This window comes from Myotis myotis, unplaced genomic scaffold (assembly GCF_014108235.1).
Source record: "Myotis myotis isolate mMyoMyo1 unplaced genomic scaffold, mMyoMyo1.p scaffold_m19_p_2, whole genome shotgun sequence".
In the NCBI taxonomy this organism is placed as follows: domain Eukaryota; kingdom Metazoa; phylum Chordata; class Mammalia; order Chiroptera; family Vespertilionidae; genus Myotis; species Myotis myotis.
This window is the reverse complement of record NW_023416324.1, coordinates 45328576-45616933: the sequence shown is the minus strand read 5'-3', so window position 1 is coordinate 45616933 and position 288358 is coordinate 45328576. Positions and strand designations below refer to the sequence as shown.

Genomic DNA, 288358 nt, shown 5'->3' with positions numbered 1-288358 from the left:
TTAATTGATTTCAGAGAAGATGGGAGAGGAAGAGAGAGAGAAATATCAATGATGAGAATTACTGATCGCTGCCTCCTGCATGCCCCCTACTGGGGATCGGACCTGCAACCTGAGCATGTGCCCTGACATGAATCAAACTGTGACCTCCTGGTTCATAAATCAATGCTTAACCACTTAGCCACACTGGCTGGGCCTTTGGTGAGTTTTTATAGCTTCTAACCACTACTGTCATTTATTGAGCACTAATTAAATGCCAGGCCTATTGTCTCTACTCCCCAATATGGCCACACAAGGTAATTATTGTCATCCTAATTTTACAAAAGGGGAAAATTTAAGCTCAGAAAGTTTAGATAATTTGCCCAAGGTTACATATGCTAAGTTGCTAAACTGAGGATTTAACTGCAGTGATGTCTGAATTCCATTGCTTGTGTGGAGTGTCTCTTAACTATTTACTACCTAGAAGTGTTCTGTAAGTGTGTTTCTGTGCACTAGTCTTCTCTCCTCAATTAATTCTTAAAATCAGGGACTATATAATTCAAGAATTGCATTCAGCTGCTAACTACAGAGATCTAGAGTGATAATGGATTCAGTAAGAGAGAAGTTGAATTCTCTCTCTGTGGAAAGGGGCCCAGAAAAATGCAGGTCAGGACTGATCATTTGGGCCCAATCATCGTAGTCACAGTCTCTTTTAGCTCTTCCCTCCTTTAGCCATCCCCAGGGTGTGGGCCTTATCCTTATGTTCACGAGATGGCTTCTGAAAGCCATCATATTTGTGTCCCAGGCAAGGAGAAGGAAAGGATAAATAGGAAAGGTTAGGCTTCTCAGTAGAATGTTAAAGTCTTTTTTCCAGAAGTTCATCTCACAGCCTTTGTTTTTATCTCATTGACAACCATATCTGCAAGGAAGGCTGGGAAATATTTTATAGTGGAGTAAACTGATTCACTCAGCAAGAAAGGTATTCTGTTTCTGAGAAAGAAATGGATGTCGATCATCTAAAGAAATGATTAAAGGTTCAAAAAATCAGATAGTCAATAACAGTAATGCTTTTCTTAATTTTGTGACATTTAACCACTGTTTAAAAAATGTGTGACTTGTGATTTCTTTTATCATTCTAAATAAATATTCACTTTTGCACCTAAATAAATAAATGCTACTTAAGACATTAAAAAAAAAAAAGAAAGAAATGGGTGTTGAACAGACAACGAATAGTCTCTGCCACAGAGACCCACGTCCCAGTCTTCTCTTATATTTTCATGGCACCTAGAAAGTTCTCAGTAAACAGTGGTAGACGTCTAATGTAGAGAAATGGAAAAGGAAAAAAAGTAATTTAGAAAACTGGTAAATGAATAAATTGAAGAGATGGTAGCCACATGTGATTTCCAATTTATAACTACTCTATAAGAAAATAAATACCTATCTTTTTCTCCCTAACCAAAACTACTGTCACTTAGACAGCCAGTGTGGAATGCTTGTAAAACTAACATCAAGATGGAGAAAATGAGGTCAAGTCACTTGAAATGATTTTGAGTAGATTCCTTTTGTTTCTTTCATCCTTTATTCTTTGCATACATTTTAGTTCCATTTATGAAATTGGAATAATAAAATCTTCTGTTTTGCAAAAGGACTCATTGCAAGCAACCACTTCTGATAAAATGGCCAATATTCAGGTAATATCTGAGGAGCACTTAGAGAAAAACAGTAAATTACATTTCCAATAGAAATTTAATGCTGTGAATTTCTGGAACTCTCCTGAGTTTGTCCTTCTGATCTGCAAAATAATTTAAATGCCTGAGACAAAAACGTATGGTAATTACCTTAAGTGTTTCCCCAACCCCCAGATTAACATCATGGAGAGAAGGTCTTTGATTGCGATTAAAAGCATATTTTTGTTATTTTTAATTTTGATGCAATTTAAAATTTAGAAGAAATTTATAAAAATAATACAAGATCTCCTGTATCCCCTTAACCCAGCATCACCAACTACTTAGAATTTAGCCCATTTGCTTTATCATTCTCTCTCTCTCCCTCTCTCTCTCTTTGGTATGCATATATGATTTTTTTCTGAAACTTCTGAGAGTGAGTTAGAGACATCCTAAGTTAGGAGACCCCTAAATACTTCAGATTGTTTGCTTAAGTAAGCACAGCAAAATGATCAAAGCAAGAAATTTAACACTGATACAGTACTACTATCTAACACATGGTTCATATGCAATTGCCCCAATAATGTCCTAATATCGGTTTTATTTTTCTGGGCAAGAATCCAGTCTCAGATCATGCATTACATTTCGATTTCATGTCATTTTAATCTTTAATCTGGAACAGTTTCTCAGCCTTACTTTGGCTTTCTTTAATGTCACATTTTTTTTAAGAGTATAGAGCAGTTATTTGGTAGAATGCCCTTCAACTTGGGTTTGACTGACTTGCCTGATGATTACATTCAGGTTATACATTTTGGGCAGGAATTCCACAGAAGTGCTATTGTGTCCTTCTCAGTGCATCATGTGAGGAGACTCATGATACTCTTTTGTCTTAATACTGGAGATGTTGACTTGAACATGGTACCTGCCAGATTTCTGTGCTATAAATATATTTTTCTTTTATCATTAGTAAATAATTTGTAGGGGAGTTTTTTGGGACTATGTAAATATTCTCTTTTCATCTAATATTCAACTACTAGTTTTAACATCCACTGATGATTTTCAAATTCCATCATTTCTTCTGTTTTTATTACTTGGCATTCTACTATAAGAATAGATTTCTCTTATAAGAGATACTCTTCTGACACAGTGTGGCTACATGCTTCTGAGACTGTTTTAGTTCTCTAGGGCTGCTATAACAAGATATCACAGATTGAGTGGCTTAAACAACAGAAATTTATTTCTCACAGTTCTGGAGGCTGGGGAGTCCAAGATCAAGGTGTGGGCCAATTCAGTTCCTTGAAGACCTTTTACCTGGCTTACAGATGGCCACCTTGTCATTGTGTCTTCCTATGGCAGAGAGAGGACACTGATGTCTCTTTTTTATTTAAGAAGGGCACTAGTCCCATCACGGGGGTTCCACCCTCATGACCTCATCTAAACCTAATTACCTTCCAAAGGCCCTACCTTCTAATACCATCACATTGGAGGTTAGGCGTCAACATATGAATTTGGGGGGACACAAACACTCAGTCCATATCAGACTTTATAAAGGAAAAAACAACCTCTCCAATTCCCCCCTCCCAATTTAAGAAGATGATATTCCCCTTGGACTGGGTAACTATGATAGTAAGCACTGAAGGCCATGCATAGGAAAAGTAATTCCTTACTCTGTCCTCGATAATATGACTCTTTAATTTTACTCTTATTTTTACTATCAAATGATGAGGGAATTTGGTTACTCTCCCCTTATTTAGTATTAACTGTCTGTTGTTGTTGCCAAACAAATCTGGATTTAAATTTCCACACTTTCAGTAGTGTATGTGATGTTGGGTATCTTCTTTAAAATTCAGTCTCTTTGCTCATTCAAAAGTGTTGTTGGGAGGAGTAAATGCAATAATATATGTGACAACATGTAAAATGATGTCTGATACAAAAAAATCAGTTAACAAATATTTTTTCTGTCTTTAACATGAAATTCCACTTTTTAGTGATACAGCTTTGTAAGTTTCTTGACTTGTACAAGGTTAGATGCTTGACCTTTATCAAGTGATTAGATGATCATCTTAGATATGAAGTCTGCATGAGAAAGAGAAAGGTTTAGTGGTATCTACCCATTCTTAGATGATTTCTGTGGTTATATCTATTTTACTCATTTTTTCCTTTACTTCTTTCCTTTCACTTGATACATATATAATGGCATTTGCTATATGCCCGTCACTATTTTAAGGATGCACTAGGGATAGAGCATCAGACAAAATCTCCTGACCCAACATCAATTATATTCTAATCAAAGAGGTTAGCTGATAAATATAGAAACAAACATTTAAAATCACACAAAATATGAACTATGGAAAAAAATAAAGTCAGGAAGGGGAATAAGGATTATGAGGCAGTTGCTACTCAGGGCTAGGGAATGTCTAGCCCATGGGCCATATAAGACCCGAGAAATCATTTGGTCTGGCCCTGCCAAGGCATTAGGGCTGAGTTAATTAAATGTTTGACCAAATATAGCAGGCTAATTTTTAAAAATATTTTTATTGATTTCAGAGAAGAAGGGAGAGAGAGAGAGGAATGCCAATGATGAGAGGGAATCATCACTGCCACTGAGGATCGAGCCCGTAACCCGGGCATGCGCCCTGACCAGGAATTGAACTGTGACCTCCTGGTTCATAGGTCAATGCTCAACCACTGAGCCACGCTGGCTGGGCACAGGCTAATTTTTAAGTTGATAATTGTGTATGGTCTGTGAATGATGTTATAAATATCCAAATGGCCCTTGGCAGAAAAAAAGGTTCCCCACCCCTGAATTAGATAGTCAGAGAAGAATTCACTGATAAGGTGACATGTGATCAGAGACCTGAAGGAGTTGAGGGAGCTAGTCATTAGAGTGTCTGAGGGAAAAGCATTTTGGCAGAGGAAATATTTCAATGGGAAGAAACCCAAGGTATAGAGTGACTTACTGAGCGTTCACCCAAGGGAGTCATAAAAGAAGCCAAGGCAGTTGTGTGGAGCACAACAACATTCTTCCTCCCTCCTGTGAGTATAATTATAGTCAAGGGCAGAATGGTCAGATGGGTGCTGGGAGTTGTGGCAGCAGTAGGGGCTGCCACTCAGACCTCTCTTCAAGAAAGAACCTCCTTCAAGGAATGCAGAGTGATGACAGCCTCCAGCTGCAGCGCCTTCTGAATCCACCCCAGCACCTAAGATGCAGCATTTCCCAAGACAGTCCTCAGCCAATGACTGAGCATGGTAGAGATACTAGGACATGACCACCGTTATGCAAGTGGGACTCCTTTAAGTAGAATTTCTGTGACATTTTCAGAGCTATATCACAGTCTGAAGCTCTACTTACTGAATCATCCTTCCTTTCCCTTTTGCAAGTATCAGACCTGCATCATGGGTTAAAGGATTTCCTGCTCACTCCTACACCCTCTTTCTTTTACCTCCCACAGATATTAGTGCCCAAAAAGTTGCTTGCACTTCTAACTCCATCCTAATGTCCTAGTGCTTCCTAAAGAATCCAAACTGACAGGGGCCAGAGCAAAAATGCCCATGAAGAAGTTCTGCTCTGCCTCTACTACCTACATAAGTCAGGTACAAAGTCATAGAGATGGACAGAGGGCAGTCTACAGTGGAGTCAAAGGATGATCAAAGTTTCTAGATTATCACCATCAGCCTACCTCAAGCCATCTCAAATAGTATACCAAGCATGTCAAACTCATGGCCCGTGGGCCACATGTGGCCCACAACAAATGTTTTTGCAGCCCAGCCAGTATAACGGTATGTAAGAAACGTTTTAATAATAAAAATTTTGTAACTTAATTTTTACAATATCCTGTTATAGATAATTATTAATAACGAACTACAATGTTCGCTAATGACTGATTACTATAATTGTGTTGCCTTCATTTCCCTTACGTGCCTTATACCCAGGCATGCCATTTCTCTCCACTAATACTAGCAGCAAATAATTTAGCAGCCGATTGCCACTAACTGAAAGGTTCATCTATGTCTTCTACCCCAGGCTGTATTCCCAGGCCACTGCCTGTGTCAGGCTCACCATGTCCAGTGACAGTCCAATCTGAAACCATCCTCGGAGTTGAGAGAACCATGCTCTAATCACATAGTTGAGGTTACAGTTTGGAGGCTCAATAACGCAATGATCCAAAGATTTCCTGGGTCAGGAAAGCAAACACTGGCTGGAAAGAAAGTAAGTCTGGGGTGGGGTCACTTGGAGGGAAGGCAGAAAAGGTTATGACCCAGGATTTCAGAGTAAATACCCTGACACTTTCATGTGTTTATATTCCCTATGGTGCCAAAATTATACCTTAAGGTAATTCCATTTTTATGGCTTAGAAAAATGTGGTTTGGAAGGTGAAGTGATTTATCCAAAGTCATAATGCTAGCAAATAGCAAATAGACCCAAGACTCAAACCAGGTCTTCTGACTCTAAAGTTCGTGATATTTTATAATTTTACTGCTGGTTAACTGTCTGTTGAATTTATCAGTATGCCTGTATCAGTAACAATATTTACCCGGTGGCCTATCTCCTGGCTTAGTTGCTTAAACAAAATCATGTCAACTTTTAGATTATGGTTGGGAAACACTGCAGTGGACATTTGCTAGATTTTGCCACCTCAACATCTATTTTCCTCTTCTTTTGGTAAACATTCTAATTTCTCTCTGGAGAAATTCCCACCCCTACTTGCAGTCCATGAGTTTTGGGTGGGCTCTAACTCTGGCTTCAGGGATGGGACCTATGACTCCTCCTAAATCAATCAATGAACCCATTTGTCCAGCCACTGCAATTAGGATTGGCATGGAATTAGACAGAACCAGTTAGTCTTTGGCCAAAGTTGCTGGGAGAAAAGCAAGTGCTCTTTCCCAGTTCACCCAAACCTGGGAGAATGTAGATGGGAGCTGCTGTCGCTATATTGCTGCTATGATTGATTGGAGAGACTGTCCAAGAACAATGCTTACACAGGAAAACAGCAGAGCCAGGAGATGACTGGGGAGTAATCGGATGGTGTCTCTCTCTCTCTCTCTCTCTCTCTCTCTCTCTCTCTCTCTCTCTCTCTCTCTCCTAAATAAGGTTGTTCTTAAAGCCAAAACTACTCCCAAGAACATTTAGTTCTCTGATAATTCTGTTTGTACTTAAGGTTATATAGGTTGTATTTTCTGTTACTTTCAACTGAAAGAGGTTTACCTGATTCAATGGACTTCCGTAATTCAATTCAACTAGTATTAAAAATCAATTGGGACTCAACCGTAATCCCAGTGTCTCCCTAAAATTCATATGTTAAAACTTATTTCCCCAATGTGATGGTAGTAGGAGGTGGGGGCTTTGAGAGGTGATTAGGCCATGAGAGCAGAGCCCTAATGCATGGGATTAGTGCTTTTCTGAAAAACATCCCAGAGAGCTCTCTAGCTCAAAAGGATGAGAGGACTTTCTAGGATTTAGGTGGTAGTTATTTGGGTGTGGGCAATTGTTGAAACTTATTGAACTGGAAATTAAGATCGGTGCACTTCATTTAAAAAATAATTAATACTATTTTTTAAATGTTGACTGTTTTTTTCACTCCTGATGAGGAAAAACACATTAAGAGCTCTCCTATCCAGTATTTTTCCTCACCAATTTAAGAATGGACTGAATTCCCCACCCCAAGCCCCACTTAATGTCTCCTTTGATATAAAGTATTAAAATCCCTAATAAAATGCTATATTAAATTTCCCTCAAAGACTATTTTAGCACAGGACAAAGTTAAGAGCCTGGTTCCCCTTCTCCTTCTTAGCAAGACATCTCAACCCTCGATAGACTAAAGTGACCAAATTGTGGAGGCCCTGTCATCACCTTATAAACCATTCATTTCCAACCTCCACTTCTTTCTTTCAAAGTTGAAGAGCCACCAACCCTTACAAACTAAATTTCTGCTTTGGGTAACTCATTCTCATTTATTCAATTCTTTTTTTTAACCTCAACCCCCAACCCCCAGCCTTGTCACGTACCGCTTACCAGTTTAATGAGTTCCAGAAAAGCTATGGAAATCCTAAAATGCAGAATCACTTACAACCTTTTTCCAGTATGATTCCCGGAAACGCTGTGGGTATACCAGAATATCCATTTTGATGGCATTTTATGGATTACAGAAAGCCCGATTGCATCCCTAGTTTGGACTTCTCTGTGACTTAAAAAAAATGAGACAGCAATGTGAGCTCCTTGGGGGAATGGACATTACAAAAGAAAAATGGTATTATTTTCCAATACCAAGGAAATTCATTAGCAAACACATTAAAATGCACTTGAGTAATCATCACACTGAATTGTTTTGGAAAAGGCCCTGCTTTGGAAAAAACAGGGCAAAAACATCTTCAGTCCAGTAGCTTGACTCAATGAGACAGCAGGATGACAAATGTCTTATTATTCCCTCTGGTGCCTTAATATTTCCAGGACAGCTGTTACTATGTTCCTAACCCCTCCTGAGGCACCTTGATCACAATCTAACATTTATGTTACTGCTGTGCCCCTTCCCCACCTGTTACAGTGATAAGACACAGATATACTGCCTGGAGCCGGTCCATCCTTGCTGTTTCAAGGGACCTGGCATATATGGCATATTGTTCTTAATATGTTTGCTCACCTTCTTGGCACTATGTGTTTTAACCAAGGTCTCCTCTCTGAGAAAGGTTGTTTCCCCAGGTAGGGATTTTCCCCTGAAGTTAGGGAGGGAATAAAACCTCTTAACTAAGTGCCAGGCGGGTAATTAATCACTTTAACTACGAACAATCCTGCTTAAGCTACATAATCTTTACTCCCTGGAATGAAGATAAGAAACGCCCTAACCTTTGTAATAGAGATTGATAGGATTGAATCAACTGGTATAAATACAGATGCAACAAGACAGCAAGACACAGAACTTAGGACACAGAACTCAGAAGACAGAAGGAAGAAGACAGAACCTACACTCAGAACCTAGACACAGAACCTACACAGAATCTAGACACAGAACCTAGCGAGAGAACATGGCAAAAGATCCTGGACTGAACCTGACTATAGAACATGGCAAGAGAACCTGACTAGAACTTGGTGACTGAACCAGGCTGGAGAACCTGGACAGAACCTGGTTGGAGAACCTAGCGAGGGAACATGGCTACAGAACCTGGAGAACCTAGCAAGAGAACATGGACACAGACCCTGGCAGGAGATCCTAGGCAGAACCTCTCTGGAGATCCAGACCAGAACTTGGCTGGAGATCCTGGCTGGAGATCCTGGCTAGGCTGCTGATCAACTGAACACTGTCTCCGTGTCCTTCCTTCTTCGCCGACTCCGTCTACGCCTTTGGGGACCCCTGGACCTGCTGGGGTTGGACCCCGGCAATATACTCCTCCCATGTGTGGGAAACAGATTAGTCTTTAAGTCAAGAGGCTGACCTTTTAGTCTCAGCTCCTATACTAACACTGCAATCTTAGGCAAATATCTGGAATTCTCTTGGCTTCAGCATCTTCCTATGAAAAAGAAGAAGTATAATAGACATGGTTTCAATGAAATGGAAGCAGACGTCCACCTGGTCATTAGAGGTTCCTCAGGCCATAGAACCAATATGTAGATAAGGGGTGATATATCATGACTAGAGGCCCGGTGCACGAAATTCATGCACTGGGGGGTGGGGTTCCCTCAGCCCAGCCTGCCCCTCTCACAGTCCGGGAGCCCTCAGTGGATGTCCTACTGACGGCCACAGTCTGGCAGCAGAGGCTTGGAGCAGGTGTCCTGTGTGTGTGTTTGTGTGTGTGTGTGTGTGTGTGTGAGTGTGTGTGTCTGCTGGGGTCTGCCCCAGCCACACCATGGAGGCTTGGAGCAGGAGCCCCTCTGTGTTGATCTCTCAGGCGCCTGGCCTCCACTGCGTGTTTTTCTCTCCCTTGAGCTGTGGCCAGGGTGGGGTGCTGCCTGCAGGCTGTGCTTTCCTGTGCATGGATCACCGGATCACTGCAGAGAACGGGGGCAGGCCCTGCTGGGTGCTGCCTGTGGGGAACTTTCCTGCTCTGGGATTGCCAGGAGCAGGCCCACCTGGGGGCATCCTGCCCTCCACACTTGCCTGCTCTGGGATCGCCATGGGGTCCCAGCTGGCAGTGGGGCTTAGGCAGCACACGGGGGTCCCGGCTGGGGCAGAGCTTAGGTGACGTGATTGCACCACCTAAGCTCAGCCGCCCAGGGCCGCACACGGGGCCCGGATGGCATCTGGCACTTGCCAGCCCTGCCTGCAGTATGCAAATTAGCCACCATCAAAGATGGTGCTGATTAGCCAATGGGAAACGTAGCGAAGATATGGCCAATTACCCTTTTTGTCTTTTATTAGATAGGATTAGCAGCAACTGGCTTGCTGCTACATGGTGTGGATGGTGTAGGCAGGGCTATATTTAGAACTCAGGGATTCAATAGACAACCTCTTAGCATTCCTTGGCCCAGTAGCCAGTTCTGGTCACTGGAAAGGTCTGTTCGCCTAATAAAAGACAAGAGTATCAATGCCTCATATCCCACATATACAGAGCTTAGATTTTTCCCAATCTGTTTTAGAAAAGCAGGTACAAGTGTATCCCCCCTGCCCCCAAGATATTTGAAAACAGCTTTATTGAAGTACAATTGAAAACAAAGTCTACATACTTAAAGTGTACAGTTTGATAAATATTTTAAAAAATATATTTACTGCTTTCAGAGAGGAAGGGAGAGAAAGAGAGAGAGAGAGAGAAACATTAATGATGAGAGCCATTGATTGGCTGCCTGCTGGATGCCCCCTACATGCCCTGACCGGGAATCAAACTGAGATCTTCTGGTTCATAGGTTGATGCTCAACCACTGAGCCACACTGGCCAGGTCAATTTGATAATTTTAAACACATAAATACATGTCAAAATCATCAGCACAATCAAAATAGTTAACATACCCATTACCATACCTCCACAAAAATTTTCTCTTACCTCTTGATAATCCTTCATCTCTACTCCCCAATATCCAGTCAGCCACTGTTTTCTGTCACACAAAAAAATGAATTGGCATTATGTAGACTTTACATGCATTTTTTGCTTATTAATTCCTTTGTACACCATAAGCATTTATAGATGCTTTAAAATCATTTTTTATGTGAGAATTTTCAACTGAAAATATTCAAGAACACTCAAATTGTGAGTAATATATTTATTTTTATAAAATTCATTGCAAATTGATGTTTTAAATTAAATTCAAAATATCGTGGCATGTGGGGATAGTTTCCGTTTTGGACACATGGCAGTTAACTGGTTAACTATGCTCATTATTATTGCACAGCTAAATTAAAATTCAGGATATAGAATAGTTAGGTACTAAGTCTAAATAATTCTTGTTTTATTTTTTACTGAATTTATTGGGGTGACATCTACACTAATAAAAGACAAAGATTCTAATTGACCATACCTTCGCTATGCCCACCAGCCAATCAGAAGAGTATGCAAATTAACCCAACAAAGATGGCTGTTAAATTTGCATACTGCAGGTGGGGCGGGCAGCACCAGAAGCCACTCGTGGGATCCAGGCTACAGATCGGGGACTGGGGAGGTGGGGTGGGCAGCACCAAATGCCACCTGAGGAGGGGCAGAGCCTGCCATCAGAGCAGGCTGGGGGTCCCTGCCCAGGCCTAACGCCCCAGCCAGAGGCCTGAGGCCTGGGTAGGCGATCAGAGCAGGCTGGGGGTCCCCTGTCCAGGCCTAATGCCCTGGCCAGAGGTCTGAGGGCTGGGCAGTGGTGGAGCCGGCAATCACAGGGGGCTTGGGGTCCCCTGCCCAGGCCTAATGCCCAGCCTAAGGCCTTAGGCCTGGGCAGGGGCCGAGCCGGGGATCGGTGTGAACTACAGAGAGAACACCTTTTCTGACCACTCATTGGCTAAGCTCCCTGTTTGCCACTGGTAATATTCTTAGTAACTTGGGTATTAAGAATCCAAGAAGGTGATGTAGGGTTTTTCCACCTCAGTCCTGGAGAAAAAAACGAAGGTCTGCTGCTTGGAGGAGCTAAGAAATATCATATCCTGCCCTAGCTGGTTTGGCTCAGTAGATAATGCCTCGGCCTGCCTACCACAGGGTCTGGGTTCAATTCTGACCAAGGGCATGTACCTAGGTTGCAGGCTTTTCCCTGGCTGGGGCCCAGGTCAGTGCTCATGCAGGAGGCAACCAATTAAAGTGTTCCTCTCACTTTGATGTTTCTCTCTGTCTTTCCCTTTCTCTTCCACATTCTCTAAAAATCAGTGGAAACATAGCCTCAGGTGAGGATAAAAAAAATAATAAAGAAATGTCATATCCTATGAAAGACACATCTTGAAAATGCCTAAAGAAAGTTGGCATTTTTTCGTGGTGAAGGGACTGGAGTCCGTGTTGATGAAAACACCTTGGTGGCTGTGGTGACTGGTGGTGGCTGCAGCAGCGGGGTGATAGGGCTGGTGCCTTCCCCTGATCAACCCAGTCACCTCCGACAAAGGGAGGCCAGACTGCAGCTTAGGCCCACTCCCCAAGGGGAGCAGGGAGCGGGCCTAAGCCATCACTAGGACATCCCCTGAGTGCTCCCAGTATGTGAGAGGGGGCAGGCTGGGCTGAGGGACCCCCACCCCAGTGCACAAATTTCGTGCACTGGGCCTCTAGTTGGTTAATAAAGTAATATAAGTTTCAGGTTCACAAGTCTATAAAACATCATCTATATATTGTATTATATGTTCACCACCCCGACTCAAGTATCCCTCCATCAAATTTACCCACCCTTTATCCTCTTCTATCTCCCCACCCCCCCCCACCACTCCCACTCCCACTCCCACTCCTCTGGTAATCACCATGCTGTTGTCTGTGTCTATGAGTTGTTTTTTTTTGTTTTGTTGGTTTGTTTTTTGCTTATTCCTTTCACTTTTTCACCAAGCCCTGCAACTCCCCTCCCTGTGACAGCTGTCAGTTTGTTCTCTGCATCTATAAATCTGTTTCTACTTTGTTTACTAGTTTATTTTGTTCATTAGATTCCATATATGAGTGAAATCATGTGGTACTTGTCTTTCTCTGACTGGCTTATTTCATTTAGCATAATACTCTGCAAGTCCATTCATTCTGTCCCAAAGGGTAAGATTTCCTTCTTTTTTATGGCCCTGTAGTATTCCTTTGTGTAAATGTAGCACAACTTTGTTGTCCACTCATCTACTAATTGACACTTGGACTGCTTCCAGATCTTGGCTATTGGAAATAATACTGCAATGAACATAAGGATGCATATATTCTTTCATATTAGTGTTTTGGGTTTCTTTCAGATAAATTCCCAAAAGCGGAATTGCTGGGTCTTAAGGCAGTTCCATTTTTAATGTTTGAAGTAACTCCATACTTCTTTCCACAGTGACTGCACCAATCTGCATTCCCACATCCTCACCAATACTTGTTGTTTGTTGATTCATTGTGGTTTCAATTTGCATTTCTCTGATGATTAGTGATCTTGAGCACCTTTTCACGTGTCTATTGTCATCTGTATGTCCTCTTATCTTCTTTGGAGAATTGTCTATTTAGGTCCTTTGCCTTTTTTGTTGTTGTTTTTTGCCCATTTTTTAATTGGATTGCTTGTGTGTTTTTTGTTTTTGTTTTGTTTTGTGTTGAGCTTTATAAGATCTTTATAAATTGTGGATATTAACCCCTTATTAGATGTATCATTGGCAAATACCTTCTCTAATTCAGTGGGGTTTCTTTTCATTTTGTTGATGGTTTCCTTTGCTATGCAAAAACTTTTTAGTTTGATGTAGTCCCATTTGTTTATTTTTTCTTTTGTTTTTCTTGCCCAAGGCGATATATCAGAAAAAATATTGCTATGAGAAATGTCCAAGATTTTACTGCTTAGGTTTAATTCTAGGATTTTCATGGTTTCGAGTCTAACATTTAAGTCTTTAATCCAGTTTTAATTTATCCTTGTGTATAGTGTAAGAAGGTGCCTAGTTTCATTATTTTTCATATATCTGTACAATATTCCCAACACCTTTTATTAAATAGACTATCTTTACTCCATTGTATGTTCTTCCCTCCTTTATCAAATATTCTTTGACTATAAAGCTGTGGGTTTATTTCTGGGCTCTCAATTCTGTTCCATTGATCTACATATCTGTTTTTAATGCCAGTACCTTGATTTTTTTATTACTATGGCTTTGTAGTATAGTTTGATGTCAGGTAGCATGATTCCTCCAACTTTGTTCTTCTTTCTCAGTGTTGCTTTTACTATTTGGGTTCTTTTGTGATTCCATATAAATTTTTGGAATATTTGGTCTAGTTTTGTGAAATATGCCATTGGTATCTTGATAAGAATTGCATTGAATCTATAGATTGCTCTGAGTAATAATGGGCATTTTAATGATGTTATTTCTTCCTATCCATGAACATGGTATATGGTTCCACTTATTTGTATCTTCTTCAATTTCTTTCTTCAGTGTGTTATAATTTTCTGAGTACAGGTCTTTGACATCCTTGGTTAAAATTTATTCCTAGGTATTTTGTTCTTTTTGAAGCAATTGTGATTGGGATTGTTTTCTTAGTTTCCCTTTCTGATAGTTAATTTGTGGTATATAAAAATGCAACTGATTTTTTAAAATTTCCATTATTTTTTATTTAATTTTATTTATTTATTTATTTATTTATTTATTTATTGTTATTTTTTTTGTTAAACCTCACCCTAGGATATTTTCCCATTGATTTTTAGGAAAAGTGGAAGAGAGAGGGAAAGACGGAGAGAAATATCAATGTGAGAGGAACACATTGGTTGCCTCCTGCAGGAGCCCTGACCAGGGCCTGGGCTGGGAAGGAGCCTGCAACCAAGGTACATGCCCTTGACCACAGTCGAACCCAGGACCCTTCAGTCCTCAGGCCAACGCTCTATCCACTTTGCCAAACTGGCTAGGGCTGCAACTGATTTTTTACATATATATTTATTTTGTATCGTGCTACTTTACTGAATTCATTTATCAGTTCTAGAAATTCAGTGGAATCTTTAGGGTTCTCCATATATAGTATCATGTCATTTGCAAATAATGACAATTTTACTTCTCCCTTTCCAATTTGGATGTGTTTTATTGCTTTTCCTTGTCTGATCACCATGGCTAGGATTCTCATACTCAATCCTTTATTTATCTATTTTACTGTTCATGAAAAAATGAATTGTTTCCAGTTTCAGACTGTTCAGAACAATGCTACTAAGAAAATTCTCATTGACTGGGTTTCCTAACTCCATTGGAATGGGAAGAAGGCTTAAACATCCCACTTCTTCAACGTCAATCCTTGTTCTGCCATGGGATAGCAAGCTCAGTGTTCTAGTCATCTTAGGTGGACAAGCTGTCTCACTATAACACTAAGAAGGAAACTCCGTGATATAGTCTACCAGGGTTAGCCCTTGATATGTCAATGGTAGTAAAAGGACTGTGGAAAATCTCTTCTTTCTCACCTACTTTCCCCACTGGCTTTCTAAATAACTAATTTGATTTTTTAAAAATCCGATTTTGTATGTCAGAAGCTGAATTTTAACCCTTTCCTTATTAATTCTTTCTTTAACAGTCCTAATCCCAACCTCTATATACCATGCTTAGGAAAATGGATGCTTCAGGCCAATTAAGAAAAAGATCATATGTGTGAAAAAGCAAAAGAAACATGCATATCCATATATTTCATAAATATCCAAGTTACAGATATATATATACATGTATATTTTAAAATAAAAAGCACTTGTATTAATTATCTATTGCTATGTAATAAATTACACCAATATTTAGTGGCTTGAAACAATGAACATTTATTATTTTACAGTTTCTATAGGTCATGAATTTTGGAATTGGCCAAGCTTGGTGGTTCTGGCTCAGGGTCTCTCAGGAGGTTACAGACCAGATGAAAAGGGGCTACAATCATCTGAAGGCTGGACTAAGGGTGGAGGATCAAGTTCCAAGTGCACTTCCATGACTATAAGCAGAATGCCTCAGTTCCTTGCTGGCTGTTGGCTGGGAGGCTTCATTTTCTCACCACATGGACCACGCTTCATGACATGGCAACTGGCTTCCCTCAGAGTAAGTAATCTTGGGGAGAGAAAGATAAACCATCAGGCTTATTATGTCCTGGTCGCTGAGTCACAGTGCCACTTTTGCTTTATTCTCTCGGTTAGAGGTGGACTGCTAAGTCCAGTCCATACCCAAGGAAGGGGAATTAGGCTCCACTTCTTCTTTTTTCTTTTTTTAAAAATATATTTTATTGATTTTTTTACAGAGAGGAAAGGAGAGGGATAGAGAGTTAGAAACATCGACGAGAGAGAAACATCGATCAGCTGCCTCCTGCACACTCCCTAGTGGGTATGTGCCCGCAACTGAGGTACATGCTCTTGACTGGAATTGAACCTGGGACCCTTGAGTCCGCAGGCCGATGCTCTATCCACTGAGCCAAACCAGTTAGGGCAAGGCTCCACTTCTTAGTGTCAAATAATTTCTGGATATTTTATATCACAAGAGCATTCAAAATCACTTTTTGCTCCAGTGTGCAAAAATCAACAGCAAAACAATTTTTTGCAGAATGGAGCTCACAAAGTCTCTTGAGTGTATAAGCATGACATGGGCAGTGACAGTACACTGAGATATATAGGTCCTGGTTTTCTTCCATGTGACATAGGGGACAATACCAGGTAGGTGCTTGGGGGCACACAAGACAGTATATGTGAAAATGCTTCTGTACATGTGTAGTCAAGAGGCAGAATTCCTGCATTCAAATCCCAGGTCTGGCACTTACTGGTTTTATGATCATGGGCCAGTAATTCATCTTCTCTGTGCCTCAGTTTCCTCATCATCTCACCAGCAAGATGAAAGAATAACAGTACCCAACTCACAGGGTCCTGGTGAGTATTAGATGAGTTTGCACGTGGAAAGTCTTAAAAGGTACCTGGAGCACAGCAAGGGTTAATTATATCAGTTGTAAACCACAAGCTGCTTCAGAAATGAAAAGTACTATTCTAATTTCTGAGGCAATGTACATATCCTTATGCCTGTCTTCCTGAATATGAAATTAATTTTTTTAAATTTAATTTTTACTAATATAGTTGTACATTTTTCTTTTTAAACATAAGGCATCTCTAGTAAAATGTGAATGTTGCTTTTCACCTCCACTCTGCCCACTCATCAATCCCACTTCCTTCCCCAGAGGAAACCACTTTAACAGTTTCATGAATGTTCTTTCAGAAATTTTTCTACCAAATAAAAGCTATGTATTTTAGAATACTTTAATATAAATGGAGTTATATGATACATATTCTGCTACTTTACTTGTCTTTTTCTGTTAATAATTTAACCAATATTTTCATGTTAGTGACTATCACTTTACATAATTCCTTTTAATCTGATATTAAATTCTATAGGCTTCAGGGGTGGGCAAACTTTTTGACTCGAGGGCCACAATGGGTTCTTAAACTGGACCTGAGGGCCGGAACAAAAGCATGGATGGAGTGTTTGTGTGAACTAATATAAATTCAAAGTAAACATCATTACATAAAAGGGTACAGTCTTTTTTTTTTTTTTAGTTTTATTCATTTCAAACGGGCCGGATCTGGCCCGCGGGCCGTAGTTTGCCCACGGCTGGTAGATATACCATTGATTCTTTGACTGTCATTCTATTGATGGGCATCCAGGTTGTTTTCAACTTTTCGTTACTATAAATTACTGTGTAATAAACATAAGCAATTAAATAGACTTTCTGACCTTCAGAGACTTCATGAAATGTGTTTATTTATTTATTTTTCTTTTTTAAATATATTTTTTATTGATTTTTAGAGAGAGAAAGGAAGATGGATAGAGAGATAGAAACATCAATGATGAGAGAAATGCTCAACCACTGAGCAACACCGGCTGGACAATGAGTGTAACAGCTTTTAATAAAAAACATTTATATTGCCCAACCAGTGTGGCTCAATGGTTGAGCACCAACCCATGAACCAAGATTTATTCCCAGTCAGGGCACATGCCAGGGTTTCAGACTCTATCCTCAGTAGGGGGTGTGCAAGAGGCAGCCGGTCGATGATTCTCTCCCATCCTTGATGTTTCTATCTCTCTCTCTTCTTTTCCCTTTCTCTCTCTGAAATCAATAAAAAACATGTAAAAAACCACAAAACGGTTAAACTCATTGAACCTATATAGCTTGCAGGAAGCCATAAGTCCAAATCAAGATGTCAGCAGTGTTGGTTCCTCCTGAGGGCTCTAGAGCAGCGGTTCCCAACCTTTTTTTGGTCATCTCCAAAATCCTGATGTCCCCTTGTAACATATAATACTTATTATTCAAAAAGTGAACTCCTATTCACGTGGAGGAAGCCTAAAAGGCAATTAACTTGGTCTAAACAAACTTCCAAAGAACACGGCATCCATGAAAGAGAAAAGTAAAAGAAAGGACGGTTGAAGTACTGAGGAAGAAATCACTAAGAAATTGTTAAAATAATAATAATAATATGAAGTGATATGAAAAAATAGCAAATAAAGTTTCAAAACATATAATAGAGAACTGAAATGCATAAATATGTCACCCTATATATTTATGTACTGTATATGAGGCCCCTAGAACCATAAGAAATGCAAAAAATTCACTGTTAATAACCCATTCATGAATTGCCTCCCTTAAAAATCAAATTGCCCCCCTGTGGGGCATGTGCCCCTCATTGGGAACCACTGCTCTAGAATCTGTTCCAGGCCTTTCTCCTTTTAGTGGTTCTCCTTCCTGCTCCTCCTTGGTATTCCTTGGCTTGTAGCTGCATCACTCTCATCTCTGCCCGTGTCATCAGGGATCTTTTTCCTTGTGTGTATCCACAGTGTCTCTTTCTACAGAATACTTAAACCTTTTAGCTGGACAGGCAGGAATTTCTCCAATGTGACCTTAAGCTATTTCTCCAAGTTTATCTCTTAGTGCTTTTGCACAGACTTCATATCTAGACAAACTATCCTACTCAATGTTACACAACCATGCACATTTCTGCCTTCAGGCCTTTAACTAGGAAAGGCTTTCCTGTTCTCTTTGACTTTTCTCTCCTACCTTCGGGCAGTTTGTCCATTTCATGGGGATGGCATCCTGGTTTTCTACCTTGATTACCATTGTTTTGACCAGGAGTTGACACCAGACCAAGTTATGCCAATTACAGTCTCTCGCATAGGAACTTGGAATTGAGACCAAAAGTAAGGGTTAGTCTCTTTGTAGGCAGCCAGACTTGGGGTCACCTTTGGGAGCAATGGTATGATCCATGGAGTCTGGAAATGTAGCCAAAGCTGGCTGGCAGAGACAGCAAAATGAGAGAGATCTACAGAGATGTGTTGACGGATAGGGCCTGGTGTTTTCCCAAGATAATACCTGGATCTTCTTCCTTCCTGGGGCCCAATTACACCCTTTCTTGGATTCTGTCAGATCCTGGGCTTGCTAAAACTTGTTTTTCCTATTTACATTTATAAAAGTGGGTCCCACTGTAAGTTCCTTCAAGGTTGATCCCTAGTTACTCTGATCTGTGAGGGTTTTCTTGACTACAGCAGCCCCTGGCCTGAACCTGCAAGCATTGGCCCTTGGGCCTACTCACTTGGAATTTACAACACTCATTTTGACCACTTTGTTTCAAAATCATGATTATCTGACAATACTGTACAAAAGGAATTCTAGATAAGAAAGATAAAGAGCAATATTTTTCTTTTTTGAAACTTCTTTAAAAAAATCTTTATTGTTGAATGTATTACAGATATCTCCTTTTTTCACCCATTGCCCCTCTTTAACCATTTCCCGCCCCACCCCAGGCCTTCACTACCCTATTGTCAGTGTCCATGGGTGATGCAGATATGCATATAAGTTCTTTGGTTAATTTCTTCCCACTCCCACCCCGCTTCCCTCTGAGATTTGTCAGTCTGTTCCATGCCTCTGGTTCTATTTTGTTCATCAGTTTATTTTGTTCATTAGATTCCTTGTTTGTTTATTTTGATTTTTAGATTCAATTGTTGATAGATATGCATTTATTGCCATTTTATTATTCATATTTTTTACCTTTTTTTCTTCTTTTCTTCTTCTTAAAGAATACCCTTCAGCCCTAGCCGGTTTGGCTCAGTGGATAGAGTGTTGATCTGCAGACTGAAGGGTTCCAGGTTCAAGTCCGGTCAAGGGCACATGCCCAGGGTTGCAGGCTTGTTCCCCAGTAGGGGGCGTGCAGGAGGCAGCTGATCATTGATTCTCTCTCATCATTGATGATTCTATCTCCCTCCCCCTTCCTCTCTGAAATCAATATATACCCTTCAACATTGGTTTGGTGGTGATGAACTCCTTTAGCTTTTTCTTGTCTGTGAAGCTCTTTATCTGACCTTCAATTCTAAATGATAGCTTTGCTGGGAAGAGTAATCTTGGTTGTAGGTTCTTGGTATTCATCACTTTGAATATTTCTTGCCATTCCCTTCTGGCCTGCAAAGTTTTTGTTGAGAAATCAGCTGACAGTCATATGGGTACTCCCTTGTAGGTAACTGACTTTTTTTCTCTTGCTGCTTTTAAGAATCTCTATTTGTCTTTAAATTTTGACATTTTAGTTATGATGTGTCTTGGTGTGGGCCTCTTTGGGTTACTCTTGTTTGGGACTCTCTACATTTCCTGAACTTGTAAGTCTATTTCTTTCACCAGGTAGGGGAAGTTTTCTGTCATTTCTTCAAATAGGTTTTCAATATCTTGCTCTTTCTTTTCTCCTTCTGGCATGCCACCCCATTATGTGAATGTTGGTGTGCTTGAAATTGTCCCTGAGGATACTAACACTATCTTCATATTTTTGGATTCTTTTTTCTTTTTGCTCTTCTGGTTGGGTGTTTTTTGCTTTCTCATATTCCAAATTGTTGATTTGTTTCTCAGAATCCTCTACTCTACTGTTGAATCCCTGTAATATCCAAAACTTATAAAGAACTTATAAAATCCAACACCAAAAACAATCCAATTATAGAAAAAAAATGGGCAAAGGACCTAAATAGCCACTTCCCCAAAGAGGACATACAGATGGCCAATAGACATATGAAAAGATGCTCAAGACCACTAATCATCAGAGTAGCTACCCACACACCCATCAGAATAGCTACCATAAATAATCAACTAATCATAAATCATCAACAAACAACAAGCATTAGTGAGGATGTGAAGAAAGGGGAAAACGTGTGCACTGTTGGTGGACTGCAGATTGGTGCAGCCACTGTGGAAAGCAGTATGGAGTTACCTCAAAAATTATAAATTGAATTGCCTTATGACCCAGCGATTCCACTTTGGGGAATTTATCTGAAGAAACCCAAAACACTAATTTGAAAGAATATATGCACCCCTATGTTCATTACAGCATTGTTAATAATAGCCAAGACCTGGAAGCAGCCCAAGTGCTCATCAGTAGATGAGTGGGTAAAAAAGCAGTGGTACATTTACACAATGGAATACTACTTGGCTGTAAAAAGAAGGAAATCTTACCCTTTGTGACAGCATGGATGGACCTGCAGTGTATCACGCTAACTGAAATAAGCCAGTCAAAGAAAGAAAAGTACCATATGATTTCACTCATATGTGGAATCTAATGAACAAAATGTACTAATAAGCAAAATAGTGACATGCTCATAAATAGAGAGCAGCCTGACAGCTGTGGGGGGTAAGGGGACTTGGTAGGAGGTTGGATTGAGCAAAACAAAATAAAAAGAGAAATAACTCATTGCTGGGGTGAAGTGGGGGTGAAGGGAGGTGGAGGAGGTTAAAGGGGAGATAAATGGTGATGAACAGATAGTTGACTTGGGGCAGTGAACACATAACACAGTGTACAGATAATGTGTTGTAAAATTGTACAACTGAAACCTGTATGATTTTGTTAACCAGTGTCACCCCGATACATTCAATAAAAAGGACAAAACAATATTGTGTTTGTGTTATCTATGTTGATGTTTGTATAGTGGTCCCTTTTACAAATATACAGTAATTGGTTACATATTCTGCCCTTAGTAGACATTTGAATTAATTTCAGTCTTTTTAAATTATTAACAATGCTTCTAGTCTAGGGTAAATAATTGGGAGTAGAACCAAGGAGTCATAGGATATGTACATATGCAGTCTTAGTAGGCAATGCCAGACTATTTTTCAAAGTGTTTAGACAAATGTATGCTCCTACTCACAGTGTATAAGGGTTTCCACTGTTACACAGCATTTTCTACATTTGGAATGGTCAGATTCATTTTTATCATTCTGGCTGGTATGTAAAAACCTTTCAATGTGGTTTTACTTTGAATTTTCCTTTCTACCCATAAGGTTAAGCAACCCATATTCCTTCCCACCTTCAAGATAGCAGAGATAGAGAAGGGGTGGAGAAGACAGTAGAGTTAGAGAAGAGGATTGCCTCATTTCAGAGTGTATCTGGCTGACCTAAAAAATGAGACATTTCAGAGTTTGATCTGATGTTCTGTCCATCACTGGACTCCCTCCTCCAAATCTTCTTGGATTAGAAGTTCATACTCACATTGTGTTATTACAACTGTATCATAATCATCATTGTGGAAAATAGTGACAGATTCATAAATACAGAGCAGGCTCACAGCTGTGGTGGGGGGGGGGTGAAGAAATTAAAAGGCATCCAAGTTGGAAAGGAAGAAGTAAAACTGTCAATATTTGCAGCTGACATGATACTGTACATAGAGAACACTAAAAGAATGAAGTTTTACTCATGATTGCTGTAAGGTTTTAATTCCTCTGATTTTTCACATCTACTTGTTTGGCGACTGGTTCCTAAATTAGACATTTTGACATACTTGGTCAGCCTTGAAACTTCAAAGACAACAAGCTGTCCAGCCACCTGCAAGATTGTCATCGAAGTCCTTCGTGTTCTCACAGGTTGCGGTTGGTGTATTCTGAAAGGAATGAAATCTTGCCCTGGCTGGTGTGCAAAGTGGTTAGAGCTTCGACCTCCAACTGAAGGGTCACGGGTTTGGATTCCTGGTCAAGGGCACATATCTCAGTTGCAGGTTCCCTCTAGCCCTCAGGTCCATTAGGGTACATCTGGGAGGGAGGCAACCAGTTCATGGCTCGCTCTGGCTGGAGTGTTCGCTTCTCCCCACCCCCATTCTTTGTGAAAAGCACTGGAAAAAAATATCCTCAGGGAAGATTAACAAAAAGAAAAAAAAAAAGTAAAATCTTACCACTAATGACAACATAGGTGAACCTACAGAGTATAATGCTAAATGAAATGTCAAAGACAAATACCGCATGACTTCATTTATATGCGGAATCTAAAGAACAATGTAAAAGAACAAACAAAAATAGCAACAAACTTATAGACACAGAGAACAAACTGATGGTTGCCAGAGGGAAGCAGGTGGGGGACAGGGTGAAAAAAGCGAAGGGAGTAAGAAGTATGAATTGGCAGTTACAAAATAGGGGGATGTAAAGGACAGCATAGGGAATGCAGTCAACAATACTGTAATAACTGCATATGGTGCCAGGAGAGGACTAATGAGACATGGGGGGTGCAGGAGATCACGTTACAATTGGGGGGAAAAACAAAAAAACAGTTCTTTCTGTACAGGGAAAAGAAATAAAAGATTGTATCTCCAACACCTTTAAGCATCACTCCCATCCTCCATTAAAACCAGCTCCTGAATTCCCTCCAAAAGGACTGAAACACTTTTTCTGCCTGAAAATACGACGGCCAGTTGCATTCAGGAGCGCTAACCTAGGGCGGGTGTGCCAGCGATCTACTGGGCTTTTCTTTCTTTGAAAAGGTCAACCTCTGCATTTTAAAGGTCACCCTAAGAAATACGATTTAAAGGGCGCCTGGGGTCAAGGCGGGACGTCCCACCCAACCGCTCCTTTCTCGGCTAGAGAAACCTGGGAAACATTTCTGGGCTCGGTCACAGTCACGCGGCAATTCCACGGCAGGAATTGTGCAATGGGGAGAGCCGGGCGGGCGGGCGACCGGGGCTGGAAAGAAGTGGGAGAAGCTTGCCCGGTGCCAGCTTATTTTTTCACCCCTCCTCCCCCACTTTGCGCCCCAGCATCTGTGAGGTTCGAGGGCGCCACCAGCACCGCGGGGTTCTGGAGAGCCCCAACTCCGGGCCAAGAAAGTCTCGCTTCGCTGCAGGGTCCCGGGGTGGAGAAGCGCGCGGTGCTGCCCCTGCTCTGGGCCAGACGCGGCCCCCGCGCGCTTTCCCGGCTGCGCGAGGGGCCGAGAGGGGCTGGCGGGCGAGCGGGAACGGCGGCCAAGGCGACGCCCGGGGACAGGCTCGCCGCGCCGATCGCGGCTGGGAACTCCAACCTTGCACTTTCCGTAAGAAAGCCGGGGCTTCCAGCCCCCGCGCCCCGCCCCCGGCTTGCACTTTCGGAGGGTGACGCAGTTGGCCGGGTACTCAGAAATCGGCGCAAAACCCGGAACCCCCCTTCCCCTCCGGGCCTCCCGCGCCGCCTTCCGCCCCCGCACAGGCCCGGGGCCGGAGCCCGACTGGGGATTTAAGACGCGCCGCACGAGTGAAACGTAGTGAACGGTCCCTGGTGCAGGTGATGAACGTTGGGTCCTAGTCATTACTCATGTCACTATCCTAGTGATTGCAGACTATTATTAGCTTCACTTAGAGGTGAGGAAACAGGCTCAAAAAAAACTACTAGCTTGAAATCAATAGAAGGCAGAGCTGCGAATGAAACTCAGGGCATCTGTTGAACCGCGAGCAACTTCCCGGTTTTCATTCCAGGGGGCAGCGAACAGGGAGCCGGTGGCACAGGTGTCCTGAGAGCTGGAGCCCCTCTTCCCGGGACAGTGGGCAATTCGCTTCTGGTGGGTGCTCACTCGTTCGCCCACGTGTGCTGTAAATGTGTATTTTCCAAGAGTATCACGAATAGAAAATGTTGGAAAGCATTTCGCAGACCATGTGCCTCTATTTTCAAACTGTAGATTGGGATCGAGGACACGTATCATAAGGGATTGCTGGGGGGTTAAATAAGACAGTATGTCACATGGGTGCTAGCACCTAGGGTGCCCTCCATACACGTTCATTCTTTCTTACTTTTGCAGCACTCCCAGGGACATCGGGGCACTCACCCTCCTCCACACTGGAGAGGGGAACCCGTCATTCTAGGTCAACAACCTCTCTGACAGATGAGAGCTGATCTACTCAACAGGAAAATCACCCCCTAGCCACCTAATTAGTGACTGATACCAAGCTTGGGGCCCTTTGGTCCTGGGCGAGGGCTCCTGCCACCTCACCTCCCGTTTCCTCCCAGAAACTGCAGAACGGCTCTGAGACTAGAACGTGACTTTCTCAGGGACCTGATGGCGGGATGTGGGCGGGGACCTCCAGGAAAGAGAGAGGAGGAAGTGGAGTCACCGGACTTGAAGGCTGCCTGCCCCCCTGGTGAGGGGAACCCAGCAACTCAAGCGTGAAGCCAGCCAGCCAGCCCTGCAGGCCTGGGCCTCTTTGCTGGCAGGCGCTGGGCCCTTTTTGGTGACTTGGGGAATAGCTGCAGCTGTGTGTGTGTGTGTGTGTGTGTGATTGTGTGTGTGATTGTGTGTGTGTGTGTGTGTGTGGTGTGTGTGTGTGTGTGTGTGTGCGTGTGTTTCCAGCTGTGGAATGTCCAAGTAAATGAAAAAAGTAAGTGGGAATATGCTGACTTTAGGCTTCTTTCTTGGATAGGACAGAGTCCTCCCAAGGCCAATCATTTCAGGGTCAGCACAGAATTTTGAGTGGACTTGATCTTGAAAAGTGAAACAGGCCAGTGGAAGTTCTCCAACAGCATGAAATCTTGAGAATTGTTTGGGGTTTGTTTATTTATTTATCACTCTCTATTTTCTTTCTTTCTTTCTTTCTTTCTTTCTTTCTTTCTTTCTTTCTTTCGAGAATTGTTTGGGTTTTAAAATCACTGCTCACGCAAGCAGCTGTTTTTCCCTTCCAAGGCTCCATTTTGTGACATGAGGCTAAAATACCTATGTGGACAGCCTCTGGAATGTGGGGAATATGGATGGCCTCTGAGTAGGGGCTCCGAAGAGAAGTAGGACATGAAGGGACAAGATGCTTTCTTTTAAAAACAAAAACCTCATTTTTTATCACAAAAACAATTAGTGCTCATTGGAGAAAAGTTAGATATTTTTCAGAATCAGAAAGAAGAAAAAGAAATCCTATATCCAGAAAACCGTTGTTGATAGTAGGATGTATAGCATTATTTGTAATCAGAGTGGACACACTGCTGTTTTCCTTGAATTATAATATGATATGCTGGTACATATTTTCCATCCATGTTTTTAAATAGCTATTTAGTATTCTGCTGTGCATTTATTTAGCCAAAGCCCAACTGAAGGACTTAAAATTGTGTCCAGATTTTGCTATTGAAACAGCAATGAAGAGTGAGCCTTTCAGCTAAATCTTTGAGCACGTTGTCAGTTATTTTTTTAAAAAAATATATTTTTATTGATTGCAGAGAGCAAAGGAAAGGGAGAGAGAGATAGAAACATCAATGATGAGAGAAAATCATTAATCGGCCGCCTCCTGCATGCCCCATACTGGGAATCGAGCCTGCAACCCAGGCATGTGCCCTGACCTGGATCAAACCGTGACCTCCTGGTTCATAGCGTGACACTCAACCACTGAACCATCCACATAACAGCCTCGTAGGCCACCTGGCATCAATTATTTACATAGGTCAATTTCCTAGAAGTGGTAGTTTTAGGTTCAAGGGTAATATTGCCCTTTTAAGCTTGATCCCTGCCTCATCCAGTGTTTTCCCAGATTTTCTATATCATTTATTCACCAAGAATTTGAGCAACCATCACATGCTAGACATGCCTGGATACAGAGTTGAATACTTTGTAGCACAAAGTGCCATAGGTTTTTGTCAGAGAAAGCTTTGGGTAGCCAGATGCCCAGTTTGAGGAGGGCTGTGAAGGACCAGTAGACTTTCTTGAGATTTTAGGTGCGAGGAGACGAGTGGGAAGCATTGAAAAAGTGTTGGAGGGGCAAGGAGAGGGTTAAGTGGAATTTCCTGTGCAGAAACAGGTGGCCTACGAGGCTATTATGTGGTCAGATATTTGGGGAAACTGTGAGTTGTCTGTTCAGCTTGTATTGGGGAAGAGGGCAATGACAGAAGGCAGAAGTAGCCTAATATGCCATGCTAATGAAATGTGGACCTTATTCACATAGTAAATGGAGACAATGACTTAAGGAACCTCCAAGGTCATGATGAAATGGATCTCACCACATAACTCACTGAAGAGCACTGTCTTCAGTGGATTCCCAAAATCATTGTTGGGGAGAGAAAACAGAAGATAGAAAACTTTACAAAGAAAACATCGCCAAAAAATGCTGAAATGAAAATTGCAGAGAATCTACCAAATTCAGTGGCAGTAACTAACATGCCCATCACATTTAAGAATGTGATGTACTTATCATTAGTAAGTTTGGTCATGAGAAAATTGTTCTTCTCTACTTGGCCAGCGTGGCTCAGTGGATAGAGCTTCAGCCCACTCACGGAAGGATCATGGGTTCAATTCCTGGTCAAGGGCATGTACTTGGGCTGCAGATTCCATCCCTTATCTCCCCTTCTCCACCGTCCCCAGTCAGGGAGTGTGCAGGAGGTAACCAATCAATGTGTCTCTTTCACAAGACACATGGATGTTTCTCTCTCTCTCTCTCTCTCTTTCTCTCTCTCTCTCTCTCTCTCTCTCTCCTCTGTCTCTCTTCTCCCTCCCTCCTTTCTACTGTCTCTGAAAAGAAATGGAAAAAATATCCTTAGGTGAGGATCAACAAAAATAATAATAATAACAATAATAATAATAATAATAATAATAAAATAAAGAAAAGGGCCTTAATACTAGTGGGTGCTTAGAGATTACTTCAGTTTCTTATCAGGAAAACAAATCAAAGACTTCCAATTAGTCTTAAAACATATAGTATAAATTTTAGTATGTGAAAGTTCTTTGTAAATTGTAAAATAGTATTTAATGAAAGACATTTCTTGAAGGTGGTATAATAAAAACTTTTACTTATAGACAAGGAGTCAACAACTCAAATGCCTTCTGAGGCCAAGTAGGTAATGACTTTCAGTGATTCTGGAAATTTTTCAGCTATTATCTTGTTGAATATTCCCTCTCCCTCATTTTTGCTATCTCTTGGAGAATTCTGATTACATGTATATTAGACCTTCTAATTCTATTGTCCAAGATTTGCATATTTTGTATCTGCATTTAGATAGGTTGTGTGTTTTTTAGGATCTGACTTCCTGTTCACTAATTTTTTCTTCAGCTATGTCTAATTTCCTTTTGAATTTGAGTTTTAAAGTTCTATCCTTTTTTTTTTTTTCATTCCTATACTTTCTATTGCAGATCTATTTGGACAATTCTGTATAGCTTCTTGTTTCTTGCTTACATTTTCAGGCTTTCATTTCTTGAAACAAAGAATTTAAAGGTAAGCCAATCTCTCCCCTGGCTTGATTTTTATATGAAATCAGCAATTTTTAAATGTTGGCTATCAATTCAAAAATTTTTTGAAGCAAAGTGTGGAGATCTCTGAGATTAGAGAAAAAGTAAAATGGAAAGACTTTTTTTAGATTAGTGGTGTGGATGAAAAAGGAGTCACATACTAACCCTGACAAGCTCAGGGGAGGCCTGAATGGCAAGCCCTCAGGGACCAAATGTAACCACATAACTAAAAACAAGTCATGGTGGATAGTCACATTCTAGGCATGTAGCTTCCTTAACAAAGGTCAATCTTTACCTTAAGTAAGCCTGTTTATTGTCTTTTGTATCTAAGATAATATATCCTTGGAATGTCAGAGTAATCCCCCTTTTCCGGACCCCTCAGAGTACACCCACACACCACAGCATGAGATCACACAACCCCTAATTGTTAACTTATTCTCCAAATACCATCTCTATGTGCTGTAAATGTTAATTGTTAACTACCCTATAACCACCAATGTAAAAGAAATATTTGTCTCTCCATTTTACTCTTTATCCAGTCTCAAAGATTACCCCGCTTTGCTTTCTCCCATCTCCCTAAGCTACCATCAATGGATTTCATATAACACCTCCTCACACACATCTCCTCCTTTGATTGTAATGTGTAAAATAAATCAAATTGCCATTTTCTGGAGCATTTTCTCAACCTGTTGAGATTTTGCTTTCTGGCAATTGTCATCAGTTTTGTTGAAATAAACTCATAAAAATTCTCTACAGGTTTGGAAGTTTCTTACATCAAAACAACCCATCAGTCAATCCATTGTATTGTATATATGTGATGCAGAATGCATTCTGCTAGATACAAAGATACAATAACCACAGACTTAGAGAGGGAAGTCCAATTTCAGGTTTCTGCTTCTCTTTCTCTATAAATGTACTTGTCAATAGTGTCTAGATTTTCTGTTCAGGAAAAACAGTTACTATCTCTACAATATAAGGAAATATAGGGTATAGAATCAGATCCTGACCTCAAAGATTTTACATTCTATGCAGTACAGAATATGTGAGACGGATTGAAATATTAAGAGTTTTAAAGAGAGAGAAGCGACTAGGAAGCCACTGCCTCAGTCTAGGTCTGGTTTAAAGGAGCTGAAGTTAAGGTGGGCACGTTGACAGGAGAAGCAGTGGAGCAGATATCAGATATTTAAAGGAAGATGTGACAGGAATCGATAAGTAGATGAATGTATGGTGAGAATAAGGGAGAAATGGTATTTGTGCTTAGTAAATGGGAAAATTCTAACCAAGCATCATGTTTCATGACTTTTTAAAGGGTTCCTTCAGTGATTATTTTGAATGAAAAAATTTTAATAAATTGGGAGAAAACCCAATTTAATTTTTAAATATATTTTTATTGATTTCAGAGCGGAAGGGAGAGGAAGAGAGAGCGATAGAAATATCAATGATGAGCTGCCTCCCGAATGCCCCCCACCGAGGATCGAACCTGCAACTCAGGCATGTGCCCTTATAGGGAATAGAACTGTGATCTTCTGGTTCATAGGTCGACTCTCAACCATGGAGCCATGCTGACTAGGATAAAAGAACTTTTGTAAAAGCCCAATGTCACTTTTCTTTTGCTTTGTTCATTTCTTGTAAATCAAAAAAAAATTAGGAAAGATTTTCTAATTTACTAGAGGCCCAGTGCACGAAATTCATGCACTAGGGCAGGGAGGGGGGGTGCCCTCAGCTCAGCCTGCATCCTTTCCAATACGGGACCCCTCAGGGGATGTCCAACTGCCAGCAGTTGGACATCCCTCTCAAAATCTGGGACCACTGGCTCCTAACTGCTCATCTGCCTGCCTGCCTGATCACCCCCAACTGCCCCCCTGCCGGGCTAGTCGCCCCTAACTGCCCGCCTCCACCAGCCTGGTCACCCTTTACTGCCCCTCGCCCCTGCTGGCTTGGTTGCCCCCAACTTCCCCACTCCCTGCTAGCCTTGTCACCCTAGCTGACCCCCTCCAGCCTGGTCACCCCTAACTGTCCCCCCCATGCTGGCCTGGTCACCCCTTACTGCCCCCCCCCCCCCCGCTGGCCTGGTTGCCCCCAACTGCCCCACCCCCTGCTGGCCTATTTGCTGCCAACTGCCCCCCTGCCAACATGGTCACCCCTCACTGCTCCCCTTGCCAGCCTGGTAGCCCATCACTGCCCCCCCCCCCCCCCGCAAGCCTGGTTGCCCCATGCAGCCTGTTCAATTGTCTGTTTGGTTACGATGGTCACTTAGGCTTTTATATCTAATCTAATAAAAGAGAAAGATGCAAATTGACCATACCTTCACTATGCCCAAGCCACGCCCACCAGCCAACCAGAGTGACTATATGCAAATTAACCCAACCAAGATGGCAGTCGGCAGCCATGGAGCTGGAGCAAGCAGGAGGTTTGGTTGCCCCCGCGATGGAGGAAGCCAAGCTTCCCACCAGCCCTGGCCAGCTCTGGCCTCCGCTGAAGGTAACAAAGTTTCAATTATAGAAGATAAATAAACCCAGATACCTGCTTCCAGCCAGCCTCCACTGGGAGCTTGGGTGGCTGGGGGCCATGGCCAGCCTGCAAACAGCCATCAGCCTCTCACCCAGGCTGGCCAGGTACCCAGCAGGACCCCCACCCTGAAGGGGCTGTGGCCAGCCTGCAAACAGCCATCAGCCACTCACCCAGGCTGGCCAGGCACCCCAGCAGGACCTTCCTCCCTAAAGTGGGTGTGGCCAGTCTAAAACCGGCCCTCAGCCCCTCACCCAGGCTGGCCAGGCACCCCAGCGAGACCCCCACCCTGATCCGGGACACCCTTCAGGGCAAACCAGCTGGCCCCCACCCATGCACCAGGTCTCTATCCTATATAATAAAAGGGTAATATGCAAATTGACCCTAACAGCAGAAAGACTGGGAATGACTGGTCACTACGACACACACTGACCACCAGGAGGCAGATGCTCAATGCAGGAGCTGCCCCCTGGTGGTCAGTGTGCTCCCACAGGGGGAGCTCTGCTCAGTCACAAGCCAGGCTGATGGCTGCCAGTACAGTGGTGGTGGTGGGAGCCTCTCCTGCCTCCTCAGCAGCGCTAAGGATGTCTGACTGCAGCTTAGGCCTGCTCCCCACTAGCAAGTGGGCATCCCCTGAGGGCTCCCGGGCTGCCAGAGGGATGTCTGACTGCCAGCTTAGGCCCAATCCCCTGGGGAGTGGGCCTAAGCCAGCAGATGGTTATCCCCTGAGGGGTCCCAGACTGCAAGAGGGCACAGGCTAGGCTGAGGGACGCCACCCCCCTTGAGGGCACAAATTTTTGTGCACTGGGCCTCTAGTATATAGATAAGAGGCTCAAAAATGTAATACATTTTTAAAAATATATTTTTATTGATTTAAGAGAGGAAGGGAGAGGGAGAGAGAGATAGAAGCATCAATAATGAGAGAGAATCATTGATTGGCTGCTTCCTGCACACCCCACACTGGGGATCAAGCCCACAAACCAGGCATGTGCCCTGACTGGGAATCAAACCGTGACTTCCTGGTTCACAGGTCAACACTCAACTACTGAGCAACACTGGCTGGGCAAAATATAATACATCTATAATAATAAAAGCGTACTATGCTAATTAGACCTGACAGCCGGACAACCTCTGGATGAAGCTGGGGCTGCAAGGGCCGAGGCAAGCCACCACAGCTGCAAGGGCCTAATCCCTTGTATGAATTTCATGCATCAGGCCTCCAGTTTTTATGTAATAAGAAGAAGAGGAAAATATCCAAGTACAGAATTAGGGGAAATATTTTGATCATATATCCATGTGTATTATCCTTTCCTACTACCTTCTCATCATTAACAGATTGCCTTTCTTCTTTAATAAATAAAAATGTGCACAAGTAATTAAGATTTTAAAATCTCTGTAGACTTCTCATGTTGAAAGCTCCATTGAAATAGCCCATCAATATTCTCCTAAATCAATGCTATTAGTTCATTATGGCATTTCACTGGTGTTGATTGTTTTAAGGGGCTATAGGGAAACTGATGACATTAAGTAAGATAGATTATGGATCAATTCAACACTTATCTCTCTTTGGGCCTAGCAGGCATAACTCTCCTTATTGCTAATGGGAGTTTTGATCATAAGCCTTTGTGCACTTAAGAGTTTACCATTAAAAAAACCTATCAATCTTGCCCTCGCCAGGTGGCTCAGTTGGTTGGAGGGTTGTCCCGTGCACCAAAAGGTGGCGGTCAGGCCACATACCTAGGTTGTGGGTTTAATCCCTGGTCAGGACATTTTCAGAGACAACTGATCAATGTTTCTCTCTCACCTCTCTCTCTTTCTCTCTCTCCCTGCCTCCCTCCCTAAAAGCAATTTAAAAATTAAAAAAAGAGAAATGCCTCAGGTGAGGATTTTTTAAAAATCTATCTATCCCCCCACCCCCCACCAAAAAAAGAGGGAAAAAAAATCTATCTCCTAATTCTCACAATAAATTGCAATTGGGCTTTGACTTTAGGTGTAATTGGTCCTTTGGATGGGACAATAACCTGATTATAAGTGATTAAAACCTAACAGGTTCCTCCCCCCACCCCTTCTGCCCCTTTTTAGTTCCAGAACAAATGGGCATTTATCAACAGCCTAGAATAAAGACAACTCTAGGAAAATTGGGCTGCTTATGTAGATTTAAGACACGGTGCAGGAATCCAGGTAGGGTTATGTTTGCAGTACTTTAGGAATTACCAAGCACATTCACACGTGTGGTGTCATGTTTGAATTTCACGGGTGCGATTCTGTCCTGATAGTTGGTTAGTGCCTTAGTCCAGGCGGCTATCACAAAGTATCATAGACTGGATGGCTTATAGACGATAGACATTTATTTCTCACAGTTCTGGAGGCTGAAAGTCTGAGATCGAGATGCCAGCTTGATTGGGTTCTAGTAATAACCCTCTTCTGGGTTGCAGAGTACCTTTTTGTTCTATCTTCACCTGGCTGGAAGAGTATGAGAGAGCTTTCTGTGGTTCCTTTTATAAGGGCACTAATCCCATTCTCGAGGGCTCCACCCTTCTGACCTAATTACCAGCCATAGGCTCCACCTCCTAGTACCATCACATTGGAAGTAGGATTTCAACATATGATTTTGGGGAGGGACACAAGAGGCAGTCCACTGCAGTTGGACATACCTGTTAGATCAGTGCAGGGCCGGACTATCAGAATTGCCTTGAAGTTTCTTGTTCCATGTCACGAAGCTCACATGTGTGAAAACCAGGACCAGAACCTAAATCATATGGCAACAAGTCCGGTGTTTATTTCCAGGGCCCCAAATTGCTTCTCAGCCATTCAATCCAATGTGTTCCTTCAGGGCCCATTATATGTGTGAATTCATCAGGCTCTGAGTATGGCAAAGTGCACATTGTCCAGGGAGATGAGCTTTCTCCTCCCTGAGGTAGGTGTCATACTCCACAATTCATGCTGTAGCCATTTTATATGTACACAAACTTGGATCAAATCAGCTCTAAGTCCTTTGAGACCAGTGGCAAAGCCTGTGAAGAGTCCAAGTAGTCAACCAAACATTTTGCCAAATTTAGGATAACAAAACAAGAGAGAATATAAGTGAAGAAACCCTGACTTTGTGGCCTAATACTTGGGGACAATCTGTTTTAAGAGGCTGAGTTGCCACAGCTTTGTTCCCCAAACCATTGAGATAGATGATCCAGGAGAAAGCTCATCTCCCTGGACAAGTTTCTAAAGCTATCAAATATGGTTTTCCTGTGTTCTCTAGAACTTAGAAACTACTATTCAAACTACTTTTTGTACACATATTTACAATATATGCATATTTTTAGACTCTCATTATTTTAAAGTCTCTCCCTCCCTGCCCCCCCACCCACCCAATACTCTATTTTCTATTCCAACAGTTTTTGTCAACATCGTGTCAGTCAGCCAGCATATGGTGCTGGATGATGCACCCTTCTCCATAGGTGTTGCCAAGTGAGCAACGACTTGTTGCCAAGTGTACAGTAGGGAGGAGAAAGGCTTCAAGCAATTGGGAGGGCAGTGGGCAACATTGGGTTCCTGGGCTCAAAGGAGGAAGATAAGGAGATGCAACAAGGGTTGACACACAACAAGAATGTAATTAGGGGTTATTTTTGTGGTGGTATGTAGTAAAATATATAGAACACAAAATGTGCCATTTTAACCATAGCATACAATTTAGTGGCATTAATTATTCCCAATTTGTGCAATCCCTGCCACTATCTATTTCCAAAACCTTTTCATTGGTCCAAACAGAAAATCTGTACCCATCAAGCAATACCTCCCCATTACTCTTCCCTCCAGTCCCTGATAAACTCTAATCATCTTTCTGTCTTTATGAATTTGCCTATTCTATATATTTTATATATGCATATATTTCATACAATATTTGTCTTTTTGTGTCTGGCTTACTTCAAGGTTCACCCATGGTGTAACATGCATCAGAACGTCATTCGTTTTTATGGTCAAATACAGTATTATTCTATTACTAGAGGCCCAGTGCATGAAAATTCGTGAAGGGGGGGCGGAGAAATCCCTCAGGCCGCCCTTCCCCCTCTCACAGTCTGGGAACCCTCAGGGGATGTCCTACTGACAGCTTAGGCCTCCCTCTGCAGAAGGCGACTTGGCCCATCAGGAAAAGGTGCTGCTCCAATCACCCTGCTGCTGCTGCCACTGCTGGCCACTGTGGCTGCCAGCCCTCAGCCCTCGCTTCTTAGCACTAGCCCCACCCCCCCACCCCACCCCCGACCACCGGTGGTGGTGGGGGGTCAATCTGGGGCCAGGCCGGCTGGGGGAGGGGCTGTGGGAGGTTGGGACCCAGCAGGTCTCACCCTGTTCAGCCTCTGTGGAGGCATGGCACTGGGACTGGGCTCACGCCACTGCCTCTGGGGCTACTTCTGCAGAAGGGGCAGCACTGGGACCAGGACCACGCAGCCCCCTCTCCAGCCGCCTCTGTGGAAGGGGCTGCGCGCTGGACCAGCCCGTGCTGCCGCCTCTCCCACCGCCACTGCCTCTCCTGTGCCGCTGGCCCTCAGCCCTCGGCTTTGTCAGGAAGGATGTCCAAGAGACTTCCGGTCTTGTCAGTCCAATTAGCATATTACCATTTTATTAGTATAGATATATCTATTCAGCATTTGTTTATTCATTCACCTGTTGATGAACACTTGGATTGTTTTCATTTTTGGATACTTTTGAAAAATGCTGCAATAAACATGTCTGAGTTCCTTTCTTCAATTAGTTTGTGTCTACAGTAGGAGTGGAATTGCTGGGTCACATGGTAATTCTAGGTTTAACTTTGTTGTTGTTAATCCTTACCTGAAGATTTTTTTTTCCATTGATTTTTTTTTAGAGAGAGTGGAAGGGAGGGGGAGAGAAACATCCATGTGAGAGAGACACATTGATTGGTTGCCTCCCCAACTCTGGGTGCTGGGATTGAGCCTGCAACCCAGGTATGTGCTCTTGACTGGAATCAAAACTAGGACCCTTTAGTCCATGGGCTGACACTCTAACCACTGAGGAACTGGCTAGGGCTACGTTTAATTTTTAGAGGAACTGCCAAGTTATTTTACCGCAGCAACTGTACCATTTTACATTCCTCAGTGTGTGAGGGCTCCAATTTCTCCACATCCTTGCCAACACTTATTTGCTTTTGTAAGTAGCCATCCTTGTAGGTGTGAAGTGGTATGTCATTGTGGTTATGAGTTGCATTTCCTAATGACTAAAGATATTGAACATTTTTAATGCACTTATTGGCCATTTGTATATCTTCTTTGGATATTCAAATCCTTTGCTCATTTCTTAATTAGGTTGTGTATCTTTTGTTGAGTTGTAGGAGTTCTTATACATTTTGGATATTAAACCCTTATCAGATATATGATTAGCAAATACTGGTTTTTTCCCTCATTCTGTGGGTTGTCTTTCACTGTATTGTAATATTAGCCAAGCCTTACTTCAATTTTTTCTGCTTGTAAATAACTCTGACAAAGCCCATATGCAAGAGGCTAGCACAGCTGTGGAGGCCAATGAGAATGTCTCTCATACAAGAGGAACTGTTCAACATTTCCTCCACGCTGGGGTCCAAGGCAGGAGGAGGAGGTAAAGCTCTGCCAGCAGGACTCATGGGCCCCACTGTGAGCCCAACCCCCCACCCCCATCCCCACCCCCAGCCCCCTGCCCCGTAGTAGATCAGACTCCGCAAAACTGGCAGCTCAAAACTCCTAAGGCTGCCTGAATGCTTGGGTGTGTTAGAGGAAAATGCCAGGGTTTTAAGGTGGCCCAGCTGCCAGCCCAAGTGCCATCTCAGGAGGCCCTGGGCCAGCACCCTCTTCCTGTTTCAGCCACAGCTAGAGCCAAGCTCTAGGCTGGCTTGGGCCTGCTGGGGCCTGGCATGGGAGGCAGCCTCTCACCTCCAGCAGCCCCCCCCCCCGCCCTGGGGACGTTTTGGTGTTAATGGTCTCATGTAGTGTCAGGTGCGGCTGAGGCCTAGCCCTGGCTCGGAGGCAGATAGTGAGGGGAGGCAGGCAAAGGTCCCAGGACTGTGGCTGAAGAGGCTTCTGGCCCCTCCAGCTCTGGCCTGCCTGCACATTTATGTTTATTTCTAGACTGTGCTTTATTGCAGTGCGGGGTGAGTGGAGCAGGGTGCCGGCAGCCTCAGCCCTTTTGTATTTGTGTGTTGTCGGGGACAGGGGTAGCGGGAGGGATGAAGAGTCATGAGGATAGAGACAGGGCCAAGTGAGAGCCAAACAGAAACTTACCCTGAAGGTGGCCCGCCAGAAACAAAACTGTTCCCAAGGAGACCCCTTAGGTCAGACCAGCTGGGTGACCACCCAGGGCACAGGCAGACCAGGCTGAAGAATGGTGGCAAGGGAGGACTGGGTGGGGGAAGGGCGTGGTGAGTATTTGGGGTGTGCCTGCTTGCCAGTGCCCAGGCATCAGGAGGCAAAGTAGCCCTTCTTGGAGTGGTCCGTGAGGTCCAGGTTGGGCAGACAGGCATCCTGGCTCAGGGTAGGAACACCGGCGGGTGGAAGGTGTTCCCGGATCATCAGCTGTCCACAAAGCCCTGGCTGTAGTCCTGAGCTTCAGGAGCTCTTTCCACCATGTACCAGAGCCTGAAGCAAGCAGAATGTTTGTTCCTCAGTTCTGCCAGCTCTGGCGGCAGCAGGATGCCATTCCCAGTCTGATTGGCAAAGAGCATTTGGCACACAGTGTGGCTGTTCAGGTCCTTACACGATGGCCCAAATTAACTGCAGCATCTGAGTGATGCCTGTTCCTCCTGCAACTGTGCCGACAGACTTCCCCGTCTTGATGTTGAGGTTGGATTTCTTGTCTGGACAGATGATAAAGTTTCCTTTACTTTCATAGACTAGCAGCCCATTTGGGCCTTAGAATTCAATGATGTCTCCTCGTTTGCGTTTTCTAGATACTGGTACATTTTTTTTTTCCCCAGTGCAAAACTTGGGATGGGTGTCTTTGAAGTGATCCTGATGACCAGGTCTACTAAGCCCTTGTCGTCATGGCTGGAGACTGACTGGGTGGATTTGAGCTGAAAGGTAGATATGTTAACCCTCAGGGAGGCCCAGAATGTGATGGGGCCATAGCAGGGTTAAGTAGAACCACTGGGTGTTATGGCTAATGATCTCCTTGTTGATGGGCCAGAGTGGGTTCTTGATGTCTGGGCTTTCAAAGGTGATGGCTGAGGTCCAGTGTTGGATAGCTGGGCAGGCTATAAAGGAGTCAGACTGGGGAGGTCTCCATTTAGCTCAGAGTGCTGAGCTGGGGGGCCCCGCGGTGATGGCCAAGACGGGTGGGCTACCGCCTTGCACTTTCTTAATAATGTCCTTTGATGCACAAATACTTTATTTTGATAAAATCTCATTTATCTATTTTTTTTTCTCTTTTGTTGCTCATGCTTTTGGTGTCATATCTAAGAATCCATTGACAAATTCAAGGTCACCAAGATTTACCTCTATATTTCCCAAGAGTTTTATGATTAAATTTTGAGTTAATTTTTGTGTAGAATGTCGGGTAGGAGTCTAACTTCATTCTTTTGCGTGTGGAAATCCAGTTGTGCCAGCATACCTGTTGATGAGACTAATCTTTAACCATTGAATGAACTTGGCACCCTGGTGGAAAATCAGTTCACCATAGATACATGGGTTTATTTCTGGACTGTCAAGTCATTTTAATGCATATGTTTATCCTTGTGCTGGTATCACACTATTTTGATTACTGTTGCTTTTTAAAAAATATATTTTTATTGATTTCAAAGAGGAAGGGAGAGGGAGAGATAGAAACATCAATGATGTGAGAGAATCATTGATTGGCTGCCTCCTCCACGCCCCCTACCAGGGATCAGGCCCACAACCCAGGCATGTGCCCTCGACTGGAATTGAACCCAGGAGACTTTAGTCCACAGGCTGACGCTCTATCCACTGAGCCAAACCAGCTAGGGCTACAGTTGCTTTGTAGTATGTTTTGAAATCAGGAGATATGGGGCCTCCAGTTTGCTCTTCTTTTTAAACATTGTTTTGGCTATTCTGAGCCCCTTGGAATCTCTTATGAATTTGAGGGTAGATTTTTTTTCCATTTGTGAAAAAAATGCTGTTGGAATTTTGACCGAGTATGTTAAATCTGTAAATCACTTTGCCATCTTAACAAATTAAGGTTTTTAATCCATGAACACGGATGTCTTTCTATTACTTTCTCTCAACAATGTTCTAGAGATTTCAACTCCTTAGTTAAATTTATTTGTAGCTATTTTATTTGGGGGGGGGTGCATATTTTTATGTTAGTGGAATTGCTTTCTTTATTTCCTTTTGAATTATTCATTGCTGGTGTATAGAAACACAACTGATATTTGTGGGTTAGTCTTGTTAATTTGTACCTGTAAATTTGCTGAATTTGCTTATTAGCTCTAGTAGCTTTCTTCCTTGGCAATTGCTATATATAGGATCATGACATTTGCAAATAGAGATAGTTTTTACTTCTTCCTTTCCAATCTGTTTGCCCTTTATTTATTTTTCTTATCCATTTGCTCTAGCTAGACATTCCAGTATGGTGTTGAAAAGCAGTGGTGAAAGCAGAAAGAGGCATTCTTGTCTTGGTCCTGCTCTTAGGGGGCAAGCTTTCAGTCTTTTACTACTGAATATGATGTTAGTTGTGGTTTTTCATAAATGCCCTTTATCATGTTGGAAAAGTTCCCTTTTATTCCTAGTTTTCTGAGTGTTTTTATCATGAAAAGGTGTTGGATGTTATCAAATGCCTTTTCTGTGACCACTGAGATCATTTTTTTAAACCTTTGTTCTATTACTGAGGTTTATTACACTGATTGATTTCCTTACATTGAACCACTCTTGAATTCTTGAGATAAGTCCCATCTGAGCCTGATGTATAATTCTTTTAATATGCTGTTAGGTTGATTTGCTAGTATTTTGTTGAGGATTTTTGCATCTCAGGAATATTGGCTATAATTTTCTTTTCTTTAGTGGCTTTATCTGCCATTGGTATCAGTGTAATGCTGGCCTTATAGAATGAGTTAGAAAGTTTTCCCTCCATCATGATTCAGTGCATCAACTTTGGAGACAGACAATATGAATTTTAATTGTGCCTTGGCCACCAAGAAGTTTGTAATAAGTTACTTCATTATTAACCTCTCTAAACTTCATTTTCCCATCTGTAAAACAGGAGATTCGGAAGGATTAATTGGAATCATTCATTGTAAAGCCAATGGTGTGCTGGTAAATATTTCACAATAAGCTCTCAGGAGATGTGAGGGTGGAAAATCCTGATTTGCAGGGTTTGCCAATTTCCATGGTGTAAATACTCCTGCTCCGGGTGATTTTAAGATGCTAACGTGAAGTCATCTAACATGGAGTTGATTAATAATCATAATCTGCTTTCATGAGCCAATGGGAGCTAACTCCAGCACATCACTTTTTTTAAAAATGTATGAAGTAAATAATATATAATCAATGAATAAATATTATCATTTTCGGTTGCCTTTAACAAAAAGAATAAAATAAAATGAAAGTGGGATGATTCTTGAAAAGTCAAGATATATAGTTCTTCTCTATGGTCTATACTACTTCATAATCTAGGTTCTTTGAAATATTATCCTTAAATGTCCTATCCTCTGCAGGAATCATATTTTATACCCATTTTTATCTTTGGAATTTGCATCATTGTTTACAGTGAACATAATCACAGGGAGAATGGTCCTTACCCACAAGTCTGTCTGCCCTGCTGACAAATGACCACACCTGGAAGGACTTGTTGCTCCTAATTGCTTAATGTGTTAACCTTGAAGGCTGCTGGAAACCGAGAGACGTCACTCTGCCTTGGCTCCCTGGTTGCTAATGTGTTCTGCCTAATATTGGCCCTGCCAGCCATTGCCAGCCCGTCATGTTTTGCCTGGAAGGCATACATAAATTGCCTAATCACCCTCATCAGGCAATAATTCTTCAAATGCCATGTCCTCTACACTTCTGCTCAGACCCAGACTTAGGAAAATTTATGAAGCAAACAAAGATGGTCTTACCCTGTCCCCTGGGTACCCAAGTCTAATGCCATTACCAAGTCACTATGTTTCCCCATGTTCCTTATTCATCCATCCAAGACTTACAGAGGGCCTGTGACTGCAAATACAAAGATGTTATATGGTCTCTTCTGCCCATAAACTTACAACCTGGGCTGGTGTAGAGTGGAGGTAGATTAGATACGCAAACAAAGAATGAAAATAGAGTGTGATAAGAGAGAGTACAAAAGTACATGAAAAGTACTCTGGGAAACTAAAGGAGGCATTCTACTTGCTTGGGGGAGTTGAGGAGGTTTTTTCAGAGTGTGTGCAGGTAACCACAGGGAAAGCAGAGGCTTGGGCCACGGTGTGTTAGACCCTGCATGCCTGACTGTGGTATTGGAATTGATTCCCCAGCAACAATTTTCCTCTTTCCTTTCCTCTTTTATTGTTCTGCATCGTAGAACTTTAAGGCCCTGGACCCTTCTAATCCTATACAATAAAAGCCTAATATGCAAATTGTCCCCTCAACCTAGAGTTGGTCGAGGGGAAGGGAGGCCCCAGCTGGCAGCTGGCAGCCGGTAGGGAACCTACCTATGCATGAATTTCATGCACTGGGCCTCTAGTAATAACATAATAACCAACTGTATTAGGGCTAACAATGTGCCAGATACTGTACTAAGTGCTTTGAATTCATTAATTTTTCCCCCTCATTATTTAACTTAATCTTTTTTTTTTTTTAAATATATTTTATTGATTTTTTACAGAGAAGAAGGGAGAGGGATAGAGAGTTAGAAACATCGATGAGAGAGAAACATCAATCAGCCGCCTCCTGCACGCCCCCTACTGGGGATGTGCCCGCAACCAAGGTACATGCCCTTGACCGGAATCGAACCCGGGACCCCTCAGTCCGCAGGCCGACGCTCTATCCACTGAGCCAAACCGGTTCGGCTAACTTAATCTTTACAACAATCTTAGAAGACAAAATATTATCATCTCCATTTTACAGATGAAAAAAACTGAGATTTAAAACTCAAAGTCACACAAGTAGGAATATGCAGAGCTGCTAAAATATGCAGCTCTGATTCCCTGCCAAGCCTGTGCTCTTAGAAACACAAGTCAGCGGGACTTAGTGTAGTTGAGGGACCGGGAAGAACGGTTCCATCTCCCCAAACCAGTCTCCAAATTTCTCCACATTTTATAGTGCGCATGCCTCCTACCTTGGGCTGATAGCAACACTGAAGGCACCTGTTTAGGAGGCTGTGGCAGTTACTATAGAGAAGGGCTTCAAAGGATGTGGACTGTGGTGTCAATTTACCTCCAAGGGCTGTGGTTACTGCTGATGGCGAGTTAATGATTAAGCTGCTCTTGTGTGAGTCGGCTAATGCCCGCCCAAATAATGTAATGTGTTAACCCACTTTAAAAACACCTGCCCAGCTAAGCTGAATGTCAGACCTAAGTGTCCACTCCCACTGTACACTCTAAAAGGGAGCAGCAAGTCCACTTAACACTGCTTGTCAGGTATATATATTTAACTTAGTGTTGACAGCAACTCTGTAAAATTGTGTGTGTACAAATAAGTAGCCTGAAGCTCAGAAAGGTGCAACCACGTTCAAGTTCAGAGTCAATTCTTTTTCTACTACTCCAGGACTCTAACTTTTGGGGTCCTCTTGTTTAATTTGTATCCTAATGAATAATTGCCCTTCTTTTTTTAAAAATATATTTTATTGATTTTTTTTTACAGAGAGGAAGGGAGAGGGATAGAGAGTTAAAAACATCGATCAGCTGCCTCTTGCACACTCCCTACTGGGGATGTGCCCGCAACCAAGGTGCATGCCCTTGACCGGAATCAAACCTGGAACCCTTCAGCCCGCAGGCCGACGCTCTATCCACTGAGCCAAACCAGTTAGGGCTGCCTTTCTTTTTAATAATGAGCATATAAATGTCTCTATGAAAGCATTGTTATTTTAGAGACGTGGTGTAGTGAAAAGAATGGGATCTTTGAAGATAGGTGTTCCTGGGTTAAAATTCTAGTTCCTGCTCTGTGGTGGTGTGACCTTTGGCAAATCATCTAGTCTCACTTCCAAAGATGATTGTGAGAATTGAGCAGATGGCTGGTCCCCAGGGGAACTTCAGTACCTGTTAGTCCTTTCCAGCTTCTCCTTGGTGCACCATGAGTGGGCACCTCCAGCTACCTCAAGCATTTGATTAGTTAAGTAAATACTCAAAACGTGCTTAGAGATATTTGGATTCATTTTAATTAAAACAAACTCCTGCCATGTGGCATTTTGGGGGGAAATTGTGAAGCCGGGCAAGTGATATAGCTCTCGTTATGTTAGGACTCAGTAGATTGGTCAAGTAAGGCCAATTAGCCATGAGAGTTCTGGGAGGAACCAGAAAAGCTGCTACTTTGGAGCTGTGCAAAATCTGGTCAGGGAGACAAAACATACAGGCAGATGGAAAGAGAAACAGCCATAGAAGGCAGTAGAGGACAAGTTTCCAAGTAGTTGATTAGGCAATAAATGTCGTGTGAATCTGGAAGACAGAGAGAGACCACTTATGACCCATTTCCCGCTCTCTTTCTTTCTTCAGGATCCCCCTAGCACTTTGAGTTTCTCTTAGAGTCACCAGTGCACTTATCTCTTTGTAACAAAGTGGAGAAAATATCACTATCTCTTAATAGCTGGTGCTACAATTCCTCTTGGGGATAGAAGTGTAGAAGCTTGAGGGAAAATTGAGACCCAAAGACTTGGATGTTAGAGGAGGGGCAACTTGCTGTGCCTACGAAAGGGAGAATTTGGCATTCTTGGGGGGGAGGGGATAATTTTGGGTGAAGAGTGTGAGGAAGAAATGAGAGAGAGCAGAGGGAAAAGGGAGAGAGCAGCTAGCAACAAAACAGAGCTGTGATCCCTCCCTACACTTACCTACATCTCCAGTGATTGCTACCAAACCCAGGCGGCGTTGTGAGTGTCTTTGATGGGAACACAAGGAAGGGGCAGAGTTTCATTTCAACAACTGTGCAGAACAGAGTACTCGTGAGGAGGTGGAAGTGTCTCTCTACCTAGCTCTTGAAAGAACTGTATACTTCCATAAGCCAGGTAAAGGGTTGGGAGTTCAAGGCAACTCTGCGAGGCAAAGGGGCCTCAGCTGCCTTATGAGTTATCTCCAATTCCTTTCTCTTTCCTCCATTACTCCACAACTTATCCAGTATAGTGCCTGACGTACACTAGGCACTTTGTAAATATCAGTCGTGCTGAATCAAGTGTAAATATTACGCGTGGTTTCTGTTGTCATTGAATGAACACAACACAAATGTATTTCATCCATAAAACAAAACTAATTTTAACAATTCTAGAAAGGATATAAACACTAACTAAACGTAGGCTTCACACTTTGTTTTTCAGTATCCTTCAAGGGCCAGCTCACATCTCATCCTCCAGGAACCTACCTGGGTTTTCAGTGATGTTTCCTTTCTCTGAAATCTTATCACATTTCCTGCCTGTATCAGCCATTTAACGGTCATTTATTTTTCAGATGGATGCCTTGCCTTTTCCACTACATATTGCCATCCCTGAGTGGCCACGCCTGCTAAGGGCCTGACATAGTACCCTGAACACACAGCAGTTCATTTGATTGTTACTGATCATCTGTGGACTGCACCATATACTCAGAATTTGAGAACTTGAGTACTAAATAAATATTTGTTGAATTGAGTTGAATTGTTGGGTGCCATTGACCCTGAGGATATATGATGCCTGCATATTACTCTCATACCAGAGTAACAGAAAATTAGAACTTGGGAAGAAATCAAATCTTACTCATGTTAAGCTATAATTTATTTTCCTCTTGCTTTTGGGAAGGTAATTTACAATTTCCGCTTCAAAACCAAATATGATTTCTTGGCTAATAACTTTTATATGCGTTTAAAGAAAGATGCACAGAATTTTGATGCTGAGAGACACCATGAAGCTATGTGGTCTCACCCAGGAGAAGAGTGAGCTCAGAGAGATTAAACAGACTGCCTTAGGTTTCTTCAGTCTGTCGCAGAGCTCACCTGGCATTCAGGGCTCCTGCTTTCTGGGCCGGCGGTCTCTCCAGGGCACTGAGCTTGTTTGTCAGAATACATTTTTTTCATAAAGTGTTTTCATTATTAATGTAGTATAAGTCTCTGGGGTAGAATAAGTTATTATTGCTAGTGAGTCAGTCCTAAGCAGTCTGATATTCCTGTAAAACTGAGCAGATCTTAAAGCATCCTTGGGCTCACTGCCTTCTGATGGGGGCCAGCATCTCATTTGTTTTATATATATCCCCATAAGGAGGCTTCCCGAATGGAAATTCATTGTAACTTAGCTTTATTGATTCTGTTATAGTGCTGTTAATTCCAGGAACCACAAAAACCTTCAATTAGATTAAAGCCATAATTGATAAGATTAGTGACACTTATTCTGCTCTGTATATTGTGGGGTTTTTTAATAATAAACTAATTTTTATCTCTTTATAAATTACTACATTGACATATTATAACATAATTAATCAGACATTTTGATGTTTTTTGGCAAAAACATTTGAGGGTCTTCTAATAACTAATGATATTAACTATCATTATTAATCCTCTTGATGGCCCTTTGAAGTGGACATTATTAGTAGTCTCACAGATGAAGAAATTAAAGCTTATAGAAATTTGGTATCTTGCCAAAATCCCATTATAGGGGAACCACGATTAAATGAGATAATACATATGTACTTAGAGCAGTCCTGGGCAGCTAGTATATTAAATAAATACAACTGAAAGGGTCAATATGAAATGAAAATAAGTGTAAGAAAAGACAAAGCTGCTGTGAGGATAGTACATAAAGCATCTATACTAATAAAAGGATAATATGCAAATTGATCAGGACGCCCTCACAGTAACAACCAAACAGCAGGCCGCATGGGGCAACACGGCTGGCAGGAGAGTTAGTGAGGGACGACCAAATGATGACCAAACAACTGAACAGCAGCTGTGTGGGGTGACCAGGCTGGCAGGGGGGGCAGTAAGGGACAACCAAACGACTGAACAGCAGGCTGTGTGGGGTGACCAGGCCGGCAGTGGGAGCAGTTGGGGTGACCAGGCCAACAGGGGGGGCAGTAAGGAGTGACCAGGCTGGCCAGTGGGGCAGTTAGGAGTGACCAGGCTGGCAGAGGGGGGCAGTAAGAGGCAACCAGGCCAGTGGAGGGCAGTTGTGGGTGACCAGGCCAGCAGGGGGGGCAGTTGGGGGCAATTAGGCTGGCGGGGGGGGGGGGGGCAGGGAGGGGTGACTAGGCTGGCGGGGGGGTATAGTTGGGGGCAACCAGGCCAGCAGAAGGGGGCAGTTGGGGGTGGACAGGCAGGCAGGCAGGTGAGCAATTAGGTGCCAGCAGTCTAGGATTGTGAGAGGGATGTCTGGGATCGGGCCTAAATTGGCAGTCGGACATCCCCCAAGGGGTTCCGGATTGTAGAGGGTGCAGGTTGGGCTAAAGGGACCCCGCCCCCCGCCCCCCACCACCCCTGCACGAATTTCATGCACTGGGCCTCTAGTATGTTATAAATTCCTATATGTAATACATGTATGACTAAAATTTGATTGAGCTTACTAACAATCAAAGGGAAAATACAATCAGTTACATAAGCAATGAGTAACCTTGCCCAAGAGAAGTGTAACTATTTCTGGAGTTCAAATGTAAGGGTATTTAAAAAAATTATTATTATTATTGATTTTAGAGTAAGAGGAAGCGGGGGGGGGGGGGGGAGAGAGAGAGAGAGAGAGAGAGAGAGAGAGAGAGAGAGAGAAAGAGAGAGAGATTGATTGCCTTCCATATGCCCCTGTACTGGGATTGAACCAGCAATCTATAGCTCTATAATTCTATGCTATTAATCTCCTTATCCTCCAACCCATTTTCCACATTATCCCTAGATTAGTGAATTTTGTTCCCCAGGAGACATTTGGCAATGTCTGAAGACATTTTTGGTTATTGTAACTGGTCCAGGAGTGGGGGTGGAGTTTGGAGGGTAGGTGGAGGAGGAATGAGGGGATTGCTACAGGTATCTAGTAGTTTGAGGACAGAAATGCTATGCTGCTAAACATCTTACAATGCACAGGACAGCCTTCCATAATAAAGAATTTTCCAGCCCCAAATATCAATAGTGTTGAGGTTGAGACACTTTGCCCTAGATCAGGGGTGGGCAACCTTTTTGTGAGTGCGTGCCAAAACCAGCAAAATCTCTGACTCAAAATTCTTCTGTGTGCCAACCCTAATTTTTTGAGAACATGTTACGCCTACTTGATATCTCTTAAGGTGTATGTATGTGAAGAACCTTGAAGAAATAATAAAATTCATTCGAGCGACAAAAACACAGTGTATGATGATGAAAAATACATTTATTTTTTGATGTATACATGTACACTGACAGTCCGACAGAAAACTTTATGACTCCGTCTGATATTATCAGTGGGACTTTTGCTGCTGCATCACTGATGACAGAGATTTTACATCAGGTTTATATTTTGTGACCTTCAGAGATATGCACAAGCTACTACTTTCATCCGTCAGGCTACTCCTATTATGAGACTTAACAAAATTCATCACTGAGAACAAAGATTCACAAGCGTATGTGTATGAAACCAAAACACTGGTTGGATCTAGGAAGGCAGGGAGCGTTAAGGCAGAGGCATAGAAATTGCTCTTCCCCTCTGTCGTCAATCCATGTCTATGGTCTTTAAGATAACTTGTTATGTAAAATTATTTATTTATCTAAGATGCACCTACACTGAATTTATCTGAAAAATAAAAAAGTTGATATTATGAAAAAAATTGTAAATGGAAGATTATAAGAGAGGGTTTCACGTGCCAGCAAAAGTTACTGGTGTGCCATGTTTGGCACGCATGCCAGGGGTTACCCACTCCTGCCCTAGATTGATTCTTCTAAAATAAAAACCTGCTTAAATACCTCAAAAACACACTATTTCTTCTAGGCAAAAGTTTTTGTATAAGGTTCATCTTTTCCTTATTCCCCAGCCACATAGCATATACACTTATTGTCTGAATATGCCACATACTCCCTGGCTCCTGTGACTTGTCTGATGCTTGTAGCTTCTTCTTTTCTTCTTGATTTCCTCAGGCTGGGTTGGGTGATTCTCCTGTGTGGTCACTTTTAGAAGAGCATGAATCATACAGGATTGTTGGTTGTCTGTCTCTCCCACTCTACGGTGAGCATTGAGGTCAGGAACTGGGTCTATTTTTTCTCAGAATCCTCAGCACCTAGTGCAATGCTTGGTACAGGGTAATGGATAAACTCAACCATGGCCCTCTCTCTTTATTCCCTTTCATGAGTCCTACAGAGCAGTCAGATTCATTATTTTTAAATATATTTTTATTAATTTCAGAGAGGAAGGGAGAAAGGGAGAGATAGAAGTATCAATGATGAGAATCATTGATCGGCTGCCTCCTACACGCCCCTACTTGGGATCGAGCCTGCAACCCAGGCATGTGCCCTTGACCAGAATTAAACCTGGGACCCCTCAGTCTGCAAGCCAATGCTCTATCCACTGAACCAAACCAGCCAGGGCAGTCAGATTTCTTCTTGAGCACAGTGGGGTTATTGTTGCCTTCTGACTTTGCATTTTTTAACTCTCTACCTTACCTGAAATGTGATCCATATTTTTGTCTCTATTCATGTCACTCCCACCTGTTTACAGCCCAGTTCAATTAAAAAAAAAAATCACAATGATTTACCAAGCTTACCACATGTGCCAGGCCTGCATTACCCTAGTTCAATGGTTCTCAACCTTGGCTGCACATTAGAATCACCTGGGAATCTTTTTAAAATCCTGATTTCTGGGACTCATCCTCCGGAAATTCTGTTTCTTTGTTATGGGGTGGGGCCACAATATTAGTAACCAAGAAACAGAATTTCCGGAGGATGAGGCCCAGAAATCAGGATTTTAAAAAGATTCCCAGGTGATTCTAATGTGCAGCCAAGGCTGAGAATCACTGCCCTAGTTCATCTTCAGCATTATCCCTGTAAGGAAGGTATTGCTCCAATTTAGCAGGTGAAGAAAATGATGCAAACAGCCCTGAGTGGCAGGTGAGGCAAGACATGCACACTAAACACATATTGTAGGCATCTGGGCCATGACCCTCCCTGCTTGATTTTCCTGTCATCTCTGTGAGCATTTCTATCTTCTTCCAGAAGGCAGTTGGAGATCCTTTAGTCTGCCCCACAACTTTTATGTGTAAACTGCAAATTATTCAGGGTAACAGAGTTGATTAATGGTGGGAGCCAGACCTAAAATCCAGGACTCTAGATTTGAATGCTCTTTTCATTCACCAGTATCACACCCAGCACTTCTTGCTCAGTGTGAGATAAATTGCAATAATCCCCCAAGTCCAGGGTTAGTGGAGTCAGGGCAGATGGAGCAGCCCCAGACCACAGTGACCTGAGCTGCAGAAGTCTGGCCATGCATGGTTGAGGAGGGTTTTTAATCCAAGGATTTGCAAGGGGAAAGGACTGGACTGTTTTAAGCTCGGGAGGGAGGAATAGATTTGAATTTTTATTTTAGTTTTTTACATTTTTATTGATTTGAGAGAGAGAGAGAGAGATTTGTTGTTTCACTTATTGATGCATTCATTGGTTGACTTCTGACCGGAGGTTGAACCCGGAACCATGGCCTATCTGGACAATGCACTAACCAACTGAGCTACCTGGCCAAGGCTAGATTTGATTTTTTAAAAGCTCACTGTGGACAATTAGAGATTGAGGTGATTGCAGAGTGGCAATTTAAGAGGCTTGTGGTTCTTCAGGTGAGAGATCGTGGCAACTCCGACCATGTTGCTGAAATACTTGGAGAAACGAGTGGACTGGAGTGATATTTAGGAAGTAAAACTGTCAGGATTTGGCTGGACACTGCCTATGGAGAATGCCTCTAAGCCATGGTGTGACCTTAAGATACTTAAACCTTAATTTGTTTCTTCATGAATAAAATGAGGATAATCCCGACTTTGAGGAATTCTTAGTAAAAAAAAAAAAAACAACAACAAAAAAACTGCTGGACACATTAAATATCAACAAACGTTAGTTCTTACGACTATTACAAATACGTTTTTCTTAAAATTAAAAGAGCTCTTTAAATACGGAATAGGTTGGATGTGAAGTAACCTATCAGCGTTGGAAGATTGATCTCTCAAATTCCCGTTAGTCAAGTGCCACACACGCTCACCTCTTACCGGGTCGGGACAGGGGCCGGGGGCTCTGATAAATGCACCGCAGCGCACAAAGCTGCGGAGGGCACGCCACACCGGGCCGGGGGCAACCGGAGGCGCAAACCTCACCATCTCTCTCTGCGCCGGCTGATCGCTCGCCGCCTAAGAGCCGCTGTGAAACCCGCCGAGCTAGAGGCGGGGGCGTGAGCGGAGCCGGATGCGGGCGTGGCTGGGAGGCCGGAGCGCTCGGTCGGGCGCGTCGGCGGCACCGCTGCCTCCGCGGTCCCCGCCCCCCTTTCCGGGGCAGCCACTCGGGACGTCACGAGGGGGCGGAGCGGCCGCGGGAAGGGAGGCGAGGCAGCCGCGAGGCGGGGCGGGGAGGGAGGCGGTCGCGTCGCCCAGCGCAGGCCGCGGCGGCCGCCGAGTACCCAGCAGCCGCAGAGAGCGCGGGCCTGCGCCCCGACCCCGGTCGCCCCCTCGGCGCCCCTTCGTCCGCCCCGGGCGCGCGCACGCCGGGGCCCCGCGGGGCTGGCCGCTGAGCCAGGAGGCCGCCGAGCGGAGCCGCGCGGCGACCCGGAGCCCCCCGGCCCGGGCGCACACGGAAGTGGTGAGTGTCGCCGAGGGGAGGTGGGGACGCCCGCGGCCGCCGCCGACGGAGCGGGAGGCGCGGGACCCGGCGCTGGCGGGAGGCGCGGCCGCGGCGGTCGGTCCGTGCGCGCCGAGTCCCCCGTGCCGCCCGCGAGCGCGGCGCCGGACCGAGGGCCCGGGCTGGCGGAGGTGTGCGGGCGGGGGATTTCCAGGCGAGCGGCGCGGAGGAGCTGAGCGTGCTGGCGGCGGGGAGGGCGCGGGGCAGGGGCCCGAGGCCGCGAGGGGAGAGGGAAGGCTGAGCGCCCCCTCCCCGGGAGCGCACCGCAAGTGTTCCTCCCGGAGCCCGGGGCGCTGACATCCTGTTTATGCCCCCGGAGCTGCGGGCGCGGGCCGGCGGCCTGACGTCCCTCGTCGCCCGGGGAGAATGTGGCCGCCAGCTGTCGGGGAGACTTGCCGGGGGGCGAGAGGAGGTTTCTTCCTGCCTCGGGGTGGAGGCTGAGGGTCGGAGCGGTTTTCCTCCGTGGCCATGTCAGCCAGGGAAAGTTTCTGGGGTCGGGGGCCGTATTCGCGGCGGCTGGTGGGTGTCTGTGGACGCAGGAAACGCCCCCTCCTCTTAGGTTCTGTTGGGAACCAGGCCCTGGGCAGCCCCCGAGAAGGGCGAACGAAAGACTCACCCCGAGGTGGAGGGACAGAGACAGGGACGGACGGACGGACACACACACACACACACACACACACACACACACAGACACCCCTAGGGAATTGCACATCCCACTGTAAAAGGACTTATTCACTGAAACTGGGGCTCACTCAGACCCCATCCGCGCGCGCGGGGGTCAAGAATTGGAGAGACGTCGCATGAATAGTCAACTCCCCTCACAAGTCGCTCTTCAAGGTTCCAGGGATGTGGGCTCCTGGCGCGAGTGTTTACCAAGGATGGGGGTGGGAAGGGGAGGGGGCGACGACTAGATAAAAGGTCTGATGATCGCCAGGTGTTTGTGCACATTTATTTTTTAATTGGATGCGTATTCTCTGTGAATTCCTATGTGGCTCTGGGAAGAGGACCTTGTCCTTCCTGCCGCTCCTTTTAATACGCGTCCGTCAGCTGCCTTCTGCCCCTGGTTGGATATATGTTGTTAGGATTCTCCTTTTCTGTTTAGAATCGGAGTTTTTCTTAGATGCAGGCGTTTACTAGTACAGCTGTATACAATTGTTATTCTTTGGAGTGAGGAAAGCATTAACATCCTTGGAGAGTTAAGCATACTGAGTATAATACAGAAACAATTAGATGTGATCATGGAGTATGATTGTTGGTTATTTTTTAAGAGAAGGATTCGGTATGGCCATATACACAGTGGGGGGGGAAATTTTTTTTTAAGCGAGCGTTTAACATTGATTAAATCTTTATTCTTTGTTTTCAAGCCCCCATTTTGAGTTGTTTCTTGCTTTTGCTTTTGGTGACTCTGATGTTTTCCAAGACCTGAGAGTTGTTTTCACTGAAGGATCGATGTGTTCTTTTGTACTTTGTGGTGAAGGTTAATGGAGACCAGACACTTTGGGTACAATATGCTTTGTAATATGGAGAAAATGTCTCCTATATATAGATCCAGATCACATTTAAAGGTGTAAGTACATCATACTTGAGTATTTGTGGGCATTATGAATATGATAATCACAACCTCTTCTTAATTCTATATGTTATATTAACTAAGCAATTTCATTGTATATCTTAGTTTCAATAAATAGCTGCAAAATGTATTTTTTAATACTATAGTGTGACACTCTGCGGTAAGTAAAAGTCAGTTTAAATAATTTCCCCAGTGCACAATATACTAATTATTACTATTGGGAAATGATGATAGAGGGTGACTACATTATACATATATAGATAAAATAATTCAAACATTTTCCAAAATATAACTACATTTCAATTTACAGTCGTAATTTGGGTACTCTTAATATCATTTTGGCCAATGCTATACAGGCATTTGTAATTATTTCTGATCATTTGGCATCTACCCTTTACAGATTTAAGTTATTAGGGGGAATTAGATTGCAAAATCTTTTCAGTTCAGGCATGTGAAAATGCTGGTGAAAATAATGAATTTTGAGGGTGGAGTTGGCTTTTGCAGGAATAGAGGCTCAGATTAAATAGCATGAAGAAACTTAAACTGCGTGTCTATAATAGGATTGTGAGGTTGGCCAGTTTAGATTCTGGGTTCACAAGCACTAGGGTCAGACAATAAATTCTAGTAATATTCTAAAGTTATTCTATTTCTTCTGAATCGCTTTAAGTAACACATATTTGGATAGAAACCCAGCTGAAGCAAGTATTAAGAACATATGTAGGTTTATATGTACTCAGTTTTATACAGGGAACAATAGGTATAATTGCATTAAGGTTTATTAGCAAAGAACAAGATCTGTTTTCTAGCTCCTCTGATAAGGATTTTTCCCCCTAAACACATACATTCATTTTGTATATCTTTATTATGTATATCCTTATTATGTTATAATAAGATGATATGCTTTTAGATTCATCCTCTAAGATGTGAATATTTGTACAAGGAGATTTTCTTCCTCATTTCCACATTTTAAAAAGTGGTTTTAAGTGGATGGGAAATTGGTTAATTAATTGAATCTCGCTGAGCAAGCAGCATCTGGTGCACTGTGGTTTATTGTGGCTCAGTGTATATGGGGCCTTGTCATAGAGATGCCAGAAGAAGCATCACAGATTCTTTTAGACCAGTGTTTCTCAACAGGGTATGATTTTTGGGTCCAATGAGATATTTGTAGTTTCTGGAGACAGTTTTCTTTTTGTTATAACTTGATGGTGGTGGGGAAAGGGCAAGGCAGTATTCTACAGAGTGGGTAGAGGAGAGGATGCTGCAGCTAAACATGAGTGGGGCCGCCCCCTACAACATGACAGTAGTGCTGGGCTTGGGAAATCCTGCTTTGGAATGCCAGGTAGGGAACACGATCCAGGCTACAGTCATGGGAAAGTGTTTCACTTCAGACTCCTGTAAAATGGAACTAAACATCTTCACCGTGGCCATCTCACAAATGTGTTGGCAAAAATCAGATAAATAATGCGTGGAAACTGTGAGTGCAAACACAAATTGTAACTATTATGAAGACACGATATTTTTAAATGAGTTGTTACATATACTGGTGGTTGAGGAGGAAAGGGGTTAAGGCAATATGCTGAGAAGATTGGATGGTTTGGTATTGAGTTTTTTTTGCTGTTCTTTTTTTTTGGATAAAGGATTTTTAAATGTAGTTTTCTTATAGAACATACACTTTTTAGCTCTATAATTTCTTTAAACATAAAGATTATTTTCTCATAACAAGAGGGAAAACTCGCTGTAGAAGAATTAGAAGCTTTAGGAGAGTTAGAGGAGAAAAGTCATTGTGGTCAACTCCCTTCCCCATTAAGAACAATCAAGCTCTTACCAATTTATTTTTTCTTTTAAGTCATTAAAATTGGAAAGAAAGTTAATGATGGGAAAAGGGAGAGCAGTTGGTGACCAAGGAAGGTGTTTGTTTCTATGTTCTTCATTTTATCTTTTTTTTTTTTTTTTTTTAATATATTTTATTGATTTTTTACAGAGAGGAAGGGAGAGAGATAGAGAGTTAGAAACATCGATGAGAGAGAAACATCGATCAGCTGCCTCTTGCACATCTCCTACTGGGGATGTGCCCGCAACCCAGGTACATGCCCTCGACCGGAATCGAACCCGGGACCCTTCAGTCCGCAGGCCGACGCTCTATCCACTGAGCCAAACCGGTTTTGGCCATTTTATCTTTCTTAATGATTACCATGTGCAGGTAAATTCAGTTAAAAGAGACGTTAGAGAAATTGGCTCATTGCTTTCATACTTTGCAGGCTACCCTCCAAGCCCTGTTCTCATTAGGCATGTTGTTTCCTCTCTGCTTCTTGTTCTCCCCTGCACTGGGCTAGGTGTGCCACTATTGCTTCCTGTCTTGAAAACCCTATGGTAGCGTGGGGTTTTAAATAGCTGCCATGTTGAAATAATCAGGTTTCAGGGGCAGGAAGCTACTTCCTATGAGTATTCTTCCTTCTGAAGTGCACTAACTTTTTTAAGCAACAAGAGAGCATACAACATTAAGTTCATTTCCGTGATATATTTACTTCTAAGGTTTTATGATCTGTGATTCTTAACAACTGGCAGTGGCCACATATCTTTTCCCTGGTGCTCTGTGAATAAATTGCTCAGTCTAGAGGCAAGATCTGCTTTAAAAGCAAAATGAAAATTTCTGTTGACGGATGAGAGAGAGAGAGAGAGAGAGAGAGAGAGAGAGAGAGAGAGGGAGAGAGGGAGAGAGGAAGCGAGAAAGAGAGAAACATCTATTTGTTCCACTTATTTATACATTTCATTGGTTGGTTCTTGTATGTGCCCTGACCAGGGACTGACCCCACAATATTGCTGTATTGGGACGATGCTTTAACCAACTGAGCCTCCCAGCCAGGGCACAAAATGAAAATCTCTTTAAGTCTACTCTGGCCAGAAGACAGAGCTGGGCTCTGTTGGAATATGTTTATCTTTAGTAACTGGATTTACTTAACATAATATTCACATAGCACTTTGTTCATACATTCATTCAGTAAATACATATTGAGCTCCTGCTGTGAGTCTCAGGGAGCGAATAAACAGAAAAAACAAAGGCAAAAATCCTTGCCCTTACAGAGTTTACAGTCTAGTGGAAGACCCTTGGGCCTGTTCATTGTGTTTCTCAGTTGCAGATTTTACACATTCAACTAAGAAAATCCTAGTTAGTGGTTGTAGAAAACCAACGTTTTCTAGAAACCTTCATGGCATTCCTTAAGTCTGAGGACTAAGAAGTAGTCCTCCCCCCTCCTTTTTTTTTTTTTTTTACAGACTAATTAACTCATTCTTTGTATATACTAACATCTCTGGGTACCTACTAAGTTCCTGGCACTGAAGAGAGTTAACCCTGCTTGGAGCAAATGGTGGGTGGAGTAAGAAGCTGCTGGCAGGATTGCAATTGAACATGCTCAAAGAATAGGTTTTCTTTAGAATGAAAATCAGCGAGGAATCTGGTCCACAAAAGGTATTTTAACTCTTCAGGGAAACTTATTTAAGAGTGATCTGGGAGAGGAGGCTGACTGGAGGAACCTAAAAACGAGTGGTGGCTTGCAAAGAAGGCAGTAATAACTTGAGCCCAGCTCGGGGAGACTAAATCAGGTCAACTTCTTATACCTGTAGAGAGATCAGAGATTGATTCATTGTATTTATCCTTGTTTTTCATAATCTGTGTTTTTGGAGGCTCTGGAGCCAAACTGCTTGGTTTGATCCCAGCTGTGAGAATGTGGGCAAGTTACTTTTATTTCCTTACTTATCAAATGAAGATGAAGATGGTATCTACCTCTAAGATTGAGGACTGAATGACTACACCTAGAGATTTTGGAATGGTGCTAGGCACAAAGTTAACTTGGGGTGTGTGTGTGTGTGTGTGTTTGTACTGGTGAACATGCTGTGTGTCAGAAAAATAAAGAGCTCAAATTATATTATTAAGAATGCTTTTTAAGATTGTAGGAAAGTGCAACTCCTAAATGCAAACAGAGTGATTGACAAATTCTCTATTAGGTAGGCTTCAGTTAGGAATGGATAAATCACAAAAGTTTAGGCACTTAAATAAGGCAGTTTCTCAAGTCTAGAAGAGTATATTATATAGACAGCACCTAAAGCAGCGGTTTTCAATCTGTGGGTCGCGACCCCTTTGGCGGTCGAACGACCCTTTCACAGGGGTCGCCTAAGACCATCCTGCATATCAGATATTTACATTACGATTCTTAACCGTAGCAGCATTACAGTTATGAAGTAGCAACGAAAATAATTTTATGGTTGGGTCACAACATGAGGAACTGTATTTAAAGGGCCAGAAGGTTGAGAACCACTGACCTAAAGTGATAGATAAATTAGGTTTTACTCTGTTTTTAAGGACAGATGAGAAACAAAGGTGTCTTTAACTTTAAATGCCATCCAAAGAATATAATTTGGTAGGAATGTACTAGAGTTTCTTGGAAAGTTAATATAAAGATACTGTGTTGCTATCACTGATTCTTAGCAAGGTTGGACTGTTGGCAGGGGAGTACATGCATACCTGTTTGTAAAATGGTGTCTTCAGAGTCACATGAAAATAAAAAAAAATCTTATAAATCAGATAATGTGCCAGGGACTCGTAATATATATTTGGTCTCCCCTGAATGCTGTTTTATTAGTTTCTATTTCTATGTATGTATTGTGCTTTCCTAAAGCATGGTTTACCCAGAATATAAAATTGTACAAAAAATCGGCTTTTCCTAATCATATTTTAAATATGTCTTTAGTTATTTCTCTGTGATGTTTATGTTTCACTTATTCATATTTTCTCAAGAACAATAGTTGCCACCTGATTGGAAAAGAGCTCTCAATGATATTCTTATTTCCTCTGCTTTGATAGCAAAGGAGTTAACTGTCTTTTACTAGTCTTCCCATTTGAGAAGGAAAAACACAGTAAAACTCCCTAATTTGTATTTGGGGGGAACAGAAGGTGGAGAAGTTCAGTTCAAATGGTAAGCAGGTTGACCTATAGGTATTTTTTTTTTTTTTTTTTTTTTTTTAGAAAACTCTACAATAAATCCTCAGTTTTGTGGACCTCGATTTAATGAACTTCAGATTTAACAGACAGAATTTCTGGCCCATATGTCATATGTGAAAAGGAACACCCTTTTAATTTTAAAATGCTTTTAACCAAGATTTCGTTATAATTAACAGGTTATTTTTTGTTATTAATGCACTATTATTTTGGACATGCAGATCATACTTTGGAAAAAACACTAATAAATATTACATATGTACAACTATAGTCTATGACGTATGTATTTAAATCCAAGAGTCACCGCTCCTAAACAATGTTCAGCGAATGATGAGCCCCTGATCACATTGCATCTCCAGTGGTAATTGGTTCTGTTGTTTCCTGGTGTAACTTTCTGCAGCAGCTTCAATGGTGCCAGCTGATGTTCCATGTGTGATGCCCCAGCCGTGTATTTCTTTCCTCGGGGTGACTGGTGAATGAACCTATTTACTAGGCCTACTCAGTATAAATTTAAAATTACAGTAATACATATGGAAAACTTTTCTGTGAAATTAAACCTTTCACACAAATGTATCTACATAAGTAAAAACAGGTGAACTAATTTGTCAAATGTTTAACATACGCATTCGGAAAACCTACTTTGTTGTATAACAGACTTTCAGCTTTAACGGACACCCCCTCGATTGAATTAGTCCATTTCACCAAGGTTTTACTGGATTTTCAGGTACATTGGGTAAATCAGATAAGTTTGAAAGTATGAAGTAGAAATAGATAAGGACAATTTGTAATTAATGCTGCTCTGGTTTTTAATGGTGGTTTAAAGGGCTTAAGGGCATTAGAACAAACAACAGTTTATTCAGTTAAGCACAATTATTCTGTAGGCTTATTTGCACAGTTAATTTGCCCAGACTGTAGCAAGGCTGTAATTTACAGCAATTTTTTCAATTAGTAGAACTTAAAATAATCTTTTATGTTATGGTAATAAGAGAAAAGACAAAAGAAAAGGAAATCTCAGGAGAAAACAGTCTGCCAAATGTATATCTTCCCACTGAAAAATCTTGTTATTAAACACACAGAGGTGCAGACAGCTGTGTACACTGAGTTTTTTTGCTAAGTACCCCTGCAAACCTATTTTAGGGCTAATTTACAAAACTGGCTTAAAAAAGTAAGATGCATAATGCTTAAATTTAAAGTCTATGACTAATTTTGTTTAGTTAAAGCCATTTTATAAAACTTTAGGCTAATCACTGTATATCAGCTATCTAATTGGGAAAATCATTTGACCGACATAATGGTGATATCTCCAAAGAACCCCATCTTTTTAGTCTTCGAGAATGACCATTCGTGAAGAGGGGTTAGAAGTAGGAGGGGGAGGCCAGAGGAAACTGGACTCGCCTGAACATAAATTGTATGCTCACTTGATGTAGATTGAGGATACAGTAGGCCACTTTGTGATGCACAAACTGGTGGAGATAAAAAGGCTCTCAGGTCTTTTGTTTAACAGTTATTTACAGATCACTATTATGTGAGCACAGGAGCGGCCTGCTTCCTGCCCTCAGGAAGCTTCTTTGCTAGTGGAAAACACAATAATTCAACAATTATACTACACCTGTTTGTTACAATTATACTAAGTACCAGGACAGATGTTTTAGTTTGCTATAAAGCAGAGGTGGGGGGGGGGGCAGTAAAAAGTGGGGCTCTTTGTGGTACACTTTTTTACATTTAAATTTGACAATTGAAAGAATTAGGATAAGAATGAGGAAGTTTTCTAGCCAAGAAGAAACAGCATGTGCAAAGGACCTGAGGCAGAAATCTTAAGGGTGAGAATTGGCCAGGCCAAGAGGGTGAAGAAGTTTACCAGCCAGAGGAAACAGCGTATAGCCAAGGACCTAAGGTGGATAACACTCTGCCACTGGATCAGAGAGGACAAAGATGCAGGCTGCTGAGGTAGGGAGGAACTTGATCAAGCAGAGTTCTATGGACCATATTACTTGGGTTTTATCATACATAATATAGTAGGGGAAATTGAGGCTTTAAAACAAGGCATGACATGATGGAACTTGAGTCATTGTATGAAAGAAAAAAGGGATCCCACTCCCATCACTACTCCCCTGGGAGCACCTTGCCCCTCTCTCCCCACTCTCCTGCCAAATGCCTTGAAAGCCTTCACTGCCTTCCACTTAACCCATTTTTTAACCTTTTAAACCTGACACCACCTCCACACTTTTGAGATTGCTTCGAGTGACCTTCTTGCTATTACATTTTGACACCTTTTATTTGCACTTATTATCCAAAATATTTGATACTGCTAAATACCTCCTTCCTGGAAGATGTCCTGCAACCCTACTGCTGTCTGGCTTCAGAGACACAATACTTGTCTCCTTCCTCTCTGTGTCTTTGCTGTGTCTTCTCTTCCTTTCATCTCTCCCCTTCCCCCAGTGAAGCCTTTCCTAAAGGTTCTGCGCATGGCAGATCTCATTTGTTCCTAAACTGTGCAGGTCATGACCTGCTTTCACTTGAGCTCCAGTTGTCCCTTTTATTCATATTCCTTCTTCTTCACTCCCTACCTCCGCTAATACTGGTCAAGGAGCATCAGGCACTATTCAAGGCAGTGGGGACTCTGTCCTTAAGGGGCTACCTTAAGGACAGAGGTTAAACATGTGGATAAATGGGATAATTTCAGATAGTTATAAGTGCAATAAAGAAAATGGTAAGGTAATGGGTAGAGAATAATTTGGTGGGTAGGAGAATGCTCACTCTGAGGAAGTGACATCCGAGCTCAGATCTGAGTGATGATTAGGAGCCAGGTCATGTCATCATCTGGAGGAAGGGTCCAGGCAGAGGAAACAGCAGGGGCGTCGGCCCCATTTGGGGCGGGGGTGAGCTTTCCATAGCAGGCTGGACTGCCTCGCCTGAATGCCTTGTGGGTACTGCCCATTTAACTGCTCCAAAATTGATAACTCTCTTTCTCACCCAGCTATACCAAAGGGGGATTTCTTTGTTCCTCTTAACATCTCTGACCACCACCCTCAAAGCCTTAGATCAGTAGTCAGAAAAGTTTCTCTGTTCGGGGAAAAACGGTAAATATTTTTAGCTTTGAAGGTCATGCCATCTCTGCTACCTTTATGCAATTCTGCTGTTGTGGAACGAAAGCAAACATAGACAACATGTAAACCAATGAGTGTGGCTGTGTTCCAGTAAAACTGTAGGCATGGACACTGAAGTTTAATTTCCAGTTGTCACAAAATATTATTTTTCCCCAACTATTTAAAAAGGTAAAAATTTGTAGAGCTTCTTGGTGGCAGGCCAGATTTATTTGGTGGCCAGAGTTTGCTGACTGGTGCCTTAGAAACGTCTTGATCGTTCTCTCCTTGCCCCCTTACCCCACAACCAGCAGCTGGCCATGCCCTCTCAGTTTTCCCTCCCAGTATACTGCAGCTTTGCCTTCGCACCATTCCCTGCCACTGACCCAGCTTTCTTTTACTTGGGTGATTGCAGTAATCTAGTCTCCCTGCTCCAGCATTTTCAGTTTCCTCCACATAGACACTGAACAGTCCTCCTGTAGCTTGACATAGAATTTCCTGACCGCCAGCCTTTGGAAGCCCCTATTGCCTACAGAAAACAGTCCAAAGTCTATCTTAATGTGGTATTAAAGGCTCCATGTGACAAGACTTCAACTTTTCAGCTTATTTCCCCATTTCTCTCCTTCTACTAGTATACTATGCCAAAATAGGTTATTGACTGTTTTGCATTCGACCCACAAACATTTCTCATATTTTTCTACATTCTTTTTTTTTTTTTAAATGCACTTATGCCTCATGCTCTCAATCTGTGAAAATTCTGTAACTTTCAAGGCCCCTTCAAATGTCCCTGACTCCTCCCACCTCCCCCCAGAGGGAGGTATTGCATGCCCATAATACTTGGGTGGTGTGGGGTCCTCTTTCCTGGGCCATCATGTTCTGCCTGTACTTCAGTTCTTTTGTAGGCCTACCTCCACTGTGCAATCCCAGGGTCCTTGTGGACAGGACCTTGTTTCGTTTATTATGTCCCCTTTCCTAGTAGGCACATGAGTGTTGATTGAATAAATGCTAAATCCTCTGTAGATATGTAGAGTTTGTAGAGGGTCAAAGTGGGAACATTTTACTGAAGGGAGTTTGATCATATTAAATCCTTGATTCTTATATAAAGTAGTATAATTTTGTGAAAGATCACCCAGGGTTTTGGAAGACTTTGGTGGTATTCTTGGTCCTGTCAATGGCTCAGGTAAATAAGTTCAGGCAAATTATTGATGTTTTTCTTTAGGAATTTGTGTGTTTCCATTTATAAAAAAGAAAAGAGTGCACTTGTTTTAGGTTGCCATCTTTTTCTTACAATAATCTCCCTGCCTCAGTCTCCTACCAGATCACTTGTCACATGTAGTAAGTTCTCCTTTTAATGAGTTGTTTTGTTGTATATGTCTTTTGTATTTATATAGATAGCTTCAGCTTTTTTTGGGGTGACAGAAATATGAATAAATAAATACTAGTCCCTTGGTTTATCCAATTTAAGGTAACAACAAGATGGTAAAAGGTAAATATCTTGGAAGAAACAGGAAAAAGGCTCTGGGGCGGTATTAGAATCATGATGTGAGTCTGGTGGGAAGTGAGAAAAGTGTTTTTTAAGTGTCTTGCAATCTTTTGGTTAAGTGTTTTATAAGTATCTTGCAATCTTGTGCTTGGGGTGTGTGCACACCTTCCCAAATGAAAGGACAGGGAGAAAGGAGGAGACTCAAGGTTAGAAAGCTTTCAGTGGCAGGTGATGCAGATGCTTTGCATTTGATAATTAACTTAATCTTTTAATAGCCAGAGAGTTGCATCTTAATTGCATCATTTTCTAGATGAGCAAACAAAGCTAATAAATGGCAGAGCTGGAATTCACATTTGAAGCTCTCTGGCATCAAAACAAAAACCAAAACCCTTTTTACTCGTTTATTCCTTCTAGCTTTACTGAGTAATTGTAAACCCTTCTACTTTAAAAAAATCTTCTTTCTACTGTCTTGTCACTTGTCTTTTTTTTTTTTCTTCGGTGACATTGGGATTTAAAATGAGAACCTAAGGAATTTCTTTCTATCCTGTTTTCCAGTCTAATGCTTCAGAAGCAGTTTTAGGCTCTTGGAGAGTTGCCTCTGTGCACCTGTATGGTATTTGGTATTGTTAGATACTAAGTAATAAAGAGGATCTGAAAGCATTTGTCAGGGATGGGGGCAGTTGTGAGGGGGTGGGTGGTGAAACGGGCAGCTGGGTTCATTTAGCATATTTTCTTGTGAAATATGTTTGACATTCCAAATCAAACTTGATTTACTATTACTTTATATTACACAGTTATTATATAACATGTCCCATATTTACCTGTTTGGGTATGAGTATACCAGATGTGTTATGAAAGGCAAGCTGGACTTGGAACCAGGAAGAGCTGGGGCTGAGGCTGTTCTTTGCCACTTACTGGCTCTGTGACTTTGGGCTCATAACTGAGCCTCAATTTTTTTCAACTATAAAATGGATTTTTAGTACCTATCACAAAGGTGGTTTGTGAAGGTTTATTGAGGTAGTGAAGCATCCATCTTATATAAAAACTGCTGTTTGAAATTTTAACCCTGCTATTTCTGGCTTCTGTAAATGCTTGCTGGCTTAAATAATAAGGAAAATAAGACTACTCCCATTTCAGCCATTAAACCTTCCCCAGACGAAGTTATCAGTGCTGGCGTCAGGCCAAGCCTTTTGGTCGAGGTCTCAAAGCGCCAGCACATAGGGCCCTTTAAGAACTTGCAAAAGGGGACCGGAAAAACCCCATATTGGGGAGACAAAGAGGGTAAGATAGTATAAATACAGGAAACTTCCTGTGTGATTTCACCCAGAATTTGAGAGACATTTTCCTCTGGGCCCGTGCGTAATAAATGTAACTCCATCTCTCTAAGCATTGCTTGGTTCTTCTCCAGTTTTTCTGTAACAGTAGAATGTAGGGAATAGCTTCCGACAGTGCCTGGAACTCAGCAGCATTTAATAAATTTCGGCTCCCCACTCCCATTCCCAAATATTAACTAATGCCAGAGATCCTGTAAATAATTATGTAATGTTTACATGTTTATAAGTGAGAACTTTATAATAGATATTACTCAAGGTATGAACTTCTGATGCAGGAAACACCTTTATACAAATGGCTGGGTTCCTACTTCTACAAAAGCATCAGTATAGAATAGTGTGGTTCAGACTCCCAAATCTGGAACCAAAGTCTGTGGTTTACTCTGCTTTAGTTTACTAGCTGAATTATTCTGGGCAAGTTATTCAGACTCTTTGTGCCTTGGTTTCCTCATTTGCAAAATGAGGATGATAGTAGTACCTGCCTTATAGGGTTGTAAGGATTAAATGAGCACACGTGTGTTTGTACCAACATCCTGTAAGGGTTTGCCAGTCTTATTGTTATCCCTCCTGTCTTCATTCCCCTCCTTGTGTAGGCAGCCCTTATGCTATCTGGAAGTTCCCTGGAATTCCCCCTCATATCTTCTCTTCTCAGGTGACTCCTGTGTACCTCATATACCTGTCTTGTCCTCTCTCTTCAGTCCCTTCCTAGTCACTTCATTTTCATCCAGTCTGTCTTTTTCTCACGTCTAATACATTCTCATCAATTACCTTCCTTGTACATTTTTTGCCTAGCCACTTAAAAAAAAATCTGTTTTGTTTTTTTTTAAATGTGGAAACTGAACATTTTCTAATTATGACCAATAAATCCAACTATGTGTTAAGGAAACTTTTATACCAAGGAAGATGAAATCCATATTGTCTCAAGCAGTGAAGAAAATAAAATACTTCATTGTTTATTGAATGCTAGCTCTATGCCAGACATTCACATCAGTAAAATGAGACTAAGAATGGTTGAGTAACATGTTTAAAGGTACCCAGCTTGTAAGCAGGGGAACTTGGATTTGATTGAAACCAGGCTTGCCGTCTCAAAATCCCTGAGATTAGTTGCCTAACAGCCTTCAGGCACCCTCTCACCACTCCATCTGCACTCCTTAATAACCTGCACTCTGCTCTCCCTCAAGCTCCAGCTTTCGAGATGACAAGACCTCTCTCGGCTCTCTTTGGCTGCAGGAATGCTTTTTCTCTTTTGGCAGGACACATGTATAGTGTTTCAGGTACTGTATGTGTGAAATTGGTCTTTTGTGTGATGGGTTTGGAAACAACCAAATTTATAGCAGTATGTGTTGGGGGAGGGAAAATGTGTTCCAGATCTCAACAACCAATTGGGAATGAAGTTTTAAAAGGCAAAACTATTTATAAACCAGACTATCAGTGTATTGGGTATTTGTTTTAGTGTGTTACCTGTATGGATATACTTTTAAGGGCTTATGCGTCATATCTGAATCAGGCACATTCTGGAATGTATACACATTATTAATTTGCTTAGCTGTCTGTCCTCATCTGTGGCTGACCTTTGTACCTCGCATCACTACCATTGTGTTTGGCACATAGTAGGAACCCTGTGAAGAAATGGATTTAGTACTCTTTAGAAATCAATGGTTCTTTTTATTTTTCTGTATGCCTGATAGTTTCAGTAAAAGAAATCAATGGAGTAAGGGCCAGGCAACATTGAAAGAGGAATGTTGCCATGCAATTACCGATCAGATGAAAATAGTGCTTACACTAGGCCTAATTGAGACGTTTAAAGGTATTTGGGAGCCAGGCACTTAATGAGAATATTGCTTTGATTATTGGAAGGCAAGGAAAGCAGTCAAACAAGTTCCTTCTTGGCGTGGAGTCTTGTTTACTTTTCTCAGGTTAGAACGGATAGTTCTATTGGTTTCAAGAGATCATGGAGACAGGTTTGCTATGAACTTCAGCTTATTTGGTTCCAAGTTTGTAGACATTTTCTAGTTAGTGCTGTTTAAGGATTTGTAGCACACAATGATCATAAAATCTTACAATAATTTTGAGAATTGGAAGAAATCCAAGTTGCCCGGGTACACTTCCTTTCCCAGTTTTGTAACAGAGAAACTAAGAATCAGAGCAATTATGTGACTTTCCCAAGACCTCTCTGGGCCACCATTTAGTGTGTGTGTGTGTGTGTGTTTTAAATACAGCATCATGCTGGATTTGTGATTGAGTAAACAAATGATACAGAAGGTAGTCGCATGTAGAATTTAGCAAAGTAAATACCCACCTGTTCAAATGGTTCTGAGAAGTGTAAGATGTATTTGTGGGCAGGAGATGTTAGAGACTATATAAGAGAAATTAGGATTATGCAGGTTTCAGTCATTACCTTGGACATTATGAAAGGCAGTGTCCCCTGGCAGGAGAGAGATTGAGCTGCTCTCACTGGCCCTTGCCACCTGGAGGTTCCAGAGGTTAGGGACCAAGTCCCTCTTGCTTATCCTTTTAGTCCTAGTGTAGCCCCCATGCCTGTTATCGAGCAGATGGTCAGTAAAATAATATTGAACACATGAATGAAAATTATAAGAAGCTAACTATGGCTTTGTTCTGTGGAAAGCCTATTTGTTTGATTGGCATTGCTTTTTTTATGTTTTTTTCTTTTACCAGGAGAAAAGCCACTTTACAAAGCACCCTTAGCTTAAGCTGACCTTAATAGAGGTCACAGTTATATTAAGAACAGCAAAAATAAAGTTTTGAGAGCTCATTACAGATGAAAAAGTGCTCTCTTGTATAACTTATATTTGAGATCTAAGGCCACTGAGATTCAGAGGTGAAGCGATTTGGAGCTAGCCTCAAACCATGTACTCTTCCCATCGTGCCTGTGGCTGCACTGCTCTTGACCTGTTTTGGAGAATAACTGTATGTAATGCCTTCCCCTATTGCACTGGGCTGCTCACTGGCCCCTCTGCTGCCAACTGGTTCCACAGAGCCTCCTAGAAGCTTAGTCTTCAGGTCTGGCCAAGGTTAAGGTCCTGACCACATACCTGAGTCAGAATTACCGGTGTTTTCTTGTTCTTGCAGCCCAGCCTGCTTTTGGCACATTCTCACCTAGTGAACCAAGCCTGAGGAAGCAATTCTCTCAGTGTTTATGGCTAAATCAGGGTGCCTCAAATCAGACGGTCAGCTAACCCTGACTGGGGCCTCCTGAGGAGAGAAAAGTTTTTATTTTTTCTTTTGACCTTTTTCTTATATCATTAAAAAGCCACAGGCTGCAAATTCAAAATGATTGTAACCTTTCAATTTTATACAAGAAAGATACATACTTTATGGGATCTCCACAGATCTGTATTATGTTTCGTTTCTGTAGATATTAGGCACTTGCGTTTTTATTTATTTCTCTAAAGAGTTATTATTGAATTAATTTTATATAGTTTGCTTATCCAGTCTGCGTTCAGCAAGTAGTTACAGTTTCATATGGGATACTGTTAATCATTCTTGCATTTATTTTCAGAGAAGTCAGATGTAAGGCTAATATTGGTTCTTCCTAGGTAATCATTTGAAATTTCTGTAGCTCCTAAATTCTTCTTTAAACTTTTATTTAGCATTTTAAAGAAATTAAACAAGTAATGTATTTGTATTTTTTAAAAATTAAGAAATATAAAAATCCAAGGCCTATCATTTATATGAAGATTTTTGTTAATGTTTATTATTTCAGACTTTGTTTTATACACATATAGACCTATAAATTAAAAAAAAAATCAAGGAGATCATAGAACATAATGCTATTTTGTAATCTGCCTTTTTCACCAAGTGACTGACTCCTCACAGTTGTACCCCCATAAAGTAATAACTTTTGGTTAGGGTGACATAACTTTTTATGGCACATAGTTTTCCATAGTATGGATGAATGAAAGTTTATTAGCCTAATCCTCTAATGTGGAACAAATATATTGCTTGTTTTTCCTACTATAAGTAATCCTGTTATAAACATCTTTGTGCTTCCATTTTTGTGGACTGTTCTGATTTTTTTTCCTTAGGAGACTAAATGATATTGTCTGAGAGCTTTGATATTTATCTATGTCATGATTTTAAAAGCACATACTCTACTTTAATGGAAACATGGTAAATTTGCCCAGTTGGTCTTTTAGAACAGTAAGTTCTGTAGGTTCCTGGGGACTGCAGGGTGCCTGAGCAGTGTTTCCAACAGTTAGATTTTCCCTAGAGCACCATAAACATTCTGGGCTGTCCGATTCCAAGATTTGCTCTGGAGGTGTGAGGTGGAAGAGACAAGCTTTAGCGCTTTGTGTTTACCAGGTGTTGCAGTGAATCTTGAAAGCCCTTCCAAGTAAAATAGGGTCTTCTACTCCTCCCCCCTTGTGATTAAAATATAGGTTGCTAATCTTTCGTAACAAATAAGAAGCCCAAAAGCAATTTGAGAAGATGATCTTTTTCTGATTAGTGGTTATAAAGATTTTACATGATAGCATTCCCGGTGTCCTGAAGTAATTTTATTGGTCAACTTGGCTTCAGTGAAATCAACGAGGCTAGTTTATCTTTGCAAAGACTTGTGACAACAAGCTCATATCTTCCCTACCTGGGGAGTGCAGTTCACATTTAAGATTTTGCTTCAGGCCTCTAGGTGCAGCTTTATGGACTGCGTGTTTCAGATTTCCAGATATGAAACTGGTTTGACGTTAATTTAAGCATGACAAAGTCTGCAGAGTTAGCATCATGCTGGGCACATTGGTTACTTTGCCCTTTGTTTGCTCCTTTCTCTGCCTCCTGCTTCATGCAAGAGTCATTATACTTAGGCAGTCATAAATATTTATTGATTACATTGGTATTAATAAAATTAAGCCTTGTCAATAATTAGTGGAAACCAAACCAAAGGAACTTAGAGTTAATGGAGCACTGAGTAGAACTAAGAAGGAGTAAAGTTCTTTCTTCAAATAAGGCACAGGTAAAGGATCTTATCTGTGTTTTATCCTCCTGTTCTTTGACTTCAGTGTTAGAATTTTCCATCCAAAGCCTCAGCTTCAGGCTAATACAGCACTCTCTTCTGTTAGCATTTATTTCAGGTAATTTAGACATATTTTTATTTCTAAATCTGTCTATTTCTATATAAACCTTTTATGCATTGTATATCTCTCCTATAGTTAATCTAGTTTAGATTTAGATTGATAATGACTCTTTAACATTTTTTTTTTTTCTTAAGAAATGTAATAGTATTTCTGGCCTAACATAATGATGTATTTACCAACCAGAAAGATTATATTAATTTTAAATTGTATTCACTAAATTATAGAATTGTGTACTACTGTTCTAGTAAAGGTATGTGATATTGTAGCTAAGATTCCAGAAGGAGCTATGCAGAGAAAATTCTTGTTCAGGAACCTTTTGCTCAATGAAATTGCTTTTCTAATGCATGTCTATATTAGCTCTTTTTTGGTGACTTAAGCAAAAAATTAAAATAAAATAGAGAAAAATGGAAAAGAAAAATGGTGTTGGGATTTATTGGCCAATGTAACTAGAGCCTATTAAGGGGAGTGGGGGAGACTCCATGTGCTTCAGTGATGTCAAACATGGTCCCTTCATTTGGAGTCCTACTTGTTTTTGCTGCTCTCTCATTGGTCTCATTTCTTGCCACAGTGAGGTTTTCTCCAAATGGCTTGAAGGAGAGCAACTGACTGCCCCAAGATGATGCTCTTCTAGCTTCTATTTATCAAACCTCCCTGAAGGATTCTTACTTGGGTCACCCCTTCATCATTCGTGAATAGGGGTCAGGCAGTCCACTGTGATCTGTAGTCCTAACAGAACCACATGGAATACGAGGTTTCCAAAGACAACGATGTCTACCACAGCATCTTGAACTGGCAGTTATATTTTTTTTTAATTGCGGTAAAATACACAACATGAATTTACCATCTTTATCATTGAAAAAGTTACAGTTCAATAGTGTTAAGTACATTCACGTATTGCGCAAACTATTTCCAAAAAGCTTTTTATGTTGCAAAAAAGAAACTGTACCCATTAAACAATCCTCTCCCACCCCTTCTATTTTCCCCTTCTTCCAGCCCCTGTCAACCACATTCTACTTTTTTCAATATAATTAATAATTTATATTAAAATTTATTGTATCTGAGAATACAGGTTATTAACCTATACAATTATACCACCACTTATGAATTTTAAAATATCCTTGACACAAAAAGAACAATACTAGAGGAGGTTTTATCTGATGAGCTTATGGCAAAGGCTTTCAGGAGGGTGAAGCAGTGGGCTTGGTAGTATATGTCCTCAGAAGCCATCATCCTTTGGGCAGAGTTTTTTTTTTTTTTTTTTTGAGAGAAACATCGATTCAGCTGCCTCCTGCACACTCCCTATTGGGGATGTGCCCGCAACCAAGGTACATGCCCTTGACCAGAATCGAACCTGGGACCCTTCAGTCCACAGGCCGACGCTCTATCCACTAAGCCAAACCGGTCAGGGCTGGGCAGAGTTTTAAGTATTAGTTTAAGTTTCTCTTCCCCATTCTTTTTTTCATATATATACATCTATATGCATATATATACATACACACACACATACATATACACTGAATGGCCAGATTATTATGACCACCAGACGTTTGTAGGCAAATTAGCTATAATTTCGCCCTGAAGTTGCTAGAGGGCCAGACCATTGTAAATAGGGAAGCAGGTTGTTTACCATGACAGAAGTGATTTTTTTTCCTGAAGATATGGGTAAACAATGCGATTTAACAGCCTTTGAACGTGATATATATATATATATATATATATATATATATATATATATATACACACACACACACACACACACACACACACACACACATACACACACACTCTAACACTTTGGCCAGATTATTATGACCACCCCATCAGTACTTCGTTGGGCCACCTTTTGCCTTCAATACTGCGGCGATTCTTCTTGGCATTGACTCTACGAGATTTTGAAAGGTGATGCGAGGAATCTGACACCATGCCTGATGAATAGCACTGTCCAGTTCTGTGAGATTTGATGGTTGTGGAACCAGCTGCCTGATGGCTCTTTTAACTTTGTCCCACAAATGCTCAATTGGATTGAGATCTGGTGATTGTGGGGGCCACCTAAGCAAGGTAAAGTCTCCCTCATGTTCTTGAAACCACTCCTGCACAATACGAGCACCATGGCATGGCGCATTGTCTTATTGGAAGAAGCCGTCTCCATTGGGATACGCCATCAACATGATAGGATGAACTTGATCAGCAATGATACTTAGGTATGTTGTGCTATTCAGACATTCCACACGAATTAAAGGGCCCAAATCATGCCAGGAAAACATGCCCCAAACCATAACACTGCCCCACCAGCTTAAGGGCTGTACTCATGCGTGTGGGGTGCATGCTTTCATGCTGTTTCTGCCAAATTCTCACTCTGCCATCTGCATGATGCAACTGGAAACGTGATTCATCGGACCACATGACTTTTTTCCAATGCTCAACTGTCCAATCCTTGTGTTCCTGTGCGAATTGGAGACATTTTATCTTGGTAACTGCAGACAGCAAAGGTGTTCGAACAGACCTTAGGCTTCCATATCCCATACGATGCAGTGTACGGCTAATTTGCCTACAAACATCAGGTGGTCATAATAATCTGGCCACTCAGTGTATGTGTGTATATATTGTGTGTGTGTGTGTGTGTGTGTGTGTGTGTATACATACACACATACAGACACACACACACATATACACATGTGTGTGTGTGTGTGTGTGTGTGTGTGTATATATGTATGTATAAATATATATATATAAGATTTGTGTTAATCCTCACCCAAGGATATTTTTTCCATTGATTTTTTAGAGAGAGTGGAAGGGAGGGAGAGGGGGGAAGAGAGAAACATCAATGTGAGAGAGACACATCAATTGATTGCCTCCCGCAAGCAGGGCCAGGGATTGAACCTGCAACCCAGATACATGCCCTTGACTGGGAATCAAACCTGAGACTCTCTGGTGCCAGGGCCGAGGCTCCAACCACTGAACCAAGCTGGCAGGACTCTTTTCCCTCCCTCCCTCCCTCCCTCTCTCCCTCCCTTTCTTTTTCTTAGTTTTTTTTTTTTTAATTTTTCAATTATAGTTGACATACAATATTAGTTCCAGGTGTACAACTCAGTGATTAGACATTTATGTAATGGATGAAGTAATCACCCCAATAAAACTAGTACCCATCTGACACCATATATAATTATTGGCATGTTACTGACTATTCCCTATGCTGTACTTTATATTTTTATATCCCCATGACTATTCTGTAACTACCAATTTGACTTCTTAATTCTTTCACCTTTTTCACCCATCCACCCAAACCCCTCTCATCTGGCAACTGTCAGAATATTCTCTGTATTTCCACATATAAGGGAACTTACATGGCACTTGTCTCTCTCCCTTTGATTTATTTCATTCAGCACAATCCCTCTTATGTTTGGGATGAAAGGTTCTGTAAATGTCAATTATATCCATTTGGTCTAGTGTTTCATTTAAAGCCGATGTTTCTTTACTAATTTTCTTTTTGATTGATCTGTCTAGAGCTGTCAATGGAGTATTAGGTATCCAACTATGATTGTGTTTTGATCTGTTTCTCCCTTTAGTTCTGTGAGTAGTTTTATATATTTCGGTGCTCCCTGGTTGGGTGCATATATATTAAGAAGTGTTAACTTTTTCTTGATGTAGTGTTCCCTTTATCATTATAAAGTGTTTGTCTCTGTCTCTTGTTATCTTAAAATCTGTTTTTTGTCAGATATAAGTATGGCTAAACCTGCTTTTTGTGGATGTCATTTGCTTGGACAATAATTTCCATACTTTGAATCTACCTTTATCTTTGCTGCTTAGATGTGTCTCTTGTAGGAAGCATATGGTTGGGTTTGGTTTTTGATTCACTCTGCTACTCTGGCCTCTTTACTGGTGAATTCAGTCCATTTACATTTAAGGTAATTGTTGGTATATGAGGATTTCCTATAGCCATTTTATCTTTTGTTTTCTGGTAGCTCTGTGCCTCAGTTGGTTCTTTTTCTTTATGTTTCTGTCTGTTGTTTTTGGTTGGTGGTATTTCATACATCTTTCCTCTGTTTCCTCTTTTTTTTTTTTTTTAAGCTATATGTCCTGTTTGGGGAATTTTTGTGTGTGGTTACCATTAGGTTTATAAAAAATAAAGGTGCATATATACTGTAGATTTTTCCCTTTTAAATGAGGCTGATCATCTTCTTTTGCCAGATCAGACCTTTCCCCCCTTCCCCTTGTATATTTTTTGTTGTCACAAATTATCTGTTTATCTTTGTTTCAGGTAGAATGACTCCCTTGAGTATTTTCTGCAAAGGAAGTTCTCTGATGATAAAATCCCTCAGCTTCTCTATGTCTGGGAATGTCTTTATTTCTCCTTCATATTTAAAGGATAATTTTGCTGGATATATTATTTGTGGCTGGTAATTTCTCTCTTTCAGATATTTGTAAAAGGCGAAAGATTTATGCGGTCTGAAGAGAAACCAGAGCATCTTTCAGATATTTGAATATTTGATTCCACTCTCTTCTGGCATGTAGAGTTTCTGCTGAGATGTCAGATGATATTCTGATGCGTTTTCCTTTGTACGTCACTTCCTTCTTTTCCATGGCTGCTTTGAGAATTTTCTGTCATTAATTTCTGACAGCTTCATTACCAAGTGCCTTGGAGAGGGCCTCTTTGGATTGAGGTAACTAGGTGTTTTGTTTGCTTTTTGGATTCGAGGATCTAGTTCTTTCCATAGATTTGGGAAGTTCTCATCCACTTTTTGTTTGAGTAGACTCTCCATTTCATGCTTCCCCTCTTTCTCCTCCACTATGCCTATGATTCTGATACACTTTTTCTGACGGAGTCAAAGAGGTCTTGTAGAACTCTTTTATTTTTCTTTATTCTCAGGTCCCTTCTTCCCTCTGCATCATTTCTTTTTTTAAAAAAAATATATTTTATTGATTTTTTACAGAGAGGAAGGGAGAGGGATAGAGAGTTAGAAACATCGATGACAGAGAAACATTGATCAACTGCCTCCTGCACACCCCCTACTGGGGATGTGCCCGCAACCAAGGTACATGCCCTTGACCGGAATCGAACCCGGGACTCTTCAGTCCACAGGCCGATGCTCTAGCCACTGAGTCAGGGCTCTGCATCATTTCTTGATTCCCATCTTCAATATCACTAGTTCTTTCCTTTAACTGGTTGCTTCTGTTTTCTATGCTCAACAGTTCACTCATAATCTCCTTAATTGCCTGCTTCATTTCTAGGATTTCTGATATATTCTTTTTTAAAGTTTCAGTTTTTTTGAGAAATACTCATTTTGTTCATTGATTTGTTTTCTGAGTGCACTGAATTGCCTGTCAGTATTTTCTCGCATCTTGTTGAGTATTTCCAGAACTGCAGTTTTGAAACTTCTGTCATTTATATCCCATAATTCCATGTGTTCCACCCTGCTTTCTGGGGATTTTTCCTTTTCTTTCTGGTCATCCTCATTACTGTGGTTCTTTTTTTTTTTTTTTTTTTTTTTTTTTTAATTACTGTGGTTCTTCATGGTATTTGCTGCCCTCCTTTGTTTTTGCATTTATTTCTGAAGAGGTCTCTCTATTACGTTCCAGTCAGCGGTTCTCAACCTGTGGGTCGCGACCCCTTGGGCTCGAACGACCCTTTCATAGGGGTCGCCTAAATACATCCTGCATATCAGATATTTACATTACGATTCATAACAGTAGCAAAATTACAGTTATGAAGTAGCAACGAAAATAATTGTATGGTTGGGGGTCACCACAACATGAGGAACTGTATTAAAGGGTCGCGGCATTAGGAAGGTTGAGAACTACTGCAGTAGATGGTGCTGAATTGGCAATTTTTACCTCTGTGCTCTCCCAGATTTGAGCCTCCGTGGCTTCTGTAGGACACTACTGCTACGTTGCTTGGGGTTGGGGTTTATTTTGCCCTCACCTTAATGGCAGCCCCTTACCTCCCCAGTTTTGCCCAAGCACCCTTCCTGGGGTTCAGTCACAGAGAGCAACAGTTATTCAACTGCAGCCTCTCTTGATTTACAGATAATAGGGTCCTGGAGCCAACTCCAAGGGCAATCAATGGGAGGCGAGTTTTGGGAGTCTAAGCAGCTGCCGGTTTCCTTTGTCAGAAACACCACTGCCCGGCCCAGCAGTGGGGAACCGCAGGGCAGAACCCTGTGCTCTGTCAGACATCTGCTGACTTCAGTCAGTGCTCTTTCTCGATGCTGTTCACGCCTGCCTGCCGCTAGCAGCTCGCTCTGCTGGACTGCCCTCAACAGCTCACTGTTCCTCTTGGCCAAAGGAATGTCTGCTGCTGCTGGCTTTCCCCCCTCTCCCTGGAGCTCCCAGCTGAGCTACAGGGCTGCTTGTGCCGGCCATCTGCGCTTCCCCTCCTCCCTTTTCATCTCCCAGCTTATTCCAGGAAGCCCACCTTTAGGTGTTTCAGTGTGTGGGTCTCTCAGGCATGTATCTGTGTAGAGCAGGGACTTTTTGTTGAATTATAGATGGTTAATTTGTTGAAATGTCCGGGGGAGAGGAAAAGATGCGCCCTTATACCATTCCTCTGATGTCCATAGCCTTTGCTATAAAGTCTGTTTTATCTGGTATAAGTATTGCTGCTCCAGCTTTTTTCTTTATTTTCATTTCCAGTTTCATGAAATATCCTTTTCCATCCTTTTACTTTCAGTCTCTGTGTCTTTCAATCTGAAATGCATCTCTTGTAGACAGTACTAGTATACGTAAGGATATTGTTTATCATATGTACTAGAAAAGATCTTGTTTTGCTATCCATTCAACCACTGTATGTCTTCTGATTGGAACATTTAATCCATTTGCATTTAAAGTAATTGTTAATAGATACGTATTTATTGCCACTTTATTATTCATATTTTTTAATTTTTTTTATTCTTCATAGAGAAGACCGGTTGACATTTCTTGCAATACTAGCTTGGTGGTGATGAACTCCTTTAGCTTTCTCTTGTATGAAAAGCTCTTTATCTGTCCTTCAGTTCTAAATGATAGTTTTGCTGGGTAGAGTAATCTTGGTTGTAGGTCCTTACTTTTTAATCACGAATATTTAATGCCATTCCCTTCTGGCCTGAAACGTTTTTATTGAGAATTCAACTAATAGTTTTATGGGAACTCCCTTGTAGGTAACTGTTTTTCTCTTGTTCCTCACATTCCATTTTCTGTCTATGAATTTGTCTATTCTAGGTACCTCATATAAGTAGGATCATATTCATTTAGTGTTTATCCTTTTGTGTTTGACTTATTTTACTTAGCACAGTATCTTCAAGGTTCCTCCATGTTGTAGCATGTGTCAGAATTTCCTTATTTTTAAAAAATATCTTTTTATTGATTTAAGAGAGAGAGGAAGAGAGAGACAAAGAAACATCCATGTGAGAGAGAAACATTGATTGGCTGCCTCCTGAATGCACCCTGATTAAGGATTGAACCCATAAACTGGGTATGTACCCTGATGGGGAAATCAAACCAGCAACCTTCTGGTGCATGGGATGATGCTCAACCAACTGAACTACACCATCCAGGGCAGATTTTTCTTATTTTTATATATCACATTTTGTTTATTCATCTGTCAATTGTCACTGAGTTACTTTTACCTTTTGGCTATTGTTATTATTGCTGCTATGGACATGAATGTACAGATATTTCCTTAGGACCCTGGTTTCAATCATTTTGTGAACTAGCAATTTTTAGATAACTCTAACTCATATAGGGCCAAAACTAAGTTTGTGTTTTCCTTTAAAAACTGCCTCTTATTGTAACCTCTCTCTCACATCACCTTCACTGGTTCCCTGAGCCAGATCTGGGGCTTATTTTGACTCATCTCATATAGGCTGTTAGTCACCAAGTTCAATTGATACATATCTCCTAAACATCCTTTTAATCCAATGCTACCCTGAGTATGTTTGTTCTAGGATTTCTGCAAGTAAAGAATTTCATGATCAGATAAGTTTGGGAAGTGTGTAATACTGCTTAGTTTATCCTTTTCTTGTCAGAATTAAAATGTATCTATCTATCTATATAAAAGCCTAAGTGACTAAATAACCAAACCACCCTGGGTCTGTTGACTGGTTGCTATGATGCTCACTGACTGCCAGGGGAATGATGCTCAATGCAGGAACTGCCCCCTGGTGGTCAGTGCACTCCCACAGCCAACCTCCTGTGGCCGGCCAACCTCCAGAGGTCCCTCACCGGTCCCGGGGATGGCCCCGATTGCCGGCCAGGCCGAGGAACCCCACTCATGCATGAATTCATGCACCAGGCCTCTAGTGTTAACATAAAATCTTACAGCAAAGAAACTATTGAATATGCTTTTGAATATTGAATGATTCAGTCATTTTCCAAATATGTTTGATCACATTTTCACATAACATTTATTAATATGAAATTGTGTAAGAAACATAGCTTTTATGTCTTCTTGCCTTTGCATCTCCACTCCTTCTCTAGGTTTCATCTCTTGCTTGGACAGTAGCTCAAACCTCTGAAATCAGGTGTTTTATATTTTTAAATAGTTATTTATTCAATTGCTTGGGGTGACATTGATCAACATGAGCATATGGGTTTCAGGTGTGGGTTTCTAGGTTATAAGATCTGTATATTGCACTGTGTGCCCACCACCTAAAGTCAGATCTCCTGTCAGCTTGTATTAGTACCACCTTCTCCCCCCACTCCTTTTCCTCTGACAATCTCCACACTGCTGTTTGTGTTCACGAGTTTCAGTTTTATATCCCACATATGAATATAGTTCTTAGCTCTTTCTGACTGACTTATTTCACTTAGCATAATATTCTCAAGGTCCATCCATGTTGTTGCAAATGGAGCTATTTTGTCCTTTCTTATGGCTGAGTAGTATTCCATTATGTTTATGTACCACATCTTCTTTATCCAGTCTTTTATCATGGGACACTTTGGTTGTTTCCATGTCTTCGCCACTGTGAATAATGCTGCAATGAACATAGGGGTGCATATATCTTTTTAAATACATGATTGAGAGTTTTATGGGTATATATCTAGGAGACGGATTGCTGGGTTGTATGGTAGCTCTATTCTTAATTTTTTGAGGAATTGCCAGACTGTTTCCCATAGTGGTTGTACCAGTCTACATTCCCACCAGCAGTGAATGAGGGTTCCCTGTTTTCCATAACCTTTCCGACACTTGTTATTGCTTGTCTTGTTGATAATGGCCACTCTAACAGGTTTAAGGTGATGTCTCATTGTAGTTTTGCCAGTGAGATAGAAATCTTTTTTATTATTTATTTATTTTGATTGATTTCAGAGAGGAAAGGAGAGGGAGAGAGCGATAGAAATATTAATGATGAGAGAGAATCATTGATCGGCTGCCTCCTGCTTGCCCCCTATTGGGGATCAAGCCTGCAACCTGGGCCTGTACCCTGTGTGGGAATTGAACCATGACAGCCTGGTTCATAGTTCAGCGCTCAATCTCTGAGCCACGCCAGTCGGGCTGGACTTCTTTTCATATGTTTATTGGCTGTTCATATGTCTTGGGAGAGGTGTATTAAACCTTTTTTGTCTCATCAATCCATTTGGCAGTCAGCTGAAGCCTCTTTCTCTTGGAATAAGAGGATGTATAATAAAATGAATAAGATTACAAATCATTCGCTCATTTGCTAGAGATGAGCTGTTCTCTGGTTCATTTTTAGTTGCTGCAGACTGGAAATGCTCTGTGGGGAGTATTGCATGGTGGGGAATAGTGTGGACAGTGGAGTTGGGACAGTTTCTGTGGGCAAGTTACTTAATTTCTCTGTCTCAGTTTACTCATCTGTAAAATGAAGATAATAACAGTACCTACCTCATAAGGCTATTAAGAGAATTGAGTCTTTATATTTAAAGCACTTAGAACAGTGACTGGTGTATATAAGTGACCAATAAAATATTAGTTATATCTTTCCTCCCTGCTTCCCTGGTGGCATCGTTTGTATCATCTTATTGCAAAAGATGATTTACAATTCCTGTGAAGTTCATTATTCAGAGATTTTGCATGCATTTCTATAGTTAATCGCCAATGAAGGAAAAAATAATCTGGTAACATTACCCATAATTAACTTTTTTGGTGCAGAGTAAGTGCAGAATGTAGAGCATCCTTTGCTAGTGTAGATGTAGAATGTTTGCTTTATTTAATAAGCACTTATTCTCAAAACCTAGAAAACAGAATATTAGAGGAAACGCTGTGGAAGGAAGTGTGGTTATGGGTGAATGGCTGACTTACAGGATTTTGATTTTTATTTTTACTGAGACTTAAATAGTTCCTTTTGAGAGTTTTTAGCAGATAAGATCATGAGTTCCAGTCACAGTCCTGTGACTTTGGGCAAGTTAACAAAAACTTTGCCGTTTGCTTATTTACAGAAATGGGGCTATTTAGACCTACTAGGCTTAATTTGAATATTGAATGAGATAACATATGCAGAAAACATAGCCTGTTATTGGTGATCAGTAAATGGTTTTCTTTATCCTCTCTTCTTCCATGGAAGTAGAAGAGGATCCCTGTGTAATCTGTTACTTAGCTCTAATGTTCTCACTTTGTAGGTGGCAAATGTCCCTTTTACCAAGGTGTTCTTGGCAAGCAATTTTAACTTTTCATTAAGATTATTATTATGTTGCTGTTGTTGACATTTTGTTTGACATGGGTACTATATTCAATTTGTCCAGAAAGCAGAACAAGGTACAAATTGAGAAGGCTTGCTCCCATCCTTGTCAGCTTCCTTCCCTGACCCCCTGAGTATCCTCTTTTATTAATTTCTTGTGTCCAGATATAATTCCAGTGTGTGTGTGTGTGTGTGTGTGTGTGTGTTTGTATTTTACCGTCATTCGAGGATATGTTTTTATTGATTTTTTGAGAGAAAGAGAGAGAGGAGAGAAACATTGATATGAGAGTGAAAGATTGATTAGTGAGAGGTTCTTTTCTTTTTACTTCACACCCTGAGATACAATTTTGAGAGAAAAAATGTCATATTTGGTTAATTATGTTATCTACTACTATTCCTTATTCTAAGGCAGGGATGGCATTGACTGATATCTGGCTTAAAGTCTGAGTCATGTGTAGATAAAGCATGCTAAACAGTTACATTGGTATTAAATTGGAGATTAACCTTTCATTTGGGTTAAAGTTGAATACATGTACTAACGCACAGCTACCGAACCACTATTCTTGATTTAATTGAAGAAAATGAATGCAATTTGTCCACATTTTCACAGTTCCTTCCATGTAGAAATTAGTTTTATTGTTCCTTTCCCTAAAAAATACTCTGATAAAATAGTTTTGCAAAGGAAAGCTAACCTAGCTTTGAGTCTACAATAAAAAACAGTAAAAATTAATTTTTTGCTCAGCTATGTTCAGGACCTTCATAAGTAGTGTATTTGTCTCTAGAGAGCATTACCATGCTGCCTGTACCAGAAATTTTATGTACTCTTCTGAGCTCTAATGGTTCATACTGGTTCTCTAGTAAACAGCTGGAAGAAAAGAATATGGTTCTTCTTATTCACGGCAAAGTGGTGATAAATTTCTCCATGAAAATCTGGATCCACTTGTCCTCTTCATCTCGTATCAAAATATCCACTTCCATCTATGATATATCAAATTTCATCATTCAAATGTTCCTCATAAAACACCTTCAGTTTTCTCCTAACTTGGTAGTTCATTTTTAAAAGATATATTTTTATTGATTTCAGAGAGGAAGGGAGAGGGAGAGAGAGAGAGACATGAATAATGAGAGAGAATCATTGATTGGCTGCCTCCTGCACGCCCTACACTGGGGATCGAACCCGCAACCTGGGCATGTGCCCCTACCGGGAATCGAATCTTAACCTTATGGTTCATAGGTCCATGCTCAATTACTGAGCCATATCGACAGGGCTGGTGGTTCATTTTTGCATATAGTTATTATGTTCATCCAGGAGTAGTTTCTTTCTTTTTGGATTTTGCCTAATTCTGGGTTATTCTCACATTTGTCAGCAACCTGTTTCCAGTAACAGACAGCAAACTGGCACTGTTGCTCCAGGCTGAGTGGACTTCAGTTGGTACTGCTTCCTTTGGTCCATATACCACTCCTCCATCATCTTCTGTGCCTTGCCTGGAAAATTGCCTGCAGATCCCAGAGAGCACTGATGGGATATGGTTGACCTCAGACTTTTCATTTGGTCTTTAGACCCAGGTATTGTCAGTAAACTTATAGAGTCAGGCACCTTCATGTTGGAGATCCGGTAGTAACCCTGAGACCGTGATTAAGTCATTTCATGCCTCTGTGCTTTGTTTTATTCATCCATAAAATGAAGGTCCTTTGTAGGAGTTTGAATGAAATGTCTTACATTTGAGGTCCCCTTTCCAGCCCTAGTTTTCTGGGAGGAGCAGAGGACTCTGAAAGCAGGTGAGGTTTTTTCTTTTGTTGTTTTGTTTTGTGTGCTTTTTTCCCCCGTTATAACCAAGAGAAATTTGAAATAATTATTGACTGACTTTACTTATTTTTGGGGATCCAAAAGACGTATACAGACAGTCCTCCGGTTGTGTCGGACTCGACATAAGTCGTTTCGTGGTTACATCGCCATCTCCCATTTATTTATATAAAAAGAAAAGTTCTGTCATTTCGACGTATGTACATATGTCCTTTATGTTTTTTATTATTTACCACAAGTAAAGGGCAGGAATTGTTATCTTTCAATTTTTTTTTACTGTTTCATTACTGTGTATGTGTTCCATGTGAGTGACATAGGTGCCTATGTAGGTGGGTTCCGACTTACGGTGAAAATCGTGTTACATCGCACCGTAGGAACAGATCTCCGAGGTAACCTGAGGATCTACTGTAATCTTCATTTTTACCTTTCATTTCTGACATTATCAGAGTGTTAAGCATTTAAGCCTCAATGAAAGCCCCAAATGGAAGAATGTTCAGTAATGTTGCATTTTTTATTTTAAAATGTTTCCAGAGTTGAGTGAATTTATTTCAGATGTGGCTGTAATTGCAGTATATTATTGACTCTTTTAATCTCTTAGGGATGAATCATTTTGGGATAACCAACTTTTCTAGATCAGTGGGAGGTTATTTTTATAATCAGTGTATTTTAAAAAAAACTTTTACTTTGATGATAAAGTTCAAAAATATATTTGCTGTGTCTTTGCCATGAGTACCATATATTTTTATTTATTGATCAGGTTCATTTATGAACATCAATAGTTATGCTGAGCCCTGTGCTTATAGGGTCATAGCATGGTTTGGAGTAGAAAGTCCTAAAGTCAAAACTTTAAATTTTAGTTCTGCTGCTTATTGACTCTGTTGTGTCGGAACACCAAACCCCTCTTAACCTCACTTTCCTCATTTTTAAAGAAATTGGGAGCGAGAAACTTGGAATAAAATAGAGCTTCCATAAATGATAGCTCTTACGATTAAGATAGAGAAGCCCTCCAAGATCTAGTGAGTTGTGTATAGACAGTGTATTTTCATATTAGCTACCTTTCAACTAGAATGCTTGTGCTTTCTATAGTTTTCTGTCAAGTTCACTGTTTTCACTTCTTAAAGCAACCAGTATGCCTGTGTGTAGGGCCACTTCCCATAGGATCTACAGGCTTGCTGGCATCTGGTCACTCTTACTTTATACACAGTTGAAAAGGCCTGCTAACGTGTAATGTTCATGAGTATCTTTGTGAAATTTCTGCAGTATTTCCTTTGGTGAACTCATATTTTATGTGTGTTCCAAAACAGTGAAGCTCAGCCCCATTAAAATTTAAGTGTGCATATTTGCATACTGGTCTTTATTTAGAAAGGAATAGCATTGAGTAACCCAGTAGGGAGACATGTAATCTAAGTTGTTTTTCTCTTATTTCCTCTTCCTCTTGTATTGACTTGCTGTGCCACATGTGAGTTTCAGAGTGAAGATTGAAACCATGTGTTTTCTGAGTTTTTTTCTTAAGCCTTGAGTGGGATTATATCCATGACCTTGACCTTATAAATTACACATCTGCTGTGTGCCTAATCCTTGTGCTTTGTTTGGTAATATCTCTATTGAAAGATGAGGAAACCAAGATTTGGAGAAATTATGCATCTTATTCATTTTATAAATGAGTAACTCTTGTCTGACTTAAAAGCCCATGCTTTTTATCACTAAACCATTCTATATGTTACTTTCAAACTAGTGACTCCTAACTTTTGAAAACTGTGAAGCTCTTGTGATCCTGGGTGGATGTGTTGGAATTGAGGTTGTGTAGATTTTTATACTTCTTTCCTTCTCCTATGTAATGAGCCATAAGCTGCCATCTATTCTCATCTGCATAGCCACTGTTAGAGGTGTGCTCATATGTATACAGTCATGCAAAGATCTGCTGCTCACAAATCATCTGGCATCCCCTTGCTTCCAGAAAAGAGGGTTGGTAGCAGCCAGAACAGTGAGCCAATGGGGCAAGGTTACCTTAGAGCAAAGTATGTTCTCAATTTTTCTAATAGTACCAGTAGTGCTGTAAACACATATGAGCCAACAAAGTACCTATGAAAAGAATGCTAGATGAACCTTCAGTTTAGTTAAATTAATTTCTTTAATTATTAAATAGTCAGTTAGTTATAGCATTTGGTAGGAATGTCAGGGGAGGGTAAATGCCCAGGATTCTGTTCTGGGCACTAGGAAGCATGTCCTGAGATAGTATGGATTTGCCATCTACCTCTGCTCCCATCACATTCTTGTGTAGACATAAAATATTAAGAAGAGAGACTTCAGAGGTAGCATTAGTTTTTCAGTTTCTTTGGCAATAAACTCTTAATTTTAGCTGAGAAACATGAAAGTATATGGTCTGACGTTGAGAAAGAGTTTACTTGCTACTTCCATTCAGAGCCAATACGGTTTTGGACTTTATATATAAATGGTCCTGGCGTTGAGGGAATTAGAGAAGATAAATAGTTCTGGTGCTGAGGAAGTGGAGCAGTAATGTCCAGTTGAAATATGTACATTAAGCCCAAATTAATCAGCTCATCTGTGTGCCTTCATAAAAGGCCGATTGGTGATCTTGGTCCAGGCCTTCATTTAGTTTATGTAATAACATGGAATGATATTTCATGTGTTCCAAAACCATGAAACCTAAGTATGCCTGGCTGGTGTGGCTCAGTGGGTTAGCATCAATCTGTGAATTAGGTCATGGTTTCATAATCGTCAGGGCACATGCCTGAGTTGCGGGCTCGATCCTCAGTAGGGGCATACAGGCGACAGCTGACCAATGATTCTCTTTCAGCATTGATGTTTCTATCTTTCCCTCTCCTTTCCTCTCTGAAATCAATAAAAATATATTTTAAAAAAAGATTAAAAAAACAAAAAACAAACAAACAAAAACACCCTAAGTGTGAATTTGCATGCTGGTCTTTATTTAGAAGGGTTCAGATAAGTACAAGTGCTTCTGTATTTTTTTTCCTAACTAGGTTTAGTTTATAGGCCAGGGAAAGATTCTGCCGCGATCCCATTATTACTAGCCAGTAGTTAAAAAGAACCTTTATGTTACTGATGAAAAGGAAGACATAAAATCACACAATGTATCTAAAATTTTTGATTAAGGTTGTTCTTTTTTTTTTTTAATATTTTTTATTGATTTTTTTTTACAGAGAAGAAGGGAGAGAGATAGTTTGATGTAACATCGATGAGAGAGAAACATCAATCAGCTGTCTCCTGCACACCTCCCACTGGGGATGTGCCCGCAACCCAGGTACATGCCCTTGACCGGAATCGAACCCGGGACCCCTCAGTCCACAGGCCGACGCTCTATCCACTGAGCCAAACCGGTTTCGGCAGATTAAGGTTGTTCTTTATAAAGGACCATTTCTTGTCTTTGTATATAATTGAATAAAAAAATAATTCTAGAATGACAGGACGTTGCAAAGATAGTACAGGGAGGGCCTGTGTTAATTGAACTTTACTATAAGTGTGAAGTGCTTTACTCTCTAATTTTAAAGGTTTCAGATTTATGAAAAAACTTTCTAAGAAAAAAGATGCTCGGTGTTGGGTCACTGAAACCTCTTCTGAACTAGTTTTCTGAGTGAGTATAGGTACAAGTGGAATAATGGCTGAAATCCAGATGGTGCTAGTCAGGACAAGGACTGTGACTGTGTCATAAAAATGAAGTGGTTTCCTTTGAAGCCAAAAGCACCATTGGAAGGAGATGAATGCGTGGGGTTCTTTAGTCCCTACAGCTTGGACCTCTTGTGCCTTTGAGCTTCCTGTAGGTGCTTGAGGTTTTGCAAATGGTCCTAGTAGCCCTGAAGCTACAGTTGTCAAAGGAACAGGTGGTGGTGGCTGGAAGCCAGCTTGGCAGCCAGTCAGTTCCCCAAATAGCCAAGGTTGCTCAACCTTGACAAGGTCCTACAGACCAAACCGGGGGTGGGGGGGAGCGCGGGGGGGGGGGCCGCGATGGGTAGGAGGATCAGCCCCACACAGATATTTGATTTTCTTTTGAAACAAGTCATTTAAAGGATTTTTCTATAAATGGTCTTAGGCACTTAGGATAAATTAAAATGCATTGCTTTGTGTTCTTATTCATACCTATTTGAAATTGCCATTTTTGTAGGTTAAAAAAATGATCAAAGGTTGGAAGTTTCATAGGGTTCAACCTAATGTTTTATGCTGTCACACTGAAAGTTCTTATGAATGTGGAATAGCATGTTTTCAAGGAAACGGCTCTACCTCTTCATTTATGGAGGCAATATAGCACTTATTAAGTTGAGGAATTAACCTAATCCTCTGAACAATCCGGGGTAGGTCCTAGTATTTACTCTCATTCTAAGATCACAGCTAGTGAGTGGTTATGCTGGGCTCACACCCAGGCTGTCTGTCGTGAAGTTGTGTTGCTTCTCAGCACTTTTATTTGGCTCCACCTGTCCAATCATACCTGTGAAAGTCCTGGGTGTCTGGGCAGCTGATGGGCAAGTGACATAGGTGTGTCTCTTTGATTTTGTGGGAAAAGGAACTTAATTTTCCCCTAAAAATGAATGAATTTTTCCACAATACAAGAGTTGGATGAACTTAAGGATATTCTTGCAGTTTTTAGGCCTCTGGAGTTGAAGGGGAAGGTAGAGACTTGTTGGCTCTGATAATGAAAGTGTAGGTGATTATCGCCTTGGAAGAGGAGGGTCAGTGTTTGGTAGAGTCCATTCTAACCTTGAAATCCTGTGGTTATCTAATAACTCACTGCCTCTCCTCTGTGTTGTTTAACCTCGTGGATCTTGAACATGGACAGAAAGGAAGTGACTCAGCCCATGAGTGAGTTTTATTTAGAAATTGCTCATTGGCCTCTTATTTGCTGAGCCCTGTATTGATATTGGTGTCGTAAAGCTGGGGGCTAGGAGACTGGATCCCATGGGAAGTGAAGTGGGGAGAGTCTTTGAGGCATCTGTCTTTGGGCCAGTTGTCCTGGGTGTTGAGACACTTACAGGTCTGTTGTAGGATGGCTTTCCTGGATCCTTTCAAGCCACACTCCAGCCTTTCCTGATTTATTTGTACATTGGTTATTGCTCTGACATCCATTGAACAAAATTGTAAAGGGGACTTTTGCTAGTCTTCTCTCTTACCATCAGAAATGAGCCATTGTGGTTGCAGGTGATTCTGTCATCAGCATCTCAGGTATTCTGTCACAGCAGGAAGGGCTGGACAAAGAGCAGGTGACTGCCAGAGACCTAGATGACTGTTCAGACTGAGTAGGAGGAAAGGACAGGTTGTTGGAGACTTGGTTTAAAATGAATTATCAGTCTTCCTGGTTTCCTCCTCTGATGGGCAGAGGAAGGAAAAAGTCAGAAATCAATTTTGTAAATTGAACTGCGTCTAGCACTGCCAGGGGTGAACCTGAGGAGGGGTGGTGAAGGATTAAAGAAAATGGACAAGAGAATACAGTTGGGACCAGGTGGATCACTGCTTAGATGAGGAAACAGTGACATAGCCTGTTGAAACTTTATTTTATAGTCAGATCACACAAAGCAAAACAAGGGGAGTGGTCAACATGTTTATAATGTTCTTGCGAGTTTCAAATCTGTTTTTGTTACTCAAGCCTTGTTATGGCAGCACTTGCTGCACCTCCCACAGCCCATTAGCTACCTAGGAACAAGGGAGGACTGTAAGGTCAAGCTTAATTGTGCTAGGAGGGCTCTGCCCTCCAAGCTGGGACTTGTATGTAGCTCTGCCACAGGTCATTCCGAGGCTTGACCCTACTCCCTACAGTAAATATTTTTAACACCCTACAATCTGGTGCTTTAGTTTGATCACAGTGGATTGAAAACCAGCTTAATTTGTTTGGTGGTGTCATCCCCAAAGATGCCAGCCTGCATCTGCATTTCCATTCCTCTTTCTAGAGGCCAGTCAGGGAGAAGCTCCCTCATTCTTGTTTTAGAGGGACCACGGAGGGGATTGATGCACACCCCCATGGCTGGGATTGTATTGGTCTTCAAGTGAGTTGATTTCATAAGTTAATCATAAATCTTTCTACAGACTGCTATGGCCTTGGGAACTCTGGATGGTCCTGCTGGGGGACATTCATTCATCCACTGAGTACCCACCATGTTCTAAGCACTGATTATGAGAAAAAAGAATGAATAAAACCAGCCCCTAGTATAAGCTGGTAGATGGTATTTACAGTGCAAAGAACGCTAAGGTTGTAATGATGTGTTTAACAAAGTACTGAGGAGGCACAGAGAAGAGAGTGACTGCGTTTGTCTGAGGAAGTCAGGAAGATTCCACAGGAAGGTGAGGCGTTTCAGCTGGATTTTTAGAGAATGAAACAATTCTCCAGGTCCAATAGATGGGAAAGCTTTCAGAAAAGTCTCAGGAGGACAAAGCCTTGGGAACAGTCAGGGTTGAGGGGGCACTCATGTAGTGCCTACACATCTCGTTTGTAACTGGAATGCCAAGGTCTTCATATTCTGTTTTTTTAACTTATTGTTCCATGAATTCATCGTGATGAGTCACTGCAACTCTGTTTGCAGCGATGCCAGGTACTGCTGGTGAGAAAACAACTTAGTTCTTCACTGCCTGGTGCCCCTGGGTGTGGCTCCCCTAGCCCTTTGCTTTCCCTTTCTCAAAAACAGCCTCATCTGTTGTGCCTTTGTGTCATTTATTGAGCAAGTTTCTTAGGACCAAACTCGACTTTTGAGTGATGCCTTTGGGATCCCACTGAAAGCCTTCCTTGCTGATCTCAACCAGTGACCAGGAACAGAGACTGTTTTTGGTCCTTTCCCATTTCTCCACGTGTTCTCTGGCCGCCTCTGATACCTCTGTCCTTCCTGCTGTTTGGTCAGCATTTGTCTTTCCCCCTGTTGAGGACCGCTAATAGTGTCTGGGTCACTTCCTGCCAGTTCCCCAATTCTAGAGGTGGACCTGTGAGTTAGGCCCTTGCCTCTGTGCCTTGTTAATGTGTTTGTGTTAACTGAGAGTATCCATACTTACAGAGTAATTGTACATTCTGAAGTGCCTAAAAATTCTACAGACCAAGGCCGGTTGGAATGATTCAAAGCTAGTCACTTCAGTGTGAAACAAAGTGAGCCTAAGGGTAAACCAAGGATTCTTTGAAAGCAGAAACTTTCGCTAGACCAGTGTGTTTGATGAAGCGGATAGATTGCCATTGTGGTCTCTAGCTGTGTTGTCAGAGACACAGGGATCCTTAGAAGTGAATTCTGGCCCCACAGTTGTGTGGAGAAAGTGTGATAAAGCAGCATGAGAAGGAAGGGCGTCCAATGTGTCCTTTGACTTTCTGTTGAAGAGTGAGCATCAGTCAGCATGTTGCCCGCACGGATGATGAGGGGAGGACGCAGGTGGGAGGTGGGTAATGTCCTTTGGCATAACATTTGTGGAAGGCCTCTTGGGATCCTGCTTTTTAAAGTGTTGTGCAAGTCCCTCAGAAGTTTCTTCACTTCCCCTGGCAGTAAGTATAGAGATGGGGACTCACTCTTACGCAAAGATTACTCAGGGCTGAAAAAAGCTGCACTTGCCAATGGTTTCGCTGAGCTGGAGATTGGTCAGATCCCATGTCTGGATAGTGGCCATGGTTATTAAAAGTAACTTCCCGAGACCAGGGATCTAGGAATTTAGAAGTTCAAAGCAGAGGGGTGGGAGCCATATGTTCTCCCTCCTACCAGACAAGGGAAGTTTCCATTTCATTAGCTCCAGAACTTACAGTAAAACTGAACTTCTTTGCACCCAGGTTTACTCTTTAATAAAATGGGGATAATGGTGCTTAAGCCCCTTTAGCGCTGGTTCAGAATTAAATGAGTTAATGTAAGTATAAGTTTTAGCATGATGCCTGGTTTCATCTAGCTAACACTGATGTAGTGTTTACTTATATTTATTTATTTTCCTTGTTATTTATTTGAGATTTCCCTGAGTTGCTGTATTTATTTTAAATACATAAATCTTTCTATGTATTAGGCTTTAGGCTCCATCTGCAGTGGCCTAAGAATTCTTACTGGGAGGAAGAATCTTTGAGTTGTGGTTGTTTCTTTTCGTTCCCTTCCCTTGCTTCATTTCCCACCCCTGGGGCAGTGCAGGGGAGAGGGCAGTCAGAGTCAAAAGTCAGCGGAGGACAGAAATGTGTGTAGTCAAAGGCGGAGGCATTAGCCCAAGCTGCTTACTCCCCGCACAGAGTTGGGCCCTCGGGATTATTTGATGATGGACTTGATTATCCCATTTTACCAATTAGAAAAATGCCACTGCATAACTCTTGGGAGAAGCTGGACACAAGTATATGAGAACTCTTTACAGATCTTCTGTAAAATTAAAATTCATTCAAAATAAAAAGTTTTTAAAATTTGGGGAAATTGGCAGTAGTTCAATGTGTTACACAGTTTCAAGATGAAAACAAGATTTATATAGTTAACACTACTGTAAATTACATTTAAAATTGTTAAGAGGGTAAATTTATGTTAAGTGTTTTTACCATAATAAAAAAAAGGGGGAAAAAAGGCAACAAAAAGTTGAAAGAAAGCCTTAGCAACAAAACTAGCATGTAGCACCATGCCTGGCACATAGTAGATGCTTAGTTAATGCTTGTTGAATACAAAAGGGAGTAAGTTGAGTTAGGTTTGAACCTGACCCTGACATTTCCTAGGTAGGTGACCTTTGGCTAAATTATTTATTTTATGATCTGCTTTGCTATTTATAAAGTGCAATAAAATGTACCTCATAGTGTTAGCTTGAGATTAAAGAACCTCACTAGCTCATAGCCAGGTAGCTCAGTTGGTTAGAGTGTCGCTCCGATATACTAAGGTTGCACGTTCAATCCCCAGTCAGGGCATGTATAAGAATCAACCAATGCATGCATGAATAAGTGGAACAACAAGTCAGTGCTTCTCTCACTCTTTCAAATCAATAATTTTTTTTTAAAAAAGAACTTACCAGAGGGTGAGCACACAGTACAATATACAGATGATGTATTAAAGAATTGTACACTTAAAATTCATATAATGTTATTAACCAATGTCACATCAGTAAACTAACAAAAAAAAAACCTTACCAGAAGATCCAGTATATAGTAAGTGTTCCAAAATGTAGCTATCATTATTCCTATATTAGTTATATAATGACATAATAAGAGCAAGAGAGATGATAATGTGTGTTCACCCTTTCTATTCCATTGTAGACTGTTACGAATTTGTTATTGCATAACTGACTCTTCCTCTGTGATAAGAGCAGGAGCCCGCAGCTGTGCCTGAGATTTGCCTGACATTTAATCGAACATGTGTGTAGTTGTAGACTTGTTTGAGCAATTTTAAGGGAGCAGACAAGTATAGGCCTGAATTAAAAAAAATAGAATTCTAGCTTCCTTCAGAATCAGTGACGTATTTACAAGAAGTTAATTATAAGCTCAAAATTGATGTGAGAAGGTTTATTCCACGGTCTGTAGAAAGAAAATATGAACACATTGATGATCTTCATTGGGTTAAAATTTGCTATAAAATTGAATTTGTAGGATTTATTAAAATTTCAAAGATTGTTAAAATATAGCTTAAAAGGGAAATTTGAATAAATTTCCCCCCCAGAATTTTATAGCATTCAGAACCTTTTGGTTATTTAGAACATTGCTTGAAAATGACATAGTTTATTTAATGTGTTACATATTACAGCCTTATTCATTTTATAAATAATGAAATTGAGGCCTAGAAAGGAAAAGCGACTTTCCAAAAATCACTGCAAGTTATTGGAAAAGCTAAGAGAAATACTTGGGTCTCTTTATGCTTCTCTGTGCTGTTTTTCTCTGCTGAACAGTTAAGACTTACTCCGGGGTCAGGAAGCTGGGAAACTGAAGCGGCCTTCTCTCCCTCTGTGTGTGCAAGTGTGTAGATACATGAATGCACTCCTGTGTACCCACTCACACGGAACGCTGTGAGAGCTAGCCTCAGGTAAGGGGGTGAAGTTTGGGGTCCTCAGACTGAGCCTACCCTTCCTGGCAATATTCCTTGTTCTGAATCTTTCTCACCACCCTTTGCTGCATGAAAACAGTCTTCTCAGGCCTCCACTTTCAGTCTTCTCTGCTCTGACAAGAAATAGTAGCTCATCTGATAAACTAGTCTGAGTTAAAAAGTGGTAGTGAACTGACTGGCTACCCCTCCCTGCTCTTGTTATTATCAAAAGCTTCGCAGGGGAATAGAATTCTTTCATCCCTAGTGGCTGTTTCAAGGGCACCTGGAGATTGGGAGGGTGTTCTTAATAGTCAATGGCTTTTATGCCATTAAAATCCCATGGAATAGAGGCTCAGCCTTAAGAAATAAGACTGATCCTTCTCAGGGCTGCTACTGACCTGTATGTTACCTTTTTGAAAATTAGAAAACAGTGCCTTGTTTGGGTGGGGCAGCCCTGCACCAGGGAGCATGGCCAGGCTATCAGAAGGCAGGCAGGATTTCAGCCATCACTGGCTCACTTCAGTTGGGCCCTCTTGGCACCATGCCCAGGCATACACTGTAGCCTTGATCCTGCCTATTATCTTCCAGTCAAATACAATGACTTTATTGTTTTGCAATATACAGTATACAGAGAACATGCAGATTTGCTCACTGTGGGTGCTTAACAGATGTTTTGGTTGGTTGATAATTCAGAGTTGACCAGATATGGAAAATAGCATTTTGCAGGTTGTCACCTGTTCTTATAGTAGCAGTGACCATCCATGCATTAACTTAAGGATCCCATTTATTAATTCAATAGATGCTTCTTGAGCACTTACTGTGTGGAAGGTGGCAGGTACTAGCAAATACTTATTGACGATATGCCAGGCTCCTGGCTGGACTGAAGGAGATACAATGATGAGAAGGGTAAGGAGCTTGTGTGTGAAGAGCAGTCAAGGCAGCTTGAACAAATATGAGAAGTAGTTTGGTATATTTAAGGACCACAGAGTATGGACTTGGAGCATAATGTGAATCAGGGTTTGAGGCAGCACTGACAATAACAATAGCAAACGCTTATTTAGTCTATACTATATGCCAGGCACTGTGCTGAGTGCCTTCCCACATATTAACTGTTTTAACGCTGATAATAATCCTGTGAATTTCCATTATTATCTTCGTTTTACAGATGAGGAAACTGAGGCACAGACAGCTGAGTAACTTAAACAAGATTTCACAGCTGGAATATGGTAGAGCAGGGATTCAAACAAAGGCAGTCTGATTTCAGACTGTGCTTGTATCTACTATTATGCTATAGTGCCTGTGCAGGCTGTATCATGCCAGGCCTCAGTAGCCATTCCTTAAGTGGGCCTTATATTTAGTGATGGTGGTATTGGTAGTTAGTATTATGGGAGGATACAGGAGCAAATCTATATATATAAAAGCCTAAGCGATGGTCCGACCATTCGACCATCTGACCGGTAGCTATGACGCGCAATGACCACGAGGGGACGACGCTCCGACCGGTAGAGATGATGTACACTGACCACCACGGGGCAGATGCTCAACACAGGAGCTGCCGAGCGACAGCAACTTTGCAGAGTGCTTTCTCCCACTCCGGGACCCCTCGAGGGATGTCAGACTGCTGGTTTCTGCCCAATCCCCACAGGCCAGGCCAAGGGACCCACCTGCTGGACGGACCCTGCTCACTCCACAGATGCCCTTTGAGCCCCGGTGCTGCCCCAGGTGTGGCCGGCCAGGGAGGGACCATGGGAGGTTGGCTCCAGGACGTGTCTGGCCTTTCTCACCCAGTCCTGCCCCTCTGGCCACCTTCTAATTAATTTCCTTTCAATGTGCATGAATCCGTGCACTGGGCCTCTCTAGTAAGGAACTAATGCTCTAGGGAAGGGTCATGTGTCCTCATTACTGAGATGTAAGGGAGAGTGGGATAAGAGCCCTGAGAAAAGTGCTATGAAGGCTCTGAAATGGGGTCAGTCCCTTTCAGTTTGAAAATAAGGAGAGGCTTGGGGGAGCAGGGGCAGGGGAAGGCAACTTTATTGTAGAACCTGAATTATGAGTAGGATTCACATATACATAGCAGATAGGAGGAGTATTTCCTCCAAGCCATCAGATGAGCAAAGATCTAGTATTTGCCCAGAGGACAGAAAGTAGGGATTGGGGGCAACAGCACTGGGCATTCTTAGGAGAGAAGCAGGAACCAGGTATAGGCAGAGTGATGATAGGTTGGAGCCAGCATTCAGCAGGGCTTGATGCCATCCTGAAACTTTGGGTTATTATGCATCAGGAAAAATGTGGTGTCCTGGTATCCAAAGTTTGGTTTTAAGATCTAAATTGGGACTCAGATTGGCCTCTGGCTGAGTCATTGAGAGAGAGGAATTTTTTGTTTTGGCTTGTATTTGACATGCTGTCTGGCTGTCCACCTAGAATTGCCTGCTCAACTCCTGGATCCATGCAGAGAAGTGCCACTCCAGTAGAAACCTCCTTCTGACAGGTCGTTTTGCAGGTGGTTGCAGACTAGCACAGGCTTTGGAGCTAGATAGATCTGGGTGGGAATTAGGGCTCTGATACCAGCTTTTGACCTTGGGCCTTGTGTTACTGTACAAGGGTCGAAAAATCATTTAGCACTGTGTGCCTAAAGCACATAGTAAGTGCTCAGATGATAATAGTGGAAATTACTAGATTGCATAGGGTGGAAGGTTCTAAGTACCCACAGGAAGTCTGTTTGAGCCTACTGATTTCTTTTCTCTCTTAATTCAGAGGCTGGGAAGCTCAAATAGTTGGCAAAACTATGAGAGCCATGTTGAGATGGATTTTAAAGCCATTCCCAGGCTCAGTGGGACATCATGCCATGATGTGATTTTGCTGCCCTAGTCTTAGGCTGTCATTATGGGGGCAGGAACAATAGCATTCTTTAAAGCAGCGGTTGCCAACCGGTGGTCTGCAAGGTCCGAAAGTTGGCGACCGATGCTTTAAAATGTTTCTGATTGTGAGTGAAATGTCAGCAGTTTTACATTCCACTCCACTAGATGCTGTTTTCCTATTGACTGAAAATATTGACTCTGTTTTCTGCTCCCTAAGAATAAATGGAGGCGGTTCAGAAGAAGTACCACCCAATTCCTCAGACTTACTGAGCACCTGCGTAGGACCCAAGCATAGTTCTAAGGTCAATACCTGAAACAGAAAGACAATAAGACGCCCCTTGACCACAGAGCAGCACCTGTCCTAGCAACGGGCTCAGGAATTTTCTGTGGAGCTTTGTTGGTTGATGGTGGGGTGGGTAGCTGTGGCACTTAGGGGGCATGGCCAGGAATACTAATTTCCTTTAATGTACACAGGGATAGTCCTGTGCAAAGCATTTTGTAATAGCGTACATGACTTTCAAATGTGTCTCCAGATATTTTTGTAGGGGAAAAGCCTGTTTTTAATTTTATGAGCCTAGAACCTAATTCCGTTTTACATAAAGTACTTTTTGCATAATTTTGATATACCCTGAATTTTTAGCAATGAACTATATAATGTATATAGATTATGCAAATAGTATATATTATACTATATAAATAGTATACTATTTTACTTTATTTTGTTGGAACTTTACCAAAAGCTGTTCATCATTTTTGTAAATCATGCTATCAGTGTTGATATGCTTGTATTTGTGTTGCCAATAAGAGCACACCAGAATATGTCTGCATTTGTAGTTATTACATTCATGCTTATTCCATTTTATTAGACTACTTGATTATGTCTTCTAGTGTACTCATGACAGAGCAGTTACATGTTGAAATACAGATTCTTATAAATTTCCTTGTTTTTATTTATAGTTTGGACATTATATTGATTATCTTGAAATTTTGCATGTAAATAGTTTATATTATCTTGGATTTTCATTTCAGGGTAGTAAAGGAAGCATTACAAAACATACCTTTAAAAAGGGAGGAGAGCCTTAGCCGGTTTGGCTCAGTAGATAAAGTGTCTGCCTACGGACTGAAGGATCCCGGGTTCGGTTCCAGTCAAAGGCACATGCCCAGGTTGCGGGCTCAATCCCCAGTAGGGAGCATGCAGGAGGCTGACAATCATTGATTCTTTCTCATCATTGATGTTTCTCTCTCTCTCTCCCTCCAGCTTCCTCTCTGAAATCAATTTTAAAAAAAACGGGAGGGGGCTGGGGGGGCGGGGGGAAGACTTGTCTGCACTTGCCAGGTCTAAAGATATGAAACCAGTGCACTGGTTTAGAATCATTGGCCTAGTGCACTGGTTTCATATTTTTAGACCTGGCAAGTGCAGACAAGTCTGTAGGGAGAGTTAAAACTCCATTTTGTTTTAAGTCATGATATATGTAGCTTCAGTTCCAAACTCTTCAAAGAAAGAGTTGTTTATAGCTGGTGGTTTTGAAGTTCTAGAAAATGGGTGTATCTGAATGGATGTGCAGTGGTTACAGTGGTTTAGTTCACAGTACCCTGTGCCTGAGAATCTTAGCCTGAGGGACTCTAATTGGTGTCATAGTCACCACAGGCAACCAATGGGTGTGTCCCCATGAGATCTGAACCGTAGCAGTTTTAGACAGTGTTAGATGTTTGTTTAAAATGTTTAGGTTGTCTGACAGTGTTCCAGAGTGATTTTTGCACTTTAAAGCTTCCGCAATTCTAATTAAATGGTATGGTGTAATCTCTTGTGGTCTCAGTGTAGTTTGTAATCAGTGAAAATAATGAATGGGTGATGAGACTAGAAGTTAGAGAAACAGAGAGAACTCTTCCCCTGAAGGTCTTAAATGGCTAGGTGTTAGGACCAGCCAAGTAGTGATTCTGGAAACATAAACTATTTCATAAAGTGCTAATTGTGTTGTGTTGGTCATGGTAGGCTGGAGTTGATGAAGATAGATAATAGAGGAGTGGACCTTGAAGAGAGGAGAGTAGAATATAAAAAACTTTAATTGTTTCCTATCCTGAATTTCCATGCCATTATTACCCAAGTGGTCACATTGGCCTGCGTTCTGAATTTACATTCATAGTGGTTAATAGATTCCTTTTATTTAGTACCCAATGTATGGTTTCCTCTGTGCTTGGTCCTAGGCATCAGTAAGATGAGAGGGAATTGGTATTACAGATACAGAAACTTGATCTCAGAGACTCAGGTGCCCAGGGTAACATAGCTCATGAGTGGCAGGGCCATGACTTAAACCCAGGTTTGAGTGATGTCCAAACCACTCCTTAAGGCCTGTGTCATATTGTCATTCTGGAATGGTGTCATGATTAGTTTGCTTACTCACCATTTTGTACCTAGCCAATAAGGCAGATCTCATTTGGCCCAACACATGGAGTGTTTTAAAAAAGTTTTTAGGCCGAAACCGGTTTGGCTTAGTGGATAGAGCGTCGGCCTGCGGACTGAAGGGTCCTGGGTTCGATTCCGGTCAAGGGCATGTGCCTGGGTTGCGGGCACATCCCCAGTGGGAGATGTGCAGGAGGCAGCTGATCGATGTTTCTCTCTCATCGATGTTTCTTTCTATCTCTCTCCCTTCCTCTCTGTGAAAAATCAATAAAATATATTTTAAAAAAAATAAAAAAGTTTTTAGCATGTAATTTGTGACTGTATTACAAGTGAGGTATGGTTACAAAGTTCCAGCCTAGGTAGTAATTTAGCAACTTAAAGCATTTGACAAGTATGGTTAACCAAAAACCTAAATCATACTAAATGTTTGAAGTGGTGAAGGGTAGGGGATATTTTTATATTGTTACTAGTCAGCTTTAAAAAAAATGTGTTTGTAAACTGAGAAGCCTGAGTGGTGCTTATACTGCTGATAGTATACTGGCTTTGGAATCCCCCCATTGTGACTTCCTGTAAAATTGGCTTAATAAACTGATGGGATTCCAGCCCTTCTTGTATAATTAATTAACTCTGTGTAATAAGGATACAGAGTGAATTTCCATGTCCTCCAACTAAAATGAAGTTAGTTGTAGCTACTTATGAAACTGTCGGGTCAGTGGAAAAATCTTGATTTTTAAACAGGGACGATCTGGCTAGCTATTCTCAAATGACTAACTAGGGAGGACATTTAATAGTATTTTTTCCCCTTCATAAAAACAGTCAAATAAGGGACCTAACAACACCTTTGGCTGCCTAGGGAATTTTTGTCACTGAAAGGATGACTGAACGCTCTATTTCTCAGGAAGGCTTGCCAACTGTTTAAATGTCTACATATGTAGAGAGGATTCAAGGCCCCATGCTGCACCACATTGCCTGCCAACATTGTGATCGGAGGCCAGTCACCTAATCTCTTGTCTCCATTGCATGCTGCAGCTAGCCATTTCTGGTCTGAGGGCAGATTTCAGGAATTTTCTCCGTAGTTAGGAATGGAAGAGGGGGCATATCTGAGGTCAAGCCAAAGCAGGTGGGTTGTCTCAGTTCCTATCCTAGCTGGCCCCTCTCCCACCTCTGGGATTTCTATCCTGGTCCCCTTTCTAGGCTTCTGAGGTTCTCCAGATCCACTTTGTGAGGGACAAGAAAGAAAGATGATGGGAACCAACTGGATTTAGCCATAGAACCGTCACTGGGTCTGGTTCTGATTTTAGCTTTGTCACTTCTTTGTTCTTTTTTGGAAATAGGATTCACTCACTAGTGATTTTAAGGATAGGAACTAGTGAGGGATAGTAGCTGTTTTAATACTGGCTTTCTTTAGATAACACTTTCTAAGAGGTGATAACTCCAGCAACCCGAGGTATAGGGGATAAATAGGAAAGGGAGAATGAAGTTTAAGAGTCATTCTTATGGTCTACTGTGTTCACAAAAGTTTGAACCACTCCCATAAGTTTACAAAGGATCAAACTGCTCCCATAAGTAAAATCACGAGGGTTTTAACTGGTTTTATTTTGACCACTTACTTTGTTATGCCACATCACACAGCAGTTTGGGAAGAAGAGCCCAGGTTTTGGTTTGGGATGACCTGGGTGCAAGTCTCAGTTCCACCACTGCTAGCTGAATACCTTTGGACAAGTCACTGAAACTCTCTGAACCCTTGTTTCACCTGTAAAATGGGTATAGTAACCTCTGCCCTAAGCACCCTAGTGGGTCATTGGAAACCATTGGGAATCAGCTAAATGAAAGTGCTTTGTAAACTTCAAAGGGTTATATAAGCCTGAAGGATAATTGTTGTTAGGGTTTCAGGTATCAAAAGTCTAGGTGGCTGTGCATGGAGAGGTGAGGGGAGTCATATTTTGGGCAACTGACTAGAGGTCCTGTATTCCAAAGCCCAGAAATCCTCACTTGGGTTTTTTCCTAATGCAGCAGTTCTGTGCTGGTGTTTGGAGTATGGCCAGAAGCACACGCTGCACTTACGAAAGGGCTTTGTCACTCTGTAATGTGGGATTACTGGCACCAGAAGATGAAATGATAAAGGAACGTATCATAATATTCAGATATATGAGTCATGCACATTTATGAGTTACTTTAAAAAATGGAATCATATTAGAAATGGGCATGTGTTCAAGTTATATTATTTTCCTTAGCTTTAGCGGTTTTCAGGTTAAAAGTCACTGCATTTAACTGTCTTAAAGCATAACATTTATAAAAAGCTTTTAAAATTTGACTCTGTGTAAAAGCACCTGCATTTGAAACTCTTTTAAATTTCCCTGCCAGTAGGATATTAGAGATAATTTTGATTAGATGTATACTCCTGGACTGCTCTGACTCCTCCTCAGTGAATCAGAAAGGAATATGTAACGCCTACAATCCTATTGGCCTTCAGGGGTCTTCAAGGTCATTTATTCTGCCCACTTATCTTACAGTGGGGAAAACTGAGGCCTAGAGGGGTTCCCTGACTTGTCTAAGGCCTAGAGCTAGATTATGGCAGAGGCAAGTTTAGAACTCACTCAGTCCACATCAAGGTGCCAGCAGATAGACTCCACCAAGATTTAGTCACCCTGTTGGGCAAGAAGGCCACCTCCACAACTACCAATTTATTCCATTTAAAATCATGGTTCACTTAGTTTAAGCCACATTCCTCTGCTCCTCCCCCACTTATTAGGAAAAGTAGTGATTATTTTTCTAAAAATTCTGTTTTCAACCTAGCTAAGGAGATGTACATTATCTACACTAATAAAAGAGAAAGATGCAAATTGACCATACCTTCGCAACACCCGCCAGCCAGTCAGGAGCGAGTGTGCAAATTAACCCAGCAAAGCTGGCGGGTTAATTTGCATACACAGGCTCTGAGCTGCGGGGGATGGGATGCTTGTGTTGTCACCATGGCGATGACGCAGGTGTTCCACACCACCCCGGGCCTCTGGGCAGCGTGGGAAGGTGGAAAGGCGGCTCTGGCCAGAGCAAAGGTGGTGCCAGCAACCAGGGGAAGGAAGGCCCATTCTTGCATGAATCTTCGTGCATCGGGCCTCTAGTGAGTAAATAATGACACAAACTGGAAATGAAAGTCAAGGAGGTTATTGTATAGTTAAGGCTTCAGAAGGTTGCTACCATTCAAGATGGTCTTTAAAGAAGCATAGGATTTGGATAACTAGAAAGGGTAAGGTGATTGATAATTAATGAGCATCTAATAAAGATCTCTCATTTATTACAGACTTTGACTATTTCACTTCATTTAGTCTTTTGGGGAGGCAACTTTTCAAATTGAAAAAAAAAAAAGAAAGAAAGCCCTAGCCGGTTTTGCTCAGTGAATAGAGCATTGACCTGTGGACTGAAGGATTCCAGGTTTGAATCCAGTAAGGGCATATGCCTGGGTTGCAGGCTCAATCCCCAGTGGGGGACGTACAGGAGGCAGCCAATCAGTGATTCTCTATCATCATTGATGTTTCATCTCTCTCTCCCTCTTCCTTCCTCTCTGAAATCAATAAAAACATAATATATATATATAATGCAATATAATGTGATATATATATGTGTGTGTATATATGTGTGCATGTGTGTGTATATATATGTATGTATGTGTATATATATATATATATATCTCACATAGAAAAGTATATAAAACATATGTGTGTAGTTGAAGAAAAATACCCATGTATTCTTCAGGTTAGGAAATAGAACATTACCAGTATTTTAAAAGTTGCCAGGTACCCCTCCCCATTGCACTTCCCTCAGAGGTATCAACTGTCCAGACTTTTATATTAATCATTCCCCTTTTAGTGTAGGGGTCCCTGAAAGTAAGCACAAATCTAGGTATATAAGGAAAGGGCAGTGTTTCCATCATTCTTCTCAGGAGAGGAGCTTCATGATGATAATTTGAATTTATTACTCCTGGATCGGAATAGAAGCTCTGGGTCCAGTCTGGATTTGGAGTTGAGAGGTAACATGGACACTTTTGGAGAGGTCAGTGGGAAAGGTTGTCAGAAAGTTATGGGAGATGGGATTTCTCACTGTTGGGGTGTCTAGAGCAGCGGTCACCAACCGGTGGTCCACGAACCACTGGTGGACCGTGAGGTCCAAAAGGTTGGCCACTGCTGGTCTAGAGGACTGTAGTGGGTCCAGCTTTTGGGAGCTTGCAAGTAATGTAGTCAAGGGGAGTGGGCTACTTTTAAATGTTACTTTTTGCTTCTAAACTGACCCTGGCTAGCTCTCAGGTATAGGTGAAAGCAGAATACTTCTGTGGGTTGAGATGGTATTCTGTTGAATCAAGCATCAGGATACAGAGGTCAGAACAGGAACTTTATCAGTACACAATAAAGAAAAGTGAGATTTGGTTAGGAATCTGGCATTCTGTGCTTTTATTTAGTCTGTGGGGAATCTTGCGGATGACAGCCCTAAACCGATCTGTCTCTTGAGTCTCTTGAAAAGTATTCCCTTCAGAATTTTGAAGGCATTGGTTGGTTTTCTCCTTGCTTTATGCAGCTGTTAAAAAGCCTCCCAGTTACTACTTAAAGAAAAAGAAAACCAGAAACATTCTTAGTCCTTGACCTTTTGAATATGTCTTGTTTTATTCTCTTTCAGAAGCTTATAGAGTCTTGTTTCCAACATTCTCAGTAATATCCAGAGCAGGTCTTTCCCCCCATTGTATTGTTAGGCCATTTCCATTTGGCAACTGGTGGCCTTCAGTTCTGGAAAATCTTTCTTAAATGATTTTGCTGATGGTTTTTCTTTCCTCCATTTTCTCTGTCTTTAGGAACTCCTTTTACCCAGATGTTCAACTTTCTGGATCAGACCTCTTAATTTTCTTGTGTTTTCTCTCATCTTCAAGCTGTTCTTTGAAAAGCAATTTCCCAAAATTTATATTCAAATCCTTCTATTGAAATTTTAATAATAAAGATGTAATTTACATAAAGTACACCAAGCCCAAGTGTTTATTTCACATAGTTTTGACAATCGTATATACTCATGCAACCAACACCCACAACAAAATATAGTACATTTCCATCAACCTAGAGTGTTCCGTAGGGCCCTTTTCCAGTCCTACTTTCCATTTTCATATTTAAGAGTTGCTTTTTCTCTGAAATGTTATTTTGAAAGAATAAAACTTAGTCTTGCTTCATAAATAAAATACATTCCTTTATCTCTCCGAAGACCTTGAAGTTCTTTTTCTCTGTGTAAATAATCTTTGTTTATTCTGAGTTGCTTTTTTTCTGTCTCTCTGTCTGCGTTGGAGGCTTTACTCAGTCATTTGTTGATCTTGGCTGTCTGCTCATGACTAAACATGAGGGGAAAGCTGAGCGTGTGCATGGGGCTTGTGAACTTTGAACAGGAACTCAGGGCAGAAGAGTGACTTGAGTGGGCCATTTAATTGGGGGACCCCAATGTCAGTATCTTTAGGTTTGTTCCCGTGGGATGGTAATATTCTTCAGAAAAGAGTTTCAATCTCTTGCCTGGAGGATCAAGGACTGGCTGCCAGAATTTCTAGAGCCATGTAGGAAAGAGGGTGGAGGTTGCAGCATCCACGCCCTCAGCTTTCGTTGTGTGTATAGACGCAGTCTGCCTGTGTGTGTTAAGCAGTTCCTGTGCTTTGCCTGGCATCTGTAGTCCCAGGAGCCTCTGTCTTATCCTCTCCAGAAAAGAAATCTCTCTACCTGTGCTGCCATAACAACTAGCCACATAATAGCCATTTATATTTAAATTATTAAAGATTAAAATTAAGAAATCAGTTCCTCTTTTGGGTTTGCCACATTTTTAAGCTCTAGAAACCACATGTGACTATTGGCTACTATACTTGGCTTAGCAGATAGGGAACATTTCCATTTTTGCAGAAAATTTTATTGGATAGTGCTATTCTAGACTTTTGCTGGGATGGGGGAGTCGGCAGGGGAATTCTGTTTGTCAGACACCTCTCCCAGTCCTCTTCTTTAACCCCAGATGCTGGTACTTCCTTCTAGTTTCTGTGATGTTTGCGGCTTCAGCTTTTGTCATTGTCAGCTTGGAATTCAGTGTCATTGGTTACCTAAGTCATTTTTCTACATATTCATCTAATTGCCAGCTTCCAAAAGTTAGTTGCAGTTTTCCCCTCTCGCATTCCCCTTCTGTAGTTGTGATTTTGGTCTTAAAACAAATAGCTTTAGTGTATTTACTATTATACACATACATAGTTTAGTGGGGTTTCAAGGGAATGAAATGGGATACTTGTGTTCAGTCTGATGTTTTAACCAGGAGTCCTTCATTTACTCTTCATAATACTATAGGCGTGGTTGTTCTCATTTTACAGTGAGGGGGAAGTAAGATAATTGTCTCAAGGTCACATAGCCAATAAATGGGATTTGAACTCAGAGTTTAAAATCTGGTATCTTTTTCATTGATTGGTATTGTGTCAGGAAAGTCTCCCATCACACTTGCCCCAAGTTGTACTGTTTGATTATAGTTGTGTTTTAAATAGATTATCTCAGATATTCCCAGTTATCCTTAAACACACTTAAGAGGTCAACCTTGAATAATTCTGTCTCAGGTTTTTTTCTCCCCAGCTGTTCTTTTCTCCTTGTTCCAAGACTTCATGACTTGTAAACTTTGTGTTAGCATTCTCTTTAGCAGTTCTTGAAGTGTTTTAGAGCTGAAAACATTCCGTTGTTTAATTTAAGCCTTTTATCAAACTATTTATGGTCATTCTCTCATATTAAAATTTCCCTATAGCTATCTCTTTAGTTGGGCCCCACTTTCCATAAAGCATCAAGTAATCCTATTTGCCTTTGAATCCCTAGTGCCCAGCCGTTATCTGAGGTAGCGGATGCATCAATATTTGTCATTCTTTGGTTTGACATCATTTCTTATTTGGACCATTGTATTGCATTCCTTGCTTCCTAACTGCCGGTCTCTCTACCTTCTAGTTCCTGCTTGCCAATGATGACCTGTAGGTATTGGTCCTTCTCAAATGTAACATTTATTGGCTTCCTCTGGCCTTCGCTGTAAACTCCTGGCTACTCAGAATGGCATAGAGGGTTGACCATGGTCTGCCTTTACCCACCATTTTAGCCCCATTTCTGGCCACTCAGTGCCTCATGCACTGCACCATCTTGCATTTCATGGAAAAGTCTCCATATGTTCTTTTGAATCTGTACCCTCTACAAGTGCTTTTATTTCTATGTGAAATGTGCTGTCTCCATCCCCACCTGTTTCTCCTGTTTAATACCTACTATTTTTCTGCAAATCTCAGCATCAGAATACTCTCCCCCATGAAACCTTGCCTGATCCACCTTTAGGTAGAGCTTGAGAATTATGCTTTCTGCTCCCACACCACCACACTTCAGTATATTTTGTCTATCCATCCAGATAGGATCCTGCCATACATATTATTTTTTAATTGGATTTATGTTGTGACTATTGAATGACTAGTCAGTTCTTCCAATTAGCTTCTGATTGGGAGGAATTTTATTTTCATACTAGAGGCTTGGTGCATGAAATTTGTGCACGGGGGGGGGGTGCCCCTCAGCTCAGCCTGCACCCTCTCCAATCTGGGACCTCTTGAGGGAAGTCCATCTGCCCATTTAGGCCCGATCCCTCTCACAATCCAGGACTGCTGGCTCCCAACCACTCACCTGTCTGCCTGCCTGATAACCCCTAACTGCTTCTGCCTGCCAGCCTGATCACCCCCTAACCACACCCCTGCCAGCTTGATTAACACCTAACTGCTCCCCTGGCGGCCTGATTGGCCCCTAACTTCCCCCCTGGCAGCCTGGTCACCCCTAACTGCCCTCCCTTACAGTCCTGGTCGCCCCAACTGCCCTCCCCTGCAGGCCTGGTTCCTCCCAACTGCCCTCCCCTGCTGGCCATCGTGTGGTGGCCATATTTAACCACACGGGGGCGGCCATCTTGTGTGTTGGAGTGATGGTCAATTTGCATATTACCACTTTATTATATACTAGAGGCCCGGTGCACAAAAACTTGTGCACTTGGGGGGCGGGGTCCCTCAGCCTGGCCTGTGCCCTCTCGCAGTCTGGGACCCCTCAGGGGATGACCACCTGCTGGCTGAGGCCTGCTCCCTGGGGGGATTGGACCTAAGCTGGCAATCATACATCCCTCTGGCAGCCTGGCATCCCTCGGGGGATGTCCACTTGCCACTGGGGAGCAGACCTAAGCTGCAGTCAGACATCCTTAGCACTGCTGAGGAGGCAGGAGAGGCTCCCACCACCACCGCTGTACTGGCAGCCATCAGCCTGGCTTGTGGCTGAGCAGAGCTCCCCCCTGTGAGAGCGCACTGACCACCAGGGGGCAGCTCCTGCATTGAGCATCTGCCCCCTGGTGGTCAGTGTGTGTCATAGTGACCAGTCATTCCCAGTCTTTCTGCTGTGAGGGTCAGTTTGCATATTACCCTTTTACTATAAAAGATAGAGGCCTGGTGCACAGGTGGGGGCCAGCTGGTTTGCCCTGAAGGGTGTCCCGGATCAGGGTGGGGGTTCCCACTGGGGTGTCTGGCCAGTCTGGGTGAGGGGCTGAGGGCCGTTTTCAGGCTGGCGGGCGACTGAAGCTGCCAGCCTCTCCTTTTTTTCTTTTTTTTTAAATTCTGGGATTTATTTACCTTCTATAGCTGTCACTGGAGCTGAGAGCCGGCTCCAGCTCTGAGGCCGTGACTGGCTGAAAGCAGGTATCTGGGGTTTGTTTAGCTTCTATAATTGAAACATTGTTGCTTTTGGAGTCTTAATGCAATATCTGTTCCCCAGCCTTTTTTACCATGTGGAAAAAGAATAGGATATGTCATTGCATCTAATGTAGGAAACAGGATATTGATTTGTTTCATTTTAGTGGCATTTGGATTATTAGGATCTGGTTTACAATGAATGAGCAAGTCCATTTCAAAAGGAGGTACTCCATCTTCGTTTCTGAATATGACAGCAACCTTGGTTACATGGGGAGAATTATATCTACCTGGGTCACTGTTACTATTGGTCATATTTAATTGCCATTGTTACTTATGTGGGAGCAATACCTTTTGCTGCTGCTTCAAATTGGGCTTCCTTTTCTACCTCATGTAGCATCTTGTACGATTTTGTTAATTCACTTATTTCATGCATGAGGTTGTTGATGTTGAACATAAGTCTTTCTGAGCAGCCCTGGTTTTCTGGCATTGCTAATCTTTTACTTGTAGCTTCGGCCCTATCCAAAACATAGAGTTGAGCAAACTTCGGAGAAACGCCATCCAAAGGATGTAAAGTTCCAGTACAGTGATAAACTTGTCCGTGTATTTTAAAACAGTATGGCCTATATCCTGATGGCGATGCAATATTTGCACCCATGGAAGCAAAAGCAAAAGAACTATTTATGGAATGAATATTTTCCATGAAATTTTTACTGTCAGAATCTTCGTTTGTCATTAATCTTTTTAAATATGCCGGGTAATCTGGAAAATGTATATCATTTGGACAGACTTTCCCTTTGCTACAACATCGAGAAAATTTCTCATTGGATGGTTTTTCATCAGAGAAATTTAGTGATAGGCAAAATTCACATTTAACAGTCATTCCGCCACAACTACATTCGAGAATTGCATCCTCATGTACTCCATTTTTGCTGAGAAGGCAGTTCCTATCAGTATTGGTAGTACTTGTTGATGACTGTTCTCTAGACATATTCTGTCGTCAAACCGCCTTCTTTCAACTTCAAAGGCACCTTTGTCTTTAGACATTTTCTGTCAATGACACCAGTGTTTTTCGGCAACTGAGTGACGTTTTTCCAATAGCTGGTCTTCAGATACTTTCTGTTGCAGACGCCGCCTTCTTTCAAGATCAGACGCACATTGTTCTTCAGACATTTTCTGTCGATAATGCCAGCATCTTTTGGTTGCAGAGCTACGTTGTATCAACAGTTGTTCTTTAGACATAGACCCACCTCTCTACTGTCACAGTCTGAGATGCAGGTGAATGAGAGTCCTGGCTGTCAGGCTGTTGAGCGCTGTCTGAGCAGTGACTGATTCTGGCTGATTCTGTGGGGGTGAGACTTCTTCCTCCCTGCTGTCAGTTTCCACAGCTGTGATGAGGAAGCTGGGGTGACAGAGGGAGCCATGCCCTCCAATCCGCCCTCTCTCTCACTCTGCTCTATGTCCAGCAGCCTCCTGCTCTGCCAAGTCCTCCAAACATCCCGCTCTCTGCCTGCTCTCCCGCTCTGCTCTCCTCCCACGAAGGTCCCGGCAGCCTGCGGGTGTGGCTAGGTGCGGCAGGCCTCGCCTCCTAGGGCTGGCGATGGTCCCCGGAGCCTGCAGCTGCCGTTGCCTCCCAGGGCGCTTGGCACTTGCGTATGCAAATTAACCTGCCATCTTTCAGGTTAATTTGCATACCCACTCTTGATTGGCTTATGGGTGTGGCTTGTGGGCACCGCAGAGGGACGGTCAATTTGCATCTTTCTCTTTTTATTAGTATAGACAAACTGCCTTAGAATCTTGTGGGTTAAGTGCGAGGGTAAATAAGTAACCATTATGAAGATAGCATTATATAGCCTCAACATTATTTTCATGGGACTGTTTGGAGTTTAGAGAGCAGGAACCTTTGTGGCCAAGAGACCTGTAATCCCTTAGAGTCATAATGAGTATACATTAATGTACCATCCCACTGAAGAAGTCACCTCCCCACAAGAATAAGGGCTGTATAAAACAGAATAGCTCCATATGTTGCCTATTAAAGCTCTTAGATAAAAAAATCAATAAAACTAGTGTATTGAAGCATTAATGAGAGGATAAGGACTGGAACTTCAAAATTTGACTTGGATTAGAATATCCATTTTTTTTTCTAAATGCTTCTCATGATACTATCTCTCCTTATCTCTCCCCATCCTGAAAATACCCATTTTCATTTCTCTTTCAGTTTTCTCAACTTCAGTCTTCAACCTACCCTTTCTTCCTTGTCTAGTTCTCCCCTTTCGTTCCATCCTAAAACCTTTGTATTCAGTCACCTGCCAATTTCCCTTTAACATCATCTTCTCACCTCTATTAAATACCTCTCCACCCTCACCGGCTGAGACCTTCTTTTCCTAATCACCTCAGACCAAGTGGTATGCATGTGCCAGCTTATTTGCCAACTGCTCCTGTGTGAAGTCACTGTTGGCCAAACCAGCTGCCTTCACACCAGGAAGAGAAACACACCATTAAATACCAAGCTCCAATTTGGAGAAAAACAAAGTAAGACATACAATTTAATTGGACTGTCTTCTGTTGCATTCTAGAAATTTCATTGTAGGAAGGAGAACTAAAAACATGGCAGTTGCTAGCATGTAGAAACTCAGTTCTTTTGTCCTCTGTCTGTCCATTCCTTCCTTGATTGACCCAGCAACCACTTATTCTGTGTCTGTTATGTTGCCAGTAATGTTTCGGTGGTCTGGGCTTTTGATGAATAGAGTTTGGTGAAGCCTGTGACCTCGTCTGGGAATTTAATACTTGTTTGATTTTTGAGCTGGAGAAAAGCCACCTCTAATTACACAGCTACTCCTTTGCATAGAGTTTTGTCTTAGTCTGTTTGGGCTGCTATAATGAAATACCAGAGACTGGGAACCTTATAAACAACAGAAATTTCTCGCAGTTCTGGAAGCTAGAAGTGCAAGGTTACAGTGCCAGAATGGTCGGGTGGTCGGGTAAGGACTCTCTTCCAGGTCGTAGACTTCCTTTGTGTCTTCACTCTGCAGAAGCGGCAAGAGAGCTCTGGGAAACTCTTTTATAAGCTCTCTCTACCCTCATGTGGCCATCACCTCCCAAGGGTCCTGTCTCCTGACACCGTCACATGAGGTGTTAGGTTTCCAACTTGTGAATTTTGGGGGTGGAGGATGGGGTGGGGTACGCACACATTTAGATCTTGCAAGATTATATTTACAAATACAGTGTACACTGCATATTTACTTTATTTAAACAAAGTGTGGGTGCGTATATATGCCATGAACATTTTAGCACGTTTGGAGTGAAATGCAGCAATTGGAATGTCTGGTTAAGATTATTCAAATGGCATTTTGCTGCTTAAAGGAGTAAAACCGTGAAGACTCGGAAATATATGGGCCTTACCTACCTGCTTCTGCAGGGCCTTTGGGACCGTCTCCCAAATGCACTAATATAAGAAAACATAACGTGTTCCTTTTCAATCTGCACAGTAAAACTTTTACTTATAGGAACAGATGAGAAAGAACACTTGCCTGAATGTCTTGAAAGCTTGAATAGTGGAATACATAAAGAAGAATAAAGAGTACCTGGAAATGTAGCTCAGTAGGAAGACCTCTACCAAAATTAATAAGGATACAGCCTAATATGCATGTCATTTTGAGAAGATCACCACCCTGAGAAAAAGGAATCCCCCAAAACTAGTCTTAATAGAGGTTTTATTTTTAAGGATTTGATAAAAATTCATTGTGATTACAGTGCATATGTTTGTTTGTTTTTAAAATATATTTTTATTGATTTCAGGAAGGAAGGGGCGGGAGATGGAGGGAGGGGGAGGGAGAGAGAGAGAGAGAGAGAGAGAGAGAGAGAGAGAGAGAGAAACATACATCAATTATGAGAGAGAATCATTGATTGGCTGCCTCCTGCACGTTCCCTACTGGGGATCGAGCCTACAACTCAGGCATGTGTCCTTGACCAGAATGAACCTGGAACCCTTCAGTCCGCAAGCTGACGCTCTATCCACTCAGCCAAATCGGCTAGGGCACAGTGCATATGTTTTGATTTGAGCAGCACTGACTTGACTTTATGTTACCAATACTATTTAGAGATAAATAGACATTTGTAAATTGTCTGAAATGTTCCTCTGTCAAGGAGGTCAGTAGTCTCCTTTACTTGGTTGTTATTTATTTTCTTTCCAGTTTCATTTGGACAGATGGTGCCATGCTAAACACTTCTGAACCTGTCTCAGGTTCCAAACTGGGAAAATCTAATTTAGAAGGATTTAAGCTAGTGGGAATAGCAGAGTAAGGGTCATAATTATATTTTAACTAGGAGCCCAGTGCACGAATTTGTGCACCTTGAAAGGATCTGTGGGCCACGAGGCTGTGGTGGGCACAGGGGCGGGTCTCCGCCCATCCTCTGCCCAGGATTCCTCTCCCCCCATTCCATCTGCTGGTAGCCCTGCTCCCGCCACTGCCACTCCCACGCGCTGACGGTGCCGGCCCCGTCTGCACCCACTGACAGCATGGAGCAATTGGGGCCGGTGCCAGCAGCGGGTGCAAGCAGGGCTGTCGCCAGCAGTGGGTGCCAGCGGCGGCTCTGGCACTGGCAGCGGGTGTGAGCGGCAGGCGGGACTGTGGTGTGCGGAAGCAAGGAATTTTCAGCAACCACCAGAGGCTCACCCTGATGACGGTGACCGGCGCCCCGCCTTGGTCTGGCAGCCCCACTCACCTGCTCCACTATCCTGCCGCAGCTGATGCTCACCATGTTCTGCACTCTGCCTCCTGTTGCCGACGCCCGCCATGTTCCCCGCGCGCCCCCTGGTGGTCAGCGCACATTATAGCAATCGGTTGTTTGGTGGTTCCATTGTTCAGCCTATTTGCATATTAGGGATATATATATATATATATATATATATATATATATATATATATATATATATATCTCAATGGGTACAATTTTGGTGGGAGCTGAATCTTCCTAGCTTTTTTGTAGTTCTCAAGAACTATCTGATAGTAAAGAAACACATGTGCGTTTCACTAGTATATTTTATTGTACTTGGAGGTGGAGGTAGCTCCTGTGTCTTCTCAGGACCCAATTCTGTAAAATTTGGTAGTCTTGGCATGTCAGGACTGAGAGTACACTGCTAACACATCTTATTTCTGTGCTCTTGTACCTGAGGAGCCTGAGACTCAGCTCAGAGCAGTTAGAGATTTATGGCAGAGCCTATAATGGGTCTGGCACTCTTTTTTTATTTTATTTTATTTTATTATTATTTTTTGCTTAAAGTATTACAAAGGGTATTACATATGTGTCCATTTTATCCCCCCGCCCTAGACAGTCCCCCAGCCTCCCCTATCCCCCAGTGTCTTATGTCCATTGGTGGTCTGGCACTCTTAATAAATTTCACTTTGCTGCTGGTCTGAGAAAGGCCCAGAGAGGTTTTTTTGTGCATAGGAAACTGTTATTTCTCCTTCAGAACCTAGCCTTTTAATTTTCTAATAGCTATTTAAGAACACTGATAGGAATATATAAGTGCATTTAGATAAAATGTATGCCTATATCTCTTTGCGTCATAGAAGCACCCATGCACAACCCTATGTCCTGATATTTTCAGTTTATAACTGGGGTTAGGTTATGGAAGCATCTGTTCTGACCCTTTTCCCCGTCATCTTTATTAATCTTTAAAATCTTTTACACTATTACCAAAACCAACTCAGTTTTAAAAGTGTTATTGAAAAGTTTACTGTACTTTGGATCCACTACCATTCTCCTTCTTTCTGTGCATTCCCTCAGTGCCTAGTGTAGAAGTTTGTTGGAAGTTTTGAGTGTGTGTGTTTGAGAGAGAAGGGTAAAAGGTAAAAGAAAAACAAGCACAAAGATGAAAGGTAGTAGTATTTGCTCCTCCTCTTTTCCTTTAAAGTTTCAGAAAGTGTGGAATAGTGGGAATGATTTTTCCTTCATATGTGGAGAACTGAGTTCAAGACCTGGCTGTTGTCTTATTCTGTGAGTCAAATCACCTCTCTGAGCCATTATTCCTGCATGTATTCATTCACTATTTATTGAGCATTCATTGTGTCAGACATTGCAGATACAGTAGAGAATAAAACTGCACAACTCCTGCTTCTTGGTTGCTTGTGTTACGAAGATAGTGACTGGGGAGGAGGAGTAGCAGTGGAGGTGGTGAGAAATTTTTGGTTGTGTGATACATTTTGAAGCTAAAGCTGATAGAATTGGTAATGGTTTGGATGTGGGGTGTGATAGAAAGAAATATGTCAAGGCTTACCTCTTTTTTTTTTTCTTCTGAAACAGAAGAGAGCCCACTTTTCAGGAAACCCTGCTTTGTTCCCAGAAAAGGGAAGATGACAGAGAAGAGAGGTTGCAGAGAATGAGATAATGGCAAGTGGTGGTGAATAGTGGTGGCATTTACTGATGGCAAGTGGTGGTGAATAGTAGTGGCATTTACTGATGGCAAGCGGTGGTGAATAGTGGTGGCATTTACTGATGGCAAGCGGTGGTGAATAGTGGTGGCATTTACTGATGGCAAGTGGTGGTGAATAGTGGTGGCATTTACTGATGGCAAGCGGTGGTGAATAGTGGTGGCATTTACTGATGGCAAGTGGTGGTGAATAGTGGTGTCATTTACTGATGGCAAGCGGTGGTGAATAGTGGTGGCATTTACTGATGGCAAGCGGTGGTGAATAGTGGTGGCATTTACTGATGGCAAGTGGTGGTGAATAGTGGTGGCATTTACTGATGGCAAGCGGTGGTGAATAGTGGTGGCATTTACTGATGACAAGCGGTGGTGAATAGTGGTGGCATTTACTGATGGCAAGTGGTGGTGAATAGTGGTGGCATTTACTGATGACAAGTGGTGGTGAATAGTAGTGGCATTTACTGATGACAAGCGGTGGTGAATAGTAGTGGCATTTACTGATGGCAAGCGGTGGTGAATAGTGGTGGCATTTACTGATGGCAAGCGGTGGTGAATAGTGGTGGCATTTACTGAGTTGTTGAACACTGGGGAAAAGAAAAGTGGTGTGTGCTGTTGCAGAAATCAAGTGTTGCTTTTTATATAGGCTTTAGATTGCTCATTAGATTTCCAAGGGGAGATGTTGAAGAGGTAATTGGGTATTTGAGATGGGCATTCTGAGTTATAAGTTGGGAAATTGTCAGCATGTAAATGGCATTAAGTCTTGAAACTGGATGTGATTGCTTTGGTAGTGAGTGTGGATAGAGAAAAGGTGAAGGTCAAGGTCTGATTCCTGGGGCCCACCAACATTTGGAGGTTGGGAAATGGAGGCACTTCCAGCCTCTGGAGCTAAGGATGCTAGAACTTGACCTTTCTCTTAGAATTATTATAGGGATCATATAAGATATTATACATAAATAGAAATGGGAATATTTTTATTGCTTAATTGAATAAATAAATTATAGGAGTAAGGGAAGATAGCTAAGGAATTCATTTTTCTACTTAATTTTTCTCCTGAAAATCTGTTTGTTTGCGATTGGTGAGGTATGTATGTATGAATTTGGTATATAGCAGAGATTCCCAATGTGTAGGTTATGTAACTGGGGTAGGGAGGCTGTTTGGGAAAATTTGCAACAGGCCTACCACACAACGTATGCTTTAATCCTATGCTTTTATCCGTCCAAGAAAATATACAGCAGAGGGATCATGAGCTATTACCATTAACAGGCTTCTCATTCTCAAAAAAATTAACACTAATATATGACACATGCATGAAAACATTTGTGTATTTAGTATGATTTGGATACACTTTGGTATCTGCTTTTGTGAACAGATATCTGTTTGAGTGCCCAAATCTTAGTAAGCTGTTTGAACTTGCCATCATCTCACTCTCTGCCACCTCCCTTCTGTCGTCTACCCTTTACTGGGAATGAGGCAGGGTTTCCGGAAAAGTGGGCTCTCTTCTGGGAAGACTCTGTGGCCAGCTGCCAGTGTGTCAAATAACTCATCCAATCATACGGTGAAACGAGGAGACTTGCAAAAAGATTGGGTTGAAAACAGGAAAATCAAGTGGGTTGAAGGGGAAAAAGGCAAAAACAGCCAAGCAAATAAAGGCAGAGGATCATTTGGGACAGAGTTGGGGAAAGGTGCCTTCACTGTTTCCTAAATGTGCCCCTCTCTGTCTCCCCACCTCCTCCTTGGGTTATTCTCTTTGTGCCCACTTGCTATTTGCAGAATCGCAAGGACTTTCCCCAGGTGTTTGGCTTATTGAGAAACAGGGAAATGTAACTGTTCTGGCATTACCTTCCAGAACACTTGCTTGAGGTGACATTGCAAAAATGCCCTGTTCTCCCCCACTTTTTTTTAATTGATTTTTTTTTTTTTTTTTTTTTTAAGGAGGGTGGCATGGAGGGAGGGAGGTAAGGAGAGAAAGAACTAGAACAAGAACGATGTGAGAGAGATACAGGGCTTGGTTGCCTATTGCACGGGTCCTGACTGGGGATTGAACCCGCAACCTAGGTATATACCCTGACTGGGAATTGAACACTTGACCTTCTCCTACATGGGATGACGCGCCAACCAACTGAGCTACACTGGCTAGGGCTCCCCCACTTTTATGAGTACCTTTTAGTCTGATCTGATTAAACTTAAATTTTATATTTTATTCTTATGCTTGTGTTTATTCAATTTTAGGACATGTGAGAGAAAGGGGTTTGGGCGAAGAGGGATAGGGGGAAAAAGAAAATATGAATAGATGGGTGAGTGAATGCCTTTTGTAAAGAATCTGGTATATTAAATTATCTTCCCAGGAAAGGGAGCTTTCTGAGATTGATACTCTTAGGTAAATTCATATAAAACTAATGCCCCAGTGCACGATTCATGCACATTGAAAGGAAATGAATTAGAAGGTGACCGGTGGGGTGGGACTGGGCCAGATTGGCCGGACACGCCCTGGAGCCCACCTCCCAGGGTCCCTCCCTAGTGGCCACACCTGGGATGGTGCTGTGGCTCGAAGGGTGTCTGCAGAGTGAGCGGGGTCCCTCTGGCAGGTGGGTTCCCTCAGCCTGGCCTGCAGGGATTGGGTAGAAACTGGCAGTCCGATGTCCCCCAAGGGGTCCCGGATTGAGAGAGGGTGGTTCTTGAGTGAAGCACCCCAGAATAAGGCTCCCTCCTTTCTGGTTCTGGGGTGCGTCACCCAAAAACTGCTGCTGCCAAGTCACCGCAGCTTGGGAGCTCCTGAATTGAGCATATGCGAGTCAGTGCGAGTCATAGTTACCGGTCAGAGCGTCTGCCCCCTGGTGGTCATTGTGCGTCATAGCTACCAGTCGGATGGTCGCTTAGCCTTTTACACATAGAGATTTGAAAGGTGAAAGAGAGCATAAAGTTAATCTAATTCAGACTTTTCCAAATATATATTCCATTAAAAAAGTTCCTAAGTCAAATAATTTTCAAAAGTTGTAAACTCACTACATTTATTAACATGTTAAAGGTTAAGTGTTCTTGTTAAAAATACTGTTTAGTTTTGTTTTACTAGTGTTTTCCCAATTTATTTCACTGTGGACATCCATTTTTCTTCTCCCCATTTTCTGAGTAATATGTGTATAGAACAGTTATCATCCTTGTTCTAGAACAGTGGTCTCCAACCTTTCGGACCTCGTGGAACACCAGTGGAACACTGGTTGGTGACTGCTGTTCTAGAAGATAGTTTGGGAATGCTGATTTAAACTAATCCTTACATTTATTTTGAGCTTGCCACTGAACTTCTCTTGGTCTTTGTCCACACTTACAATATGAATAGGTTGAATGAATTAATCATTAATGTCACTCCTGGCTGTGACATTTTCTGGTTTAGATTCATTGACTAATTCAACATTTAAAAAGTTATGTGTGGTTCTGTATTACAGAATCTTGTCTTTTTCTTTCCTCACTATAGCACCTAGTACAGTGCTTGGCACATAGTAGCATTTCAGTAAGTGTTATTGAACAAATGCATACCTATTAGTTTTCAGAGCACCGTGCCAGCTATTCCTTGAGGCCATAGAGAAGAGATGATCTTGTTCTTGCCCTCCAGGAATTAGTCAAGTTGGTGACTTTCCCAAGAGTGTGGGATGTGCCAGGGAGAGAACCCAAGTTAGCTTTTGATTGCAGTAACCTGTAGGATGGAGTAACATTGGATATGATTTCTGACTCTTGAGTCAGATGTGCTGATAAGAGCATAAGTGGGTGGTGTTAGCATACTTTCATGACAAAGGTGTCATTCAGAGTTATTGTCACAGAAGCAATCCTGTAGTCCTTTTATTCCTGTCATGGATTTTACTACCAGTACTAGGAGATGAGCTAGTATTATTCCCTTTTATTTTGAATTCTTGAGATATTTTTCACATTTTTTCCGTTTTAATACATTTCTAGCATGTTGCTTACTTTAAACCTTCCTGTCTCAGTCAGGTCAACAGAGATCATTCCTTCAATTATAATTGACATATAACATTGTATTAGTTTTAGGTGTACAACACAATGATTTAGTATATGTGTATATTGTGAAATGATCAGCACAATAAATATAGTTAACATCCATCACCACACATAAGGTTTTTTTTCTTATAATGAGAACTTAAGATTTATTCTCTTAGCAACTTTCAAATATACAATACAGTATTGTTAACAATAGTCACCATCTATACCAGGGGTCCTCAAACTTTTTAAAGGGCCAGTTCACTGTCCCTCAGACTGTTGGAGGGCCGGACTATAGTTTAAAAAAAAACTATGAACAAATTCCTATGCACACTGCACATATCTTATTTTGAAGTAAAAAAACAAAACGGAAACAAATACAATATTTGTATTTGCATGTGGCCCGCGGGCCGTAGTTTGAAGACCCCTGATCTATACCTTATATCTGTGGGACTTATAACTGGAAGTTTGTATCTTACTACCTTCACCCATTTCACTCACCTCCCAACCCCCTGTCTCCCTGCCTCTGGCAACCACCAGTTCTCTGTATCTGTGAATTCCATTTTTTGTTTTGCTTTTAAATTCTACATATAAGTAAGATCATGCAATATTTGTCTTTGTCTGACTTATTTCACTTAGCATATGCCCTGAAGGTCCATCCATGTTGTTGCAATTGGCAGAATTTCCTTGCTTTTTGTGGCTGAGTAATACTCTGTGTGTATGTGCATATATATATATATATATATACTAGGGGCCCGGTGCACGAAATTCGTGCACTGGGTGTGTGTGTGGGGGGAGTGTCCCTCAGCCCAGCCTGCCCCCTCTCACATACTGGGAGCCCTCAGGCGTTGACCCCCATCACCCTCCAATCGCAGGATCGGCCCCTTGCCCAGGCCTGACGCCTCTGACAGAGGCGTCAGGCCTGGCAGGGGACCCTCATTTCCCCCCATCACTGGTTCTGCCCCCAGCCCAGGCCTGATGCCTCTGGCCCAGGCATCAGGCCTGGGCAGGGGACCCCCAGACCCCTCCGATTGCTGGCTCTGCCCCTTGCCCAGGCCTGATGCCTTGGCCAGAGGCGTAGACCCCCATCACCCTCCAATCGCCTGATCGGCCCCTTGCCCAGGCCTGACGCCTCCGCCAGAGGTGTCAGGCTTGGACAGGGGACCCCCATCTCCCCCCGATCACTGGCTCTGACCCCCGCCCAGGCCTGAGGCCTCTGGCCCAGGAATCATGCCTGGGCAGGGGACCCCCATCTCCCTCTGATCGCTTGCTCCACCCCCCGCCCAAGCCTGACGCCTCTGACCCATGCTTCAGGCCTGGGCAAGGGGACCATCATATCCCCCCAATCCCCGGCTCCGCCCCCCACCCAGGCCTGATGCCTCAGCACCCTCCGATCACCAATCACCGGATCGGCCCCTTGACCAGGCCTGAGGCCTCCGGCAGAGGTGTTAGGCCTGGGCAGGGGACCCCCAGCTCCCCGCGGTTGCAGGCTCCGCCCCTGCCCAGGCCTAACGTCTCTGGCCTAGGCGTCCGGCCAGGGCAGTGGGGACCCGCAGCTGCAGCGGCCCCGCGATCGCGGGCTCCGCTTTAGGCCCAGGCAAGGGACCCCTAGCTCCCGGGACTGCCAGCTTCGACCGTGCCCAGCTCCCATCGCTGGCTCCACCCCTACTTCCTGCTATCACTGGCCAGGGCGGAAAAGGCGCCTGATTCTCCGATCATGGCTGGGGGGCAGGGCAAAGGCGGCCCTGGGGCCGCCTTTGCCCTGCCCCCCAGCTCTTAGCTCCCCCCTGGGTTTCCGATCACTGTCAGTGGCAAGGGACTTCTTCCTGCTTTCCCTTTCGCCTCCCTGCATTGTGCCTACATATGCAAATTAACCGCCATCTTGTTGGCAGTTAACTGCCAATTTTAGTTGGCAGTTAATTTGCATATAGCCCTGATTAGCCAATGAAAAGGGTAGCGCCGTACGCCAATTACCATTTTTCTCTTTTATTAGTGTAGATGTGTGTGTGTCACATTTTCTTTATTCATTCATCATAGACATATAGGTTGTTTTCCATGACTTGGCTTTTGTAAATAATGCTACTATGATCATGAGGGTGCAGATATCTTTTTGAGTTCGTGTTTTCATTTACTTCAGATTAATACCCAGAAGTAGAATTACTGCACAGAAACCTTTTAGTTTGATGTAATTCCACTTGTTTGTTTTTGCTTTTGCTGTCAAATCCAATAAATCATTTCTAAGACTGATGTCAAGGAGCCTACCACCTGTTTTTTATTTTTATTTTAGTTTTCAATTACAGTTTGCATTCAACATTATTTAGTATTAGTTTCAGGTGTACGGCATAGCAGTTACACAATCATATACTTTACAAGGTACTCCCCTTGGTATTTCAGGTACCCATCTGGCACCATGCATAGTTATTGCAGTATTGTTGATTATATTCCTTGTGCTTTACTGTACATCCCTGTGACTATTTTGTAACTACCAATTTGTACTTCTTAATCCCCTCACCTTTTTTACTCAACCCTCCATCCTTCCTCCCCTCTGGCATCTATCAGTCTGTTCTCTGTATCTATGAGTCTGTTTCTATTTTGTTCTTCAGATTCCACATATAAGTGAAATATGGCATATATATGGTATCTTCTTCTCAGTCTGCATCTATTTTTTTTTTTTTTAGATTTTTATGGTTTCAAGTTTTATTTTTAACTCTTTAATCTATTTTGAGTATAAGATAGTGGTTCTGTTCCATTCTTTTGTGTCTGTCCAGTTTTCCCAACACAATTTATTAAAGCCCATTTTATAGATAAAGGAATTGAGGCTCAGAGATTTAGAAACATGTCTAAGTTGACATAACCTCCTGAATGAAAAGTCAGATTTAGGACCCAGGTGTATGATTTTAAACTTTCTATACCTGACCACTGGGCTTCCTGCCCTGCCACTTAATCCTCCTATCTTTCATGATCCCATTCATATTGGAAGCTCACCTTAAACAAGTTAGAGGCTGTATACATTAATCTCAGAAGAGATTAAGAAAAAGGGGCAAAGGTCATATGCTAGCCTCTTGGAAAGAAGCTGCCATACAACACTTGGTTTGAATCCCATTCACCAGAATTTACTCACATGATTTTATCTTGCTGGCATTTGTAGTCTTCATTGTGAGCATCCATATGCACAGCTAAAAATTATTGAAGAGGGTGAGAAAGGATAATGGCATACAACTAGCACCCCCTCTTAATTGAGGGGTTCTATTGCCCATCCATCCCCATCTTCTTCTGGTTAGTAGATCATCCTTTCTCCTCATACTTTCACCGTCATCCTTTTAATTCTTTTCTTTTAAATGTTCTCAAGAATCTTATTTTAGCATCCTGTAACACAATACACTAAAAGAAAAAACTCTGTAAATAAAGGCACTGTGTATCCTCAGTGTTCATGTTATATCCCTAGACCCTATGTGGAGCTTGGGCAAAGGAGTTTAAAACTCCTATGAGCAAATGAATGAGGGGTTGGAACATTGTCCTTTAGCTTTTATCAGCTTCTTAACAGGAAGATGCTGCTTAGTTTTACGGATGGCACAAAATAGTAGGACTGATTTTACTGCTGAGAGGAGAATATATTCGCTTTTGTGGTTTTACCACTTACTAGCTACACTTGGCAATGGCATTTGGCAGTGTAATCTCTATGAGCCCCTGTTTTCTCATCTGAGGAAATGACCTTACAAGGTTGTTGTTATCAAGATTAAATGAGAAAACTGTGGTAAAGAATACACCCCTGATAGTACTGCTTTGTGCTTTCTGTGGTGATTTTTAAAATCAAGGAGTTTCTTTACCTCTACTATTTTATTTCTCTAAAATGATTTTAAAATTTAAATGCCTTCAAATAATGGAATGCAATGTAGCTATAAAATACTAGTACATGTTACAACATGGATGGATGTTGAAAACATTGTTAGGTGAAATAAGCCAGACATGAGGCCATATCTTATATGATTTCATTTATATGAAATGTCCAGAATATGCAAAAAGATTAATGATTTCCAGGGATTGTGGCAGAGGAGAATGGAGAATGACTACTAATGGGCATGGGGTTTCTTTGGGGGTAATGAAAATGTTCCAGAATTAGATAGCAGTGTAAGTTGTACAATTTTATGAATAAATGAAAAGCCACTGAATTGTATTCTTAACATATAAATTTAAATACTTCATAGGGCAACCTGTATATCTAAAAGCCTAAGCGACTGGACTACCAGAACGACTGGTCAACCAGTCGCTATGACGTGCACTGATCACCAGGGGGCTGATGCTCAACGCAGGAGCTGCCCCTTGGTGATCAGTGCGCTCCCACAGCCAACCTCCTGCGGCTGGCCGGTGTGTTGGCATCTGGCATCTGTTCCTTCTGCACCCGGCCTGGCAACCGTTGCCTCTTCTCCCAACCCTGCTGGGGAACCTGGGGTGGGTGGCGGCGGATGCACCACCTTTCCCAGGGGGGCCAAGGGCTGGCTCCCTCGTTGGGGCTGACGGCCAACTTCCCATGCCCTGTTCCTGCCCCTGGGCGGCAGACCCCAATCGGCCTGGCTCTGATTGGCCTGATTGCCAGCCAGGCCTAGGGACCCCACCTGTGCATGAATTCGTGCACCGGGCCTTTAGTATAATTATAAATAAGAGAACATTTTAAAACTATAATTTTGGCTCACAATTTAACATTGATTATTCTGTAAGAGAAATCAACATTTGCTTAATATCTGTATGAACTTGTTTCTTTTACTTGACAGCCCAATAATATTGATTTGACGTACTATATTAGACTTTATTATTTTAGATAACTCCTAGCACATTGAGAAATGTTAGGGAAAGCATGTCAAACTCATGGGCCACGGGCCACATGGGGCCCACAATGAATATTTTTTCAGCCCAGCCAATATAATGCTATGTAATAAACATTTTAATAAAAATTTTGTAACTTGATTTTTATAATATCCTGTTATACATAATTATTAATAACGAACTACAACATTCACTAATGACTGGTTACTATAATAGTGTTGCATTCATTTCCCTTAAGCACCTTATATGCAGGCGCACCATTTCTCTCCACTAATACCAGCAGTGAATATTTTCGCAGCCGATCACCACGTTGTTAGTCTTACACTGACTGGTTTGGTGTGCGCAACAGGAAATATTTTGCTTTCGGAGAACAAGAAAAATAGTTTTATTTGTGTTATGCTTATTAATTTGTGCAGTTTATTCAGTGTCTGTTAAGTTAATATTCAATAAAAATTATTATTTTTTATTATTAAAATGTTCTTTTATTTTGTTAACAATTACTCATTTATTTCAGCCCTTTGTATTCAGCATGTCTCTATTGAAATAAACCTACGTTCCTATGAAAATTGAAGCTTTTGTTTTTTGTGTGGCCCACATAAACCTAAACCTTGTTTATTTGGCCCATGATAGCCGTTGAGTTTGACATGCTTGTGTTAGGGTATGGTATTCCTTATTAGAAAGAAGAATAGGGTGTGGACTCCTTCATGGGTAAAATGGTGGGAGGAGATATAAAAATACGAATTTAAATAGTTTTTCACAATTTAGTTAGGCATGTAACATTTACTATTATGAAACGGTTTCTGAAATACACGCAGCTATATAGTGTTCACATGGATTAGGTAAATACTTTTGGAGGGAAGTGGGGATGGTCAGGGAAGGCATCCTGTTAAAGGAAATGTTTCACTTAAGCCTTTATCTCTTCCACAAGCATTTATTGAATATCTGCTGTCCTCTGTGCACTGTTCTTTGGTGCTGCATACCAGCCAGATATCAGCTACAGTCCCTGACATCCTTTCTCCTTCTCATAGGGGTTGGGGGCTCAAAGGGTGAGGTGGTGGGGCACAAAGATGGTGGAGAAGAGACAGTTCTACAGACAGTTACTGAGCAGGATTATAAGTGCTACCTAAGCCTGGATGAGCAGATGATTCCTGAGCTGTGAATTGAAGAATGAGTGGGGATGGCAATGGCTTGGAGGACAAAGTGTGTGCCCGATGACAGGAACTGCACATAACTCAGTACATTTGGATTTCAGGATACAAGCAGTGATAAGCCATAGGAGGTTAGATCGCAGGTATCCCTGAAGGCCATTTTTCCTAAGAGAGTAGGAAATAAAGGAGTAAGGGTAAGATTTCAGATGTGCAATTTAGAAATGTGACTGGCTGCATTGTGGAGGCTGCAGTACAGGCAGATGAGAAAGAAGGCAGGAACTTTTCAGGAGACTGTTGCCCTAATTTGAGAGGGAAATAAATCTTGGATGATGGAGAGAGGTGGATGGAGACAATTGATTGTGGCTTACTCACCAGTTGGCTGTGTGAGCAGTCCGTGACTCCCAGGCCCCTTTTCCATTGCACCAGCATCTCTTTTGCTCAGTCTGACCCCAGCCTACCTCCTCAGTCTTGTCTCCTGCTTCTCTTGATGAATAAGCTTGTGTTCTGCTTACTGTCCCCAAAACAGGCTTGCTGATCTTCTGCCTGATGCCTTTGATCACACCTTTGTCTTCACCTGGAATGGAGCTCACCTCTGCTCTTTACCTGTCTGACAATCTCTCTCCTCTGAAGTCAGACCACTTAATATCTCATTAGCAAATAATTACATTGTGCTTTGTCACGTCTCTTAATTGTTTCAGGTCATTAGTAATTAAAATAACAGCAGGCAGAGTGAGTTATTGATATGATGGCTTAAATAGTAGACTAGGAATTGGCTCTTCTGAACCCCTAGGGGAATTACTTTCCCCTCTTGATTAGAGTAGTATCACACAGTTGTTGTAGAACACTTGGAAAATCTTAAAAAGCATGCAAAACGAGTAATCACTAATCCCACAAGCACCTGAGATAATCACTGTTAACATAGGTAATTTTTCTTATGGTAGTCCCCGTCCTCTATCATTTTTCTCTCTCTAGGATTATTTGCATAATTAGGATCATCCTCTATGTGCTATTTTGTAACCTGCTTTTTTTTTCCCCTCATTAAAATAGTTTGCAGTTGCTGAAACAAAACCGGGATTTTAAGTCCAAATTGACATGTGGAGCCAAATTGTCCTCAAGGAAGGTTGCACCAAAAAAAATTGAAGAGTGACTCTGGGGAGTAGGGGGAGAAAGATTTTATGTTCAGTGATACTTTTCTGTATTCTTGAATGCATATTGTTATTAACATGAGTCTAAATAACTTTCATAGTTTGAAGATGATGGTAATTTATGCCTCTACCTAATCCAGTCTTATATCTACCACCTTTATTGATTAGATACATAGAAATGTCATTCTTTTAATTTGTTAGTGAAATTTGATCTTTTCACCATGATCATTTGTCATTTTTTTCTTTAGTTGTTTCCATTTTCTTTGCTTCCTGATAACTTGGATTTGAGTCCCAGTTAATAAATATATGTGACCTTTCACTAGTCACTGGATGTCTCTAGGCCTTCGTTTGCTTCTGAGTAAAATAAGATAAATTTTACTTAAAATTATTGAGGAGTAATAGTGCTTTGTTGTAAGCTGTAAAAAGTATATGATTGTATTACTTTTTTTATTGACTTTGATTAGTTAATCCTTATTAACGGTTGAGCCAACTTTGCTCTTTTGCATTCATTTGGAGAAAGGCTAAAAAGGCAGAGGTTCCTTCATTTACATTTATTTTTGTGCAGTTTGGGACATGTGAGACTTGGCATCAGAAGACCTGCATTTCTGCTATTTATTAGCCATGTGTACAAGTGTAGTAGTACATGGTACAAGCAGTGTTCTCTTGACCAAGACCAGAAATGCTCAGGGATCACCTGGCTGGACACACATCAGAAAGCTCTGTGAACTAATAAAACATTTATGCAAGTTCATGGAGACTGTCTGTTTAAATGGATGATATACAGGGGAACTTATTTATGCAAATTCTACTAACTGGGTTCCCCCACCCCCATTTCACCCCGCACAGTTTTGTGAAATGAAAATTGGTCAAAAGTATGATTCGAAGGCCTGAGAAAGTAGGTCTGATACAATGTTCCGAATCATCAAAGACAAATAAATTTCCGTTCAATGTGATTTTGGGGAATTCTGCCATATTTAAATCCCTGGAAACATGGTTAGTGCCTTATGTCTATCAATTAGTTAGAGCACTGAATTCTGGATAATAGGGAAACAGGGTGGGATAAACAACTCCATTGAGTAATACATGACCTCCTGGCCTCCTATTTCTGACTCTGTGTTCCCTTTAATCAAGGACAAGATGTTACAAAAATAATTGAGAGGGACTCCCAAGGGTAGTCCTCAGACTGCACGGTGGAGGAGGATGAATCACCAGCAGAATGTTGGTTCCCCGCCCCCTGCCTGTGCTCTCAGTCTTGAGGGAAAAAGCTTCGGGAAAGTTTTCTCTGACTCATTCACAGTGTATTTCGTAGAAAAAAACTAGCTTCTCACTTTTCTTTTATTTAAGAAACATGTTTCTTCTTTGTGTGAGCGAGTGTGTGTGTGTATAGTAAGGTGTGGCTAGGGTATGGAGTCCCCAAATGAATATTCAAATTAGCTCTTACTGGTAGCAAAGGGACTATTTGCTCAGTTAACTTTTATTGTCTCGGGATATTCACACTTCAAGGTAGGCAAGGAGTAGGGAGTGCAGTGTATCATGCCTTCATGTCCATCAAGAACTATTTGATTCATTTATAATACTTAAAGGATATTATTTTTCTACCTTGGAATTTCAAGTGTCCCTAAGCCTCCCTCCCCGCGCCCCACATCATCTCCTTGTTCTGAGAGCCCCTACCCCCATACAGCACACACTCTCATCCAAGGGGGACTTTCTTGTTTCTGAAGAATTCATATGAGTCTGGGGATTTAAGTTCTTCTTGAGGGTTGTCTCTTCAAAGGAAAGTCCAAACTCCTTGTGTGGGCATTTGTGGTCCACTGTGAGTTGGCCTTAACTTTCTCCCTTTTCTCATTTCTTTCTGTTCTACACAAACCTTCTGTTCAGTCTCCAGTGGGTTTTACACCATCTCCCCTTCTTCTTTCGCTGTTTTTTCACGTTTCCATGATTTGGAGGGTTTTCCTTAGTCAGTTGCTATTCTCATCCTGTTTGTATCTTCCCCATCTCCTAAAGGTCCAGTTCAAGTCTCACCTCCTGCATAATGGTCATGCTATTATATATGCCAGTTTAAAACAGTCTCGTAAAAGAATTGCTGTTAATTCTTTTTTGCAACTGAGAAAACAGCCACAGAAAATTAAAAAGTGACTTGCACCCAGCTACTAAGTGGCAGGGCTGGTATCCTGGCTCAGGTCTTCTTGACCTCAAGATTGAACTCTACCACACTGGTTTTCCCGGCAGTCTTCTGGATTGGTCTACTACACCCGCCCCAACCTCACACTTTCTCTGAACAAGTGCTTTTTTGCTTTGGTTGGGTGTGTCTTGTCTTTGGCAGTCAATCAAACTCTTCTCTGCTGATACATCTTGTCTTGTGTTCTTTTCTTCCCACCAAGCTGTGCTTCACGGGCTTTTTGTGATGAGTTTTTGCTTGTTTATTTTACTTAGTGAGGCACCTTCAGGCTTTGTCATATGCCTCATCAGCAAGAGGTTCGATGTCTTTGCACCATGACATTTTGAGCATACAGATTAATGAAAAGTTTAATGTCAGGGTGCAGCATAATATAGTTTCAGACATTTGTAATGTATAGGGCTTATTATTATTTTTAATCTAAAAGTTTTAAAGCCTTGCATATACTTAGAGAACACTGATTTCTTTAAAACCATTTTTTAAAAAAATATATTTTATTGATTTTTTACAGAGAGGAAGGAAGAAGGATAGAGAGTTAGAAACATTGATGGGAGAGAAACATCAATCAGCTGCCTCCTGTACACCTCCTACTGGGGATGTGCCCGCAACCAAGGTACATGCCCTTGATCGGAATCAAACCTAGGACTCTGCAGTCCGCAGGCCAACGCTCTAGCCACTTAGCCAAACCGATTAGGGCAAGAACACTGGTGGAAAGGTGTGGGACAGTGGATGGGGGACAGTGTCGGTGAGCCAGCTCCCTCCTATAGGGAACAAGAGAAACCAAAAAGCTGTGAGCTTTTTGAGTGTGCACCAGTCAAAAACTTACTTTAGAAAAAGAGATTTAGAGAAATTTTGAATCTTTACAACAATCCGATAAAGTAGATACTTTTATTGATTCAGTTTTACAGAGGAAACAGAAAACTCAAACAGGTTGAAAGATTTGCCTAATGTCACACATACATTAAAGCTGGAATCTGAACTCAGGTTCAGGTGACCCCAGGCTTCTGACTGATTCTGTTCTATAAGGACCTTGGTCCTTAGAGACATATAAGCACTTTTTTGCACAGGATTTGAGCTCAGAGAGCTTTAGAGCAGTGGTCGCCAACCTTTCGGACCTCACGGACCACCTGTGGTCTGCGGGCCACAGGTTGGCGACTGCTGCTTTAGAGACTTGCTCTAGGTAAGGCAGGTCCTGGCAGAACTGGGCTAGAACTGGGCCGCTTTCTGATGGGTGGTTTCTGTTGTTCCCTATAGGAGGGAGCTGGCTCACCGACACTGTCCCCCACCCACTGTCCCACACCTTTCCACCATCGCCCTCTTTCCTGCAGGTCCCTCCTGGTCTGCGTATGCCTTCCTGCACATTCATCCTCATTGTTTTCCTTCCTCTTGGCCCTTTTTCAGAACCCTTGCACCTTTCTTTCTGTCTTTTAAAATCTTCTCTAATCCTCAAGGCTTGAAACAGATTCCACTCTCCCTGGTCACTTGACTCCTGTAGTTTTTACTGCCTGTCTCTCGGCATCTCTTCCACATCCGCTTTTTTGAGGTTCCCCCTGTATATGTTTATCTTGCCAGCTGCTAGTATACTGTAAGGGTTTGGTGGGCTTAGATTTAATTGGGGCACTTCTTTAGATTCCCCCAACGTCCCATGCCTTGCCTAAGGAAGTGTGCCAAACTGAAAGGGCAGTGAGGTGGAGGCTGAGAAGTGTGTTTGAGCCTGGTCTCGCCACTCACTGGCCACTTGACCGTGGGAAAGTCTGAAGCTGAATCTTCTCATCTGTGAAGGTGGCTGTGAGACTCGAATGTGGTTATAGATGTGAAAACCTTTAAAAGCTCTAAAGTGCAAGGTTTTATTGTGATGGTGCAAGAATGATTAAAAGCACATAAGATGGCAAACCATTCCCCACCCTTTATGTTTGGTGTGTCCACTTCTGCTACCACTATTCTGTGCTCTTCAACAACCTTATAGTTGTACTAGAGGCCGGGTACACAAAATTTGTGCACGGGGTGGGGGGGGGGGCATTGTTCCTCAGCCCAGCCTGCACCCTCTCCAATCTGGGACCCCTCGGGGGATGTATGACTGCTGGTTTAGGGATCTGGCCTAAACCGGCAGTCGGACATCCCTCTCACAATCTGGGACTGCTGGCTCCCAACTGCTCCCCTGCTAGCCTGCCTGATTGCCCCCTAACTGCTCCCTTGCCAGCTGATCAACGCCTAATTGCTCCCCTGCCGGCCCGGTCACCCCTAACTGCCCTCCCCTGCCGGCCCAGTCACCCCTAACTGCCCTCTCCTGCTGCCCGGGTCACCCCTAACTGCCCTCCCCTGCCAGCCCGGTCACCCCTAACTGCCCTCCCCTGCTGGCCCGGTTACCCCTAACTGCCCTCTCCTGCTGCCCCAGTCACCCCTAACTGCCCTCCCCTGCTGGCCCAGTCACCCCTAACTGCCCTCCCCTGCCGGCTCGGTTACCCCTAACTGCCCTCCCCTGTCGGCCATCTTGTGGCTGTGGGCGCCATCTTTGAGGGCGTGGCAGTCAATTAGCATATTCCCTCCTTATTGGCTGTGGGTGCTGCCATATTTGCAGTCTGCTACTCAGTCATTTGGTCACCCCTCACTAACCCCCCTACCAGCCTGGTCGCCCCACGCAGCCTGCTGTTCAGTCGTTTGGTTGTTCCTCACTCACCCCCCTGCCGGCCTGGTCGCCCCATGCAGCCTGTTCGGTCATCCGTTCAGTTGTGATGGTCGCTTAGGCTTTTATATATATAGATTAGTGGTAAAAGAAGAAAAAGTAGCAAAGCTTCTTGATACATGAAGTTCTTAGGAAGGACACTTATTGACTTTAATTAAGCAGAGTACTATATTTACTTTGATCAGAAACCCTCTCAGGGAAAGCAGGCTCATTGGGAGCAGTACAGAGAGCCCTGGCCCATCGAGTTGTCATTGATTGCTTGAGCATCTCTAGAAGTTTATTGTAAATGCAGCAGCACTTACAGTTCTGGGGTATTCCTGGAATTGCTGCTATAGTTATAAGTGAGTTATTCTGTGTGGCAGGAGTGGCATATAGAAAAGCCATAATTCTGACTTGCTTACGGTAAAAAGTAGCAGATTTTGTATTTATATTATCTAGTCCTCTGCTGGAATCCATCAGCTTTGCAGAGTATCTTGTGATACTTCGATCAGAACAGTTATTCTGGGTCTTGGCAAAGCATTGGGAGCAACAGGCACAAGTCACGTTCAAAGGTGCCGTGGACATGAAGCCCTGGTGATGAGGCTGAAAGGGAAGCAAAGTCGCTTGCCCAGTCTTGGTGGTGGTGTGTGTGTGTGTGTGTTAGGAGGTGTGTGTGTGTGTGTGTTAGGAGGGGTGTGTGTGTGTTAGGAGGTGTGTGTGTGTGTGTGTGTGTGTGTGTTAGGAGGTTCTGTGCCCCCGTGGGGTGGGCCTGTGCCAGGGCCACCAGGACTTCTCCCCACGCTGCAGTAGTGGTGCCAGAGCAGCACCTTGGTTTGTGTGCTGGGGCGCAGGCAAGGCTGGGGCATTTTAATGGCTTTTTTAATGGCAGTCTCTGGAGGGAAGGCCCTTGGAATGAGACCAGTCTCCTAGGTTGATGGGAGACTATCAAAAGTACGAAAAAGGGCAGAGAAGACAATGGTGTTGGTGATGGGAGCATTTTAAAGCAGTTAGTCTTCCTCCTACGGGAAGAGCAAGATCCTTGAAACCAGGAGTCACATGTTTGACTCCTGGCACTCCCAACTGATTGGCCCAAAACCTCTCATGGTTTTTATGGGAATTAAGTACAGGTGCCTAGCTCCATGCATTAGATGTTCGCTCTCCTTGGCTGGAACTGTATGCCATCAAGCTGTAATCAGTTTAACAGAAATTATGCCCAAAATCTGAATGCTTATTGCCTGCTAAATTTGTTAGGCACTTTATGTGCACTAATGCATTTAACTCTTAACAGCTCTGTGAGATTTACACTATTTTATCCCTCCACTTAAAGCTGAGAACATTGTGGCTTAGGGATGTTAAGTTACTTGCCTAAGGATACAATAGCTAGTAAGTGGGGAGGGTGGGATCCAAACTCAGGTCTGGATGACGCCAGCTCGTGCTTTTAGCTGCTGTTCTGTGCCATCTGAGATTTGTGAAACAAGACTTTGATTTGTGACCAGGCTTTTGCTCAGAATTCCTATTTATTCATTATTTTTCTGAGCAAGCGCACAGCCCACCTTCATCTTCTGCCATAAAGCCTATATTATATTGCTTTAGCACTTGTCTGAACACTTTCACATCTCCTGCCTTGTGTACCAAGTCATTAAGAACCAGGCACCCTGGATTAGGGTGCATTTTCCGTTGCATATGTTGCTTCATTTGTCACCTTAATCTTTCATTGAACAACTGTGTAACTGCTTATTGATCCCTTAATATGTAAAGCGCTAAACGAAAGAATAAAAAATCCCTGCCCCCTATGACCTTGTATTTTTTTTTTTTTTTTTTAGGAGCTTGTATTTTTTGTATTAGTTTCCTCACCAACTGTAAGACTGGTGCCTGCTGAAATCGTTTTTTTTAAGGCTTAACATCTTTTTCCCCCCCCCAATAAATTTTATTGATTTTTACAGAGAAGAAGGGAGAGGGATAGAGAGTTAGAAACATCGATGAGAGAGAAACATCGATCAGCTGCCTCCTGCATGCCCCCTATTGGGGATTGAGCCTGCAACCAAGGTACATGCCCTTGACTGGCATCGAACTCAGGACCCTTCATTCCGTGGGCTGACGCTCTATCCATTGAGCCAGACCGGTTAGGGCAAGGCTTTATATCTTTAATCTTACAATTTCTTAAGGTATTAAGCAGCTGATTTCAGGACATTTTCTTTTCTTTTTAAATTCCTTATTAAAGTATTACATAAGTCTCCTTTTTCCCCCATTGACCTTACCCCAGCCGCCCCCACTTCCTAGCACATTCCCTTACCACCCCCCCTCCTACTGTCTGTGTCCATTGGTTATGCTTATATGCATGCATACACGTCCTTTGGTTGATCTCTTACCCCCTCACCCTCCCACCCCCTGCCTTCCCTCATAGGTTGGACAGTCTGTTTGATGCTTCTGTGACTCTGGTTCTATTCAGGATATTTTCTAATAACATTTCTTAAAATTTCTTCCCCTAAGTTCATACCTTAATTCATTAACATTTTCTTTGTATTTTCTACTTAAGAGATTAAAGGTTTTAATTTCTTTAATGCACACATAAAGTAATTCACTGGAAGTGTAACGGTTTCCTTAGTAAAAACAATCAGGTACCCAAAGTATTATATTTTGATTGTCACTGATTTTAACTGTCATCCAATCTATTTTCATCATATAAATCTGGCAATTGCCTTTGGCCAGAAGCACTAATAGTCTGATGGTCATATTTGTGAGTTAACATGGTCTGTTTTTATGTCTCTTTTCTCCACTATTCCAAATTTAATTGTATATTCTTCCTTATACAGATACCTGTATTTCAAAAGATGTCCTTGAAAATATAAAAGGGTGTCAGTATTCTCAGAAGTAGATACTTTGGAATTGTGCATTTTGGAAAATAGTGATATCCCCGCTATTGCAGTTTAGTCCTTGTTCAGGTTCACAAGACTAGGTTTTATTTCTATTACTTTTCCCTCACTCAGAAAGTATCAGATGTACTTCTCTCTCACATAAGACTTTCATAAGTTAAAAAACAACAACCTGAGAATCTACAAAATTTCCCTGATTTCTTTTTTTTTCCATGTTAAGTAGCATCTAAAAGATTGAGCCACAAAATTAGTCCTCTCTCATGGAAAGAAAAGATGTTTTCTTTTAAATCCTTGAAAATTTATGAGTGAATTAGGTGGATGAATTCATTGCTGTCATCAAAACCTTTTGATTACTCACTTTTATCCATCCTGTTTTCTGAGCTTCATTGTTTTCATCTGAGTTGAGAATAGAACCCAGTGAATCATGATATTTTTAAAGGGCATTGTGCGGTACCATCTGGTCAGTTTTTCTAACATTAAAGATTTTCTTTTTGTATCCTATAGCAAGAAACTTGAATTGATTTCTTAGAATAATCCAAAGTATTTATAAATGGATCTTGCTCTTTTTGTACCTGTTGTAAAAATAAGTAGCTAGATCATACTGTTTTCGTGTATGTTTTTTTGGAAAGAAATGTTTATTTGAATGAAGCCATTACACAAATGCTGCAGCACCAAAAACCACTTGTTATCCTGAGTGAGGACAGTTGTCATTGCATATGAACTGGATCAGCAGACCGAGGTTTAAGCACTTAGGATGATGCCCAGCGTCTATGTTAAGTGCTTTTAACATTTTTATCGTTAGAATGTCAGTTTCCTACGAGTAGGGATTTTGTTATTGAATCAGCATATAAAACATCATAGTAATGCATATTGTCTAGAAATTCTGTTGGCTGGTCTTGTTTTCCCAAAGAGTTTAATCTCTAAGCTAAGTATCACAAATTGATACCATTTTTTTTATCCTGTCCAGTAGTACCGGAGATCAGTTTGAAAATTAGGTACAATGTGATTTCAACATAATGTTGCTTGCTGTGGAAAAAGAACACTGTAATGGAAACACCAAACTCTGCTTGATTACAGGTTTTCATAGAATCCTAATTCTAGAAGAATCTTAGTGATTTTAGTCTGAACCTCGAATCTTATATGAGGCCCAGAGCAACCCCACTGTTCCTAAATTCAAGGAACATGTGATCTGATGGTGCATATTAAAATGCTTTGTGAGTTCTAAAATTTTATGTTGTATCTCTTCTTAAGAGCCTGCACCAGTGGAACTTACAGGTCTCTTCCTGCTTTAAAAGGCTCTGATTATGTGTCCCTTTCCTGGTTTGAGATGGGCTTCTTAATGCTTTAAAGCATGGAGCTCATCTGGTTAATTTTTATTCATCCTCGGCAACAGATTATAGTGGCGTGCTGCAAGAAATCTGGGGTAGAAAGGTCCCAGACATGCTGTTGGCAGGCCTGTAAACCGGCTAGTGCTGGTCTTTGTCCACATGTAAAAAGGAGTATTGGAGGGATTTTCCTGTTTGTGCAGCTGGAGAGGCCAGACTAGTTCCTCATTTCTTTTTTTTTTTTATAAAGATTTTTTAAAAATATATTTTATTGATTTTACAGAGAGGAAGAGAGAGGGATAGAGAGTTAGAAACATCAATGAGAGAGAAACATTGATCAGCTGCCTCCTGCACACTCCCCACTGGGGATGTGCCCGCAACCAAGGTACATGCCCTTGACCGGAATCGAACCTGGGACCCTTGAGTCTGCAGGCCGACGCTCTATCCGCTGAGCCAAACCGGTCAGGGCAAGTTCCTCATTTCTTACAGGGCCTTTGCACATGCTGATCCTTCACCCAGACTGCTTTCTCCACTCCTCCCTAGATACCCATTACAACTTAGGTCAATATTACTTCCCTCTTGAACTCCATGCTATGTCATATTGCTCTTATATGAGCTCTCTTTTTTCTTCAGGGCATTTTAAGCTCTTTATAATTACCCGTTTCTGTGCATTTTTGTTTGATTCCATTGGTCCTGTAGACCATAAGCTCCATGTAATCAGGGATCATATCACTCTTGTTCTTCATTGTGGCCTCTTGATATAGTTTAGATTTTCGCACTTAGAACTGCTCAAACATATTTGTTGAGTGAGTCTCCTAAACATGACATTTGAAACCCTGCTTCTGAGCAAAAGCAAGGCATTAGCATGTAGCTAATATCAGGTTCCTGTTTTGATGCAGGGCAGGGTCTCTATTCACTCAATTAAAATAATTGATTATTTTACATTTTAAAAGCTAAAAGTCTAGTGGTCTGTTCTTTGAACCATGTTAAAATTGTCCATGTTAAAATAGCCAAGTCAAAGTTGTCACATCAAAATTCATACTTGTATTCCTTGCTTGGCCTCCTATTGTTGCTTTTGCTTAAGTCTCACCCACTGCAGAAAGCCTTCCCAAATTAGCCTTCACCAGTGTTAGTCACCAGAGTTAGCTAGAGGTACAGAAGATGACCTTGTGACACACACTATTGATTTTAGATTGCTTTTATGTTTTCCCTTGTGCCATCTCCCACTTGGATTGTCAGGTCCTGTGGGAATGGTGGCCTTGCAGCCTCACGTCATTCTCTCCAGTGCCCCGCCACTCTGCCACCTTACACCTGGGACCGTGCTCTTCCTAAAGATGCATGCTGATAAAATGTGTTGAATGATAGGCAGGAAACTGAGACAATAACCTGTATTTACTTGGAAACCACTTTCAAATCACTAAGAGTAGTTGTTCCTTATTTGCAGCAGTAATTTGATTCTACTGGTAAAAAAGAGAATTTGTGAGAAACAACAAAGGGAAGTTGTTAAAGTAATGTAGAGGTAGGTGTGTGTGTGTGTGTGTGTGTGTGTGTGTGTGTGTGTGTGTGTTAGGTGTGTTAGGATGGGACCAGGCACTTAAGGTCAGGGAGTAGCATGGGATCTTTATTTGCTACCTAAGTTTTCAAATAAGAATGACTCAGAAACTACATGGGGAACTGAAAACATTGCAGAGTTATTCCTAGGCCTTTCCCCATCAGCATACCCTATGTTGGCTCACCATTAAAATGAGGCGAAGGGCAGCCGGCTTTGGGAGGAGGGTAATTCTAAAGGAAATGGAAATAGGAAATAAGCGCACATCTTTGGGCGTCCCAAACTATTGTTCACAGCCTCAGGAGAGAGGTTGTTGACGGAAGGTGCACAGCCTTCTCTTGCACTGGACAGGGCACTCTGCGCCAGGAAGCAAAAGTCCCTGGCTTCCTTTCTGAAGCAACCAGAATCACATCTTCTTTGATGTTTACATCCCAAGCTGCCTCTCTGTCCTCTCGGTGTCCTCATCAATGTTTTCTGTTGTTTTCCTTCTTCCTCCCAAATGCTTTTTCCTGCCCGCTTATGGTTTGGGCTGCTTCCTTAATGAAAGCGTCCTCTTCTTTCCTGATGCAATTACCTCTGCAGCTGATTTGTTTATTTGTCCTTGTGTAGCTCAGCTCTGAACGGGCTTTGGAAAGCAGAGAAGAAAATCCAGGTTGCTTTTGGGGGACATTGGACAGCCGAATAAATGCAGGTATGTACATTTGCATGTTAAAAACAAAAAGGAAAATAGCTTTTAAAAAGAATAATGAAACTGATCTTGAAATTTTTTAGTTCTTAAATATCGGTATTTTAATTTTTGTTCATTTCAAATGTTGAATGTTCTGCCTTAAAAAAAATTCCCGACTACAAAAGTATAGGGAGTAAAAAGTACAAGTTAAAGTTCCCTTGTAAGCCCTCCTTGACATTCACTACTGTTAGTTGTATTGTATGTTTTTTCCAGATTGTAGATATGTATAACCAAATGTACATTCTGTGCTTCTTTTTTCATTTTGTAGTATGTCATAGACACCTTTCAGTGTTGGTTCATAGAGCTTTATGTCTACTTTTTTAACAGCTGCGTGGTGTCTCTGTTGCTATTTTGTTTAGTAGTCCTCTCCTGTTGGACATTGTTGGTTGTATTTTTTCCCCTATTTCAAACGGTGCCACATCTTGTATATATATAATTATGTATGCTTGCCTGATTGTCTCCTCAGGGTGAAAGGGTAACACCATCTTTGACTTCTTCCTGCCATGTCTGTATAGAATCTCCAGGACAAAGGTTTATCTCACGCTATGAAGCAGACTTAAGCTACTCTGTTCTCCATATCTGTTTTTTATTGTGGGGTCAATTTGGGTAATCAGAGTTGAGTTTTAGAACTTTCTTGTTTAATAGTTGATCTGAACCTCAAAGTAAGTTATGAGCTTAGTCTTTCAGCCTGGTTTCTGGGAGATTCTGGTTTTCAGGTTCATTTTAGAGATTAAACAAGTAAAACTGAATGACTCTCAGTTTGTAGCATTGAGGCATACCTAGCTTACGCCCCTCCTGTAACTGTCTTAGTTCACTGAGGCAGCTAATAGACCAAGCGCATGAATTTGGTGAAGACAACTATGACTGCTGTCCGTCCCATATGACTTGTCTTGTTTTGAGGAGCCTCCTTGGGTTATTCTGCAAGCATGTAAGCCTCTGTGTTAGATACGTGGGAAACAAAGATGAATGGCATAGTCCTTGTCCTAACGGAACTCCCAGCACAAGCAAGCGAGTAAGACAGAGACAGACACATGAATAAGGTGACGTTAGTGCAATGAGGTGAGTGTGGGAGAGAGCATCTAACTTAGGGAACAGGATGGAGGTTCAGAGGTGGGTGGCTTCTTGGAGAAGTGAACATCTGAGCTGAGTTCTAAAGGAAATTGAAGTTTGCCAGGAGAGGGATGAGCTGGAAAGGTATTTTTGGTATAGGGATCAGCATGAGCAAAGGCAGAAAGGTGAGAAAAACAGCATTGGGGAGAGAGATGGGGATGGAGGTAATTAGCAAGATGGCAGCTTTGTGGGTGTGAGGCATGAAGAGGCTGGGAGTGATAAAAGCTGAGACTAGTAAGGCTAGCTGGCAGGTGACAGAGGGCCTCTGTTAGGAGTTGAGATTGGTCTGTAGATAGTGGGGGCCTTTAGAGGACCTGACTTGTGTTTCAGAGACATTACTTTGGGGGCTAAGTGAAGGCTGGCTGGCAGGCAGGAGGAAAGTTGTGACCTCTGGTGAGGGAAATTAAGTTGTAGGCCATTGGTGTTGGGGTGAGGGGAAGAAAGAATGTGTAGGGGTTTCCCTCTCCTTTCTGGCCTTGCCCAAGACTAGGTTGCTGAGGTTGGCTCTTTGACCCTAGCTGCTCTCCCTTTTTAGGAGTCTCAGATAAATGACTTTTTGCAAGCTTCTCACCAAAGAGTTCTGACTCTGTCAAAGCAAGGCTGCCCACCCTCATTCTGCTGCCACAGCGTGCTGCCCATCCTCTTGCCTGCCCATGGGGTGCCGGGGACCTGGCTCCTTTGATTAATTTTCATGACCCTTCCATGTGGTTTATGAACATGAATTACTTGTCATTTTGTGTGTACTAGGTAAGAGCCAGCCCTGGGCTGGGTTCTGGGGGCATGGAGATAGATAAACATGATTTCTACCTTACTGAGCTTGCAGTTTAGTGGGAGATAGATATAAAATTAAAAGACAGTGTGATTCATGCCATAGCTCTATTCAGAGGTAAAATTATCCCAGTAGAGATAGCACCAATGCCAGTATCATTAGCATCAGTGGTTCCAGAATGAGCCACATTTTCCAATGATAGCTTGTGTGCAAATAGAGAAAATAAATTTAAACCATGTCTAAAATTATTCTGATTTTTGAGAATATGGTCTGACAATAAATAATTTATTAGAATGTGTAATTGATTATTTTCCGTAGTTTCACGTGTCATAAGCCCTGATGCATTTGATTTTCAGGGAGGGAAGGGGCAGAGAGAGGTACTTACCCAGTACCACAAATTTCTGCTTGCTCATCTTCGTAACACTTTGCTTTACTGTTGGAACTTTCAGCACATGGAATGACCAGAGTCTTATTTTCCTTACAGTATCTAAATATAAAGGAGGACTGCAATGCCATGGCTTTCTGTGCTAAAATGCGGAGCTCCAAGAAGACCGAGGTGAACCTGGAGGCCCCTGAGCCAGGGGTGGAAGTGCTCTTCTATCTGTCGGACAGGGAGCCCCTCCGGCTGGGCAGCGGGGAGTACACGGCGGAGGAGCTGTGCATCAGGGCGGCGCAGGAGTGCTGTGAGTACTGGCTGCTGCCCGGGCCCAACGTGGGTTTTGGTGGTACACCATCCCAGAAGCAGATCCAGGTGTCTCTGCCCCGATGGCTCCGTTGAGTGGAGAGGGGTGTGGACCCTGGGGTTCTGCCCTGCCTCTGCCACTTACTTGCCCTTGACCTTAGGCCAGTGACTTGAATTTTGAGAGTTTCACTTTTCACTTTCTTCATTGCAAAGTGGTTTATTCCTGCTGTCACTAATGAGCTGTGGGATACCAAGGAACAATGCTTGCCCTCTGTGGAGACTTAGTTTTTATTTCCCCTACATCTGTGAAGTTGAATAATATCAGCACTAAATGAGCAAAGCACAAAGTTATAGGCTCAATAAGTAGCACCTCTCAATATCATAGTTGTTTAGAACTTCTGACAAGTGTGATTCACCCTGCGGCTGTGGCCTGCCTCTGTCCCCACCCCCACCTCCAATGTGATGCTGAGGTGAAGTGAGAAATACAGTGTCACTTTGTGGCTTGGTCAGATTGCCAAGTTGTGAAAAGGACAGTGCGTCTGTGAACAACACAATCCATTTTTTTTTAAAGTGAGGCTTAACCTACTAAACTTAGCCTGTTGCCTTCAGAAGGTGAAAGCCAAACTGAGCAACAAAATAAAGCCTTTTTCAATATCCTTTAAATTTGGAGTCATTGCCCGTGTTTGCCACCTGCTTTTAAATGACAAAGTCATGTCATAGAAACGTAGAGATCCAAGCCCACTCTGTGGAGAAATAGCGGTCTCTATTTTGACTCAGGAGAATGTTATAGAAATTTATCGATTTTGAAAATGCATGGCCGTAACCGGTTTGGCTCAGTGGATAGAGCGTCGGCCTGCGGACTGAAGGGTCCCGGGTTCGATTCCGGTCAAGGGCATGTACCTTGGTTGCGGGCACATCCCCAGTAGGAGGTGTGCAGGAGGCAGCTGATCGATGTTTCTCTCTCATCGATGTTTCTGACTCTCTATCTCTCTCCCTTCCTCTCTGTCAAAAATTAATAAAATCTTAAAAAAAAAAAAAAAAAAGAAAGAAAATGCATGAATACGGGATGCCACATTCTTGTAGCTCTTATTATTATGATAATAAGTGGTGTTTGGGGGCAGTGTTGTTTTCTTCCATGTTTTTCGTTATCATATGGCAAATTTTTGTAATTTTAGTTCTCCTTATTTCACCTACTCAGTAGTTCTAGCTTGATTTGAATCCCAACTTTGCAGTTTACTAACTGAGTAACTTTGAATCAGACTAAATCTCAGGAGGCCACAGTTTCTTTGTTTGTAAAGTGGCATAAATAATATCTCATTAGGTGTTAGGAGGATTTAAAGATAATAAATGTAGAGTGTGTTAGCCTGATGCCTGACATTTAATCCTCAGTGATGTTAGCATTGCTCTTATTCCATACTTTTATATAAAAAGATACCTTTGATTTTCCTATTTATGAGTACTAATATTATTGGAATCAGACCTGTGAGAGAATTACAGACAGATCCATGGTTATAAATGAATTATGCTTAAATATGTATGTCAGTGCACATTCAAATGTATGAAGAAAGGCTCGGTTTCTAGGCCAGTCCACAAAAGTTATTTTGTGAATGAAAAAAATGGTATACCTGAAACACAGTCCTCTTAATACTGGATCCAGAAGTCATTTGCCCTTGTTCCCGGAGAGAATGCTGTTTGAAGCTTAGCTCCATCCTCTCTGTTACAAGGAGGAGTATAACTGCTGAAGGGATAGTTCCCGAATAACTTGAGAAGCAGGAATGAGATGAGGGGTTCAGCAGAGGCATTGAGATGTCAAGAGGATGCAGCTTCTTAACTCAGCCCGTTCATTGGAGAGTCCCTGCCTAGGCAGGCCGGGCTGGTGAGAGTCCCCATCACTGTGTGTCTCACTCCAGATGTCTAATTTGGAAAACAAGGACCAGTTACCTCATATTCTCATGTTATTTTTGGTTTAGTTTACTGTGTCTTAGTTTGAGGACTGACCGCACATGAAATGATTATTTGCAATCAGTTTCCTCCCTTGCCCACTTGCTTTTAGTTTACAGGTGTGTGTATTTTTAATCTTGGAGTCAGAAGTGAGCGAAAAGGTGCTTTCCTGGCTTCATATCTCCTTTATCTTTTCGGTCATTCTTGTATTGAAGGAAGCAGTTGGTGGGGTGGGGAGGCAAGGGAGCTTATTGAACTACCTTTGTTAAGCATATAGCTTCTTCTTAGTTGGCTACTAAAAATATTTATGATTATGCTGCAGAGTGCTTACATATATAATTAATAGTAGTAGGTTTTAATCATTGATAAAAATGACTGCGGTTATTTATTCTAACACATAATTTTATCTGCTACTGCCAGAAACTTCTTTGAATGTTTAATATATATGTTAGAATTGTTTAAATGTTTTCTGTAAGAGGCAGATTGGGGGCCTCTCAAACTCCAAGAATGTTTCCGACTGATTAGCAAGGTGAACTCAGGCGGGATTCTGGGAACCTCTCAGATAGCCTTTTTTAAAAGCAGGTTTGGTAATACTGTGTTGTAGACACTGAGAAATATCATGAGACATCCATTTTAAAATGTTTAAATCTGGTTTGCCAGGAGCTATAGTACATACTCTTGGGAGCCATAGTTACTAATTATTATTATTAAAACTGCTTGATTGAACATGCTTGGAAGTCTTATTTGCCCTAAGACAATATGAATATGACCTAGATTCTTTCTGGATGAGAGAATTTTCTATGTTGCATATGTCATGCATTGGAAACAGATAGCCAAATATATCTATCTTTGATAGTTTGATATGTTCTTTACTTTCTCCCAGGTATCTCTCCCCTGTGCCACAACCTCTTTGCCCTGTATGATGAGAGCACCAAGCTCTGGTATGCTCCAAATCGCAGCATTACTGTCGACGACAAGACATCGCTCCGGCTCCACTACCGGATGAGGTATGGGTGCCTGCCTGGTTTCCTCAGGGCAAGGGATGGCGGTTAGCCTGGAGCCCTGAGTCACTTACCAAGAAACACTGTAGTCATTTTTGTAATTTGTAACCTGTATGTTTGCTTGGTATGAGAAAGGACTTTTTCAGTATTTGGAATACAATTCAAGATGAATTTGACAACCTTCCTCTGCCACATTCTAGAAAAGAAATCATTATGATGCTGACAGTATTTTGAATAAAATTAGTGTCCTGTAGCAGAGTTTTTCAATGGTGAGTCATGATTATGAATTTAATTTAGTAAGTTGTGACCAGAATTTGTTTTAAAAAAGAAGCGAGCAAGAATAGATAATGTCAGCATATATACATATCCTAAGAATATTGTTTTTGAAAACTTTTGTTTGAGATATATAGTACATATGTGTGTACTAGGTGATCATCTGATAAGATATATTTCTTACTAAAAGTTGCAGCTAAGGAGATTGAGAAGCACTGCTTGCAGCGGGATCCTGCAAATGCTAGGTGGGCCTTGCTCTCGGGTGGATGTTCGGAGCCATCTCCCTGGGGCTTTGTGTAGTGGGCTGTTGTAATTCTTCTTCAGATGGGTATTTGCCTTTTCTCCTATATCATAGCCCTTGTCAAATGCACATAGCCTCCCAAGTGGCATATATAGTCAATACTTCATTGCTGTAGACTCCTGAGTTTATAAGCGTATTTGTTCTGTACCTAGAATTGGGAGTATGGTGGTTAGGTAGTAGTTAAGCACAAGTGAACATGTATTTAGCAAGGGATCTTATAAATAGAGTGGCTACTTTTTGAAAAGGATCTTAACTAACATAGTAATTAAATCAGCAGGTTAGCTCACGTGCTGATGGGATGCAGACGCGTGCTGGCAACACCCTTGGGATCTCAGATGCCCTCCACAGTATCTTAGCTGCTATTTCTTTAGGGAAGTCAGTAGAGTTTTTTTCCATTCCAGAATGGCCTGGATGTTTTTCTCAGCGAAGCTGAACCAGATTTACTTTCTTTGATAATCATTCTAGGGCTGACTTTTTCTCTTCTTTCTGTATTCACCCAAGCTTTCACCTGATGAGGAGAGAGCTATATGTATGCACGAATTCATGCCCCAGATTTAGGGAAACATTCACCCCAACCAGCTGAGCCTTCAGACTATATTTGGTTTTGTTTTTCAAAGTGTAATCTTGCTTTCTGTGGCCTGGGGGCTTGCTGTGTGATCCAGCATTTAACATGTGCTTGCAGCTCCCAGTCTAGGAAGGGGGTGTGTCACTGAGTTCCAATTCTTTCCCTCTAGGTTTCTCTCCTTGGTTTGAAATCTAGAATGGTAAAATTGGAACTTGGAAGAGACCTGAGTCTCTTCCAACTTTTTAGGGGGAAACTGGTATCCAAAAAAGAAGTGAGTTTCCCAAAGTCACACAAGAAGTGAGTCACCTTGTTGGCACAGAGGCCTCTTGGAGGCACTCATTTTTGTCGGTTGTGTGAGTGCCTCCCTATAGAACAGCGGTTCTCAACCTGTGGGTTGTGATCCCTTTGGGGGTCGAATGACCCTTTCACAGGGGTCACCTAAGACCATCAGAAAACACATATATAATTACATATTGTTTTTGTGATTAATCACTATGCTTTAATTACGTTCAATTTGTAACAATGAAATTTGGGGTCACCACAACATGAGGAACTGTATTAAAGGGTCGCGGCATTAGGAAGGTTGAGAACCACTGCTATAGAAGCTGCCTCTCTGCTCCCCAGTCTCTTGGCTGCCAGGAAGTCCATGGCTGCTTCATTTTTGGCACCTTGACTTTGTACCTGACATTGCACTTCAACAGGATATTGCTTTGTTACCACAGCTCTTTGAACTTGGGGAAAAAAAAGATCCCACCCTAAGCTAAAACATTTGCATTGCAACAAACTATAAACATTTTGAAACCTTATAATCTCACCACTAAAGAAGGTGTAATATGAAAATAAATGTTAGCAGCTATTTCAGTGGAATCTCAGTTCTATTTTGGGAAATAATCTTCAGTTATAGTTTTCTATTTTATCTTCACTTTTCTATTTTTAGATAATGATTTTGATAGTTATTGTTTTATACAGTAATCCTATACAATAAAGAGCTAATATGCAAATGGTCATCACGTCCTCGCGCCCTCACGCTGGGGCTAGGGGACCTGATGCCTGCCGGAAGCCGGTCCATCCTTGCTGCTTGACACAGTCGCTGCAGGAAAGAAACATCTGTACAGCATATGTTTCAAGGGACCTGGCGTATATAGCATACTGTTCTTAATATGTTTGCTCCCCTTAGCGCTGTGTGTTTTAACCAAGGTCACCTCTCCGAGAAAGGTTGTTTCCCCAGGTAGGAATTTTTCCCTGAAGTCAGGGAGGGGATGAAACTCCTTAACTAAGTGCCAGGCGGGTAGTTAATCACTACAAACAATCATGCTTAAGCTACATAATCTTTACTCCCTGGAATGGAGATAAGAAACGCCCTAACCTTTATAATAGAGATTGATAGGATTGGAATCAACTGGTATAAATTCAGATGTAAGAAGTCAGAACTTAGAACACAGAACTTAGAAGACAGAACTAAGAAGACAGAACCAAGAGGCACAGAACCTACACAGAACCTAGAGACAGAAGAACTTCACTGGAGAGAACATGGCAAAAGATCCTGGACTGAACCTGACTACAGAAATTGGCAAGAGAACCTGACTAGAACCTGGTGACTGAACCCGGCTGGAGAACCTGGACAGAACCTGGCTGGAGAACCTAGAGAGGGAACATGGCTACAGAACCTGGCTGGAGAACCTGGAGAACCTAGCAAGAGAACATGGACACAGAACCTGGCTGGAGATCCTAACCAGAACTTCGCTGGAGATCCAGAGCAGAACCTCTCTGGAGATCCAGACCAGAACTTGGCTGGAGATCCTGGCTAGGCTGCTGATCAACTGAACACTGTCTCCATGTCCTTCCTTCTTTGCCGACTCCGTCTATGCCTTTGGGGACCCCTGGACCCGCTGGGGTTGGACCCCAGCAGATGCCGTGCCCCCTGCCCAGAAGGGCTTGACGGGGGACCCGAGGCTGCACCCCCCCCACACCTGGTGAGGCTTGAAGGGGGTCCTGAAGCTGCACCTCCCACCTGGCCTCAGGCTGGGGGGCCTGAGGCTGTACCCCATCCTCTGCAGGGCTTGACGGGGTGGGGCTGGCTGGGTCTGAGTCTCGCGCGATTTTGAGGCATGCGCAGGTGGGTGGGGACTTGACTCTGGGTCCCGTGGCGCGCCCCAGACTCTGACAGGAGGAAGATTTTCATAAACATTTTACTAATTTTCTTTCATCTTTGACACTTCTATTATAGAGGAAGAGTAAATAACAATATTAAAATATTTCCTCTAATTAATTCCCTTTCAATGTACACGGTTTTTGTGCACCAGGCCACTTGTATATCTTCATATAAGACAAGCATATTCTTTATTCCTGTTTAAGAAAAAATGTTTCCTTTTCCCATCTAAATGAATTTCAGTATCCATTAGTAAACTTCTGTAGAAACCTGGAGAGAATTTGTTGTGTAAAACATCTGTACATAAGCTTAGAATATGCAGTCATCTGTAATACAATTTTCTCAACAACTTGCAAGGAAGGCATATCTCTGATTGATAGTTCTACCTGTCCATCTCTTTCTCCTTCCTTCCTACATTTTTCCTCCACGTCATTCTGAAAAGGAATCTGGGCAGCTGTCATATTACATTTATTTATGTTGTTCTTTATTTTTTCCCATTAGCATGTTGTAATATTAGGAATTAGTGTTTGGCCCAAGTTTGATGAACATTTTCATAATTAATTTTAAAAGGGATGTAGAATTTCTGTCCTCAATGTAATTCTAGTTTTGTCTTATTAGAACAAAATTGGGAAGATGTTGATTTTGGCAGTTACCTCTTTAACTTTTGATTTGTTTTGTATTTTTGGTTTTGTCACCTTATTAGATAGAAAGCTGACAGCCTGTGACTGGAGGCCATTTCTAGAGGTTGAGCCTTGCTTTAGGCTCCCTTCAGCCTTCAGTGAAGTGGAGAAGCTGCACATTATCTTTGATCTCTTTGTCCTGTACTGTCTGAACATCTTGCCAAAGGGCTCCCAAGCCAAAGCTGGTCTGTGAGGCTCAGATAGCAATCTTGAAGAATGTCCTTGTTCAGACAGATTGGAGATTGCAGTCTTTACAGAGGGAGTTTGTTGGGCCCTTGGCTTTACTAGGTCCAAGGACTCAGTCCCAGAGAGACTCAGTGGGATGTAGAAGAAGAAGACCATGGCTTGGACTGGTTGAGGGAAATCTGTCTTCAGTGCTTCTCTTTCGAACAATTTCCTCTATCCTTGAGAACCTTTTTCCTCTTGTCCTAGGTAACCTTCCACACTGTACATAATTCTCGTTTTCTCATCACCGTCCTCCTGCACTGTCAGACAGAATTTACCTGTCCTTCCTGCTCCTCTGTCAGAGCCCTGCTTTGAACCTTTGTATGATGGAGTGCCGGGCACATAGTGAGCATGCAAAAGCTGTGAGCCATTATCTCCATTCATCCTGTTTAGACCCTTTTACCTATCAGTTTCCGGGCAGACCCCCAGAACTTCTAGTAGATCTCTAGTTATTGTCCGAATGACCACCCAGGTTGCAGGTTCGATCCCTGGTTGGTGTGTATGGGAAGCAACTGATTAATGTTTCACTTTCACTCAATGTTTCTCTCTCTTTCCCTTCCTCTCTCTCTAAAATAAATAAAAGCTTGTCCTCGGGTGAGTATTACAATAAATAAAAAATAAAACCTATATTTTTATGTAGAGGAAAGGAAAGCTGTATGGGGGGTGTCCATGAAAGTCATAATGTAATCCTCTTTATGAGATGTGCCCCTTGTATGTTACTTTATTGTCATTGTTGGATTGACTGTTTGCCACATGAGCATGGAGACAGGGCACTTCACTGAGGGCGGAGGCTGTGCTTCTCCTGAGAACCCTTTGCCTCACAGGGCATGGCATGTGCTGGGCTGTACAGATACAGCACTGACAGGTGTCGGAGTTTAATGGCGGCTCCTTTTGGGGAGGCAGTTTTATTTATTGTTTCTCCCTGCTGTGTTGTTTTTCATTAGCACACGGGCATGTCAGGGAGAGAGATCCAGGCACTAGCGGAGTCTGCGGCCTAGGGGTGGCCTGGTCAGTTTGGCTCACTCACTTTCATGCCTTGCAGAACTCCTGTGCTTCTCTGACAGGCGGCTGAGGAACGTGGCAGCTAAGAGAGCAGGCTTGTTGTCTTAGGTCACCTAGCCTTTAGAAACTGCAGTTTTCCTCCTCTGAACATAGAAACAGTGAAATCTGCCTGGTATCATTGCTGTAGGAATTAAATAGCATACTGTCTCTAAAGTGCTTATTAATTTAATTCACAACACTACAAGCTGGTGCTTGTAATAGTTAATCTTCATTTATTTCTCCTATTTTAAAACTGTTTATTGTAAGATAAATCATCAATTTAATAACAGCAATCTGAGAAATAGGAAACACTGCCATATTAACTGTACACCTTGGCTGTGTGGTGACATTACATTTCAGAAATGTAAAAATGTGAGTGTAATGTCTTGGATTCAAGGCAGGATGATATTATTAAAGGTAAAGGGAGGCACTGGGCTAGCCTCTACTCAGTCTGCAGTGTTTTCCTGTTTAGGAAGACATCATGAAAGTTGCAGGAGCTATCTGTGTGATCTTAAGGAAGGCACTTTATCTCCCTGAGTCATAGACGAGGCTCGCTCTTCAGGGAGTGTTGTAGGAATGACCAGAGAAGGACTTCATACGCAACGAATGCTACAGATGAAAGGTCTGTCTGTCTGCTTACTTCTCTGGAGGGTTAGCCTCTAGCGCTGATAGTCCAGGTGGAACCAGGACACAACTCCCGTACATTTCAAGGCTCTCATTCCCACAGCTGACACAATCTTACTGCGTTCCAGGTTCTATTTTACCAACTGGCACGGGACTAATGATAATGAGCAGTCAGTATGGCGACATTCTCCAAAGAAGCAGAAAAATGGCTACGAGAAAAAAAAACTTCCAGATGCAACCCCTCTCCTTGACGCCAGCTCTCTGGAGTATCTGTTTGCCCAGGTAAGAAGTTTGGGGCTGGGAGAACCTGGGTTCATGGGATGGGTGAGGCGTTGTTGGGTTCAGATTCCCTGATGCAGCTGAACTTGGTGATAACTAGGATATTTCTCTTTTTTGTTTTTTTTCACAGCTAGCACACGTTATAGCCTCTCTCATGGACAGTTCTTGCCACCCCTGGACTTTCCCCAAGTGAGGAGGGAAAGGCAGCAATTCAGTGTTCCAGGGGCTGTTTATCCCCCTGTGGGTTTTCCCCACTCACCTGTCCCCATTCCTTCCCTTTCCCCTTCGCCTCCAACCCTTTTACTTCTCATCTGCAGCCTTCCATGGAGAGAGCAGAGGGAACCTGTAAGCAAGGGAAGGTGTGGTTCAGTGGGGCTAATGAGGACACTTCTCAGCAGTCACAGTAACGTTTGGGAGGAAGAGATGACCACTCCGTGTCACAGTGGTGGTAGAAAGATGAGGCACTAGAAAAAAGCCAGAAGGGAAGTTAGAATCATCTAAATTACATGACCCTGAGATAGCATCTATATGAAGCATATATGTATATAACATTTTTATTTATATGCTTTCTGGTTGTACCAAGCAGATATGCATTATGCACTATGTAGTTTTTGCTGTTTAATTTTATAAATTGATTTTTTATTCATCTTGTTTATGGTCCTTCAACTGTCAATTTAAAATACAGATTTTTGTTATTTCAGTGACTTCATAGTAACCTGCTTATTCAGCACACATGTACCGAGTGTCTGTACTCTTTGCTGAGGCACTGCAGATACTGTGAACAAGTCAGAGGTGGTTTCTGCAGCATCAGACATACCATCAAGTTGGGCAAACAAAAAACAAGCAATTAAAATGATACATAGGTAATCCATAAGAAATTGTGAGCAGTGCAATGAAGGAAAAAGAGAATATGGGGCGGGGTGAGCTCTGGAGAGATCTAACTTATAATAGTGTGATCAGAAAAGGCCTCCCTCAGGAGTGACATTTATACTGAATTTTGAAGAATAAGAAGAGTCTGCACGTCTAAGCGGAGTAGGGAAAGTAGTTCTTCCATGTGGAGCAAGCTTTCCAACAGCAGCACTGCTGGCACTCTGGGCTGGGTAACTTTTCATTGTGAGGAACTGCACCACCTCCAGACATCGACCCACACCCCTGGCTTCCATTCATGAGATGCCCGGAGCACCATCCTCCCAGTTGTGATATTCCAAACTATCTGCAGACATTGCCAAATATCCCCTCAGGGGCAAAATCTCTCCTGTTGAAAACATCTGGTACAGACAGAGAATGTGGGAAGCCCTGAGGTGGGTGAGCCCTGAGAGGAGAATCAGTGTGGCTGGAGAAGGACTGGAGGGTGACAGGAATGAGACTGGTGAGGGAGACTGGCTTAGGGTCAGTGTCCTGTAGTTTTCTGAGCACAGGTCTTTTACCTCAGTTAAGTTTATTCTTAAATATCTTAATTTTTTTTGGTGCAATGGTAAATGGGATTGCTTTTTTAGTCTCTCTTTCTGTAAGTTCACTATTGGTGTATAGAAATGCCATAGATTTCTTGGCGTTAATTTTGTATCCTGCTACATTGCCGGGTTCATTTATTAAGTCTCATAATTTTCCTGTTATGCTGTCTGTCATTGTTATAGGCTGTGTGAGCAGCCTCATACATACATGTTTATGCATAGTGCTTTATTGATTCCTTAGGATATACTTTCATACACGTGATTTTGTCACAGTTATATTCCATGTACAGCTTTAGTGCTTGATTACACTCCATCCCCATCCCGCGCACACAGAGAAACGCATAGCCATGGGCAAGTGCTGAAAAAATGAACTGGCCATTTTCAGATTGGTCTTTTTTAATTCAGCCTCCCAGTTCTTTTACCTTTTGGGGAGAGGAAGTGTAAAGGAAGAGGGTGCCATACATTAGGAGTTCAGTATAGCATTGGAATCTGACCTTTTGGAGCCTCAGGAATGAGCTGCGTGAGGTTTGCAGTGATGTTTACAGAACAGAATAGTCTCAGCGTTTGTTCTGTCTTCACACGTTGCTGGCCGAGGTGATTGTGGCCAGTGCTCAGTGGCATGTGGAAGTGGTCAGTGTCCTGTTCTTACCTGGAAGAAAGAGAAGTCCTATCTTAGACAGAAGGAGAACTGCCTTGGTGAGAATCCTCCATCCAAAACCACAAAAGTAAAGTCCCTTCAGGGAAAGTGAATGGCTTACTTGTGTGGGAGCACCACCTCCAGACATTGTCTACCTCTGGTTACAGCTAGAAAAAGGCGAAAGCTCCCAGTCCTCAGAGTACTGTATGTTTTAAGTTAGTAAGGATTGAGTGCGGCTGTAGCGCAGAGTTGAACAACCACAGTCCAGGAGTCACCTCTAGGTTAGACTCTCTACCACACCACTCCCTAGGTCCCTGGCCCCTGTGCCATGTTATTTTTCTACTTGACTTTGATTTTTATAACTACCTGATAATTAATATTTCTACTGGTCTGTTCTTAGAATGGAATCTCCATGAGGTCAGGGACGTAGTTTGGTTTGCTATATCCCTAGCACCTAGAGTAACATCTGGCCTATAATTGGTTCTTAGTAATTCATAGTTATCAAATGAATGAATGAAGTCATTTAACCTTTGGCGCCTTAGATTTCTCATTTGTTAGGTAGTGATGATGTTAACATGTACCTCATAGGGCTGTTGTGAAGATAAATGAAACAGTACAGTGTCTAGCACTGAGGTAAGGGTTTCATAGAGGGGAGCTAGCATTGACCTCATCTTCATCAGTCTGTACAAGGCAGGTGATGGGTACAGCTGTTTGGTTTTATTTATTTATGTATTTAGCTCTCATTGGCTCTTGGAATGCTGTGCATCTCCCATCAGTATTTTAGTTATACATTTCACTACTGGAAACGTGAGCAGCAGATGTTGAAAAAACTTACATGTGGTAATGGAGCATTGTAGAATGTGCGCTTCTTCCCCTTCCTCTAAGTCTGCATCAGAATGGGGCGTGATGCTTTGTCAGTCATATACCCAGTGCCTAGAGAGGATGTCTCAGTACAAGCTTGTGGAATTAGTGAGTGATCAACCCCGGTCAGCTGTCACCTTCCCTTGCCCTGGTGCCATCCAAACCTAGTACGACACTGCTATTCACCATTTACAGGGGAAGCCATATAAATGTTCATGCTCTTCATCAGGACCTAGCATATGCTCAATAAGTATTTGTTAAATGAATTAATTAGCCTGGGGAGAACATCTCCTGAGCCCCTTCACACCCAGCTGTTGAGAAAGGGCTTTGGTGTCAGACAAACTATCAGTGTTTTGTTTTTGTTTGTTTTTTAATTTAAATTTTTAATGTTGACATTGCATGTGTCACCACCACCATCCCATCCACCCTTTGCCCTCCACCCACTCCCTTGGCTTTTACCACACTATTGTCTGTGTCCCTGGGGTATGCATGTATGTTCTTTAGCTAATCCCTTCATCATCTTTATCCCGTCAACTCTCCTCCCCTCTTCTCTGGCAATTGCCAGTCTCTTCCAGATATCCATGCTTCAGGTTCCATTTTGATCATCAGTTTATTTTATTCATTAGATTCCACATATTAGTGAGATTATATGATATTTGTCTTTCTCTGGCTATTTCCCTTAGCATTATAATCTCTAGGTCCATCTATGCTGTTGCAACGGGGTCAGAATTCCTTCTTTCTAACAGCCACATAGGATTTTATTATGTGAATGTATCACAACGTTTTTATCCACTCATCAACATTTTTATCTATTGGCACTTGGGCTGTTTCCAGTCTTGGCTATTGTAAATAATGCTGCAGTGAACATAGGGGTGCATATATTCTTTCTGATTGGTGTTTCAGGATTCATAGGATATATTGCCACAAGTGGGTTCGCTGGGTCAAACAGCAGTTCTATTTTTAATTTTTTGAGAAAACACCATACTGTTTTCCACAATGGTTGCCTCAGTCTGCATACCCACCAACAGTGCACGAGGGTTCCCTTTTCTCTGCGTCCTAGCCAGCATTTGTTGTGTGTTGCAAACTATCGGACTTATTAGTTTCATTGCTGTGCTGCTTCTCTGGGTAGCACTTCCCTGTGTGGAGAACCTTCCTCTCAAGATTAGAAGCATTGATTTATGCTTGAAACTTAAGTGTGGTTCATTTCTTCTTACCTCTGCTCCAAAGGGACAGTATGATTTGGTCAAATGCCTGGCTCCCATCCGAGACCCCAAGACTGAGCAGGATGGGCACGACATTGAGAACGAGTGCCTGGGCATGGCCGTGCTGGCCATCTCACACTACGCCATGATCAAGAAGATGCAATTGCCAGAACTCCCCAAGGACATCAGGTAATCTTTCTCCTGGCAAAGAATGGATTGTGGGGATGGTGTTATTTTTATATGTTCTGAAGCATCTCAGTTTAACTTCTGCCAACTTCTGGCTGATCCGCAAAGTACAAATGTTTTTAGAATACCTATAAAAGGTAGCACAATTATGATTGTGTCCTGATTTTAAATGTTGGCTGATGACCTCAGAAATGTGTACGAGGGTGAATGTCCTGGGCCAAGAATGCCAATCAAATTAGTGGCCCACATACCCTCCCCTTCCCTCTCTGCCCATGGTGGGCATTGCCATCTATGATTGCACTTTCTCCTTTTGTGCTGGACCCATCTTAAAATCCTTCTCAATATAGCTCTACAGGTAGCCACTACCATCCCTAACCTGAACTAGAGTTCACTAGAGAGCTATTTATTCTGATATGAAGGATGGTCAGTTGTATTTTAAGGAAATTGTATGTCAGTTGCGATCAAGTCTTTGTGAAGTAATATTCAGTCTGTGTAATTTTAATTTCCACATATCTACGAAATATAATCTTATTTCCAATGAGCTATTGTGATGTCATAAGTGAATACAGTCTCATTTTGAAGAGGAAATGATATGTAGCTGCACTGTTTGTGATAGGTGGCATGCATTTTCTCAAAAGGTTATTTTTTGCATCTCTTTGTATCTCCTCTGTCCTTTTCAGAGTCTGGAGCAGATCACGACTGCTCCTCAGTAATACAGGCACTGATGAGATACATGCTCTGTTCCTACTATTTTTTTCTGTGGATTTTGCTCTGGGAACCTCCTCTTTATTTTTTCAAGAGGCTGGCAACTCTCCTTTAATCTTCCCCTCCATTACGTTACCCTTAAAAAGTTATGGTATTTGTTGGGGATAAACTCCCAGCTGCACAATTTCCACTATTTTGAAGCCATTCACACAGCAGGGGTTACCCTGTGCCAGGTACTGCCTCAGGCCCAGAGTGACAGGCACACCAGGCTTCCCACCTGCTTGGCCCCCAGTGGACTTGTTCTTTCTTTCATGGGTATTCTTATTCTCTATAAAGCTGGCTCCTGGTCTAGCAGTTTGAGATTCTGTTAGTCATAGGTTCTTTCTCCTTGACCCCCTGCTGAATGATAATCTTTCAGCTTACTTGTGGGGACATTTTCACATGGCATACACTTTAGCTTATCTGTATATGTAAAAGGCTGTCTGTCAGACCAGTAGCTATGACTCACACTGACCACCAGGGGGCAGACGCTCAATGCAGGAGCTGCCATGACACGCACTGGCCCTTTAAAAATAAATGGCACCGTGGACCTGGCTCTGACAAACCAACATTCGGCTTCCCAAGTGGGACCAGGCCCTGCCACCACTCCAGAGCGACACCCCGCCAAATCACAGCCAACACCGCCAAGACCCCATCGTGCAAAATGCAACCCACAGACCAGCCCAGAAATGGTGGCTGTGGGTGCCGGGTAATGATGTCACGTAGCAACGCCAGGCTTGCTCCCCCTAGTGACTAGCCTCCTTGGAGTTTCTTCAGCCCAGGGCAGTGGTTGGCAAACTGCGGCTTGCGAGCCACATGCGGCTCTTTGGCCCCTTGAGTGTGACTCTTCCATAAAATACCGACTTCTGTGCATGGGCCACGAAGTTTCAATTGCACTGTACATGCGCACCCGCACGTGGTATTTTGTGGAAGAGCCACACTCAAGGGGCCAAAGAGCCGCAAGTGGCTCGCGAGCTGCATGTGACTCGTGAGCCGTAATTTGCCGACCACTGGCCTAGGGACTCGACTTGCTTTATAGCCAGGTGCAGACATTTTACACTTTAACCAAATGTTTGTGAAGCATTTTCCTGTGCCTCATTTCATTTGATCCTTGCAGAAGTCCTGGAGTAGGTAGATAGGAGACTCGAAAGAATCCAATTTTCTTTTCATTAGCAAGACATGAATAGCGATATTAAAATATTTCTTCTAGCCCTGGCTGGTTTGGCTCAGTGGATAGAGCATTGGCCTGTGGACTGAAGGGTCCCAGGTTCGATTTCAGCCAGGGCCACATGCCTGGGTTGCAGGCTTGATCCCCAGTAGGGGGCGTGCAGGAGGCAGCTGATCAATGATTCTCTCTCTCATCATTGGTGTTTCTCTCTCTCTCTCCCTTTCCCTTCCTCTCTGAAATCAATAAAGAAATATGTATTTAAAATTTTTTTTCTAATTAATTGCCTTTTAATGTGCATGAATCCATGCACTGGGATACTATATATATATATTTTTTCATTTCTAATAAAAAACAATATGTGGTCTTCATAGGAAAATTATAAAACAGACATGCAAGTAAAACATAGAAAGCACCAATTATCACTCTTGACACCTTTCAGACCACTTTCAAACCAATGCTGTATCTTAGTATGTTTACGTGAGTACCAGAATGCACAGGACAATGGCACTAGCAAGCAAGAGCATAGCTAAGTCAATTTAATGGTACTCACAGGAATTCCCATCGCAATAAAATCTGTGGAATATGTACTTTTCTATTTTCTCTCAGTCCCTTTTGACCTGTCTACCTCCTAATGACTATCCTCCTCGGTGCTCATTCCATCTAATGATCTGGGAGTAGATCCTTCTTTCTCATCTGACAACATGTGGAAGGAAGATTTATACACTTAGGTTTGTTTGTAAACTATTCTCTGCTAACCTCTTTGTGAAAAAAAAAAAAAAGATGATTTTTCTACTTTCTTTTAGCTACAAGCGATATATTCCAGAAACATTGAATAAGTCCATCAGACAGAGGAACCTTCTTACCAGGATGCGGATAAATAATGTCTTCAAGGATTTCCTAAAGGAATTTAACAACAAGACCATTTGTGACAGCAGCGTGTCCACGCATGACCTGAAGGTGAAATACCTGGCGACCTTGGAAACTTTGACAAAACATTACGGTGCTGAAATATTTGAGACTTCCATGTTACTGATTTCATCGGAAAATGAGATGAATTGGTTTAAACCGAATGACAGTGGAAATGTTCTCTACTATGAAGTGATGGTGACTGGAAATCTTGGAATCCAATGGAGGCAGAAACCAAATGTAAGTGGTGATAGGTGGCTGACCAAAACAGAGCATCCAGATGTAAATCCCATTGGAGTTACCTGTTTGCATGCCCATCACCCCTGTCAGCTGAGTTTGTTTAGGCAGGAGACCCATGTCATTCATCCTTTTTTTTTCTTTCTAAGAGTTTTTAATTGATTTTTAAAGAGAGAGGAAAGGGGGAGAGAATGAGAAACATTGATGTGAGAGTGATATATCGATTGGCTGCCTTCTGCACGGCCCTTACTGGGTATGGAGCCACAACCCTGGCCTGTGATCTGACCAGGAATCAAACTGGCGACCTCTTAAGTGCAGATGCCCAACCAACTGAGTCACACCGGCCAGGGCTATCATTCATCTTTTATTGCGTCCATGTAGCAGTAAGTCTAAATAAACATTTATTGGCTATTATAGGGAAATAGAGAAATATAATAACACATAATATGTAGTATTATAATAACAGCAGATATTTCCTGGGTGTTTACCATGTACCAAGAGTACTTTTCAAAGCATTTTACATGTATTAACTCATTTATTCCTTATAAAAACAAAAACCTTGGAAGGGAATACTGCCATTATCTCTGTTTTATAGATGAACACACAGAGAAACAGAGAAGTTAAGAAACTTGTCCAAGGTCATAACTAATAAGTGATTATGCTAAAAATTGAACTTGGGCCTCTGACTCCATGAAATAGGATAATTGATTTTTTAATTTGAAGCTTCTTTATGAAGTATTTGTTAAATGAGGCAATAGAGCAGAGTGGTTTCAAAGCACGGGTTTTAAACCTAAATGGAACTGGTTCAAATCCTAGCTTCACTATTTGTAGTTACATGGCCAAGGGTTACTTCACCTGTATCAGCTACATGCTTACCATTAAAGTATATGTACCTGGTAGGGTTGTTGTGAGAATTAAATGTCATTTAGCACAGAGCCTGGCATATAATAAATGTTCAATTAATTATTATAGTTGCTACCATCATTATTATAAATAATATTAAAGGTGGGATTTATTTTCTCTAGTTTTATTGTCTTGCTTAATTAACAATCCTAACACTGAGTGCTTTCTGTGTAGTAGGTACTGTGTTAACAGGAACTTATCTAATTCTCAAAGAACCTTGTGAAGATGTAGGATCTCTGCTTTATGGTTAGGGAAATGGAGGCACAAAGAGATGAACTAACTAGTGAAGTAACTGGCAAAGGCAGGATCTTAACCCAGATCTCTAGCCTTCAAGACTCATGCTGCACAAAATATTTAAACTTGTGCAGACGTGTATTACCCCCTAGATTATTCAGACATTTATACCTTCTTTTGAAAATTTTCACTTGAATATTGTAAAGCGAGAACACACATGTTCTGTCCATAGTTGAAAAAAGCATGTTCTCTGCATTTGTTGAACATACGATTGCAGGACTAAGGGGACCTGATTGTAGATGTGTGTCTAGTGCGCAGTTATTTGCCTTTCTGAGTTTACTTGTACATCATAGATTATGTAAGGAGTTAAGTAATTGTGCTCATTAAGGTCTCCTCTAGATGTAAAAGTCCAGTATTCCCTGATAGGACCCAAAACTGCGATCTTTAGCCCACGGTGCCCTCTCCCAATTCCTCTGAAATCCAGGCATGCTGGCTTCTTCTCCCTGAACATAGGCTCTGCACTGGTTTCCTAGAAGCAGTGACCTTCTTCCAATAGAAAATGAGAAAGCCCACTCAACTCTGTCACTTTTATGCACACTGTCAGGTGGTTCCTGTTGAAAAGGAAAAAAATAAATTGAAACGGAAAAAACTGGAAAATAAACACAAGAAGGACGAGGAGAAAAACAAAATCCGAGAAGAGTGGAACAATTTTTCTTACTTCCCTGAAATCACTCACATTGTAATAAAGGAGTCTGTGGTCAGCATTAACAAGCAGGACAACAAAAAGATGGTAAGTTTGCACCTGAAGCTATTCAGTCTGGGCCTGGTGGCGGCTTTGTTGAGGACAGTTATGCAGCACATGCTTTTCAGAGTTCTTGTCCCAAAGGGAAAACCTGATGACTGTCTTATTTAATCCAAAAAGTCCCTAATGCTGACACTGATATAATGTCAGTTGTTACACCTGTACATTCCAGTGCCTTTGTTTGGTCTTGTAAATGCATATCTGTTTCAGCATTCACTGCCCTCTCAAAGATATTTCAGCAGCAGTATTTATTTTTACCAAATTAGTGGATTAGAAGAGAAAGATGTGTGAAAGTCAGGGCTTCTCCCACCCTCACCCCAGGGCTCCTGCTCAGCCTCTGCAGAGTTAGAGGGCTGGTGGGAAGCCCCACTTTGCACTTTAGCAGATGTAGGGCTGGTGGCTGTGGTCTCCGTGGCCATCCTCATAGTGGCAGGCACACCCAAGTGACTGTCGGACAGAGGAAGCGGTGCTCAGTCTCACTTCCTCTCTCCTGGTATCACTTGAGGACATGCTCTAGACAGGCAGGCCAGTTTGGCAGGGGAAGTGGGAACCCTACCAAAATATACATGTTTGTGTCAGGGATGTCACCGCTGACAACATGTGGAGAGAACATGCTGGGGAGGCAGGGTGCGCTCACAAATGAAGGTAGTCAACACCAGAGAAATACCATGTTTTGCCTAAAATTTGGCAAATACTCAGTGCTGGGAAAGAATCTGGCGATATGGTTTAGGACAGATGGTCACCCTTTTACATGTAGAGCAACTTTATTTTTATTTATTTTAATCCTCACCTGAGGATATATTTTTATTGATTTTTTATTTTTTTTTTGCGATCAAAAGAAACATCGATGTGAGAGAAAAACATCAATCAGTTGCCTCTCCTTTGATCCATGACCAGGGATAGAACCCTCAACCTAGGTATATACCTTGACCAGGAATCTAACCCAAAACGTTTTGGTGTATGGGATGACTTTCCAACTGACTGAGCCACCCAGCCAGGGGTATAACTTGTCTTTTTGATATACCTTTTGGAAAGCAGTTGGCTACATGTATTGAAACTCTTGAAAATATTGATGCTCTGGCTGGTGTGCTAAATGGTTAGAGCTTTAGCCCACATACCGAAGGGACTTGGGTTTGATTCCTGATCAAGGGCATGTATCTGGGTGGCAGGTTTGATCCCCGGCTCTGGTCATGGTGTGTGTGGGAGGCAGCCAGTCATTGTCTCTCACATGGGTATCGCTCTCTCTCTCTTCCCCCTCCCTCTCTTTCCTCCCATCCTCCCTCCCTTCCACTTGTTCTAAAAATCAGTGGAAAAAATATCCTCAGGGGAGGATTAACCAAAAAAAGAAAATATTTATATGCCCCTTTATTCAGGTGCCTAGGGATCTGTCTGCAGAAACAGTGAGATGCAGGCACTGATCTGTAAGAATGTTTATCCCAAGAGCATTTACAGCAACAAAATACTGAAAATAATCTAAATATATAATCATAAAAGAATGAGAAAATAAATCATAATTCACCTAAGTAATAGGATATTATATAAATTGCTGGATTTTTTAATACTTTGGAAAAATAGCTTTCTAAATGGAAAAGAGCAGAATATAAAGCAATCAATAGAATGGTACCAGGTTTTTTCAAAAAACGTTGAAAAGGTATGTATATACCTATACGTGATCTTAGAAAAATAATCAAATATTAACACTGATTATTTTTAGTGGGATTCTGAGTGACTTTAATTTTCTTATTCCCACCCTTTTTAAAACAATAAACATTAATTTCATCAGGAAGCCATAGTAAAAAATGAAGTACAGTAGAAGTGTCCAGATAGATGTTAGTGGGCAGATGGAAAACGCAAGGAGAAAATAAAAATAAGTGTTATTTATCCAGCACATTATAGCTGTTGGTCTGTGTTGTATGCTGTGTCTCCATGGTCTTGTGTAGTCCTCACAAGACCCTTAGGCGCAGGGATTTTGGCTCCATCTCCAGTGGGAGTCTGAGGCTTGTGGAGAGGTGTGGGAATGGTGCAGGACACGGCGAGAGAGTGGCGGCTCCGCCTGGGCTGCTTGGTTTCCAAGGCATTCTCTTGCCCAGAGACTACGTGAGGAGCGGGGAGGTTGGCACATCGGTGGTCTGGCTCTTCAGTGTGGCCAGATCCTGCCGAAGCATGGCAGAGGAGCAGCAGCCAGCTGGTACAGTTTTCGTGAGCCTGCCCTATCCTGGCTGACAGTCAAGCCTGGCACCCAGTGATACACCTGTCATTTAAGTTAGAGCTCACTCTGACCACCTGGGCCGGAGACTGGGCCACACTAGTGCTGTGTAGGGAGCAGGAGGAAGTGAGGAAGAAATAAATACTTGATCTTCCCATTACTTTATTTTCTTGTACAATAGCTCTTACTACATGCCAGACACCTCCTATTCTAAACACTTTACAAATGTCAACTCTTTCAGTTTTCATATTGACCCTATAAGGTGGGTATATTATTATCCCCATTTTACAGAGGAGAAAACTGAGGCACAAAAAGGTTAAGTAGCTTACCATGGTCACACAGCGACTAGACTAAACCATTTGAAATTGCCAATATTTGACAGTCTTTGACCTATAAAAATGATTGCATGTGCTTAGACATAATAGCAAGTGGAAATACTGTGATTTGAATCCAGATGAGCTTGCTCCAAAACCTGTGGTGAACACTGTGCAGTGCTTTCTCTTCTTTATTTCACTCCTCCATCCCTTCACAGCCAAGGGGTTTCCAAGCTGTTCTTTCAGAAAAGCATGATGCTAGCATGTTATAAAGTCATATCTTGATTCGTCTCTTCTCTCTGCATATCCTAGACATCGCCCATTTACATTCAGACTTCCCCTCTTAGGGAATGTAAGTGCTTCCATGGTCTCTCTCATATGACTGGATGAAAGGTTACCCAAACCAGACCACCCTGAATTTGCTCCTTGGGGATCTGCAGGTGGATGCCAGGTTACTCCTGAAAGAAAGCACATGTAGCACAGTCTCCTTCCTGAATTGCCATCCCTATGGTGGCCCTGCATTCTCTTGGCCTCCCTGGCTCACACCCCAGAGCACCCTTCCCTGGCATTACAGCTCACTGTGAATAGGACCCCTTCCCTCCATCCTGTTTTGTTGCTTTTATCCACCACCTTCCCCTTCACTGGTCTGTTTTTCTCTGTCACCAGCCTCTCCTTTTTTTTTTTCTTTTTTTTTTTTTTAAATATATTTTATTGAGTTTTTACAGAGAGGAAGGGAGAGAGATAGAGAGTTAGAAACATCGATGGGAGAGAAACATCAATCAGCTGTCTCCTGCACACCTCCCACTGGGGATGTGCCCGCAACCCAGGTACATGCCCTTGACCGGAATCGAACCTGGGACCCCTCAGTCCGCAGGCCGACGCTCTATCCACTGAGCCAAACCAGTTTCGGCCAGCCTCTCCTTTTTTCAGTTCTGTGGAAAGTGATCTGGCATGAGGCCAACCATCTGTGCTCTTTCTTTTCTGTAAAACGGGTGTAATGCCTACTGAGTCAGTCATTGCTTAGTGCCAAGACGAGCACTTACACGCACTGTGCTCTCCCGTCTCCATTCTTATGCCTCTGCCACCTTGATTCTGGCTTGCTTTCCACCTGTAACCAGGCGGCAGCTTCTTCACAGGTCTGCCTTCCACAGCTTCCCTCCCTCCCTTCCTCACACACACACACTGTACCTCATCTGATAGTTTTTAGATAATAGCTGAGAAAGTGGCAAATGGTCAAAATCCTATATAAATGTCCTATTCTAGTGTGCCACCTGGGGTCATGCATTCTCCATTATGTTTTAAATATCTCCTCCCTGTGTACCTCCCTATAGAGTTAGCTGCTTAAGATGGTAGGCAGATAATATAACATGGGCATTTCTTCTCTCTCTTTACAGGAACTGAAGCTCTCTTCCCATGAGGAGGCGTTGTCCTTTGTGTCCCTGGTAGACGGCTACTTTCGGCTCACAGCAGACGCCCATCATTACCTCTGCACCGATGTGGCTCCTCCATTGATTGTCCACAACATACAGAATGGCTGTCACGGCCCAATCTGGTTGGTTTTCTCACCTTTACAGTTGCCTCTGGTGTGAAAAGAACCCACATTTTAGTGATGGGAAGTGTGGCCTCCTCAGACACAGGTGTCATCAGCTGCTTAGGTTGGGGCCAGTTGAGCATATTGTTTAGTGCTGACCTGGTGCTCCTTGTCCATCTCTATTGTCCGTTGGTCAGGCCTTCCTGTCCTCTCTCATCTTGGTCCTTGCAGCAACTCCTCACCTCTATCCCTCACTGGGGTCTCCTCGTAGTTTAACCCCTCACTTCTTCCCAGCTGACCAAGAAGTCTACACTTCCTGATCCCTTGCAGTGGCAAACAGTGTGGATGATTTAAGAAAGAAGGAACAGGTCTCAACATCAGACAGAGTAGTAAGTAATGGAATCCCGAGTCAGCTTGTTGTAAAGTGTCCGATAAATGATAGGGCGACCGCGCCTGAGAGCTGGGAGGGGCCTTGCTGGACTCCCGTCCCTCCTGCATCTCAGAACTAGTAGCCTGTGTCCAGATAGCTCTGTGATGGGGCACTTAGTACTGCACAGGCAGTCAGTAGATTCCAGCTCTAACAAATGCAGACACGCATGCCTTCTGGTCTGGAATTGAATTTGCCTCTGTCACTAACTTCTGCCTGCTCATTGGAGTTCTGCCATTGGAAGCAACAGGGATTCAGTTTACTTCCTCTCACACATGACTGCCCTTCAGGCAGAGGAAACCAGCTGCTGTGTTTCTTCTCAGTCTCTCTTTCCAGATAAATATATTTGGGGAAGTGTCTCTTTAGCTGCCTTCCGTGTGACATGGTTCTCACCTTCTTCCTTGTCCTAGTTACCTGTGGACAGGCAGTTTGTTAGTGGGCGAACCCTGGCCTAGAGAGGCCCACAGGGAAATAGACACACATTGGATTGCAAGGGGCTGAGCATTATAGTGAAGCATGTCCTTCAAATATCCCAACCAGTTAGACTCAGGGCCCTGGCACTTGCTTTTCCCTTGGCCTGGAATGCCCTTCCTCCAGAATCTATATCGTACCACTTCCTTCAGGTGTTCCTCAAATACAGCTTATCGGTGGAGTCTTCCCTGATCACTCTTCCCTGTTCTATGAGATAAGAATCCCTCTTCCCCCTCTGCACCCCGCACTTCCTGTCTCCTTCACTCTGCTTTATTTTTCTTCAGAGGCATTTCCTCTTGACATACCATGTTTATTTCCGTGTCCATTCATTTCCTGTCGCCCACTTTCGCCATTTCAGATATGAGCTACACAAAGGCAGGGCACTGTCTACTCTGCTCATTGCTTTTTCTCAGTCCCCATAGCAGGGCCTGGCACATCATGGGCCTTTAGTAAGTGCTTATTGACTGAATGAATGCTAGATATCCTGGGGGGTAGGGGACCTGAAACTTGTGCCTAAAAGGCCTTCTCAGAGTAGGCAGCATTCCAATCAGATTAAAATCTGAAGAATTAACAATGGTTTGCCAGGTCTTAAAGAGGAGAGAGGGCCTCTCATGTGAGGGATCAGGTGTGAAGGTGTCAGACCAGGGAGCAGTTGGTCTCTGCCTTTCTCACACGTGCTGACCGTATCAGCCCTCTTTTATCAGTACTTAGCAAGTACCATGTACTAGGTATAGTAACCTCATATGTGTATTTATTTAGCAGTTATTCACTGCTCTCTGAGTGCCAGGGCTGATCAGTCCTGGGAGTACAAAGGAGTTCAAGACAGGCATGTTCCCTCTAACATTGTTTTAATCTTCACTGATTTCTTTATTCAATTATTCACTCACTTATTGAGCAGCTACTATGAGCCCAGGGGTGCTTTAGTCATTGGGGTACAGCAATGAACAGAATAACCCTGAAATTGCGCCTTCCTGAGCTCCTATTCTAGTGTGCTGCCTGGGGACGGTGGGGAGGAACCCTCTACCACTGCATCGGGGCAGCTCCCATCACCAGCTTGGGGTGCTCTTCAGGCTAGCGCTGGAGACAGCATGTATGGGGCAATGGGGAAGAACAGGCTCAGGGCCTTGGGCAGCATGCCGAGTCCTCTCTGGACCTTGGAGACTCAGATGATCTGTTTCAGGGCTCCTCAGCCTCTCTGCTTGACTCATGTGTCAACCTGAGTGGACTTGAGGACAGGTAATGTGATGAAGCTGTAAGACTTGAGGCAGCGCAGGGAAGGGTTCAGAGTGCTCCTGTTCGGTGAACTCTTTCTCCTTTTGTCTCCCCCTCTCCAGCACAGAGTATGCCATCAATAAACTGCGGCAAGAAGGAAGCGAGGAGGGCATGTATGTGCTGCGATGGAGCTGCACGGACTTTGACAACATCCTCATGACCGTCACCTGCTTTGAAAAGCCTGAGGTCAGTTGAGACACTGGCTTGGGTCAAGCCTTATGGCCCCAGGGACACAGCCTGGTCTGGGAGCTGCTGTGGAGAGGACTGCTCTTGGGGTGGTGGTGGGGGTAGGAAAGTTTGGGTCTCTGAGAAAACCCCTGGCAGTTCTCCAAAAGGAGACTGCTCCCCATCAGCCAGGCCCCATGACCTTCCCTCTTCTCTCTTCCCTCAAGGGACCCACGGCAGGGTCCACTGTGGCTCTGGAAAGTGGAACATGACCAGAAAACCAGTTCACACCAACACTCGCCAAGTTTAGTGTAATTACGTAGAGTGGTTTATTTTATACTCAGTGCCCAGGTCAGCAAAGGCCCAGAGCTGTGTGCGTTTGTGGCATTCACTGGTCCAGTCAGTGCCAAGAAGGGCACCTGGGCGCTTGGCCTGACACCGTTCCTGCAGATGGTAGCTGCAGACGTTTGAATAGACAGGCTCCTAGCCCGTGTTTTGACAAGTGGAGATTTGTTGACTTGAAAACGCAGAATTGTTGAGTTGATCCCACTAGACCACAGATGTCTTTGTTATTCATTTAATTGTTTTAAAAGACAATGCACTTTACAGAATTAGTCCAAGTAAATGCACGAGTGTTGATTGGGTTTAATATGAACTAGGATGCCGAAGCCGGTTTGGCTCAATGGATAGAGTGTCGGCCTGCGGACTGAAAGGTCCCGGGTTCGATTCCGGCCAAGGGCATGTACCTTGGTTGCGGGCACATCCCCAGTAGGAGATGTGCAGGAGGCGGCTGATCGATGTTTCTCTCTCATCGATGTTTCTAACTCTCTATCTCTCTCCCTTCCTCTCTGTGTAAAATCAATAAAAATATATTTTTAAAAAAATATGAACTAGGAGAACTGGGGTGGGGCCTGTGGGATGGAAGCAGCACGTCAGCATATTGAAGACCTCAGACACAGAGGAAAAGTCCCGAGGACCCGGGGGACTGGATGGGGCGTGGGAGGAGGAACTGGCAGCAGGTACCCGGTGCTGCCAGGTGTCCTGGCCTTGCCTCTGGGGGCCACTGCCTGCCAGGGGAGTTTCTGTTCAGCAGGGCCTCACACTGAGTCAGGCACAGTAGCTGAGAACTTGTCTGGCTTGTTGTCTTGGCAGGAAGCCTGTCTTCTGTAGTCATTAGTCTTTGGAGGAAGTTTAATATTTTAACCTGGCTCAGTGCATGAGACAGCACAACCTCCTTCTAAGTAGCATCAACCTGTACCAAGAATGTCAGTGATTCAGTGACATGGCACACGTCACGCCACCTTACCTTGGGGAAACAGGGATCGCAGATATGAGTACTGTTTGTTTTAGCTCACTGGACACTGTGCTGAGCACCTTACCCGGGCGTTCTCATGTAAGCCTCACCTAGCCCTGTGAGGGGGTGGTGGTAATCCCATCGTAGAGGCTGAGGCATCGAGATTTTAAGTATTTTGTCCTAATTCACAGCATAAGTAGAATTTCCCGTCTTTCATTCTTAACCACTGAAATAGTTCCCTTTGAACCAAAAATGCCCATGAAGGAAGACTTGTGCTTCTACTTCCTCCGTGACACGTGGAACCCTGAAACTGGACCAGACAGCTGACTGCCTCCTCCCCGGGTGCTTCTCTCCTCAGATGGACAGTAGCCTGGAAGGCCTCAGTTTGAGGGAGTTCCTGGATAGATTTGATACAGCAGTTACTGTCTCATGCATAATAATATTGGTTAACCTTCATGAAGTGCTTACTACGTTTTCTATATGTGCCACGTCATATAACCGTAGCAGCCGTTCTGAAAGTTCTGAGAGGTTGGTGTTCCCATGCATGTCATCCTGCAGGTGCGGAAGAAGGGCCAGGGCCGCTGTCGCGGGATCGCTGCTGTTAACACTGCCCCCCGAGTGTCAGCTCCCCTATCAGTGCCTTCTCCTCGACCCCCTTTTATCACTTACACATGTACTGTTTTGCTTCCTTGTTTATAAATTCATTTTTAATTATAAATAATTTGAGATACAGAAGTGTGACAGAGGTAACACTGAGCTCCTGTACACCCTTCACCAGTTTCCTCCTTCCTTCCCCATGGTACATATGCCCAACTCTTAAAACATCGTTTCTGTTCATTTTCCTGAATGGCAGGTGCTGGGTGGCCAGAAACAGTTCAAGAACTTTCAGATCGAGGTGCAGAAGGGTCGCTACAGTCTGCACGGCTCGGACCGCGGCTTCCCCAGCCTGGGGGAGCTCATGAGCCACCTCAAGAAGCAGATCCTGCGCACGGACAACATCAGCTTCGTGTTGAAGCGCTGCTGCCAGCCCAAGCCCCGAGGTCGGTCCCCACACCCCTGCCCTGCCCTGCCCTTCACTGACGCTCCCAGACCCAGACCCACCAGAAGGCTGCTCTTTGAAGAGGGCCCCTCCCCACAGTTTCTAAATGTTTTACTTTGCATTTTCTTACATGTCTGTCCCCAACTCAAATCCCGTTCCTCAAGTGGAGCATTTTCTATAGAAAAAACACACACTTTTCTCCACATCCCTAAGCTGCAGAAAGAGGCCTCTTAGGATTCACAAGCAGAAACTTCTTTCTTCATTAAGACAAAATGTCTTGAGATGTCCTTGTCAGTGGCTTATCTTAGAAATGAACTCAACACACCTTCTGTGGGCCAAGAATTGTTAGATGCAAAGACTCAGAAATGTCTCACACCTGGTCCCTCCTCTCCAAGGGTTTCCTGTCTAATACAGAATATGTTGCAGGGAAATGAGGCCACTGCAGGATAGAGCATGTGTTTTAATTAACACACACATGTATCAGTCCCTGGGCTTATAAAGAAGTGATGGTCAAAGCCCTTGAGTCACAGGAAATGGAGGGCTGCACGGAGGAAGTGGATCTTGAGCCGCATGTTGGCCGATGAGCAGGAGCTTGCCAGTTGGGGAAGGGCCTTTCCAGCAGAGCATGTGCAGGGCAGAGCGGCAGGCAAAGCCGGCTGTGGAGGGGAGCTGGAGGCTGATGCGCTTGGTGGAGTTAGAAGAAGGGAAGGGAGATGGGAGGGAGACACTTAGGATTGTGGGTGGCCTCGAGTGCCACACAAGGAGCTGGGACTTTATCCTACAGGGAGTGGGAGCCATGGGAAGATCAAGGAGTAAGATGGACAGGAGGGGTGAGGAACTTGGCTGCTCTTTTGTAGGCTCTGGGAACCTGTCACGATTCACTGCAGGTAGAATCATTACCTTTTCTAATGTGAGAACTGAACGGACACTTAGGGGTCCCACTCAAGTGCCCCATTGTATGTATGAGAAAACAGACTTGGAGAAGTGTTGAAAGTCAAGGTCAAGGAGGGGTTTGAATGGCAGGTCCACCTGGATGCCAGATCCCTTGACTATTGTTTTGTTGTTGTTGTTGTTCCCCCACCATGTGTCAGATCTTTCCCTTCATAGGGGACATACCTCAAAGAAAGGGGAGCGCAGTTGTTTCTGAGGCCACAGTAAGAGTGATCGAGGTGCTCGGAGGTGTCTGCCAGAGACACCCCCTGTTCTTGTAAGGAAGGGCAGCGAAGCGACCAGGATGGAGGGCCTGGGTTCTTGGTGTGAATCACTTCTTGGTTTCCCAGCAAGGGACTGTCACTGAATTTGGTGGAAGAGGAAGGACTTGTTTTCTGATTGATCAGACAGGGTTCCTGCCAGCCTCACGGAATAATGGAGCCTTTGTTTTTGTGCTCAAAGCAAAGGTAAAAACTCACCTGCCACTTGGTCATGAGACCTCAGAGGGAGTTAAAACCTTAAAGCCCAACCACCCTCTTTACTCACATAATCTCTCCTTCCAGATATTAGAAGCAGTTTTTATTTCCCAGGAGTTAGTGGTCTCTGGGTGAGGTTGAGGACATGGAGAAGAGCAGCCCCAGGAAGAGACAGGTGGTGGCAGGGGGGAGACTGGGACATGGCTCTTTGCAGGCACCAGCTGGGGAAGTCTCTGCTGTAGACGCCACCCCTACTAGCCCAGACATGGGAACAGCAGCTCTGGAGGGAGAAGCACAGGAATGGAACAGAACCCGTGTGTCCTGGGTTTCTGTTGAGGCTCCAGGAACACTGTGTTGAATATGTTTAGTGTCAGTCTGTCTGTCCCACTTGGTGTGAACTCGTAAGCCAGGATCTGGGTCTCACTGACCACTCTGTGACTCCTGGGAAGCTCAGCACCCAGCATAGGATCGTCATTCACTAACGCCTGTCAGGTGATCATTACAGCCCAGCCGGTGTGGCTCAGTGATTGAGCATCGACCCATGCACCAAGAGGTCACCGGTTCGATTCCCGGTCCGGGGGCGTGCAGGAGGCAGCTGATGGATAGATCGATGTTTCTATCTCTCCCCTCCTCTTTCTTCCCCTCTCTCTAAAATAAAAACATTTTTTTTTAAAAGTGATAATTACAGCGGTAGCTACCATATTGGTGGGTACTTTAGTCCCAAGCAGTATAAACGTATATTTGCATTTTTTCCATCTACATCATAGTTCTTTGTAGCTTTTATAAAGATGAGGAAATTGAGGCTCAGAGATGTTCAGTGACTTGCTGAAGGGCACACAGCTAGTAGTATCAATAATACTTACAACAATAGTAGCAGTGATGATGGTTACAGCTTCCATCATGTGAGCAGTGCTTGCAGTTTGCCAGGCAGTGTTTGAGGGTCTTTCATGTTTTAAGTCGTTTAATTTTCAGAACAACTCAGAATATGTTGTTATCCTGATCATACTTGTCCAAGACCACTTAGGTAGAGGAAGAGTGGGGGTTTGGAGTCCAACATCTAACTCCAACTTCAGTGATCTTTCCCCTTGTTGCACTGTCTTTGCAAAGGTGCAGCCATCAGCCCAAGACTCTGGGGCAAGCGACAATTCTCTGACCGGGGGGGGGGGGGGGGGGGGGCAGGCCGGGGGAGGGACTAGAGTTGGGGAGAGTAAGAGTAAGCCCTGTGTGTGAGGCTTCCTCATGCAGGCCCTCAGGGCCCTCTGTCTTCCTCTGCCCCCTACAAATTAGAGAAGTGGTGAAATCATGCACATTAAAGAGAATGTCATTTTGAGTACCTCAGTGTCTCTGCCCTTCTAACCGCAAGGCTCTGATGGCCAGACCCCCATTTGGGTTTCTCACTTGAAAACACAATGGAGAAACTCCCTGTGGAATAAATTAAAAGCAGGCAGCCACTCAGAGTGGCCTGTGTGTTGTCCAGCACCACTGATCCTCGTCCTCATCTGTGGAGTCCAGCATGGTGCTCATTTCTGCACCCTTCAGCTCTGACACTGAGGACTCCTGTTGCCAAGGCTCGATGACCCCCTGGTGCCACCAGGACGGACGATGTGGCTAACATGTAAAACTGCTCACAGTCACATTGGCTATCAGTGATGGAGCATTCCCTCCCCATCAGGCACTGAAGTAAGCCCTGCATGTGCAGTGTCTCCCTTCTCTCAGCAGGGGAAGAGCTTTCTGTTTTTTAATGAGAACAGAGCTGCATGGAGGTTAAATGGCTTCCCCTGCTCACAGGCTGACCCGAGTGCCATGTTCCCCGAAGCAGCTCTACAAGTTATCAGCCCCAAATGGCTCGTTCCTGTCCTCCTCTAATTTCCCTGACAGCGCTGCCCCCCCCTTCCCTGGGGCGCCATTCAGGTGGCCCTTCCCAGGTGTCTTCTCCGTCATGGCATCCAGAGTTGCCTGTTCAAATCAGATTTAACCAGGTACCAGCATGGAACAGAATAACAGAATGGAGGAGAGTAGACTCAGAATGATAACAAGGGGACCTGTATCTGAACCCAGTTTCTGGCACTTGGATTTGTACACCCCACTAGGGCCAGGGGTGCTGTCGGAAGAAGGTGAGAGCCTGGAGCCATCCGCAACTTCAGGGTGAATCCCAGGTCTAGGGCTTACCGGTAGCTTCCCATGGCTCTGTGGTGGGAAGGTGACTTCGTGGATCATACATTCCCAGTTAGTCACCCGTGCTGACCCTGGCCTGGCCGATTTGATAATGTGTTCAGTTTGCTGTTTGAATCCATGGGATTTTGGGGATAATCTGCACAGTCAGCAGGTACTTAGTAAGTGCCACCTGGTGTCAGGCCGTGTGGGAGTCTGGAGGAGCCCGGGCACAACCTTCTGCCTGGGCCCCCTGTCCTGTTCTGCACGAAACCGGTGTTTTTACCTTCCTGCCTTCCCCCTCCCTCCTTAGGCCCACCATACCGCTGCTCCTTCCTCAGCTCACATCCTGCAGCGCACACCAGTTACTCATTCACACATTTAACAAATACTTGCGGAGTGCCTACTCCGTGCCAGACTGTGGAGGTAGAGCGGGAGATGCTGGGGGAACCTTCTGACCTCCTCCTGGGACAGGTCCTGCTGCGTCAGCCCACAGCACTCTGGCCTGTCCTCCGAGCAGTTGCACAGGTTGTAGCTTCCTTTTGGTTGGTTAAGCATTCGATTGGGTTTGGCTCTGTGATTAGCCTGTGAGCTCCTGGAGGGCAGGAATGAAGTACTTAATAAATATTTGTTGCATGACTGAACCAACAAATGCACAAGTATGTGTTCGGCAAGCCCCTCGCTCGGCAGACACTGGCTGATGGGAATCTCGGGCCTTTGTTACTTGACTCAGACTTCTCTTTCTTCCACAGAAATCTCCAATCTGCTGGTGGCTACGAAGAAAGCCCAGGAGTGGCAGCCCGTCTACCCCATGAGTCAGCTGAGTTTCGATCGGATCCTCAAGAAAGACATCATGCAAGTGAGTCACTGCTGCTGCTCCTGAGTCCCACTTTGGTCCCGCCTCCCTCCAGCAGAGCAGCCAGGGGACTTGTGTGTGTGTGGGGGGGGGGGGGGGGGAGCGGGGGGTATTGGGGTTTAGGCACATCCTAGAGCAGCGGCTCTCAACCTGTGGGTCGCGACCCCTTTGGGGGTTGAATGACCCTTTCACAGGGGTTGCCTAAGACCATCGGAAAACACATATATAATTGCATATTGTTTTTGTGATTAATCACTATGTTTTAATTATGTTCAATGTGTAACAATGAAAATACATCCTGCATATCAGATGTTTACATTACGATTCATAACAGTAGCAAAATTACAGTTATGAAGTAGCAACGCAAATAATTTTATGGTTGGGGGTCACCACAACATGAGGAACTGTATTAAAGGGCTGCGGCATTAGGGAGGTTGGGAACCACTGCTCTAGACACAGCTCTAACACCACCAGAGGGGACAGAGAACAATGAGGACCGGCCTTCAGAAAATAACTTACAGTAATGGAGTGAGGCAGCTGTGTCTGTAGGCTTCCACTTCCTCAAAGCCCTATCCAGCAATTTGGGAATTAACTTAGCAAACCAACCCCATGCCCGTCACCTCCACCAGCCTCCTTAAAGGCGGTGAGTCCATCACGCGCTCTCCAACTCCTCCAAAGTGCCGCAGCCTCTCCCAGGTGACAAATGGCCCTTTGCAGATTCCTTCTCTGCAAGGCTGCTGGGTGCTGTCTCCTTAGCCTCCCCTGCTGTGTGGCTCTGTGTGAGGGGTGTGGAACAGAGAGTGGGATAACCTGGGCCTCACACCCCTAGCCACGGCTCAGGGCAGCTATGAGGGAACAGCCTGCCTAAGGCTGCAGCCTGGGCTAAGGACCCGCCAAGGCTGGGACTCCGCTCTGGGATCTGTTTGTCCAGACAGTTCTCCTTCAGGCCTCAGTTTTGCATCTCCTATTGCCTCACTGTGTCTGTGTTCCCTCAGCTTTGCTCCTTCTGGAAGCATCATCAGAAAAGTCCACACTAAATCTCAGAAGTTCTGCCATAGCATGTCCTGGGGCATAAGGTCCCTGGACAACCCCACTCAGCCCCGCTGATCCCCTTCCTTCACGGAGAACATGCCTCTGGGGAGCATCAGCAAGGCCGGCAGGACGGCAGGGAGGCTGCTGGTTCATGTGCTTTAACTCGGAAAGGAGTCTCCTTGCTCCTTTTCTAGAGGTTAAAATCACCAGGGCAGCGGTGCCCCAGCCTCTTTCTGTCTAGAACAGTGGTTCCCAACCTTCCTAATGCCGCGACCCTTTAATACAGTTCCTCATGTTGTGGTGAGCCCCAACCATAAAATTATTTTCGTTGCTGCTTCATAACTGTAATGTTGCTACTGTTATGAATCGTAATGTAAATATCTGATATGCAGGATGTATTTTCATTGTTACAAATTGAACATAATTAAAGCATAGTGATGAATCACAAAAACAATATGTAATTATATATGTGTTTTCCGATGGTCTTAGGCAACCCCTGTGAAAGGGTCGTTCAACCCCCAAAGGGGTTGCGACCCACAGGTTGAGAACGCTGCTCTAGAATGTGATGTGTACGCGGGGCCTGCCTTCTTTCCTTCCTCAGGAGCTGCTGGGTCACCGCCATCCTCAGGCCTCGAGCATCCATTCAGCCAACAGGCTGGAGCACTGCCGTGTGCCAGGTGCACTCGCCACCCTCGGCGGGCTCACAGCTGGGGGAGGAGGCAGGCCTTGTCTACCTTAAGTAGATATTTGTGTTATCAAGAGACAAATCCTAAGTGTAGCAGGATGGACAGCAGGATGTGGGGCTCGCGGCGACCGTCATCCCACCTAACCTGGGGAGGACAAAGATGGCTTCCTGGGGAAGTGGCATCAGAGCAGAGCCCCCGAGGGTGAAGAGCAAGCGCCAGTAGAAGCAGAGGGATCAGCATGGAGGAGGCTGACGTGGACACGCAGGGCCTCTGAGGGCTCCTGTGGGATCCTGGCAGCGTGGTGCCGTGACTTGGCCACTGGAATCAGTAACCTTTCTGGGGAAGAGTAATTATTCTGAAAGCATATGGCTTTTCCGGGATGTTCTGGGAACACACTTCCCATAACCTTGATGAATCGCTTCATGACAGGTGCAGCTCTAATGAGTACTCGCAGGCCCTTGCCAGGATCCGGGAGACGGGGCAGATGTATCACCATCTGCAGTGACAGATGACAAGTGGTGGTGTTTGTGCAAATTAATATACCCGATTGACGATGGTGTACATTCCTCTGGGGAACGGGAATCAGCGCACAAGGCAGCTACCATCCATTTCAGCATTTAAAGAGGGTCCCAAAATAATAGAACTTCGGTTTACAGGTTTTGTGGGGTTAATATCAATGACCATGCCTGTGATTTATGAGTCATGTGCTGATTCCAAATATTAAGAATGTTTACATCAGGATTATTCAAGCTTAAACTGGGAGGGTCCTTAGACACAGATCATTGTGTGCTAAGGACTTTGTGCAGATGGTCTCCTTTAGTCCTCAGGCCATTCCTTGGGTGGGATCATCCATTCTCACCCGTGAGGAAATTGAGGGCCTGCGCCCTCCAGCCTGTGCCTCTGTCCACATCACCTTCCCAGTGGGATTGCTAGGGCAAATGCGTGTGTGAATTGCATCACTAATTCTAAAGCAGGGGTCCTCAAACTACGGCCCGCGGGCCACATGCAAATACAAATATTGTATTTGTTCCCGTTTTGTTTTTTTACTTCAAAATAAGATATGTGCAGTGTGCATAGGAATTTGTTCATAGTTTTTTTTTAAACTATAGTCCGGCCCTCCAACGGTCTGAGGGACAGTGAACTGGCCCCCTGTTTAAAACGTTTGAGGACCCCTGTTCTAAAGCATCGACACATGCACTGGATATATGGATAGAGGATGAACAGTTCATGTGTGAGAAACAGTGAGTGCCTGGTTGGGGCAATCAAACAAAATAAACCAGCCCAACAGATTGGCTTGTACCCATCCTGTGCCAGCATCTGTACCAGGAGCCTTTGTACCTATTTGTGCATCTGACTCTGAGGCAGGTCCCATTATTACCCCTGGTTACAGAGTGGGCAGACATTGAGCATGGTAAGGGAAGGTCCCCAAGTTAGAGGGCCAGCAAGCAGTAGAGCCAGGACTAAGAAGCCCCTGTGTGTGTGACTCAGCCTGTGAGCGGAGTCCCCAAAGGGGTCCTCTCTCCATCTGCTCTGGAGACCGAGGGCGGAGCTGATGTGGGGCTGTTGCAGCACTGCTGGAAGTTTTGTGGTAGTCATTCAGGGTTATGTTTTGGCCACAGGCTGTCCTAGAAGTAGAAGGAAGGAAGGGAGTGTTTGGGAATAGGAGGGCTGTCTCCTGGGGCCCAGGAAGTGCCACACTGTTTGGCAAGTAGCTTTTTGTTTCCTCTGGAGGCCTGACCAGGACAAGGTACTGGAGAGGCTTTGAACCATTGGGGCGCTTTTGCCTGTGCCCCACCCCCTTCTGGTGTGTGTTCCCGTTAAGGCCTCAGTCCCAGACTCCAGCAGTTACCCAACCTCTTGCTTCCTCCTCCAGGGAGAGCACCTTGGGAGAGGCACGCGGACACACATCTACTCTGGGACCCTGGTGGATTACAAGGATGACGAAGGAACTTCTGAAGAGAAGAAAATAAAAGTGATCCTCAAAGTCTTGGACCCCAGCCACAGGGACATTTCTCTGGCAAGTGTCCTCCTAACCCACCTCCCGTTTCTGGAACCTGTGGAGCACAGTCAGCTGGGAAGAACCTTTGCCCTTATTTTGGCCTTATTTATGGTTTTCAAACATGTCTTTTATGTAATCCCTTTTTTCACATGTAATCTTAGATAAGGGAGGGAGGATTGGAGATGAAGTAGATTGAGCAGCAATTCCCGCCGGCCGATCCCTCCCCTCTTCTCCTATTTTCTACCTGGAGGTTCTTGTGGCCCCAGAACTCCAGCCGAATGGTCTCAGAGTCCCTCATGTAGTCAGGCTGTCACTCCACAGTCTGGAAAAGGAAAGCCCAGGGGAGTGGAAACGTACCCCGGGTCCCACGGGCTGTTAGAGAGATGGAGCCTGTTTGCGCCCTAGTGTCCCTTTTATTCTAATACAGTGCTGCACATTGTCATTTCCCAGCGTTTAAAGGGAGCGAAAGTGGTAGGCAATGGGGAAATTGATAGCTAGCCTATCTCACCAGCCTGGCTCCATATCTTACTAGGTTTTTCTAAATAAATACCACCCCCCAGCCAGACTGAGGTCAAGGGGAAGGCCTGGCACTGCCCCTGGGAAGTCGAGGCCGGGAGCAGTCTTCAGGACCTGGAGGATGAGTCCTGAGCTTTCTGGGATCCATCGGCTTTTTCTCTCAGCACAGCCCGTATGGGGTCGGGTCAGACCGGGGTGGCTTACCCTTGACCTTCCTTCTCCCACAGGCCTTCTTCGAGGCAGCCAGCATGATGAGACAGGTCTCCCACAAACACATCGTGTACCTCTACGGTGTCTGTGTCCGAGACGTGGAGAGTAAGTGTATTCTCTTTGGGAGAGGCGGATGGCCCTGGCTGGGGAGGCATGGGTGCTGTGAAGACACCTGGGGGTGGGGGAGCTGATACCCTCTTCTTGTTGTCCTTGCTTCTTGCCTTTCGTTTTGCAATCGAGGGATTTGAGGTACTGAGCAGGTCACGTGTTTAGGTTAATAGTGACCCTGAAACTAAATCCCATTTGTTTTTCACTCATTTCTTGAATGTTCTCTTCTTGCCAACTCTGGGCCCTGGAAGGTTGGGTAGATAAGTGGAGTTGTTCCCCTGTGAGTCGATGCATAAGGAGCTCTAGGCCGGGCTTGAACCCAAGGCTTGAACCGGCTTTGAATCACTCTGCTGTTTGCCCCTCCCGAGGGTGTCGGCATCCTCCCAGGCCGAGCACCAGCCACACAAGCTCTCACAGGGGAATGAGGGAAAGTACTGTCCCAGACAGACAGAAGGTTCCAGATGGGGCTCATTCTGTGCTTGTAGATATCATGGTGGAAGAGTTCGTGGAGGGCGGGCCTCTGGATCTCTTCATGCACCGGAAAAGCGACGTCCTCACCACTCCGTGGAAATTCAAAGTTGCTAAACAGCTGGCCAGTGCCCTGAGTTACTTGGTAAGTATCTTCTGATCTGATGTTGGTGGAGGTCTGCCAGGAACCAGAATGTCCTAGTAGGTAGGAATGCGCTGGTAGGAAGGAGGTGCTAGCCAGGGATAGCCAAGCAGGCTGGGGTGCCCAGACTCTGCGGTTAAACACAGGCATGCCTGCTGCTTCGTGAACATGATCATATTGGGTTGCTCTATGTGCTCCAAACATATGAATCTTGATTAGGGAACATCTGTCATGTCAGAGGACTGACTTCTGCATTGCAGTGTATGGTAGGAGGAGAAATAGTGCAATACCTGTTGAATGAATGAAACTACCAGTATCAGTAGTAGCTCACATTTAGTGAGTGCTTACCATGGTTCCACTGTTCACGTTTTACACGTTCTATGAGGCATGTTCCACTGTTATCCCTGTTTCACTGATGAGGCCCATTCTGTAATGTGCTCGGGTCACATGTTGGATGGGAGACCTGGGCTGCCCCGGTCTGGCTGTAGCTGGGGACTGTGGAGGGCTGACCCAAGGGGCCAGGGTCAGAAATGGAGGGAGTGTGGGAAGGACCGAAGACAGGCAGCCAGGGCAGCCTTGTTGAGCTCACCCTTTCTGCTCTGTAGGAGGATAAAGACCTGGTCCACGGAAACGTGTGCACTAAAAACCTCCTCCTGGCCCGCGAAGGCATCGACAGCGAGTGTGGCCCGTTCATCAAGCTCAGTGACCCTGGCATCCCCATCACTGTGCTGTCCAGGCAAGGTGTGTCTCCTCCTCCCCAGGCCTCGCCCTTCCCCTCTCCCACACCTACCCCGAGGCAGAGGGGGCTGGGGTTGGGGTTCTGTCTCCTTTTAGAAAGAACACTTCAGCCCGTGGGTGTCTGGTGCTCCTACTCTGCCCTGGGGGTTGGGGGAAGGTATGGAGTGTGAGCAGGGTTGGTCCCTGACTCCTTTAAGGAGCTGACTATAGTAGGAGATACAGACAAGTCATCGAGGTACTTCTGGTCCTTGCAGTTAAGGAGCTGTGTCCACGGCGTTGGGTTAGCACAAGGGGAGGCCACTGGTCTGGAAGTGGTCAGAGAGGTGTTAGAAGGTGGGCCTCCTGGGTCCTCCTTGTTTCTTTTGAAATCCACTATAGTAGTTAGCAGTTTGGGAGGCACCTGAGCGATTGCATTTTCTCTTCGAATGAGGTTATTATGCGTGTGGGCCCCAAAGGAAAGAGACCTGGGAGCTGAGACACAGGCCAGCGTGGGAGACCAGCGTGCCCCGGGGCGTGCCGCTGGCTCATGGTGGCCAGTGGTCTCCAGCACTGAGCACAGTGCTGGGCACTTAAAGTTTTGCTCCGTCGAAGGGGAAGGGGAGGCACCCCGCAGTACGTGCTTGTCATCTGGCCATCATCCAGCTGGCCAGCTACTTGGGCCTGTCCTGAGCAAGGGTCTGAGGCATGGACACAGATGACTCTAGAACAAGTAGAGGAGCCGAGAGAGGCCAGTTAAATGCTGTGAGTGTTCCGGGGAGTACGGGTGATGCAGGGAGATGGGGGGATGACGGGTCAGTGAGGTGGGCCTGCAGCAAGGTGATGGCATATGTGTGACCCGAGAGCACAGCCACACGGGCCTGTGTCTGAAGGACGTGAGAAGGTGAAGAAGAAAGGGTGAGTGGGCCTGACCAGCTCAGGAGCCGCCCTCCTGCCTCAGGAGCCGGAGGCTGTGCCATGAGACCACTGTGCTGGTTGAGGGGCATGTCCAGGGACATGGCAGAGGTTCTGCTCAGATCACTGGCCTTAGAAGCCAGAACAGGGGCTGAGAGGTCCCTGGTATGAGAGAAGGGTGACTTCTTTACCTCAGTCTTCTCTTCCCTTGTTTTCCAAATGAAAGAAACCCACAGTAAACAAATATAACATTGCTGGGTGATGGTGCAGAGTAGTTGAGATTCGCCCGCGCCTGCTCTGTGTAAGTTGGCCTCTTCTCCCTGTCTTCTCTTTCTGGAGCCTCTGTCCACATGGCCCCCCTGTTCTCCCTCCTCAGGGTGTTGGCCTCCACCCTGGGTGCTGTGCTGTTTCTGAGGCCAGAGCTTCAGAAGACGGGGCAGCACACCCTCTCCTGGTGAGTCTGATAAACAGACAGGTCTGCTGGCCCTGACTCAGCCTGATGCATCCACAGTGTCAAGGATGAGGGGCCTGGATTCATTTGGAAAGCACTACTTGAAATATTTTCCCTATGAGCTCACAGTGTTTGCTGCAACGATGGTGATTTGCTCCCCAGGTGATTGCAGAGACTGATCTGTGAATGTCTGCTGTTTTTCTACAGAATGCATAGAACGAATCCCATGGATTGCTCCCGAGTGTGTAGAAGATTCCAAGAACCTGAGCGTGGCCGCTGACAAATGGAGCTTTGGAACCACACTCTGGGAAATCTGCTATAATGGCGAGATCCCTCTGAAAGATAAGACACTGATTGAGGTGAGCTTTTGTTTTCCAGGGTGTGAGCTGAGTGAAGGCTCCTGGGATGCTCATGGCTGTCTTAGGAGTTACCAGGAAGTCTCATATTGTGAAAAGAGATGGGCCCATCTCTTGTGACCTTGCAACTGTAACTTAACCTACCTGGGCCTCAGTTTCAGCATCTGTACAGTGGGGATACATGAGACCCACTTTGTAGGATTTCTGTGAAGACTAACTACATAATGCACATATAGTGCCAGGCACACAATACATGTCAGTAGATCATTATAGTATTATTTATCTGAGATTTCAAGTGCCTGTTAGTCAGCAAAATTAATACAGATATTTGTTGAGTTCCTTGTGTGTATCAGGCATTGTTTAGATAAAAGTTGAGGGCTCACAAGAAAACGGACAGGCCTTGCCTTCCCTTGAGGATGTGGAGGAGAATTGGGCTAAAATAACAAAATAAGGATTCCATAAAGAATATTTCATACTGTCAGTGCAAGAGCCCTGCAGTTCGGTAGGAGTGCCATTACCCTCACTGTACACGTTACAGGTCAGGTAACAGGCGCAGGAGCTTAAGACTCTCACCTGGGTTCCCCAGCTAGATTGCGAAACAGGCGAGGCTTCAACCTCTCTTGTTCACTTGTGGAAAGAGTGGAGACTCTTAACTCCAAAGGGATAAAGTAGTAAAAATAACAGTAAAGGGCCACTGACCCCGACCCAGTGATTTGGAGATTGGAATATGCCTGTGTTCAGAGGTGTAGACATACCTTGTAGCTGGGAGGAGCTGCTCGAAGTCCAGGGGGAAGGTGGCACTTCAGTTGTTTACGGGAAGCAGTGAGCGGTTTCGTTGGCCTAGAGCAGGGGTGGGCAAACTTTTTGACTCGAGGGCCACAATGGGTTCTTAAACTGGACCGGAGGGCCAGAACAAAAGCATGGATGGAGTGTTTGTGTGAACTAATATAAATTCAAAGTAAACATCATTACATAAAAGGGTACAGTCTTTTTTTTCTTTTTTAGTTTTATTCATTTCAAACGGGCCCGGATCTGGCCCGCGGGCCGTAGTTTGCCCACGGCTGGCCTAGAGTATGGTGAGGAATGACGGGTGATAAGTTTGGAGAGATGTCTGTGGTCAGATTGTAAAAAGCCCCGATGGCATGAATTTTACTTGGGTGTATTGTATGGGACATTGAAGAGTTTCGTTGAGGAGAGAGATGGTCAGAGGTCGGCTTGGGGACAGTTCATCTGGACACATGGTTGGAATGGACAGGCTGAGGAGAGACCAGGAGGGACTCATGCTCCGAGGCTAGAACAGGAGTGGCAGTGGGACCCAGAGTGGAGGGTGTATACGTAGTAGGTCATTGAAGAGGGAGAACCTTTAACCAGTTAATCTTTGGCCAAGTAAAGATGGTGCAGGACTTGGGAAAAGGGTGTTAGGGCAAAACCAGTAGGGAAACCATCAGGTCTATAAATCTCTTTGGAATTTTCAGCCTAGGCTTTTGGGAAGATCATTTTATTTTGAACTTCTTTGGAAATAAAACAGCATACCCTTTGTTGTCTGTCAGTATTTATTGAGTACCTGCTGTGTACCCAGGGCTGAGCAGGATACAGGGATGGTGTGAGGAAGGGTGTGTGCCTTTGATAAAAGAAGTCCGCCAGTCTCCTCCCCGGTAGCCTTGGTTGGGTTGGACAGCCCTGTGACAGGGAAGGTGAGTGACCCTTAGAGGTGAGGGTGGTCTCAGCTCCGTAATCCTAATCTCTCCCCTCCCCTGGGACCCTAACTCTCACCTCCTCGCCCTCAGGGGGACAAGAAGAGGAACTAGTACTCTTGGGATTCAGCTACAGACAGAAACTGGAGGGTAGTAATTTCACTTAGTTCTTTTTTGAGCGGCATCAATTATTTGTTTCTGAATTTTAAAGTAATAAACAGTTGTAGAAAATAGCAATCACCATATTTCTGTCACTCCTGACCACTGTTTTACACTTTGGCATACTGTCTTCCAGTCTGTTCATATCTCTTTTTAAAACAAAGTTGGGATCATGCTAGAGTTATGCATGCTATATCATTTCATTAATATTGAGTACTTGATTCAATAAGCTTTACAATTTTACAAATTCAATGTAAGTGTTGATTGCTCTGTTAAACTCTAATTTACTTAACTAATTTTTTATCTGGCATTTGGGCTGTTTTCAAACTTGTAATGTTCTATCTAATTCTGCAGGGAATACCTTGACATATAAATCTTTGTTTATATCTGATTTATTTCTGTCATACAATAATTAGAATTAATGAGTCAAAGGGTTTCAAGGACCTGGAGATTTTTATACATGTTGCCAAACTGTATTCCAGAAAGGTTGGGTTACTTGACTGGAATGCAGCTTCTTGGGGTTCAGATTATTTTATCAGAGATTTTCCCATGCACGTCTATGAAATCTACCTTTAAGCAGAGCTGTTGGAAATTAAATTAGGATTGATTAGTCCTCCTGCCCTGGGGCTAAAAGGTTTGTGGGTGGTTCCTTTGGTTTCTTCCATGTTCTCTTCTTCTTCACAGAAAGAGAGATTCTACGAAAGCCGGTGCAGACCAGTGACACCGTCTTGTAAGGAGCTGGCCGACCTTATGACTCGCTGCATGAACTATGACCCCAACCAGAGACCCTTTTTCCGGGCCATCATGAGAGACATCAATAAGCTGGAAGAGCAGAGTAAGACGCTGCCTGGCCCTGTTTACGTAACCAAGATCAGCCCATGCCCTGGAGAGCTGGCTGAGGGGCAGGGATAACTGATAACTGGTTGCCTGTGAGTGGCAATCATGTCTTTTTAACGTTTTCATTTTTCTTCTGTTAGATCCAGACATCGTTTCAGAGAAAAAGCCAGCAACCGAAGTGGATCCCACACATTTTGAAAAGCGCTTCTTAAAGAGAATTCGTGACTTGGGAGAGGCAAGTTACATCCTAGTACTCCCTGACCACATCTCCATCTGCATTTAAAGCCGCTTTCCATTCTTTCCCATTTCTGGTCAAAGTTCATAAGAGAAAGTATCTTATTGCACTTTCTTTGGGACACTTGTATCACAGGGGTTATGTCGCGCACATAGTGACAGCATGCGCATGTGGCTGTATATGCACTTAGGGCATGTTCTCGAAGGGGCAGAAGAGCATGCAGAGGGAGCAATATGGGGGAGTAGGTACAGATACGGTGGAAATAGGAAAGTCTCTGGGCATCTGTGTCCTACGAGGCTGCTTAAATGGGGGTGGATTTACTACACAGAATGCCATAGCAGCTTTCCTTTGGACCTCAAATCAGTTTCCTAACATTTAACGTGATAGAGAAGATACTGGGACTTGCATCTTTATACAGACTTTTCTGTAGTTCCATAAAGTAAGTAAGACTGTGTCCTGCCTTGAATGTCTGTGGTGTGCCAGGCTACATGCTGGGCATTTTACAAGCACAGAGTCCCTAGTTCTTCACAGTATCCCTGAGGGGTTATTACTGCTGTACACATTGAGCACCTCTGGACCCGCTCAAAGATTTGGTAACTGGGCCAACATCACTGTCAAATCGCTAAACTGGGATCTAATCCCTTTCTTCCAAAGGGCTCCCATGCAAGGCTCTTGAAATGACTCCATGGTGCCTCTGTTGTAGGGTGTGCCTTGGGCTGTCCACGAATGCCACAGTGGTCCTACTTGGCCAAAAATAACCTCCATTTCCTTTGGGTTACATTTCCATGGAAACTGGATTCACTAGCCACCTGATACTTGCCTTGTCTTAGCTCAGTAATAGAGGGGATGGCATGTGAGGAAGCGGCTGTGGTGATGGTAGAAGCCAGCAGGAGCCAGCTACTGCAAGGTCAGCCTGTGCTAGGCACCCCTGGTCTTCAGGGGAACAGCATGGGGAGCAAGACTCATCTTTTTTTTTAATTGAAAAAATTTGACATGTAACATTGTATAAATTAAAGGTATGTAGTGTGTGCTACATTGATAGACTTATATATTATAATATGGCTGCCTATGTAATGATGTTTACCACATTACATACTTATAATGCAGTATTATCTATGTTCAGTGTACTGTACATTAAATCTTTGTGGCTATTTTAGTACGTTACAAGTCCATACCTTAAACACCATCTGTCCTAAATCCCTGGTAACTACTATATAACTGTGGTTTGTGTTTTTTAAAGAGGTTTGATTTTTTAAATTTTTTGTTTGTTTTTGTCTTTCTCTGGTCTGACATATCTCACTTAGCATATTGTGCTCAAGGTTTGTTTATGTTATTGCAAATGGCAGAATATCACCCTTGCTCCTGACTAAATACTATTCCATTGTATATATGCATTACTTCTTTTTTTTACCCATTCGTCATTGATGGGCATTTGTATTTTTTCTATATCTTGCCTATTGTGAATAGTGCTATGATAAACATAGAGTACAAATATGTCATTGAATTCCTTTTTACATTTCCTTTGGGTATTCTCCAAGAAGTGCAGTTGCTGGATCATTATAGATCTATTTTTAATTTTTTGAGGAACCTTCATATTGTTTTCTGTAGTAGTTGGACAAATAAACATTCCCAATAGTGTGTAAGGTTCCCTTTCACATCCTCACCAGCACCTGTCGTTTTATTTTCTTGATGGTAGCCATTCTAATGATGTGACGTGATAGCTCTTTGTGGGTTGTACTTGCATCTCCCTGTGAAGTTAAGCATCTTGTTGTGTGTCCTTTTTTGGAAAAATGTCTCTAGTTCTTCTGCCCATTTTTTATTAAGTTCAGTTTTTTTTAATTTTATTAACATATTTATGTTCTATATATTTTTTTGGATATTAAACCCTTATCCAATATATGGTTGCAAAATGTTTCTCCCATTCTGTAGGCTTTTTCATTTTGTTAATTTGTTTCTTGTGCTGTACAGAAGCTTTTGAGTTTGATGTAGTCCCATATGTTCATTTTCTTCTTTTGGGCTTTTAGCATCATGTATAAAAAAATCATTTCCAATACCAGTATTCCAATGAGCTTCTTCCCTGTTTTCTTCTGGGAGTTCTATGGTTTCAGGTCTTATGTTTAAGTCTTTGATCCATTTTGAGTTCATTTTTGTGAGTGGTGTGAAGTAGGGTTCCAGTTTTATTGTTCTACATGTGTTTCTCCCATTTTCCCAGCACCATTTGTTGAAGAGATAGCCTTTCCCCATTGGGAGTTCTTGAGTGCATCTTGCCTCAACTTCTGAGCATGTTCCTGCCAGCCCAGGCTAATCCAGCACATACATCTTTCCTCCAGGGCCACTTTGGGAAGGTTGAGCTCTGCAGGTATGACCCTGAAGGGGACAATACAGGAGAGCAGGTGGCTGTCAAATCCCTGAAGCCTGAGAGTGGAGGGAACCACATAGCTGATCTGAAGAAGGAAATTGAAATCTTAAGGAACCTCTATCACGAGAACATTGTCAAGTACAAAGGCATCTGCACAGAGGATGGTATGTTGTGCAAAGTAGGGTGGTTTTTAAAGACTAAGCGCCTGTCTGGGATCAGAAGGGCCAGTGCTGAGGCGGCAGTGCCGCAGCTGTATGTGCGCTAGCTGGTGGCCCCCATGAGCTGTAGGGCTTCGAAGTTGTAGGCACTGACATCCCTCAGCAGCTGCAGAGCTCCAGGGAAGCCGCGCAGCCTCCCTTCCAGCCAGGGGTGACCCCGGCACCATCTTTCCAGGCTGTTCATACACCCACCGGGGGACTGACCATCACCCGGCCGGATACTGGCACTGGAGGCACACAGCAGTATGAAACTGACACCCACCCCTCGCTTCTCCTAGTCTTCTGATCCAACTCTAGCCAGGATATTTCGTTTTCTAGCTGTCTAAGGCAAGGTGGCAAATGGTGTTTACTAAGAAGTGTATCTGTTTGCAAGCCAGTACTTTAAAATTGGCAGTGAAATGATGTGGTTCATATTTTTTTTTCTTCATTATTATTTGCCTGGTGGTTTGCAGCGCACTCTGTATTCTCTCAGTGAATGCTGATGGCTCTGGGGTGGGTACACGAGTGTTACTATCCTTGTCACTGCTGAGGGGCCAGAGGCTGTGGGGCTTTCGAGGTTGGGGACTTGCCTGTGGTTCAGAGGTGATGCTGAAGTGTCTCCAGATCCTGTGCCCATTACTCTCCCTCAGTTCCTTTCTTTGGTAACTTCGTACTGATGTTTTGTTCTGTTTTGAATACAGGAGGAAATGGTATTAAGCTCATCATGGAATTTCTGCCTTCTGGAAGCCTTAAGGAATATCTTCCAAAGAATAAGAACAAAATTAACCTCAAACAGCAGTTAAAATATGCTGTTCAGATTTGTAAGGTAAAGAAGAAGCATGTTAAAGATTACAAAAAGGGGCATTCATCCTGGGTGATTGGTTTGTAATTAGACTTTCTGATAATTGCACTGAGTATATTTTGCTCTACATGACTAGGATGAACAATTAGCCTCTACTAAGAAACTGAACTGATTGTTAAGTATAGCCGATTTACTGTGTTTCTTTGAATCAGATTGGTCTTACTATTTTTGCATAAAGTAAAAACCCAAACAGTGATATGTGAATTGTATTTTTTTTTGTATGAAATGATAGGAAATACAGTGTGAACTGACCTTCAGCAATGCCCTCTGCCTTTACTTCTCTCCCCAGGGGATGGACTATTTGGGGTCACGACAGTATGTTCACCGGGACTTAGCAGCAAGGAATGTCCTTGTTGAAAGTGAGCACCAAGTGAAAATTGGAGACTTCGGTTTAACTAAAGCAATTGAAACCGATAAGGAGTACTACACAGTCAAGGATGACCGGGACAGCCCTGTGTTCTGGTAACTAAAACAGACTTTGGTTTCATCAGTATTTCGTAGAGTTTCTGCTGTTTTGATAGGCCCTTTCTAGCTCTGTGAATGTCTCCCATTCCTCTTACCTGAGTTGGTGTTAGAAAGGCCTTAGAACATTTGGAATTGATTGATCTTTGCCCTCAGGACACAGCTTTAGGTTCTTCCACTGAAAGCAACTCAGAGAAATGTCTGAGCTTCGAATGGCACCATCTTCCAAATAGAGAAATGTAACCATCACCTCCGCATCTCCAGTTTCCCAGGAGAGGACACTTACTTTTTTTAAATATATTTTTATTGATTTCAGAGAGGAGGGGAGAGATATAAACACCAATGATGAGAATCACTGATGGGCTGCCTCTTGCACGCCCCCACTGGGGATTGAGCCCACAACCCGGGCATGTGCCCTGACCAGGAATCAAACCATGACCTCCTGGTTCATAGGTCGGAGCTCAACCACTGAGCCACACCGGCCAAGCAAGAAGGCACTTATCTAATGTGGTTCTTAAAACTGTTAGCAGTTAGAGTAGGCACATCCCTGTAGAGGCAACCTGGAGGGCAGGTAGGAGAAGGGGGCAGGAATGAGGTGACAAAGTGGGCATGGAACAGATCCAAGGAGACCCTGGACAGAGCAGAGCAAAATCCATGGGAAACATGGGCATCTTCTCTTGAATCACCAGTCTTCCCTGCTTTCCACCTGTCAGCCCAGAACACTGTCCAGGAGAGAAGTTGTTAAGTGTCCACTCCAGACCCTACCCACCCCCATTAAACTAATGAGCACCTGGGAGGTACATCCTACATAGACACAAACAGATCTCTCCCATCCGTAGAGACTAAACCTTCCTTTGTTCATTAATCAAACGAGTCAAGACACAAGCAGACCAAGTTTAGAGTTTAATGGGTGAGGCAACCAATTTCATGGTACCATAGATATAGGGGGGTTCAGGCTTGGTTTTCCGGAAGTCCTAAGAAACCTTAAAAGATTCGTGGGGGCTTGTAAAGGTGGTTAGAAGAAGGCATGTGTGACTCAAAAGAACGAGGCAAGAGCCGTGGTATCCTAGGAACTGACATCAGCTTGGTGTGGCTGGTCATGAAGTGGGAGGTCTGCCTTGGGGGGCGGGGATCCCACGAGCTTTGGGGTACTGTTGGGTGGGGACTTGTTTTTAAAAGGTCACTGTGGAATGGAGGGGAGCCAGAGAGTCTTGATTCAGCCAGAGCCAGTGATGGTGGGTTTAGGAGAGGTGAGTAGGTATGAGAAGTATTTAGGAAATCAGATATGGGATGCCTCAATTTCTGGCTTAGGCAATTGGGTATCACTCATCAAAACAGCTGACACGGAAGAGGACTGGGCAGGGAGGTCACTGCTGATTCATTCTGAACTTGTAGGCAAATCAAATCTGGGGCCTGTCCCATATACCTGCCTCCACGTGGAGAGCAAAGGCTGTGCAGTGAAGAGCACAAACTTACCCTGCTATTGTTTTGGAGGAAAAATGTACTGAGATTAATACATACTTTCATGTCGTAGAATATTAAATTCTAAGACAAACCAAAGGTGATTTTTCTTTGTAAGGTATTTATCTGTTGGCATCTCCTTCGCAGGAAGTGAAGTGTCATGTTTTCCTTTCTTTTAGGTACGCCCCAGAATGTCTAATTCAGTGTAAATTTTATATTGCCTCTGACGTCTGGTCCTTTGGAGTGACTCTGCACGAGCTGCTTACTTACTGTGATTCAGACTCCAGCCCCATGGCCGTAAGTTGTACTCGTCTGTTCATTTGAGCCTAGCACCCAATTAAAATGTGTCCAGCCCTGGCCCGCACATACTTTCAGGGCGTGTGAGGGAAGCAACCAGTTCTCTCTCCCACTCTGAAAAGCAATGGAAAAAATATCCTCAGGTAAGGATTAACAATAACAAAAATGTGTCCATCCTTCTACTTTGTAAGTTTTAAGTTCTTAAGTGGAATCCAGTTCGTGTATTATAATGGAAAGTGTTGCTTTCCATCTAACTTGGTTTATTCCTTGACACTTTGTGTGGCTCTCCCACATCCTGCTTTCCCAAGGAGCCCAAAGTTCTCTCAGGTAACCCTGACTTTCAAGGGTCTCCTCCGTGTGAAGGAGCCCTGGGTAGGAGCTTTGTCTGAGCTTCACGTATTCCTAAATGAGGTCATTCTCACTGGGAAGGCTCCCTGGCCAGGAGGAGTGGTGGGTTGAGTCTGATCAGTGAGTGCTAATCAGGATTTTTGGACTTGCATTTAGAGTTACTATGGAAAAAAGCCTTTTTATTATTTTAATTTCATTTATTCTAGAAATTCCACCTTAATCTGGTTTATATAAATATATGCAACCTAAAACATCTTGTCTGATTTTATTTTACATAGTTGTTCCTGAAAATGATAGGCCCCACTCACGGCCAGATGACAGTAACAAGACTTGTGAACACATTGAAAGAAGGAAAACGTTTGCCTTGTCCTCCTAACTGTCCAGATGAGGTATTTATGGGCCGGGCACTTCACAGTTACACCACTCAAATGTTACTATGTTTTCACAGTTTGCATTTATCCAGCAAGGGACAAGGTGGGAGGAGCAGGGAGGAGTAGACAGTTCTTTAAAACTGTTTTCTGAAGCTGAATTTCAGATATTTGAGAAATCATCTTTGGGCCAGATGACAGCCACAAATTATGTTCAAAGCAAGGATTCCCTCCAAAAGTAGGCTCACCTCAGAAAGTACCATAGGAGCATATTTTGGTATAGCCTTATTGTGAGAAATATATACATTTTGTGTAGAAGTTTGTCCTGCTTACTGATAGCATTTATGATGTAGCATTTAAGATGTTCAGTTTTCTGTATTCTAAAGTGAATTGAGCCTTTAAGACTAATTCATACTATTCAGTACATCTTAGAGTAAGGTACCCAGAATCTAAACTGAGATAATACTTCACCCTTAAATTGGTTTACCATAATGACCTGGATTTTTTTTTTTTAAGGTCATTTAACCCATGAGCTTCTCAAATATTAAAATATTATTTGTGAAATATAGGTGTGACATTTTCTATATTAATCATTCAAATGCCCTTGTTATCTAGTCTTATGGAAAGTCATTTACATTTCTATACTTTTTTTTTTTTTACTGTTACTGTTTCTTCTTTTTACAGGTTTATCAACTTATGAGAAAATGCTGGGAATTCCAACCAAATAATCGGACAACCTTCCAGAACCTTATTGAAGGATTTGAGGCACTTTTAAAATAAGCATGAATAGCATTTAAATCTCACTGTGTATTAAGTCCTCTTCCCCAACAAATACCCAAGCCATTTAAAAAAATTTTAATGGAAAAACTTTGTATTCTGTCTAAAAAGATACTTGGGTACGTAATTCATGTATAAGGCACGCTGTGGTGCTTAATATGTGTAAGTACTTCCTTGTTATTTGTCACTGTTATTGGTGCCAAATTTAATGACAACCAAAATATTAGTAAGCACTCCTCCTTTTGGAACGATATACCACCATTTCATCTGGCTAGTGTACCATCACAGTTGTGTACCAGAATAGGATATTTTCAAAACAAAATCTCAAGATGATTGCTTTCTCCCAGCTGATTTAAATATTTTTCTGGTGCATAAATCAAAGGTAAATGGACTTAGTCAATACTTTAACATGCCCTAAAAATGTCATCATCTATATAGTGATAGAGCAAGCATTCTTGAACTATTAGATACCAGTTAGTATACTACCATTTCTATACAAAGATGAGTGTATTCTTGTCATCAATAGGACTTTAAACTTGGAGTTGTTTTGTTTTTCCAGTAGCTTAGCTTCTGTCCCCTTGGGTGACCAGCGGTACCCTTTTTTTTTTTTTGTAAGAAAACTGATTGTGCTCGGGGGACTGCTATGGAATAGACTCTTTGCTGCCTGGTGTTAATTCTTGAGAACTCAGCCTGTGCCAGTGCTTTCCCAAACAGTATACTGCTAAACAGATTTGATTCCAAGAACCTGGATGCTGTTATACACGCTTTTAAGAAATGTCAATGTATATATATCCTTTTATAACTCGACCACTTTGGGGCAAGCTATTCCAGCATTGGTTTTGGATGCAACCAGTCAGAATATATACTATATCGCACTGTTCTTAGAGTGTTTCAGTACTTAGCCGCCATCTGTAACAGTCGATCACTATTTTGACCGTCATTCTATGGCAGCGATTTTCAACTCATGGCACACCAAAAAAAAGATATAATTTTGGTTCATTCACACCAGATGGCTATTGTTGTATTAGCTGTAATTTTTTTTTTTTTTTTTTGACAAGGGAAAAGAGTACGCCGCTGACTAGTCAGGTATTGCATGTTTTAACAGTTCTGGTGGCACACTGGTTGAAAATCGCTGCCCAAGGGAATAAGACTTGAAAGAAAAGAACCCGCTGGTAGCACTATGGAGTTCAGGATCCACTAGACAGTTTTGAGGTAGCTGGGTAATCAAAATGTCTAATCTCTGATTCAATGTGAACCATTAGATCTTTATGACCAAGAGTATGAAAAATGTTTTGTTTTACCTTTTGAGCCTGAAAAGAGAGAGTTCTGGATTGATCCATTTAGATTTGTTCAATGATCCTCCATCACCAAGATGTCTGTCTGTGTCAAACCTGTGGCCACTCTATATGCACTTTGTTTACTCTTTATACAAATAAATAATACGAGACTTCACATGCATATGCCTTTTAATATTAAGACTCCATTTTCAAAGCATTTCAAACAATTTGTTTACTTAGAAAAATAACAATATAGACTTTGGGAAGGGTCTTTTTTACTAACAACATTTGATTTGTACTTATGTCTAATGTTAGTGGTGCATAAGCCAGGACAGAGGGCAGATCCACATGTGCTGTAAATGAATTTTCATTTCGCAGCTCTTATTTAAAATTCACCATCTTATGTGTGTGACTAAGCATTGAAGCTTAACGCAGCCGGAAAATGGGCAGAAGTGCAGAGCATGGAGAACCCATTATTGGTCTGCTGAGTCATGCCTATCCTGATCATTATTCATAGGTAGTATCCTTCTTAGAAATTAGTCTAGCTTTCATTTTCCAAAAGAAGTTAATATATGCAATAAATTAGACGAAGTAATGTTTTTTACAACATATGCACCAATTTTTTTAACTTCATAATTAAAACAGGATAGATACCTCATTATCATGTCAAAAATAGTAACTCCCCCAAATTACCAGATATTTAACAATCTGAGTTCAAAAAGACTAGGATCATTGAGATTCCTAAATTCCTTATCAATGACAGTCTCATAACAAGGAACAAACTTTGATATTTCGAGATGGCAAAGGGTTTCTCATGCGTTTAATATCAATGTCTTCAGGAAATGGTGATGTCAGAAGTTATATGCAACAAAATTGTTTTATTTTTAGCCTAACATACTACAACAGAATAAGAGACAAAGTGAAGTAAAGCTTATTATTATTAGTTCAAAATGGTGGTAAATACTATCACTCCATAAGACTCTTTCAGAAAGAACAGCATTGACTGCTTTACTGTCATACTGTGAAATAACACATTTAATGATCTAATTACTAGTCGATACGTCATGGAATGAGACAGAAACCTAAGTTCCTTGCCACTTACAAGTCAGGTGCAAAAGTTAAAGCTTTGTCTGTCTTTAGGTGAAGTAAAAGGATTAGTACTATTAGATCAGGGGTCAGCAAACTTTCTCCATGAAGGGCCAGATGGTAAATATTTGAGACTTTGCAGGTCTCTGTCCAGCTACTTGGCTCTGCCATTGTAGCACAAAAGTAACCTTAGGGTGTGAGTAAGCATGGTTGTGTTCCAATAAAATTTTATGTATGGACACAATTTCCTAAAATTTTCATTTTTCCTCCAACCATTTAAAAATGTAAACATCATTCTTAGCTTGTAGTCTGTACAAAAGCAGGTGGAGGACTGAAATTAATCGCAGGGTATGGTTTGCCACCCGCTTAAGTAATAGCATCAAAGCTACTTTTCTTAAAATACCTTGTTTATTCACAAAAGGCATATATGGTTAATAACATATTAGAAGGAAGGAATCTGGTAGTGTATACCAGGATATCACTCTCTGTGGGGGTTTTATATTACATGGCTGGTGTATGTGGCTAATAATTTAGTTTGCATGTATAGCATCTTTTTTTCAGTATTGCTGCATTTTGTACTTGTACTCTTGTAATTCTAAAAATCTATAAGATTACTTCTAGGGAAGGTAAATAGAAATGCACATTGGCATGTAAGAAACTCTTCTAAGGCCCAGGAAACAAGACTGTTTCCCATTTATTGCTTCAAATTTTTATGTATGGTGCCAAAATTATTCCCAGTCCTCAAATAAGGAATATTGTTAATTTCTGCACTGGACTATAAGTTAATACCGCATTGATTAAGATGCATCTACTTCTATTGGAAAAGGTCCCTTCTTATTGCTACTTACTTTTTATTTGGCAATTCTGCCTGCTGCACAACACAATTCCTTCTGTGAAATTATAAACCCGTATTTAAAGGATATGGCTAGTATGAATGTAGTTAAGGCAGCGATGAACAGCAGAGATACTCAAAGAGCCATAGGAGGTTATATAAGGAGAGAACTTAGCTCAGTACACACGCTTCTTTTTTAAGTAGGTCTCCATGTAATATGCTCCTGTGCCCTGAGAATGCTGGTCAACAAATTCCACGGAACCACCTTCTGGGGCAGAGATGAGATAAGATGAACCTCGCTTTTCATTTCTTAAAGATGACACCTGTGAGAGAAAAAATCATAACTAATGCTAAAATCTAAATTACAGTTGGCTTGTTAAAGATGTGTATAAGAAAAGCCATTCTACTTCTGATTTGGTATAAAAAACAGAATAGCAGAATAAGTAACAATCAAAATCACTTGTGCAAAATACAACCCAGTCTCTGAATGCCCTTTCTTCCCCAACCCCCACATTTGGGGAAAGAAATAAAGACGTTGCAGTTGCTTCTGCTGATTACCTATTTCCACCCCTCTGAATCAGAATATCAACACCTGATACCAGTCTTCCTCTGAGGAAGGAGAGTGGCTAAGAAATTGAGCTGCATATCAAATTAGAGGTTACGTTTGTATAGCAAGAGAATAACCTAGCAGATGTAAAAACTGGCAGAAGATGTCAATGAAAATAACAAGCAATGTGAATTCAAACTTTAGAAATTATTAAAATGCAGATTTCCAGGCTGCATCACAGAGATTCTCTGATGTAGAAGTGTTTACGATAAGGGCAAAATGTTCTTCACAAATAATACAAGAAATCAGACTGTGCAGCACAACCCTGGGAGCTCCTAATTGTTTACTTTTAGCCTTTACAAATACTACATGTGACAATCGTGTAGAAGTGACTCATGAGGAAAACTTCCAGCAATGCAGGAGAGCCTTCTCACATTAAAGTTACAACGGTCACAATTTTTAAAATGAGGGTTAACTTCACAGGGGACAGATGATGAGTCTGTCACAACTCCTTGTAAAAAAGAGCGCTCATCCATGTTAAGGAGAGGGATACAGGAGAGTTGACCAACACAAAGATGACACAGGAGGCTACTGAGTGCCCTCCTTCCATGGTCTCACCACATGTACAGCTACACATTGGACAATTCCCCCTGAAAGAGACCCAGACACTATAGTGCACATTGCACAAAGAGGAAATGCCCACACGGGTAAGAAAGGCTGAGAGATACTTGCCATAAACCCCGGCACAGCACCATACAATTGTGAGGGAACCCCAGCTTCTAGTTCTGAGGAGCGAAGGGTTTGGATTTCACCGCTAGTGCCTCAGCTTCTAAGGTTTCCATTGGAGTGATGCGCTCCCAAAACATCTGCTCTGAAAACCAGCCAGTGGCCATGAGAGCCATAAGAATATGGCAGACAGAAAAGCAATTCTTACAGGTGTACGAGCTCCAGCTGTTTATAGTCTGGATACCTGTCTCTCCAATTCTGAAGGACAACTTTGCTGAGTACAGTATTCCATACAAATAGACATCAAATGAAGCAAAGGTAACTGTACTTATCTCAAGACAAAATAAACTTTAAACCAAAGAATGTTGTAAGAGAGACAATCATGAGGATGTAATAATTACAAATATTTATGAACCCAAAATAGGTGCACCTAATATACAACACAAATATTAATCTTCTGATGTGAGAAATCTGCAACAACATAATAAGAGCAGGGAAAGTGCATACTCCACTTTATACAGGAAGAAAATCATTAAGGAGACATTGGCCTTAAACTACACATTAAACCAGATGGACCTTACAGACATATACAGAATGTTCCATCCCAAAGCTACCAAATACACATTCTCAACACATGGAACATTCTCCAAGATAGATTGTACATTAAGCCACAAAACAAGTCTCAATAAATTTAAGAAGATCAAAATCCAATCAAGCATCTTCTCAGACCACAATGTTATGAGACTAGAAAACAGCTATAAGAAGAAAACTGGAAAATTCACAAATAAGGGTGGTTAAACAACATGTTTCTGAACAATGAATCGAAGAAATCAAAATAATCTTGAGAAAAGCGAAAAACAATTTATCAAAACTTGTGGAATGCAGCAAAAGCAGTTAAGGGAAGTTTATAGTGATAAATGCCTACATGAAGAAAAAGAATGATCTCAAATAACCTAACTCAACACCTCAAGGAACTAGAAACATACTAAGCCCAAAGTGGGTAGAAAAGAGGAAATAACAAAGATCAAACAAATAAAATAGAAATTAAAAAGACAATAGAAAAAGATAAATGAAACTAAGAGCTGGTTTTCTGAAAAGATAAAATTGACAAAACTTCAGTTAGCCTCACCATGAAAATGAGGACTTAAAGTTACAATGAAAGGAGTCGTTACAACCTATCAGAAATGGATCAGAGAGATCACTAAGAATAATTATAGGCAAACAAATTGGATAATTTAGAAGAAATGGGTGAATTCCTAGAAACACACAAATATGACTGAATTATGAAGACACAGGAACTCTGAACAGAATGATTAGATTAGTAGTAAGAAGATTGCACCAGTAATCAAAAAACCTCTTAAACAAAATTCTAGGACCAGAAGGCTTCACTGGTAAATTCTACCAAGCATTTAAAGAACAATTAATACCAATCCTTCTCAATTTTTTTCTAAAAAATAAACAAGGAGGCAACACTTCAAAACTCATTTTACAAGGCTAGCATTACCCTGGTACCAAAACCAGACAAGGACATTATAAGAAAAGAAAATTACAGGCAAATATCCTTAATAAACATAGATGCAAAAGTCCTTAACAAAATATTACTAAACTAAATTCAACACTACATTAAAAGGATCATACACCATATCACATGGGATTTATTCCAGGGGTCAAAGAATGGTTCAGCAGCTACAAATCAATGTGATATACCCTATTAATAAAAGATAAAAATCATGACCTCAAATCATCTCAAATCATCTGGCAAAATTCAGTGTTCTTTCATGATAGAAACTCAACAAACTGAGTATAGAGACACATACCTCAATATAATAAATGTCATATGACAAGCCCACAGATAACAAAAGGTATCCAAATCATGAAGTAACTGTCTGTTTTCATATGATATTATATATCGATGCCTTAAAAGCTCCATGAAAAAGACTGTTAGCTCTAATAAACAATTTCAATAAAGTTGCAAGATACAAAAATCAGGTGCATTACTATAAACAATGAACTTCAAAAAGAAAATTTAAACAAATTATATATATATATATATTATATATATATGCATCAAAACTAATACAATACCTCAGAGGTGAGAAATCTACACACTGAAAATAACATTGATCAAAGAAATTAGAGGACACAATAAATGACAAAATATTCCGTGCTCAGCCCTGGATAACCACATGCAAAAGAATAAAACTGGATCACAATCTTACAACATACACAAAAATTAACTCAATGAATTAAAGACCTAAATATAAGATCTTAAACCATAAAACTACTAAAAGAAAACGAGGGGTAAGCCTCCCCTTGCCATTGGTCTTGGCAATGATTTTTTTGGATTTGACACCAAAAGCATAGGCAACAAAAGCAAAAATACTGGTGAGATTAAATAAAATCAAATAGCTTCTGCACAGCAAAGGGAGCCCATCAACAAAATGAAAAGTCCACTTACAGGCTGGGAGAAAATATCTGCAAACCACATATAAGGGGTGATATCCGGAAAATACAGGGAACATACATAACTCACACAACTCAACAGCAGAAAACAATCTGATTTTAAAAAGGGAAAAGGTGCTAAATCAGTGATGGCGAACCTATGACACGCGTGTCAGAGGTGACATGCGAACTCATTTTTTTGGTTGATTTTTCTTTGTCAAATGGCATTTAAATATATAAAATAAATATCAAAAATGTAAGCCTTTGTTTTACTATGGTTGCAAATATCAAAAAATTTCTATATGTGACACAGCACCAGAGTTAAGTTAGGGTTTTTCAAAATGCTGACACGCCGAGCTCAAAAGGTTCGCCATCACTGTCCTAAATATACATTTTTTTCCAAAGATGACATACAAATGGCCAACAGGACTGAGTACATGAAAAGAACTCAGTGTCACTAATCATCAGGGAAATGCAAATCAACATCACCTCACACCTGTTAGGAAGTCTATTATAAAAAAGACAAGAGATAAATGTTGGTGAGTATGGGGTGAAAAAAGAACCCTTGTACACTGTTGGTTAGAATGTAAACTTGTACAACCACTATGGACAACACCATGGAGATTCCTCAAGAAATTAAAAATAGAACTACTATATAACCCAACAATCCCATACTGAGTATACTGTTTTCCTTTGAAAACAAAATCATTATCTTGAAGAGATATCTGTACTCCAACTTTCATATCAGTATTATTTACAGTAGCCAAGGTATGGAAACAAACTAAGTGCCCATTGTCACATAAATGGATAAAGAAAATATTATATACAGACAAACATACAGGAATATTGTTTAATCTTCAAAAAGAAGGAAATTTTGCACTTGAGACAACACAGATGAAATTTGAGGGAATTCAGTTAATAAGCCACACAGAGAAAAGACAAATACCATACAGTATCACTTATATGTAGAATAAAAAGAAAAAGTCAACTTCATAGAAACAGAGTAGAAAAGTGGTTGCCAAAGGCTGGGGGGTGAGGGAACTAGGGAGAGGTCAGGAAAAGGGTATAAACTTCTCAGTTACAGGATGAATAAGCTCTGAGGATTTAATGTATAACCTGGTGACCACTGTTGGTAACAGTGTGTTGTATAATTAAAACATGCTGAGCTCCCCCCGCCCCCCAAAAAAAGTATAGAAGGTGATGACTGTCAATTAACTTGGTAAGAGACTCCTTTCATAAGGTATACATATATCAAATCATTATGTTGCACACTTTCAGTATCTTACAATTTTGTCAAATATACCTCAATAAAGCTGGAAAAATAGAAACACTTTTTTAAAAACTAGGGAAGACATGACTGAAAGTAAGGAATCTATTTTGGTATAGTCTACTGTTGTGGCAGTTGAATAAAATCCTCCTTCACATAAAGGTTTGTAGGAATGTCTCACAAAAGAAAACCCAGATTAACAAAGAATTTGGCTTTGATTCCTGTCTCAATTCTTTCCCTGGTAATACAGTGTGTAAATATATCTGAGGTTTGCTCTGAAATAATGACAAAAGGAGCAGGTGGAAGTACAAAGGGAAGGATCCTGGCCAGGAGGTGGTAACGGCTGAGACTGAGTTCATGGGTACAAGAGACTCCTTGTGGTTCTAGTCCAAGATGGTGATGTAGGAAGATCTTGAACTCACCTCCAGCCATGGACAAATCAAGCCTACAGCTACAGGTGGAGGCATTGCCTCTGAAAGAAACCCAAGAACTAGGTAAGACACTCCTACACATCAGGCAGATGAGTAAAACACCTATATCAGAAAGTGTAGAGAGCCTGAGATACCATCTCGCCATAAACCCCACCTTGAGTGTGACAACCCATAACTAGGAGGGAACTCATAACCCTGAGCTTCTCCCTGAGGAGCAAAGGGTCTGAACCCCACATCTGCACCTGAGAGATGAGCTCTCAAAACATCTAGCTTGGAAAGTCATGGGGCATGCATCCACAGGAAAGCCTGAGGGCTAGGCATCTACTTTAACATGCATCTACAGAACTACTGAGATAATCTCCAAAATGGAGGCAGCCAGCACCATCTTCTGCTCTCTATCTGCGTCCCTGCAGGTTGTGAGTGTCTCTGAGAAAGGAGCTTGTGTACACGTCTGGGATTTGCAGCGGCCACCCAAAGGATACGTCTTGGTCGCCTGGCTCTGGTGGCTAGCAGAGCTTGTGTTCATGGGTTCAACAGGATGGTAGGAAATAAACAGTTCTTAACTGGCCATCATCTCAGGGCTCAGTGCAGAGGGGGCAGGCAGACATGCCCATCTCCCGGTCTTCCCCTGAAATAGGTATATTCTAATCCTCAAAGTTACTGCTTGAGTGTCTGAATGTAGGTGCTGAATGAGACTTTCTCCTTTGGGAAACTGACAGGTTTTGGCACAACTTCAACTACTGGGAGCCATGAAGAGTGAAGTAGGCTACTTGGATAATCACAAAGTTTTGAAGACAAGAAAGAGCCAGGGCAGGGTTGAATGATAAGGTTCTTTTCTGACACAAGGCCATTCCAAGATTGGGAGAGGTGACTGTTTTATGTAATGCATAAAAACTAACACAGAGAATCAAGGAAAATAAATAGAGGAATCAACTCTAATGAAAGAACAATATAAAAAAGACCTTAATAAAATAGAGATAAGTGAATTACCTGAAAAGGGTTCAAAATAACAGTCATAAAGATGTTCACCAAACTCAGAAGAAAAATGGATGAACAATGTGAGAATTTCAACAAAGAGAAAATATAAGAAAGTACTGAACAGAAATCACAGAGCTGAAGAATACAGTATGTGAACTGAAAAATTCAATAGCAAGGTTCAACACAGAACACATGAAGCAGAAGAAAGGAACAGTGAACCTGAAAAGGGCAGTGGAACTCATCCGATCAAAATAGCAAAATGAGCAAAAGTGAAGAAAGCTTAAGTGGGTTATGGAACAACATCAGGCAGATCAACAATTGCGTTATAGGGGCTCCAGAAGGAGAAGAAAGGGGAAAGAAGAAGAAAACTTAATTTGAGGAAATACTGGTTGAAAATGTTTCTAACCTGGGGAAGAAAACAGATATCCAGTCTAGGAATCACAGAGATTTCAAGACAAGATAAACAGAGACCCACACCAAGATGTTATAATTCAAGTGTAAACGTTAAAGACAAGGACAGCATCTTACAAGCACCAAGAGAAAAATAACTTACTAAGTACAATGCAACCCCCATTAGACTGTCAACAGATTTTCAGCAGAAACGTGGGGAAATAGTGAACAATAATAGCAGGGAACTTTAACACCCGTATTTCATTTCTGGATTGATCATCCAGAAGGAAAATAAAAAAGGAAATTGGCCTTAAACTGCCCATTAAAATGGATGGTCCTGACAGACATATACAGAACGTTCCACCCCAAAGCAACCTAATACATGTTCTTCTCAAGTGGACACAGAACATCCCCCAGGACAGATCATATGTTAGGCCACAAAACAGGTCTCAATACATTTAGGAAGACTGAAATCATACCAAGCATATTTTCTGACCACAATGGTAGGAAAATAGAAAACAATTACAAAAAGAAAACTGAAAATTTTAAAATGTGAAAAGAAACAACATGCTTGCTCCTGAACAACCAATGAGTCAAAAAATTAAAGGAATATTTTAAAAATACCTTTTGGCAAATGAAAATGGAAATGCAATATTCCAACACTTATGAGACACAAAAGCAGTTCTCACAGGTAAGTTCTGCCCCGCCGGGTGGCCCAGTGGGTGTAAGAGCGCATCATCCCCGGCACCAAAAGGGTGTGGGTTTGATTTCCAGTCAAGGGCACGCACGTGCCTAGGTTGTGGGTTCGGTCTCCAGTCAGGGCCCGGATGGGAGGCAACCGATCGATGTTTCTTTCTCACATGGATGTTTCTCTCTCCTCTCTTTTTCTCTCCCTTCCTCTCTCTCTAAAATCAATTAAAACAAACAAACAAAAAGCATATCTTTAGGTGAGGATTTAAAAGTTCACAGTAATAAATGCTTACATTAAGAAAAAAAGAATATCTCACATAAACACTCTAACTTTACACTTCAGTGAATAAAGCAAAAGAAGAACAAACAAAGTCCAAAGTAGAAGGAAAAAATAAAGACCAGAGCAGAAATAGAGACTAAAAAGATAATAGAAAAGATTAATGAAACTAAGCTGGTTTTTAAAAAAAATAAAATAGACAAACTTTTAGCTAGACTGATCACAAAAAAAGACAGAGGACTCAAATAAAATCAGAACCGAACAGATATTACAAGTGATACAAAAGAAATACAAAGGATAATAACAGACTACCATGAGCACTCACAGGCCAACAAAATGGACAACCTAGAAGAAATGGATAAATTCCTAGAAACACACAACCTTCCGAGACTGAATCATGAAGAGCTAGAAAGTATGAACACACTGATTACTAGTAATGAGATTAAGTCAGTAATCAAAACCTCCCAACAAACAAAAGTCCAGGACCAGATAACTTCACTGAAGAATGCTACCAAATATTTAGAGAAGAATTGGTACCAATCCTTCTAAAAGTCTTCCAAAAAATAAACGAGGCAAAACCAAACAAGGACATTACAAGAAAAGAAAGTTACAGGCAAATATCCTTGATGAACACAGATGCAAAATCCTCAACAAAATAATTAGGAAACTGAATTCAACGAAACATTAAAAGGATCATACACCATAATCACATAGGATTTACTCCAGGAATAGTACAAGAATGGTTCAACGTTCACAAATCAATCAATGTGATACACCCCATTAACAAAACCATGATCATCTTAATAGGTGCAGAAAAAGCATTTGAAAAAATTCACCATCCTTTCATGATTAACAACCCTCAACAAAGTGTGTATAAAGGGAATGTACTTCAACACAATACAGGCCACCTGTGGCCAGCCCACAAATAACATCAGACTCAATAGTGAAAAGCTAACAGCTTTTCTTCCAAGATTAGGAACAAGTCAAGGATGCACACTTTTGACACTTTCATTCAACATAGGTTTGGAAGCCCTCGCTAGAGCAATTAAGCTAATAAATAAATAAATGTACCCAAATTGGAGAGCAAGAGGTAAAACTGTCACTATTTGTAGATAACATGGTATTATACAAAGAAAATCCTAAAGACTCCTCCAAAAAACTGTTAGGACTAATAAATGATTTCAGTAAAGTTACAAGATACTAAATGGGTATATGAAAATCGGTTGCTTTTCTATACACTAATAATGACTATCAGAAAGAGAAACTAAGAAAATCCCACTTATACCATCAAGAATAAAAAACAAGTATAAATTTAACTAAGGAGATGAAAGATCTGTACACTGAAAAGTATAAGACACTGATGAAATAAAAACTGAAGACGACACAAATAAATGAAAAGATAGTCTGTACTCAAGGACTGGAAAAATTAGTATTAAAATGTTCGTGTTATCCAAAGTATTCTGCAGATTCAATTCAATCCCTATCAAAATTCTACAGGCATGATTCACAGTACTAGAACAAATAATCCTAAAATTTGTGTGGAACTACAGAACACTCCAGTAGACAAAGCAACCTTGAAAAATAACGAATTTGGAGGCACCCGCATCCTGATTTCAAACTGTCTGACAAAGCTACAGTAATCAAAACAGTATGGCATAAAAAAATACAGACACATGGACCAGAATAAAACGGCCAGAAATAAATCCACACATAAATGGTTAATTAATTTATGATAAAGGAGCCAAGAATGTACAATGGGGAAGGACAGCCTCCTCAATACGTGGTGCTGGGGAAACTGAACAGCCATAGGCAAAAGAATGAAACTGACCCTCAGCTGACATCATACATCAATTCAAAATGATTTAAATACTCGAGCATAATGAGAATTGAAAACGCCTATGTGTGTGTATACATATATATATAAAACAAAATTTTTATTATTAATATTACAAAATGAAGCATGTTGGTTTAAAAACATGTTAACATTGGGAAAATTCTATTTAAATAAAATTTTAGAAATGAACTGTGCCTAATTATTGCAGAAAAGACAAAAGCTGAACTTGGAACTATAAGAAAAGGATATTAAAGGTTCAGTTGAGATTCTAGAAAAACTGGTAGAGTTCTTTTTAGGTTCTCCATCAAATATGACTCCACTAAAGAGACAAAACTTAGAAAAGGTAAAATGGGGCTAAAGATCATGTCTCATAGGAATGTGCACTTGAAACCTATATGATCCTGTTAAACAATTTCACCCCAATAAATTTAATTAAAAAAATAAACTTAGGCCCTACCCAGTTTGGCTCCGTGGATAGAGTGTCAGCCCGCAGACTAAAGGGTCCCAGGTTTGATTCTGGGTCAAGGACACATACCTCAGTTGCAGGCTCCATCCCTGGCCCTGGTTAGGTGCGGGAGGCAACCAATTGATGTGTCTCTCACATAGATGTTTCTCTGTCTCTCCCCCTTCCTTCTCTCTCTAAAAAAAAAATCAATGGAAAAATATCCTTGGGTGAGGATTAACAAAAATAGATAAATAAATTCGGTGGTGAACACAGTATTGTTCTATAAATAAAGTAATAAGGGTAAGTTAAAATAAATTTTAAAAGTTTGCTTTTCTTAATTACAATTTTTAGCAAAACTCATTTTTTAAAAGTGCTTTCCAAGTTGTTATCTAGGATTAATATAAAAATAATCTGTGGTTTCACAATTATTGTTTAAAGTGGGTTTAGGTTTTTAAAAATACTGTATATAGTTAGTGTTTGCCACAAGATGGAGATCTATCACAGTCCACACAAAAATCTTTTTGGCAAGGCTCACTGCATTATTTTCCCACTAGGTGGCAGCATTGGGCAATAAAGGACAGGACTAAGCATCATCTACACCTTTCCTTTTTTTGACTCCTCTTCTCTCATCACACCATCTTTTCACACATTCTGTAGCTGATTCACTGGAAAAGGCAGCCAGCTTCCTGGCAGGAAAGATGCCTTGGTGACCAAAAGGAACAAAAGATTACAATACCCAGGTAAGTAGTATTCTCCTAATGTACAGCATAGCAAAGAGCAACCCAGTATGACCAGTGTTAAATGAGAAACAACAACAAAACAACAAACCGCCCTAACGGGTTTGGCGCAGTGGACAGAGCGTCAGCCTGTGGACCAAAGGTTTGATTCTAGTCAAGGGCACGTACAGCGGTTGCAGTTGGGGCGCGTACAGGGGGCAACCAATGGATGTGCTTTTCTCACATTGATGTTTCTCTCTGTCTTTCCTTCTCTCTTCCACTCTCTCTAAAAAAAAAAAAAAATCAATGGAAAAATATCCTCGGGTGGGAATTAACAAAACAAAACAAAAAACCCACAGTGTGAACAGTCATATGAAACAGCTGAGATAATTCTTATGTTATTCTTTACACCAGCAATTTTCAAACAGTGTGCTACAAGCATTTTAAAAACATGCAATTCATGACTATGTGGTCAGGGGCATTGACCTCTTTCCCCGTAAATTGAATTTTAAAAATGACAAGAGCCAACACAACAATAGCCATATGGTGTGAATGAATCAAAATTAACCTATGTTTTTCTTGGGGGGAGGAGGAGCAAAATATACATTTTTTTTTTTTGGTGTGCCACAGAATTTTAGTATTTAGTTTATGTGTGCCATGACATGGAAAAGGTTGAAAATCACTGCTTACATTATTAAAACTAATGATCAAGTCAAAATGAAAAGTTGCTTAAAAGAAATTGACTTATTTTTTCTATTTCCTAAAAAAAGGGGGGGGGGAATGTTTGTGACATTATAATTAGATATTAGATTTAGGTGTTTAAAAATATCCAGTTAATTTGCTCCCTTCAGGTGAGCTTCTTCCAACCATCTGACATAGATGTACCTATTTACCTCCATCTCAAATCTGAAATGTCAAACTCCACTGGTACATTCAAACTAACAGGATTATATAGGTGGTACATTCAAACTAACAGGATTATATAGGCGCTATAATGCTATTATCACTACAAGTACAAATTTTAAACTTTTTTTTTTAATAATCTATTTCTGATTTTTTTTCAATAACAGTTCAAATATTTAAGAAATGCAGTTTTGGAGAAAATAACTGAAGCTCAATGGCAATTATCACTAATTATAATCAACTAGGGAAATGGGAGGGGTAGCCATTTTAGTTTCTAATGATAACTAGATCTGGAATAAATGGTTTCACTTGTTTGCTTACCAATAGATACTTTTAGGACCTCTTGTTTTTTAAAATTAGAGTCCAGTTTTTGTTGATATTGACAAAGTTGTGCAACCATCACCACAACCTAATTCCAGGTATTTTTAAACACCTAAATCTAGTATCTAATCTGTCATCACTCCAAAGAGACACCCTGTACCTGTTAGTAGTCATTCAACTCCCAATTCCTCTGACCCCTAGTCACCACCATCTCTTTACTCTCTCTGTAGATTTGTGTGTTCCTGACATTTCATATACCAGTACATGGAATCACAATATGTGAACTTTCATAATTTGGCTTACTTCACTTAGCATCATGCTTTCAAGGCTCAACCATGTTGTGACAAGGATCAGAACTCCAATTCCTTTTATGGCTGGATAATATTCCATTTATGGATATACCACATTTGTTTATTCATCAATTGATGCACACTTGAGTTGTTTCCTTTTTGGCTATTATGAATAATGCTGCTATGAAAATTCATGTACAATTTTGTGCGAGGACATATATTTCAGTTCTCTTGGGAATGTACCTAGCTAATATGGTAACGCTGCACTGAACACCTTCAGTTATTGCTAAACTGTTTTCCAAAGCAGCACAGCATTTTACATTTCCCCCAGCAATGCATGAGGGTAACAATTTCTCCACATCCTCACCAACACATGTTATTGTTCATTTTTCTTGTCTTTATCTATTCTTCAGACTGTATAATTTCAATTGACCTCTCTTCCAAACATGTTGATTCCTTTTTTTGCCTGTTCAAATCTGCTGCTATGCCCTAGAAAACTTTTCATTTCAGCTATTGTACGTTTCAAATCCAGAATTTCTATTTGATCCTTTTTAAATAATTTGTCTCATTGAAATTTTCTATTTTGTGAGACATTGTTTTCATACTTTCATTTAGTTCCTTAGATATGGTTTCCTTTCATTCTTTAAATATACTTAAAATAGGTGATTTAAGTCTTTGTCTAGTAAGTACAATGTGTAGGCTTCCTTAGGACGAGTTTCTCTCAATTGCTTTTTCCAGTGTATGAGCCATACATTTTTACTTGTTTGCATGTCTCAGGTTTTCTTGTTGAAACTGGCCACTTAAAATAATATAATGTGGCAACTCTGGAAATCAGATTGCACTCCCTCTTCAAAATTTGTTATTGCTCTTTGTTGTTTTAGTGACTTTTCTAAACTAGTTATATAAAGTCTGTTTTCTTTGTCGTGTGTGGTCACTGAAGACTGTACTATTAGCTTTGTGGCCAGATGATAATTGGACAGAGTTTCCCTTTAACACCTGGAGCCAATAATGCTCCCAGACTTTGTTGAGGGGCTGTGTATGTATGTGTGTGTGTGTGTGTGTGTGTGTGTGTGTGTGTGTGTGTGTGTGTGTGTGTGTGTTTGGCCATGCCTTCAACCCAGTCAGAGAGCTGACAATTTTGTCTTCATTTTAGGGTCTTTCCTAAGCATGTGCAATCCTACACAGGTACATAGCCTTGTAAGAGTCCCAGAGAAATACAATTCATTTTTTCCATATTGCCCTTCTATCTTGTGACTTTGCAAAGTTTACTTATTAGTCTGATTGTTTTTCAGATTCTTAGAATTTAATGTAAAGAATCATGTCATATGCAAGGAGACATTTTCACTTTTACTTTCCTATTCCATACTTTTAAAAACTTTTTTGCACTAAAACCTTAGGTAAAAGGTTGAATAGAAGTGGTAAAGATGTACAATTTTGCCTTGTTCTGACAATCTCTTTGTTTTAATTGGACATACAGTCCATTTTCATTTAACTATTATCATCATTCAATTGAGATTTACCACTTAGCTATTTGTTTTCTATTCATCCTATTTTTCTCTCCTTTCCTGATATTTTTGACTTAATCAAATATTCTTAAAATTCCATAATAATAAAATGATTGACATTTTAGCTATACTTCTTTGTAATTTTTAACAACTGCTTTCTGGATTACAATAAGTATTCCATAATTTATCACAGCCTACTTAGAGTTAATATTGTTCTAATGTAACAACCCCACAAACATAATTTCACTCACCCCATTTTGTCTTTTGTACTGCTGTCAAATATATTAAATCTACAAACATTATAAAACCCACAATATTCTGTCATGATGCTGTTTTTAAATAAATTTTAAAAGAAAAAATATATTATCTTTTTTATTTTACCCACATTAACCAGCTGTTTTAACAAGTGGTTCTCAGTTGGGGGAGGTGGGATCGAATGGGTAGAAGACAAGAATGATGCTAAACATCCAACAATGTACAAGACAGCCCTGCACAACAGAAGTACCCAGCCCAGAATGTCAATAGTGCCAAGGTTGAGAAAGTCTAGCTCAAGAAAATGTGTGTTACTGTTCTGTGGTTGCTTTCATGATAATCTCATTATAACTTTGGTTTTCAGCATATTAACTAATGTGCCTAGATTAAAAAAAAATGTTGCTTTTCTTTATCCTGTTTTGCAGAGGAGGTCTCTGAACTTCTCAGATCTGTAAGTCTTTTTTTAAACCAAAGTTGGGAAGTTTTGGGGTTTTTTTTACCATTATTTCTTCAAATATTTTATGCCCCATTTATCTTTCTCCTCTCCTCCTGAGACTCCAATTATACTTATGTTAGACTGCTTGATATTGTCCCTCTGATTCCTGAGGGTCTGTTCATTGGTTTTCAACCTCTTTCTCTCTGTTCTTCAGACTAAATTATTTCTCTTGATTTGTCTATGTTAACTGAACCATTTTCCCTTCCTTTCTCTAATCTTCCTCTAAGCCCAAACAGTGTATTTTTTTTCCAGATACTGTATGTTTCAATTCTAGAGATTCTATACTTCTTTTTTAGAATGTATTTTTCCTGAAATTCCCTACCTGTTCATTTGGCCTTATTTTTTTTAAAGTTCCTGAACATAATTATAGTAGTTGTTTTAGATAAGACTGTCTACTAAGACCAACATCTGGGTCTCCTTGGAGTCCTTTCTTCTTAATGGCAGGTCACATTCTGTTTTTTCAGTTATCTAGTAATTCTTTTTACTGGACACTGTAGATGAAGTATCATAGAGACTGTGGATTGTATAATCTTCCTCTGAAGACTGTTGGTTTTTGTTGTAAGGAGTTAACTTTTCTGAACTCAAACACCAAATTGTCCCCTCTGTGCTGGGGAGGAGGTGTATCTCTTCACAGGTCTTCCTTTCCATCTGTGCTTTCCACCAGGTCCCCTAGAGTCTCCCTCACACAAACACAGTCAAGTCAGTCAAGTGCACTTGGGCTGAGTTCACAGAGATTTTGAGGCTCCTTCTTATGAAACCCCTTTTCCCGAAATTACTCCCTTTCTTCTCAGCCTTGCGAACAGTCCTGAACTCTGGCCTCTGATCCCACCAGCTGGCAAGACTGCACTTTTCTGCATAAATGGGGGAGGGGAGAGGGAGGAAGTAGGGGGGAGGTCAAAAAGCCACGGAAACACATGTCTCATCCAGTACAGGTTCCCTCTTTCAAGGACTGACTCCCCTTCCATTTCTGCCTGCTGTTGGTCGCTCTCCAGAGCCTACCAAGAGCTGTTTTTCTTTCATATTGAATACAATTTAGTAACAATTACATGCAGGAGGAATGATCTGACACAAACAACCTCACCAATACTGGATGCCAACTAGAATTTTTAAGGGTGATAGTTTTATTGGAAATAGGCATTATTATATCTATCTATATCTTGACATAGCTTTTTCTCCTAATCTTTACACACAGCAGCCAGTGCAGACCGACTGACCGACCAACCAACCAACCAACCAGTCTCTATAAAACACCACCCCATGCCTGGAGAAACTTCTCCCTGGTATAATGATAATGTGGGCTTTGGAATCAGAGAAGTCATTTCCTAACTGCATGAACTTGGAAAGATTATTTATCCCTTTATGCTTTCCATCTGTATTATGCAGGCGGTCATTTTAAGCTCACAAGATGGGTAAGCGTACTTAATGCTTTTATTGCAGAGCATGTAGCAAGTGTTCAAAACAAAGCAAAAATGTTGGTTTCCCTCCCTTAGACCTCTTCCTCCATTTCAGCACTGGAAATAGAAGGATTCCTAAACCATGACCACCTTTTACTAGTCACTTTATTCCATGAGTAACATTTAATTAAGTTTACTTTATGAGGAGGAAAGAACATGAGAAAGAACAAATCTCACTTTATGAACAAGCCTGAGGAAACAGCAGGGACTGCCCCGGGAACGCGGAATCCAGGGAAGACCCACCCTCACAGGATCTCTGGGTAAGCAAGGGAGAGGCAGGAAGAGGGCTGGCGATGCAAGAGGCATCTTTATCACAGAATTGCTCCACGTGTAAATGGCAAAGTGGCTTTCTGCGGATTTAAGTATTCAAAACCACAGTAATCTAATAAAACTGCTAGTGAGAAAAACAAGGCTAATTCCAAAAGTGAAATAAAAGGGAAGGTAAGTAGAAAAAATAACTTTTAAAACTTAAATCATACATTTAACTACATCTTAATTATTGTGCTTCTTCCTGTTTATAAAATTAAATTTTGTTCCTTATAAAGAAACAAACAAAAAAATTGCACAGGGACTATATTTTATGAATTTTTAAAATTAACAATTGATTATAAAATATTTTATGTGTTTACATATTGCTTTATATAATTTTTAATATTTGCATTGTATTTCATGGTATAAATATGACATAATTTGTATACTCAGTCCTATAAATTGTTGGAAATTTAGGTTGTTTCTAATTTTCACAGCTATAAACTATTCATGAAAGATTTTATACATTCCTGATTATTTCCTTGGCTTTTGTCACCTAGAAATATAACCAGCATACAACCAATGTCCTTACATATGTCATTATTTAAAATGTTAACTAGTAAGGGAACAAAGATGAAGTTTTATGAAGCACGTAAGAGAATGCCTTCCAGGTTGTGTCCCTTCATGACTGCTGTCCCTTAAATATAAGTAGCTGCCACCTAATTACATCATCGTACAACCCAGATTCCTCCCTTTCCCACAGGTAGACAAGAGACCCTTATCATATATTTTGCTAATATCCAGCTGCACCATTTCTACAGTCTATTTGACCTGCGTTTCTAGTACCCTATCATAAAAGCATATTTAGGCATCAATTGTTCTAAATGAATTCCCACTGGTTTCCTTTTCTAAGTTCATTAGAGACAGGGGAGACAAACACAGAGTTGATTCCAGGAAATCAAAGTGGAAGCACTGTTCCCACAGAGAGGACAGAGGCGGGAAGAAGCTGACTACGCTGGGAAATGAGAAGGAATCAGAATTGTTCATCGTAAGACCCTCATGACCACATATCATATACTGCTAACATGACATACATTCTCAGTTAAAGCCACTAAGAATAAACTGAAGGGGAAAAAAGCAAAGCAAAACTGACATAAGTAGGTAATGGTATGGTACACCTTATGAATATAATACTTTCCATGTTATTGACTGTTTGGTTTAAAAGTGAGCAGAATAGTGCCTGTAGTTATCATGTTTCTACATAAATGAGCAGTGGTGAACAACAGAGGCATTTCCTTGGGGTTCTTAGCCAGGTCTATACTGGGGTCAATCAGAGGTCAGCAGAGTTTTTCTGTAAGGAGCTACATTGTAAATATTTAACCCTGCAGCCATAAAGTCTCTATTAGAACTACTCAACTCTCTGCTGTGGCACAACAGCACTGCAGACAAGGTTTAAATGAATGAACCCGGCCGTATTCTAATAAAACTTTATTTACCAAACAAATGGTGGGCTGGAGTTGTTCTGTAGTTTGCCAACCAATAGTGTAAACAATGCCAGGTAAATAGTGCAAAATGATACTTAGCAATTTCTTGAATATGTCCTAAAATTCCAAATGGTGAGCAAAAAAATATTGTGTAGATCAGTGCAATTTTAATTTCCTCTGATAGTATAGGGATCACAATTTCATACTCAGTGAACTCAATATGAGGTTGAACCAATTTTTCTACATATCATCAAAATCTGAGACTCATTTACCTGTGCATAATCACCAAAAGGCTGAGAATATGCAATGCACTTTTCCAATGTGTGTTGTGATTCATTTTCCTGAGAGATTGCCTCCAGAATGTTGCTTGCAATTCCAGTCTTCTGTAGAGTGGTTTTACTTGCAGGGGCTAAAGGCAAAATCAATACATATATTTTAGTTAGGTTGCTTTATTGTTCATTATAAACAGAGTACAAACTCATTAATTCAGCATATTTTCAAATAGAATACCAATTTTAGCTTGCCAGAATATATATCTACATTATCCCCAGGAGAAAAAATATATACAGTATATGATGTTGTCTTAGTCATTTAAAATAACTGAATGAAAGTTTGCCCTATGGGTAAATAATTTTGGTGGAAACATTTAAAAAATAAAAGTCTAGCCCCAGCTAGTTTGGCTCATTGGATAGAGCATTGGTCTATGGACTGAAGGGTCCCAGGTTCGATTCCGGTCAAGGGCACATGTCCAGGTTGCAGGCTCGATCCCCAGTAGGGAGCCTGCAGGAGGCAACCGATCAAGCCAATCAATGATTGTTTCTCATCATTGATGTTTCTATCTGTCTCCATCTCTCTTCCTCTCTGAAATCAATAAAAACATATTTTTAAAAATGCATATGTACGTATAATCTCCAAAACAAGGCATACAGAATGTAAACTAACCTTTCTTGTTTATGTAACAGTTGTAACTATCAATTTTTAGACCAGTTAAAAATATAGATGTTCTAAAAGCATATTAAATTTTTTTCTGGCTTTTAAAAAATTAGAAATTAATGTTTAGATTCAAGAGGATACTCGATAAAATAAAGATAATGCACATTAAAAACAAAATTCATCTTTCATCTCTTCTCAACCAATCCTACTCTTTTTCCCAGGGGTGGCAGTTTAAAATTTATTTTCCCAGATTTACTTTATCCATTTACACATTCAAATATGTACATGTAAGAATATTTGGCTTTAAATAAACAAATGGAATCATTTTATACATACATTTGCTTTTTCCACTTAATTTGTTTTAGAGATCATTTTCCATTAGTACATGATTATAAAAGAAAAGTTGCATAATATTCCATTTTATGACAAACTATTCATTCCTGTAAACGGACCTTAAGGCACTTTCTAGTTTTTACCGTTTACAACGATGTTCTAGTGAATATCCTAGTATATGTACAGCGTAAGCCACAGTTGTGATTTTCTCTTAAGACTGTTAATTTACACGAACTGAAGGCCTGAGGAGACCCTCCAAAAAAGTACACGAGAATTCCACTTCTGCCATTGAGTAGCTCATATGTTTTTGGTGTACTTGGCTAATACTCCAGATATATTAAATTACTTAGAAGTTTAAAACTCTATTTTAGAAATATGATTCTATCTGTAAAGAATTATTGTGCCAAAGAATTCTTCTGCCCAATTATTTTTTAATGATTCAATAATTCAAAAAATTAATTATATCCTTAATAAAGTATTATAAAAGATGCCTTCAATAATGTAAAATGCATTTTAAGGGTTAATTTTAGTTATTCTTTCATTTTAAAGACCGGGATCATAATTTAGGCTTTAACTGGTCAATAGGTATGATTTGTTTCTATCAAATTAAAAACTGACGTAAAACTCATTATGGAAAGTATTCAATGAAACTCCAAAATATTAATACTGAGTTCTCACTTACATGATAAGCACACACTGGGCAGCACACTGGCCAAGTTTAAGTAGGGATTTTTACTCAGCCGGATTTCTTTTGGCGGTTCTCCCAAGAGTGAAGTCTGATTCTTAGAGGCAGCCTATTTATCAAAAACAAAAGAGTAGGAACTTAATTAATAAGAAGTACAAGAAAATAAAAATGAAGAAGGAATAAGGAAATACTTATTCTTCAATAAACCTAGTGTGGTAAAAACTTGTAGAAACTGTTTCTACCTATGGAGATATAAAGTTATGAAATATTTCTGGATATTGATTAAAATTATATTTCACCTGCTATTATTTTTTCAGTAAGTTTTTAAAAGACTATTCTGGAACCATTGAACTTTAGAACTGAAAGACAATTAAAAGAGATCTTGTACAACCTTCTCATTTGAACCAGGAGACAATTCATCTTCAGAAGAAAAAACAAATTTCATAACTTACTTCCAGAAACAAAGTTATCAACATTTTTTTTTCTAAAACGTACATAGTATGTGTTGAAGCCAGGCCTGGAACCCTTTCTTTCTTAACAGCTATATTACATTAGCCAGAATAATGCTAATGGATGAAATGGCTTCACTGGAGAATTCTACCAAACATTTAAAGAGAAATGAAACAATGCAGAAAAAGCAGTTGACAAAATTCAATACCCTCAGCAAACTAGAAATAGAAGGAAACTACCATAAAAAAGTCATGTGTGAAAAAGCTAATATTATACTCAATGGTGAAAGACTGAAGATCAAGAATAAGACGAAGATGCCTTCACCACTTCTGTTCAACACAGTATTGGAAATTCTAGCCAGAGCAACTAAGCAGGAAAAAGATATAAAAGGCATCCAAATTAGAAACAAAAAAGTAAAATTATCTCTTTTTGCATATGACATAAAGAAGATTACACCAACACTGTTAGAACTAATAAATGAATTTCAGGATACAAAAATCCACATGCAAAGAACAGTTGTGTTTGTATATACTAACAAAGGACAATACAAAAAGAAAACAATTCCAGTAGAATAAAATACTTAGGAATTAACTGAACCAAGGATAAGTGCTTGTACACTGAAAAACTATAAAACATTGTTGAAAAAATTAAAAGATGACAAATAAATGAAAATACATCCCATGTTCATGAATTGGAAACAATACTGTTAAAGTGTCAGTACTACCCCAACTAATCTACAGATTCACTAATCCCAATTAATATTCCAACTTTTTTGCAGAAAATAAAAGCTTATCCTAAGGTTCATATTAAGGGACTCCCCAAAAGTTGCTGGAAGGTGATAAAGAAACAAGAATAGAGGGCCCACACTTTATGACGTCAAAACTTACTATAAAGCTATAGTAATCTTAACAGTGTGATACTGGCATAAAAACAGACAAACAGGTGAATGGAACAGAATACAGATCCCAGAAATAAATCCCCACATATGTACATGGTTAAATGATTTTTAACGAGTGTCAAGATTATTCAATGGGGAATGGACAGTCTTTTCAACAAATACTTGGATATCCACATGTAACAGAATGAAGTAGATTCTTATCTAACACCATATACAAAAATTAACTCAAAATGGATCAAAGGCCTAAATGTAAGAGCTAAAACTATAAATCTCTAAAAGGAAAAGCTTACATGGAAAGCTTCATGTTATTAAATTTGGCAAAGATTTATTGGATATGACACCAAAAGCAGAAGCAAAAACAAAAAAAGGTTGAGTGACAAAACAAGCCTTAACAGATTTAAGAACACTGAAACAATCTCAGGTGTTGTTCTGACCACAGGGGTATGAAGCTAGATATCAATAACAGGAAAAAAAGTAGAAAAATCACAAATATGTAGAAATTAAACAACACACTCCTAATGGGTTAAAGAAGAGATAAAAGGGAAATTTAAAAAAAATCTCTTGAGACAAATAAAAATGGAAAACAACATACTCAAAAGTTACAGGATGCAGCAAAAGCAGTTCTAAGGTAGAATTGTATTGCGGTAAATGCCTATATGAAGAAAAAAGCGAACAACCTAACTTTACACCTCAAGGAATCAGAAAAAGAACAAACTAAGCCCAAAATTAACCAAAGTAAGGAAATATTATTTACTAGAGTAGAAATAAGTAAAACAGACAAGAGAAAGGAAGATCAATAGAGCGAAGTATTGATGTCTTCAAAGGTAAACTAAACGTTTAGCTAGACTAACCAAGAGCAAAAGAGAAAGGACTCAAAATTATAAATGAAAGAGAAGACATTATAACTGATACCACAGATATACATACAAAGGATCATAATAGACTATTATCAACAAACATATGCCAACAAATTGGATAAACTACAAGAAATGGATAAATTTCTGGAAACATTCTACAAAGATTGAATCATAAAGAAATTTGAACAGACCAATAAGGAGTAAGGATTAATAAAAAAATTCCCAACAACCAAGAAGCAAAGAGAGAGGACCCAAATAAACAAAATCAGAAATGAAAGAGTTGAAGTAACAACCAACCCCACAGAAATACAAAGGATTATGAAAAAAGTGCTATGAACAACTCTATTCCAACAAACTGGACAACCTGGATGAAATGGACATATTCTTAGAAAAATAAAAGCTTCCAAAACTCAATCAGGAAGAATCAAAAAGCCTAAATAGGCCAATAACTATCGAAGAAATTGAAGCAGTGATCAAAAATCTTCCAGCAGCCCTGGCTGGTTTGGCTCAGTGGATAGAGCGTCGGCCTGCAGACTCAAGGGTCCCAGGTTCGATTCCGGTCAAGGGCATGTACCTTGGTTGCGGGCACATTCCCAGTAGGGGGTGTGCAGGAGGCAGCTGATCCTTGTTTCTAATTCTCTATCCCTCTCTCTTCCTCTCTATAAAAATCTTCCAGCAAACAAAAGCCTGGTCCTGATGGCTTTACAGGGGAGTTCTACCAAGCATTCAAAGAACTAAAACCCATCCTCCTCAGACTATTCCAAAAAATTCAAGAGGAAGGCATACTTCCCAGCTCTTTCTGTGAAGCCAGCATTACCCTAATTCCAAAACCAGATAAAGACACCACAATGAAAGAGAATTACAGGCCAATATCCCTCATGAATATAGATGCTAAAATCCTCAACAAAATTCTAGCAAATCGGATCCACTATTACATTAGAAAGATCATACACAGTGACCAAGTGGGATTTATTCCAGGGACGCAAGGATGGTACAATATTCGCAAATCAATAAATGTGATACATGACATAAATTTAGAGACAAAAATCACACAATCATATCCATCGATGCAGAAAAAGCATTTGATAAAATCCAACACCCTTTTTTGATAAAAACTCTCAGCAAAGTGGGAATAGAGGGATCATATCTCAACATAATAAAAGCCTTATATGACACACCTACAGCCAACATCATACTCAATGGGCAAACACTAAATTCATTTCCCTTAAGAACAGGAACAAGACAGGGATGCCCACTTTTGCCACTCCTGTTTGATATACTACTGGAAGTGCTAGTCATAGCAATCAGACAAGAAGAAATAAAAGGCATCCAAATTTGAAAAGAAGAAGTAAAACTGTCATTATTCGCAGATGACATGATACTGTACGTAGAAAACCCCAAAGACTCCATCATAAAACTACTAGATTTAATAAATGAATTCAGCAAGGTAGGAGGATATAAAATTAACACCCAGAAACTTATGGCTTTTTTGTACACCAATAATGAACTCACAGAAAGAGAAACTAAAAAAACAATCCCATTTACCATTGCACCAAAAAAATTAAGATAACCTAGAAATAAATTTAACTAAGGAGGTAAAAGACCTGTACTCGGAAAACTACAGGATATTGAAAAAAGAGACAGAGGAAGATATAAACAAATGAAAGAACATACTGTGTTCATGGACTGGTAGAATCAACATCATTAAAATGTTCATACTACCCAAAGCAATCTACAGATTTAATGCAATCCCCATTAAAATACCAACAGCATATTTCACAGACTTAGAAAAAACTCTCCAAAAATTCATCTGGAATAAAAAAAGACCCTAAATAGCCACAGCAATCCTGAGAAAGAAGACCAAAGTTGGAGGGATCACAATACCAGATATCAAGCTGTATTACAAAGCCACAATTCTCAAAACTGCCTGGTACTGGCACAAGAACAGACATATAGACCAATGGAACAGAAAAGAGAACCCAGAAATCGACCCAAGCCATTATGCTCAATTAATATTTGACAAAGGAGGCAAGAGCATACAACGGAGTCAAGACAGTCTCTTCAATAAATGGTGCTGGGAAATTTGTTCAGATACATACAAAAAAATGAAACTAGATCAGCAACTTACACCATATACAAAAACTCAAAATGGTTAAAGGACTTAAGTGTAAGACGGGAAACCATAAAAATCTTAGAAGACTTCATAGGCAGCAAAATATCAGACATATGCTGTAGCAATATCTTTACTGATACAGCTCCTCAGGGCAATGGAAACTAAGGAGAAAATAAACAAATGGGACTACATCAAAATAAAAAGCTTCTGCACAGCAAAAGAAACCATCAACAAAACAACAAGAAAGCCCACTGCATGGGAGAACATATTTGTCAATGCTATTTCAGCTAAGGGTTAATCTCCAAAATTTACAGAGAACTCATACAACTTAACAAAAGGAAGATAAACGATCCAATCAAAAAATGGGCAAAGGACCTAAGTAGATACTTTTCAAAAGAGGACATACAGAAGGCCCAGAGACATATGAAAACATGCTCAGAGTCACTAATCATTCGAGAGATGCAATTCAAAACAACAATGAGGTACCATCTCACACCTGTCAGAATGGCTATCATCAACAAAGGGCAAGTGCTGGTGAGGATGTGGAGAAAAAGGAACACTCGTGCACTGCTGATGGGAATTCAGACTGGTGTAGCCACTGTGGAAAACAGTATGGAGTTTCCTCAAAAAAACTAAAAATGGAACTCCCATTTGACCCAGTAATCCCACTTCTAGGAATATATCCCAAGAAACCAGAAACACCAATCAGAAAGGATATATGCACTCCTGTGTTCATAGCAGCACAATTTAAAACAGCTAAGATTTGAAACAGCCTAAGTGCCCATCAGCAGATGAGTGGATTAAAAAACTGTGGTACATCTACACAATGGAATACTACACTGCTATAAAAAAGAAGGAACTTTTACCATTTGCAACAGCATGGACAGAACTGGAGAGCATTATGATAAGGGAAATAAGCCAGTCCGAGAAAGATAAATGTCACATGATCTCACTCATATGTGGTATATAATGATCAACATAAACTGATGAACAAAAATAGATCTTAAGACAAGGTAGCACTGAACAAACCGTCCAACCTCAGAGAGAAGGCAGGGGAGGGAGGGGTTAGAAATCAACCAAAGGACGTGTATGCATGCATATTAGCATAACCAATGGACACAGACACTGGGGCGGTGGGGGCTTGCCCTCGGGGGTGGGAGAGGCCGGGGGGTCACTCGGGGAAAAAAGAAGACATGTAATACTTTAAACAATAAAAATAACTAAATTAATTTAAAATTAAATAAATTCCCAACAATGAAAAGCTCAGGCTTACCTGGTGAATTCTACCAAATATTTAAAGAAGAATTAATGCCAGTGCTTCGGAAACTCTTCAATAAACACTTCCTAATTTGTTTTACAAGGCCAGCACTTCCCTCATACCAAAGCTAGACAAGGACACTACAAGAAAAAAATTTAGGCCAATATCCCTGATGAACATACGTGCAAAAATCCTCATCAATATTAGCAACCCTAAACAAAATATAAGCAACCTGAATTCAACAACCCATTAAAAGAGTTATGCACCACAATCCACTGGGATTTAACCTTGGGATGTAAGAATGGTTCAACATATACAAATCAATAAATGTGATACACCACATTAAATAGAATAAAGGAAAAGAAACATAATGATTTCGATAGATACAGAAAACACATTAGTGAAAACTGAACATCCTTTCATAATAAAAGCTACAAATAGAACTCCAGATAATAAAAGCCATACATAAAAGACATGCCCACAGAGAACATCATATTCAATGGTGAAAAGCTGAACGTTTTTCCTCTGAGATCAGGAACAAGACACGGTTGCCCATTTTATTCAACAGAGTACTGGCAGTCCTAGCCAGAGAGCAATTAGGCAAGAAAAGGATAAAAAGGCATCCAAATCAGAAAGGAAGATGTTAAATAATCTGTTTGTATCAGTGGCATTTCTACATACTAACAATATACTACCAATAAACTATTTTTTAATTAAGAAAAATCTAATTTATAATATCAAAAAGAATAAAATATTTAGAAATAAATTTAACTAAGAAGGTGAAAGATCTGTACACTGGAAAGCATAAGACATTGATAAAAGAAATAAAAAGCAATACAACTGGAAAGATAGCCTTTGTTAACAGAATAATATCATGTAAGAAATAATATTTTTAAAATGTCCATACTACCGCCTGGCTGGTGTAGCTCAGTGGCTGAGCACTGACCCAGGAAACAAAAGGCCATTGATTAGAGTCCTGCTCAGGGCACATGCCCAAGTTGCAGGCTAGATCTCCTAGAGGGGTGGCGGAGGGGGGGGGGTGCTGCGTGCAGGAGGTAGCCCACTGATGAGTTTTCTCTCTCATGGATGTTTCTATCTCTCTATCCCTCTCCCTTCCTCTCTCTCTAAAAAACAATCAATAAAAACATATTTTAGGGGGAAAAAATGTCCATACTACCCAAAGCAACCTATAAATTTAACAAATTCCAGTAAAAATTTCAATGGCACTTTTTACAGTAATAGAAAAGGAATCCTATAATTTGTATGGAACCCAAAGACCCCAAGTGGCTAGGGATACCTTGAGAAAGAACACATTTGGAGACATTCCACTTCCTGGTTTCAAACTATACTACAAAACCATAGTAATCAAAACAGTATGATACTGGCATAAAACTTTGCCCAAATATTGACAAAACAGTCCAGAAATAAACCCACGCATTTGTGGTCAACTATGTTTCACAAGAGTGCCAAGAATACACAGTGGGGAAAGGACGTCTGCCTGACTTTGGCTGTCGTCTTGTGAATAGCTTCTCATTTGCCCATTATGTGTATCGCCTCATATCCAGTTTTTCTAGAGACCATGGTGCTTTCATTTACTATGAATTAAAGATCCGATGCAAAAAGATTAAGTAATTCATATATAAATTCTATTTGTTTAATTTCCCTCAATAACTCAAGCAATTAATATTTGCAGATAATTTTTTAAAAATTCATTCTACGAAGTACTGCCCTAGTTTTATTTTTTAATTGTAGGACATTCTATCCATAAAAGTGGATAGAATGTGACTAAGTGGCACCAAACCTCTTACAAATTCAATATTATTTTGACATTTGAATATAGCCAACTAGGTGATTTTTTTTCTCATATTCTCCTTATAGCCTGAGTTTTACACCACTTGCAAACCAAAAGGAATTTTAGAGTACAAATAAAATGAAAATTAAATATACTGTATTTTACCCACCAATTATAACATTTATAAACGCCAGTGGTTTATAACCATTAAAATGACTGGGGCCCTAGCCGGTTTGACTCAGTGGGCACAGTGTTGGCCTGCAACCAAAGGGTCCCAGGTTCAATTCTGATCAAGGGTAGGTACCTGGGTTGCAGGCTCCTCCCAGGCCCTGGTGGGAGAGTGGGGGGACTCGTGCAGGAGGCAACCAATTGATTTGTTTTGCTCACATTGATGTTTCTTTCTTTCTCTCTCTCTTCCACTCTCCCTATAAATCAATGGGAAAATATCCTTAGGTGAGGATTAACAACAACAACAACATTGACTGGGTAAAACTTCCAGAATTAAAACAGAGTTTAGATTCTTTCAGACAAACCAGAGTGTCATAACTGACTTTGACATATTTAATAAAATAAAACTGATTCTCCCTCTCAATATTAAAATAATACCCGAACTAACTACAGAATACATTTAAAATAGAAAAAAAATGAGTATATCTCAAAGAACAGCATTATTTACTTACAAAGTCTTACAAACATCACTATATAATTAGATAAATATTAATGACATCATAAGTTTTTCCAAAATACAAAATTTTGAACTTAAATTAGTTTATTTTTTTTAATATCAAGTATTTGCGTAAACCATGCATATCTCAAACTTTTTAAAGGCAACAATGTATAGTACAAAATTTATATATAAATTATTTTACAGCAACAGACTTAAAAACTTCATTTTAGAGAGAAACCAAGATGGCGGCATAGGTAAACACCGAAATTGCTGCCTCCTACAACAACTTCAAAAATACAACAAAAAGACAAAACAGACATCATCCAGAACTACAGGAAGGCTGGCTGAGCGGAAATTCTACAACTAGAAGGAAAGAAAAGCACTCTGAGACTCAGGAGCTGCGGAAGTAAAGTGCAAAGGTACGGAGGCTCGAGCACACAGAGAAAGGGGCTGGCACCTGAGGACGCAGCTGTCTTTTTGAATCGGGAGGGAGTCACAAGCTCTCGACTGCTCTAAACTCCAGTTCCGTGAAGTCTCTGGGGACCCAGGACTCATACAGGGAGAAACTGGACTGTCTGGCAGCAGGCAGAACTCGGAACTTGAGGGCAGCTTTCCCTCAGAGGTGCTTGCAGCAATTAAATTACCGGGACACCGAGACGCACGGCCCCTTAGGGCAGGGCCAAGGACCAGCCATAGCTGCTTGCTCCGCCCTGTTGATTCCTTGAGACCCCACCCCACCCAGGCTGCGGCAGAGGCTTTTGCATATGAATGCCCTGTCCCTTTGCAACCTGAAAATTACCTAACAAATTACAGCTGGGCCAGACAGACCCAGAACTTCCAAGAGAAGGCCCAAGGCCCCACAGCAGCTTGCATTGCTTCACAGCTGGGCCTCATCTGGGCACCTCCAAACTCCAAAAAAGGAAGGGGTATCTGCAGATCTTTTCATAGCTCTTGCTGGGTAACCTCAGGCAGAGACTAAATTAGCACCTCCTTAGATCCAAGAGCCAGTGTACCCAGTAGTCAGAGTGGGACCATCCAGATTACAACTCCTCAGATCCATAAGGGACACACTCAGGGGGCAGACTCAGTGAGCACCAAAGCCCCACTGAAGCAAGTCTTGCCCCAGAAGGGTGTCTCCAGCACAGAAGTTCTCCCACTGCAGACACAGCTGATTCTCACTGCCAATTGGCCTGGAGGTCAATTCCTCCCAGTGATACCTACAACAATCAAGGCATAACTACAACAAGACTGTGCACAAAGCCCACAAGGGGGTGCACCAAGAGTGTCCACCTCACGTAACTGGGGAGGCTGAGCCACTGGGCCCTACAGGACACCTAGCACACAAAACCACTCTACCAACACAGGGAAGCATAAAAAATGCGGAGACAAAGAAACAGGTCACAAATGACAGAAATGGAGGAAAGCAAATGACTGGATATAGAGTTTAAAACCACGTTTATAAGGTTTTTCAAGAATTTTATGGAAACCAACGATAAATTTAGTGAGACCCTGGAGCATATGAAAAAAGACCAACTAGAAATTAAGCATACACTGAATGAAATAAAGGATAATATACAGAGATCCAACAGCAGACAAGAGGATGCCAAGAATCAAGTCAAAGATTTGAAATACGAAGAAACAAAAAATACCCAACCAAAGAAGCAAAAAGAAAAAAGAATCCAAAAATATGAAGATAGTGTAAGGAGCCTCTGGGACAACTTCAAGCATACCAACATCAGAATTATAGGGGTGCCAGAAGAAGAGAGAGGGCAAGATATTGAAAACCTATTTGAAGAAATAAAGACAGAAAACTTCCCCTACCTGGTGAAAGAAATAGACTTACAAGTCCAGGAAGTGCAGAGAACCCCAAACAAAAGGAATCCAAAGAGGACCACACCAAGACACATCATAATTAAAATGCCAAGAGCAAAAGACAAAGAGAGAATCTTAAAAGCAGCAAGAGAAAAAAAGTCAGTTACCTACAAGGGAGTACCCATATGACTGACAGCTGATTTCTCAACAGAAACCATGCAGGCCAGAAGAGAGTGGCAAGAAATATTCAAAGTGATGAATAGCAAGAACCTACAACCAAGATTACTTTATCCAGCAAAGCTATCATTCAGAATTGAAGGTCAGATAAAGAGCTTCACAGATAAGAAAAAGCTAAAGGAGTTCATCACCACCAAACCAGCATTATATGAAATGCTGAAAGGTATTCTTTAAGAAGAGGAAGAAGAAAAAGGAACTCTTACCATTTGCCACAGCATGGATGGAACTGGAGAGCATTATGCTAAGTGAAATAAGCCAGTCAGAGAAGGATAAATACCACATGATCTCACTCACTTGTGGAATATTATGAACCACATAAACTGATGAACAAGGACTGATCCAGAGACGGAGAGGCATTGATTGGACTGTCGGGCCTTGGAGGGAAGGTAGGGGAGGGTGGGGGTAAGGGGGAAAGATCAACCAAAGGACTTATATGCAAGCATATAGGCCTAACCAATGGACATGGACAACGGGGGGGGGGGGGGGGGTGAGGGCATGAGCGGGGGGTGGGGGTGGGGGGGTAGGGGGTAACATGAGGATAAGGACACATATGTAATATCTTAATCAATAAAAAAATATATTAGAAAAAAAACACTTCATTTTACACAAATTAAAATAATTTTATTTACTAACAAACTGGCAAGTAATTAAGCATAGTCCCAAACATCAACTGATATAACTTATCAAAAGATAGATTTTTGTTTGTTTATAGTAAGTTTCTTTAAGAGTGCAATATTTCTTCTATTTTGAGAAGTATACACTATAAAAAAGCCATCATGTCTTTGATATATAATAGCGATGATCTAGTTTGTAATTGATATTTCATACTTTATATTAACTTCCTTTGAAATAAAAAAAGTTAATATTGCTTTTATATTTCATAAATTATATCACCTGTAAAATAAGCAAAAATTAGAACATTCTGGAATTAGAATAATCTCATTTAAGATAAAATTTAAAAGAAAAAAAATATATATATGTGTGTGTGTGTGTGTGTATATATATATATATATATATATATATATATATATATATATAATTTATATAACGTACATGTACTTGTAACATGCACCTGCATTGTTTGTGTATGTGTGAGTACGTGTGTGCACACACACAGAGTTTTCTTACCCCTGAACTCATCTCTGTGCTTTTTGGCTGACTCTGTTGTTGCTTATGGTGTCCTGCCAGCAAACCTCCAGCAGTAAGGTTCGGAAAGCTCTGAAGATAAGCCTGTGACCCTGAGAAATTTCCTTCTGCTATTCCCACGGAGGCTGGCTGTTTCTCCTGAGTATTCCCATGCCCTGGCCCAGCTTGTCCAGCAATGTGCTGATTTGGAAAGAACGGTAATAAGCCCATTCCAGCTGTTAGAGTTGTTTGAGTTGGAATCAGATTAGATGCTGTAGGGAACCACAAATGCCAAAAACTTTTGGTTAGACAAGACTTATTCATAATAGTCCTTTTGATTTTGATAAATTATAGGCAAAATGCAAACAAACATTTTTTAATCTATTAGAGAACAGTTACATTCAAAAGGGGAGGTTAGAAGTTGTAAATTAGCAGGTTCCTAGGAAAACAAAAACCTATAATAGAAATCATGCCTTTCTTAAACAACTCCCAGTATAGTCTCAAGAATATTACATTTTTTAATTCTAAGTTTTAATTCTTTATTTTAAAAGTTGAATGCAAAATGTATGCACTGTTTGGCATTTCAGTGGCATCAGTGCCTTTTTTAAAAATGCCCAGTCATTGTAATTTGCCTGCTTCCATATTTGAAGGAATAATTATAGTCTTCAGTTTAAAAAATTTTCTCTTAAAAATTGGTAAAATTAGATTAACTCCAACAATAAATTTGGTCAGCTTTCTTGCACCAGCTCATCTCTTCCCTGATCTCCAGTTCAATGTCTTCACACTGGCAACCTGAATCAACCACAGTTGGAGTGTTTACACACAGAAATCACAAATTCTACAGATCAAGATGTTTTTACTCTAGAGAACTGGTTTTTAAACATTAGCACACCACTTTTTAAAACACATCAATATTTGTGAATAGATCAGCAAATTTAACATGAAAGTTTTACATTTTTATTTTTAGGGCATAACAAGAAATTCTGGGAGGAAAAAAACATCAAAGCTTGAATAGGCAAATTCTGAACCATTCCACTTTTTAAAAAAATCTATAGATCAAAATTAAATGAAAAGAGCTAATTTTGATAACTACTTTAAGTCAAATTTATAATTTACAAACCCACTAAACAAATTTCTTGTTATTTTTAGTATTATGTACTTAAGAGATGGTTTTATCCCTTAGCGATATATTTATTGAACACTGAATGCAGCACATGCAAAAGAAAATGGCTTATTATTTAATCCAACACAACTAATAAATATTTGCATAAGCTTTCAGGCATACAGAATTTATTTTTTAGGACAGACCCCTATGATACCATAAAAATTTCTGTATCTATGTAATGGTTTACTAACAGTCAGAACTGAGTTATCTGATCATTTGACTTGCTGGTTTAATGTACAAGATATATATGTTACCCATCTACATGTTACCCATCTATATATTTTAATTTTATTAATGGTGGCCCCTGGTCCCCCAGCATGCCCACTTCAAGCAAATTTCAGTTAATCCTCACACTGAAAGTGTCTTTCAAAATCATATTCAAGTAAGAAATCACATTAACCACCATGCTCCTATTTTTCTTTTAATAAAAACTGTACACATTATTATTTTTCTTCTAATACTAATATGGAGATCACATTTTAAAAAATGATATCCTATATAAAAGCCTAATATGCTAAGTATCCGGTCGTCTGTTCAACCAATCAAAGGGTAATATGCCAATGATATGCTAAGGGAGCTCAACCGCTTGCTATGATGTGACTGAACACCACGGGGCAGACAGTTGATTGGTAGACCAGTTGCTATGATGTGCACCCACCACCAGGGGGAAGACGCTCTGACCAGTAGGTTAGCTTGCTGCTGGGGTCCAGCAGATTAGGACTGAGCGAGATGGGCCGGACACAACCTGGAGCCCTCCCACATCCCCTCCCCAGCTGACCAACCTCCTGCATCCCATCTTGGCCCTGATTGAGCATTGGTGGGGGTCCCTCGGCCTGGCCTGAGCCTTCTCACAATCCAGAACCCCTTGAGGGATATCGGAGAGCCGGTTTCAGCACAATTCCGCAGGCCAGGCCAAGAGACCCCACTGGTGCACAAATTCAAGAACTGGGCCTCTAGTAAATAAAGAAACTTTAATTAGCCATACCTCCGCTACCCTTCCCATTGGCTAATCAGGGCGATATGCAAATTAACTGCCATCCAAGATGGCAGCCGGCAGCCAGGCAGCTTGAAGCGAACATGAGGCTTGCTTGCTTCAGTGATGGAGGACTCCAACGTTCCCCGCCTGCCGCTGCCGGCCTCTGAGCTTGCAGTTTGAAACATTGTTACAAATATAGAAGCTAAACAAAACCCCAGAAACCTGCTTTCAGCCAGCTGGGATCTCAGAGCTGGAGCTGAAACAGTGTTTCGATTATAGAACCCAAACAAACCAGATACCTGTGTTTAGCAGCTGAGGCCTAAGAGCTGGAGCCAAGCCTCAGAGCTAAAGCTGGCCCAGAATAAAAAAGAATAAAAAGAAAAAAAGGTGCAGTTGGGAGCTTCAGTCACCCGCCAGCCTGAAAATAGCCCTCAGCCCCTTACCCAGACTGGCCAGGCACCCCAGTGGGGACCCCCACCCTGAAGGGTGTGTGACCAGCTGCAAACAGCCATCATCCCCTCATCCAGGCTGGCCAGGCACCCCAGTGGGGACCTCCACCCTGATCCAGGACACCCTTCAAGGCAAACCAGCCGGCCCCCACCCGTGCCCCAGGCCTCTATCCTATATAGTAAAAGGGTAATATGCCTCCCAGCACCAAGATCAGCAGAGCGGCAAGGCCTCCTGGCACCGGGATCAGTGTGACAGGTGCAGCGCCCAAACACCCTGATCACCCTGCGGCTCTGTGACAGGGGGCGGGGCCACAACCTCCCTATCCGCCCTGCTCTGTTCGTGACAGGGGAAGGCGCCCCAACCCCCTGATCAGCCCTGCTCTGTGCCTGATAGGTGGGAGCTCCCCAAACCCCTGATCGCTTTGCGGCTCTGTGTGTGACAGGGTGCAGCGCCCCAACCCCCTGATCGGCCCTGCTCTGTGTGTGACAGGGTGCGGCGGCCCCCCCCCCCCACGGGCCCTGCTCTGTGTGTGACGGGGTAGAGCCATAACCTCCCCATCGGCCCTGCCCTGAGTGTGACAGGTGCAGTGCCCAACCCCCTGATCAGCCCTGCTCTGTGGGTGATAGAGGGCGGCGCCCCAACCACACCCCACAGGCCCTGCGCTGTGTGTGATGGGGTAGAGCCATAACCTCCCCATCGGCCCTGCCCTGAGTGTGACAGGGTGTGGCGCCCCAACCCCCTGATGGGCCCTGCTCTGTGCATGACTGGGGGGAGCTCCCCAAACCCCTGATCAACCCTGCTCTGTGCGTGACAGGGTACGGAGCCCCAACCCCCCTGATGGGCCCTGCTCTGTGAGTGACAGGACAGCGCCCCAACCTCCTGATTGGCCCTGCTCTGTGCGTGACGGGGGTGGTGCCGCAACCTCCCCATCGACCCTGCCTTGAGTGTGACAGGGGACAGTGCCCCAACCTCCCAATCAGCCCTGCTCTGAGCCCGACCAGGGGCTGCACCTAGGGATTGGGCCTGCCCTCTGCCACCCGGGAGCAGGCCTAAGCCAGCAGGTCGTTATCTCCCAAGGGGTCCCAGACTGCAAGAGGGCACAGGCCGGGCTGAGGGACCCCCCCCCCCCCCAGTGCACAAATTTTTGTGCACCGGGCCTCTAGTTCTATATAATAAAAGGCTAATATGCAAATTGACCAAATGGCGAAATGACTGGTTGCTATGACACACACTGACCACCAGGGGGCAGACGCTCAATGCAGGAGCTGCCCCCTGGTGGTCAGTGCACTCCCACAGGGGTAGCACCACTCAGCCAGAAACTGGGCTCACGGCTGGCAAGCACAGCAGCGGTGGCGGGAGCTTCTCCCATCTCACCGGCAGTTGGACATCCTCTGAGGGCTCCCAGACTGTGAGAGGGCGCAGGCCAGGCTGAGGGACCCACCACACACACCCGAGTGCACGAATTTTGTGCACTGGGCCTTTAGGTCCTTAATAAAAGCTAAGGTTTTCTTATCCAGGCAGATATTCAATGGATGCCTGTGTAATCTGTTGTCAGCCCAGGGGGCAGCACGTCACTCTCAAATGGACCTATGTGTTTGCCTCACACTGCTGCGAACCTTTACCAAACATTAAAGCTTATCCCACAGGGAAAGTCTTATCTTGGTATGGAAACAAATCCATCAGCAACATCAATAGTTTTCTAATATTAAAAACAGAAAAGCCAAAAGAGCCCTGGAAATTTTAAATGACTAAAAACTCAAATTTGACCTTCCTGTAAAAAGTAGAATATAGGTAAATTATCTTTAAACCTCAAATCTGACTGTTTACTGACTTTTCAGTAAATACACATCATTTACTTTTATGTGCTTCTCCATGATGACCCAACTCTGTTTTCAAGGGAAGTGCTGACCCTATTCCTACTGCAGCCTGAAGGACCATCGCTGGGGGATCTCCAAGTAATCCCGGTTTCTGCAAAAGAAGAAGAGAAAGTAAGACCTTTGCCAATGGCAGCAGGAAATAACTGAGTTAAGAGGCTACACAAGTGAAAATTCAATCTGACCAATAGCCTGATTATAGAAAAAAAAAGAACTCATTCCAAAAGAAAAAGCAATTCCATACTTACATTATTAGTATGAATGTTCTCAAACTTCATTAATTGTTGCTGTGCCAGTGACACATGGGAGAGGTTCTGAAGGAATAAATTAGAAGTATTACCCATAATTGAGCTCTGTGAAAAACGTAAAACATCAAGTTAGTTTAATTTTTAGAAGCTGCTTGTTGTATAACCTAATTCACATGGTTTAATTCTCTAGCTGATCTGAGCAAAAGCAACAGCTTCTTTGTATCTCATGTTTCAACTGCAGACAACAGCAATGAATTCTTGTAATGATATACAAGATGTAACTCTAATGTCAGCATCATCCAATCATTTACTTATTCATTTACTCATTCAACAAAGGCTGACTGAGCACTTCCTACGTGTCCGTCACTGTGCTACATAGTGGGAAACACAGCACTCTGATCGGCCCTCATGACCTTATCGTTCCCTGAAGAAATAAGGCATTAACTAACGATAAAAACATAAATACGAATGGCAATGAGCACACGAAGGGAAAATACAAGGAGCTATGAGAACAGACAGTGGCGGGTTGGGTGAGATTGTTAATTTCAAAGGTTTTCCTGGGGAACCAGCTATTGCACAGAGATTGGAAGGCTGCGGAGAATAACTAGGCGAAATCTGGGGGAATCAGGTGATGCTGCAGTGGAGAGCACTCCAGGCAGAAGGAACAGCAGGAGCAAAGACCTAAGGAGAAGGGAACAAGGCCCTTTGAGGGCCAAAGCAGGCCACTGTAGCTGAGACAGCGATGCCCTGAGCATGGGAGCAGGTGAGCCCAGCTTGGACAGGCCTTAAAGGCAAAATCAAGCATTTTGATTTTAATTCTAAAATAAAGAGAATATTGTCTACTCTCTGAATACCCTTTTTGTATCACTCTTCACACCTTATTGTAATAAATTATTTATTTTCTCTATTTGTTGAAATTTTATAAGAACAGTGGCGATCAACGTGTGTTCAATACTGTAGCCTCAATGATCAGCAGAGCGTCTAGTATGTGACATTCTCATTAAACATGTTGAGTAAATGAATGAACAAAGGCCCTATAATATACAAGGTCCTATGTTAGATTCTAAGAATGAAAAATAAATAGAAGTAGGCCTTTCCCTTAGAAAGCAAGGTGTAGGACCAGACATTCACCCAATCTACAATCACCTGTTATGTATTAGGTTTGATTTGTAACTGGGCTCCTATATAGATGCAGCCTTAACGCTACCTGAAATTAATGTTCATCTCCAGTATTATAGCTATATATACAAACACATTTTAAGATACTTATCTGAAAAAGGTAAAACAAATTTTTACTCTGATATACGAATTATTTTTATAACATCAATTAAAATTTAAGAATAAGAGTTATTGTTCATTCATTTATTGTTTTTCTTTCTGTAAATACTCTTCTGAGTTAAGGCCACATAAGAGGACTTTTTCTGAGCTATAGTCGCGCACCATATAACATTCTGGTCAATGATGGACCAAACATATGACAGTGGTAGGGAATAACAGCTCCATGCCCTAAGACCTTCCAGTGGGGAAAGATGTGGAGGTGAAAGGCAGTGATACTGGTGATCCTGAGCTAATGTGTGTTCGTGTCTTAGTTTTTAACAAAAAAATTTTTTTAAGTAAAAATAATAAATATTTGAAATAAAAAATAGCTTAGAGAATAACGATATAAAGAGAGGAAGCTTTTTTGTATAAATGAATAATGTGAGTTTTAAACTAAATATTTTCACAAGAGTTGAAAAGTTAAAAAAATTACATTTAGCCCTAGCCAGTTTGGCTCAGTGGATAGAGCGTCGGCCTGTGGACTGAAGGGTCCCAGGTTCTATTCCGATCAAGGGCACATGCGTGGGTTGTGGGCTCAATCCCCAGTAGGGGATGTGCATGAGGCAGCCGATCAATGATTCTCTCTCATCATTGATGTTTCTATCTCTCTCTTCCTCTCTGAAAGCAATAAAAATATATTTAAATAAATAAAAATAAAAATTATATTTATAAAGTAAAAAAGTAAAAGTTAAGATTTACTTATTGAAGAAAAATAATTTTTATGAATTTAATGTTGCCTGAGTGTACAGTATTTATAAAGACTATGCTAGTGTACAGCAATGTCCTCGGCCTTCACTACTCACTCACTGATTCACCCAAGCAATTTCCATTCCTGCCAGTGCCCAATATAGATGTACCAACACAGGTGAGTTCATACATGATGAAATCGCCTAACTATGCATTTCTTGGAACATATCCCTATTGTTAATCAATGAATGACTATACTGATTTAGTTACAGAAAAATGTACCACACAAAATATACCCTTCCTTACTTAATGCCTTACACACAGGAATCAATAAATATATAACGATGCTGCTTTGATTAGCTTAATTTGATCTGATGTTCTCATTATGTTTTTATATCTTTGTTTTTAATCCTCACCTGACGATATTTTTTCCATTGTTTTTCAGAGAAAGTGGAAAGGAGGGATGAAAAGAGGGAAGAGAGGGAATGAGAGAGGAAGGAAGTGTGAGAGAGACACATCAATTGGTTGCTTGACTGGGAGGCAGGGAGCAAACCCACAACCTAGGTATGTGCCCTTGACCAGGATTCGAACCCTCAACCCTTCAGTGCATGGGCCAACATTTAACCACTGACCAACACTGGCCATGGCTAAATTATGTTTTTACGTACCTATACTTATAAGTATTTTTTTAAATACTCATTTAACTTGAGAACTTTACTTGTAAAGAACAAACAAAATATTCACTACAAATTTTTGATGTTTCAATATTCAATGCTGTTTATATACCTGATGTGCTTTATTCAAATGTAAAAATGCAGGGGAGATGGATGGATTCATCAGATGTGGCAAGCTGTGAGGTGTTCCAAGAACTGCTTTAAGAAAATAAAAGTAATTTAATTTTATGATATATATGGTTTTAAAAATAAAACAAACTTCAAAAAGGATAAATGAATATTTCTTTAAACTTTTAACAAATTAATTGGAAGTTCATTTACATACTGACCTTTTCAGTGCACAAAAAGGACAGGATTCTTTCCATGCGATATTTAAAATCCCCACACTTTCTGTAATAATGGTAAAACACCAAACCTAGCTTTTCTCTTCTCTAGTGCTTTAGTGCAACAAAACCAATTCCATCTTTTAACAAGTATGCTACTAGTTGAATCCACGTTATTTGCTCAGTATTTTTGTTAGGTTTGGGGTATTTTGGCAAGGAGTGGGAGGCAAGGACTTAATACAAACCTGTCTTTGAAAACTACACAGTACAATTGTGAGGAAAATATATATACATAAAAAGTATTTACATAATAAAGTCAAAAGAAACAACAGTTGATAAAAGGAATGAATGGTAACCATACTCTTTATCAAATTTGTCTAAGAGCACAAATATCAGGAGATGTTTTTCAAAATGAACAAAATAAATGAAGCAATTTCATTTTATTATTATAAAGTAACTGGAAATAGTCATAATATACACATTTCTCTAGCAATACAACAATTAGAACGAGTGGAGGTCAGATGTAAAAAGCACTTCAAAAAGCAAATAATCCAATGATAAAAAAAAATTTGGAACTTACATATATAACATCCCTACAAGTTCATCCCTTGCTTTAAAAACTGTTTCAAATTTTCATTACTTGCTGAGGCAGCCCATTACGTTTTTGGAAAACTGACTATTAGAAAATGCTTTCTTTAGAATGAGCTAGTTTCAGTGTAGGTGGTAGGAAGATTAGGTCATTAGGATGAGGTGCTTAAAGAAAGACACTGTTTATTAGGAAAGATGGATAAAAAATGGTCATTTCATAATGATAAAGAGGCCAGTTCATCAGGAGGATGAGACAAGCTTAAATGTCTCTACACCAAGTAACAAAGGTTCAAAATATATAAAGCAAAAATTTATGGTTAGAAATTAAAAACTACTTCCTTTTTTTCAGAGAGTCACTGTATTTTGTTATAAGACAGTAAAATATATTTCACAGCTTTTAGTGAAAACAGTATTTCCCAGTTTAAAACAAGAACTAGAATCAAAACACTGAAAATGTCCACTATCTCATATCTAGCTGCTTTTACCCTAAGCTATTGGCTAGGTCTCCCACGTGCTCCATCCTTCCCTCACATAACTAACAGAATAAGTTGACAGAAAATTAGTAAAGATATAAAAGATCTGAACAGCACTATTGTTACCATAGTTAGCTAAATATTAATAAGAATAAGGCAAAAGGAATTGGACATTGCTAAACCTAATGGGCTGAGACACTGAGCCTGTTTGCTTGACCAGGAAGATATAGCTTAACAACCCTCTCTTCCCCCGTGTAGGGAGCAGCCCACCCTCCCACCAACAATATGCACAAAGGATTATAATACAACATGACCAAGGGAGGTGTACCCTAGGAATGAAAAGGTTTAATATTTTAAAAATCAATCAATGTTACTCATCATGTCAATAGACAACAACAACAAAACTCAATCCCAGACAGCATTTCAATTAGTGGAAAAAAGAAATAAATAAATTCCAGCAATTATCATGATATAATTTCTCAGCAATAGAGGAGTAAAAGGGAGTTTTCAGCTTGGAAAACAAAACCTGTGGAGAAAAAAACACACACAATAGCTTACATAATACCTAATAATAAAACAAGAATGCTTTCTTTGTAAGATGAGGAACAAGGCAAGAATGTCCACTCTCACCAGTTCAATGCACAAATTATGCTGAAATTTCTACCTATTCTATTAAAACAAGAAAAAAAATAAAACGTATAAATATTAGAAAGAAAGGAGTAAAACTATGTTAATTTGTAGATGACATGATTGTCTATATAGAAAATCCTTAGGAAAAAAACATATTAGAAATAATAAGGTTGCAAGATACAAGATAAATATACAAAATCAACTGAACTTGCATATGTAGCAACAAGCAATAGAAAATTGAAGTTTAAAAAGAAATCTTATTTAAAATAGAAAAAATATAAAACGCTATGAAAAAATCTGACAAAATATATGTGAGATTTGTACCCTGAAAACAAAATATTTCTGAGGAAAATGAAAGAAGAGCTAAAAAAATTCAGAGATATATACCATATTTATGACTTGGCTTCAAATTTGTCAAATCTGCCCATTCAACTCAGTATCAATCAAATTCCCAAGCAGATAATTTTTCTTAGAAATTGACAGGCTGATTCTAAAATTTATATGTACATGCAAAGGATCTTAAGTAGACAAAAGAAATGGAAAAGGAAGAATAAAGTTGGAGGACTTACTTTAATTGATTTTGGGGCTTATTATAAAGCTACATTTATCAAGACAAAATACTATTGGTACAAAGAAGACATTTAGATCAACGCAACAGAATACAGAGTCCAGAGGTAGAGACACAGATACAGAGTCAATTGGTTTTTGAAAAAGATATCAAAAAGTTCAGTGGAAAAGGATAATCTTTTTAAATAAATGATGTTGGAACAACTGTAACGAAAATTAACCTGGACTTTTCCCTCACACCATAAGCAAAAATTAACTCAAAATGGATCACAGATCTAAAGGTAAGAGATAAAATTATAGAACTTCTTGAAGAAAACATGGGCCTTGAATTCAGCAGATTTGTTAAATATGACACAAGAAGTACCAACTATAAAAGAAAAACATAATACACTGACACAAGATGCTTTGCTTTTCTGAATACCAAGAAGCTTTTCATACATTCTCCAGAAGTCTGGCATGTATTTCAGTGAGGTAGATTTAATCCTCTTCCCTTGCCACTCCACACATTTCTCTAACAGTGTAATGTTAAAATAGCTTAGCTTAACTGTGAAAGTACAGCTAAAATAAAGAAGCATAATCAAATATGCCCATATATCCATGTGAGAAGAAAGGAGAGTAGAGAATATATATTCTTAGATCAAAAACAAAATAATGTTGGAGAGGAGTTACTAAAAATAGCCCAGAGTCCAAAGGTGTGAACAATACTTTCTAAAAGACCCAAGAGGGTGACATACTTCTTTAAACACTAATAATTATCTCAGAAAACTTCATGGAAACTTAATGATCACTGCACTTTGCGCTGATCAGATCTCATCTATAGGACATGTCCATGTCTATGTCCACCACATTTCAGGACAACTCAGAAACCCTGGGCCTTACCTACTTGCGGAGGGGATCTAGAGAGCATACCCTGACATGTTATGGAAAGTCAAATACAGAACTGTAGTCTCCAAAGAGGTATAAGAGGTGTAAAAAGAAAATATTAGAACTGTTATTTACATTTACTTTCTTCTTAAGAATAAAATTATTAAGTTTAAGATGTCTTCCTATATGGGTTGACAAAAGTGCATTTCTATATTTGACATGTATGTGATATACATATACTGTATATATTGGGGCTCTGTTCAAAATTCATTTCACTGATAGGGGTCCATAATTCAAAAGTAAATACATAAAAGGAGACCACTGGTCTGGAGAATAGAAGACAGGGAAAAAAACAAAGATGACTAAGATTTCATGTTACTTGTCTTCAAATATTAGAAGGCTTTTCTTATGGAAAAATAGATTTATTCTGTGTTTCTTCAGAGGGAGAACTAGAATAAGTGGCTAAAGGTTGTGGGAATTGCCACCTATTATAAAGAAAAACCTTCTAGTAATTAAATTTGTCAAACCAGGGAATAGGCTGCCTTGGGAAATAGTGAGCTTCTTAGACTTCAATTAGCCAAGACATAACAAGGATATCTCTATACCATTAAAATTGCAGAAGAGACATCTGATTGTGTAATAGACGGAGCCAGAAAACCTCTAAAGCTGCTGCTTACACACAAATAATTGATGAGAATATGAAGTACTTAACATGAATATTGTTGTACAATGAAGAATTAACTGGTCCTCATGCCTGGTTCTTGAAAGAAACAATCAATCTTTGGAATGTCCCCAATGACAAGAGTATCTGTGTTATGCTAATGAAGTGATTCTAGGTGGGCCCCTAAATAGTTTCAGAATAGAGGCTGGTCATACCAAAAAGACCAACCAGTGATTAGAGGGCTGGGCCTTTAAGCCATGTAATAACAGCCAGACCTCCTGACCTCCAGAGAGAGGAGGAGGACAGAGGATTGAATTCAGTAAGATGATGAAATATCATACCTACAAATGAAACCCCAATAAAAACCCTGGACATCAAATTTAGTTCCATAGAGATCCCTGGTTGGTGAATAGACTGAAGTGCTAGGAAAGTAATGTGCTCTGATTCCATGAAAGCTCTGTATTCAAGACCTTCCCAGACCTAGCCCTAGGTGTCTCTTCATTTGGCTGTTTCTGAGTTGTATACTTGATAACAAAACTGTAATCGTAAGTTCTGTGAGTTGTTCTAGCAATTTATCAAACCTGAGGGGTCATAGGAACACCCAAATTTGTAGTCAGTTGGTCAGAAGTACGGTGGCCTGGGGACCCCCTGAATTTGTGGCTGGAATGTGAAGTTGGGGCAGATGTGTTGGGGACTAAGCCCTTAACTTATGGGGGTTAGGTGAACTCTGGGTAGTCAGTGCTAGAAACGAACTGCAGTCCACTAGTTGGTGTTAGACCAGTGAAGGGTTAAAACTGAACAAACATATTTACTCTAAATATTTTACTCTAAAAATTAGTGTTGAATATAGGAATTCATTTCCTCAAACTGCTAAAATACACATTTGTGTATGTACAGTTGTTCATTTCAGAAGATAAGCAAGCTCTTATCAGAGAAAGAATACTAAGTAGATATTTCGTGTATATGATAATGATTTAAGATTTCCACATTGCCTAGAAAATGTTTTTGTCATTTTCTACAAAATGAAACAATTTCACAAAAATAAAGCGCAAAGAGGAAACAGACCTTTAATACTTCTCAATAAAGTAATTCTGCTAAAAATATTACAAAGAATGTCACATCCTTTATTGATATAGTTGATAACAATGTAGTATATTAATATCTGTTCTATAAATTCATGTCAACTGGGAGCTAAACTGAAGATTTAATATTTAACATTTGTTAATGGTTAAAAAAAATTAGGAACACATAAGAAGACTGTATCCACCAAAAAGAGCCAAAACATATTATCACCTCAAATCATTAATTGAAATTCATTGAAAAGTCCTAGAAAATTAATTACTTCTAGACTAAATGTGTGTTTTTTCATGTAAAACAGCACAATTAACTTCATGCCATCATTCTAAATTTAATCAGCGCTCAGTGCTTACCTGGTTTAACAGCTCGCCCACAGAGTTGGGGTTGTAGAAGAACCTGTAACATGGCAGGATTGTTTAAACTCTTCATAATTTGTACAGGATTTGGCTCTGGAAGTAAGCCCTTCTGATTACTGTGCATCTTCAATGAATACAGAAATAGAAAACATTAGAACAAGGGTAAGTATAAAAGATGACATTTTAAAGGCATTCTTCCAGAAATTCTCATTCATCTGATAAGATTTATTTTGTGATAAACACAATTTGCTTTGTATTATACCTTTGTTGTATACATTCAACCACAGTTTCGTAATTATGTTATACTCTACTACACAGCTCATACTAAAATCCTCACAGAATGTCTCAGTTAAATACAAATTAGCTTTAAGAAGACTAACAATTTAGTAAGATAAATCTCTTTACAAGTAGAAAGATGCCAAGGAGATCTGAATTTATAACAGGAAGATAACTTGTTAACAAAATATGAACGTTTTGATATCACAGAAGAGCTTCACTATAATGATCAAAAGTGTAATAATGTGGGTTGCTTTACATAACATTATCTTATAATAAAGGTCTTGATTTCCTTAGTTAATCCTCTAATAAGAGAAAAAAAGATGGACTGGCCTTACATATATGTAATTGGGTGGCTTCCTAATAACATGAAATTGTTCCTGGTTTTAAAAGCCAGCCTGATAGGTAAGGATATTGGTATTTTGTTACAAAAGGAAAACTGTTAGCCATCAGAAAATGGAGAACTGACACTGACATCTGGAATCCCTCTTCAAACACTTAACAGCATAACAGATTTTTATTGGTAACATGAAGCGTGGACAGGTAGTTACAAAGAATAACCAATAAGAAATACTGGGTATGGAAAACATGACTGTAAAAAAAAGCAGCTCTCGCTTACTATATACTTGTCATTATTCTAAGCATTTTACATGGATTATAACACTCAATCCTGCAAAACAACTCTATAGGGTTGGTATTACAAACCCTATTATATAGATGAGGATAACAAAGAAACTCATAAAGCATTATCCTTAACCTCTGTCCTGTGCTGTAATAAATAGGTTAACAGGTTAAATAGAATACATGTGACTGAAAAACAAAATAGTGGCCTGAAAGATCAGTTCAAAGAATGTTTCCAAAGACATCAGCCAAGGATAAAAAAGGGGGAAAATGCAAACAAGTAAGACAAACCATGGGAATGGAAAATGCAAGCAAAACAAAAGCAAAAAACAAGGCAATGAAGAGGCTGGAAGTGCCACCTACATAAAATAGAAATCCTGAAGGAGAAAATAAAGAAGGAAATCTTTGAAGATATAATGGCTGAAAATTCCCCATTATTAAAAAAAATTAAAGATCACAGATGAAACGGGGTGCATAGTATTCCAAATCCTACGTAATAAAAGGATAGTATGCAAACTGTCCCCTCGACCAGGAGTTCGTCCTGGAGTTCGACCAGGGGGTGGGGCCAGCCAGGGTAAGGGAGCAAGGCCCCGGCCTGCAGACAGCAGCCAGCAGCCACTAGGGACCCTACCAGTGCACGAAATTTGTGCACTGGACCTCTAGTATGATATATAAGAAGAAAACACATTTAGTCACATTTTTTATGTGAAATTTAAGAACATTAAAATCAAAATAAAAATGCTAAAGGCTTTCTGTAAGAAAGAACATATTTCCAAGAAACAAGAAGTAGATTAATATCTTCTATCTCAAAGCAATAGCCCTGGATTCAAGAAGGCAACAAATTAATATTTTCAAAGTGCTTCAAGAAAAGAAATTTAAATCTGTATGTTTATATCCAGCTGAGTTATTTCTTAAATATGTGAAAAATAATATTCGCAGCCATACAAATTTTCAAAATTTTTAGTCTCTGAAAATGAAAACCAAGAAGCAATAAACACAAGGCAATACTGCATAATGCATGGAAATTAAGGTATGCAATATCATCATAAATTTCAATCTTGCATACAAAAGCCAAGACTATAAAAACAAAACAAAACAAATGAAAGGAACAATGACTGACAAAATAAGGAGAAAGAAAAATCAACAACTATCTATCTATCCTATATAATAAAAGTCTAATATGCTAAGTGTCCGGTCGTCCAGTTGGCCATCGAACCAATCAAAGCATAATATGCTAATGATATGCTAAGGCCACTCAACTGCTTGCTATGACATGCACTGACCACCAGGGGGCAGATGCTCCGACCAGTAGGTTAGCTTGCTGCTGGGGTCTGGCTGATTGGGACTGAGTGAGATGGGCCAGACATGCCCTGGAGCCCTCCCGTGGTCCCTCCCCAACTGGCCAACCTCCCACGTCCCTCCCCGGCCCCAATCATGCATCAGTGGGGTCACGGCTGGCAAGCACAGTGGCAGTGGCGGGAGCCTCTCCCACCTCCGCAGCAGCACTAAGGATGTCTGACTGCCGGCTTAGGTCTACTTCCCTAAGCTGGCAGTCGGATATCCCCTGAGGGCTCTTGGACTGTGAGAGGGTGCAGGCTGGGCTGAGGGATCACCCCCTCAGTGCACAAATTTCATGCAGTGGGTCTCTAGTATATATATCAAAGGCTAATATGCAAAGTGTCCCCTCAGGAGTTTGACCCAGAAACTGCAAGTTCGATCGCTCGTTATAACATGCGCTGACTACCAGGGGGTGGCACAGAACAAAGGAAGGCCCCAGCCGGCAGCTGGAAGGAAAGCCCCGATTGGCCCTGATTGCCAACCAGGCGTAGGGACCCTACCCATCCATGAATTTTGTGCACCAGGCCTCTAGTATATCATAACTTCTAATACATTCCTCTCAGACACTGACAGATCAAACAGACAAAAAAATAATAATTAAATATATGGAAGATATGAGTAACAATAAGCTCAAACTAATACTTATAAGCATACATGTGTGTAAATATAACTTTATAACCCACAAACATAAAGGACACATTGTTATGGGGTATACATGGCACAGTCACAAAAATCAACCAATGCACCAAGCCACAAAAGAAACCACGATATCCCTTTCCCCAAAATCAATATTAGTGACTACATTCTCTGACCACAATGCAACAAAGTTAGAAATTTATATCAGAAGATTAGCTTTTAAAAATTCCTAAGTGGCTATAAACTGAAAACAACAACAAACAAACAACTAATTAAGCTTTTAGTTTAAAAGGAACTCATAAAAATTTGAGACATTAATAATCTAAAATATTTGATATATACTTATTTAAAAGGAAACTTGCTTTAAATTCATTCATCAGAAAACATCTAGATTGAAAACAATGGCATTAAGCATTAATATCAATAAAAATGGAGGGGAAAGAGTCAACCCCCCCAAAATCCCAAAACATTATAAAAATAAGGGCAGCAAAATTCAAAAGACAGAAATAATGAACAAAACAAGAGCTGTTTCTTTGAAAGGATGAAATAGAGAAATCTCTTTCAATACTTATCATGAGTAAAAAAGAAAATGCAAGTCAATAAAATGCACAACGAAAACAGAGACAGACATGACAAATTTTAAAAATAATAAATTATTAGAAAAAACTTTTGCAATAAATTTGAAAACTTAGACAAAATGAATGTTTATAGAATGGAATCAAATGCCAAATATGGCAAAGAAAGGAAAAAATAAAATATCTAAATATTCATAGAAGTAACTTAAGTGGTAATCAATAATTTCCCTCTGGAAGAGGCTCAAAGACTAGGTCTACATGTTCTCATAGATGAGACTTCTTAAACTTTCAAACAATAGATAACCATATTTTATACAAGTTTATCCATAAATAGAAAGAAAACAGGAAGGAGAAAAAAATATTTAAATCAGTAAATGAGATCCATGTTCTATTGACTCCAAAATTAAGTAAGGATGGCACAAAAAATTTTAAGCATTTTTCACTTATGAGCACATTTGCATATATACCAAATTAAATATTATCTAGTCAATGCATTGGAAAAAAATAATTATCAACTAAGGTTTATAGTACAAGGATGCTTTAACATTAGAAAATCTATCAATGTGATTCTGCACATTAATAAATCTAGGGAGAAATCACACGTTATCTCAATAGTTGTGGAACTACTATGATAAAATGTAATACCTATTCATGATATTTTTAAAAATCTCAGAAAACTTGTTAAAGGATATGCATGAAGAAGCTATAGAAAATATCAATGTAATACATTACTTTTGAGAGAAAAATTTAAGATTTCTCACTATCATTGATATAATTTGCTTTAAAATTTTATTTAAATTTTTTATTGATTGATTTTTAGTGAGAGAGTGGGAGGGAGCGAGGGGGTGGGAAAGTGAAAGAGAGAAACATCGATTTGTTGTTCCACTTATTTATGCATTAACTGGTTTATTCTTGTATGCGCCCTGACCAGGGATGGAGTCTGCCACATTGGTGTATTGGGACAACACTCTAACCAACTGAGTACCCAGCCAGGGCTCATCATTAAGGAATATTAAGCAAGAGAAGGACACAATCCGATTTGAGGGTAAAAAAGACCACTCTTGTAGAAGAGGATCAAAGGGACAGACGAATTACATGGAGCTCATGCAGGGGTTATTCTAATCATCAAGGTGAGAAAAGATGAGATCCTGAGTAAAGTAACACAGACACTAACAAATCTCAAGGAATAAGAGCTATCAAGAAGTGCAACTGAAAGAATTTGCTAATATTTTTAACATTTTTATCTGGGGAGTGGATGAGGGAGACCAATCATGATTAACTAAATTTTTGGTTCAGATAGTTTTAGTTTGGATGAACTAATGCCATATGTAGATATTACAAAGTATAGAAAATCAAGTCCCAGAGAAAAAGAGGTGTTTGGAAGGAGAAATGTTGAAACTGCACTATTTATGTAACATAAAAGTGGGATGTCTAATAATCATCTGAAAATATAGATTTAATTCTAAGAGTAATTTGGTCCAAAATATATATGCTTAGAAATAATTATTGCCTGGCAATAACTAAAGCCATTGGAATATTTAAAAGGAAAAATTGTGAGAAGGTCAAATACAGACGTCTACTGACACTGGCCCTGAGAGAAAAAGACAGAGCAAGGGGAGGAGCTGTTGGGAAAACACTGGTGTAGCAGAATTCAAGGTGGCAGAGGGCTTTAAGTATTGCAAAGAGACCAAGCAATGATGACTAAAAAGTGCCTGTGTGGCCTGAATATTAAAAAATCCCTGTTAATCTCCCTGAGAACAGATTCACTTCAATAGTGGAGGTGAAACGGCAGTGCACTGGGCTGAGAGGGAAATGGGAAATGAAGAAATGGTGACATTGAGAGGGGCCTGCCTGCTCCAGAAGCTCCGATTGGAAAGGAAAATAAGATGAAGGCCAGTGTCTGGATCAAAATTTTTAAAGGAAAAGATGTGAGCAAATGGGATGGAGCGAGCGGAGCCACAAGGGAAAATAAGTAGAATGATGAGGATCAAGACCCTTGAGGACGGGGTCACGGCCCGAGCCCCTGCTTTGGCAGGAGGAAGCACAGCCCTTCCTCCAGGACAGCCGGGATTGTCTGCTCTGTTCACCATACACATCTCATAGTGCCTAGCATGTAGTAAGTGCCCAATAAGCAACTGTGGAATGAACGTTATTGAAGAGAAAAAGAAGTAAAAAAAAAAAAAAAAAAAAAGTGGGGCACATTTGCAGGGGGAATATGAGAAAAGTTGAAAGAATGAGTCCAACACATGACCCTGATATTTCTAAAATAAAAGCCAAGATCACCTGATAGAAAGAAGGTTTGAGATGACAACTACTGTAGAAAATGGAAATGCACCACTGATGAGAGATGAGCTAAAGTTTTGCAGTGGGACCAGCTATAAATGTCATACATTTGTAGTCTCATCAAGACATCTAGTTGTTTTTCTCCAAGAGGACACAGCACAGAAGTAGGTATCTCTTAGGTTCAACAGAGACAATTTAACCAAAAGCAATGAAACTGATAGTAAAAGGATGGCTGGAGTGATGAATTATGCAGGGAAGAATATGAAAATGATAGAAGAACCTAAAAGAGGAAGCACAAACTAAGAAAAAGGGGAGAAGGGGTCTGGGACCAGAGGTGAGGTCAAGAATAAGAAGAGGAGGGAGCGAGATGTGAGACTAACAACAATCTCCCTCCCCTAACATCCTCTCTCCAGTTCATCTACAAACCACTTTCAGACTCATCTGTTGATGGCGTAACTCTGCTCCTGTCACTACCTTGTTTATATACTTTATAAATTCCCCACTACTCATCAAATGCAATCTAAATACTCTGAGTGCTCAATAGTGCTGCCTGATTTGACATCAACCAACCATTTCACCACACATCCCTTTGTACACTCAGTCCACTAGACCAGTGGTCAGCAAACTGCGGCTCGTGAGCCACATGCGGCTCTTTGGCCCCTGGAGTGTGGCTCTTTCTAAGCCTTAGGAGTACCCTAATTAAGTTAATAACAATGTACCTACCTATATAGTTTAAGTTTAAAAAATTTGGCTCTCAAAAGAAATTTCAATCGTTGTACTGTTGATATTTGGCTCTGCCAAATAATGGGTTTGCCGACCACTGCACTAGACCACTTACCACTCTTAAAGCAGGCAAATTCAATTCATACTACTGCTTGAAAGGTCTGCTTCACCTAGAATTTGACCACTCTCCCTCCTTAGGGTTGCCAGATTTAGCAAGTATAAATACAGAATGCCCAATTAAATCTGGGTTTTAGATAAACAATGAATAAATTTTTAATATAAGTATCTCACACAAAGCTGTATTTATCTGGCAATCCTACCTTCCACCCCCATCAACACTTTTCAAACTCATACTTAAACATCACACTCAAATATTACCTTTGTCATGAAGTTTTCCCTGATCCCTTCACCTAGAAAGTGTATTCCTTCATCCAGTCAATAAATATTTACTATGCTAAATGCTAGGAATGAAAACTGTGAAGGCCCAGCTGGTGTAGCTCAGTGGTTGAACATCAGACCTATGAACCAGGAGGTCACAGTTCAATTCCCAATCCCCAGTGGGGGGGTGTCCAGGAGGCAGCCAGTCAATGATTCTCTCTCATCATTGATGTTTCTCTCTCTCTCTCCCTCTCCCTTCCTCTCTAAAATCAATAAAAATATATTTTAAAAGAACTGTGGCCCAGCCAGTGTGGCTCAGTGGTTGAGCACAGACCTGTGCACCAGGAGGTCATGGTTAGATTCCTGGTCAGGGCACATGCCCAGGTTGCAGGCTTGATCCCCAGTAGGGGGCATGCAGGAGGCAGCTGATCAATGATTTTCTCATCATTGATGTTTCTCTCTCTCTCTCTCTCTCTCTCTCTCTCTCTCTCTCTCTCTCTCTCTCTCCCCCCCCCCCTCCCTTCCTCTCTGAAATCAATACAAATATATTTTTAAAAAACTGTGAAGAAGGAAGTCTATCTGCATGGAACTTCAACTGCAGAAGTAGAGGGAGAATAAGGAGACAGTGACAATAGAGAAGTAGCTACGACGTGCTGTGTGAGCAAACAGGAAGCACACATCTACTATTTGTATTCTGGATACTTACAAACACTTTGGGGAAAAAAAGAGGCACATTATACCAAAAATTTAGAGCAGAACAGGAACTCAAGTATTTGTTGAATGAATTATATGCCTTACAAAAATTTCCCAAGATGAATACACTTGAAAAAACAATTTCTTCTTTTGTAATGACTCTTGGCTTGATTACACAGATTCCACTCACGAATTTTTTGAAAGGAGTATCTTTATATAGCAGAAAGAAAATAAAGGTCCAATCAGTGGTAGTCTGGGTAGATTTTAAAAATGTTAGAATTTTTAATATGTTAATAAAGAACAACAAACTTACCACGCGCTGAGCTGCTATCAACGCGGCTAACGTGCTTCGCCCTGGGGCTCCTGGGGCGCAGAAGGAAACTTGCACTTTGCTCCCCTGGATGGTCATGCCGTCGGCGGCTCGCTGAACCTCCTCAGCATGCCCCGCAGTGCTATATTCAACCACTGCAAAGCCACCAACGTAGCTACCTTCATCCTGTGCAAGCTGAGGTAACACACTTTATTAAAAGGGACGTCTATCATTTAGTCAGAAATTGTGCTTTACAGTATATAACTTTCAAATTCAAGAACAAATGTATCAGAGCATGATACTGGAGAGGAAGTGTGTTCTTTCAAAAAAATTACTAGTTGATTAGATGCAGTACTTCTGGAGGACAGGATAATAAACAAGACTCTGTCATTTCTTTTGAATTCTTTGATTTTCTAATTTATTTTACAAGTCAAAGCCCAAATGATAATATTCCCTATATATTAAGAAGTGTATACAACTGATAATTTATAAGAAAATATGAGGACACAATAATATAAATCTCCTTTAAATAAATTCACCAGGTACATAAGTAATGAAACATACTAAAACAATTACGAGCTACATGTCTATGTAAAATAAAGTCTGTACCATCAAGAGAAGAAAAGTAGGAGGAACCACATTCAACTTTTATTTCAATATTTTAGGCAAATCCCAGAAATTTGGTCAAGTACACCAAAACAAACCTTATTTGCAAAACCTGTGCCCTAGATTTATTGAAATACCATATGCAACATATAATCTTTACTTCTGAATGGGCCCTAAATAAGACTCCTAAAATGCAGAACTTAATTTGTTTCCAGTCACCCACCTGTAAGAGTGTAAAGGAAGATACTAAAGTCCTGGATCTGTAAAGACTGGTACAAAGAGCAAAAATAAGAGCAAAATACGATACTAAAAAGTTTCTAAGTTTTAACGTTTCTGAATTATCTTCAACACATTCACACGAGAAAGTAATCAACGAGATAAAATTCAGCTGGGTGTGTCTTTGAGAAGACACACTTCTATGCAGATTTGGCACCTCATAAGTTAATATTACAATTAAATAATTTCTAGATTCTTTTCTCTTATTTTTGAAGCTTAACTTCTACTTTCTTGCATAGTACACAAAATTTTTATTTTTCCTTCATATTCTCCCTTCCTTTTTAATTTTTCCCACTGATTTTTAGAGAGAGTAGAAGGGAGGTGGGGGGGTGGGGGGATAAGGGAAGGAGAGAGAGAGAGAGAGAGAGAGAGAGAGAGAGAGAGAGAGAGAGAGAGAGAGAGATGTGAGAGAGATACAATGATTGGTTGGCTCCTGAACATACCAAGACCAGGGCCAGGATCATTGCTGCAACCCAGGTATGTGCCCTGACTGGAAATCAAACCCACAACCCATCGGTGCTCAGGCCAACACTAACAACTGAGCAAGCAATGCTGGCCAGGGCTCTTCCTTCCTTTTAAAATTGTCCGCTTATGTTTTCTTCACTGTAAAAATGTTTCCTGGTCACATGGGAGAAAGGGAAAGGTCTACCTACCTCTTCCAAACATTTCTCCTACAACCCCATTCCTCTTACAATCCAAACCAGATCTCAAAATCAGACCTGTAGAAGCCATTAGTCTCTTTGGTCTCTTTTGATTACCAGGTAAGAGACTGTCTTCAATATAGTCCGTGTCAACCTACCACACAAAAGAGCTCGAATTTAACAGCTCCACTGATAAAAACCTCATAAAGTTGTTTTTATTAATCTCTTGAAAACTTTAAAAACACTTTGGACTATTCCTGGTTTATTATGATAACCGTCATGCCTACATAAGTTATACCATTTTAAATCTTCCCAAAGACAAAAATCACCCAAGTCCATGGCATAGGTAGTTTTAGAGGAGTATTTCAGTACAATATGAGAGCCACTCAAATATACAAATGGTCTGACTTGTGATCTTGTTAATTTTCCATTATCTTGAAATATTTTAACAGAAGCTAAGTGGTCATACACAAATATTATAACAAATGTTTTTCTACCAGATGGCAAGCTAGATTAGATAACCTCTCAGGTCCCTTTGACTCTGGGATTCATAATTCAAATGCATTTTGTGATAAATGGCTTTTCCCCCCCTCATTTGTATCAAAGGCCTCAACTTAAGCTATAAAGAATTATGTATGGCCACAGGATATTACTATACAATTCTTAGTATCAAGATTAGCAAATTGATAAGACAACTTTCAATAACTGGACAGAGATTTAATAAAAAATTTGTCACAAAAATTTATAAAGCTCTTGGGATGCTTTCTTTGATGTTTATTATATTGGGATTGGGGGATTAGAAGTTTAAGTAAGATGGTAGCATTAATCATATATATGTATTTATGCATATATATGATTATACAATAACAGACTCTAAACTTCCTACTGCAATTGTAGAGACTCAACAAATATATGATTAAAGAAAAAGGGGGGGATAAAGAAAGAAGGGAAGAGGAAAGTTCATCAGCTGCTATCTTACATGTGTAAGGAAGGAAGTTATATATAGCATGGATTATCTATTTAGTCTAACATATTTAATTTCATTATGATAAAGAGCTTGAAAATTTTACCAGTAGTTGTCAGTTTTCAGGATCTTTTCTAAATGGCTCACTTACCATGACCCCATTAAGACAAAATTGTATGTTCTCTTTAAACCTCATTATACTTTTCTATCTTCCATTATATCACGTTTCATACAGGATTTATAATGATTAGATTACTTGTCAGTCTCTTCTACAAAATTGTGAGGTATTGAGAGAGTATCTTTCTATTATCTATATTTCTGACATTTAGCAATATAGTGTCTGGCATAGAGAAGGTGATAAATAACATTTGGATGTAGGAATGGGTCAATGGATGAATGTTGTAATGAATGGATGAAATGAGGTGAGTGAGTGATGGATTTGCTAATACATACTTAACTATATAACAATATAGTTGGTCCATCAACAAAAGGAATTGATTTAAAATTTACCATGACATTAAAATCTTCATTACAGACTAAAGTAGAATTAGATTATCCATTGTGATATTCACATAAGTATAATAAATTTGTGAGTGCATGCGGAATAGATACAAAGCAGATATCTAAAAATATTTCTAATGATATCTTAAGGATACATACCTGGCAAAACACAGGTTTATGGATACTGGAAAAAAATTGCAACAGCTCCTCTGAATCTCTGTAGTCAGTCGGGAGTTTGTCTATACAAAGGCACTTAGAATGAATGTGCTCTGCGGCCAATAGATTCACATCCATCCATTGTGCAAAGAGAGCTGATGCTCCCAGCTGTTTGCCCAATAGCTCCAATCTAGCCTTTGCAGCAAAGTCCTTTTTCATGTATTCCACAAACCCATAGCCTTTGGAATGGCCAGTGACTTCACTGTAGACCAGAAAACATCTCTCAATGTTTCCATATGCACGAACAAGTTCTTCAAACTCTTCTAATGTAAAAGAAGTGGGCAAGTTGGTAATACACAGCAAAGCATCTGTTGGCTGGAGCTGTACTATTAAGTCTTTTCCTCGAAAAGAATATTGATGAAACATCTGAATTGCATTCTGGGCTTGTTCCCCATTCAGTAAGGTAACAAATGCTGGAAGATAAAATAAATGACTTTTCTGAGCCTGTGTTTTCAAACTTTTGTGACTATGACTCACAATAAGAAATACATGTTATATCTGTGACTCAGTGCACACATACATATATATATTTCTGAAATAAAAGTATCAGGAAGTAATACTATTACCATATCAAAGCACTCAAATATTTTCTATTTCATTGTATTCTTTAACACTGACACCCCCACTAAACTAATATCATGACCAGAAACACAAGTTAAAAATACGCACCCTCCCGCCCTAAACCTCTTTCAGAGACTTCAATCACTCTACTATTAAGGACTTTTGAAGTTGTCCAACAGCTCGCTGGTACTTGGTTCATGTTTTATAGCCTTCTTCTGGCTCTCTTTTTCATTTAAGAGAGTTCTTATCTCTATGTATTCAGGTTCAGTAATCTTCTGCAACATCTATTCTGCTGTTAATCCCATCTACTGTATTTTTTTTTTAATCTCCAACATTGTAGTTTTCATCTCTAGGAATCTGACTTGGTATTTTTCAATATCTTCCATATCTCCACTAAACATATTCAATCTTTACTGTAATTTCTTGTACAGATGGAACATTGTTATAAAAACTGTTCTCCATTTCCATTAATTATTTTGTTTAAATTCTAAGTCATTTTGATTGATTTTTCTCCTTATTATGGGTTGTATTTTCCTGCTCTTTTGCTATGTTTGGTAACTTTTTATTTCATGCCAGGCACTATAAATGTTACCTAGTTGGGTGCTGGATGTTTTTTTCTTTCTATAAATATTCTTAAGTTTTGTTCTAGGATGTGGTTGAGTTACTAGGAAACAGTTTGATCTTTTCTGGTCTCACTTTTAAATTTTGTTAGGTAAAACCAGAGTTGATTTTCTTGACTATTGAGATAAGACCCTTCTGAATTCTCCTCCTGATGCATGCACAATGAATCGTGAGGTTTGTCAGCCTAGCTCCGTGGTCGGCAAACTGTGGCTCGCGAACCACATGCGGCTCTTTGGCCCCTTGAGTGTGGCTTTTCCTAAGCCTTAGGAGTACCCTAATTAAGTTAATAACAATGTACCTACCTATATAGTTTAAGTTTAAAAAATTTGGCTCTCAAAAGAAATTTCAATCGTTGTACTGTTGATATTTGGCTCTGTTGACTAATGAGTTTGCCGCCCACTGGCCTAGCTGATGGGAATAGCACTATTCCCGGCCCTGTGTGAGCTGTGAAGATTGTTACCACTAATCCCTTTGTCAATATTTAGTAACATTGAAATTGTACATAACATATGACCCAGTAATTTACTTGTGGAGAAATAGTTACAATGTATATTAGAAGACAAAAATAAGGATATTCATTGCAGCATATTTGAAATACTAGAAAGTTAAAGCTTCTAAATGCCTACCAGTAATGAATAGATTTATCAATGGTGATAAATTCACAAGATAGAATAATATACAGTAGTTTAAATGAATGAACTAGAGCTATATATATCAACATGGGAAGATCTGAAACTAAGGTTGAGTTAAAAAAGAAAAAAGCAAGTAACTAAATGAAACATGTATAATACCATTTATGTAAAGTTTTTAAAAACACCGAGAACAACACTATTAATTATACATATAATAAAATTACAGGTATTAGTCGTGGTATAATGGTGACAAATAGCTCCACAATCTCAATGGCTTAACAAAATAGAAGGGATTTTGTTGTTGATGCTGCATATCCCACAGTGGAAGGAAGGAAGGAAGGAAGGAAGGAAGGAAGGAAGGAAGGAAGGTAGGTTGGTTGGTTTGCTCCTCACAGTCACCCTTGGAGCTAAGCTGGAAGAAGTGCTGCAATCTTCCTCAACCTCTTACAGGGAGAGGGTGAGCAGTGAACCACAGGCTGGCACTAACACCTTCCACCTACAAGGGATACGGTCATTTCCATTCACACTTCATTCACCGAAGAGCAAATCACATGTCCACTTCTAACCTCAAAGAGGGAAAGAGAACTACCTCACCTCACGCCCAGAAGAAAAAGGGTAAGAATCTGTGAACAGCTCTAATGACTGCCACAATATAACAGCCAAGTGTAGAAAGTAGGTACCAAATTCATAAATGCTTCTCCCCAAGGGAAGAAGGGAGGCAAGACAAGTAGACACTGGATTTCATTTTTATCTATAATGTTCCTATTTTCAAGTTTTTAAAGTCAGAAAAAAAATGCAGAATTCTGACCATAGTACCAGAGATTTTTATTCAATAGATCTACACTAGGGTTCTAATATATATCCTATCTAATAATAGAGAAACATGGTAATTAACCGTAACTTCGCTACCCTTCCTATTGGCTAATCAGCGAGATATGCAAATTAACTGCCAGCCAAGATGGCAGCCGGCAGCCAGGCAGCTGAAGCAAACATGAGGCTTGCTTGCTCCAGTGATGGAGGAAGCCAAGGTTCCCCGGCTGCCACAGCCCAGCTCTGAGCTCCGGATGCAACAATGTTGCAATTATAGAACCTAAACAAACCCCAGGTACCTGCTTCCAGCCCGCGCGGCCTCAGAGCTTAGAGCAGCCAGTGATGGCAACAGAGTTTCAATTATAGCATCTAAACAAACCCAGATACCTGCTTTAGCCGGCAACGGCCTCAGAGCTGGAGCTGGCTCTCAGCTCCAGTGACAGCTATAGAAGGTAAATAAATCCCAGAATAAAAAAAAAAAAAGAAAGAAAAAAGGAGAGGCTGGGAGCTTCAGTCGCCCACCAGCCTGAAAACAGCCCTCAGCCCCTCACCCAGACTGGCCAGGCACCCCAGTGGGGACCCCCACACTGAAGGGGGTGTGACCAGCTGCAAACAGCCATCAGCCCGTCATCCAGGCTGGCCAGGCACCCCAGTGGGGACCCCAACCCTGAAGGGGGTATGACCAGCTGCAAACAGCCATCATCCCATCATCCAGGCTGGCCAGGCACCCCAGTGGGGACCCCTACCCTGAAGGGGGTGTGACCAGCTGCAAACAGCCATCATCCCCTCATCCAGGCTGGCCAGGTACCCAAGTGGGACCCCCACCCTGATCCAGGACACCCTTCAGGGCAAACCAGCCGGCCCCCACCCATGCACCAGGCCTCTATCCTATATAGTAAACGGGTAATATGCAAACTGACTCTAACAGCAGAAGGACTGGGAATGACTGATCACTATGACACACACTGACCACCAGGGGGCAGACGCTCAATGCAGGAGCTGCCCTCTGGTGGTCAGGGCACTCTCACATGGGGGGAGCTCTGCTCAGCCACAAGCCAGGCTGATGGCTGCCAGTACAGCGGTGGTGGTGGGAGCCTCTCCTGCCTCCTCAGCAGCGCTAAGGATGTCCGACTGCAGTTTAGGCCTGCTCCCTGCTGGCAAGTGGACATCCCCCGAGGGCTGCCGGGCTGCCAGAGGGATGTCTGATTGCCATCTTAGGCCCAATCCCCCGGGGAGTGGGCCTAAGCCAGCAGGTGGTCATCCCCTGAGGGGTCCCAGACTGCGAGAGGGCAAAGGCCGGGCTGAGGGACCCCCCCCGCACCCCGCCCCACGAGTGCACAAATTTTTGTGCACCAGGCCTCTAGTGTGTGTGTGTGTGTGTGTGTGTGTGTGTGTGTGTGTATATACACAAAATTTTTATAAACATTTGCTAACTTGGGAATGGATGTGTACATAGTGATTATATCATCCTCCATAACTTCCCTTACTGTTCATCAACTAAAAAAAGAGATGTTTTAGACATTTACATATCATATAATGGGACTAATCTAGTATAGTTTTTAATATTACAGATATAAAACTAATACCCAGAAAAGTTAAGCAAATATCCCAATTTGCCCAGCTAACGTCAAATCATACAGTTTATTCAACAAGTCCAGTTTAATAAATTATTAAAACTGAAGAATACAAAGCCTATAAGGAATATTCATTATAACATTAAAATATGTAAAATTAGCCCTAGCTGGTTTGGCTCAATGGATAGAGCATCGGTCTGCAGACTTTAGGGTCCCAGGTTCAAGTCCAGTCATGGGCACATGCCTGGATTGTAAGCTCGATCCCCAATAGGGGCGTGCAGGAGGCAGCTGATCAACGATTCTCACTCATCATTGATGTTTCGATCTATCTCTCTCCCTCTTCCTTCCTCTCTGAAATCAATAAAACATATTAAAACAAAAAAACTATAACATTAGAACAGTCATCATAAAAAGTCATAAGGCTCTAGTAACTTCATATTAATTTATGTGATTAAAAATTAGGATACTAATATTATCTTCAGAAAATAAAATTTTAATTGTAACATTTATATGACTTAATATTTAAGAGTTTCAGTGATTAACTTAAGAATGAAAAAACAGAACAACAACACAGCACTGGTAACTCTTACGCAGCCAGCTCTGGGCAGTGAACTTCCACTGGACAGAGAGGCCCTGTAGCCTCAGAGGCCAACCCCAGAACACTGCCACCCAGAGGCTGACCCACAAACTGACTCTTTGCTAAACACAAAATAAGGCAGTCTGGGAAACAAATGCGGCTTGCTTTAAAATAAGGACTGTGGTTTACAACACAGAGGAACAGTGTATCGCAGGGAAACTCAACACTCTCCTGAATACCTGGCAGGTCTAAGGCGAGCCACACTGAAGAATAGAAGAACCGAAGGACCTTCACTACTGCAATATTTTTTTTTTTCTTTTCTTTTTTCACCTTTTAACTAAGAAACCAATTTTTTTTTCTTTTTTTTTTCTTTTCCTCTTCTTCTTTTTTTTTTCTTCTTTTTTCCATCACCTGATTTTACCCTTTTAATTACTACCTTCTTATTTTTAACCAGTATTATTACTGCTACCATTTTACCATTTTTTTTAAAGTGCCATTTTATTTTCTCTTTATTTTATTTTGGGATTAGTGTTCTCCATTCTATTTTCATCGTTATATTATTGGTTGTTTCTAGTTTGCATTTATCTCCAGGGAGCTGTTGCTGGAATTTGTTGGGATTAATGGCTGTTCTATAGGAGCATTCTCCTCATATAAAAAGTCTTTTCCACTTCATTCTCTCTTTTTGCTCTTTTTTTTTCTTTTCCTTTCTTTTCGCGCTTTTACTTTCCCCCCTCCTTTTTCCCACTTTCATTTTTGCACTCCTCTTTTTGGTCCCTAATTTTCTTTTCTTTTTTCTCTTTTCTCTTTTTCTCTTCCTTCTTCCTTATCCCCTAATTCTCTTAATTCAGGTGGTCACCTTTATTTGGGGTTATTAATATCGTGAATATATTTGTGTATAGTGCCTGGTACGTGGTGCCTTGTTGTGTTGTATTTTGTGCCTTTAAATCAACACAGCAGATCCAAGCAACAGCAACCTCCTGAGCACCACACCCTCTGCTGAGGAACAGCAGCTGTACGTGAAACCTCGCCCCACCAGCCAGAAGAGCCACCACAGCTGTGAACAGCACCCACCAGAGGAGTTGCTGCCAACTGAAGAGCAGCTGCTACCGCAACCGCCCGAAGAGGAACCGCAGACCAAGGAGTCACTGCCACCAAGGGAGCAGCCACTGAACGACTCAACGTCTAGATATGTCAGTGAGATCAAACATGGGTAGACAAAGAAACCCCCAAAGGAAAGAGAAGGAGGACTCTCCAGAAAAGCAGCTAAGTAATACAGAGGCATGCAACATGACAAAAAAAGAATTCAGAATAAGGGTCCTAGAGTGCATAAACCGGATGGAGGAAAAAATAGACAACCTCAGCAAGAAGCAAGAAGAAACAGATGAAAAAATCGATAACATATGGAAGAAGCTAGAAGAAACAGATGAAAAAATCGATAACATATGGAAGAAGCTAGAAGAAACAGATGAAAAAATCAACAACTTAAGTAAGACCCAAGAAGATATGAAGAGTGATATAGCTGCAATGAAAAACTCCATTGAAAGTATCAACAGTAGACTAGGAGAAGCAGAGGACCGAATTAGTGATTTAGAAGACAAGGAAGCAAAACACACCCAAAATGTACTGCAATTGGAGAAAAAAATGAAAAGACAGGAGGAGAGCCTAAGGGAGCTTTGGGACAACATGAAACGAAACAACATACGAATAATAGGGGTACCAGAACAACAGAAGGATGAACAAGGATTAGAAAACCTATTAGAAGAAATAATATCAGAAAACTTCCCTGAGGTGGGGAAGAAAAAAGTCACACAAGCCCAGAGAGTCCCAAACAAGGTGAACCCAAAAAGACCCACACCAAGACACATCATAATTACCATGGCAAATGTTCAGGACAAAGAGAGAATCTTACAGGCTGCAAGAGAGAGACGGAAAGTTACATACAAGGGATCTCCCATTAGATTGTCAAATGATTTCTCAACAGAAACACATCAGGCCAGAAAAGAATGGACGGAAATTTACAAAGTGATGCAAAGCAAAGGACTGAATCCAAGAATACTCTATCCAGCAAGACTATCATTCAAACTTGAAGGGGAAATAAGAAGCTTCACAGACAAAAAAAGGCTAAGGGAGTTTATCACCACCAAGCCAGCAATGCAAGGAATGCTAAAGGGACTGGTATAAAAATAAGAAATAAAAAGCTCAGAAAGAAAACAGCCACACAAAAACAGAAATGCCTACAAACAAGTACCTTTCAATAATAACTTTAAACGTAAACGGACTAAATGCTCCAAACAAAAGACATCGAGTGGCTGAATGGATAAAAAAACATGACCCATACATCTGCTGTCTACAAGAAACCCACCTCATTAGAAGGGACTCACACAGACTGAAAGTGAAAGGATGGAAAAATATCTTTCAGGCAAATGGAAAGGAAAAGAAAGCTGGGGTAGCAATACTTATATCGGACAAAATAGACCTCAAAGTGAAGGCCATAACAAGAGATAAGGAAGGCCACTTCATAATACTAAAGGGATCAATACAACAAGAAGATATAATCCTGGTAAACATATATGCACCCAATGCAGGAGCACCCAAATTCATAAAAAAACTCCTGGAAGATATCAAAGGAGACATCGACAACAATACAATCATAGTAGGGGACTTTAATACACCACTGACAGCACTGGATAAGTCCTCTAGACAAATAATCAGCAAAGATACAGCAATCCTAAATGACTCACTAGATCAGATGGACTTAATAGACATCTTCAGAACACTTCACCCGAAAGCCAGGGAATATACATTCTACTCAAATGCTCATAGGACATATTCAAAAATAGACCATATATTGGGTCACAAGCAAAGTATCCCCAAATTCAAGAAAATTGAAATCATAAAAAGCGTCTTCGCAGACCACGATGGCATAATATTAGAAATACACTACAATAAAAACAACCCAAAATACTCAAACACCTGGAAGCTGAATAGCATGCTATTAAATATTGATTGGGTTACCAATGAAATCAAAGAAGAAATTCGAAACATCCTGGAAACTAATGACAATGAAAACACAACAATCCAAAACCTATGGGACACAATGAAAGCCGTCCTGAGAGGGAAGTTTATAGCTCTACAGGCCTATCTCAACAAACAAGAAAAAATGGTAGTAAATCATCTAACTCTACAACTCAAAGAATTAGAAAGAGAGCAACAAGAAAACCCCAGAGTGAGCAGAAGGAAGGAGATAATAAAGATTAGAGCAGAAATAAATGACATAGAGACCAAAAAAACAATACAGAAAATCAATGAAACCAAGAGCTGGTTCTTTGAAAGGATAAACAAGATTGACAAACCTCTATCCAGACTCACCAAGAAGCAAAGAGAGAGGACCCAAATAAACAAAATCAGAAACGATAGAGGCGAAATAACAACAGACCCCACAGAAATACAAATGATTGTTAAAAAATACTATGGACAGCTCTACTCCAACAAACTAGACAACCTGGAGGAAATGGACAAATTCCTAGAAAAATACAACATTCCAAAACTCAATCAGGAAGAATCTAAAAATCTCAACAGGCCAATAACTATGGAAGAAATTGAAGCAGTCATCAAAAAGCTTCCAGCAAACAAAAGCCCAGGACCAGACGGCTTCACAGGGGAGTTTTACCAAACATTCAAGGAAGAACTAAAACCTATCCTCCTCAGACTACTACAAAAAATTCAAGAGGAAGGAACACTTCCAAGCTCATTCTATGAAGCCAGCATCACCCTAATACCAAAACCAGGTAAAGACAACACAATGAAAGAGAATTACAGGCCAATATCCCTCATGAACATAGATGCCAAAATCCTCAACAAAATCTTAGCAAATCGGATCCAGCAGTACATCAGAAAGATCATACACCATGACCAAGTAGGATTTATCCCAGGGATGCAAGGATGGTACAATATCCGCAAATCAATAAACGTGATACATCACATAAACAAATTGAAAGAAAAAAACCACATGGTCATATCAATTGATGCAGAAAAAGCATTTGACAAAATTCAACACCCATTTTTGATAAAAGCTCTCAGCAAGGTGGGAGTAGAAGGATCATACCTCAACATAATAAAAGCCATATATGACAGGCCCACAGCCAACATCATACTCAATGGACAAAAACTAACACCATTTCCCCTAAGAACAGGAACAAGACAGGGATGCCCCCTCTCACCACTCCTGTTCAACATAGTACTGGAAGTGTTAGCCATTGCAATTCGGCAAGAAGAAGAAATAAAAGGCATCCAAATTGGAAAAGAGGAAGTAAAACTGTCCTTATTTGCAGACGACATGATATTATACATACAAAACCCTAGAGACTCCATCAAAAAGCTACTGGACTTAATACATGAATTTGGCAATGTAGCAGGATACAAAATTAACCCCAAGAAATCTGAGGCATTTCTATACACCAATAGTGAACTTTCAGAAAGAGAGATTATAAAAACAATCCCGTTTACCATCGCACCAAAAAAATTAAGCTACCTAGGAATAAACTTAACTAAAGAGGTAAAAGACCTCTACTCAGAAAACTACAGGACGTTGAAAAAAGATATAGAGGAAGACATAAACAGATGGAAGAACATACCGTGTTCATGGATTGGTAGAATCAACATCATTAAAATGTCCATACTACCCAAAGCAATCTATAAATTCAACGCACTTCCCATTAAAATACCAACGGCATACTTCAGAGATCTAGAACGAACTCTCCAAAAATTCATCTGGAATAAAAAAAGACCTCGAATAGCTGCAGCAATCCTGAAAAAGACCAAAGTAGGTGGGATCTCAATACCAGATATCAAGATGTATTATAAAGCCACTGTTCTCAAAACTGCCTGGTACTGGCACAAGAATAGGCATATAGATCAATGGAATAGAATAGAGAGCCCAGAAATCGGCCCGAACCAATATGCTCAATTAATATTTGACAAAGGAGGCAAGAACATACAATGGAGCCAAGATAGTCTCTTCAATAAATGGTGCTGGGAAAATTGGACAGATATATGCAAGAAAATGAAACTAGACCACCAACTTACACCATACACAAAAATAAACTCAAAATGGATAAAGGACTTAAATGTACGACAGGAAACTATAAAAATTCTAGAAGAATCCAAAGGCAACAAAATCTCAGACATATGCCGAAGCAATTTCTTCACTGATACAGCTCCTAGGGCACTTGAAACTAAAGAGAAAATGAACAAATGGGACTACATCAAAATAAAAAGCTTCTGCACAGCAAAAGAAACCATCAACAAAACAACGAGAAAACCCACTGTGTGGGAAAACATATTTGCCAATGTCATATCCGATAAGGGCCTAATCTCCAAAATTTATAGGGAACTCATACAACTTAACAAAAGGAAGATAAACAATCCAATCAAAAAATGGGCAAAGGACCTAAATAGACACCTTTCAAAAGAGGACATTCAGAAAGCCAAGAGACATATGAAAACATGCTCAAAGTCACTAATCATCCGAGAGATGCAAATCAAAACAACAATGAGGTACCATCTCACACCTGTCAGACTGGCTATCATCAACAAATCAACAAACGACAAGTGCTGGAGAGGATGTGGAGAAAAAGGAACACTTGTGCACTGCTGGTGGGAATGCAGACTGGTGCAGCCACTGTGGAAGACAGTATGGAGTTTCCTTAAAAAACTGAAAATGGAACTCCCATTTGACCCTGTGATCCCACTTCTAGGAATATATCCCAAGAAACCAGAAACACCAATCAGAAAGGATATATGCACCCCTATGTTCATAGCAGCACAATTCACCATAGCTAAGATCTGGAAACAGCCTAAGTGCCCATCAGTAGATGAATGGATTAGAAAACTGTGGTACATCTACACGATGGAATACTATGCTGCTCTAAAAAGGAAGGAACTCTTACCATTTGCAACGTCATGGATGGAACTGGAGAGCATTATGCTAAGTGAAATAAGCCAGTCAATGAAGGAAAAATACCACATGATCTCACTCATTCATGGATAATAGGGACCATTATAAACTTTTGAACAATAATAGATACAGAGGCAGAGCTGCCTCAAACAGATTGTCAAACTGCAGCAGGAAGGCCGGGGAGGGTTGCGGGGCAGGAGGTAGGGGGGTAAGAGATCAACTAAAGGACTTGTATGCATGCATAGAAGCATAACCAGTGGACATAAGACATTGGGGGATAGGGGAGGCTAGGGGACTGTCTAGGGCGGGGGGATAAAATGGACACATATGTAATACCCTTTGTAATACTTTAAGCAATAAAAAAAAAAAAAAAAAAAAAAAGAATGAAAAAACACTACACATTTTTATTTTATAAGGACTATATGTATAACCAAAATGAAATTAAATGCTTACAACTGAAATCTTACCTGTTCGCTTATTTCTGTCCACATAACAATACTTTAACTCATAGTCTTGTAATAAATCGTGAACTTCCTAAAAGAGACATGAATTCAATTAATACACAAATGCAGTTAGTAGATAATCCAGCTGTATTAGCCTACCACCATTACTACCCTCTCGCATGTAAAACATCTTCCGTGAATCTCCATTACTTATTTAAATTAAAGGCTCATCAGACACAGCCTTTACCATCAACCTACCTCTCCAAATATATCCCCAATACACCCCCACACACTCCCATATTCCTGCTCAAAGGACTGTTCACTGCCTCATGAGGATACCATGCACAGTCCTTACTCTGAATGTCTGTTACGCTGACACCTTGACCTAGCATGGGGCAAACATCTCACTAAGGCTCCCAACCTTTACCTGAAATCACATGTACCCTTTGAAATACCATCTCAAATGTTCTTGCAAGAATCTTTTCCCAATTCTTTTCCACAGGACATGACCTCTTCCACATCTAAACTAACAATGGTCATACTTTACTTATGCCTCTCTTATAGAAAAAATATTAAAACGTTTCTATTTCTATACTACATGCTAAATTTTTAACAAGTAATGAACCTGTAGATACTTGTAATCCCTGCATGGAGAATAAATAAATGTAGACTGCAAACCTAACTTACAGATCCCTGGCTATGAAAACAAAGAGGGAAATTCATAGCATCATACGCCTAGTTCAAGAAACAAGAAAAATGTCAAGTAAACAGCCTAACTTTACACTTAAAGGAACTTGAAAAAGAACAACAAGCAAAGTACAAAGTGAGAAGGAAGGAAATAATAATGATCAGAGCAGAGATAAACAGAATAAAGCCTTTAAAAAAAAAATACAAAAGATCAAAGGAACCCTGAGCTGGTTCTTTGAAAAGATAAAGACTGACAAACCTTTAAACAGACCCGTCAAGAAAAAGAGAGGACCCAAATAATAAAATCAGAAATGAAAGAGGAGAAGTAACAACTGGCACCAAAGAAATACAAAGGATCATAAGAACATATTACAAACAACTATGTGCCCCAAAATTGGACAATCTGTAAGAAATGGATAAATTCATAGAAACATATGACTTCCAAAACTGAATCAAGAAGAAACAGAAAATCTGAACAGACTGATTACAACTAATGAAATTGAAGCAGTAATAAAATAAAATAAAAACCTCCTAGCAAACCAAAGTCCTGAACCGAATGGTTTCACAGGTGAATTGTACCAAACATTCAAAGAAGAACTAACACCTATCCTTCTCAAACTATTCTAAATAGTTTGAGGATGGGAGACTTCCAAGCTCATTTCATGGGCCAGTATTTTCCTGATTATAAAACCAGGTAAAGAAAGAAATTTATAGCCCAGTATCCCTGATGATCTCAGCAAAAATCCTCAACAAAATATGAGTGAACAGAGTCCAGCAATACTTTAAAAAGTTCATACATCATAATCAAGTGGAATCTATTCCTGGGATGCAAGGTTGGTAAAATACCCACAAATAAATTAACATTATATACCACATTAACAAAATGAAAGATAAAAATAATATGATCATATCAACAGATGCAGAAAAAGCATTTGACAAAATCCAGCATCCTTTCATAAAAAAACTCTCAGCAAAGTGGGACTAAAAGGAACATACCTCAACATAATAAAGGCCATATATGTCAAACCCACAACCAACATCATAGATCAATGAATGGGCAGAAAAAAAGTATTTCCCTGAAGGTCAGGAACAAGACAGGGATATCCACTATTACCACTCTTATTCAACATAGTACTGGAAGTCCTAGCTCAGCAATCAGACAAGAAGTAGAAATAGGAGGGATCCAAACCAGAAAAAAAAGAAGTAAACCTGTCAATATGTGCATGACTTAGTACTGTATATAGAGAACCCTAAAGATTCCAGCAAAAAACTACTGGATCTGATAAATGAATTCAGTAAACTAGCAGGACACAAAATCAATATTCAGAAAGCAGGTATATTTCTATACACCAAGAATGAGAGGAGGAAAAATGGCGGCGGTATAAACGGACATGTCCTGTGCCTTGTCCTGGAGCAGATAAGGGTGAGCAGCTGAAACGGGTAACATGCAGCCCGAATAGGCAGAGGATTTTCAGCTGAGAGACTGTCTGCAGCTAGGAAAGACCGAGAACCCCCAGGAAAAAAAGGGCGGTTGGAGACTGCGGCTGAAGCCTCTCGTGGTGCGCCAGCTAAGCAGCGGAGACTGCGCCATCTTGGGTGGTTCTTGCCGGCATCCAGAGACCAGCTACTAACCTGGAAACAAGGGATCTCCAGCAGCGTCACTGCCTGAACTCAGACGAGCACTGCTTCTTCTCACGGAAAGGTTGGACATCCCCTAAAGGTGCGGTTTGAAGTTCGGGTTGGAGGGAGGACCGAGCTCGCGCGCGCGGGGCGGAATCTGCGCCCCACAGAGTCTGCAGCCTTTGGGACCAGCGTGACCCGCGAGTGGGGAAGGGGCCCCACAGGGCTGCTGGCAGAAGGGAACGCGAAAAATGAGCCCATAGCTGGACTGGATGTAAGGGAGCAGCCTTGGACTTTGCCAATCTGCTGGCTGCTTGGTGCCAGGGGCGAGTGAGCGCGCGGAGACTGCGCGCGGAGACTGTGCGCAGACCTGGAAGGTGGAGGCTTGCGAATTCGCACAACTATCAGGCTCTTGTTACAGTTCCCCTTAGATCCGTGCATTTGATTATTAAACCCAGTGCATGGGATTCCCCAGTTGGGGTCATTCGCAGAGCCTGTAGGGGAAAGTTCTTTTTGGGGAGCCTGGGAAACAGCGGGCAGTGGCAAGGAACCAGCTCTGGGCAGTGGTCTTTCCTGAATCAGTTCCCAATACCATAGAGGAAAAAAAAAACAAAAAAAAAAACCCTACTGATAGAGAGGACTTATAGCCTCGGAGGTCAACCCAGACACACTGCCACCCAGAGGCAGAGCCACGAACTGTCTCTTCTGCGATCACAAATAAAGGCAGTCTGGTAAACAAATACAAGCTGCCTTAAAATCAGGTCTGTGGTTTACTGCACGGAGGGACAGTGTATCGCAGGGAAGTTCAACACTCCCCTGAATGCCTGGCAGGACTGAGGCGTGCCAAAAAGAAGAGTGGAAGATCTGAAGCACCTTCACTTCCAAATATTTTTATATATATATATATATATATATTTTTTTTTTAAATTCTTTTTTCACCATTTCATTAAGAACCTATTTTATTTTTATTTTTTATTTTTTTTTTCATCACTTGATTTTACCTTTTTAATTACTACATTTTTTTAACCAGTATTATTGCTATCCTTTTACCATTTTTTCAAGTGTCATTTTATTTTTTATTATTTTTTTAATTTTTCTTTATTTTATTTTGGGATTAGTGTTATACACACTATTTTCATCGTTCCTTTAGCATCATTTCTCTCTAGCTCACATTTACCCTTAAGCCAAAACTCTCTTCCTCACTTTTCCCCTTTTGTTGTCCTGTTTCTCTTACCCTATTCCTGCTTTGGATTTTACCTATTCCTTCTTTCTAACCACTGTCTAAATTTCACCCTACTTATATATCTAATTTCCAATCCCTCGCTCTCCCCATACAAATAGCCTCTTCCCCACCTCTATTTCATTCTCTTACTTTTTTTTTTTTGTATTTTTGTTTTTTTTATTATCTCCCTTTTCCCAATCTCATTTCGGCACTCCTTTTTGTTTTTTATTTTTCTCTTTAATCTTTTTCTCTTTTTTCTTCTTTATCCCCTAATTCTCTTCGCTCGGGGGGTCACCTTTATTTGGGGTTATTAATATCGTGAATGCATTTAGTTTGTTGCCTTGTACGTTGTGCCTTGTTGTGTTGTATTTTGTGCCTTTGAATCAGCGCAGCAGAGAGAGAACTACATAACCAAACACCTTGAGAAGAGAAATCATGGTGAAACAAAGAACCAACCCAAATATGAGAGAAAAACAGGCATCATCAGAAAAGGAAGTAAACGAAATGGAGGCAATGGAGGCAAGCAACCTGTCAGAGAAAGAATTCAGAGTAATGGTCATAAGGTGGATGAAAAAAATGGAAGACCAATTCAACAATATGTGTAGGAACCAAGAGGAAATGAAGAAGAACCAAGAGGAAATGAAGAGAAACCAAGAAGAAATGAAAAACGACATCACTGCCATAAAGAACTCAATAGAAAGCATCAACAGTAGACTAGAAGAAGCAGAGGACCGCATCAGCGAGCTAGAAGACAAGGTAGAAAAAAATACCCAAACAGAACAGCTTCTAGAAAAAAAAATTAAAAAGCAGGAGGAGAGCCTAAGAGAACTCTGGGACAATGCTAAACGAAACAACATCCGAATAATAGGGGTGCCAGAAGGAGAGGAAACTGAGCAAGGAATAGAAAACCTGTTTGAAAAAATAGTAACAGAAAATTTCCCTGATATAGGGAGGAAAAAACTCACACAAATCCAAGAAGCTCACAGAGTCCCAAACAAAATGAACCCGAAAAGACCGACACCAAGGCACATAATAATTAAATTGGCAAACACCAACGACAAAGCAAGAATCTTAAAAGCAGCCAGAGAGAGACAGAAAGTTACCTACAAAGGATCCCCCATCAGACTAGCGACCGATTTCTCAACAGAAACACATCAGGCAAGAAGGGAATGGAATGAAATATACAAAGTCATGCAAAGGAAGGGTCTGAATCCAAGAATACTATACCCAGCGAGGCTATCAATCAAAATTGAGGGTCAAATCAGGAGCTTCACAGACAAAAACGGTCTACGGGAGTTTATTACAACCAAACCAGCAATGCAAGAAATGCTACAGGGTCTGCTGTAAATAGAAAAAACAGGAAACAAAGAAGGAACGCAGCGGTAAAGAACAAAAATGGCGACTAACAAGTTTCTATCAATAATAACTTTAAATGTAAATGGATTAAATTCCCCAGTCAAAAGGCATAGGGTAAATGAGTGGATAAGAAAACATGACCCATATATCTGCTGTCTACAGGAAACCCACCTCACAAAAAAAGACGCACACAGACTGATGGTGAAGGGATGGAAAAAGGTTTTTCAGGCCAATGGAAGTGAAAAAAAAGCCGGGGTAGCAATACTTATATCTGACAAATTAGATCTCAAAGTGAAGGACATAAAAAGAGATCAAGAAGGCCACTTCATAATACTAAAGGGAGCAGTCCAACAAGAAGAAATAACTCTGGTAAATATATATGCACCCAATATAGGAGCACCCAAATACGTAAGAAATCTTCTGGAGAAGATCAAGGGAGAGATTGACAGCAATACAATCATAGCAGGGGATCTTAACACCCCATTATCTCCACTGGACAAATCCTCTAAACAGAAACTCAGCAAAGAAACATCAATCCTAAATGACTCACTAGATCAGATGGAATTAATTGACATCTTCAGAACATTTCACCCCAAAGTCACAGAATATACATTCTCCTCGGGTGCACATTTGTCATCTTCAAAGATAGACCATATATTGGGTCACAGACAAAGTCTCTTCAAATTCAAGAAAATTGAAATCATATCAAGTATCTTCTCAGATCACAAAGGCATAAAACTGGAAATCAACTACAACAAAAACAATCCAAAAAAATCAAACACATGGAGACTAAATAGCATGCTATTAAACAACGACTGGGTCACCAGTGAGATCAAAGAAGAAATAAAAAACATCATGGCAACAAATGACAATGAAAACACAACAATCCAAAACCTATGGGACACAGCAAAAGCAGTCTTGAGAGGGAAGTTCATAGCTCTACAAGCCTACTGCAAGAAACAAGAAACAATGAGAATAAATGACCTAACTCTACAACTCGAAGAATTAGAAAGAGAGCAACAAAAAAAGCCCACTGTAAGCAGAAGGAAGGAAATAACAAAGATCAGAGCGGAGATAAACGACATAGAGACCAAAAAAACAATACAAAAGATCAACAAAACCAAGAGCTGGTTCTTTGAAAGGATAAACAAGATTGATACACCTCTAGCCAGGCTCACCAAGAAACAAAGAGAGAGGACCCAAATAAACAAAATCAGAAATGAAAGAGGAGAAATAACAACAGACCCCATAGAAATACAAAGGATTGTTAGAAAATACTATGAACAACTCTACTCCAACACACTAGACAACCTGGAGGAAATGGACATATTCCTAGATAAATACAACCTTCCAAAACTTAACCAGGAAGAATCTAAAAATCTCAATAGGCCAATAACTATGGAGGAAATCGAAGCAGTAATCAAAAAGCTTCCAGCAAACAAAAGCCCGGGGCCAGATGGCTTCACAGGGGAGTTTTACCAAACATTCAAGGAAGACCTAAAACCTATCCTCCTCAGACTATGTCAAAAGATCCAAGAGGAAGGAGCACTTCCCAGCTCATTCTATGAAGCCAACATCACCCTAATCCCAAAACCAGATAAAGACAATACAATGAAAGAGAATTACAGGCCAATATCCCTCATGAACATAGATGCCAAAATCCTCAACAAAATCCTAGCAAATCGGATCCAGCAGTACATCAAAAAGATCATACACCATGACCAAGTAGGATTTATCCCAGGGATGCAAGGATGGTACAATATCCGCAAATCAATAAATGTGATACATCACATAAACAAATTGAGAGAGAAAAACCACATAGTCATATCAATTGATGCGGAAAAAGCATTTGACAAAATCCAACACCCTTTCTTGATAAAAACTCTCAGCAAGATAGGAATTGAGGGATCATACCTCAACATAATAAAAGCCATATATGACAAACCCACAGCCAACATCATAATCAATGGGCAAAAACTAAAACCATTCCCCCTAAAAACAGGAACAAGACAGGGATGCCCCCTCTCACCACTCCTGTTCAACATAGTACTGGAAGTACTAGCCATTGCGATCAGACACGAAGAAGAAATAAAAGGCATCCAGATTGGAAAAGAAGAAGTAAAACTGTCCTTATTTGCAGATGACATGATACTGTACATACAGAACCCTAAAGACTCCATCAAAAAATTATTAGACTTAATAAATGAATTCGGCAATGTAGCAGGATACAAAATTAATGCTAAGAAATCCATGGCATTTCTTTACACCAATAGTGAACTTACAGAAAGTGAAACTACAGAAGCAATCCCGTTTACCATTGCACCAAAAAAATTAAAATACCTAGGAATAAACTTAACTAAGGAGGTAAAAGACTTATATGCTGAAAACTACAGGACACTGAAAAAAGAGATAGAGGAAGACATAAACAGATGGAAGAATATACCGTGTTCGTGGATTGGTAGAATCAACATCATCAAAATGTCCATACTACCCAAAGCAATTTATAGATTCAATGCAATCCCCATTAAATTACCAACAGCATATTTCACAGATCTAGAACGAACGTTCCAAAAATTCATCTGGAATAAAAAAAGACCCCGAATAGCTGCAACAATCCTCAGAAAGAACAAAGTAGGTGGGATCTCAATACCAGATATCAAACTGTATTACAAAGCCACTGTTCTTAAAACAGCTTGGTACTGGCACAAGAACAGACATATAGATCAATGGAATAGAATAGAGACCCCAGAAATCAACCCAAACCACTATGCCCAATTAATATTCGACAAAGGAGGCAAGAACATACAATGGAGTCAAGACAGTCTTTTCAATAAATGGTGTTGGGAAAATTGGACAGATACATGCAAAAGGATGAAACTAGATCACCAACTCACACCATACACAAAAATAAACTCAAAATGGATAAAAGACTTAAACGTAAGACGGGAAACCATAAAAATACTAGAGGAATCCACAGGCAGCGAAATCGCAAACATATGCCGAAGAAATTTCTTCTCTGATAATGCTCCTAGGGCAATGGAAACTAAAGAGAAAATAAACAAATGGGACTACATCAAAATAAAAAGCTTTTGCACAGCAAAGGAAACCATCAACAAAACAACAAGAAGACCCACTACATGGGAGAACATATTTGCCAATGATACCACCGATAAGGGTTTAATTTCCAACATTTACAGGGATCTCAAGAAACTTAACAAAAGGAAGATAAACAATCCAATAAAAAAATGGGCAACGGACCTAGATAGACACTTTTCAAAAGAGGACATACAGAAGGCCGAAAGACATATGAAAACCTGCTCAAAGTCACTAATTATACGAGAGATGCAAATCAAAACGACGATGCGTTATCATCTCACACCTGTCAGAATGGCTATCATCAACAAATCAACAAACAACAAGTGTTGGAGAGGATGTGGAGAAAAAGGAACCCTTCTGCACTGCTGGTGGGAATGCAGACTGGTGCAGCCACTGTGGAGAACAGTATGGAGCTACCTCAGAAGACTAAAAATGGAACTCCCATTTGACCCAGTGATCCCACTACTAGGAATATATCCCAAGAAACCAGAAACGCCAATCAGAAAGGATATATGCACCCCTATGTTCATAGCAGCACAATTCACCATAGCTAAGATTTGGAAACAGCCTAAGTGCCCATCAGCAGATGAGTGGATTAGAAAACTGTGGTACATATACACAATGGAATACTATGCTGCGGTAAAAAAAAAGGAACTCTTGCCTTTTGCAACAGCATGGATGGAACTGGAGAGCATTATGCTAAGTGAAATAAGCCAGTCAGAGAAAGATAAATACCACATGATCTCACTCATTTGTGGATTATAGAGAACAACATAGACTGATGAAAAGGGACAGACTCAAAGACTGAGAAACAGCAATCAGGCTATCAATCCCCAGAAGGAAAGTAGGGGAGGGCGGGGGTAAGGGGAAGAGATCAACCGAAGGACTTGTATACATGTATATAAGCCATACCAATGGACATGGACAACAGGGGGATGGGAGCATGAGTGTGTGTGGGGGGGAGGTTGGGGGTTAATGGGGGGGATGAGGACACATTTGTAATACCTTAACTAATAATAAAAAAAAAAATAAAAAAAAAAAAAAAAAAAAAGAATGAACTATCCAAAAGGGAAACTAAAAAAAAAACTACCTCAATTACAACTGCATGTACTCGGAAAACTATAAGATACTAAAGAAGGAAACCGAAAGGGGTGCAAATAAATGAAAGCATATACCATGTTCATATATAGGAAAAATTAACATGGTTAAAATGTCCATACTTTCCAAATCAATCTTTACATTCAATGCAATTCCTAGCAAAATACCAATGGCGTTATTTCACAGAACTAGAAAAAATAATCTAAAAATGTATATGGAACTACAAAAGACCCCAAATAGCCTCAGCAACATTGAAAAAGACCAAAGTTGGAGGTATCATGCTACCTGATTTCAAACTATAATAATGAGGCTATATTAATCAAAATAGCATAGTACTGGCATAAAAACAGACATATAGATCGATGGAACAGAACACACAGCCCAGAAATAAACCCATGCCTTTATGTTCAATTAATATTTGACAAAGGAGGCAAGAACATGTAAAGATAGTCTTCAATAATGGTGTTTGGAAAATTGGACAGATACAGGCAAAAAAAATGAAACTAGACCACCTTCTTACACCATACATAAGAATAAACTCAAAAGATTGAAATGTAAGATTAAAAACCATAAAACTGCTAGAAGAAAACATTGGCGGTAAAATCTCTGACATTTTTTGTAGCAATATTTTTTTCTGATACATCTTGAGTAAGAGAAGCAAGAGAGAAAATAGACAGATGGGACTGCATCAAACTAAAAAGTTTTTGCACAGCAAAGGAAACCATCAACAAAGAGAAAAGACAATCTACTGTATGGGGGAGGATATTCCCAATCATACTACGGATAACAGGTTAATATCGAAAATTTATAAAGAACTCATATAACTTTACACTAGAAAAACAACCCAATTAAAAAGTGGGCAGAATGCCGAAACCGGTTTGGCTCAGTGGATAGAGCGTCGGCCTGCGGACTGAGAGGTCCCAGGTTCGATTCCGGTCAAGGGCATGTACCTGGGTTGCGGGCATATCCCCAATAGGAGATGTGCAGGAGGCAGCTGATCGATGATTCTCCCTCATCGATGTTTCTAACTCTCTATCTCTCTCCCTTCCTCTCTGTAAAAAATCAATAAAATATATATTAAAAAAAAAAAAAAAAAAAAAGTGGGCAGAAGACCTGAAGAGACACTCTCCAAGGGAGATATACAGATGGCCAACAGCCATATGAAAAGTAGCTCAAAGTCACTGATCATCAGAGAAATGCAAATCAAAACCACAATGAGATTATCACCTCACACCTCCATCAAGAAATCAACAAACAACAAGTGTTGGTGAGGATACAGAGAAAAGGGAACCCTTGTGCACCATTGGTGGGAACGCAAATTGGTTCACCAACTATGGAAAACAATTTGGAGGTTCCTCAAAAAATTAAAAATTGCCTTATGACCCAGCAATTTCACTTCTGGGAATATATCCTAAAAAACCTGAAACACTAATTCGTAAGCATTTATGCACCCCCATGTTTATTGCAGCATTAAGTGGATAAAAATGCTGTGGTACATATACCTATGGAATACTATTTGGCCATAAAGGAGAATTAAATCTTATCTTTTGCAAAGGCATGAATGGACCTAGAAGGTATTACGTTCAGTGAAATAAGTCAGAGAAAGACAAATACATGATTTCACTTATATGTGGAATCTAAAGAACAAAATAAATGAACAAACAAAATGAAATCAGATTCATAGATACAGAGAACAAACTTATGGTTGACAGAAAGGAAGGGGGTTGAGAGACTGGGTGAAAAAACTTGAAGGGATTAAGAAATACAAATTAGTAGTTACAGAAGTCACACAGATGTAAATTACAGCATAGGGAATACAGTCAATAATCTATAATAATAAAAGCATAATATTCTAATTAGACCAGACGACCTTCCAGATGAAGCCGGGGCTGTGAGGGAAGCTGGTGGCCGGCAGCAGGGGAAAGGCCTACTCTTGCACGAATTTTGTGCACCAGGCCTCTAGTATTGTAATAAGTATGTATGGGGTCATATGGGTTCTTGAAATATCAGGGGACCATTCTGTAAAGTACATGAATTGTCTAACCACTATGTTGTACATCTGAAACTGGCACAGAACAATAGTGAATAGAAACTGTAATTTAAAAATGACATATTCTATATTCTTCATTAAGAAAAGGTATCTCTAGAGCTTCAGGGGCGCAATCGGTTAGCGTGCGGTGCTTATAAGAAAAGGTATCTCTCTCCATAGCACAACATATACATCTTGCCAATCAGCTAATTCAATACTTTATGGAGACCGTGACATGGTTTTGTTTGAAGGGATCCAGTGTATGCTTTTAGTTGCACAGACTCTAATCTCTCATTTCACTAGTTAACAGCTGTCAAATGCCAGATAAAGAAAACATGATACGGCTCTTCACATCATCAAGTACCTGTAAACAAATGGCATGCTGTGCTCCTAATTCAGCTGAGAGATTTACCTGAGGAAGATCTCAAGTATTCAAAGATGCATTTCACAGCTTAGAAATTTTATTTTTAAAATACCTATATTTCAATTCATGGCTTTTATATGACTCAGATGTGGGATGTTGATTTTACCAACTTGGAAACCTTACAAAGCTTCCTGCAAATAAATTAAAACGATTATTTTTCTCCATGCCCTGATTATTTTGACCCAGGCAAAAGTGGGTCACACCTCAATTTGATCCCCGGAAAGGTGGCCAAAAGAAAAACTTAAAACCTGAAAGAGAGTCCTAACAACCATTTGCCAAAATTCTACCATGCTCCACAACACAAAACTGAAAGGACTAAAATTATTATCTCCCTCTACTAATCCAGCTTTACGACATTTCTATTAACTTAAAGAAAATTTTAAGGAACAAAGTAGCCCCTTTCATGAAAATGCTTTGCCCTCTGACCGGCAATATCACTTACAATTTTCTTACAGTAAGATGAATTCACCAAAATTGCAAGTAGTAGATAGCTTTAGTAACCTATTTCCAGACCAGATTCACTATCACTCCCTGGAATTAAATGTGGAATTTTGCACATATGAAAAGTCTCCTGGGCAGAGGACCAATAGCTTTCAAAGCAGTTAGTCAATGACTCCCAAAAGTTAAACAACTAATGTTCCAGCTGGTCTGGACTTCTTCCTGAATGAAACCCAGCCATAGTTTTAAACCTGAATCACATTGTCTTCTAAGCCCTTCACAGAACTACTTTCATGAAAGCATTATTTTTCTTTGTAAGGAAGGGTTTCATAGATTAAAATACTCTACTCTTAAATTCCACTTTTATGGTATTTTTAAAAAAAGAAAAAGAATCTTTGTTGATTTTCTTTAAGTTTGGTGGGATTTTGTAATATGAAAAGATGATCTGTTACAGATATTAAGTTATAAGGCATAATAATGAAATAAACACCCCGGAACTCACCACCAAACTTAACGATTAGAACATTAACACTGTCCCGTCGACTTCTACATTGTTTTGCTAGTCCATTCGGCCACTTTCACCCGGGTAGGGATGGGGTCCTTCCTGTAGCTATGTATCCCCAAACAGCATGCTGTTTGTTTTACTTTTTTCTCAGCTTTATAAAAATGGTATTATGCTAGTATTAATCTTTTGTGCCTTACTTTTCATACTCAATATTAAGTTTTGAAAATTTACTCATGTTACACATGACAGTTCATTTATTCACGACTGCTTGCTATTCCATTTTGTAACTATAGTATGATTTACTAGGATGTATCCATTTTTCTATCAATGAATATTTTCTTTGTTTCTAGGTTATTACTGTTTGGCTACTCACATATTTTTTAAAAACTTCTATCATATTCTTATAAATTTTACATATGTATTTCCTGGTGTACAGAATTTCTGAAGGAATGAAATTCCTGGGCTGTACACAGGCAAATTATCATCTTTATATGAAAGTGCCAACTTGTTGCTAAAATGGCTGTACCTGTTTACATTCCCATCAACAGTACATGAGAGTCCCACTAATCCAATTCCCACAATGCTTGATGTTATCAGATACTTCAATTTTGTCAATTTCATGGATATAAAATGTTTGCATTTCCTCGATTAATAAGGAAGGGCATTATGTGATCATTATGTGGTGGCTTTATGTGTCAATTTGGCTATGATATCCAGTTATTTAATTAAATACTAATCTAAGAACTGCTGTGAAGGCATTTGTAGATATAGCTAATATCTACAGTCAGTTTACTCTAAGTAAAGACCTTAGATGATGTGGGTGGCATTCATCTAATTTGCTTAAGAGCAAACACTGAGGTTTCCTGGAAAAGAAGAAATCTGTCTCAAGACCTGCCCAAGTTTCTAGCCTCCTGGTATGCCTTAGAGATTTTGGATTTGCAAGCCTTCACAGTCAATCAATCAATTAATCAATATTTGTGTGTGTAATAAATGCATATAAATATTATATATAAGTTCTGAAGAACTCTGATGCAGCCATCTTTCTATGCTAAGTTACCATTTATTTATTTCCCTCCCTGCCTTTTTATTTTATTGATTTTTTTTTTTTTTTTTTTTTTTTTTACAGAGAGGAAGGGAGAGGGATAGAGAGTTAGAAACATCGATGGGAGAGAAACATCAATCAGCTGCCTCCTGCACAACCCCTACTGGGGATGTGCCCGCAACCAAGGTACATGCCCTTGACCGGAATCGAACCTGGGACCTTTCAGTCCGCAGGCCAACGCTCTATCCACTGAGCCAAACTGGTTAGGGCCCCTCTCCCCCTTTTATGCCTAAGAGATTCAGACAGAGAAACCTGCTTTAGGAAGGAGAATGTAGGATGTTGTCTTAGCCTAATTTGAATTAAGTATGGTAAATAGGGGGGGCTTCAGGCATGGGCCTGTTAGCTAGACACCCTGTGTCCCCTTATTTCTGAGCCTTCTAGCAAGGATTCTGCTGCCAGGCGTGTCCTCTTCCTCAACTACCTGAAGTCACCCACTCTCACTTCTGAAACCTAAGACTCCATACCATGCCCCCCCTTTCTCCTTTGTCCAAAATTGTCTCAGATGCACAATGTTGCCTCACTGTCCTTGGAATTTTCACACCTATGTGCATTCCCCATGCACATATACTAAGAATTTTATTTTCTCCTGTTATTCTGTTCATTTGATTATTAGCCCAGCTAGAATAACTTAGAAGGTGGGAGAAAAAGTATTAATATTTTTTTAGCCCCCACAATATGTCTGCTTTTGGTTTTCCTAGATACTCTAAGTTTGCGGAAGTTCTATTCTTGTGTGCCGTAAGTTTCTATTATGAATAGGGGTTAAATTTTATCGAACGCTTTTTCTGCATCTGTGGAAATGACTTCAGTCCCACCTTCATTCCAGTGATCTCCATATTCTTATTTCCACCCCCAACTTCTCTCCTAGGCTCCAAACCTGTACGTGCTATTGCTTTGCTTGCTATTCCAGGAAGCATTTGTACGTGCTATTCCAGTACATCTGGAATTTCCAACACCAGATAATACTTTTGGGGGATCCAGCAAAGGGCCTAGCATATAATACTTTTCATGATATTAGCTGAGTAAATGTAGCGTCAGTTTTAACTTGGCTACATTTTAACAGCTTTCGGTGCAGCTGTGTTGCTGGAAAGTTCATTTGAATACCAACTTTTTGGCAGGGGAAGATTCTTGGACTAAAAAAAATTAATAAACTTTCAGCTCCTTTATTAGCAGTATAATAATAATAATTTACTGAGTGCTTACTTTATCCCAGGCACTTTATATACATTACCCCATTCAATCCTAACAGCCTGAGGAGCTGAATTTTAAAGCAAAACTTGAATATCCAGATTTTAAAGATGAGGACACTGAGGTCTAGAAAAGTTACGTGACTTGCACAGTATGTGATGGCTCTGGGATTCAAACCCCCATCAACAGACTCTAGAGCAAACACAAGGAAGCATTATCACAACAAAAACAAAATCTATAAAATATTCACTTCCATCACATTCCTAAAGCTCACTGCATCACTGACTTCCTAACCTTAGAATGGGGATCAGAGGGGGGAAAAAGTTTGGGAGAGAAAAACAAATGCAACATATCTTCATTTTTGACAACTAGAAATCTGATAGCATCATTGCCTTATTTAAATATTTCAATGAATCCTCATTTCCCCTAAAATGAAATCCAAACTGCCTAATATGGCTTACAAACTTACAATCATTTGGTCCAGCCTCCTGTGCCAGCCTTGTAACAAACCACTATCTGTCTCAGACTCTATGCCACAGCCATCATGAATGAGCTTTGGACCATGCTTTTTCTCGTCTTTAGGATCCAGTATGTCTTTTTACTACTGCCACAAATAGTCTATACTTCTCTCTTTCCCTCCTCCCACTAGCTACCTTCTCTCCCTGGGACTCAGCTTACGTGAGTTTCTCTAAGGAGTCTTTCTGAATCTCTCAGATATGGATTAGATATGTCTCCCTTGTGCTTCAACAGCATTTTTTCTTTTCCCCCATCACAATATTTATAGCACCTATGAGCCATATTTTAACTGCTTACATACTTGCTATCTCCATTAGATTGTAGGCTTAGCAATAGCAAATACCACACGCATGCTTTGTTCATAAACAAGTCTCCCGTATCTAGCACAACATCTAGTGAAAAGCAGACCTCTGATATTCGTTAAATGCGTGAATGTTTTTTTCCACAGACTGCCCTTTTCAATTCCAGTGCAGTGTTATTTTTTCTGAGATTCTTGTTTAAAGTGCTGAAAAACCTGAAAATATACTTCTTTAACCTGACCTAAAACATAACTCACTTTTTAAAAAGATGATGTTTTTAAATTAATTAATATTATACTAGGTATACCTAGCAGTAAGAGGTTCTCCTTGAGCACCTTTTGTTTGCAGATGTCCCAAGGAAGAGCACTTGAGTCTCCAGGAGATACATTTAGATAATCGTGCCTCCCAAAAAACAGCCATATGTAAATCACAATTTCATCTTCTCTGATGCGCAAAATGTTTTGTGTTTCCCGTCAAATATCACCTGGCTGTACTACGTTATTAGTTTTCTATTCCTGTGCAACAAATTACCACGAATTAAACTTAAATAGGTGCTTAAAACAACACCTAGTTATTATTACTCAGCTCTGTAGGTCAAAAGTCCAGGCAGGCTCAAAAGGGTCCTCTTCTTAGGGTCTCTCAAAGCCAAAAATCAAGGTGTTAGGCCGGCTGCACCCTTTTTCTAGAGGCTTGAAGGAAAACTACATTTTCTCTCTTTAAGGTATTATGCAGAATGCCTTCTGGTTGTGGGACTGAAATCCCTGTTTTCTTGCTGCCTGTCAGCTGGGGACCACTCTCTTAGCTCACAGAGACTGCCCTAAAGTCTCTGTATGTAGCCCACTTTATCTTCAAACCCAGCAACAGTGCATCAAAGCTTTCTTGCGATTCAAACCATTTTATTTCTTCTTCTATTGTTAACTCACTGCTTTTAAATGGTGAGTAAGATCAGAATGGGCCCACCTGCAGAATCTACCTTTTGTTAGTCAACTGATTAGTAAGTAACCTTAATTACATCTGCAAAAAAATCTCTTTTTATCATGTAATATAACAATTACACACATAAGACCTAGTCACACTCATAATTTATGGATTAGAAATCTTGGGGGCATTTTTTAAATTCTGCATACCACAATTAGCACTAATAGATGTAATTTACTGCACACTTACACACACTTTACACAAAATATCTTATTTAATATGTCAGCTTTCAGAACTCAAGCAAAGTGACAAGGACATCCGCACAGAAGACAAACGCAGCACAGAGGGTCAGAACACAGGTAATGTGAGGGCCTCTGGCCAGGGGAGCAGCTCAGTTCAGGAGGATGAAGCCTATGTTGCATGAGGTGGGCAGCCATCTGCAGTGGTGATGGGAGATTTATTACATCAAGAGGAATTTTCAAGTAAGTAGATATACTAAAGATAACAAAACCAGGTCACTCTCTGTCAGAAAAAAAAATAACAAATATGGAATGGGAGACAATGAGAAAGCACTCTATAGTGTTAGATTGTAACTTGCTGTATCAATGTGAACTCATTACTTAGATACTTAGATAGATGATAGATATAGATAGATGAGATAAAGAAAGAAAGGTGTGTGTATATATATTTATGTATTTTCTAGTACTATCTACTAAAAGAACCTGAAAGCAGTGACATCTCAATGGCAATGAGTATGTAGATTTTGACGTCTTAATAGTATTTTCGTCTGAAAGAAACTAGGCACTATATTAGTCAGCTCAAGCAGCGATAACAGTTCTACACAGTTCTGCACCACATAACTACGTTTCAGTCAATGATGGACTGCATACACAATGGTGGTCCCATCTATCTATACTAATAAAAGGGTAATATGCTAATTAGACCTGACGTCTTCCGGACAACCCTCTGGAAGTCCTTCCAGACAAAGCCACGGTAGTGGGGCCAAGACAGGCAGTTAGGAGCAGACTGGCAGGGGAGAGCAGTTAGGGGGATCAGGCTGGCAGGGGAGAGCAGTTAGGGGGATCAGGCTGGCAGGGGAGAGCAGTTAGGGTGATCAGGCCGGCAGGGGAGAGCAGTTGCGGGATCAGGCCTAAACTGGCAGTCGGACATCCCCCAAGTGGTCCTGAATTGGCGAGGGTGCAGGCCAGGCTGAGGGACCCCACTCCTGTGCACCAATTTCGTGCACAGGGCCTTTAGTCTACACTAGTAAAAGACAAAGATGCTAACTGACCCTACCTTTGCTACGCCCACCAGCCAATCAGAGCGACTATATGCAAATTAACCCAACCAAGATGGCAGTTAATTTGCATACACTGGCTGGGAGCGAAGACTGAAGACAACGTAGAAGGAAGCCAAGTTGCAGAAGGGAGCAAAGTAGAGGCAGCGGAGACAGGAACGGAGCCAAGGCAGCGGAGACAGGAGGCAGGAGTGGAGCCAGGGTGCCGCGGGCAGTGGTGGGCTGCAAGCGGTGGGAGGCGGCGGGGAGGCAGAATAGGCCCTTGACATCAGGGAGGGGCGGGACCTGAGCACTTGGCGCAGAGGGATAGGACAGGCTCCATGGGAGGGAACAGAGCGGAGCTGCGCTCACACTCAGCCTCGGACTTCAGTTTCCTGGTGTGTCAGGTGGCCCTCCCTGCCTTCACCTGGTTGCAAGGTTCAGCTCAAAAGACTAAGAGCCTCCAGGGTGGTTGGGAAGGCAGTTGCAGGGGTGAGGCCGGTGGGCGAGTGGATTGGCTGGAGGTGGGGCAGCAGGGCTCCCGGACTGGCTGGATTCGATAGGGTGGGGCTAACCTTTGAGAGATGCAAGGGGGAGTGTAAGGGAGTGTGCACTCACATGTGCCACCGGCCTGCCGGCTTTACTCTTGCATGGCGACTGTGGTGGTGGCGGTGGTTACTACCCGAGCCCAGATGGAGCAGAGGCCGGTGGAGCAGAAGGACATCTCAGCATCCCGATACCTGATGGCGTGGCCCGTGGGTCATGGCCAAAGGGGAGGGCACCGAGAGCGGCTCCACAATGGGACTGCTGCCTACAGGCATCCTCCAAGTGGGTGAATGCCAGGCCCAGGGAAGGTGAGAACCTGGCATCCAGTGGAGGGCAAGGGGTGGTAGCGTCCGCGGAGCATGCGAGGTGTCGGGGGCGGTGGACATGGCCCTGATGGCAGGCTAGGCCTAGGGGACCCTACACGCACACGATTTAATCATGCACTGGGCCTCTAGTATATATATAAAAGGCTAATATGCAGTGTCCCCACAGGAGTTTGACCGGGAGACTGGGAGTTCTAGTGCACTGACCACCAGGGGGCAGCACTGAACAAAGGGAGGCCCTGGCCAGCAGCCAGAAGGCCCGGATTAGCTCTGATCGCCGGCCAGACCTAGGGACCCTACCCATGCATGAATTCTGTGCACTGGGCCTCTAGTAAGATTATAATGGAGCTAAAACATTCCTATCATCTAATGATGCTGTACCTACCCTAACATCACAGTACTATTCATTACTCCTGTGTTGGAGGTGAGGCTGGTGCAAACAAATGCACTGCAACACCAGTCATGTAACATATAACTGTGTACGGTACATAGTACTTGATGATAATAAATGACTGTTACTGGTTTATGTATTTACTAGAGGCCCGATGCATGAATTCGTGCACAGGTGGGTCCCTCGGCCTGGCTGGTGATCGGGGCCTATGGGTGGGGGGGGCAGGCAGCCTGCAGGGGGAAGGGGCTGCAGGAGGTTGGTCGGCTGGCCCCGCTGCATTGGGGCCATCAGGGGGAGAGATTGCAGGAGGTAGGCCTGCCGGGGGGAGGGGCTGTGGGGTATTGGCGGCTGCCACCCCCCAAATTGGGGCCGATTGGGAGGAGAGGCCTGCTGGAGGGAGGGGCTGTGGGAGCACACTGACCATCAGGGGGCAGCTCCTGGATTGAGCGTCTGCCCCTGGTGGTCAGTGCACGTCATAGCAACTGGTCGAGCAGTCATTCCGGTCTTTCAGTTGTAACGGTTGTGATGGTTGCTTAGGCATATATATAGATAGATAGATAGATAGATAGATAGATAGATAGATAGATAGATAGATAGATTGATAGATAGATTGCCACACTATGCTTTTTGTCATTATTTTAGAGACTACTCTTTCTACCTATAAAAAAGTTTTCAGTAAAAGTGTATGCCGTGTTACACCTGCAGGAGCCTCATACATCTTGTCTATCATGTTCTTAGTTGTATCATTTTCTATTGTGCTTAATGTAATCTTGTGTTGTTTTGTACAGAAACATGCTATACAGGTTTTTAGCCTCGGAGCAGTAGGCTACGCCACCCAGGTTTGTGTAAGTGCACTCCATGATGCTCCACAATGACCAAGTCACCTAATGACCCATTTCTCAGAATGGGTCCTCATCGTTAAGTGGTGCATGGCTGTACTTAAGAACTTTTCTGTAAGCTTATTAGATTATTTAAAAATGTAAAACTTCCCAGATTCACATGTTCTTCTTGTTTACTGCCATTACTTCAACTCTACATCAGGTGGCAAAATACCCACAAGGGATAGAGTTAGAGAATTGGAGGCTAATATGGAATCAGAAACAAACAGTGAAATTTGCAGGTAATAAAAGATCCAAAGTCCAGGAAGTAAAGGCAAGCTGGGAACTAAGAGCAGATAATCACTGTAATGCAGTGGTTCTCAACCTTGGCTGCACATTAGAATCACCTGGGAATCTTTTTAAAATCCTGATTTCTGGGCCTCATCCTCTGAAATTCTGTTTCTTTGTTACTAACGTTGTGGCCCCACCCCATAACAAAGAAACAGAATTTCCGGAGGATGAGGCCCAGAAATTAGGATTTTAAAATGGTTTCCAGGTGATTCTAATGTGCAGCCAAGGTTGAGAACCACTGCTGTAATGGGAGAGGAAAGATAGAAACACTGAGTAGCTGGGGCGAGGTGGAGTGGAGCTGGGTAGGAGGGGGCGGCAGGAAGAGAGCCAACAACTATGCTGGCAAATACAGGTTAAAACAAATTCAATAAATTCTAAATGCTATTTTGGCATTCGGGTGGTAACAAACATTTAACAGAAAGCTTCAAACACAAAGAAAATGTACAAGCAAAGGGAAGAGGGAAATAAATTCACAAATCTAAAGATAATGATAGTAAATAAGCACAAAATTAAGCACCAAATGCCTAGGAAACAAGTTTAGGGCCTCAGTGAATTAGGGACTCACAAATCTAGCAAGCGAGAGAAACTTATTTTTCTTAGCAACAGGTACTTATTGTGAAGAACACTGAACAACACAATGAATAATAGTCTTGACATGTTGTAACAAGAAACATTCTTTGTATCAATCTTTGACTTCTAATAAACGTTAAGGAGGAAACAGTAAGCATGGTTCCTTGTAAAGCCCTTAGGAAAAACTTTTCGGGCATCTGTCTTGTTCCCGGCATAGTACCTAATGTCAGCCGCGTGGACTGGTGACCAGGGAACAAGGAACTTTTACATCAAAGGTGACCTTTTAAGAAAGAAAATTAAGGAGCCTGATTTATACTCTCGCCTAGGTGGAGGACCATCCCACAGAGGCCTAAAACTGCCCACAGCAGTTTTTGATAAAGCTCTTCCCAAGCAGCAGCTCTGCATCTGCTCACACGGTCAGTACACAGGGAAGTGCCAAACACACAACAAAGACCACAATGGCCTGGAATGCGCTTCTCAACCTGATCTACAATCCCAGTGAGATCCGGGGGGAGTTACAAGAGGTCCATAATCCCTTGGAATTACATGTGAAATTTTGTATGCCTATGAATATTAGCATTTTTTTTTTTTTGGAGGGAGGGTTTATAGCTTTCCATTTACAAGCCATAAACATTTGACTGAATAATTATAAGTGAATGGAGTAACTTCACTGCCAAGAAAGAGCAAAGTCTTCCAGTGCAAAATTCGTTCATTTTACCAACCAATCCTGAGAGCTTGCCATGTGTCAGGCAAGATTAACGAAGTACAGCTTTTTAGGACAAAAAGGTGAGCATCCTCTTTGGTTTTAAATTTCCCTTGGAACAATGTGTCAGGTTCTAGACTGAATACGGGTGACATTGTATGATCACTGTCCATGGAAACAACACTGTGCATGGAGGGGAATTGCACTGCAGGGTAAGAACATGAGCTCTGAAATCAAACAGACATCATGTCTTCTCTGCTCTACCACTGACCAGCTGAATGACCTTGGACAAGTAGCTTGGCATTAATTTTGCATTTCTGTGTCTCTATCAATAAAATGGAAATAAAAAAATTCTGACCTCACAGCCTTGAAATGAAGATTAAATATAATATACACAAAATACAACATACAGTGCCTGGCAACAGTAGGCACCCAATAAACAAAGGTTGTTATTCTTATTATAGCTATCCAGAGGAAAAGAGGTTTGTTCCACTGAGGGGCTACTGGGAGATCTCAACTAGACAACTGTGATCAATTTGGGCGCCACGTCTTGAGAGATACACTAACAAAGTGATAGTAAGTGATGTGTGTTCAGAGAAAAATTCAGGGTGGAGGAAAAGTAGATTTACAGTTGTTCGTATGAAAAAAAAAATACAGTAGTTAATAAAAAATGAACTCTGCATTTCATGTACTCACAACTATAAACCTACTTTTGCCCACCCCTATTAATAGGTTGGTGAGGAAACTTAGACTCAAGTCCTAAAAACCAGTGGTTTGAAGGAACTGAAGTTGTAAGTCAAAAAAGAAACTACCATACATCCTCTATATTACTGGAGGGGAGAAAGTGAATCAAGAAATCAAAATCTCAGGGAAATAAGTTTTACATATTCAATATAAATAAGAAATTTATAAGATAGATGTCTGAAGATGGAGTAGGATACCTTACAAAACAGTAATTTATTTGAAACTAAAGGTGTTAAAATGTGCTAGAATTCACGTTAAGGACTCTGTAAACTGGATTCATATATTAAGCAAAAGAATTAGATGAAATGTCTTCTAATCACTTCCAACAGTTATTTATTTTTAAATTAAAACTATATATTATTTGGGATACTACTGGTTGGTAGAAATAAGACCCAACTTGAAATAAATGAACCAATAAAGGGAATTTAGTGTCTTGCCTAATTAAGAAATCTGGAGGTAGGGCAAGATTCAGATATAGTTTGATCAAGGCTCCCCCTCAGCTTCCCTACTTTTCCTCCCCCAACCCCCAGGTCAGTCCTCCGTTGGAGTTCTACTCTGTCCTCAGACTGTCAGCTGCAACCAGGGCAATGTGTCTCTGCACTAATTCCCAGTGGGAAGAAAAGAACCACTTACCCTAACAGCCAAAGCCCTGGCTTCTCTGTGATACCAGGCTGAAACTACCAGCATGGCCAAGGGACTACCATGTTATTCCCTGGCTCAGTTCCCAGCTACTGCCCATCTTTTTACCAATTCCAATGGCAGAAGGAAAAAAAATCTTGTTTGTTCCTTTAAGTCACCCCTACAGATGGGGAGAGAAATCAAACCCACACAAATCATTCAGTTGCTAAGGACGGAGGGGTGTGTCCTCAAAGGAAAATCTGGGTGCTGTTAGGCAAAACACGAGGAAGAACAGAGACTGGATAGGCAACAGTCTCAGTCTCAGCCAGATACAGACTAAGTAAAACCAAGTAATTGAAGATAATTTTTTAAAGAGACTATTTACAAAGGCTTAAAGAAATCCTATTACTAGCAACGGTCCCCTACAAACCCCTAGGCCTAGGGGGCAAGGGGAATGATTACAAGAAGCCAGGGAGCTTAGCTGCACAGAAAGCACCACTGGAAAGAAACCGTGAGTGCCCTTGGAAAGTGGAAATAGCCAAGTCACAGTCACCTGGTAGAGAGAGAGCTGGGTGAATAAATACTCTCCTCTCTCTCTCTCTCTCTCTCTCCTCTGCCCTCTGATCTCCCACCAGTGGCTCTGGCCAAATGCAACCAGAAACCCCGGGATGAGAAAAGCCTTGTTAGTGCAATCCCCAGTACAAGTTAGCCTCCCAGGACACAGAACAGGTGAGAAGGGTAGAGACAGATCTGGAGGAGCAAATGGAAGACATTCAGCACAGCCACCAAGGAGGATTCACTTCAGATAATCATGAGGCAGAATATACACTGAGTGGCCAGACTATTATGACCACCTGACGTTTTTAGGCAAATTAGCTATAATTTCCCCCTGAAGTTGCTGGAGGGCCAGACCATTATAAATAGGGAAGCAGGTTGTTTATCACGATAGTAGCAGTGATTTTTTCCTGAAGATATGGGTAAACAACACGATTTAACAGCCTTTGAACGTGGGATATATATATATACAGAGTGGCCAGATTATTATGACCACCTGGCGTTTGTAGGCAAATTAGCCATACACTGCATCGTATGGGATATGGAAGTCGAAGGCCTGTTCGAACACCTTTTCTGTCTGCAGTTACCAAGATAAAACGTCTCCAATTCACTCGGGAACACAAGGATTGGACAGTCGAGCATTGGAAAAAAGTCATGTGGTCTGATGAATCACGTTTCCAGTTGCATCATGCAGATGGCAGAGTGAGAATTTGGCGGAAACAGCATGAAAGCATGCACCCCACATGCATGAGTACAACCCTTCAAGCTGGTGGGGGCAGTGTTATGATTTGGGCCTTTTAATTCGTGTGGAACAACGTCTGAATAGCACAACATACCTAAGTATCATTGCTGATCAGGTTCATCCTATCATGTTGATGGCGTATCCCAATGGAGATGGCTTCTTCCAACAAGGCAATGCGCCATGCCATGGTGCTCGTATTGTGCAGGAGTGGTTTCAAGAACATGAGGGAGACTTTACCTTGCTTAGGTGGCCCCCACAATCACCAGATCTCAATCCAATTGAGCATTTGTGGGACAAAGTTAAAAGAGCCATCAGGCAGCTGGTTCCACAACCATCAAATCTCATAGAATTGGACAGTGCTATTCATCAGGCATGGTATCAGATTCCTCGCATCACCTTTCAAAATCTCGTGGAGTCAATGCCAAGAAGAATCACCACAGTATTTAAGGCAAAAGGTGGCCCAACGAAGTACTGATGGGGTGGTCATAATAATCTGGCCACTCAGTGTGTATGTATGTATGTATGTGTGTATGTGTGTGTGTATCCCACGTCCAAAGGCTGTTAAATCGTGTTGTTTACCCATATCTTCAGGAAAAAATCACCTCTACTGTCATGGTAAATAACCTGCTTCCCTATTTATAATGGTCTGGCCCTCTAGCAACTTCAGCGCGAAATTATAGCTAATTTGCCTACAAACGTCAGGTGGTCACAATAATCTGGCCACTCAGTGTATAGTCCAGACAAGTGTTCAAGATGGTCTAATCTTCCCACTTCTCATTTAGTGCTTCTCTCAGGGACCCTGGCCCCTCAGAGTAAGGCAACTGCCTCTTTAAGGCAAACGAAATACAAACAGAGCCAGGGTCCCTGGTAAGCAATTTTACAATCCTCAAACTTAGATACTTTTGTTTTCTTTATTTACATTTCTTCATTTACCTGCTTCAGCTGGGCTAAGTACTGCTAAGCAACAAAGCTTTTGCCCACAGAAAAGAAATAAGCCTGGAAGCCCACAAGGGCCACCAGCTATAAGGTAGGCAAGATCAGAATGGAGAGACAAGACGCAGGGGGTGAGTGAGAGGGACCCCTTTTGCAGGGCAGCCTTCCATCAGAATTGAACTCATTGAATGCTCTCCTGGTCTTCTGAATCTTGCTTATTAAAAAAGCAATTCCCTTAAATACAGCTCCTTCTTGAGCCTCTGCCATAAGACGCAGGTGTGCCCATCAATGACTTGAAGCTGGGAGAGTGTCCACTCGGGTGTAAAGCCGACTAGATGTCATTGCACTATGTAATCTTACACACTTCAGAAGCATCATAGCTTAAGTAGATGTTAAAATGCTAGCAGGCACATCTAAATGCCACCTACCTGTTCTTTACATGGGAAAACGTGTAGCAAGTCTAAAAATAATTAGTAAGCATTAGGAAATGGTCTATAAATCACCTGAGACGTCTTCGGACTGCTCGTTAACACCTAGCATGGAGATGCTAACCACAAAGTGCTCCTCTTCTGGAATGTTTTCAGAGCCCAGAACAAGCCCGGCTGGAACACTGCAGGCACTTCTGCCAAGACTGAAAGCTTACAGAGCCCGCGGTGTCCCAGAAAGCTGCAAGTACAGCTAGCAGTTTTCAGTGTCCCTGTCACATCAGAAAGAGGATAACAAAATACACGGAAAAGAAGTAGAGCCCATATTCAGCTCTGATTAACTACATTAGAAAAGAAAATATAATCCATAACTTTTCAGTAGTATAAACTACACTAAGAAAAGTAATTTTTGGAAGTAAGCAAAATAGCATTCTCAATGAAAGAATAATTTCAAAGTGTGAAAACATCCAAGTATTGTCAGAAAAAGTGGTAATAGCCCTCCTTTAAAGAGAGGCAATAATAACTGAACACAATGTTAGACAAAACAAATAAGTATATATTAAAAATTTTTAATTGACTTTAGAGAGGGAGAGGGAGAGAAAGATAGAAACATTAATAAGAGAGACATTGACTGGCCTGCAACTCGGGCATATGCTCTGACCGGAGATCGAACCGGGGGCCTCTTGGTTCATGGGTTGATGCTCAACCACTGAGCAACACTGGCCAAGCAAGGCATATTTTTAAATCCCTTCCCCATCCTCCCCCCCTTAAAGAACATAAAGCATGTGAGAAAATTCTGTTGGTTTTTTTACCCATAGAAAAGAAAAATGGGAGTAAATAGCTTTTAAAAAGACAACCAGTTTCCTACATTTGGTGGTTTGTTATTCTAAAAGGTGCTTGGTTGATAAGACTATGCTTTCAGATTGTGTTGGAACTGATCACCAAGCTTCTTAATTAATTACCATAATCGAGTACTTTGAAATGAAAATTAATAATACACAAGTGAGACAATAGAATGCTTCTTCTATTACTGATCTTGGCTGTTAGCCCAAAGCACTTCACATTTTTTTCTAATTGCACAATAAAATCCCTTTTAGATTTTAAAATAAACACAATAAAGGCAAAACACATGTACACACATGCAGCATGTAAGAAAAAAAATGAGTCAACTCAAGCGATATAGGACATAATACCACTGTTTTCTCCAGTAACAATGCTATTTTTTGAAGGCTGACCATAAAAAATAAACAATTTAGAGAAATGCAATAAAACCCAAATTCTAAATTCAGAGTTGCAAAAGACAACTCAAACACATATACAATGGCTGTTCTGAGTAAGAATCGGTATTCACAACATTGCTATTCATTGTAATTATAATAATTATAAACATTATTCACAATAAGCTAATCACTATAATTACATTCCAAAACATTAGCATTCAAAGACAATACCAACAATATCCAAATCACAGTGGTCTGAAGGACTTGGGGGTCTAGGCATCTTGATAAAACTACAGTAGAATCCAATGCAGGACTAATAAGAAATGAGACTAAAAATATAGGCAAGAGCCAAGTCACAAAATGCCTGCAATCTTACATTTCTATCCTATCATGTCATGCCTTTCAAAATGAGTTCTGAGTACTTCATGGTAATATAGGAATATAAACAACCATAGGATAAATATGGTGCATCTTCCAGAAGTCTCAAATTTATGGGGGAAAAATTTGGAGGGGAGTTAAAAAGTTTAAGTCACTGATTTTTTTTTTGTTTTTTTTTATTAAGTCCCATTTTACTAGAACATAAAATTATGTGTTGTTTTTCCGACAGAATATGAATCTTAAAGCAATTTGATTCTTGCAGAAAGCTAATCCAGGTTCACTATTCCTTACGCTTTAAGCAAAAGAGACAAATTGATGAAACAATTTGAGAAAAAGTTTGAGAAGCGGTGCCAAGAATGTGAAGTCAAAGGATTTTTTGTTTGTGTTTTAAAGCAGGAGTGTGACATCAGATGTGTGCTTGGAGAAGCTCTCTGGCAGCTGTAAGCAGGATGGGCCAAAACGCAAGAGACAGACCATAATGAGGGTCGCTGACAAACAGAACATCTGTAATAGTCAGTTTAAGAGATGAAAAGGACATGAACCAAAGTTGAGACTAGGAGAACACAGAGGAGGATTCCAGAGAGCAGAGGAAGCTGACCAGATAGCACCTAATTGACTGCACCTAATCAATGAGACAGCTTTTAAGAACTTATTAGATAAAGGTGTTCATTTTCTTTTTTTAGAGCTAGTATTTCTGTAAGGTTTCTGATATATGTATCTTTAAAAGCTCTCACTTAAAAATACTACTTTCAGTGTGCCTTTCAATCACAGGAAGTGTAAAGTTGTGAGATGCTACTGTAAATCTGTCATACCAAAAATTAAACAAAATTTGCCAAAACCGGTTTGGCTCAGTGAATAGGGCGTCGGCCTGCGGACTCAAGGGTCCCAGGTTTGATTCCGGTCAAGGGCATGTACCTTGGTTGCGGGCACATCCCCAGTGGGAGATGTGCAGGAGGCAGCTGATCGATGTTTCTCTCTCATTGATGTTTCCGACTCTCTATCTCTCTCCCTTCCTTTCTGTAAAAAAATCAATAAAATATATTTTTAAAAAAATTAAACAAAATTTGAGTAAGGTTTATAAAAACTACATTTAATAAAGGCAATACCCATATTTTCAAAAAGTTAAATTATCCTATACTAATCAGTTACCATTATAGCTTTTCTGTAGCTTTACTACTCAGTATGAGAACTAGAGTTAGGAATGGCTTTGATCCTTCGTGATATTCTAGAAAAATAAGTGAATAAACATAGATTCTTCTAGAGAAGAACATGAAATTGATTATTTAAAATATCTGATTACTTAATAACTAAACAAAAAGTAATAGCTTTTTAAAAAATTATTATTAGTCAGCTCATAAGAGGTAAATATATAGTTTAGCCAGGTGATACTGGCTAAAAGGCACCAAATAAAATTATAGTTAAACCTTCATTAGTAAGCTGACAATAAAATGCAGCCACTAAAAATATGAGACTAAAAATATAGGCAAGAGCCAAGTCACAAAATGCCTACAATCTTAGATTTCTATCCTATCATGTCAGAAAGAAGAAACATTAGAATTGTTAAGGTAAAAGATAAAATACCAAAATCCTTGCAGAATATATTCATGAAAATATTACAACTTAAGAAAAAGTAGATGAAATAAATATTAATTTTATTGGACCAATAAAAAATAGCAATTCTCAATCTAAAGAATCTAAAGAAAAGACTATTTTCTTTGCTTTTACTAGTAGAAACAAGAATATTTTGGTCTATTTTACTTATTTATGTAACACAGATCACTGATAGCTGTAATATGATTTTGATCAGAAAACTAGGAAAGGTGCAAGTACAAAAGATGATGGAAAAATAAACACTTCTCAAAAATATTGTTTGTAATCAAACACTGCTCTGTTTAGATTTTAAAACTACATATCAAAAATATTAAAATAATTACAGAAAAATATGCTAGGACAAGTCCAGATCAGCCTCTAAGACAGTGGTTCTCAACCTTGGCTGCACATTAGAGTCACCTGGGAATCTTTTTAAAATCCTGATTTCTGGGCCTCATCCTCCAGAAATTCTGTTTCTTTGTTATGGGGTGGGGCCACAACATTAGTAACAAAGAAAAAGAATTCCGGAGGATGAGGCCCAGAAATCAGGATTTTAAAAAGATTCCCAGGCAATTCTAATGTGCAGCCAAGGTTGAGAACCACTGCTCTATGACCTAACAACTTTTTTTTTTCTTTTAGATGAAACTTCAGCTCTCAAAAACAACAACAAAAAACATGGCATAAGAATTCAACTTAACATAAAAATGTAAGATTCTGCCATAGTTGGTTTGGCTCAGTGGATACAGCATCAGCCTGTGGACTGAAGGGTCCCGGGTTCCATTCCGGTTAAGGGCACATGCCCCATTTGCGGGCTCCATCCCCAGTGTGAGGCGTGCAGGAGGCAGCCAATCAATGATTCTCTCTCATCATTGATGTTTCTGTCTCTCTTTCCTTGTCCCTTCCTCTCTCTGGAATCAATAAAAGATTGGCAGTAAAAGACTCATCTAGACACAGAGATCTTATACCAATTTTATTCCATAGTTTATGCTTTGCTACCTTAGAGAAAATCCTAAGATTTTGGCTAAACGTAAGTTCATAACAGAGAAGGAATATCTCAAAAATACAAATCAGTGTAATTCTTATAAAACTTCTCTCCATCACAGACACCAGGTAATTAAAACTGTTCCTTTTATTAGACCCTTTGATCTATTTTTTCATGTCTCTTGCAAAGAGAAATGAGAAAGATACCAACAACAAAGCAAGATTAGATAGGACTGTCTAAAATTTGGGGTCTAAATATTTTCAGAATGCAAGGACATGTGATAAAAAGAGATGACATTCTACAAAGGAAATCAAGATACTTCGCCATCTCTCCTAGTTTATCTACGCACACAGCTGCTAGTTCTTCGATTTGCTTTTTGAAAAATGCCATCTGCCTCATCCATGCCTCCCTCGTTCTGAGCGCCCTTGCTCTTCTCTATTTGCATGAGGAGGGGAGGGTGCCTCTATGAAGCCAGTCCATTGCAGGTGCCCTTACGGTCGCTTCACAAAACATTACCTGTCTGATAGTAAGTGGACAATGAGAGAATATTTGAAAGGGATGAGATACAAGGCTGGCAGACTTTTTTTTTTTTTTTACCTTGCTTGTTGAAACAAAATGACCCCTCATGCATATGGGTTATAAGGTTATATACTCACATTTATTATGAGTGGCTGTGGAAAGTCTAATCACATAGTGATGAGGCACTAATCTTATTATTTCATGGATCGTGAAAGAACTGCCCTGCAATTATCAACAGCCAGCTCACTTGCAATTCCACGCGTCCAGGTACAGGTGGAACTACACAAAATATGCAACTACCAGGACAGCCCACTCTCCCCATCCACACAAAATATATAAATTCAAGTAATACGTGAAATAGACAACTAAGAAACCCTAAAGAATCAAAGATATGATATCTATCTATCTCTCTATCTCTCTATCTCTCTCTCTCTCTCCCTGGTTAAAAAAAAAAAAAATACATAGGTATACGTAAGTATCAGAAATATGAGTGATTTCAATTTCCCCACTTTTCACTTCTCTGTATTTTCTTGCTTTCCTACAATGAGTATAACCTTGGCCAGCAAGAATGGGGGTAGTTAAATAAACGCAGAGCTTCGAACCTTAAAGCAACAGTTAATCTGGATCAAAGACAGAAAGTAGCCTGTCTTTAGACTTCCTCCGAGTCACTGAGGGATAAATCCTCCAGTACTTGGCATGCAGAAGACTGATGCGCAAGGTCCCCAAGACGGAGTGATAACCTCTCCATTCCTTGGCCTTCAACTGAAGGGACATAGTTGGTCTAATGCAAACTTGGTCAAGTGCTTCTGCAACAAGAAAGCTCCCTCCCCGCTCTCTCGCGCGCCCTCCTCCCATGGCACACCCAAGTCCCGAGGACCCCAGGCGGGTCCTCCGCCCCTCTCAAGGTGCTCCGGGAGCCTTGGCACCCCCTAACTGAGCTCCACAGCTTCCCTCCACTCTCCTTCAACCACTTGTCCCCCTCCCCCTTCCCCCCAGACACACCCAAGGGGCCACAGGGGAAGGGAGAAAGCCAACCTGACTTGCAGGCAGACGCCCCCGATTCCCGTGACCTTGGACAAAGCCGAATCGCCTCTCGGAGCCTCAGTTTCCAAATCTGCCACCCTCGCAGGGTGACCTCAGGCTCAGAAACCCGGGGGAGGGGGTGCAAACTCGACGGACGTTCTCGTAACTCTACACCGACCCCCTCCTCCCCTGACCTCTCCCAGGCGCCGGGCACCAGCCTGGACCCCTGTCCCGCGGCCCCCGGGGCACGTCGCCTCCCAGTCCGTCCCCGTACCTGGCAGTTGCTGTCCTGGGGCAGGTTTTTCACCAGGATTTTCCTGCGGTTACTCAGCTCCCGGCGCATCCGCTGCAGCCGCGCGGCCACCTCCTCCGGGTGCAGCGCGGGGGGCGCGGGGCCGCGGGCGTCCTCGCACGTCTCGGCGGCGGGGCCCGGCCCGCACGGCCCCGACCCCGCCGCGCCGCCCAGGCCCGCGCCCCCCGCGCCACCGCCGCCTCCCGCCGTCGCCATCTTCCCGGCGCCCCGCGGCGGCGGGCTCCTCGGGAGGCTGGAGGCGAAGCGCAGAGAGAAAGCGGGAGGAGGCCCGCGCGGGGCGAGGCGGGCAGAGGCCGCGGAGTGGGCCGCGGCGGGGAGGGGGCGGGGAGGCGGGGCCGCGGCCGGCAGCCGGCGGGCGGGGAGGGAAACCTGAGCGCGAGGAGGAGCCGAGGAGCACCTCGCGGAACCGCCCCCTCGGGCCCCGGCCCCGGCCCCGGCCCCGGCCCCCGCACCGGCGCGCCCGCCCCTCTCGCCGCCCACCCGCCCCCGGGCCACCTGTGCGGGCTCCGGCGGGCTGCGAGCCCCCCTTCCCTGCAGGGCTCCGTGAACTGCCAGGTTGGGGGTCCGGGCTGCGCCCCCGCGCCGGCAGCTCCCGGGGAACGGGGATTCCGGGCGCTGGCCCCGCGCGGCCTCCCCACGGGACCGCGCTGGCCCCGGGCTCCCCGCGGAGCTCCCGCGCCGGGACTGCCCGGGGCTGCAGAGCGAGTTCTCCCCCAACCCGGGGAGGCGCCCTGCGGCCTCCGGACCGGAACCCGCTGCTGCGCAGAGTTGGAGAAAAAGTCTTCGTTTAGTTCACAATGAAAAATAACATTTGAGATTTCCTAGGGAGTTCAAGGAGGGGTTCCGGAGGAAGTTCTATATTGTGGAAACACCTCGTCGCAAAGCATTTTCCTAGCTGTGCACGAGAAAGCCAGTGCCCGCACCCGTCCCCCCGCCCCTGTGGTACAGCTCCTGGGAGGTACAGCCTGGATGGTTGCATATGCACCTTAGGAAGCAATGCTGAAACAAAGGCTGAAATGGGAGAAGAGCTTTGCCAGAGGGCTGGGGAATATGCGAGTGGAGTATCATTTTAGTTGAAACTCGCGAGGGAGAGTTGCCTTGTAGAGCTATACGGTGTTATGGGGCAAACAATGGGACAGCCTTCCACTGGCGCCAGCCCAACTATCAGCAAAGAGGAACATGCACCTTAAGTGTGTAGCAAGCAAATAAATACACGTGCAAAACAAACAAACAAAAAACTTGCTTCACACCATTATTGTTCTGTTAGGAAAACTTTTAAATAAATGTAGCAAGAATAAATAAAGTATTTGAAAAATGCTATATATTCAGTACTCACACTGTGCCCCCACGTATCTCTAAGTACTTTAGATATATTACATCTCCTCTTCACAATAATCCAGTTTTATTTAATTCTATTTTTTTCATTTTACATGTGAAGAAATTGAGTCAGGTCTGTTTAATTCTAAAGCCCAAAGCTCTTAATAATATAAAAAGATTTGTCTGTAACCCCCCAAAAAATGACTGCTGATATCCCTGAGTTTATTCTCTGCCAGTAGATACTTGTATCATTAAAATGATTCTGCAGTACACCTATGTACACAGCAACACCATTCCCAATAGCCAAAGAGTGGAAACAACCCAAATGTCAATTGACCAATGAACAGATAAATTGTTGCATATACATACAATGGAATATTATTCAGCCATAAAAAATAAGGTATTGCTACTAGGCAGATGAACCTTCAAAGCATCATGGAAAGTGAAAGAGGCCAGACACAAAAGGTCACATATTGTATGATTCCATTTATATGAAATTTCCTGAATAAGTAAATCCGAGGGACAGAACACAGATGGGAAAGGAGGGGATGGGAAGCAACTGCTTTAACATGTACAACAGGTTTCCTTTGCCTAATGAAAATGTTTAGGAACTAGACAGAGGGGACAGTTGGCTGATAAAGTGACCAATAATGTACTGAATAGCCACTGAACCGTTCACTTTAATGGTTATGTTATGTGAATTCCACCTCACAAAAGAATTTATATTGTATTCTGCAGTTTACAGCATCATTACCTGCTTTTTGAAGTATATTTTCTAAGCCCTTTTCTATGCCAATATAATTGAACATTGTTATTTTTCATGGCTGCATACTTTCTATTGTGAGAATCACCATAATTTCCATCATTAATCTTCCAGTATTATATATTTTTACCTATTGTAAAACAGCACTGAGATTAATATCCTTGTGTCCAGTTTTGCAGTCTCAATTTTTCCATAGAATAAGGAACTAGAAGCAAAATTTCTTCATAAAAGAATAAGTATATTTAAAGATTTTTTATATGTATTTTCAAACTATCTTCTTCGGTTTTCCCAATCACAAACATTGTTTGACAGTGTTCATTTTCCTGCTTGCATCCATGATAATTTAGTGTCAAAATAACACCTCATTTTGTTTTAAATTGCAATGCTTTGATTTAAAAAGTTATGGATTTTAAATTCCAATATAATTCTGTTTTGTAGGCTGAGGGACTTTGAGAAGTATATTCTTTAAGTGGACAGGAAACATGAATAGCCGTAGCATATGCTCTGACCTGGAGTCACTCATTAAGTCTCAGAACATGTATTTATCCAAATGAGTACTGTCTTCTTGACAAACATTTATT

The 288358-nt window shown here is 41.4% G+C and overlaps 2 protein-coding genes across 4 annotated transcripts; one reads left to right on the top strand and one right to left on the bottom strand.

Moving 5' to 3' along the window:
• The first annotated feature begins 50211 nt into the window (after positions 1 to 50211).
• Positions 50212 to 186441, top strand: JAK1 (Janus kinase 1). 2 transcript variants are annotated; one of them, XM_036347931.1, is made up of 25 exons: positions 50213 to 50453; positions 133116 to 133197; positions 135597 to 135795; positions 138619 to 138742; positions 144723 to 144876; positions 149050 to 149213; positions 151926 to 152268; positions 154007 to 154192; positions 158119 to 158276; positions 160488 to 160611; positions 162738 to 162924; positions 167233 to 167339; positions 170928 to 171071; positions 171797 to 171884; positions 172373 to 172500; positions 173103 to 173238; positions 174785 to 174936; positions 177471 to 177621; positions 177764 to 177858; positions 180189 to 180381; positions 181116 to 181240; positions 181566 to 181738; positions 183379 to 183496; positions 184123 to 184233; positions 184897 to 186441. In XM_036347931.1, exons 2-25 carry the CDS (start codon positions 133192 to 133194, stop codon positions 184990 to 184992), a joined length of 3462 nt encoding a protein of 1153 aa, XP_036203824.1. In that variant the 5' UTR covers positions 50213 to 50453; positions 133116 to 133191; the 3' UTR covers positions 184993 to 186441. The 2 variants fall into 2 exon arrangements, with proteins under 2 accessions (XP_036203825.1, XP_036203824.1); XM_036347932.1 differs by lacking the exons at positions 180189 to 180381; positions 181116 to 181240 and having other exon boundaries at positions 50212 to 50453.
• RAVER2 (ribonucleoprotein, PTB binding 2) lies at positions 186438 to 285959 on the bottom strand. Of its 2 annotated transcripts, none has more exons than XM_036347933.1 (12): positions 285659 to 285959; positions 254207 to 254273; positions 242952 to 243421; positions 239808 to 239999; positions 231969 to 232095; positions 226545 to 226630; positions 223755 to 223859; positions 223489 to 223600; positions 219045 to 219313; positions 207830 to 207941; positions 206154 to 206290; positions 186438 to 188507 (listed from the first exon to the last, which is right to left on the bottom strand). In XM_036347933.1, exons 1-12 carry the CDS (start codon positions 285890 to 285892, stop codon positions 188361 to 188363), a joined length of 2058 nt encoding a protein of 685 aa, XP_036203826.1. In that variant the 5' UTR covers positions 285893 to 285959; the 3' UTR covers positions 186438 to 188360. The 2 variants fall into 2 exon arrangements, with proteins under 2 accessions (XP_036203826.1, XP_036203827.1); XM_036347934.1 differs by having other exon boundaries at positions 223755 to 223820.
• Positions 285960 to 288358: the final 2399 nt, after the last annotated feature.

Bases quoted from the DNA above. Each gene is read 5' to 3' on its own strand.
- JAK1 (XM_036347931.1), top strand. The intron at 160,612-162,737 runs GTCAGTTGAGAC...CCTGAATGGCAG, and splicing joins CCTGCTTTGAAAAGCCTGAG to GTGCTGGGTGGCCAGAAACA. The intron at 183,497-184,122 runs GTAAGTTGTACT...TATTTTACATAG, and splicing joins CAGACTCCAGCCCCATGGCC to TTGTTCCTGAAAATGATAGG.
- RAVER2 (XM_036347933.1), bottom strand. From the start codon at position 285,892: ATGGCGACGGCGGGAGGCGGCGGTGGCGCGGGGGGCGCGGGCCTGGGC. The intron at 243,422-254,206 runs GTAAGATTTCAG...TTTATCTTCCAG, and splicing joins GGACAGAAATAAGCGAACAG to CATTTGTTACCTTACTGAAT. The intron at 223,860-226,544 runs GTATATAAACAG...CGTTTTTCACAG, and splicing joins ATTTGAATAAAGCACATCAG to AGCTCAATTATGGGTAATAC.